The sequence below is a fragment of the Python bivittatus genome, unplaced genomic scaffold (genome assembly GCF_059951505.1).
Source record: "Python bivittatus isolate LINGU-HERP-01145 unplaced genomic scaffold, Pbiv_v1 ctg000680_np1212, whole genome shotgun sequence".
Taxonomy (NCBI): Eukaryota; Metazoa; Chordata; class Lepidosauria; order Squamata; family Pythonidae; genus Python; species Python bivittatus.
Genome location: NW_028277095.1, coordinates 9159365 through 9403807, shown reverse-complemented (window position 1 = coordinate 9403807; position 244443 = coordinate 9159365). Strand labels below are relative to the sequence as shown.

At 46.3% G+C, this 244443-nt stretch overlaps 6 protein-coding genes and 1 long non-coding RNA gene across 15 annotated transcripts; 5 read left to right on the top strand and 2 right to left on the bottom strand.

Annotated features, from left to right (window-relative positions):
- Positions 1-10066: 10066 nt before the first annotated feature.
- On the top strand, positions 10067-20732 carry ACTG2 (actin gamma 2, smooth muscle). Of its 2 annotated transcripts, none has more exons than XM_007430869.4 (9): positions 10067-10219; positions 12648-12809; positions 13861-13989; positions 14956-15066; positions 15529-15613; positions 16294-16455; positions 18928-19119; positions 19659-19840; positions 20488-20732. In XM_007430869.4, exons 2-9 carry the CDS (start codon positions 12684-12686, stop codon positions 20629-20631), a joined length of 1131 nt encoding a protein of 376 aa, XP_007430931.1. In that variant the 5' UTR covers positions 10067-10219; positions 12648-12683; the 3' UTR covers positions 20632-20732. The 2 variants fall into 2 exon arrangements, with proteins under 2 accessions (XP_007430931.1, XP_025024121.1); XM_025168353.2 differs by lacking the exon at positions 10067-10219 and adding an exon at positions 12351-12372.
- Positions 20733-21106: 374 nt separating this feature from the next.
- Positions 21107-31710, top strand: DGUOK (deoxyguanosine kinase). The gene is made up of 7 exons (XM_088152087.1): positions 21107-21782; positions 21868-21980; positions 22362-22549; positions 25742-25889; positions 26744-26859; positions 27427-27526; positions 28138-31710. The coding sequence occupies exons 1-7, from the start codon at positions 21716-21718 to the stop codon at positions 28204-28206; spliced, it is 801 nt and encodes a 266-aa protein (XP_088008213.1). The 5' UTR covers positions 21107-21715; the 3' UTR covers positions 28207-31710.
- Positions 31711-59608: 27898 nt separating this feature from the next.
- On the top strand, positions 59609-139177 carry TET3 (tet methylcytosine dioxygenase 3). 8 transcript variants are annotated; one of them, XM_088152051.1, is made up of 14 exons: positions 59609-59971; positions 65065-65217; positions 68340-68522; positions 78929-84342; positions 89344-89545; positions 99658-102319; positions 110026-110116; positions 114116-114209; positions 114752-114960; positions 118598-118748; positions 119693-119782; positions 120630-120767; positions 129236-129572; positions 130804-139177. In XM_088152051.1, the coding sequence occupies exons 6-14, from the start codon at positions 99703-99705 to the stop codon at positions 132639-132641; spliced, it is 5565 nt and encodes a 1854-aa protein (XP_088008177.1). In that variant the 5' UTR covers positions 59609-59971; positions 65065-65217; positions 68340-68522; positions 78929-84342; positions 89344-89545; positions 99658-99702; the 3' UTR covers positions 132642-139177. The 8 variants fall into 8 exon arrangements, with proteins under 8 accessions (XP_088008177.1, XP_088008175.1, XP_088008178.1 ...); XM_088152049.1 differs by having other exon boundaries at positions 78929-84552; XM_088152052.1 differs by lacking the exon at positions 89344-89545.
- Positions 139178-141703: 2526 nt separating this feature from the next.
- LOC112542022 (uncharacterized) lies at positions 141704-152177 on the bottom strand. The gene is made up of 3 exons (XR_015798141.1): positions 152089-152177; positions 148101-148815; positions 141704-147278 (listed from the first exon to the last, which is right to left on the bottom strand). It is a non-coding gene; the product is annotated as an uncharacterized LOC112542022 (long non-coding RNA).
- On the top strand, positions 152167-157561 carry BOLA3 (bolA family member 3). The gene is made up of 4 exons (XM_088152057.1): positions 152167-152301; positions 152522-152648; positions 156389-156477; positions 156794-157561. Exons 1-4 carry the CDS (start codon positions 152263-152265, stop codon positions 156866-156868), a joined length of 330 nt encoding a protein of 109 aa, XP_088008183.1. The 5' UTR covers positions 152167-152262; the 3' UTR covers positions 156869-157561.
- Positions 157562-161769: 4208 nt separating this feature from the next.
- On the top strand, positions 161770-168399 carry MTHFD2 (methylenetetrahydrofolate dehydrogenase (NADP+ dependent) 2, methenyltetrahydrofolate cyclohydrolase). The gene is made up of 8 exons (XM_088152056.1): positions 161770-162220; positions 163526-163710; positions 164364-164486; positions 164798-164950; positions 165042-165149; positions 165854-165946; positions 166210-166335; positions 167320-168399. Exons 1-8 carry the CDS (start codon positions 162093-162095, stop codon positions 167457-167459), a joined length of 1056 nt encoding a protein of 351 aa, XP_088008182.1. The 5' UTR covers positions 161770-162092; the 3' UTR covers positions 167460-168399.
- A 3895-nt stretch (positions 168400-172294) lies between these two features.
- On the bottom strand, positions 172295-228096 carry SLC4A5 (solute carrier family 4 member 5). Its single transcript, XM_025169428.2, has 23 exons — positions 228029-228096; positions 219100-219260; positions 215176-215328; positions 214517-214612; positions 213179-213234; positions 204749-204906; positions 204149-204236; positions 203599-203753; positions 202693-202845; positions 201796-201970; positions 201030-201163; positions 194331-194602; positions 188620-188678; positions 187330-187530; positions 187048-187161; positions 185922-186083; positions 185149-185327; positions 183226-183298; positions 182692-182760; positions 180002-180175; positions 178511-178672; positions 175305-175372; positions 172295-172925 (listed from the first exon to the last, which is right to left on the bottom strand). The coding sequence occupies exons 1-23, from the start codon at positions 228079-228081 to the stop codon at positions 172757-172759; spliced, it is 3084 nt and encodes a 1027-aa protein (XP_025025196.2). The 5' UTR covers positions 228082-228096; the 3' UTR covers positions 172295-172756.
- Between the last annotated feature and the right edge of the window lie 16347 nt (positions 228097-244443).

The following is a 244443-nucleotide window of genomic DNA, read 5'->3' as shown; positions in this document are numbered from 1 at the left end:
TCAAAATGCTCTCTAAGAAAATGTCTTGATTCTATCCAGTTGGCTTTGAGGTGCCTCTTCCATGCTATCAGTTAAAAGTAGGTAGATGAGATATTATCAATTAAGAGCAAATCTCCCTGTTTAGCAACATGGCCATGCCCTCTCAAGCTACACCATATGTGCTGCCATAGGAATTGTATCTAAGCATCTGAGAAGGAGAGTATGCTACTGCTTGTCATCACTGTGTCACAAGAAAGTCAGTACAATTCAGGCTCAAATTGTCCATGAATTTTAACTTCCTTTGAGCAGTTTTGATACTTAACATTGTAAGTGCAGCGGGAAGTGCAAGTGTTAAAATGTCATGTCAGGTTCAAGAGTGACTCTCACAAGATTCTAGGTTAATCCACAGCATAAGAAGTTAGCCCTGGGTGGTTGACCCAATTCCCAGTTATCCCCCTTATCTTTGGCTGTGAACCTATAGAAGCTGATCTGAGGAGCAACTTAGTGGAAGATGCAAGACTTTTGAGTTCAAACTTAAGGAATTCCTCTTCTGCTGCTAATGTGGTCCTCTTTAAGAGATTCACACCCAGCCCAAAGTGGAGGGAGTGCCCAAAAGGTGCATGTGACCTCCATAACTGTTTCTCGATAGCAGCTGATGCCAAGTGGGGCCTTCCTAGTTCTTTTCTCCAGTTATTTTATTCATTCATAATTAAGTGTATTTCTGTGGAGAGAGACATGAAAGTGCCAGGAATTTCTGTACAAATGCATTCATTCATGTATACTCTTTGTAGCCTGTCTCTGCTGTGCTTTGGGTCCTGAGTTAAGACTCTGGATGAAGGACTTCTAGAAATTAGATAGGCTAATTTTGCTCCTTGGAAATAGGGCATTAGGCCCCTTTGCTGCAAGTTCTTCCCCAGAGTTAGCTACCCCAAGGTTTACCAAATTTGTTGTGTCTGAACAGTGGTAGTGGAGAAGGTGTTGGTACATCAGCAAAGTGAGTGTGGAACTGGATATATGAGAGGAACAAGCAAGGTGGCTGCCCAAGCTGCCTGCAGGAGGGATGTTTTGGATGGAGAGGTTGGTCTTATTTCATTGAGTTGTGTGGTTTTTGATCTGTCCTCTGGGGAAGACGGAAGCTTCTGAAGTTGTCTCAGGAGATCGGACAGGTGACACCAGTAGGCCACTTTTCCTAAAAAATATGCTACTGGTCTCACCCTGCAACATGCAACTGTAGAAGAATGCTGGAGGAGATGTGAGCTGTACTCTCTTCAAGGGACACTCAGCAGACCCTACATTATGTTGCTCTGGAAGCCTTCTGTCATGCTGGTAGGCTAATTCTGGGGAAGTCGAATTCTTCAGACAGGATCATCAGTAGAGAATGTGAGGGTTAAATGGCAGAAAACCTTAGCTGGTGGGTGGCCTTGATCCATGATAGTGGCTGAGGGCCAGTTCCCAGGCATGGCTGGCTGGCTTCTGCTCCTTGGCCAAGACAGCTCCGGCCCCAGCCCTCGAGGCAGCCTCCCCGGTTGAGGATCGGCTCCCCCGCCGAAGGCCCGTTCGGCATCAGGGGTTGCATCCCACTGCAGTGGCAAAGGGATACCGACGCGAGGGTGGGAGCCGGACGGGACGTCTGGGTCAGAGCTTCCTTGTTAGGCTGCCCGACCTCAGTGCCAGGACCAGGGAAGGCGGCCCTGGGGGTTGGGACTGTTTGAGCAAGGACTTGATCTGGGAGGGACAGTGGGTGCTCCTGGGCCAATCTAAAAGGCCTCCCTCCCCGGCATGAACGGAAAGCGGCCTAGCGCTCTGACACTGCTGCTCAGCACGGGCGGGTCTGTTGCAGATGATGCCTGGCATGCCATCAAGCTCCTTCCATTAAGCTTATTGCAGCAGATCACACGTGGGGAGCTGTGCTGGGCAGGGCTCCAGTCCAGAGCTCTCTGCAAGAGTGGGGACACTCTGGTGGGAGTAAAATAGCCCCCCCTCCACTGCTGCTCTTCCGCAGGGCACTGCCAGACCCAGACCTTTGGTGGTGAAGCGGGTGCCCAGGTCATGCTGTTCTTCCAACCGCAGTTGTAGCTGCGAACAAGTCTGGGTTCTACCTCCTCCCTAAACTCTTCCGGCCACCTCTGCCTATTGCGAGCCCAGCACTCATGTGCAGGTGGCAGACGCACAAATGGGAATATCCAGGCTATGATCCTCCTCGGCCTTTCTGGCTAAGCCTGGGCAATGCTGGAACTGAGGGGCACTCCATTCCAGCAGGAATGACAGACACGGTAGCGGAAGCACCTGTTTGCAGCACGAAGGGCGTTGCAGAACAGGCCAGTTGTTCCTCGAGGGACTTAACGCTGATATTCTGCAGGTTTGCTTCTGTTGACACATTTCTGGTATAACTGTTTACGGGAGTAAGAGCTGGTTTCAGGGTCCTGGAAAGAGCTTTGCTGTTGAGCAAAGGGTCCGTCTGAGCCCAGGCTTTTACTTGCTTGATGGTCCGTGAGCAGGCTAGAGCCTCTCCTGGTGGTTTTCCCTGCATATCTCGAAATGTTTGGCCTGTTGCTTCTGAATAGGGAGGTTCCATTCCTGGTAAGTGTGTGTCCTTCGGGCATCCTCCCCCATCAGAACCAGGAGACTAACTCGCAACTTTAGGACTGCCTGCCTTCGCAGACAGACACCTGAGCTGCCTCTCTCCCACCTCCCACTACGTGCCTTTTAAGATTTTCCTGGATTTGGGAGAAAAGCAGGACCCCGCGGGGGCCTTTCACCACTGCAGCTTTCCCTCTGAGACTCGCCCCATCTGCCTCCATCGTCATATATGGCCTGCCTCCTCTCCCTCTCCCGGTGACTTCATTCTTGGGTGCTGTCCGCCTGGGCGTCAGCGTGCTGTGTTCCTGGGCAGCTCTGGCCGATGGGTGCTTCGGAGGAGGACTGCCGTGGTTCCCACAGCCCCTCCTCCCCAGCCCAGCTTCAGGGCTGGAGGGTGTTGAACTTTCTTCTTTTGCCTGTAATCTCTGGCAAGACCGAGCAGGACGCGGTTTGGCTGACAGGATGCAGGTCAAGGCACGTCCTTTGCGAAGGGAAGAGAAACTGGATTGTAAAGGAAAACAGATTTCAATGAAATTGCCCATGTTTAAGGTGCCACTTTTCCCCCCTGCAAATCTGCCTCTCTGGGTTGAAGTCGGGGATCTGGATGTGTGTGTGTGGCAGTCGAGGAGTGTTCCCCCTGCCCCAAGGGTGAATTTTGCTGCCCGTCAGATGTCAGCCCCCAGCCTCTCTCCCAGAGTCTGGAGGCAAATTGAAAGCCACACGGTTGGCACAACGAGCTGCTGCTTGACCCCGCGCGCGTCCTGCGTGCTCTGCGCCTTGCTAGCCTCCCTCCTTCCTCCCACCCCCTCACAGGAGCCGCTGCCCTGCTCTTAGGCACATTCATTTCCCTTAAAAAGGCAACAGGGAGTCTCTCAGCATCTGGTTGGATCTTTTAAGGCATCTGCTCCTCATTCTTCTTGTGTTGCAGATTCTTGTCATCACGGCTGGCAGGAAAGAGGTGGTGCCACCCAGAGCAGCACAAGGAGCTTCCCAGGGACCCCGAGGGCTATGCAGCTCGAAGGCCGGGTTGCTAAGGAAGGACTGACATGGCAGAGGAGGCCGGGCGACCTCGCCCAGGGCGATTAAGAGGAGGGGGAGGCCAGGGGCCTGGGAAGGAGCCTGCCAGGCAGGGTCCCCGGCTAGGCCCCCTCGCTGAGAACAGGGTCTGCACCAGGGAAGGGGGTTTGCTCAGGAGGTACTTCAACAAGTCTCGGGGGGGTGGTTCCTGCTTATGCTTTCTGCTAATGTTCGGAGAGAGCCACTCGCAGAAATGCTGCAAGTCAGCCAGACACGCTTAAAAGCTTCCCAGCAGTGGACCAAGGACAGTCCCCAGAGCAGGGGGAACTGGCCCGCGTCACCGGCTACACACCGGGGAAGCCAGAAATCCCCGGCGGGGAGGGGGCCTCTGCCGCAGAGCATCTAGGGTGAGCCGACACGTGTGGCGCGTCAGCTGCCGAGGCATGTAGGGCTGGAACAGCGATGTGCCGTTTGCTCTCCCCCCATTCCTTAGGGAGGACGGAGGATGCCCATGTCGGGCATAAAAACGCCTCAGGCCATCGTCCATTGTTTACTGTCTTTCCCGTCGGTCCCTGAACGTGAACATCAGCCTCGCTGGGCCAGAATGTGCTGCTCTTTCTCCTGACAGCACGGCTGCTTTCACAGTGGCCTGCAGTCGCGGCTCACGCCCTTGTCACGATGAACCCGGGTCTCCCCCTTCGGGTCAGTCGGTGCCATCTCCTCCCTCCCTCCGGGGGAGGTCGGCTGAGGGCCCGTTCCCCACACGTGCAGCTGCAGCGCGGGCTTCCTAAGGGGCCCGAGGCTGCTCAAACTTCCGTGCTTTCAGGGTAGAAACTGCTCCTCAGGAAGAGGAAAGGCGTCCACAAGATGCCGTTGTTTTCTGATAATTTTCCATGCTAAGACCCTTCAGAACTCCTGAATATGTTTCCATTCAGAACAATATCAGTGATCATTCAGCACGTGGGGTGACATGATATGAAGTACTTGACACTATCAGTCTCAGTAGCCAATGTCCTCCTATTATGCTGGCTTAGAAGTAAACAGAACATGGCGTTTAAACAGCCGTGAGAGAAAATGCAGACCAACTGAAAGGAAGGGCATCGTATTTTTAAATCAAACCTACTTACACCCTATGATTTCTTTGAAAGTCGCCCTTTAGCTTCTTACTCAAATGGCGCCTTACGAAAGTCTCTGCGGGGTGAAAAACTCCCAGCGGAGGCACCAGGTGAGCAGAGCTCACAGCCTCACGTCCGCAACTGCTACATTTTGGGTGGGTCCTGAAAGCGGCCTCGCTCGAGGAGCGAAGGCTACGTCCGCCCCAGCCTGGGCTGCTGCAGAGAGCCTGTCCGCTGGGCCGGCCCTCCTCGGGGGGAATCGTCTGGATGCCGGGCTTCTGGCCCCATAAGAGCTTTCTGAACTGAGTGGACTAATGTGACCTTTTCTGTTGCCATCGTCCTGGTCCTTCCCAAGGTGCTTCTGCAGGATCAGACTCGCGGTGGTGGGTCTGGGTCGAAGTTCCTTGCCCAGGTGAGGTTCCGCCTGCCGTGCGGGTCTCGCTTGGGCTTCGGCGTCTGCCTCAGCACGGGGCTCTTCTCCTGGCCGCGCTAATGCGTTTCTCTCGCATCCTTGATTTAGGAGCAAAACATATTGACAGAAATGGCACCTTGTCGACAAGGCCAGGCTTCATACAGTTTAAGGCAGGGCAGTTTCAAGGTAGGAATGGATGGATTCTTTATTTTCTCCCCCCCCCCGACCCCAGCCAGCATCACCTGCCACCCGTCGGTCTCCTGAATATGTGATGGGGCAGGGCTGGAGTTTATGCCTCCATTTTAAATATGTATTTATTTAGCCTTAATCTTTATTACTTAGTGCGTGCTTTTTCTGATCTCCCCCATGCCAATTTTGTAATTAATCCAGATGGCCTCTAGATGGCAGCATCTGCGAAACTTCCCTATATAGTACCTTTGTCAAATAGTACCCCCCCACACACACACACACACACAACTGATCAGAAGAGCTATCCAGAGGAGCCTGACCTGCAGAGCCTTCCATGTTGTTGTGCCTCTGGATGCTTCTTCCTTGTCTCTGGACACCAGTCCCCCCCTTCCCCCCCCACCGCGGACTGTTTCTGGTCAGGCAACAAGAACCTTCCCTCTCACTCCCCCCGTTTCACGCGTGTTTGTGTGTGTGCATCTTACATACTTGCCCTACTTTACCATATCCACACCACACACACACACGCGCGCCAATGACAGGATCCCTGGCTGACGGATCTATCAGTCTCCGCATACGGTACTCCAGTGTCAGGGGAGTAAGTCTGGCGTATCTCACAGCCAAAGTCAGAACGGCCATGGAAGTGTCTTGCCCAGCAACTAGATGGGAAAGGACATTTCCGCATCAGACTCGCTGGGACAACTGAGGCTGAGCGAGTCACTATCCTGACCGCTATCCTGATCCAAGGAGATTATCCACACGGGAAGCATTGGATTGGGAGAAGAAGGAAAACAATGCTTCCCAGCTGGAACAACTAAAGATGGCTCAGTCGGGGAGAAGATTTCATTAAGATATGTTCCTCAATGTTGTAAGTAAGGCGCTTTTGTGCTGTACCAAGCAAGATGTGAGGATGAACCCCTGGACTCAAAAAAGCCCCCCAGACCATTGGAGCTATCTTTCCGGCTCCAATGACTGTCCTTAGTGCTTGTCTGAAGACTTATCAGCATCGTAGAACTGACATCAGAAGACTCACCGGTTTTCTGCTGCCCATTACTGACACCAAAGGAGGCATTCCCGAGGCTGCCTCTCCTCCTCCATTTCTGGTACAGGCAGAACTCTTCTGCTTCGTTGCCAAGAAAGAATGGGGTGAAAGTGAAGCCAGCTTTTCTCTAAGTTCTTGCCAGCTCCGGGATAGGGCAGTAGCGCTTTTCATGTCGCCAGGAAGAAGAACCCTGAGACTGCTTTGGTCGTCTTGGTGAATGACCTACCCTGGAAACTAGGTGCGGGGAGCGTGACCCTGCTCGTACTCTTGGGTATTTCAGGTTCTTTAATCACAGACCATGGTATCCTTCTGGGCTATTTGGGGGAGTCAGGCCTTGGGGGCACTGTTCTGTTCTTTTTGGGATGTGCCCAGAAGTGGAGCTGAGGAACCCCAACTCAACACCTAGATCATCAATGTTTCTTAAAGTGTGGTCCTAGGACCCCTGGGGGTTCTCCGAGAGATCCTCTCAGGGGTCCATGAAATCAAAATTATTTGCCAGCCTATGTTGAAAAAAAATACAATATTAAAATCCCATCAAACCATCGTGAGAAGCAGCAAATGGATTCATTTTAACTTTTAATGTAGTAAATATCGATGACTATAACCCATAAAAAAAAAACTCTTTTGGGGTTCTCCATACTTTTTAAAAGTGGAAGGAGCCCTGAGAGAAAAAAAAGTTTAAGAAACATTGACCTACATCATTGTCCTATGGTATTGCTCTAACAAATTTTATTAAAAGGCATAAATCTTCCGCCCCTCTTCCCCCCACCCCAATTTAAATCCTACACCAGTCTGGCCACTGTAGGCATCTGATGACAAAAGTGGATGCCTTTAAATAAAATTAGTGAGTTGGAAAAGACGCTGTCAGGTGCCTCCTGTTTCTTTGCCACCCTAGACTAACATGGCTCTCCTCCAGCAATGTCTGCAGTATTCCCTAGGGCAATTCTCTGTCTCTTTTGCTCTTCAGCATTTACATGAAGCTGCTCAGGATGGTCATTCAGAGTTTGGAGTGGAATATATCAGAATGCCAGTGCCCAGCTCTGCTCTGCTCTACCTTCTAGATCCTGACCAGGGCCTAATCTGAAGAGGCCTGATGAGGGAGAACAAGCTGAGGTTATATCTGTTGGTAAAATTAAAACTAGGCTTGGGAATCACGGCAAAGCTTGTTTGTGTGGGGCTGCAATCCCCCAAAAAGAGCAGGTTCATAGTTTGGGAGATCTCCTTGACCCCCAGATGAGTGTATTTGCACAACTACAGCCAGTGCACCAACGGTAACCTTTCCTGAGATGGTTCAACTTAGCCACAATTTACAAACTGTTGGACTTCTGCGGTAGATTCTTCAACTATCAAATACTATGGATATGAAATCAAACATATTTGGTTCTTTGAGAAGTTCTGGTTGTGAAATAAATTAATTTAGGTGAACAGTGAGTACGGACCTCTCCTTTCCCCACAGGATTGGTGGTCAGGAAGACAAGTGGGAATGAGATTGGACCTGTGCATATTTGCAGACAGAAACTTACTTATTTTTTAATCACATTTGTAGAATGACTCTGAGTGGCAAAAAAATTAAACCAAATTCACACAGTAGCCAGTAGCTGTAGGGCTTTTGGCTGTCCAAACCACATAACCGTTCTGGCATCTTCTTCTCCCCCGTTATTAGGTCTTAGTCTTCCCTGCCCCCAGTTGAACCCCTAAGAATATTCTTGCACAATCCTTTCAGTGTAAAAATATGCGGAGTAGCGTGTGAATGGTGATCCACGTAGCGTGACAGAGAGAGTGGGTCTGCCCTATCCTTGCTTTTCAGAAGCTCGGGAGATGGGTGTGACTTTGTGCGTAGGGTCCTGATCAGGACAGTTCACATGTGTGGATTTAGCCACCAACTCCAGTGGTCTGAGGCAGGCGCCTGTAGATGAGAAATAAAGGCCAGTTGTGTTGCTCTGCTGGGACCTGCCCTGGAAGCAAGGCCTGCAACACGGGGGCCTTGGAGATTCCCCCCGCAACGGGTCCCCTTATCTTCCCAAGCGTGTGCCCTGCTTGTCCACCTTTCTCTGCAAAGCAGGGCTGAACTCAGAAGCAACTCCTAGTCTTGGGGAGAACAGACCGTTCCGCATTCAGTTTAGTTGGGGCTCAGCACAGTTATTCTTCATACGCAACGCGGTATGGAGAACCACTGCAGGGCAGGGCAGAGAGGTGGGATCTCCAGCCCACAGGTTGAATCAGCCCTCCAGCTGGACTCCCCGCAAAAGCACAAGGGAGGACTCTCCCCAGTGCTGCATTCTTTTCTCTGCTTCAGCTTCCCTTTGAAAGGAAAAGGGGGGGCATGTAACAGGTGCACTTTCCTGTGCCTCACCCCCCCATCAAGAAAGGAAGGCTAGGGTGCCAGGGAAGTGCCATTTTGTCTTGAATCTGCCTCCGTCGTTCTCCACCTGAGGCAGACCTTGCCAGCGCGTCTGGTGCAAGCCTTCCTCAAAGCAGAGGCCATGCCGGAGCCTTTCCTCATGAGGATCACGGTTCCCATGTCCTGCTGCCCAGAGGCACAGACAATACCAAGATGCAGAGCTGCTGCCCCTTGATCAAGGCCCAAATGATTGGGTGTTCAGATTCCATGCCTGCTTTGAATTTGGGGTTTTAGGCAAGTTACTTTTCTTTTACCAGTTTGCTTTCTGCACAGGGCTGACCGAGGCTGATCTTGGGAAGCTAGCTGAGGTCAGGGCTGTGGAACCCTTGGATGTGAGACCACCAAGAAATCCCAGTGCTATGGCCTAGGCTGAGAAATTAAAAATAGCCCGGAAGAAGGCCGAGGCCGCCACAACAAATTGTGCAAATTGTGCATCAAACAAAGGTGCCGCATCAGTGGGGGCACCAGCTGCAAATAAAAAAAAATCAAAAGCCATGTGGCATGGTTAGATAGAGACCAAATGTCTGGGGGGGCCCAGACGAGTTCTGCCCAAGAGTGCTTTGCATGCCAGCAGTGGCCCCAGCAGTGGCGAACTGCTTCTAGGAAATGATGGTGTTTTGTGAGAACAGCCACAACATGCTCCAAGTTGTCAATGTGCTCTTTGAACCCCAAAGTTGGGGAACTACGGGACTAGATCAAGAGACCCAGGTATCCATTTCTACCTAGCCATGAGCACGCAGTGATATTGGCTTGCATCAGTCCCTATTCTCTGCTAGATTAGGGCAGATTCGTGGTAGATGGAAGTTTTGTATTCACTGCGGGTCAGGTGTTGGCCCTGTCAAGCTTAGCAAATCGTGGTGGAAGGTTTGCAGAAATGAAGCAGGATTTCCAGTGGCAGGAAAGGCGCAGATCGGACCTCGAGGGCCCAATCCACCCTCAGTCTTCCTGAACTGACAGGACTCTGTGCAGTGCACCCACCTGCCTTCGCACAAGCTGCGCGGGAAGGGATGCCCTAACAGAGGAGACCCTCCGGCTTATCAGGAGCAGGGAGGCCCTGAGCGTCCCCGCCGGGAGTCCCAGCGAGAGCCTTGCCTTTCTGGGAGGCTCTCTCACCTCGTCGCCTGGTGCTGCAGCTCTTCCTTCCTTCCTTCCTCCCCCGACTGCAGCTTATAAGGACTTGCCCCTCACTTGTTTATTGGAAGCAGAGCAAAGAAGGAGCAGATTCACAGCCGAGGCGTTGCTTTCCAACTTTTTTTACCGCATACATTTTTCTTACGATAACAATTCACCGGGCTCTGTTCTACCATCAGCCAAGGTCAATATACTGAAATAAAGCACCTTATATGGCTAACATGCTACTCATTGGCCTTTTTAGGGTCTCGATTGGGGGAAGGTCCGCCTCTGGGGTTTTATAATCTCACCGGTATTTATACCAAAGGCATCCCCAGAGCAAAGTCCCCGAGGAAAGGAGCCTTCTTGTGCACTCGGTGAGTAAGGCGAAAGGGCTCTGCTTGGGGACGCAGCTTCCTGGAGCTGAGAAGGATCGGGCAGATGCGGGTCGCATCTTAACGTTGCGGCTGCCGCTGTGGGGAGCGGAGGGAGCCCGTCTGGGTCGAGAAACTGATTCTCTGGTGTTTTAGAGAGGTCGGGGTCCGAGGGAATCTTTGCAAGGTACCCTCAACCCTTTGCTGTTCCTGGCAGACAGATGGTTTTTAATCTTTTGGGAGGTCTCGGTGGCAGGAGGGGTCAGGCATCCTCACAGCAGCGACTATGGTGGCTTGCAGACTGAGGGAAGGGAGGACCCACTGGGGGCTCAGAAGGAAAAGCTGGACCTGGCAGTCCAGAAACAAACTTTGAGGAAAGCTTTGTAGCACTTGCGTTGCTATTTCCGTGGATGTCAACTAATTCGAGACAGGCAGATCACATGTTATTCCACTCCTACTACCTCCCCAAACATTTTGATTCCATTAATACATTTGTATTATTTTTCTTAACACCACCGAAGTAAGTACCCGTTCCTAAGATCAGACGGTTAGTTGTTTTTTAATGTTACAGAAGCAGCATGCTGTGCCTAGATCTGAAGGAAAAGTATGGGGAGGGGCTTTTTTTAAGAAGGCAGAACTGGGAAGATTATTTCCATTTTTGGGAAAAGCCTGTGATGTACCTCATGTTTCTGTTTACTCTCACCCAGGCTGGAGTGGTCCTCCAGAACCATTTTGTGATTCATGCACATGGCTCTTGGGATGAGTAAAATGATCAGAGGCTGCCACCATCCACTGACAAGGGAATATAGGAAATAATCAGGCCAGACATTGCCATGCTCTTGTACTCTGAAAAGATGGAATGTTTAAATTCATCATAACATTGCATCCTCTGGGGAAGGAAATCAGAACTAAAATCCCCCAAACCACCATAAATGTTTCTGGTCCTTCCAGGATTTCACTCAAGTGCTTTAAGAATTTTAGAGAAGTAAATGTTGGGGCTCAAATCCATCTGGGAATGTCACCTTCCTTCCTCTTTCTGTAGCTACTCAGCCTTCAGAGATGTGTGGTCTAGGACACCGTCGAGTCCTACCTTATCCCTGCCTGCATTAAGCCCTGACGTGGGGAGAGAAGCGCAAAGCAAAGACCAGAGTCTTCTGGTCTGCAAGAGGGCTGAGACTGTTTTGGCTCTGTTACCTCTGGACATAGAATGACTTACGATATCCTGAAGATGTAAAGCTGAAAGAAAGTTTAATTTTTAGCAATTGAAAAATAATAATAATTTGATGTTACCCAATAATCTTTAGTGGTAAAGATGAAGTTGCCCTTTGGTCATGAAACTGCTCTGGGTCACTCAAGACACGTGGAAACCCCAGTGTGGGCTGGGAACTGCTGACCATGAATTCCATGGATGTGAAGGGACAGAATATGGAGTCTGTCTAGCTGGGCCAGACCCAATTGGGACAGGCTGCATTTGATTCCGGCAAAGATGTTCGCTGCTTCTGAATTTAGGGGCTCATCATGGATTATAGCTATGGTCCTTTGGTAGCCCTGGTCTCCATGCTCTATTTATGTATTTATTTATTATTTATTAGAATTTTTTAATCCTATCTTTTGTACAAGAGCTCAGGGCAGTCTACATAGTGCCTTCTCATCCTATTTTTCCCAACAACAACCCTATGAGGTAGGGTTGGGCTATGTTATTTCAAAGAGCCATCTGGTGGTAGCAAAGGCTTCTTGTTTTCCATTTTATCCTACCGAAGTGTCTTTGGAAATGTTCCATGCAGTGAAATGCTCTTCTTGTATCAGAGGCATCTGTCTCAGTTGAGCAAGGAACAGCAGCCAGGATGGGCAAAGCCCAGGCAGTCCCCATTAGCTTGTCTTCTTGAAGCAATACTGGGTTTATTTGCTGCATCAATTGCTAACCTTCTCCCATGTGACGCAGCTTACCTGTGTGCACCTGTAAGGATGAGCTGCAGCTGTCAATCAAGGTTTATGGTTCAGAAACTCTTGAAAAGCTGAAATCAAGTTAGGGACAGCTGCTGTCAGGATGAAAAGTTTTATAGGAGCCAATAAGTGCAGCACACACATAGAGTGGTTTTCTTCCAGTTAGACTGTCAAGCAAGGTTCTCCTTAAAGAATCCAAGGAACTGCAGTTGGTGAGTATGGCAACAAGACTTCCTGAGCTGCTCTCACTGGCGTTTTCAGAGGTCCTTGCAGAGAGGAATGGCCGTCACCCGATGCCTTCAGAATGAGCTTCTTCAGAAATGCTTTCTTTCTCTTCTGACTTGGATCTGGGGCTTGCTGCGGCACCCACCATATGTCCCGCTGCCGCTGCTTGGCTGCTCTCCCCAGTTCTTCCCAAGCTGAGACTCCTCGCCTGCGGTCCAACCATCAGCTTTCCAGCTGTGGCTGAACCATTCTGTCCTTCCAGGTCCCCTGTATCCCAGCACCACCTTTGATTGGAGCCATGTGTGAAGAGGAGACAACTGCCTTGGTTTGCGATAATGGCTCTGGGCTGTGCAAGGCTGGCTTTGCCGGGGACGATGCTCCCCGCGCAGTCTTCCCCTCCATTGTGGGCCGCCCGCGTCACCAGGTGGGTGCCTCAAATTCTTTTTGGGTGCTTTCTGTACTGAGAATGGGTGCAAAACCCTGGCTGGGAGGATCTGGGGCCTTGAAAAGGGTAGTGCCCCTCCGGCCCAAGACAAACTGCAGGATCTGTGTACCGTATCTGCTGATTTTTGAACAAGTGTGTCCAAAGGATGTAGCCTAGAACCAGCGTGTTCAAAGAAAGAGGAGACGAAAAGCTACAAATTATAATCTGAAAGGAAAAATGCTTCATTTAAGAACAAACAAGAAAATGCACATTACATTATGATAATACAAAGTCATTGTACATTTGGTGCATTTGGATGTGGGAAACTGGCAATTGTGTAGGAGTAACACCCTCGGAACACGACAGGCCAAACGTCTGAAGAAAGCCCAGTCTGAGATGTCCTAATTGCAGAATTTTTAGCGTGTAGTTTAGGAATTAGAACGCGATCCCCTCCCTTGCAATGCCCAGCCTGTTCGGCTCCAGCTTCATCCTGGATGTAACTTTGATCCTGAAGAAGCAGACAGGCCAAGCGATTCAGAGAAAGGGCTGGGCTGATCTTCTGTGGGTTCAGTGGCTGAAGCATGAGGGACACCTCTTCCTCAGGGCTGGGCCTGCCCTGGCTCTCGTCCTCCTGTCCAGCCAAGGGTGGCATGGCTCCTGTGCGGGAGGTGGGTTGGCACTGGGAGGTTGGTCAGGTGCCTTCCCAGGCTGGCTGGGACGCACGGGGAAGCCGGGAGGGTAGCCGCCCGCGGGGCCCAATGGCTCCCTCTGCCTGGGCTCGGGGAACCAGCGGGAATCACGAGGCAGGTCTACCGACCCATAGGAAGGGGGTCCACATTCTGCTCATCTCGGCCACTGTGGCCTCTTGCAGGGTGGCTCTTCGATTCGAGCTGCCGCCTGAATCCGTACCACGCGGGGCAGCATGTGGCTTCTCTAAGCCAGGTGCTGAGTTTGGCCCGGCTGCAGAAAATTAAAAGTTTCTGAGGGTTGGCCCTGCCTCCTTTGCCTACTCGGCGCTTACCCCACCCCCTCTCCGGCCTTTGCCTTCCAGGGCGTGATGGTGGGAATGGGCCAGAAGGACAGCTACGTGGGGGACGAGGCCCAAAGCAAGAGAGGAATCCTGACTCTGAAGTACCCCATCGAGCATGGCATCATCACCAACTGGGACGACATGGAGAAGGTCTGCCCGCTGGCCTTTCGAGAAGAACTAGCCCCCAGGTCCCGAGGGAAGCGGATGGGGTGCGATTAGGAAGAAGCTCACTAGCCCGGCTGGGGCATCCCCGGCTTCGTGGCCTCACGAGAGGAATCCCCAGGACCTCCAGTCACTGCCAGCTTGCTCCTGGCGACGGAGGCCTGATCTTCCGCCTCCGGTGTCGGAAGTCGTTAAAGCTTCCGATAAACCTCGCAACAAATATCCAGTATGAAAACGGTTAGAGTGTATTTCCCAGGATCGTAGCAGCTCTGAAAGATTCCTCTGACGGGGGCTGTGGAAAACCAGCTGCACAGCCGAGCCGGGAGGTCTGAAGGAGCAAACCTAGTAACAGAAGGCAGCCTGAGTGGGCGGTGGCAGTCCTCAAATTGCACACGTTACATGATGGCAAAGCTCTGCCCCCTGCCCCACAAAACTTCAGCCTGTTTATCCCTTGCCACAAAATACGCATAAAATCGGCCCCCTCTCGGCATTCACCGTGCAACTCGATCAAGCCTCACGCTGCTAAACCAGGAAAAATCTGCTCCTCACTTTCCCAGTTACAGACTACATCGTGCTAAGCTACAATATAGTTGGTTTAATTTGGGTTCAGCCAAAGGTGGCTTATTCAGTAAAATGGGACGTAAGGGGGCGTGTGAATGCGGCCTATTTCTAACCAGAAGCCTGGCTTCAGGCAGTCTACCCTAAGCAGCAGCAGCTGCCCAGCCCCACAAAGCTTTGTTCCTGGCGCCCACAGGCTCTGGCCTCAGCTGGACACGAGGGCAGGCCTCTGCCTCCTCAAGGGCCAAGCACACGTGAAAGTGCTGTGGAGGAGATAATGGCGGGGGCATCTGAGCCGTCCGCAACAAGGTACATCAGGGAAAACCCTGAGACAAGCGGACCCTGAGCCACCGCCTGCTGCAGACGGAGCTCAGCAGCTCTGCCTTTTCTGTCTAGATCTGGCACCACTCCTTCTACAATGAATTGCGAGTAGCCCCGGAAGAACACCCCACACTTCTCACAGAGGCACCCCTGAACCCCAAGGCAAACCGAGAGAAGATGACCCAGGTAAATCCTCCATCCCAAGGCTGCTGCGGCAAAAGGCAGGCAGGCGGGACGAAGCTGCTGTGCCTGCGTCCTCATGGCGCCGTGCAGGCAGAAATCCTGGTTCTGCTGCAAGCTGGTGTCGTGGGCAGAACTTGACGTGAGCCCCAGCCTGGAGTGTCAGTCAGTTGGCCTGTGCAGAGAAGGAGGGGGGCGGACGACATCTGCAAGGGGGGGATTTGGTGAGCACAGAAAGCAGGCAGGTCAAAAGCTTGCTAGGCAAAACCAGGTGGAGATTCCTCCCCTTGAGCAGATCCTCTTCATTTCCACTGCCAAGAGGGCTTCATAGAGGATTGCGTCCCGTCGATTTATAGAGGGGTGCCATTTGGGTTTTCTACAATAGTTCCCAAGGGTCTTTGAGCAAACTCTGTTCGCTGGTGATCTTGGTCTTGGTCCTGTTACTGATTTTCGTTTTCCCTCCCCCAGATTATGTTTGAGACCTTTAACGTTCCAGCCATGTACGTGGCCATCCAGGCAGTGTTGTCTCTTTATGCATCTGGCCGTACCACTGGTGAGCACTTCAGTTTTTATCTTCACAAGTTTACATTGGTGTGATTTTGTAACATCTACCGCAAATCCAGAAATAAGTCCAATGGAGCTGCTGAAAGAGGCGACAAAGCTGCCTAAAGCTGCTACATCTTTTCCTGGGGTCGCTTGGCTGCATGAACCTGGAGAAGGAGGCATTTGGTTTAGGGCTTGCTTACAAGTGCTCCACAGACATCTTTTACCAGCCGCTTCCCTGTCACTAATCTGCTCCAGCTTTCTCTGCCTGTCAGCAGTCATGCATGGACTACACATGGGGACTTGGAATATGACAAATGTAGCTTCTAGCTAGGCTCTTTCAATCTCTTGGTGGGATTCTTTAGGAGAAGCCATAGTACTGTAAATTGGCTTTATACAACTTTAAGCCTATGGTGGAGATCAGTACTTACTATATCTGACAGGGTCTCGATGGCCTTTGAGGGTAGGTCTCCAGCTGCCATGGAGCCCTAGGAATGATCCAAGGGACCGCCAGCCAGGGAAGGGGGCCTGTGACTGCAGCCTTAAGCTACACACACAAATGGGCACCTCTCCTTTTGAGGTCTAAAATCACCATATGCATCATCCTTTTACACAGGAGGAGAAAAAGAAGAAACCATCTTTTCCTTTTTTTAACTTCAAGGTATTTTTTAAAACTTTTTTAATTTTAAGGTATTGTTCTGGACTCCGGTGATGGTGTCACTCACAACGTGCCCATTTACGAAGGTTATGCCCTGCCTCATGCAATTATGCGCCTTGATCTGGCTGGCCGTGACCTTACGGACTACCTCATGAAAATCCTCACAGAGAGAGGCTACTCTTTTGTCACTACTGGTAAGGTGGGATTGGGCCTCTGGGGCTCCACAGTGACTGCGGGAGGCCGTATAAGCATTTCCGTCTCTGCCAAGGGAAACAGCTCTTCTTTCAGAGGGAGAGTTGTTTATGGCCATGCGTAAAGTCAGGCTGCAGTGTGCGTGGGCTGGATAGCATGGCAACGTAACGGACGCACAGTGCCCTGAAGCGTGTCCTCAGAGCAGAAATAACTCTCAGAATGATCTTAAGAGGTTGGGGAAATGGGTTGAAAGTAGGAAAGCAAAGTTTATCCAGGAGCAAGATAAAGTTTTGCACTCAGGACACAGAACTGAATGCAGGATGGAGGCTACTTGGCTTGGTAATGGCATCTGTGAAACAGTTCTTGGAGTAACTGAGGTCAACCAGAAGTGTGATGGGGCTGCACAAAAGGCAAATGCAGTTTTAGGCTGCATCGACCAAAGTATAATTTCTAAATTCTGGGAAGTAACCATTCCACTTTACTTGGCTTTACTGAGTAGAAACCATGTTGGATGAAGGTAGATGCAAGGAGCTGGGTATGTTTAGTCCTGAGAAAGGACAGTTGAGGGAGAGAGGTGCGATGGCTCTCTTCAGGCTACTGGAAGGGTGTCGCACAGAAGAAGCTCGAGACTCGTACTGTCTTGTTCCAGAAAGCAGGACACCAGACAATGGATTTAATTTACCAGAAGATAGATTCGGGTCTCCAAACAGTAAAGCAGATTGACCCAGAGAGATGATGTCCTCCCCTTCATTGGAAGTGTTCAGGTGGAAGCCGTGCAGCTGCCTGTTGGGAATGCTTTACAGTAATTTGGATTCCTGCTCGGAGCAGGGAGGTTGGGTTTGTGGTCTGATGTGGTGATTTTATGACATGTCATCTCCATGTAGGTGAGCCCATTTTATAAGTCTTTATCATGACTTCCATGCAAGGAACTTTGTGGGTACAGTAAAGATCAGCAAGTACAGTTTCCCCCAAAAGCTACTCTTTCTAGGACATCACTGGGGTAAATGGCGATCCTTAACCCTGCATCTGCCTAAGAGAAAAAAGTTGGTGAAAGAGCACACAGACCTGCTACCATTATGCTTGTTGCCAGTTGGCCAGGTTTGGATTTACTCTGCACCCAAACTTGAAACAGCTTGGGGTCTGGTGGACACGATAGGCCTCAGAGCTTGATCAGAGAGCCGAACGTGCTCGTTAGTTGAACTTGTTAGTTGTTAGTCTGCTGTACCTGATGCTTGCACAAACCAGATCGGCAGCTTCCCTTCTGCTTTGGGTCAAGCAGTCTGCTGGCGCCCGGTTTCATTCAGCCGAAACCTAGAAGGGCACCTCCTTTCCTAAGATGACGAGTGAAAGGACTGCAGCCCGGAAATGAATTCCAGAGGGTAGCCAAAGCCAAGAAGCTCTTCCAGCACTCTCCCTCCGCTGCCTCCTCCTTTGAGCTTCCCAGCGGTAGGATGCTGGTTAAGCTGCCGGTGGCTGTTGCGTTTCCTGAGAAGAGAGGATGGAAAGCCTCAGGCCGCCTGGAGAACCCCTGCCTGGAGGTCAGCCCCCGCTTGTTTTTCCATTCAGGGCTGGCCCAAGTCATTCTACTGCTTGGGGAAGGCAAGTGTCTTCCCATTGAGTTAAGATTCCACTGGGAAATCCCCGCTCCAAACCATACTTCTCCTTCGCCCAGGTTCACTTGGGGGCTCATTGGCTAGTTTCAGACACCCACTAAGCTGTAACCTTATTCTAGAGTAACGGCCCTTGGAGGTTATTCTAGAACAGGTATTGAACAACATGTCCTTTTAGAAGAAAAATACCGGGTCAGATGATTGACACCTTCACGGGCTTGGAGGTGCAACAAAACGGTTTGTTTTGCTGATGGATGTGTGCTCAAGCAGCCATTTTTCTTCTGTTGCCTTTTAAAATGGTCACGAAATTTGTTGAGACCTTTTAGATTAGGTTACGTTGGAGCTGTAGTGCTAGCTCGACACTTTTAGTCACATTAATGTTGTAACCCTAAACAGACATTCAAGATTGTCACAATTCTAGTTACATTTAATCACTTAGGCTTTTAAAATACTGTACTGGTTTTTTAGATTTCTGTCCCACCCTTCCTTCAGGATCAGGGTGGTGTGCACGGGAACCTGCGTTCACAACAGCCCCGTGCAATGCACTGGGTGGAGAGAGAACAACTGGCCCCAAGTCCCCCGGGGCCTCCCAGTGCTGAGAAAGGACCCAAACCCGGTTCTCCCCAGCGCAGCACATGAAACGTTCCACTGCTGGTTTTATGTTTTACGTATCACACCTGTGGTTGCAGCAAGCTAGTTCAAGACTGTGGCTTCTCTGACAGACCACAGCTTAGCGCAGGGTACATCCGCAGCCCAGCCATGAGCTCTGAGCAGCGTGTCTCTGTCCGTACATTGCATGACACGTGCGTGTTTAGTGCCCCGCTGGGGGCTGCTGCAGGTTCAACCGGACTGTGTCTTCCACAGCTGAAAGAGAAATTGTGCGGGACATCAAGGAGAAGTTGTGCTATGTCGCCCTGGATTTTGAGAACGAGATGGCAACAGCAGCTTCTTCCTCCTCCCTGGAGAAGAGCTACGAGCTGCCTGATGGACAGGTCATCACCATCGGCAACGAGCGCTTCCGTTGCCCGGAAACCCTCTTCCAGCCCTCTTTCATTGGTGAGTCTCTGCTGCAAAGGGTCTGCTCGAGGGGCCTGGCATCGCTGACAAAGCACGTCTTTCTGGATAAAGGATGAGTGGAAGGGGACCCTCGGAAGGGAATAAACTCCGTTGCAGAGATGTAGAAAAAGCTAAAGTCACGTTTTCAGCAAAACTAGCCATTGTACTCCACTTAGCAATAACAAATCCTGAAGGCAAGTAGCAGCTCCTTTTGTTTTCCTGTTGTACATGAGGGAGGTGGTCAAAAAAGTCAAGATGGCACCCACAGTGGTGCAATCAAAGTCCTGCCCTTTTTTACATGTGTTGCACATTACTACTTGAGCACTACTGCTGGAAAGAGAAGGGGGCATGAATCTTTTTCAAAGATATTCTGCAGAAAGAAATTGTACCCCATAGTATTATTTGGGGCAGTCAGTGGTAAACCAAGGTGAACTGCTGATGCAAAACCATCCTTGAGGCTAAACATGGAGGTCTAAATCAATTCTGAATCCTCACTGGAACTGGAATGATGTCCCCGTGATCTTGCTCTCTCCCCCCAGGCATGGAATCAGCTGGCATTCATGAGACAACATACAATTCCATCATGAAGTGTGACATTGACATCCGCAAGGATCTCTATGCCAACAATGTTCTTTCGGGAGGCACCACCATGTATCCTGGCATTGCAGACAGAATGCAGAAGGAAATCACTGCCTTGGCTCCCAGCACAATGAAGATAAAGGCAAGTCTGTCCTGTCTTCTTTCGGGTTTGGCACACTAGCAGTCCGTATGATGTGTGCAACCTTAGAGAACAAAAATCAGTTTCCTGTACTTGGGGTAACCAATGGCAGCTACGGCAGGAGATAATCCATAAAGATACGGGATAATTTCCTGTTCCTGTGAACAGATGATAGTTCCAACTCTGTTGAATTTATGACTCATTGATGTGGACTTTGGGATTCTGCATATTTAGAAAAAATCAAATGCAGTGTCTTAAACTATAAACATTGGATAAACATAGTGTAATGTACATATACCAAACTTCCTGTGTAGGTTGGTGGGCTTTATCGTTGTTCAGGTTAGAGCTGTTTGTCCTTGCTTAATCCTGATTGCACTATCAGCTGACTAGCAAACTGATCTCAGGGATGCCATTTCCAGGTAAAATCTATAAATTAAACTAGGCTAAAGATGGAAGAATAGAATCCAGTCCAAAAGCCATTCCGCCTTTCTTTCTTGGACTCCTTTTCACATGTGACTCATGCCCCGAAGACTTCAGCTCACCCTTTTGCAGGACAGTTGTTCTTTTGCATCTCGGCTCTGGGTTTCTCTCCCTCTGAGGTGTGAGATCCGTGTTCCGCTCGTAACCCTCTTCTAAAAATCTTTCGACAGATCATCGCGCCTCCTGAGCGCAAATATTCTGTTTGGATTGGAGGTTCCATCCTGGCCTCTCTCTCCACCTTCCAACAGATGTGGATAAGCAAACCAGAATACGATGAAGCCGGCCCTTCGATTGTACACAGGAAGTGCTTCTAAAGACCGAAGCCAGATTCTTCTCAAACCGGAAGACCCCTTTCTTCTGTCTTTGCATTGAATTCTAACCTTGCAAGTAGCATTAAACCCTTTTTTTCAAGCCATGCAGTCTATGACATTTTCTCTGTCATTTTCATTTTAGCCGCTTTCAATAAATACCTTAGTGCTTTATCAAACACTAGAAGGTTTTTGAAATTAGTAGTTAGAGAAAGGGGTGGTGGGAGGGAAGCTTCTTAATTCAGTTTATGACTGACTGAAGTTGACGGCAAACTAATGGGGCTTCCGGCCTCATCAGCTTCTGGGGCCCGCGCGTTCACCTTTCAGGTGCCGAAGTTGACCCCGCCTTTTTTTAAAAAATAAAGGCGGCGATACTAGCAATTAACCCCCCCCAAACTCCTGCTAGTATTAGGTATTGTCAACATTCACGAACAGCTGATTTCTCCAGAGCTCTTCTTCAGGGCACACGTGAGGCGAAACGGGGCCGGGCGAGGCAACAAAATCTGCCCGGACCGAGTCCTGGGACGGGCAGCCGACGGAACTAAGCCGTCCCCGAGGCGACCCTCCTTTCGGGAAGCGACGCGGGCGGAGCGCGCCCGCCCCTCCCGCGGGGACGGAGCGGGCCTCAGCGGGCCGAGCGTCGCGGGGCCTGCAGGCCAGGCCTTCTGGGCCGGGGCGGCCCCGCTCGGCCGGATCCCGGACCGAGGAGGGCTGCTCCGCCCCGCGGCTCTCCCGGGGCCGGCGCCGCCTCCAGAGCCCCGTTTCGGGAGGCGCCGGAGGGGACGCTGCGCGGGGCCCGGGTCGGGCGGGGCGTCTCGCCGGCCCGCCGGGGGTGACTCCTCCCGCTCCCGGCTGCGGGCGACGCCGGCAGGGAACGGGGCTCGGCCGCGCCCGGGCAGCCTGCCCCCTCCGGGCGCCCTCCCGTCACGGAGCCGACCCGCCCGCGAACCACGGGCGCAAAACGGAGGCCCGGCGCAGGCGCGTGGAGGGCCGCCGGCCGCGGTGCCCGGGCCCCGCCCGGGGGGGCGGCGCGGGAGCCCCGCCCCTTCGCGCGGGCGCGCATGCGCAGAGTCCCTCGGCCAGCGGCGGCATGGTGGGCGTCACGCGCGGCTTGGCGAGGGCGGCGGGGAAGAGGCTCTCGGTGGAGGGGAACATCGGTAAGGGCGGCGGCGGGGCGCGGGGCGCGGGGCGGGGAAGGGCGGTTGGTGGCCGGCGGCCCTGACGCCTCTCCTGCTCCCGCAGCCGCGGGCAAGTCGACGTTCGTGGGGCTGCTGCGCAGAGCCTTCCCCGAGTGGCGCCTGACGCCGGAGCCGGTGGCCAAGTGGCGGGAGGTCCGCGCCGCGGCGCCCCGCGAGGTAAGGGCGGCGGGCTGGAGCCTCTGGGCGGGCTGCGCGTTTGGGGCCGGGCGGCTGCGCCCCTCGCCCCGCCGCGGGAGCGGGAGAGCCCGGGAGCCCCGTGGCGGGGCTGCCGCCGGAGAGGAGAGGAGAGGAGGGCGGCGGCGGCGGCGGCTTCCCCCGGCCCCCGCGTGACCTCTGGGGCGCAGAGGGGCGGGCGTGGGGGGCGCTCATGCTCACCAGCGGTGTTCAGGTGGAATCACGTCCGAGTGGTGCTCAGTTTTCCTTCCGGTCCCGCGTGGCCCCCAGACTGCCCCCCGCCCCGTGAAGGGGCCTCCTGCCAAGGGCGGGCTCCGGGCGCTGCAGCGCTCCGCCCCAGGTGACCCCCCGTGTCCCCCGCAGGGCTCTCCCCCTCAGAGCTTCGGGAACCTGCTTCAGATGGTCTATCAGGAGCCCTCCCGGTGGTCCTACACCTTTCAGACGTACTCGTGTCTGAGCCGGCTCAGGGCCCAGCTGGCGCCGCCGGCCGCGCAGGCGCAGAAGACGCAGGAGCCGGTGCGCGTGTTTGAGAGATCGGTGTACAGCGACAGGTACGGAGGCGGAGCTCGGCTCCTGCTGCTCCCCCCGGCGGCCGCGGGCGAGGGTCTGCCCTCGAAAGGGGCCGGGCGTGCGGCCTCCCGCCGCTGCTGCCTGTAGCGGGAAGGAAGGGCGTGTCTCGCGGGGGGGCCCGACCGCTGCGCCCCTCAAGCGGTCTCCGGGCGGAGCGGGAGTTCCGCCGCGGGAGGAGTGACTGAGGCTGCGGAATATGGGGGGTGGGACGGGAGCCAGCCTCCACATCCTGCTCTGAGCCCTCTTATAAAATTGGGCCCTCTGCCAGTCCTACCCTGCTTAGTGTGCCTGGGAGAAGCAGGTGTGGAGAAGGAAGATGGCTGCCGCCTGGAAGGTTTTTCCAAGATAGGAAAAGTGCATGATGAGTTCTGGTAACCTAATACGTCTGTCACAGTTTTGAGCTGGAGCACAACTCGGGGCTTAAGCAAAGGAAGACCCAGCAGATGTATTGACCTCGTCACAACTGGTCCCCGAAAGGAGGCGAAGAATCTAGACAGCATGGTCTTAGCCAAAAGAGGTTTTACATCATTTGGTACAAATGTACCTGATTGAAGAATAATTTATAAAAAGCTCAACTGCAAAAAAACCCAACAAATTACTTTTGAGCACTTAAAAGTTGGTAAAGAAAAGAGGTGTTTATTGGCTAAGCAAACACCCTAATCTAATACATTCAGGCAAGCAGCTTTCAGGGAAACTGGTAAAGAAGCCACCCAGGCCAGCTGCAGGGTCGCAGTGAGTGGGAACACGGGAATCTGCCCAGGGAGGAGCATTTGTCCATCTGGTGCCAGGCGAGGGGAGGAGGGGGATCACTGGAGACCCACTTCAGCATTGGCGAGCCCCTTGTTGAGGGATCTTTAATGTGGCAACAGCCTTTTCTAACTCTGGACATTCCACATCAACTGCAGCAGGAATGAGCTGCTACTGAACGGGATGGTTTCCTTTTGGAGGCGCAAAAGGTCCTTTCTTGTGCCGGTGCGGCTCCTTTCGGGAGTTGGGTCTGGTGCTCTCCGATGCTCTCATTTTTAAATCCATGCTGAGAGAAGTAATGACAAGGCAAGTATTTCTCTAAGATGGAGGAGAATGGGGAGGCTGAGGCACTGGTTGCCACTTTGTTCCACCAGCTTCACTGCTTCACGACCCAAAGGTTATGTGCTTATGGGGAGGCAACATAACTTGTTGCAAGAGTACTTGCCGTGCACAGAACTTTAATTCCTACCTCTATCTCCAGGCAGGGCTGGGAAAAGCTTCACTGAAACCTCAGAGAGCTGACCTGGTCAACTGCTGTTTCCTCTGCTCCTCACCTGCCAAAGCTTCGCTCGATAAGGGCAATTTCATCTTCCAGAATCTGTCTGGCGCTTATTTTTTGGCATCTGGAGACCTCGGCTGGGTCAAATGCTGCTGCAAGATTGCTGTTTTGGGAACCCTTAGCTTCTGTACTGTTCTTGCTCACTATTTTGGAGAGCAGCTTAAAGCAACTTTACAGCCCCAGTCAGTTTTGCCATGGGGTGTGTGTGAGTGAGTGAAGCACAGCCTCCTACCATCTTATGATCCAGTTTGTCCCATGATCAGCTGAGGCAGGAGTTCAGAAAAAAGATTTCTGTGGCAACTTCCTGTCCCTTGGACTCAACAGGACTTTTCTGTTGCAGAGTTTGACTCACACTGTGATGTTCTTAATCTGCTGGCTACATTTATTGTATTTTGAAATTGCTCTCAGGAATACTGTGAACTGCCTTGAGCCCTGTGCAGGAAGTGGAAAAGCAGGAGAGGGGAGAGAGTGGCAGTGCCTTTGTAGCCTTTTGTGGGGCTAAATTACAAACCTAGGAAATAATTCAGTGGGAACCATGTAGTTGCAGTGCAATTTATACCAGTTTATGTTTAAACTGAAGTGCTGTATTAGAAATCAGGGGATTGAGTTCTACTGTTCTCTTCTTAGGCATGGAAACTGGCTGGGTGATTCTGGGCCAGTCGCTGTCTCTCAGCCCAGCCCTCCTCACTGGGTTGCTCTTGGGGTAAAAGTTGCAGGCAGGAGCATTATATACACTGCCTTGAGTTGTACAAAATAAATACAGGATATAAATCAACAAATAGGCTGCAAAAACCCAGAAGATCACTGGATGGCCACAAATGATTGGAGTGTTCTGTTTCTCCTTGTGCTGTCTAGTGGTCAAATGATTTTTGCTAGCCAGATACAGCAGCCCTAATCCACCCTCCCTGTCTTTGGCTTCTGTGGCATAGTCAGCGTTTGTGGTTGTGAGATAAGGCACCTCTGTGTTCCCAAAGGAGCTAAAATCTAAAACTCCTCTCCAGGTAATTGCTTTGCATTAGTATTAGTAACAGGTTCCTTTATGGAATGTTATCTGTAATACATTTATTACTATTAATAGTAAAATAATAAATTATTTAATATTTGCTAAAGGCTGTTTTAAAAAGAAATAACAGCCTCTACTCACAATCTGATAAATATAAAACAAGTAAAAAAAGAGGAAGGATTTGATTTGGTGTGTTTTTCTATAACAACTTATCAAAATTCACAACTTCATAAAGAGATAAAAAAAGCACAGATTTAAAGAAAATGTAGAAGAAGGAGCAATAAAGGATGGATCCATCCATCCCTAGAATATCATAATTCACTAATTTTTTTTATTGTTTATGAGATATAAAGAGAGAAGAAGGCATAAGCTGCAATTTTTTAAAAGTAAGCAGTGTAAGGTGTGGCTGACAGAAAAGCAGCTTCAAATTATCAGGAAAATATTCTGGAACATATTCTTGGAATAGGCCAAGAGGACCTGCGCGCGAGCACTGGAATTGTTCTGTAGTGGCAGGATGGAAGCCGATGCCCTCTGGGCCTGGCTGTGGGGGGAGGTGTTTTTCTAGGGGGGCCAAAAATGATACCAGGAGAAGGATAACTCATGGGCAAGAAAATGATGCCACTGGATGGAGATTCCTGTTATTTTTCCACCTCTCCCAGAAGCCTGTCAGCCTTTTAAGATATTTATGGATCTTGTTCCCATTATTCCCAGTTACTGTGACCAACCCATGGGAGTTGTAGTACAAGGCATCTTAAGAGCATGATAGTCAGGAAATGTATATAGGGTTTGATAACTGAATCCTTTTCTTGCCTGGGTCTGGCTTCAAGGCGGCTTCACTGGCTTGCCCCTCCTCTCCTTCCCCAGGTACATCTTTGCGAAAAATCTCTTTGAGATTGGCCACCTGACTGAGATTGAGTGGATCATTTACCAGGATTGGCACACCTTCCTCCTGCAAACCTTTGGGGATCAACTTGCCCTCCATGGCTTTCTTTATCTCCGGGCACCTCCAGAGGTAAGTGAAAGGGCAACTAGTAACTGTTCTGTGTTCGCTTCCAAGCTCTCTCTAGCACCATTTACTAGTCTTCCGTGTTTTGCCATAATGAAGCATCTCCTGTTTGAGCTGCTCTTCCTACCTGACGTCTCTTTCGGCTGCCTTTGGCTCATGTTGTTCTGTGCCAGGTAGAAAAGAAAACTCGGCTTGCTCCAGCTCCTGAATTCTTCTCTAACTCAAAATGTGGTAGAATAATTGCTGGACTGTGAAGCCCAGTAGTGAATGCCCCCCTGCGTCAATTAGGTGTCCTGCAAATGGTGCCTGTTCAGTGGGCTTTTGGGAGCGATAGCCAGTCTTGTGAGGAATCGCACAATTCATTTATGGAGCAGGCCCCCTGTTGAGTCTGAGCCTTGGCAGAATGGGTCTTTCCTATCCCTTTTCTTAGAAGGAACTCTTGGGGTTGTTAATTTGGTCAGCCTATTCCCAGGGGCTTCAGCAGGACCCACACAGGGGAAAAGATTGCTCATCCTCTCTGGCAGGAAACCTCCAATATTCATTGTGTGAAAGTGACAGGCCTAGCCCAAGGAACTCCAAGAGACAATGCAAATTCAGTTCAGCTATGTTTATTAGCTACAACCTCTAGCAAGAATCTTCCCAGACTGAAACCCCAGCTCCCAAGTCAGCCAGGCACAACAGTGTGAATTCCTCAGGGAGGTGCCAGCCTCATCCTCTTGTAGCTCCCACGCTTCTCCAGTGAGGTAAGAAAATGTTTATCTCCCTGAGCCTGGCCTTCATAATTCCATTCCATCACAGAAAGTCCCCCACAGCTACTGGGCACATTGTGCTGGTTAACAAGGTCACTTTCTCCTTTCTAGGTCTGCTTTGAGAGGCTGCGCTGCCGATCCAGGCCTGAAGAGAAAGAGGTCCGGCTGCCTTACCTGGAGCAGCTTCATGTCCAGCATGAAAACTGGCTTGCGAAGAAGACCACCATGTGAGTCACGGCAGTGGCTGTTCTCTGCCGTCCCTGACATGGCCATGAGCAAGCCAGCTCAGCTGCAGTGCCTGTTATCTGGGAAGGATGTCAGGGGTAGGAAAGGGGAGGGGGGGTGAGGGTCGTAGGGAGAGGATTAGCAGTTGGGGCAGGGGAGGAAGGTTGGAGGAGAAGGACCAAGGCAAGGAAAGACAGGCAGTGACAGGAGAGGTGAAAAAGAAGGGAATATGTGAAAAGAGGCTGGAGGTCCCTGACGGCAGGATCTTGAGGGCCACCAAAGCTCTGCCTTATGCCAGCTGCCAAGGGAGAGGCTTTTCCACCAGATCCAAGAGACTGGGCAGGGAAGCCAGAGACTAGGTCTGTGTGTCCAGCTAAGCCATGGGGTGGGCACAGTATTCTTATGGCCAAGAGTTGCACTTTACACCCAGAAGTGTGATCACATCACAGGTGAACAGGAATTGGCACAGAACATGAGCAGGGACCAACTGACACTTGGTAATCCACGCTGGGACATCAGTTAAATCAAAAGGATTTTCATAGATGGGGTATATTTTTTTTCTCACATAGGATCCATTCTGGAAGTTTAAGAGATGTACCTGTCTTGATTCTGGATGTCACAAAGGATTTTGAGAATGACCCGAATGAACAACGCAAGCTTGTAGGCCAGGTAAGGCTATCCTAATATTGATTACTTCTACGAAAAAAGAATTGGTAGCGTATGAAAAAGGGACTAATTCATTGGTTTTTATTGTTACACTTTATTCCCTAAACAAACAGAGCAGTGGCCAGCCAAACACCTTGAACAGAGTTAGGTGATCTGCTAAGTGTGCTTTAGAGCTTGCTGTCCCCATGCCAGACGTGGCAGATAATTAAAAAAAAAAAAAAAGAACCCTGCAGTTGATTTTCAGAACTGGCCACCTTTTATAGTGAGTGGGCAACTCTCTCTCCTCTCAGTGCGCTTATTTCATCCCCAACATGGATGAAAAAAATTGGGAGCAGCAGAGATGTTGCTGTTGGAAAGCCCCCATTTTGAAACTGTTCCTCCTTCCCACCTGGGTGTCCAGAGGCCATTAATGCCCCCATTCTGTGTTTCATATGAACAGAGAAAAGAAGTAATCGCGCTACAAACCATGGCTAAGGTTCTGCCTCTTATCCCCAGTGTAAGCCATGGCCTGGGTTTGTATGTCACTGCAGGCCTTATGAACCAGAGGGGTATGCAAACCTGCCAAATTATGGTTTCTCTTGGTCCTTTTTAAAGGGTCTTTCCCTTTCTCACAGGTGAAAACTTTTATGAAAACTCTTTGTTCTGATCCTTTGCCTTCCGTCTCTACAACTGTCTCCAACTGAGGATCATCTCATTCTGCAACTAGCAGCTGCTTGTTTAATGCCAAGAGACCAAATGGGAACCAGTTTGCCTCTTTACACCCAGGCAAATAAAAACCTCCAGGCAGGTCAGAGATCCTGGCAAGGGGCTGGCCCTAGGGGGCTTCCACCCAATGTTAGCAAGAAGAAGCCTGCTGGAGCCAGCCTACATCCGAAGGTGGGGGACAGTCTCTGGGCCAAGCAGAGGCTTCACCCCCTCCCTCTCTGGCAGGAGAGATTGGCACTCTCTTTGATGGACGAACCCTGGCATAGCTACCTGAGGAGCTGCCCCAAGAGCGTGGTGTCCTCATGGCCCCTGCCTCCTTTCGACTGTCCCAGGAAGGGTCAGAGACTGATGAGCACCAAGTTTCAAGACCAGCTGAGGATCACAGTTCACAGCGTGAAGAAGTTGCAGCATAAACTAGGAGCCTTTCCCACCGTTCAGCATGTGGGCTGTTTTCTGTTGGAGCTGAGGGACACCCGTCACTTGGCACTGAGTCACACCCACTCTCATCTCGAATTGTCTAATGGCCATAGGGGTCCTGGCATGACGCAACCCAGCACATTTCCTAGTCTGCCTGGCCAAGTGCTTTTGCCACCCCTGTGCAGATGGGCTCTTTGTGGGACTTGCTTAGTCAGTGGCAGCACCACCACATGTTGTGTCAACCTGGAAACCCGACAATTCCAGAATAGGAGCAGGACCGTTACACCTCCATTCCCTGGCCCATGGTTATCCACTAGATACTTAACCTGCTTTGCTGTTCTCCAGACCCTAAAGAGCAGCATAATAAGGACGTTATCTTGATTTTTTGTCTCTGTGTGCTAGAAACAACAGCCACAGAAGCTATGTCAGCCACACATATTCACAAGGATAGTAACTCAGCCCTGGAGGGACGTGTGTAAGCTGGCATGTCAGTGTTGTGCCGATTGGTGCAATTTAAACTTTTTCCTTAAGGGAAAGATAAGCAGAGAGGTTTTACAGACTTTCTCTCAGTTTAAATTAATGACATTTGTCTTTTGAAGGATTATGTCTGTTTTATTGGTGAAAAAGGTCAGCGAACCTGAACAGTGGAGCTGCCTTTGGGGCTGATTTTCATTTGGTGGGCTGTGGGGAGGATGAGAGAATGCCAGCTGTTCTGTCTTGGAATTGCCTCTTTTTTCAGTTTCTCTGACTTTGTCAGCTGCTATAAGTCTGCAGCACAATCTGGCTCGTGTCTGTTAACTCTGCTGAATTCATTGTAGCTTACTCCCAGGTAAGTGGGTATACAACTGTAGCTTATTGGTTATGCTAAAAACACAACTCCCCTTTCTTTGTTTAAAAACAAAGGCAGTGACTATGTTGACAACACAGTTGTTATTGCTCAGCATATATGAAAGTGATTGCAACAAATGCTGCTGGGCGGCAGATCATCCTAGACAGATCCAGAAACTTCCCTTCCCCCCCGAACTCTCTCCTCTGCAGCTCTTTTTGTTCAGGGGCCGTTGCTCATTGGGCTTTTCTGTGTTCATCCTCTGACTGTTGGCATCCTTTTGTTCAAGCTAATGCTGTCAGTCCAAACATTTTGTCATGTCTGATGCATATGTGCAGGAGAAGGGCTGTCTCAGGCTGCTGCTCTTGTGGTTACTTAAAGGCACAATGATCTATTTCCAAAGGATCGATTCTTCTCCTGCCCCTGATGCTGCTGGGCCCAATCCTGTCCTCCTCCCCGCTTCCCCTCAAGTACCTCTTCTTCCAAGTCTTGAATGCTTTTTAAGTGCAAGTGTGGCTCCTCGCTTCCCTATCCTGTGGCTTCAGCAAAATGGACAGGTCTTTTGCTCGATAGCAGGTGGAACCTCCACTTGAATAAAAGCAGTCTGGAGAAGTGGTGGCCTGCCGAGAGGGGCTGGCTCAGGCGGACTGTTTGGAGAGGCAGGAGACGGTGATCAGAGAAAACATTTGCAAGTATGTTTTCTGGATCAGGGTTTGTGAACTCACATTGATTTATTGCTTTGTTAGAAGTTAGCATGTTCCTTTGAGACTACTCAGAAGTCAGTCGTAGCAGGGTCTTCCCTCTCCTGCTCTGTCATATTGACAACCTGTAGGTTTTCTCTTCGTAGGCCATTACAACATCTTGCTCTTTATTAGGAGAGGTAACTGGGCAGATATTTTCCCTGTGTTCCCTGCCAAAATGCTACGTCTGCTGAAGTTCTTTTTGACTCTTGCTCTTGAGCTTCAGCAGTTGCTTTCTGATCTGATCTATTTCCTGGGGTTTAGTTCCACTGTGTTTTTCTCTAGATTTGCTGCCAAACTTTGGTTAGGACCCTTACAGATTCTTCTGTTGCTCGCCACATTTCTGTAAATACTGTTATCAGTTCCTGTAGTTTTTTGACTTGGTAACAACCAGAGTACTGTTCTAACTTCATCTTCCACTACTAGAGGTTCTTGTAATTAGACTCCATTTTTTAATCCGTCTGTATCATTCTGCTGGCATGCCAATCTGAGGTTGGAACCTCCTCCTGAGTTTGGGGATCTTTTGGAAGACTGTTTCCATCTGAAGTGTCTCTGCAGATGTCATTGCAGTACCACTTTTTGTCTCTTCTGACAGCTCTCTGAAATTTTTCATTAAGTTTGTCCTGAGATCTTTGCCTTTCTTGGCTTCTCTTCTCTTCTCAGCAACTTCCACTGTTTATTCTGACATTCAGTTTGCTTCTGCTTTTTGGTCTTTGTCAGTCTCTTTTCACATTCATTCTTAGCAACTTAAATTTCATTCCACAGTTCCTCTGGTTTCCTATCAGTGAGGTTCAGGACTTCAAAGCAGTTTCTGATGTCCTCCATGAAAATGGTGGATATATGTTCAGGATCACATTTGAAAACATGAGTTGAAAACAGAGTTTGGCTTGTTCTTCTACTTCAGGTTGATGTGGAACTTGTACATGAGCGGTTCATGATCCCACAGTCAGCCCATGGGCAGGTCTTTGCTGTTACAACTGAGCTCTTCCACCTCCTTGTACCAATAATATAGTCAGTTTGATTTCTGTGGGCTCTGTCTGATGATGTCTAGGTACGTAGGCATCATTTTGGTTGTTTGAAGAGTGTGATAGCAATGAAAAAACCCCTGGCAGAATGATTGGCAGAAACTGTTGTTACCTTGCTTTATTTCTTTTTCCTCAGCTATACAGTCCAACTACCTTTTCCTCCTTACTAATTCCAACTTTGGCATTCCAGTCTCCAACCAGCTCTTGCCTTCATGTTCTGTTGCTTTCAGATTGAACTTGACCATAACTCATGTCAACCTCCTCTTCTGCCTCAGCGGCTGGAGCAGAAACGTAGATAATCATCATGTTAAAGGGTTATTCGTAAAGTCCAACTGATATTCAGTCACTGATTGCATTATACCCAAGTACTGCCTGCCTTTTCTAGGCAGTACTCCTGACTATGAAAGCGGTGCTGTTTCTTCTGTTTTTCATGTCCTAGATAATAAATGGTAAATAAACAACATGAATTTCTGACTGAAAGTGTCCAGTTCGCTGCCGCCTAAGATGTCAGTGTGTAGTCAGTTCACTTCACGCTGAGCTTTCCCGTAGTTGTGTTTCTTACGCACCATGTTCCCACTGTAATCTGCCTCTGCAGCTTTGGGGTTTTTTTCCTGGGAGGCAAAACACGTCTAGCCGCATCATAAACGCCAGAAGTACCAATAGAGAACGACACACGAAGCTCAGGGTGGAACTGTGGAGTCCTTGGTGCTCTCTGCTCTTACTGTGCCTCCCTCAGCTCCGCTGGAGGGAAGATGCCACAAACGCCCCCCTGCAGCCTGCTGTGGAGGGCCGGGCCGGGCCGGGCAGTAGAGGGGACCTTGCGGTGCCGTTATTTCACCGGGCCACTCGGTCAGTCCACCTTCGCTTGTTTTTCCTCGTGACAGCAGCTCATGCATGGCCAGGTTTTGTGCAGCAGCGTGTAAGATTTGCAGGGCAGTAACTTCCCTGTTGGTATAGAGGTATTAAACTCTGTTTGCATAGCTGCTGTGCTGTTAAAACATTCTTTTTTGATTGTGTAGCAGTCACATATTTCAACTTTTTTATTTGAGAATTTTCTTTTTCCCTAATACTCTTACATTGGAAATGTTACTATGCTGCTGTTACTCTCTTAAGCTTGTCAGAGATCAAATACAGCACGGGCCATGCTTGCCCAAGATACTGAACCTGGTTAAATGAACCAGAATACTCTCATTTTTCTGAGTTCACAGACATGGCAACAAAAGAAGGCTGGAGATGCAGGAGCAGAGATGCCTGCCTCAGGGGAATTCAAGTATTTTTAATTTTTAGAAAGGGCATGCAAATCAGCTCCCCAAAAATTAATTGTTTAGGAGTCCTCGTTTAGCAACTGCAGTTTGTTCCGGTGAAATGGTTGCTAAGCGAACTGCGTGATAGACTGAAGATTGCTGGTTGCTGCCATTTCGTTTGGTTAAGTGAACACCAGTATTACTCTCACTGGTATGTGTTGTTAGGCACAGAAATTTGGGCATAAGTGTGTGCATTGGTCAGAATTTTTTTTTTTTTTTACTACCATTTATTACCATCTGCAAACAGTCTTTGTGAGGTCACTAAATGAGGACTACTTGTATGGCCCCCAAACTAGAGGGCCCCATCTGGGCAACTCGTGTGAACCCAGAACGTGACTGCATAAACCACTGCCAGTTAGCCATAGGTAAGCATGCAAAGGCAACAAAGAAGGCAGTTCTTCCCTGTCTCAGGTTGTGATACAGTTAACTGAGTGTACACAATGTGCTAAGCCCCAAACTATGGTTTATAAACCAATATACTAGAATGGTTGTGTTCAGAAGTCATAAATTTGAACTTATGAACCCACCTGAATGGATTAGTGAAAGAAACCTATTTAGTCAGTCTGTGTGCACTTCAAAAACGTTGCGGATCAAATACTTTGGGCCTTGTGTGAGCACTTCTCCCCTCGGTGTGGTGGGGATGGTGGGAGAAGCTAGGCTTTCCCAGGGCAGGAAAGCTGATTATGCCAAGGACCAGCTGCCACTTGGCATTGAGGCTGGGACATGCAAGGCAGAAGAGCTGTTAGGCTGTGGAAGTGCCAGATGTAGTCTCCCAACAGGTCTAAGAAGGGACGTTATCTTCAAGTGACCAGCTTTAGGTGGCTTCATTTTAGGACACCATACATGTTATGCCAGTTATGCCAGGTGAATTTCTGCGGAACTTCTGCTGAGTGCCATTCAGCTATGGGAGCAAACCAGACATCTAGTCATTAAAGTAGCCCATCTTTTTTTCAGGCATCTGCATCAACCTGAAAAAAGGTGGTGGTGGTCAAGAGTACTGTGAAGTTTGCTGAGGCACTTTCAAATTGTTTCTGAAGCTGCGCAGCTCTCCTAGGGGGAGACAGGTGGAGAGAAAAGCAGCAATTCCCCATTAGAAGCAGCATTACTTAAGTATCTCAGACACGCACGCACCGAGAGGAAGACGCCTGGAGAATATACAGAAGTCTGCACTCTGCACCTCAGGGGCAATTCCTCTTGCCCGCTCTGCTTCATGTCCAGCCGAACTGAGCCTTGTTATGCGGCAAAGATGAACAAGGCGAGGAGGCCAGAGAGGGCAACTTACTGCCAGGTCCCAAGGTGAAGCCCGAAACCAGGATCTTGCTCAGCTTCAGAAACAATTTGTAAAAGGTGCTCTGGAGCATGTGGGCGTGCGAATAGGCCCCTCGGCAACCTGCTCAGGGGCACCTGGTGGAAAACTGATGGCAAAAGCGCATCTTGCAGCTTCAGGATGCCACACAGCCTTTTGCACTCAGATCCTGGGGTTGGACCCCGGAACGTGACCCACGTGGCTCGAGTCACAATGCACGTCCCACGGCTCCATCCTCTCCCAGGGTCCCATGGCCACCATCTGCAGACTGTCGCCACAGGTGCTGTGTTTGCACTTTGGGGAAATGGGATCTGCTGCCCAGGTAGCCTGAGAGCTGTGATCCGGTACCATCCTTGAGGCCAGATGTAACTTGACCTTTTTGCGCCAAGCCGGACCAGGAGCACCTCCCAAAGACTCTGGAGGAAGTTGCCATGCCGAGGAGCACGAGGAACCCCAAGTGCAGCGGTCCTCTTCAGAAACAAGCTGCGGACTGACCCCGGGCCGGTTTCTGCAGCGATGGACAGCAGCGATTGAGCAAAGGCGCTTCCGCACCAGCGTTCTGCGGATCACCCGACCCGGGCGGAGAAGCTGCCACGGGGTCACTCTGGCTCTTGCAGCCGCAGGTGCCCGCAGGCTGCCGCGGGATACTTCCAACCTCCTCTGAACACGGAGGAATTCCTTCTCTGCAAGTGTCTCGTGTGAATCCCCTAGACCTCCCAGCCGCAGGACGCGCCCAAGGACCGGAGGAGCGCGCCGCTGCTCCGCTGGCCCAGATCTCGGCGCGGCCGGCCTGCGGCCTCCCGTTCCGCGCGGAGGATCACGGCTGAATAGAGGCGCCGGGCAGAAGCCCCGAGGAGGAATCCAGGAGGGGGCCGCGAGTCTCCCTGCATCCCAGCTTGAAGGCGGCAGAGCGCCACGTGCCCCAGCGGAGCAACGCCGGCCCGGCGAGGTGCCGCCGCTCGCGCCTCCAGCCAGCCCCGAGGGGCGGGAGCCCCAGAACAAGGCGGCCCAGCTGCAGCGCGCGCGGCTTCCTCCCCTTCCGTCGCGGGCGGCTGAGGAGACCCCGCCGCGCCCAGCAACTGGAGGGCGATTGCGGGGTCCTCCGTCCCGTCCCGTCCCGTCCCGGCGGTGCCCTCTGGGCTGGGGGGGCGCATAAACGCACCTTCGGGTCTGGCCGGAGAGCGCGTCGGCTTCAGGCCGGCCGCCCCGCGGAAGGCGAGAAGGAAAGTTCCCGGCGCGGCTTCCCGCTTCGGGTTGTCCCGCCCGCGAGGCTTGTGCGAAGGAGTCGGCGAGGATGCCGCCGCGCGCCGGCGAGTTGGAGCCGGAGGTGAAGCGGCGCCGGCGGCCGGTTCTCGCGGGGACTTTCGGGCCGGCGGGGCGGGGAGTGGGGCTGCCCTGATCGCCGACCCGCGCGCCTCCCTCCGGGATGCTCCCCTTTCGGGGCACCCCCGCCCTCGCCCTCTTTCGCCCCAGAGCGCCGGCCGTCCGGGAGATCCCCGAGAGCTGCGGGGGAAGGACAGAGATGACGCTTGGCCCGCCAGCGCCGCCTTCTCCGAGGGAGCAAGCTGTCGGGGTCGCTCCCGGGTCTGAGGCGCTTTCCGACAGCTCCTCCCCGCGCAGGGGCAGCGAGGCCTCGGCAGGGTCCGTGGTCGAGCCGTGAAGGCGCCCGACGGCGATGCTGAGCAAGGGCGGCGGCTTCGGGGCGGCGGCGGCGGCGAGCGAGGGCTGCCCCGGGGCGGACGCCGTCTCCCGACGCCCGAAGAAGCGGAGGCGCTGCGGGCATTGCGCCCCTTGCTTGACGGGGGACAACCGCGGGACGTGCAGCCCCTGCGTGAACCGGCGGACCAGCCACCAGGTCTGTACGATGCGGAAGCGCGAGGCTCGGCGGCCGAGGGACGTGAGAGTCCCGGCGCAGGAGGGCAGGGCAGGGCAGGGCAGGGCGGGAAGCGCGAAGCTGCCCGGGATGGGCGAGGGTGGCCTTCCGGAGCGTGCCCGCCCGCACGTGGCCCGGGAGTTGTGGCGCAGCTCTCCGCGGGAGAGCGGCCGCGGGTGGTTCCGGTGCGCTCTCAGGCGGTCTTCGAGGGCGAGGGAAGGCCGGGGGGAGGGGGGGTCGCGTCAACGGGAGGGTCTTCCGCGCTTCCGCGGCAGGGTGAAGAAGGACTTCAGTCTTGCCATGCAAACGCTGCCGGCCTTTTTGCCCAGTGGCCGTAGGGGGAACCATGGAGGCGCTGAGTGGATCAGGGAGTTATTTTTGCAATCTCTTCTCCGCTCGATGATCAGAAGATAAGCAGCTCGTGCTGTTAGAAAGTGCCATGAATTGGAACCCCCTTCCCACAACTTAAGTCCGTTATTCTGCGTCTTGTACCCTGGACCACGTCTTTGACCCTTTTCACGCGCAAACCCTTCATATGTTTGAAGAGGGCTGCCGTCTCAGTGGGCTTTTCCTAATGTTACTTCGGCCGTTCTCCACAGGACTTGGGTTCTAGTCCCCTGATCATCCTCACTGCCCTTCCCTGAGCAGGTTCCGCTTTCTCCAAATCCTTCTGAGGTGTGGGGTCCAGAACTGGATTCAGGACTCAAAGTTGGGCCTGTCCAAAGCAGAATAAAGTGGAGCTGTGATTTCCTGTGATTTCTGTTAAGGCAGCCTCAAATTGCATTTACCTTGTTTGGGGTTTGCAATCAACAATTCACCAAGACCTTTTTCACAAGTACTAATACCTGGCCAGATAGCCACAAATTAATCTGTGTTTTTTAAATTTTTGTTTCTTAGTTTTGCATTTGTGTGTGCTAAATTTCACTCTGTTACTTCCCACTTGGTTTTTGTGTTATTTGCAGATTTGGTAAGCGTTTCCTTGACCTATTCTTCCAAAACATTGATAAAAGTACTGAAGCCAATAATACTGGGGTACCTAATTTGATACTGCAGCCAGATGAGAAACCATTGAGGAACATCCTTGGAGTGTAATTTTTGTGTTAACTTTTTTTGTCATGCCATTCAACCCACACTTGATCGCCTGTTGATCAGCACCTAATGGATTGCTGTGTCAGTTGCTTTGCCGAGGGATATATTATATCTACAGCATTGCCACACTCTAGAGTCCAGTTGCATTGAGGCAGTGTATAAAGCTCATAAGTAGATAAATTTGTTTATTTGAGGGAATTTATTCAATCAAAAAATGAACAGAATGGGGCTTCCAGGGGAGGTATGGTGAACTAGCACAGCTCCAAATGAGTGGAGATGATGACCGCAGCAAAGACCGAAGAAGAGGCGAGTCCTATGGAACCTCTCCAGATAAGGAGAGGATGGGAGATTACCTGCGTGTGTTCTGGATAGCTGCACCTTGCAGGTTTGAGCACTGGGAGACCAAGGGAAGCCATCGTGCTGTCAACCATGGTGGAGCCTTTTAAAGAAGCCTGGGTTCACTAACCTCACTTTCTAATCACTTTGGGAAATTACTTATTTAACTATCTTAAGGCAATTAGAGATTTTTGAAGCGATAAGTTTGAAAAGCCACCTGGTGAGTTTACCTTGATTATTGAATAAAAATAAATATAAGGCTAAGAATTTAAAGAATTGGAAATAAACAGCCAAAAACTAAATAAGATCTAAGAAAGTTACAAACAAATTAAGGGATCAGACAGATTTGGAATATTAGGACTTTTACTATAAGATTTTGGAAATAATTATATAAATAAACAGCTTTTCGTGGGAACTAAATTGTTTTGTCTATCCTAAGTGAAAACAGAAATTCAAGATTTCAGAAATTGGACACTAGAGGGGACTAAAGATTCCAGGCAGAAAAGGAAAAGGGAAAAAAGTGAAAGTTTGCCCTTTGCTTTTGGTTAGTACTGGAGTTTACAAAATGATACAAAACGTTACAGCATTTGAAATACTTTGGGAGATTTTTGAAGATGGGATCAGAAATTAGTAGCCACAATGTCAGCAATGATGTCTGCTTCTATGGATAGGCTATGTTCAAAATATGTTAATGAAGGAATGACAGATGTGAAAGAATGTTCTGAGAGATTTACAGGATAAAGAGGTGAAACAAATTTTGCCTGATGTAGAAATATTAGAACCAGAAATACTGGAAAATTTAAAAAGTGTGGATTATAAGACAGAGAAGACAACTAATGACACGCCAAGAGAATGACCTGGATAAGGACTGTTTATGGAATTTACAAAAGAGGTTTGCCTCGAAGAAGCTTTTGGGAAGGGAAAAAGAAAAATTGAAGAGAGATCAAATCCTACAACAATGTCTGAATTAATTAAAGATCAAGATTGTTAGAAGTAAAAGGAATATAAAATTGGTTTGTTTGACCAAGGTTGAAATAAGACATGTTTTTATAAAGCCCTGGTAACCCTTTACAGACTTTTTGGTGACACCAGGACTGAAAAGTTGATGATTTATGGATTTGCATATAGATAAGAGATGGGTTATAGGAAGAAGACATGTTTGTTTGTAATCTTATAGGGGGTGAAGAGTTACTAAGTTTGTTTATACTTGTGATCAGAAGTCACTTCTTTAAATATTTCTTTTCTTTTTCTTTTTCCTACTTTCTTCCTCTTTGGGCTTGAAGCTCTTGGTCCTACTCCTTAGCATCTATATGAGGCCAAGGGGTGAGGTCATCTGACAGTTTGGGATCAGGTGTTATCAGTATACTGATGATACCCAGTTGTACATCTTGACCTCAGGCCAACCAAGTGATGTTGTCAGATGTCTGGAGGTTGCGTGGACCTGGATGGGGAGGAAGAGGCTCAGGCTCAACCCTGACAAGGCCAAGTGGCTGCGGGTATTTGGACATCCAGGTCTGGAGAAGTTCAGTCTTTGGTCCTGAATGAAGTTATACTTCCTCTTTTGGGACTGGTGCATAATTTGGGGGCGGGGGTTCTTGGGCTCATAGATTGAGAGCAGGTGACCGCTATGGCTGGAAAGGTTTTTGCAGAAATTCATCTATTGTATGAAGTGTGCCCGTACCCGGATGGGAGGCCCTTAAAGTAGTTGCTCATGCTTTGGTCACCTATTGCAATGCCATTTATTGGGGCTGCCCTTGAAGACCACTGTCATAGTATGCCCCCGTAACATTGCTGCTTCATAAGCTCCTCTGATTAGCAGTAGGCTTCTGGATGCAATTCATGGTACTAGTTATCACCTGGAAAGCCCTTCATGGCATAGGGCCCAGTTATTTGAAGGACCATCTGTCTTCCATAGCCTCTCCCTGTTCTATATGATGGGGGAGAGTCAGCATGCTTTGGGTCCCATCAGTAGAACAACGTCGCCTGACAGAGCCCAGGAAGTGGCTTCTTGTCGCAGCATCTGCCCTCTGGAATGATGTCTCCCTCCCCCACGCCAGCCAACCGTACGGCCCTCTCCCTGACCTTATTTAGACAACCTCATAAAACCTGGCTCTTCCCCCAGGCCTGAGGCTAGAGAGGTCGGTGGACATCTCGTGGGATATTTGTTTTGGTGGTGCTGGCGCTCTTTTCCCAGGTGCCTATTTCATCCTTAATTGTTCCATGTTATAGGCTGCCCATCCCAGCTGGGATGAAGTCGGGATGCCTATAAAGTTAATAAACAAACAAAAAGTTGACCATGCAAGTTTGACTCGCTGCTCAGCATCCATTTGCTATAAAGGGATTCTAGCACTTTGCACTGCTGCTGGAGTTTCTGTGGCTGAACTCTTCTGTAAAAAAGACCCCAAATCCTCTGGATGGAGCGTAATTTTTCCTTGTAATGCCTCCTGACTTTCCATGGACAATATGTTTCTTCAGGGTGGGAGCTTCCTGGTGTAAGAGTAGGAACCTGATTTTAGAAGTGTCTGTTGGATACGCCATGTCCCTGAATGTCCAGACTAATTTTAGCAAAAAACTTGAGTGATTGAGTTGATGTAAGAGGAGGTGGGATTTCATCTGTCATGGCAGGCCAGCTTGTCTCATCTCAACAGGTGGTCTTGGTGGTTACAAACAGAAGTCTGGTTTGGTTGCGCTCTTGGGGCCAAGCGCTCCGTGTTCCAACAGATTGTGTGCAATTGCTTATACTCCTTGAGCATTGGCAGAAGGGGCTGTTCAGAGTGCATTGACCTGATCCTCACAGGCTACCCATATTTAGATGCGAAATTCAAGTAGAAAAACTGCTGCAGCGTTCTGCCTGGGAAAGTTGCTGTTATATCGTGATTAGCAATCAGGCCAGTGGTCCCCGCTTTGTGGACTTGATTCCAACTTCTTCAGCCTGGGATTAGATTCCTGAGGTTTTACTTTGTGTGATTCCTGCCTAAAGTCAGAGGTCCTGCTTTGATGCTGAGTTCACATAACACACTAAACCAGGGTTCCTCGACCTTGCTGGCTGGGGAATTCTGGGAGTTGAAGTCCACCCGACTTAAAGTTGCCAAGGTTGAGGAACCCTGCACTAAACCATGGGTTAAGACGTTAAATATTCTGCTGAAACAGGTAATCCAGAGTAGAGCTTCGTATAATTTTTATTTATTTATCGTATTTATATAGCCACGCATCTCACATAAGTGACTCATGTAATGGCCTGATTTCAGTCCCTTCTGATACCGCAGAGGATTTCTTCCATGCTGGGGTCCCCTTCCCAGTCCGGAGAGCTCAAGCCAAGGAAAACAGAGCTTCATGCCTGCAGGAGTTCAGATCCCATCCGTTCTGGTACTCCTGACATCCTTACAGTGGCCATATTTTCTTGGAAAAAAATAAAGGACAAACCTGAAAAATGGGCAAATCTGAAAGAAGTTAATAAGGGTAAAAACAACTAATTGTCTATGTTTATAACTTTGGTTTACAAAGGAAAATTCAAGAGCAAAACCAAGAAAACCCAGAGTCACCTTGTGTGAGATGGGTGGCTATATAAATATGATAAATAAATAAATAAAAATAAATAAATAATTAGTAATTAAATTCAAAGGGCGACTTTCTGAAATAAATGGCCACTGTGGCCATCCTCCCGCTCTGGCTGCAAGATGCAGAACTGGGAGCAAATGGGCTCCCTGTGGGGAATTCTCTCCCCCCCAGTTGCCTGCTGAGAAGCAGAAGAGAAGCAGGGAACGGCCACACTGGGGGCTTGGGAAGAGTGGCGTTTGCGGGGCCAGGAAGACACAAGCAGGGCTGTGGCAAGCCTCATCCCCTTTCTCCACGCGTTATGATGTCGCACCATCCCGGGTGGAAGGGCAGCACGATGCTCCCTTTGGCTGAAGGCAGCGAGAGCCTGTGGACGTGGCACCCAGTCCTGACGCCTCTTCCGAGGGGCACTCCAAGAAAATCTCCCAAGGACGGAAAAATGACTTCGGGGATTCTTTTTATTTGGGGAGTTGGAAAGCCCCAACCAAGATTGATCCCTTCCCCTCAGATTAAGGTACAACCCATCTTCTCTCTTACTTTTGACCGCAAAGTGGATGTGGGAGCCAGGGGAAAGAGTCTCTGCAAAGGCAAAGCTGAAAACAGGCTTCAGCCCCGGGCTCAGTGAGTAGTCCTGTTTCTCAGAGTAAACCCCCCGGTTAGCCTTTGCTGTCCTGTCAGCCACGGGGAATGCCCTCCCTGCCAGATTGTGACTAATTTTCCAGTTTCTGCACGTTGGATTCATGTTGCTGGAGGAAAGCAATTGCAAATCAGAATGTCTGACTCACGCCACTTGACTTCTGAGGAAAGTACAAGGCCAAAGCACGATTTCTTACAGCAGCATCACGCGTTATATGTGGACGCGGCACCTGCTGGAGCCCTGCCCTGCTGTCTCGGGGGAAGCGTGGCAGTTCCCCTGTGCCTGTCTAGCACACCCCAGTGCCGGTCTGCCTCGGGCAAAGTCTTGGCTCTCACCCGCCTGGTGGCAGAGTTGGTCTCGGGGCTGGGAGGGGCCGCTGCCCAGGCCAGGGGGCCCTCCTTCCTGCAGGTTGGCAGTCACAGATTTGGGCAGAGCTAAAGCAGGCCTTTTCCATGACTTTGTGCAGGAGAAAAGAGCTGCTTTTCGGGCATGAGAGGTGAAGACGTACGTGCTCCCAGAAGAGCTCCCCGCCTACCCTGCCTCTTTCAGCATGAGTCACTCCAGCAACACCTAAGGAGTGGGTTTGCCTTCCAACTTCATTTCAAGCATTTCTAGATTTGAGAGGGGGAAAGAGACAGCCCAGTTTGTTTAACAGAGTCTGAGAAAAGGCACATGATTTCGAAGCCTTGCCAACACATCACCCCACACTTACTAAGCATACCGTCGTCTTCGTCAGAAATACGTTTAGATCACCACCTACACCGTCAATTACCAAATCCACCCACACAGTAGCAGCCGCCGCCGCCACAGCAGTGGCTCTTTGAGCAAGTCAGCACTCGCCTTTAGAAGCGCTCTTGCGATGGAAAGCCTCTTTCTTTCCCCCTCTCCTCCTCAGTCACGGGCAGCCACAGAGGTCGATGTCTGAGGCAGAAAATCCAAAAGTCACCTCCCACCTTGTGGCTTTGCTGTAGCAAAGGCTGCAGCTCGGGTGTGAGAGCCCTGCTCTGCAGCAAGTGAAAAGCGTCCCCAGTCAGGCCGGGGGGAGCCCTGGAGAGAGCTGTCCGTCAGAACTGGTTCCATCCGAGGCAGGTTTCTGTGTGGCCGACTCTGTCGCATCGGTGGCCTCGACCTGTGGGTGGCGTGGCTTGTTCCAGGCGCTCAGTTTCCCTACCAAGTTGCCGGGGCTCACATTAAAGGGCTTCACTGGGCAGTTTTCCCAGAGGCTCCAGGCAGGTGCAGCAAATGGCAACGTACATTTTTCTCCCTAAATGCAATACCTTGCATTTCTCGCTGTTGAAGGATGTTTTGATCCTCTTCACTCAGTCCTCCAAACAGTCCAGACTGTATTGCAATCGAATTCTGTCCCAAAGTTGTGTCATCTGCAGATTTGATATGCAGACAATCAACCTTGTTATCTGTGTCATTGATAAAAAGGTTGCATAATACTGGCATATTAATACGAGACTGATCCCCGCAGAAACCCACTGGTCGCTGCCCTCCGACTTAATGCTGATTCTCTGAGTGCAGTCCACCAGCCAGTTGTGGAACCTCTTTACTACTGTGCCATCCAAGCCTCACCCCAACAACTTGTAAATGAGAATGTCAAGTCAATGTCAAACTTAACAGAAACTTTACTAAAATTAAGTAAATGATTTGGACAGCATTCCCTTTTCCACCAAAGAGCTTTCTTGTCAAAGAAGGAGACAAATTTCATCTCACGTGCCCTATTTCTGACAAAGCCATGCTGATGCTTAGCTGTGCTGATGTTGTCTTCAGGATACTTAAATGTGGCCTGCTTAATCACTTGCTCTAATATCTTTCCAGGGATTGATGTTAGGCTCCCTGGTCAATAATTTCTGGGACCCTCTTTTTTCCTTTCTTGATGAGGGGGCCACATTTGCTGTTCTCTGGTCTTCTGGCAAGAGCCAGTTTGGTGTGGCGGTTAAGGCACCAGGCTAGAAACTGGGAGACCGTGAGTTCTTTTCCTGCCTTAGGTTAAGGCATGAAACCATCTGGGTGACCTTGGGATGGTCCATCTCTTGGCCCTGGGAAGAAGCAGGCGAGGGCAAACCACTTCTAAAAGACCTTGCCAAGAAAGCCGCGGGGACTCATCCAGGCAGTTGCCAGGAGTCAAAAACTGACTTGAAGGCACGCGCAGACTTCTTCTGGTACCTCTTCAATTCTCTAGGACTCTTCGAAGAGATGTGACTCAGAGAGAGGTCCCTACAGTTCTTCAGCCATTTTCTTCAGAAGAGGTTACTTGGAAATTTCTATAGTTGAGGTTACTGCAATTCGCTGGCGTCGTTACGCAGGCCCATCGTGCGCCTGCTTCCAGTTCCGTGAGTTTGTGATGTGATACTACAGGTTTAAACTGATGCTTTGGTAAACACAGTTGGTTTCCTTACTTCCAGCTTAGCCGTTTTGTTTTCAAATATGGTGCAAACACAGCCCAAGTATGTATATGCACATGACTTCTTACAATATCAGCACAGGAAAATGTCTCCTGCCACTGGGTTTAAACAACATACAGTACCAAGCTAAGTGTGCTTTTTTGTGGCTTAGTGTATGATGTCGCTCCAGCCAGTGTAGTTTGTCAAGCACAGTTCAGTCATACAGTTGTGTGAACGGAGCCCAATTTAATTTATTTAGCACATGGAGGTTTAAAAGAATGAGGCTTCGTGGGATGCGGAAAGTGCCTCTGCCTGTGCAGAGCATGGTCTTTGTCATGATCAGGTTCTTTGGGTACCCTAAAATGGAAATGCTGGCAATTGAATCCCACTTCAAGAGCAAAACCACCATCTCTATTCTGTAGGGTCAGGGAAATTCTGTAATCAGGGAAGGTAGTCTGCTGCATGACCCACCTTGGCTTGCCTAAATCTAATACAGCATCTGTTTCTGGCTGAGATGAGTTGGGACTTTATAGGTGACTCCCTGCTCAGGGCAGGAACCCAGTCAGCCATCCCTGACAGGTGGGCCATCCAGCCCTTGTTCGAAAATCTCCAGTGAAGGAAAGGCCACCGCTGTTTCGCTGCTTAATGTCTCTTTGTGGCAGGAAATTCTTCCCTGACATTCAGCCTGAATCACCTGCCCTTTAATGACCCTCCGGTGGGTCTGAGCAGTGCAGAGTTGAGGGCGTATGATCAGAATCCGGTGTTTTTGTTAATGCAGGACCTTACCCCCGTCACAACTGACTGTTGAACTTGGCCCAGTGGTGAAGTCTCTTGAGATCCTTATCTTCATGTTGATCAGCATATATTTCATTCCATTGTTTAGGTCAAAATTATTGAAGAACACTACACTACTGAGGACAGAGACATGGGGGCCTTTCCTTCAGGTTGATGAAGAATCATTTATGAACACTTTTGGGTGCAGTTGTTCACCTAAGCTGCAAGTCCACCAGAACATAATGCTATTTAGTCAACTTCCACCTGTTTTGTCCAATTGGATATCACAAGAGACCTTGTCAAACCCTTTACTGAGATCAAGGTACGCTGCTCCCCCATCATTTCCTTGCTCTACCAAACTAGTCACTCTGCCGTAAAAAGGGATAAGGTTAGTCTGACACAACTTGATAAGTATCAACCCTTGGTTAAAATATTGTACACAACAGGAGTGGGGAAATGGGAGTGTGCATACACTTGTTAAATGAGCTTTTTGGTTTAACATCATCTGTGAATGCAGGCATGGAATAGGCAGAGAACAAGCCGGGTTGTTAAGTCAGTGCAGAAATCCACCTGTGGGTCCAGGTGTATATTTTTTTGCAAGTGAGGAATCCAGAAGCGGCAAAAGGCTCTAAGCATGAGGGTCCATGGAAAGGGCTAGGGTTCCAGGAGCAAGCGCTGGCAGCGAAGAGCAGCCACCGGTGTTTCTTTAGTCTCTGTTCGTTTCCAGGGAAGAGCTCCGAGCCTGCGTCTGATCAGGTCACCAGAAAGCAAGAACCACCTAGCAAAACCTTCCCCAGAAGCTGGGATCCCTCCTCCTTTTCCTCTTCCAGACTCTTTAGCTGAGGATGCCTTTGCTAAGGAGAGCTCGGTGCGCGTGCTGCGCCCTCCGTATCATTGCTGGAGTTGAGGGCTTTGTCTCCACCTCAGGACTCTTAGCGGCCCCAACCCTTCTCCCTATTTGTACTCAACTCTTCTGTATTACAGGGCTTCGCAGATTCACCTCTTCGCGTTGTATGCTCTGCGTGTGCTTGACTAATGCTGCTCTGCCCTGTGTACCCGTTCTCTGAGCGCCAGCAGCATATCACGTTTAGGTCTTGAGCAGGAGAACTGCCAGTTGGAGTCTCGCCTCTGCCATGAGCTCCACAGGGGTTTTTAAGAAAGCTTATCTTCAATCTTCAGGAACTTCCCTTCCTGAGGCTTCTTATATAACTTCCAGGGCTGTTCCAAATTCAACCAACTGAAAACCTCCAGAACACTTCAAAATACCGAGGAATGAATCCTCGTGCCTTAGCATAAAAGAGAGGTCCTGTATGGCATCACCTCTCCATCTGCAGTGGGGCAGGGGAACTAGAATAAAGTTACCTTCTGTAGCAGTGCTTTTCTTGTGGACCTCAAGAGAGATGCAGTTGGAGGCACCTGGCTTCTCAACGTGTTTATAGAGTGATGCTAGCCTTAATATTAGAAGTTTTTCCTAATAAAAAATGTAGAGAAGGGAGTTGACTTGCTGTGGTATTTCTTTATTTTATATTGCTTTCAGTTTTTCACATGAATTTCAGGTGTGCCAAATTTTAATATACCTTAATATACCTTTTGGCTGAAAAGTAGTCTGGAAATATAAGAAATGTTACTAGAATACCACTGAAAGGATGAGAACAAAGAGAAATGCTCAGACCCAAAAAGGCTAAATCAAACAAAACAGGAACTTTAAAGAGCTAAATAAAATTCTAAATGCCACAAATGGAGCCATTAGAGTTTAGCTGTTTTTGTTATTTGGGGTAAATATCTTTCTCAAAGAGGGCTTAGCTAAAGAGCCATCTGAAATTGGGATTTCAGAATAGAAAGAGACATTAACTAAGATGCACAAGTCCTGGCAAAAGGTTTGCTTTGTTGGAGACAGGAACAATTTAATTTGAATTTAGAATTTAATTTAAATGGTTTGCAGTTTTGAAGTAACAATCAGCAAATTTTGAGTCAGGCCCCTTATGTATAAAAGACAAATGTTTTCTCCAAAACCCCGTTCTTTCCAGATGTTCAGGCCAAACAACAAGGCCTGCATCCTGCATGTAAATTTCCCATGACACATCTGGCTTGAAACCATGCTGGAGTACTGTAGGTGGACCCAGAATAGTAGCAGTCATAGTAGTAGTGTACTTTATTGATTAGTCGTTTGACCATATCAAAACATAGGCCCCAGCCAGAGTAAGACACGATAAAATGGAGTGAAATGAGGTACAGTAGAATAGGATAAAATAGACTACAGTGAGATAAAATAGATAAATGTAGTAAGGTAAGATAGCGTAAGGATAAAAAATAGGATAAAATAGTATAAGTGCAGGGACATATAATAAAATGAATATTAAAATTAGAAAACAGTATGTGTTTAGGGGAATTCATCACCTTTGCATGCAACCCCGATGTGTTCTACAAAACGTGTTCTCTGTTGGACAGCCCTAACTATAAATTTGACAGTTCTAGTGTCTACACATTTGTTTGTGCCCTGAAGGACCCAGAACAGTAGTCCGTACTGTCGGTAGCATGCTGCGCGCAAACCAATGAAATCTTGAAATACTGTCAGGTTCAGCCCAAGAGACAGTCCAGAATGCAGCTCAGCTTCTTTATTAGCTTGCACCTAATAGACGGAATCTCGCCAGACTCACTCTAATCCCCCAGCGACAGCAACTATAACCATGATGCCCTTGTGGGGGACGGTCTCTCTCCTCCTCTTGACTTTCACACAGTCCGGCTGGGGGCTGAGGAGGTGCTTTCCTTGGGGTGTCTCTCCCCCCTCCCTGTAGCCTTGAAGCTCCATTCCAGAACCCTCCTCACTCAGGCCTCCCATCACATATACTGGGATGATGGATCTCACCATTCTGTGCTCTCTTGAGGAGACCTTCTGTCCGGGAGAGGCAACTGAGCCTCTGTGGGGAGGGGGCAAAGAAATCAAGATGGTGGCTGTGACCCTGTGATCCAAGCCCTGCGTGTGGTGCAGGTCATAAGGGGCAGGACTTTGATTGCGTAATTGCAGCGGCCATCTTGACCTTCAGCACAGTGTTCCCTGATCTGTAGAAACTCATTTTCAAAGACCGTTTCTGCTCTGACCCACCTGCAGCAGCTTTGCCTCTACAGGCTGCTTCTTCTGTGGACCTCTCCCCTTCCTGCTCTATCACTAACATCTTTCTGGTCTTTGGCAAATACTGTAGCACTCAACCATGGGGGTGATTTGGAAGAGCTAAGCCTGCTCTCTGGCAAAGTGGGGAGTCTGGTGCTTTTGTCCCTCCCCCTGCCCCCTGGCGTGTCACATCGGCACCAGGATGTGAAAGAGAAGAAAGTATTCTGAACATGCCTTTTATTCAGATTTGTGGGATTCAAATTTTATTCTTCATTGTTCTTTCTGAACACTGACATTCAAGTCACATATATCAGAATCACAATCACTGTCTCTCCAATTTTTCTAAAATTCTCCAACTTTTTCTGATACTCCTTATACCAGTTTTCCCCAGTGTAGGATCTCCAAATAACTTAGACTGCAGCTGCAATCCTGCCTCGCCAAAATAGAGATTTCCAGATGGAGAAAGCTGTCCTAGGTATATTATAAACTCTGAAACTGTTTATATTTCAGTACTGACATGGCAGTGAGTGATAGAAAAGAAAGAAACTTAAGAAAGGTAAAGAAAACAGGGAAAGACTGTACATATTTTAGGCACATACATTTTGGTGTTCTTTCTATAGAGAGTAAAAGCACAAAGAATGCCAGAATAAATTGGATCTACTTGGGGAAAGTTGAGGAGTATGTTGTTTTTGGCATTCATGCAACTCCAGATTTTCTAAGTGTCCAGTTCCAGATCTGTCATGCTTCCTGTTACTGAGTTAAATCTAATTATGTGAAACTTAGTCTGGATGGAAATTGGGATAAGGCTGGTAACAAATAGGTTTGCTCCCATTCCCCAGCTCGTGCTCTCCAAATGGGTTGGGTCTGCAACTCCCAGCAGTCCCAGTCCATCTTAGAGGAGTGTAGATCGATCACCTAATCCAAGAACCTTAAGGACCTGATCATCCTGATTATGAGGCAATGTGTACATCTGACTATAGGTGAAGAAGTGGAAGTACTGATTTTTGATTGTGCAGAAAATGTTTATCTTTGAATTCTTGCAGCTGTTGGGTATGTCCATAAAGATGAAGCAGCTATGCTAAAAGTTCTGTCTAGCCTGTGATTATAATGTGCTACTATATAAACACAAGATGCATTCATGTCTTTTAAAATAATATTTCAGATAAGGACTGGGAATATATTTGATTATGATGTGCTACCTTAATTTAGATGAATATCAATCAAAGTCAGTCATTTTATTTCAGTCAATGATCAGCAAAACAGATCTTTGAAAAACAGTCACATTTAACTTGCTGAATATCAATACAGCTTATACACCACAGAAATTGACTAGAATAAAACAAGCCATAAAATCATATAGCAATACAACTAAAATGATAAGTTTAAGAATTTTGGGCATAAAAATTAATATAGTAAGGCATTATGCAATTTGAATATAGCAATTAAACAATTATTTAGAATAATAGAATAGTAAAATTACCTACCTGAAATATAGAATCATTATAATGCTAAAATGACTATAATATGGAAAATAATGGAGAAGTAGAAGGATTGTCCCCTTCACGGATCACTGCTTTGTCGTGGCGAAGGGGCTTGCGTAACTCAGTGAAGCCATGAGCTATACCGTGCAGGGCCACCCAAGACGGACAGGTCATGACAGAGAGTTCTGACAAAATGTGGTCCACTGGAGAAGGAAATGGCAACCCACTCCAGGATCCTTGCCAAGAAAATCCCATGGACAATGTCAAAAGGCTAAAAGATATGACGCCGGAAGATGAGCCCCTCAGGTCGGAAGGTGTCCAATATGCTACTGGGGAAGAGCGGAGGGCAATTCCAAGTAGCTCCAGAAAGAGTGAAGCGGCTGGGCCAAAGCCGAAAGGACGTTCAGCTGTGGATGTATCTGGAAGCGAAAAGAAGGTCCGATGCTGCAAAGAACAATATTGTATAGGTACCTGGAATGTAAGATCTATGAACCAAGGCAAGCTGGATGTGGTCAGACATGAGATGACAAGATTGAACGTCGACATCTTGGGAATCAGCGAACTGAAATGGACGGGAATGGGTGAATTTAATTCAGGTGACCGTTATATCTATTACTGTGGGCAAGAAACCCTTAGAAGAAATGGAGTAGCACTCATAGTCAATAAGAGAGTGGGAAAGGCAGTAATGGGGTACAACCTCAAAAACGACAGAATGATCTCAGTGCGAATCCAAGGCAAACCATTCAACATCACAGTCATCCAAGTCTATGCCCCAACCACTGATGCTGAAGAAGTTGAGGTTGACTGCTTCTATGAAGACCTACAACACCTTCTAGAACTAGCACCAAAAAAAGATATCCTTTTCATCATAGGGGATTGGAATGCTAAAGTAGGAAGTCAAGGAGTAATCGGAATAACAGGCAAGTTTGGCCTTGGAGTACAAAATGAAGCAGGGCAAAGGCTAATAGAGTTCTGTCAAGAGAACAAGCTAGTCATAGCAAACAGTCTTTTCCAACAACACAAGAGATGACTCTACACATGGACATCACCAGATGGTCAATACCGAAATATAGGTATTTATAATACCTATATTTATATACAATAAACAGATTGATTATATACTTTGCAGCCAAAGATGGAGAAGCTCTATAGAGACAGCAAAAACAAGACTAGGAGCTGACTGTGGCTCAGATCATGAGCTTCTTACTGCAAAATTTAGGCTTAAATTGAAGAACGTAGGGAAAACCACTAGACCACACAGGTATGACTTAGATCATATTCCTTGTGAGTACACAGTGAAGGTGATGAATAGATTTAGAGGATTAGATTTGGTAGACAGAGTGCCTGAAGAACTATGGACAGAGGTCTGTAACATTGTACAGGAGGCAGCAATTAAAACCATCCCAAAGAAAAAGAAATGCAAGAAAGCAAAATGGCTGTCTGATGAGGCTTTGTGGAAAGAAGGAATGCGAAAAGCAAGGGTGAAAGGGAAAGATATAAGCAACTGAATGCAGATTTCCAGAGAATAGCAAGGAGAGATAAGAAGGCCTTCTTAAATGGACAATGCAAAGAAATTGAGGAAAACAATAGAATGGGGAAGACTAGAGATCTCTTCGAGAAAATTGGAGATATCAAAGGAACGTTTAGTGCAAAGATGGGCATGATAAAGGACAAAAAAGGCAAGGACCTAACAGAAGCAGAAGAGATTAAGAAGAGGTGGCAAGAATACACAGAAGAACTATACAGGAATGGTCTTAATGTCCCTGATGTCCATGCTGGTGTGGTCACTGACCTTGAGCCAGATCCTAGAGAGTGAAGTCAAGTGGGCCTTAGGAAGCATTGCTAACAACAAAGCTAGTGGAGATGACAGTATTCCAGCTGAGTTATTTAAAATACTAAAAGATGATGCTGTTAAAGTGCTGCACTCAATATGCCAGCAAGTTTGGAAAATGCAACATGGGATTGGAAAAGGTCAGTTTATGTTCCAATTCCAAAGAAGGGCAACGCCAAAGAATGCTCAAACTATCGCACAATTGCACTCATTTCACATGCTAGCAAGGTTATGCTCAAAATCCTACAAGCTAGGCTTCAGCAATACATGAACCGAGAACTACCGGATGTACAAGCTGGGTTTCGAAGAGGCAGAGGAACTAGAGATCAAATCACCAACATTCACTGGATCATGGAGAAAGCACGAGAGTTCCAGAAAAATATCTTCTACTGCTTCATTGACTATGCAAAAGCCTTTGATTGTGTGGATCACAACAAACTGTGGCAAGTTCTTAAAGAGATGGGAGTACCAGACCACCTTACCTGTCTCCTGAGAAATCTGTATGCGGGCCAAGAAGCAACAGTTAGAACCGGTCATGGAACAACCGATTGGTTCAAAATAGGGAAAGGTGTACGACAAGGCTGTATCCTGTCACCCTGCTTATTTAACCTATATGCAGAGTACATCATGAGAAATGCCAGGCTGGAAGAATCACAAGCCGGAATTAAGATTGCAGGGAGAAACATCAACAACCTCAGATATGCAGACGATACCACCCTAATGGCAGAAAGTGAAGAAGAACTAAAGAGCCTCTTGATGAGGGTGAAAGAGGAGAGTGCGAAAGCTGACTTGAAACTCAACATTAAAAAAACTAAGATCATGGCATCTGGACCCATCAATTCCTGGCAAATAGAAGGGGTAGAAATGGAAGTAGTAACAGACTTCATTTATTTGGGCTCCAAGATCACCGCAGACAGAGACCGCAGCCATGAAATTAAAAGACGCTTGCTCCTTGGGAGGAAAGCTATGGCAAACCTAGATAGCATATTAAAAAGCAGAGACGTCACCTTGCCGACAAAGATCCGCATAATCAAAGCTATGGTTTTTCCATTAGTAATGTATGGCTGTGAGAGCCGGACCATAAAGAAGGCTGAGCGCCGAAGAATTGATGCCTTTGAACTGTGGTGCTGGAGAAGACTCTTAAGAGTCCCCTGGACTGCTAGCAGGTCAAACCAGTCAATCTTAAAGGAAATCAACCCTGACTGCTCATTGGAAGGACTGATAATGAAGCTCAAGCTCAGATACTTGGTCACCTAATGCGAAGAGAGGACTCTTTGGAAAAGACCCTGATGCTGGGAAAGATTGAAGGCAAAAGGAGAAGGGGACGGAAGAGGATGAGATGGTTAGATAGCATCACTGAAGCAATGAGCATGAAACTGAGCAAACTCAGGGAGGCAGTGAAGGACAGGAAGGCCTGGCGCGATGTGGTTCATGGGGTCACGAAGAGTCTGACACAATGACTGAACAACAACAAAGAAGGATTGTAGAGTTTAAGCTGTTTTCTGTGTGTTTAAGGTGACGTGGCTGGCATGGGATTTACGGTTGACCGTGGCATGGAAAATAATCCCTGGGTATTTAAAGGTCTTGACTTGTTCTATTAGATGATTGTTTAGCTGCCAGGCATGTGTCTTAGGACACTTGACCTTGGTTTTTGAGTAGTTGATTTCTAGCATTTCTTCTTGACAATACTCAGCAAGTGTATAAAGTTCCCACCTCAGCCCAATCTGCATCTGGGAGAGCAGCAGAGCATCATCGGTGTCTAGAACAATAGAGATGTGTCAGTTTCCCAATTTTGGTGGATGGAGAGATGGATTGTTCGTTTTGTCTACGAGGGGTTGATGAATAGATTAAAAAGGAGGGGAGCTGGAATGCGCCCTTGGCTCACACCTCTTTTGACTGGGATTTCCTTGGTGCAGTGTCCATACATGTTACATCACATCATCCAAGAATTTTCATGGAGTTTGTAGATGAGCCCAAATACTCCTATCCATTGAGGAAGAGTACAATTTCTCCCATAAGTTAGATCTGGAGATGAAACTGGAGGCACATCTAAGGTCATAGAATGCTGAGTGGGCTTTGGAGGAATGTTTCTCAACTAGACGTTGAAGAGTTAAAGCATGGCCAAGGAGTGGGCAGCCTTCTCTGATGCCTGCCTGCTCATCAGCCAGGATGTTCTCGGTTATGATCCAGTCCAGAAGCTTATTATACAGGTGTCTAGCATATAATTTACTGACCACGCTGAGAAGGCTGATGGGATGGTACTTGGCAAGTCAATCTCTACATCCTTTTTGGTAGATTGGAATCTCCAGGGCTAGATTCCATTCACTGGGGCATTAATATCAATCAAAGTTTATTTATGGTCCAGGACCAAACACAAGAAGAAGACCAATAATACAAACAATATAATAAAATAGTTTTAAAAATTGCAAGAAAATCCTGAGACAATTAACAGTGAACAGTTAATAGTATGAAGGAGGAACCAGGTGGCTTCTAAGAGCTGTAGCTATTGATAGAAATTTTGCAACCTTAGAGGTTTCTGAAGAGTGGTCACTCAAAAGAAGGGTAATGGCCCCCTGGTCACAATGGCAATTAAAGTTGTTAACAATTGGACATATTAAATTTGATGGCCACTGGGTGTACAACGGGCATCTTAATAGCACATGTGACACCGATTCTACCTCTGTGTCTGAACAAAAGCAAGTGTGGCTTTCAGATGGGGGGCTTATATATCCTCCAGTTATTGCCCTAATACAGTGTTGTCCAAACTTGGCCACTTTAAGATGAGTGGACTTCAACTCCCAGAATTCCCCAGCCAGCATGGCTGGCTGGGGAATACTGGGAGTTGAAGTCCACTCATCTTAAAGTGGCCAAGTTTGGACAACACTGCCCTAATAGGTAATGCCCCAATGCAGGCCACAGTAAATAGTCTCCTATGCGGGGCTTATAGAATATTGAAGAAACATTTAGAGACAGTCGGGGGAGGGGGGAGCAATTGCGCTAAATTGTGCTCTAAAAGGGGTGGGAAATATTGGTTATATCTCAAATCCTTTGTTTCAGTTCAACCAAAATTTTATCAGTGTCTGATAAAGTAGATAATGCTAGGAAAGTCTGCAGTATGCCAAATCATCATTAATTTGTTTTCTTAGGGTGGAAGAGAACCTGTCTAGCAAGGTGCGATTGACCAAGGAAGTTCCCCAGTAGACTTGCTTCAGCCAAAATCTGAGATGACAAAGTTTTAATCTGGCTCTAAAAGAAGTGTAGCCCGTTCTAGTCTTATTAAAGCATTAGAAGCTGAATAAAAGACTTGTCATAAGATTTTTTTTTTTAAATTGATTAAACTACTGCTAAGCTAGAGGACTCCTTACACAGCTGAGCACCATATAGCATCATACCCAGAACTTTAGCTTTAAATAGATTAATAGCTGCTGGGACATAATTATTTCCAGATGGACCTGCAAATTTAGCAAATGCAACGGGTGCTTTTTCGGTTGTTACTAATAACTCTCTTGTTTGAAAGACTAGCAAGTAGAAGACTGAAAATAGGCACCTAGATATTTAAAAGATTTAACCTGCTCAATACGTTTGCCATTAATTGTTTAATTGGGGCCTTAAGGTATTTCCTAATGAATATCAATACCTTTGTTTTAGGGTAGTTTAGTTTGAGGCATTCTCTGGAGAAGTAAAGTAATAAAGCTTTGAGGCATCTTCAAAGGCCTACTTGGGCACAGGCAGCATGGCTGCATTTTCTGCCTAAAGAAGAATAGAGATGGGGCGGCTTCTCTTGGTAGCTCCCATCCAAAACAGATTCTCATCCAATAATTAGGCAGCTGTGTATAATCAGTGAGGACTGTGTCCAGGTGAGGCACACCTGTCCAGAGATGCTCCTGTTTTCTTTCCTCACCCTATTATTATCCTGTTCCCATAAATCTGAGAGGCAATCCAGACTGCCTGTGACATACAAGTGTTCTTACAAGCTTTAATTCTAATTTCAAACACTGGTTTTCATTATATAGCCTAGGGCAGGGGTAAGCAGCCCAATACCCATGGGCACCAAAGTGCTTCCAGGCATATTCAGGGGGTCCTGTCAAGGTTGATTTGTTTTAATTTAAAAAAAGTAGATGGAGAGCAGGAATAATACAAAGCACCAGCCTCCATTTCATGTTTACCGGAATGCCTTTGGGCCCCACATAAGGACCCAGAGGCGTTCTTAGAAAACAAATTCTGGAAGGGACTGGCCATGGCCACCACCGTACAGAATGCATGAGTTGGAAGGGATTTTATGGGTCACCTAGTCGAGCTCGGGGCAGGAATCCAGTCAGCCGTTCCTGAGAGGTGGGCCATCCAACCCTTGTTCAAAATTCTCCACCAAGGGGAATGCCACCCCTATTCTGCTGCTTAATGGCTCTTATGGCAGGAAATTCCTCCTGATATTCAGCCTGAATCTTCTTTCCGTTAATTTCAAACTGGTGGTCCTTGTCCTGCTCTTGGTTTCAACTGAGACAGGTCCCTCTCCTGCTTGCACGCAACAGCTTTTTGGATATTTATAGGCCAAATACCATATCTCTCCTCCGTCTTCTCTTCGGCAAGGTGAATATGCCTGGACCCTCCATTTGGCCCACACAGGGTTTCCAGCCCTTTTATCATTCTGGCAGCTCTCCTCTGAACCTGGGACAGCTTCTCCGTGTCACTTTCAAAGTGTGGTGGCCAGAATGGACATAGTGCTCCAAATGTGATCTGACTAGTGCAAGCTGCAGTGGAATTTAATTTAATTTATTCAAATTAGGCACCACCCAGCTCCAAATTGACTCTGGGAGGATGCCCAGTTCATTCTCTAGGGGTAGGGCATAGTCCTAGTAGTCATAATAGGCTCCCTGAATTTGGAAAGTGCTCACTGTTCTCTGATTCCCTGGGTTTGTTTGTTGATTTAGTGGCTTATTATTTATTTTGTTGGTTTATATCACCCCCCCAACCCTCTAGCTCCCAGCCAGGTTACTGTCCTTATGGCTGTAAATCATGATTTATGGTTTAGTATGCTGTGCAAATGCAGCCCATTCAGTAAGCCGGGTTTAAACCGTGGCTTCACATGCTATGTGAACACAGCCAGGAACATACCCTCTTGGAGCTTGGCCGTGCCTCTTTCCTGGCAGAAGGCTGCATGCCAGGGCTTCTGAGTGGGCACCCCTGGAATGCTGACTGGACTGGTGGGGTGGGTGGGAGAGCGTGTCCAGCAGCACTGGAGGGAAGACCAGGCGCAGTGATGAAGGGAGGTATTGAATACCAGCTTCCTCGAGAATCAGATGCCCTGCACCTTTTGGCTGTTCTTGGATCCTGGTTGTGGACGGAGCCCCAGGATCAGCTCCCAGGCATGGTGGAAGGAGAATGCCAGAGTCTTGCAATGCTTGGTATCACCCAGCTGGACCCTGTCATCCCATAATTGCCTCTTCTGATATAAACCCTTTGGAGGAGATACACAATTAAAAAGAAAAAGAAAAAAATGCTTTGTAGCTACTTTGTTCAAAATTGTTATTTTGTATAAGCTGATGGCTTTAGGCGTTCCTTTAATTTGAAACTCTTCTGAGCTAATATTGCCATTAGGTACATAATATTGTTTACTTTTGTGTCTTGTTGTGTGTGCACATGTGCTTTGGACACTGAAATCTGTAGAAGAGTTTTATGTAGAAATTTGAAAGGACACATTTAGCATTTTGACATTATCACACTGCCTGTTCTGTTTTGGTCAAAGCTGTGGAGAGTTCGGGCACTGATTTTTCTATACTGTAAGGTGGCACTTTCTACAGGCTTGTCATTAAACAGAAGGCAAAGAGAGATGGTTAAAAGCAGGCTTTTGTGGCAAATGATAGAAGCTTTGGTGCTATTGTCATTCCGGAGGTCACTATCAAGGAGAGGGGAAGGGTGGATGACCACAGCTTTAGTGTTTGGGAAGGGTCTCAGCAGGGGAGCGGGACTTCCGCCTTAGAGCCTTGCTGGCCCAGGACGACTAATCTCTCTCTTGCTGTCTTTTCCATTCTTTCTCATTTAAATATCAGGGACCGTCCACACCCAGGACTAGGCTACTGACAATCTGATTTCTCATCCTTCAGTCTGGCTGAGGACAGCTTTAGGTCTCTTGGGATAGGAACCCAGGAGATGAAGGGCCGAGGGGCCGTGGGGGTTCTGGCCGCTTGAACATTGGTTGTGACCACTCTTTTAAGATCTAAACTTCAGTTGTATCCTGTGTCCTAAATATTCCAATTTCCTTGTCTTGGTGGCATTCAGGTTTCCTATTCTTGCTGCCCCCCTTTTTTTGGGGTAGTGGTGGATGGTCTCATTTCATACTTGTTCAATCCATGAAAACAAAATTTAATTTTTACTGTAATGGGATGCAAACATTATTAAATTCAAGGAGTGTAATCATATTAAATGTGTCTAATTAAAAATTAATTCTAAATAACCCGATTTATTTATTTATTAAATTTGTATGCCGCCCATCTCCCCCAGAGGGTGACTCTGTGCAGCTTACTATTGAAATCCGAAACAATAAAAACAAAAATATAAATATCCATATTAAAATAATGTGGATATTAACAGTTCTATATAAAAAGCCTATGTACCATTCAAGATGAATTATTCATGTCTACTTGGAAGAAAGATGTGGAGTACTGCAGTTTGGGGAGAGTTAGGCCATGGATTAAAGCTTTTCTGACAGATGACTGTCCAGCTCCCCCTTGAATGCTGCAGTTATTTCTCTAGGGAATTGGCTCCATTGCCGAACTGCACTTACTCTTGGGAAGCGTGTAATTGTAGTAGTTGTCTGGTGTGTGTAGCTGTCCAGATAGAATGCAAAGCAAGGCAGGATTGGAGCTACGGAGTCCTCGGGTGGGAGGTCACTACGAATCCCAGGGCTGCAAACTAGGCTGGAAAAGTGAAAAAAGTAATCGGAAAAAGGCTGTGGCAAACCTCCTTGAAAACTGCAGGGATTCATCCTGATAAGCACCAGGAATTAAAGCTCACCTGAATGCAAATAAACAAATAGGGAGCATTTAGTGCTGTGCATCTTTGTGCATAAGTAGTTTAAAGAAGAAAAGTTATGACTTTCCCTTGAAGTGTCTTAATACTGGCAGGTTGACACTAATGACACTCCTCTTCTTGCTAGTGATTATGTACCTGTGTGTGGCAGATGTGAGCGATAACAGTCCGTTCACCAGGGGCCCCTCCATTCATGCAGCCCTCCATTCATACATCCCCAGCCGTCCGTCCCCACACTAGAGGTTGCAGCCACATTTCCTCCTGGGTTGTGTTCGATCTCTGGCATGCACAGACAGGCTCTGCGAGCAGCTCACAGGTGTCTGCTGATCCCAGAAATGGCTCAGACTGTAGGCAGGAAAGTAGTTTGGGCAGCTGGTTTCAGTCTGGGAAGGGTTTCTGCAGATGGGTAAATCTGCTTAGAGTAGACAACGATCAGCTACCGAGGGTGTCTGTATCTTCCGCATCCCTGTGCGAGTGACTTACCCTGGGGATGAGAAACAGGCTACCCCATGAAGGTATGGCTTCGTGGCTTGGAGCCATCCTTCCTGCATCTGTCCTGCTACTTGAAATCCCTCTGGTTGCATTTGAGACACACTTTGTGCTTTTGGAACAAACAATAAGAGGACAAGCAACAATGCCGCGGGGTTCTGCTGCTCTTGGCTGCCAAGTGTGCTCTGTAGGGCTGAGAGTGGATTCGCAGATGGTGCTGGGCCCCGAAGGGTTATTAATCATCGTTGGCTAGGTTCATCCATCAGACTAAGCCAAAAGCCACTGCCGACAGGTTCCAGTGGCTGGATTCACACGTTACATTAAACCAAAACGGTTGTCTTTCTGTTGGCTCTTAGCTTGGCGTATCCTGCAGTCCATGCACCATCCTCTCCTGTCGGCTTCAGCAGATAGAGTGCCTCTGCGCGTAAAGGCTCCATTTATGTCTCGACGTGATTAATGATCGCTGAGTCACCCGTGAATGTGTGGTACCCCTTAAAAGACAGAGCTGCGGTTGATCTTCATGGATTGATTTGTATGCCGTGTGTTTGAACTGGAGTATTAATCGCTGATCTTTATAGACTGTAGCAGACGTTACAACAACAGCAGCCAACAACGAGGCTTTTACATGGCAAACATCATGTTTCCTCTGACCCTGCTGAAGAGAGTGAAATCACCCAGCCTACCTTTGCGGGGGGAGGGGGGCACAAGCCCCGAGCCACTGCGGGCTCTCTGGGACGGGAAGGGCTGTTGGCGGGCGCGGGCGCCCCGAGGCGCCTGCCGCGTTCTTCTGCCCGACGCCGGCGGCACCGGACGCTCAGCCCCGGGACTGCTTGGGTTGCCCAGGCCCAGCTCCTCCCCGCCCACCGTCCCCTCCCCGCGTGTTGCTGGGGGAGCTGTCTCTTTTCCCGGGACCCCAGCCCCGCTGAGGATGGGGCAGCGGAAGCCCGCGGCGGCGGAGCGCTCCTCTCCGCCGGGGGAAGCTGCTGGCGGGCCGGGCCCGGAGAGGCGCGAGCGTGGCTCGGGGCCTGCCTCTGGCAGGTGAGCGCTTCCGAGAGGAGGGGTAAGAGAGGGCGGCTGCGGAGGCCTGCCCGCTGCTCGGTGTGGGCTGGCCCGGGGCTGGGCCGGGCCGGGCCGGGCCGGGCCGGGCGGGCGGGCGGGCTGGCGTCGCCTCCCCTCCTCTCCTCTCCCCTCCCCTCGCTCTCCTCCCCTCCCCTCCGTCGGGCGGCGGCGGCGGCGGCGGAGGCGGCGGGCTGGGCATGGCATGTCACGTCCACCCTGTTTGCTTCTTGGGGAGGGGGAAGAGGGCTGGGAGCTTGGCAGTATGATAATGACTCTGGCGTCTGGCAGGAGAAGAGCCCCCGACTGCACCCGGGCGTCTGTAACGCGGCTTCAAGGAGAATGAGGCAAGATGGCTGCTCGGTAGCAGCGGAGGCTCGCCGGGGCTGAGGAGGGCTGGGGCAGACCCGGAGAGAGGAGAAGACGGGGGGCTGCTGCTGGCGGCGCGGAAGGCCTGACGAGGACTCGCGCTCGGCAAGGTAACCGGCCCTGCCTCGCCTCGCCTCGCCTCGCCAGGCAGGCAGGCAGGCTTCGCTCTCTCCGCTCTCCCCCTCCACCCCCCGGGGATCAATCTAAATGGAGGATGGACATTTAAATCGGGCATTACAGGTCTTTCGAGGAGCAGCTCCTCCTTTCCGACTCCTGCCTGCTTTGGCTTCCTCTGCTTTTAAAAATCAGTTTCGATAGTTTTAAAATTTTTCCTCTTTGCAGCTGGAAAGAACAATAAAGAAATTGGCACACAGGCACAAGTGCCGGGAGCAGAGGTACCGCGGTTTTCCTCTTTCTTTTCAAAGACAAAAGCGTTGATGAGAATGGGGGAAGTGGGGCGGGGGGGGGGAGCGTGCCTGACTCCACGTAAACACAAAACGTGCCTTGTGAAATCGTTGCGAAGCCTGGCTGTTTGGTCTGGGGGCTTTGATGTCTCTCTGTGGATTTTCTTTCTCTGGGCTTTTCTGAATCTGAAAAACATCTAAAATGGTGATCTTTCCTCCAGGCTTGTGATGGACAGGCTGTAGTCTGCTCCCTCCCCCCCCCCCCCAGTGCCCTGCATCTATCGCTGGTGAGATTGGCAAAGGAGCCCAAGGCAGCAGCAGCAGTGACCTCATCCTGATGTCACCCGGTGGCTGCCCTAACTTTTCTGCCATGCAGCTTAACAACCATCACAACTTAGTGGTGGTGGAAAAGAGCCTTGGTTTGTTAATTTGGGGAGATGCCAAAAAGAAGATGCTTTGCATAGTTTGATCATTTAGTTGATCCCAGCCAAATGCCAGTTTCTGCCTTTGTTTCAAGGATCTGTGCCAAGACCTCAGCAGAAATTAGCTTGCCACCCATGTGTGCTGAACTGATTTGTATCTCAGATCTGGGAGCAGCTCCATGGGAAAATCCCTAGGAGTAGGCAGTTAGTGATGATGAAACTCTTAACTCAGCATTGCAGCTTGTGGTGGTTGGAGGTTCTTGAGGAAGCTGTGAGGGGGAGGGGAGTGAACTCCGGAGGGTGGATTTTGTGGTCAGCATGAACGAAGCCGTGCGGGTGAAGCGGAAAGTGGGCTTCACAGGGGTGTATCTGGTGCCCCTCAAGTGACTGCACAGAACAGCTGGATGTTTCTTTAAGCACTGGCAGCCATGTTAGCTCATGGCGGGGGGGGGGGGATCCAGATCCCAGGATAACAGTGCTTCAGCCCCTGAAGCTGTGAATGAGGGTGCTTTCCCAGGCAGGCTTGATAAGCAAAAGGGAGGGGAGGTGGAAGTGCTGAATTGGCCCCCCAGTCTGCAGTGTGAACTGGAGCGCTCTGCATTCAGTCGGTCTCTTGAGATGCCAGATGGGTTGAAGGATACGTCTAAGGCTATTTGGATATGAAAGCAAAGTTTGATTTGCTCTCATTGTTTTTAAACTATAAACCTAGTATCTCAAGTTCTACTTAGAATGTTAGCAAAGCTAGGGATTAATAATAAAATAATCAGGAACCATATTAAGCAAAATTACTCCTTGATTTGAAAGCATGTGATTCTCCTCCCCCCCTCTCATTTTCTAGCTATAGGAAACTTCACTTTCAGGATCCCTCTTTTGAACAGCTTCATAGCGCTGCTCTTAAGATTGTCCATCTGTCCAGCTGTTAACATTACCCCCAGTGAGTCACTATGAAGAACTCCATTGTTGGTTCACCAGTTTGTAACTTTACATTTTTCTTAATTAAAAAAAAATTCTCACTCCACAGTTTTAAGATTCCTTTCTTAATTTTTAATTGGTTGCTCTTCTTTGTTTTTGGCTTACTTTACTTAATAAATATGCTATTCTTTCGGAGGGAACCAAGATACATGTTGAAAATACAGAATCATGGAATCCTAGAGTTGCAAGGGGCAAGTCTCCTGCTCAGAGCGGGGCCCAACTTAAGCCATGTGGCTGTCCAGCTTCCACTTGAAGGGAAGCCAACAGTCTCTCCAGGTTCTTCCCACGCCCCCCGGTCCCCCCCCCCCCCAGTTTTCTGCTGGGTAGGTCTGGAGCATCCACCCATATGTGATGCTGGGACTCAACCTCTGATTTTGGCCTTATAAAATTGCTGAACACGGGGGAATACTTGGGTTTTATATATTTGCTAGTCTTGTTTTTTGTTTACCGTAAGTTTTCTTGCCAAGATGTTTGAAAATGGCTGTTCAGAGTTGGTTGAAATATACCAAGAACTGGCATGATGTAATTGCGAAGGTATCAGACCAGGAATGGGAAGATGCAACTTCTAGTCTCTACCTCCCTGGAGAATTTTGGGGAAGTCATTCTGAGCCCTAACCTACCTTACAGGGTTGTTGCTATGGGGAAAAATAGGAGGAGGTAGTGTTCTATATGCTACCTTGAGTGCCTGAATGAAAAGCAGGCTATACATTTAAGAAACAAACGCATTAACAGTAATAATGGTAAGTATTTATATAATGCTCTTTGGAAGTCCAAAATGCTTCATGTAGGGTACTGCAGTAAAACTTCACCCTGGTGGACAGGGCAGGCTTGTACCCTGGGCTTGGGCCTTCCTGTTGAGGCATCAGTTTTCTGACCTTAATTCTGAGATTTGCAATTTAATGCTCTTCCTTTCTTCCTTGGCAGTAGGAGGAGCTGAAAAGAAGTTAATGAAAGATTGTAGTTAAATATCTGGATTTTTAAATGTTGTGCATGATTGGAAGGTTGTGTCCTATTCTTTGCCCAGCTGCCAGTTCATCCCATTGTATGTTCAGTGGCACTAGAGTCCCCAGAAGATGTGTTGTCCAGCCTTAGAAGTTTATACCCAGTTCCACTTCGTTCTTTTTCATTGCAAAAGTCTATAACGCAGAAGCTGGAAAACAGATTAATTTCAGTTATGTACAGTTGCCAGGAGATAGAATATGGGAGGGGCAAATCAGGCAGAGAACTGCAAGGTGGCCATTGAGAATTGGTCTCTCAGCAGGGCTGGATATTGACGGTCTGCACCATCTGTGTCATAGTGCAGTTAAAAAGTTAAGCGCAAGTTTTGAATAGAACAAAGTGATTTTCGATAAAACTGTTGTGCCATTGGTAATATTGTTCATCCTACATTTTAGTGGGCTCATTACAGTTCTAACACTGAAATCAGCAATCTCGGAATGTTTGTAAAGGTTTATTTATTTATTAATAAAATGTATTTGGCCGGCCATCTCACCAAAGGTTAACTCATTTGCTGCTATATTTGTCTCAATCCCTTCCTGAAAAAAATCATCCATATTGCCTACCCTGTGAGGAACTGGTCTTTCCTCATCTTTCTCTTTGAGACCCTTAATTAGCTGGGATACCAGGGCCATATGCAAACAAAGTGCACACCCCACATTGGCTTACAGACCTGCAGGCAGGCAACTGATGCAAGGCAAAATGGCAGAGTTGGAAATAAAGGAACAGAAAGAAGTTCTGGCGATGGGAGAGAAGGAACTGCAGAGAGAGGTTTGCTTGGATTAATGGCTTGGCCATGTTGTAGAAATTATTCTAGAGGCCCCAACTTTGCAATCAGGCTCAAAACCATCTGTGTTACAAGCATGTTTTGCGCGTGAGAAGAGCCACCTATCAGATTTCTTGATGAAGGACAAATAGATATTTGTGTGGTATGTGAGCGTATGTACATGCTTACTAGATGTCCCTTGGTCTGGTCTGGAAGTCGCATATAGGCACATCCTCTTTGTGGTGGAAGTGAGAAAGTATCTGGAGTGTGTTTGTGCTGATTTTCATGGAGGATAAATGATACAAATAAGGCATCTCTGTTTCCTTTCATTTGCCCAGCAAATCCAGGCCACTCTCTGATGAAAGAGAGCCTCTTGGGTCAAACTTTTATTCTCTTTTGTTGGCTTTGCTTTATTCCAGGCAGGAAATTTGGGGGTGTTGGGGGGGAGGGAAGAATTAAAGAAAACAAAATATATTACCTCTCAGCTGAAGTCTAAAGGGATATAGGTGTAAATTTTACTGTTTCATAATAGGGAACATCTTGGCTAGCTCTGAGCTTCCTTTTTTCCCTTTCAAATATGCCTGTCTGACATTCTTGATGTATTCCATAAACTGCCCATACTTTGAGGAGGAGACAGATCTCCCTGATCAGATTTGCGTTTACTGAGCACATTTTTGGTGTCCCGATGAGCTTCCATAAGAAAAATCATTTAAAGCCATGCTGCGTGAGACGGCTGTAATGCACTGTTTTGGCATAAAAGACACGATGCTCTGATTAACTCACTCCTCCGCCATGTCCCTGCCATTCCGCTAGATGCAAATGAATGAAGGGAGCAGGACCTGCTCTCTCCCCAGACAACTCTGCTGGTTTTCCTGGGCCAGCTTCTTGCTGTTGGCTTGGCACTGCTTCTCACGCTAGTTTTCCAGTGCCACAAATCTGGCTGCATCTGCAGAAGGATCCTGGAGGAGGCTATGACTAGTTTTAGAGCACTGGGCCATGGAAGGAGCACTCCTCATCTCCTCCCACCAGCCTGGGGATGTGGCCTCCTAGTGGGGCTGGCGCTCCTGACTGGCTTCTGCTGCCCGCCCGCCTGCCTGCCCACCCGCCTGCCTGCACGTGGCTTGGTAGGTTTACAAACATTGCAGGCCGTGCGTACACCTCTCTGACTCAGCAAACTCCAGCACGGTCCCAGGGTAGGAAGCGGGAAGACAAGGAGGAGCAACATTTTCCATCCCCGGTCCTCCTGCGGCCTGTGTGGTGGCCACAGAGGGCATCTTGGTTCTTTTCTTGATTCATTTGGAGAAACTCTTTTTCATAGTCGTTTACCCAACTCTCAACTTTGAATGTACAAACCCTTGCCAGTTATGATTGATCCTTGTGGTCCTTTCCACAAGTGACCTGTGATCTTGCAGGGAAAAGGACTATTAATGTGCTCTGTTGTTTTTGGAATATGATGCTTGGAACAGAGAGGCATAGGTGGGGCTGACTCTGCAAAAAATGTGAACATGGGGAGGAAGGACAATGCTCTTATCTTTTTGCTGAGTACAGTGTTATTTTGGTTAATTGTACTGGAATGGAGGACACTGTATTTTTTTGAGCATGATATAGTTTCCTCCAGCTGTTCTTTATATTGTATTTTTTAGAATTGCTGGAAAAAGAGAATGAGAGAAGTTAGATGAAATCTGATGAACGGCGATGACAGCAGAACTCTCTAGTCATTTGTCTCTTGCTGGGATCTGTAACTGGAATGTTGGAGAGATCTTGTGGGACCCACTGCAAAAATGGCTGCCATAGAGGTCAGTCATTAAACGTTGATCCTTCCTTTCCATGGCTCTTCCCTTTGTCCTCTGGTTTCTGCTCCAGACGGCACTCTCTCCCATTCTGCCTCCCTCCCTCCTTTCCCTAAGTAAACTCTTAAACTGGAACATATTTACATATGTTATATACATATCCTTGTACAAAAATTCAAGGGTTTTGGAAAAAGTTTTAATTGATATAGAGAAAACCAAGATAGGCCCTAGGTTAGCCTTGTTATCAGCATTTGAGAATGCAAATGAAACATTGCTGCATAAACAATTATATTTTTGTTAATGACTGTAGAGAAGTTACAACCCATGTTTGATTCAGCAATGTTGGCAAAAAGCCCTAATGGAGAAACTGGGGTGGGGTGGGGGAGCTTGCTTGATATCGTTGATTTTCTAACAGTTTGGTGTAGCTGTACTGAATATGCACACGTTGGCGCCAATTTATATACTCCTCCTAAAACACATAATAATTTATGGTTTGATATGTATTAAAAAGCACTGAGCCCTGTATTATTCTGTAATGGTTTATTAGCATAGGTGACGTTCTATTGTACAGTAGCAAAATTATCTTGCTGTACTGTGTAATTAAATTTAATACTTAAATAAAAAAGGGAACCCTCTGTTAGGACCAGTCCATTAAGAGAGAGACGCAAGAGGAGAGCGTGTGCAGGAGAAATGGTCGCTGGAAGGGAAGGGAGCGCCTGAAGGCTGTTCTCCCCTCAGTTCAGCCTTTCTGGCTAGAGCAGAGCCCCTTTCTCCGCCCCACCCGCCCCAGCACCCTGTGCTCAAAGACAGCCTCTTCCAGGGAAGATATTTTTAGCCCCCTCGGCAGGCGCTGGCTCTCTGCAGCTCCTGCGGATGCTGGGAGACAGGAAGAGGATTGTGAAAGCTGGATCTCGAGGTCATTTCTCCTCGTTTCAACCCTCTGTTGGCATTCTTGGGGACATTACTGTTGCCTCTTCGTTTGCTGATCTCCTGGGAAGACCTTTTCTGCCGTAGGGCTGTTCCAGAGAGGGGGCAGATCTAGTAAGAGGTTGAGAGAAGCCCCCTGCTGATCACATGAGACTGAGACTGGCGCTTCCGGTCATAGGTTTGTGGTGGTTGAGATCCGTCTTGCAACAGGGAAGTGCTGCTGGTGGAGCAGCAGCAGCAGCGTCTGGGTGCCTTGAGTTCGAAAGGATGGTGCATGCTGTCAGTCAGTGCCCGGCACCTCCCAGCAGCGCTCCTGGGATCCAGCGTGAACAGGCATTGTGCTGGGATAAGGCATTCTGAAGACAACAGAGCTGCAGACAAACACTAGCAGTTCTCTGTTTTTATTTTAATGGGAAGGAGGGTACATGTTTCACTGCAAAATTGTGTGTGTTGGGGGGGTGATGATGATGACTAATTACACTTGTATACCGCCCGACTCCCAGTGACTCTGGGGACGTTCTGCATTGGTTAGCAAAGTACGGAATCCCCTTGCTGAGGATTCTCTCTGTGCCGATGAAGTGGCCGGGAAGGGCAAGTGTTAATCTTTGGAGCTCTACAGACATCCAAACAATCCAGAGGCTCCCAGATCGTGCCTGCCGCACATTTTTTCATTTATTTCTCTTTGTGTGGAGTGCTGTTATGCTGCTCCAGCCTTGTGCCTCCACTCATTCCCGGGGCAACCTTTTGCTCTGCCACCCCAAATGTTCTTGGTAGAACCGAGGGTTTAGCAGCTTCCTAACTGAGCATAGAGTTCCTTCCTTCCTTCTGGTGGGAGGAAGATCCACCCGATGGAAGCGCCTGCTTTCAAGTAGGATCAGAAAAGTTGGGCAACGGAACGCTGGAAGCAGCTGTGAGACGGACGCTAATTTCTTGAAGAGCCCTCAGTCCTGTTACTTAAAAACCTGAAAACAGTCTGCCTGACCTGACATCTGTTTCTCGATTTTGGGAGAGCCAGCAGAGGGGTGCCTTCCAGGGCCGGGTCAAACTGCATCAGCCCCTTAGAGAATCCTGTCTCTTCCGCTCAGCGGCTGTTCTCTTCCGATCCTCAGGATACCTGCCGAAGTGCCGGAGCATCTTATGCGCACAACGCAGTCCGAGGCGAGCAGCGAAGGGAGAGGCAGGACGTTCTTGCCCCAGCGTGGCCAAGTGGCCTTCCTCGGGGCGGCTGCCCAGGAGGTCTTGTTGAGTTGCTCCTGATTCAGGTCCTCTTCCTGATTGTCCGCCAAAGACACCGTAGCTGCATCCCCTTCTGCCTTTGTAACGAGACCCTTTCCTAGCTTCCGTTTCCTTGTTTTACAGAGAGAAGAATAAAAGCTTACTTTTGTTTGTTTGTTATGTTGTTATTTATTTATTTATCATTAGCTTACTGCGACGTGCAAACTGAACCATGGTAGTTTCTTGCTTGAGGTGGCTGTGCACATCACGCTTGGCCACATTTAGTGGTGGGGTGTCTCCTCTGCAGTCTGTTGCCCCAAGTGGTTCCCAGGTCCTGAATCATCTGTAGGTGCCATGGACCATCTGGCTCTATCTCACTTGTGGAAGGAAGCGTCCCAGAATTCAGAAGTAGAGGCAAGCGTCCCCAGTTTGAGTTCTGGTAAATGGCTGTTTGGGACTGGCCATGCCATCCATGGCAGCCATTTTATGAGGGAGTCCAAAACATGTTTCAGAATTCCAGATGTATCCACTAACGCAGCAACCCATGTCCTAAGGGGAGAGTCTCCATGCTCCCTATGTTACACCCATCCTGCGGGAGCTGCATTGCTTTCCCGTTTGTAAAGCTCAAGATGCTGGTAGTGACCTGCAAAGTCTTAGGTGGCGTAGGACCTGGACAGGTGCAAGACTACTTGCTTCAAGCCTGGTGGTTCTGTCCTAGGGCTTCTTAGCATATGATGCAGGCAGAGCAACTGAGTCAGTTAACAAGGTTTCTGCAGGCTGATATGGTGAGGTCAAATGTGGCAAGCTGCAGCAGTTATTTGCAGGATTCCTTGGAGGCCTCAGGAGAAGAAAATCTGATCATGGCAGACAGATTGAGCATGAGATCACAGAATCACCTCTTCTTTGCTCCTCTTGAGCTCTCCGGGGCTCTTCTAGATAGCAGAGGTGGCTTCTGGAGCAAATCCTGTATCTCTTTCTCTTTCCAGGAGAAGCTGCCTGCCTTGTGACAGTCAGGTCCTGCTGCCAAGAAAACATGGTTTAAAAAAGCCTGCTTGGATTAGGAGGCAAATCTGTGTATGAAACTGTGTGGGAGGAAGATTAAGCCGCAGCAAGGCTCACTCCAAACTTGAAAAACATTGTCTTGCTGATTGCACAGAGGAAGCCTGTAGGTACGCTACACGCCCTTTTCTCTCAGCTGTGGTGTGCAACTGGAGACTTCATGGCAACCTGCCGGTTGTGTTGTTACATTCCTGTATGGGTTGTCTTGAAAACTGTTTGGAAATATACTTCCTTCTGTCTCTGAAGAGAATGAGCGAAAGGCAGTATACCCAGTGACATATTTTCAAGTGCTGGTGCTGATTTTTCAAAAATGCTCCTGATGCAAGCTGTTTTGGTGGTGGGCTCTCTTTCTCCCCATCCCAGTGTATCATGAGGCGGGGGGTTTGCTCCAGAAGGCACAGGAACAAAGCCTTTTCAGGGGCAGTATTCCATCCTGGCCAGCCCTCCCCAGAGATCCTGCCCAACTGGTTCCTTAAGGAAGGCAAGAAGGAAGGTTGCATCTCAGCAGGGTTTGGGCAGAGGAGGAGGAAACAGTTTAATGTTTTGGATATATGCAGGGTGTCCCAGGGGTGGGGTGGGGTGGGGTGGGGTAGGACAGGACTGGGGCTGTGATCATGCATTTGTGACCTCCATCTTGAGTTTTTATTCCACTCCCATCCAAACAGTACTGGATATGCATATTTTACTTGGGTTGGATTTTTGTGTTGTTTCTCTCTGTAGTATTGAAACTCTCTTCTAGAGTCTTCCAGTCAAAGAGTTGGAAGGGGCCACTTAGGGCATCGAGTTCTCTCCCTACCCAGGACAGAAATCCAAATTAAAACATCCACAACAGATGGCTGTCTAGCCTGTGCTTGAGCACCCCTAATGAAAGGGAGGCCATCACCTCTCTGGCTCTGTGGTTTGACTGTCAATCTGCTATTATTGTTAGGAAATTTTTCTAACATTCAGTCAGAATCTGCCTTCCTGTAACTGAAATCCAATAGTCCATGTCCTGTGCTTGGAATGAGGGTCTCATCCTTTTTTTGTGAGATATACCCAATTCCTTAATCTCTCTTCATTAGTTTCCTACCCCTGATCATCCTCCTTACCTTTCTCTCCATCTGTCAGATTTCTCTGATTCCTTTAGACCTGCAGGTGGAGACAGATCAAAGGAGAATAAAGTGGAATTAGTACTTCCCATGATATCCAAAAATTATTTTTGTTTCTGCAGCCTAAAGTTTCATTTGCCTTTTTCACACCGATGTTGCACTACTGGCTTATAATTGGTGTTCAATTAGGTCCTCTGCCAAGATTTTTTTTTTTTTTTGCAAGTACTATTACTAAGCCAGGTAACACTCACCCTGCACCTTGAGATTTGGTTTCTGTTTCCTAATGTGCACTAACTCTGCACTTGTCTCTATTAAACTTCATCATGTCACATTTCTCTAACTTGTCAAGAACACTTTAAATTTTAATTCTGTCTTCTGAGCCACTAGCTGGCCTACCAATTCATCTAATTCATGAATAAAAATATTGAAGAGTAAGGAGTCAGGAATGATCCTTGTGGCACCCCATTCAAAACTCTCTCCAGTTTGATGAGGAACTACTGTACTAAACCAAGTATTCTGAGTCCTGTTTATCTACTTGTCACACTATCCAACCCACCCTTATTTAACTTGCTAATCAGCACATGGTGGAGGACATGGAGAATGTTGATGGATGTGGACAATGTGTTTTTGTAGCGGGTAGCGTGTTATCGTTGTTGCTGATGGTCCCTTGCCAGTGTAGTGTCAACAAAGTGTGGCTGTTTGTGTAGCGAGGAATGGCATCAGCTGAGGAGGAACAAGCTCCAGAGGGTGATTGTTGTCTGCGATTTTGATGCCGAGTTGCAGCAGCAGTTAAGATGGGAGCGACCTCTGAGAGAGGGGGCCGGGGCTTCAGCCGGAGGGCCTTCCGTAGTGTTCTGGGCAGCACTGCGGACAATGACAAGAAGTCCCCATGGATCATCTGTCGGGCTGAAAAGCATGGCGGATGGGGTGGAGCAGTGATGGACTGGATGCGTGAGACACTGGCAGCAGTGAGGGCACAAACTGGGGGCAGTGGGAGTGGAATCAGGTCAGAGGATGATTGGAAAATGGGCCTGAGCCTTGCTCAGCCTTGCTGGAGCATGGACTGTGGGCACTGGCAGACATTTTGTTCTGATATTTTATTTTTTCACCTGGCATCCCACTTGTTTCATCTGAGGGGACAGAGCGCAACTATTAGCTGCTGAAATTGTCCACAGGACTTCTTGTCAAGCTGCTTTCTTGGACTGCTGGATTGGTCCATCATGGGCCCCATACGTGTTTGGAGTTCAGGATCCAGGCCTGAAGGAAAGAGATGCCCAGAACTGAGAGCTGGAAAAACTGTGGAGGGACCCACACCCAGCCAGGGTTGGTTGATGGAGATAGTGGCTGCCTCCTCCTCAGGTGGGAGACAGATGGTTGACCAGCACTGTCTCCAAGGTCACCTGAGACTCAGGTTTGGGGACTGCCTGTGGAAGAGAGAAGGCCTACCCCAACTGCTACACCTAGTGGACATGGGGCTTGGAAGGTGGGGTGGTTTGGGGGCCTGTGGATGGGGGTGTGGAGTGGGGGCTACAGGAGTTGGACAGTGCTGGGGAAGGCCTAAAGGCTGCTGAGTACGAAACAGAAGCAGTCCTGGGAGACCCCCATGGACTAATCCATGGAGTGCATGGTTTGGCTGGGGAAAGTTGGGTCTTGGATCCTGTGGGAGGAGCAGCAAGGATCAGAGGGTCAGACTGATGGAGGAAGGGGTCATGATGGGCAGTAATATGGTCATGATGGGCAGAGGGAAATATGATGGAAGACCAAGGATGGACTGCTTGCAGAGAAGTTGTATTCATTGTTTAGAACTGATTATGACTTCTAGCTCCAGATCACTGGATCCTCAGCGGCCCCAGTCTGTGCCAATCAGCTCATTATAGGGCTTCTTGTGGTGTGTATAACTTGAGATTGGTTGGGACCAGAGGGGGTTGTTCCCATCTCAGAGCTGTGCCCACCGGAGTTCCCTGAGTGGCAATCCCAGGGCAGGACAGTGTGGAGGTTGTTAACATGGGAAGCTCTGACAGCATTCAGAGACTGTGCACTGCAGATGTGGGACTATGTGGTTGAAACTGAGCTCTAGGGAAGAGTTAAGTTTATTGCTCCTGACAGCGGCCTCCCTTCCTGAGCTGTTCGACTCTGTCACTGGGTTGGCAGTGGAGCCTTGGAGATTCTAACTTGCCCTCATATGGCATAGTCTTTATGGTGGCTCAAGAGTTCATGGACACTGTAGGTGACCATGGACCTATCTCATGTCATTGTGGGCCTAACCCACAGTCACATGTTAGATCTGGCTTTAGTCTTGGCCTTGTCACATTTGTGATACAGTCTGAGGTTGGAGGACATTGAGATGTGTCCCTTCTCATTGTCTGGTTGCTCTTTCATCACCTTTGAGCTCTTCAGCATTACTTCCTCCCATAGGAAGTCTGAACGTATTAGATTGGTCCATCCCAGGCCCAGCTGTTTTTCCCTAGGGATATCATGGTTGCTTGTTATCACAAGTAGTTATGGGTATATGTTGGTTTGCCATTGTAAGTGTAGGAAAGGTGTGTTGATGTATGGTAGCAAAAAAATCAGGAAACTGGTAGCATCTTTTCTGACTTACCAATTTTATTCAAAGGCATACTTCAGGAGCTGCCCTGGTTTCCAGTAGGCCTCTAGATGTACTTCCAGGTGTTGGTGGTCATCTGCAAATATTTGTGGGACAACCTCTCCCAATTGTTTCTGACTGTCCAATAAGTTCTGATCAGATTGGTGTGCTCCAGGGCCCACCAATTGAACAATGCCATCTTATGAGACCCAGGAGGCATGCCTTTGCCCTATGGAATAGGGTCCCCCTTCAAAGTCTGATCTGATCCTGCTGGTCTTTGGGGAGGAACTTAAGATCTGGCTCTTCCAGCAGGCTGTGTCAGACATGGTCCTGTTAGATACCAGCAGTGGTATAATACATCTGATTTCTTTCACCTGGTCTGGTTATTTTTGAAAGGTGTTTTTAAATTGTTTTTAATCCACCGTAAGCCTTAAAAATTGATTAAATAAAAATGCTTTGTCAAAGGCTTTGCTGAAGTGAGGATATATTACATTTAACCATTTACCCAGTCAAAAAAATTAAATAAGTTTGGTCTGGCAAGATCTGTTCTTGACAAATTGGTCCATGCTGGTTAATTATCAGACTGTTTTCAGGGGCTATGTAATTGATTGTGGTTTATTTATGTTACGTTTTTTATTGCTGTATGTGGATTTTGGTGCTGTATGGATTGTTGGCCTTAATATTGGAAGCTGTTCTGCGAATCCAACTGAATCCTGAATTTGTCAGGATACAAATTGCAGGGTAAAATAAGCAAAATCCCCCTTGATTCTTAATATGTTTTAAAAACACCTTTTGTTTACAGAGCAGTTGGTCTAAAGATCCCACGGACTCTCTCTGAAAGGAAAAACAATGGGTAGGGTGGTTGGCTTTCTGAAGAGGACTATTATTTGAGGTGGAATACAGCAAAAATAGTGTTGACTCTTCTTGTGAAATGTGGTTTTTTGCAGGTTAGGCATCCCTTATTTAACCAGGCTGCTGTGTTTGAAAAACTGGAGGTCCTGTCTTTTCTAGCATCCTCATTACAGCCAAAGTTGTAGTATCTTTTAGGGCCAGTTTAACAGCGACTCCTTCGTTTTGAGGAACTTACGAGGGCTGGACCTTGGTTGATGGATAGCCTTTTTCTTGAAGCCAGGATGCACCCATCCTGCTGTCCTTCCAGAAGTTGATAAAAACTGAGCAAAGCTTTGAGAGTGAGGCTCCTGGCACCAGGGGTCATTAGTATTGCTGTGGGTTTGATGGTTGCAGTGATATACAAAACAAGTACACTTGCACTCTGTCAGGATTGTGTAAAACAATAACTGTCCATATTTCGTGGGGATTTTTGAAGTGGGGGCAGGGAAATCTGAGAAATACAGAAAACTTGTTTTTATGCAGTTCTTGCAATTTATGCATTTACACCCTCATGCAATATGAAGCATAAATATATGTGGGGTTGTTGGATAAACGTGGGTCATTCAGAGATGCAGCTGAAAGTTTCGAAAGCTGTGAGAGTATTGTTGCCTAAGGAGAAGGAAAGTGTGTAGTTGTCAAGAGAGCAGTAAGGAAGGGAAAGCCGTACCTTGATCTCAAAATCCCAAGGGAGAAACTTCAGCAGGGACCGCACCCGCGATGTTTAGTGAGTGCAAAATTGGCGGAGGGTGGCGGGGGGTGGGCTGGATTCTGTAGAGTCGCTTTGTTCAGAAGGCTTGGAGGTAAAGATTAGGAAGTAAATCTTTGGGCCAGTTTTGTTCGTGCGGGTGTTTCTGTTCTTTTGGGAGCATACAATTGTTAGTCAGGACTACATAATTTTATTTAAGATATTTTTAAAATATTTCTGGGTGGGCTCAGGAATATAAAAACATTCCCGCTGACCCCAGCAGTGCAGCTTCTGTAATGGGCTGCTGATCTGGGTGTGGCTGATGGAACTGGCCCCCGGTCGCTTTCCTCCCTTGGAATCTTGAGTTCTGACAGCAGCTGGAAGGAACTTGGACAGCTCAGGGATGTGCCTGCCAGTTGGCTCCCTCAGACCCTGTGCTTCTGCTCTGCACTGTGTGGATCCCACAGCGGGGAGCTCAGGTCGCCCTTTGGACATCGGCATGAATGAATGAATGAATGAATGAATGAATGAATGAATGAATGAATGACCATGTTCTTGAGATGATCCCTCTTTCTCTTTGGGGGTTTGGACTTGCAGTTTGATTTTCTATTCCGAGGACTGTGTATGTAATACAGTTTGTGGTGGAACATATCTGCAGCTTCCTTACTTTACTAAAATAAAAATGTATCTATCTCACCAACTTTTGTTGGACCACCAGCCACTCTGTGAGTTCTTGGCAGAAAGTTTTCTTAGGCCCCAGCTTTTGTAGCCCAGCTATCATGCAGATATCTGGATGGTCTCTAGAAAAAGTCCTGAAGTGGAATCAGGTCAAATGTACGTTAAATCCTGCCTCCTGCTTCTCACAGTGGAACTCCTGTTCCAACACAACTGGCATTCAGAGACATCCTGCAGGTAGTCCAAGAAGTCCCCTTAACAGCTATCATGGCCAGGAGCCATCACTGAATCTTGAGGCAATAAATTCCATAAATGACACTGCATTTCTTGGATGTGTCAGGAACACAGGCCTGTCAGCTTCACTGGATGACTACTGTTTCACTATTAAGAGAGAAGGAAAGAAACTCTGTTCACTTTCTTCATCACATATACATATTTACAAATCTCTGTGGGGGTTGTGAACCCCATTCATGTCTCAAATGTGTGGTGCTGACCTGGCCATTTTTTATGAAGTTGGATGGATATTTAGTGGAGCAGGGTTCCTCAACCTTGGCAACTTGAAGATGTGTGGACTTCAACTCCCAGAATTCCCATGGCTGGCTGGGGAATTCTGGGACTTGAAGTCCATACATCTTCAAGTTGCCAAGGTTGAGGAACCCTGTAGTGGAGTATCAATACATAGAAAAGGGTTTCTGTGGCTTCTGATTTCTGGGAATGGGGTTATGGTTCCACCTCTTGTTATCTATTTCTAGGAGGCTGGACATTGAGGGTCAAGCTAGAAATGATTTGTGGTTGCCTGATTTACCCCCCCTCACCTGGGAGAATTTGTGGGCCTATCCCTTTTATAAGTCATACTCCACAAACATAAAAGAACACATAATCAAAATTGTTTGTAAATGATATTTTACTCCAGTAAAATTTATATACATTAAAATATATACATTTTCATCATATAAATTTATCTTGCCGTTGCATTGGTAGGGATATAGAAAAAATTCATACTTACATATGCAGGTAAATTGCCTTCTAACAATAATGCTGCAATTCCCTGAACTTCCAACCAATTCTTATGAGGTCACTATCACAAATTGCTGTATTTAATTTGTGATAACAGCCTCATAAAAATTGGTTGGAAAGTTCAAGAAATTGCAGCATTATTGTTAATATAAATATTTGAAGGACCCAGGCACTCAGGGATATGCAAAGAATTGGTACATTTCATGTTAGCAGCAGTGTGCAGTGACATTGCAAACTGTAATGTCTAATTTGCAGTTAGTAATTGGGTATGGAACTTAGTATTAATGGAGAGGTTGACAGCTCAAACACACTTAACGTCAAACAAACAAGATTTTTTCTCCAGATCATGGTACTTGTTTATTATATACACAGATACAGATTCCAAGTTGTTTTGAAACCACTTTTAATGTGTCCCTGACTGACTGATCAACAGTAAAGGTGGACCTTTGGTCAAGCTGCCATAATAAAAAGTAAAAAAATAGCTATGAGGAGGAAATCTGATGTATCAGTTGCTCATTGTTAGAGCTGCATGTTGTGTTTAACATTATGGAATTTGTTTAACAGAAACACATTTAAAGAACAACCTTAAAATGAGTGAAAACTAAGAAAGTTTCAGAGAAAGTAGCTGTATTCTCTTGTACCTTTAACTGGTAAATCTTTAAGGCGTCCCAGTTCTGTTTTTACCTTGCATCTGAGTGGGTCCTGCACCTCCACTTGAGCACAAAAAGCATGTTGGGAGGAAGCGAGAAGGCAGAGAGGAAGCCGCTCTTCTGCCTGCCAGTCAAGGGAGAAACTCCAGCACTCGGAGGCAGACCTTCACCAATGGCTCCCCTTGGCCGTCGTCCCATCTCAGGCGGGAGGAGCACTGAGCCAGCACTAGGGAACCCCAGTGGTCTGGCACCCTCTGGATGCATGGGCAGCCCTCCCTTGTGGAATTTTTTTAACTGAAGGTGGTCAGAACTGGGGGTAGCAGCAGCTGCTGCTGCTGTTGGTGGGGCGTGAAGCTGCTTGGCTGCCCTGGGGTTCCAAGCTTTCCTTTAAATGCCTGGACTAGATGCCTCTCTGTCTGCATATACAAAATGCAAGGCGGTCCTCATTTGGCGATCACAGCTGGGACCAGCAACTGGGTTGCTAAGCTAAGTGGTTGCCAAGTGAAAAGGACTGTGCTTACGATCTTCCTTCAGCTTGCCCTTGCTTTACAGGCCTGCGACAGTCATGAATGCGAGGACTGGTTCCAAAGTTACTTTTTCATCACTGTCATAACTGCAAACGGTCGCTAAATGAGGCGGTTGCTAAACAAGGACTAACTGTATAACAACCGAAGTATAAACAAATGACAAAAATACAATGGTTATAGAATAAAAAAACACTAATACCAACTAGTGATTAAAGAGAACCAAAACTGAAAAAAGAAAAGAAGGATCCATTAATGGATCCCAAGACACACTGCCAGCAGCGCACTTCAGGTGAGCACATTTCATCTGTTGCCCCCCTTTCTTTGCATCCTCAGCTCTGCTTTCTTCCTTTGGCTAAGTCCCTGAGTGCCAGTACTGACAACCGGGCTCTGCTTGGCATAGCGGCATCTTTCATGCCAGAATTCCAGGCATAAGGCTGAAGCAACTGGGGTGTTTCTGTGGGGGTGTGTGCGTGTGCTCTTTGTCCTCCACCAACCTCTTGGATACCTAGTGTTCTTCAGTGTGCCAGGGTTGCCCTTTCACTTCCACACCAGGGCGGCTGATGGTGCAAGGAAGTAAGATGTGGTTGTCTTTCCTTAAATTTTCTCTCCGGTGAGCTGGGTAAGGTTGAGCTGGCTATCACCTCCGCTTTCCATTTGCTTAGAAAAAGTACTGCTCAGGTATGTCCCCAGGGAAGGTCAAAGAAGTCAAGATGGCAGGTGGAACCATGTGATTGAAGCATGTAAAAAAGAAATGGGGCTCCCATCACAGACTTGCAGTCACCATCTTGACTTTTTTGACCTCCTCCCCACAGCTGCCTCTTTTTCTGATGGATCATGCCACAATGGTTAACCTGTTCGCAGACCTAAATTTGTTTCGGGACTCTGTCCTGTGGTGTTTCCTTCTTGCTGCTTGTCACCATGTAGTGTCAAAACCGGCTGGTGCAGTCCCAGCTTATTATGCTATTTAATTTTCTTTTGTTTTCTTTTGGGGAGGTGGCTCTTTGGCTCTTAAAAGACTTGGAACCTGCTGAGGCAGCTCCAAACTCCCTCCCTCCCTGTGCTCCATAATCCAGTATTTGCACTTCCCTTTAAAAAATAAAATAAAATAAGTGAGCTATTAACCAACTTGGTTCAGCCACAGTTCCAAGGTTGCTCCTGATTATAACCACAGGAAGAAGGAGGGAATTCTTTCAAGGCTACTGATTCAAGCCCTTTGGAAGAAGTTCTGAAGTCAGTTCCTTCTAAAGTTCTCGTGAAGGGATTTTTCAGAAAATACATAGACCAACCTTTAAAAATAACATTTTGCAAGACTGATGGTTAGGCTGGAAACAGTGTTTTGTTTTAGATAATGGCAAGAGATTTGAAAGAGGGGCATTGTGTCACTTGTCTGTCTCCACTTGTTCTGCTTTTCAGGTTTTGTGTGTTTGTGTTTCAGAAATCTGGGACAAATGCAACACAGATGATAGATATATTCTGGGAAGAGAAGCCTTTTTCTCCAGCCACTCTGTTGCCCTGAAACTATTCTGGTCTTGTACTAATTTATAAGCGACTAGTTGAAACTGCTTTCCATCATATTATGACATATATGTCATCTCATATATCTCAGAAAAGGTGCTGTTACTGATGATAGTACAACCATAATGAGGATGTAAAACTTTATTGTTTAGAGATTGTTTTATATCAGGGCTGACTAATGTTTTAGATTTGATACTGAAAAGGTTTTTTTTTTAGGATTGCACAGGATCTTTTCCCAGGATCCTAGAAATAGATATGGCTGTTTTAATGAGTTACTGACGGCTGTTGTGTTTGCTCTCCTGTGTCTTCCCGAGTGCCTTATGGAACTGAATCTGGAGCACTAGCCAACCTTATTTCAAATGCTGGGTATTTTTCAATCTAACTTAATCTGAACTTTCAAAACCGGAGTTGTAAAAAGTTTTCTAAGTTGCCTTGGGGGACGTATACATTTTACTTAGCCAGTACATAAAAACTGCTGCTTTGAGTGGCTACTGCTGTGTTACATGTGATGGGCCCCCAGTGAGTTTGATGCCCCCCCTCTGTAGCCCCTGCAGTGGCTCTTGACGGACTGTGCCGTTTCCCCTCTTGCAGCGAGGCTGATACGTAGGCGGTGTGCTAGAGACAATGATGTGCACATCTGTTCAGCTCCCAGTTTAGACAGAGTCTCGAAAACATGGAAGGGTCTGGAGTCAGTTGACTTCAGACGGTGGTGGGTGTGTTGCTCTGAGTTTCTTGGCAACTGCAGAGGGACAGATACTGGACCCACAGAAAGGCAGACCAGGTTGCTTGAAGCTTTTCCTGGGCTTGTTTGCACTCGCCCCTTGTTCCACTGCAACGCATAATTATGCTGCTTTCTGAAACACGTTTTGGTCATGCTTTCCCAGGAGGTTCTTCCCTGCAAGTCCCGTGGAGAAGAAGAGGTGCAGTCTTGCATTTGTTCAGGAGCACATGGGCTAAGGACCACGCCCATGGTCATTTCTGTGATATCAGCTCAACAGTCGACCTTTCTCCTGCCCAATAATTATTTCTCATTAGCACAATCATTCTACCAGTTACTGTTAATCATATTCACAGCATTTGTATTATATTTTTTAATGCTTAATGTTCACTCCTGCAGCAATAAAAGCTCGGCAAGCGATGGGACTGTTCTGGGGCTCCCCTAATGCCACCTAATTAATTAATATAGAGTACTTTTCATTTGGGCAATTATCCTACTCCAGATAAGCAAAATCTAACATATTGGAAAGGATACATCCTGAAGAATTCTGGAAAATTCCATTTCACTCCAGCTGCCAGGAACACTAGAAATCGATTCTGGTCCAGAGGAATAACTTGTGGGAAACTGTTGGGCCACCGCTGCAGTGTCTGAAATGGGTGGACCAGAAGAACATAATGTTCTGGACTTCTCTAGAATATTCTGTTTCTGGGCTGTGTTTGCATGCACTTTCTCAATGAAGGGCAGGAAAGTGATCAGGGGCTTGAGAAGGACTGAAATAATAAGACCCTGCAAGGTCTGTAGTGCCAGAGGGACCTGGGACAGATCGGATGACTGATTCGTGCTGCTTCTAGTGGAGCACTCATCCTGAGGCAGGGTTGTGGAAAAACTCAGCTTTAAGTGTTCCAACATTTAAAGAAGAAATAGTGAGGCTGTTGTCTAGGAAAAGGAATAACTCTTTGTAAACAACAAACTGCACACAGATGATGATAATGCATCATCCCTTAAATGTAGCATTTTTTACAATGGATTTCAAGTTTCATTCACCTTTCAATGGTCTTGTAGTTAATTCTTACAAAGAACCAGATAACATGATTCAGGTTTATTACTGTCACTGGAGCCTATGGCTTGAAAGAGCAGTGGCTTCCTAGGGCCCCCCAGAGAGCCCATGGATGACATGACACATCCCGGTTTGGGCAGGATCCATTCCAGCCAAAGGAGGCACGATTTTGGAGAGCAGGCACTGCCCATTCCACTAAGCTGCTGTGCTGAGTTGAAGCATGGGCATCGTACAGAATTCCAGGTATATTGTTTGAGCCCATGTGAATACTTCAGGAATGATTTTATTTCCTATTTCAAATTTTTTGGAAATGCCTTGATTCACCCTGGTTTTGCTTCTGGCTCTGATCATTTATGGAGTCAAATTTTGTGCTGAATAAATTATACTGCACTGGTATATTTATTTATTCAGGCGGATTAAGGAAGTCATATCCAATTTCCAAAAATCCAGGTTGCCTTATTTGCATGCTATCCAATTTGCTTGCAGATTATGCAAATCAAACGTTTGTGTAACATGTGTCACTTGCTACCAGTTGTTTTCGGTCTAGTGGTACGCACTAGAAACAAATTCTGGGGTGCAAGCAGTGGAAAGACATCTTATTTAGTGGGTCTACCATGAAAGAGTTGCCTAGTTCACAACATGAATTCCTTCTAAGCTGGATAAACTAGCATGGAAAGGATCGTATTTCAGTGTACGGAATTTGCTTTTTTGTCAGAAAAAGCCAAGACTCCAGTGTCTCCAATTATAAGACCCTGCAGCATCTATTGCCGGTCAATGGTAATTTCATTTTAGAGGAAACTGGCATTTCAGGATTCCAGAGAAGGCCTTATTTCTCTCCCAGATGCTGAATCCATGATAGACACATGCTAAAAGCAAGCATCCTTCATGCTGGCTCAATGAAAAGGAAAGGCCTACACTAAGAGGTTTGACTGGCCAAGTTAGCAAGAAGCGGTTGAGATTTATTATTCATCGTTCCACATCTTCTCAGTAACAACAGTTTATTAAGTCTCAAAAGTTGCTATAAAGGAAATTATACAGGAGTGTTTTAATAATCTTGATTCCATCAAACCTACCCAGTATTATTTCTTGCATTACCTTAATAAAGTTGGGCCATGCCATGCTTAGCCTTGCAAAGAGAGACTTGAAGGGGGATACATCAACCCTCTTCAAAATCTGAAAGGAAATCACAGGGAAGATGATCCAAACTGTGCAGAACACAAAACAATGGATTTAAATTATAGAAAAGCAGATTTGATTAAATGTTGGACTCAGTGTGTGTCACTGACCCCAATGGCAGTGGAACTAATTCTCCAGAGACATGCTGGTCTTCTCTTCATTAGACGTGTACAGGCAGAGGCTGGACGGTCATCTGTCCGGTATACTTGCATTTGGATTCTTGCGCTGAGCATGGGGTGGGGCTTGATGGCTTTTGGGGTCCCTCCCAGCTGTAGGATCCAGGTATTGCAGGACTGAATCACAAATAGTAAAGACTTTTATATGGATAGATGCCTGAAAGCTTGTTTCAGAAACAATGGTCAGCTGGAAAAATGCATGAACAAGAATGTGCCAGAAGAGGGAAGAGAACTCTCTTTTCCCTATTCTCCCTTATAGCCAGGAAGATAAATAAAAGTGAGGTTAAATTCACTTCAACAGATTTATGGCTTGACATTATGTGTGAAGTAGGAATTTTGATTAAAAGAAACTTGCTAAGGAAATCTTGGCTTGCTTCTCTACTTCAGCATTACTGAACTCCAGGTTTCTAGACTGGAAGGCAGCCCTTTCTTTCCCCATGTGGGCCCCTAATTTCTTACAGTGAATCTGCTCTAATGCTGGACCAGGTATTTTCTTGGGTCAGGCACAAGGCGCAGGACCATAGCAGTATTGGATCCAGTGCTTCTTGCATCCTGTTTCCTGCCTCCATAATCAGGATTTCCAAAATTCAGAAAGAGCCAGCCATGGATTGGGCGTAGGCATCCAGCATGGGGTGCCTCATCTCTAGAGAGTGTGGTCCATAGAATTGCAGACTAAGATTGCTCTTTGATGATAGTTCCTGGTTCTCGTTTAATGACAAATCAAGACGCTTCTAAAATGAAATGAAATTCTGCTTTAGCCATCTTTCTGGTCACACGAGAAGAGCAGAGGGGTAGTATGTGAGGCAGAGGCTTTGCACAAATTCACTTGTGCTCATATACAAACACTGAAAATACAAATTAGCATGATGTGCAAACCATACCAGTCATTGATTTGTGTATTGTATAGTTCGTATTCACAGTACTACATGGTGAATAAAATGCTGGGTGGCTGATTGTTGAGGACTGCCTTCAGACTGGATTAGCTTGAATATTTAGAGGTGCTGTACAAATATGAAGTATTATTACTGGGTAATTATTCGCTAATAATTTAATGATTTTTTAAAATTTCAGAATATTCAAGTATTATTCAGGTAATATTCTTTCTAACTGTTAAGATATCACACAGTGACACATCAAACTAATTGTATCTAACAGCATTTAAAAAAACCTACAATGAACATTTTAGAAAGCTGTCCTGACATCCTTTCTAAAAGGGGAGTGAGGACCACTCCCAACTTCAGAGAGTGAATATTCTGCCGCTTGGGACACTATCGGAGGAAGCAGTTTCTCATCTGCTCCAGCACTTGGGTCCCCTGTAGCCTGGCTCACAAGGGAACAGGCGGCCTTTCAGAAAGTTTTAAAATTAAGTTCAGCAGGTCATTGAACAGAAAAGGATGAGCAACCAGCCCGTGTCTTGCAGTATTGTTCCTGAGATGCAAGACATGACCACAAACCCATGTACCTAATTCCAGTGGTGGGGCTTTCTCACTTGCCCCAGTTGAAACTTGGGATGTGCTTCATAGAATTGGCTGCTCTGAGTCATGATGAATGTCAGCAGCCTTTGTTAGTTCTGAAAAATTCTGTTTTTTTCATGCACTTGTAGTTGCTAAATGGTGCTTCTCTAGCAGAGGTGATGCTTCCTGCAAGGACATTCCCAGCTGTCCATCTTAACCTTTCCGGTTTTTGACTTTTGGGGATGCTTGTTAACGTTTGCTTAAAGTGAGATGCCCTTCTGCTTCAACCCAGAACCTCAAAGGTCAAATATCTGGGCATTTCTGAAGGGCACATAAATGGGCACTCCTTTTGCCATTTTACTTTCTGAGGAGGCTATTATTGATGTGGAGATAAAACACTGCAGAGCAGTGGTTTTTCTGTTGGTGGCTGGGAGTTATGAGAATGGAAGCACCTGATCCTAGAGCTGCCATTCCAGTGTGTTCAGACCAGTTCTAAATACTTCCTTGGTCAGGTACATGCAGGGGCCATCCAGTGCTTCTTGCCTCCTGTTCCCTCTCTTGCCTGCTTGGAGGGTTTTGCAAGATCAGAAGGAGGAGGGGACTTCCACACGCATGTTGCCTCAGCTTCAACAGGAAGAGCTGAGAGGCTGGGAGTTGAGAAAGCCCCCGCAGCTCCAGCAGTGATACGTTCTGCAGCTGGAGCCGCGATGGGGCCTAGAGTGGGCCAGCCCAGCTGCAGAAATGCTGCTGTAGACCCTCCGCGTTTGGGAACATGAGTATGGTGCGAATCCCAGATCTGTATAAATGTTGTATGTTGAGTGGCCCAGTGTTGGGTAATGTTGTCAAACAAGCCGCCTCAGGCGTGGGTGTGATAGTACTCACATAGGCGTGTATATCTTCCGTGTCACAAGTAATCCTTGAAATGTGGGCCGGATGTTAAAAGCAGGTCTTTATTTTCGTCTACCAAAAGCTGAAAGGTGGCTTCATTTGTTTACTGATCAACTGCAGGTTTGAAACACAGTACACGGATAGTAACATGCAATTGTTGGATGGATAAGTTTGACATTTCACTGCAATAAAAACGTTGGGTTCTCATTGGACAGAACGGGAAAATACGTCTTCCTCTTGCCTCGTGAGCGAATACGTTCTTTTGCTGTGCTAAATTTACTTGGATTCCGTCGGTGAGCAACCGACGCCGGAGCCCTGAGAGCCCTGACTTCTCAGCCCTGTGAATGTGATTGGAGGCCTGGCTGAGATGATGCCTGGGTGGAGCGATTCCACAGCGCGAGGGTTTCCAAGTTGCATCAGAGAGAGAAGGTCAAGAGTGGGAGGCACCGGCGCCTGTGCTCGCTCGCCCTGGCTGCGGGGCTGCAGCGCGAGGAGCCCCGATGGCTCAGCGGCATGCTCCCGGAGCATGCGCTGCAGGGGGCCGCTGCCGGGCTCCTGTGCCGCTGGGGCTGAGCGGGTCACCGGAGGTGGTCCCGAAGACCCCCGCAGCAGGGGAAACCCCCTGGGCTTCGGGGAGGGCTTGGCTCGCGCGTGCCGCGAAGCGGGGACGCAGCCCTCTAGACGGAGCAGCGGAGAGGCGCAGGCCTTCCTCCTTTGAGCCTGCCGGGGTGTGGCTCCCTCCCCTTCCAGGGGGGAAAATCATCTTCCTGCCTCCTGCAGCAGGCCAGCCTGCTCTGACTCTGTGCAGTACCGCAGCCATCCTGGCGATGTACGTGCAATGTGCGGGAGGCATAATGGCCCCCACAGCTGTTCGGAGAGGGGAGGGGGGGGTCTGTGTCGGCTGAATAACTAGATCAGGGTTGCCTCCGCCGCGGCGGTCCCTCGCTTGGGCTAGAGCGCGTTTTCTTCTCGGCTCCTCCATGACTGCCTCTCCTCCTGCCTCGCCGTGCATGGTTTTCTCTAGGCGAATTCTGCAAACGTAAGTGCTTCCTTTGGGTGTCCTCCCCCTCCCCGCCCCGCCGCCGCCGCCGCCGCCGCCTGCCTGCCTGCAGCTTTCCAAGATGTCTGTCTGCCTCCTTTGTGTTACCGGAGAGGCTCTTCGGCGGCCGTTTTTGAGCGACGCAGCTGCCTCGCGCACGCGGGCTGGCTCGGCCTCCTCCGAGCGGAGGTAGCGAACCTGCCGCGCGAGGCAGCGGCCGAGGGGCAGCCTGGAGCCGAGGCGGTCGCGGCTGCAGCGGGGCGCGCGGTGGAAGCGCCGCGCCGTGCCGCGCGGACCGTCCGGGCTCGCTCTCCGTCGGCGTCCGCGCGTTAAGGCGAAGCGCTGGTAGCGCTCGGCCCAGGACGCGAAGGGCGTGGAGCGGGCCCTTGGCGGGGGCGAGGCGCGAGCCGCGAGGGGCGAGGGCTGCCCCGGCCGTCTTTGTTTCGGAGCTCGCTCGCTCGCTCGCTCGCTCCGTCCGTCCTGCGGGTACGCGGCGGCGCTGCCCTGTAATTCCAGTCCGCCACAAAGGACTTCTAACTTTTCGGAGGCGAAGTCAGAATCGTTGCCAGAACGGGGGGCGCGGGCGGTTCCTATTAGCGTGACTGGTCTTTCTTCTGAAAAAACGTAAAATGTTAGTATGGGAAAGGAAATGCGTAGCCTTTTATGTTTTCATTTGCCTTACAAATTTTCTTCTTTTTCAGAAGGAAACAGTGGGGAGAAGTGTTTTATTTTAAGAGAGAGAAACGACTTGGTCTTGTTGAATTATCTGGGGCCGTTTAGGGAAGGGGAAAATGCCCAGCACCATTGATCTCTGTCGTGGGATCTGCGTTCCCTCCCAGCAGACCTTTGTCTGCAGAGGAGGAGAGGAGCCCAGGGCTGTGCTGATGGTGGAGGTTTTTTTGCAGGGGGTGGGAGAGAGATGAATGCACAAAGACTCCAGTGGGCCCTGGCTGCTGCTGCGGCGGCTCTGTTGAGGAGGAGGAGGAGGAACAAAGAGGCAGATCACAGAAAAAACATGTTAATGGCGACTTTATAACATTTTCTAAAAATAGTAGTCACTCACAAATAATGCTGTATTTAATATTTGGTGAGTAAAAACTAAATTGTAATTCTAAGGCTGCAAATATTTGCTTCATTATGTTGCCAGAACTGGACTCCGGGTTGCAATTTTGTTGCAGACTAAATACATCATTAAAACAACAGCAGTACGTATGTTTCTTCCTCCTCTACTTTTGCTTCAGCTCAAGTACTCAAAGGAGAATTAATTTTAAAAATACAATTGCCTCCTTTTGAGGCACAGAATCCTGGAACAGCGCTTCCAGACTTGTAGAGCATGGTTCAAAACTTTGTAAAGCTGTTGTATATGGAGAATTTACTGAGATTAAATTAAAATACAGTGTATTATTATGGTGCAATCCATGTTTCATACACAGACTGAGGGTTCCTCAACATGGAACATTCGGAGCACATGTAAATTGATGTGCAAATGTAAAACCCTTTGTGTGTAGCCGAGTGTCATGCCTCATGGCAGCAGGTTTGGGAAATCCCTCTTATGACTCATTTAAGGAGAAATTATGCTTTTCCACAAGATAGAATTGCTCTTGGTGTAGTTGGCTAGATACGCCTGACATGGACAAATTATGAGTTTGGATTGGATAGTGTTACTGAAGAAGTCCACAATTTTCTATGGTTCTTTTATGTTCCTGGTTTACAATGAATTTCAAAAGGAGTTGGATTCCTCCCAGAAAGCACTTCAAGTCTCCAAATTCCAGGCTTGTCAGGAAGAATCTGGAGGCTTCTTAGCACATGTTTGCTAAGAAGGAGCATGAACATGGGGACCAGTTGTGTGGAACCTCTTCATCTTGAATCTGTCAATCCCATTAGTTTTGCTCCCATTTGAATTTGAGGCATTGAAACAGAGAGAGGCAATTGATTTGTCTAAAAAAATTCTCCTCTGAGCTTGTCTGTGGGGATTTGAACTGAGACCTTTCAGATCCAATCATAGTCAAGACTTCTGTCTTCTCAGTGGGGGAAATTCTGCAAAAACTGGTACTTTCTAACTTGTTCATAAATGGCCTCTATTTGGGTAGGTGGTGAGGTGACCAAGCTTGCAGATGAAAGTAAAGTATTCAGGGTGGTTAAAAACCAAAAGTCATTGTGAGGAGTTCTAGAATGATGTTTTAAAACTGGATGAATGGGCAACCAGAGGACATATGTGGTTCATTTGTGATGTACATTGGGTCCAAAAAAAAAAAAAACTTCACACACAGAGTGAGGGTGTTTGAGTCATCTGTAACTAATCAGGAAAAAGATCTTACATTGCAGTAGACAGCTCATTACAAGTGTAATGTATGTATCTGCATGTTGCACATGAAAAAAATGAATTCCATTTTAGGAATAATTAAGAATGGGATTCAGAACAAAACTGCAAAGACTAATGCCTTTAGACAAATGTACAGTTATGTCCATATCTGGAGTATTATGTACAATTTTGGTGTCCATGTTTGAAAAAGGATATAATAGACCTGGAAAAAGTATAGGAACGACTAAAAGATTGGGGGATTCTAACAACTTCCCTACAACAAAAAGATAGAATATTGGACATGACTGAGGTATATAAATTTTTCCATGGCCTGGAGAAAATCGACAGAGTTTTTCTTCCTCTCTTCAAACACCAGGACCAGGGACCACCAGTGAGGTTGATTAGAAGTAAATTTAGAATAGATAAAACACTTCACCCTGCACAGAATTAGTCTGTGGAATTTATTCCCACAAGATCTGGTGGTGGCCACTAATCTGGATGGCATTAGAAAGGGATTGTACAAATTCATGGAGGACGGTGCTTGAAGATTCAGTGTCGCTCTGGGTTGGGGACAGCATTCCCCTACATCCCAACTGCTGGAGAACAAAGGCGGGGGAGGAATATGTTCATAAGCACCCTAGAAGCACTTTGAGAAACGAACAGGTTTATAAAGGGTCTCATCCTCATCCAGCAGAGCCCTCCATCCCTTCCCCTAAGTTACTGTGTCATTTCTGCCAAGGCTGTTGGTGAGTCCAGTGTTGTGGTCTACAGCAGGCGGTCTTTCAGTCCACGTGGGATGGAGCCTCGCTCTTTGGCCTGCCTTGCGCTGAGGCTCCCTGCTGCAGGTGGCTGTGCTGTACCCACGGAGGAGGTCCTTCAGAATCCTTCCCCATGTGATGGAGAGGCCTACACACGTGGGGAAAGCTCTACAACACGTCCCTTGCACGTTGAGACCTACACACAAACTGTATATATCTTATACCCCATAACTTGCTGCAGCCACGCCCTGCATACATGTATCTGAAACTGATGGCCGTTCTTTCCCTGCCCCTTCCTCTGTCGTCTGCCCTCTGCCCAACTTTAAGCCCACAAAAACCTTGTACCATGTACATAGTCCAAGGTGGATTCTACATAACAGTTTGGGCTCTTTGGATACCTCTTTGTACAGGAGGGGAAGGAAGAGTGAGGAGGAGTGCAGTCAGTCGCTCCCAAGCTCCCCCTTTGTGGGAAGGAACAGGCAGTCATTCTCCAGGGTAGCTCACTGTCTCTTGGCTACATGGAGGAAGAGAAAAGCGGGAGGCCTTAGCTGGATGGAGAAACCAGATGTTTTGCATCCTTGTAGTAGGTGGACAAATCAAATCAACAAAAGTGGGTTTGAGCTAGGAAAGCTCACCTTTTTCTCAAGCTTTAACTCTCTTCATTCTTAATCTCGGGGCTCCCTACTTTGTGGTGCTGATCCCCTAATAAGATAAATTATGCTGTGAGATTCCCCTCTTTCCCTGTGTGCCGATCTAATGCTTTCATTGGGATTAGAGTTGGGCAAGAAATAAACATACCACTTTAAATAGTTTAATTTTAATCTATATAGCAAATATAGCAATAATTGAAAGTTGAAATATTACAAAATGAAAATCTTTTCACTGGTGGTAATAAAGCAATCAAATGTAAAAGTGTATTTTAATGGGAGGGCTGAGCTCACTTAATTTTGGATAATTTGGGAGTTCTCAAATTAGGGGTCACAAGCAGATTTGATAGCATTGCAGATTTTTGGGGGGCTCCTGCACAGAATGCAGGAGCCCAGCTGGAACTTACTCCGGATCTGCCTGGACAAGCAGCCATCAGATTGTCCAAGCAAAGTGGAGAGACAGGCCAGAGCTTGGTCTGATGGGGCTCCAGATCTGTATGCTTGGGTGGGCAAGGGGACCATCTACAGACTGAACACAGGAACTGTGCTTCCAAATTGTGGGCTTCTGAGAGTCCCGCCTGCAAGAACATCTCATGGGTCATAGCAGGGGTGTTACCTAGCCAGTTTGTCAGGTTCATGCTAAACACTTGTTAAATTTTGTTTGGAAAAGCAGGGAATGAGAGACAACTAGATTTCTCTCTCTGTTTGTTATAACTTACACATACACACATTTTCCCACTTATCAGTGGTCCCTTGGGAGTAAAATAAGTGGTCTTTTTTCCCTTTCTCAATCTTAAAATTACAAAGTCCATCTGATGGCCTTCCTTTGCTGCTAATGCTTCCACAGCCACTTAATCGGCCTGTTGTTATTGCTCTGCAGTGTAAAGGACCCCGTGAGCAATGGGGCCGGATGGTGCATGAGAGACTCCCAGCTTTCAGAAGTGCCCAAACTACTGCAGTCCCACCCACCTGCGATGCTGCCAGGAACACCTTGGGAAGTGTAGTGCAGATGTAGCTGGGCCCTCTTTCCTTGGAATGTGGGTTATTCCTCCTTCCCCCTTATCCCTCTTCTTTTGCCTTTCAGGGGATCGAAGGCAAACATCAAACAATTCTGAAACTGCCTGCAATGGCATCGTTAGAACCAGAGGGAGATTCACATCCCCAGCCAGACATTCCTCTGTTATCAGTTGGTAGAACAGCCTCCTCTGGCAGGAGCCTTGAGCAAGAACAGAGAGTTCTGAGAGAAATTGGATTCTGAAGGGAACCACCCAAAGGCCGGGATTCTGGTAACCGTCACTTCTCAATAAATCTTGGCAAAGACGCACTGGAAGAACCTTGCTTTCAGCAGAGGTGGGGTGGCCAAGAGCTTGACCTCACCAAACTTACCTGAAGTGAAATGTTCTGGCCCACACTTCTGGTTGCGCCCTCAGGGTAGTGAACTAGTTCTTGTGTGGTACATGACAATCTGAGTTTAAGACCCCTGATCTAAATTGGATTTTTGTTGTTGTTATTTAAAATTCAGCCTATTTGACACAAATGGTCCGTCTGCCAAAACATTCAACTACCAGTAGGGGAACAAACTCCTTTGTGGTGATGTGTGTTCTCCCACTGTGGTTTTTGGACAGCGACACCCGCCATCCACGCTGGAGGCCTTCTTATGGGCACCTCCTGGATGCCTTCTAGATGTGGGCATGTTTCATGGGCACTGTAGTCTCTGCCATGTAGGGGAGGGTTGCTAAAGGATAAGTTCTTTCGTTTTCCATCACTAGCACTAAAAAGAAGCATTTTTCTTGGCTTCTAAAAGTCCGAGTTCTTAGAGGGGGGAGAAAAGCAAATCGCTGGTCTCCTCTTTTCTCTGAACAGGTTGGTGCTTGGATTTGATTTGTCTACGTGCAAGAACAGAAGAATGTGTAAAGGTTTCTCTCTTGGCTGCGTGTTTGGAAGGCCTCCCTGACAGCTACCTGTGTGTCCCAGCTGAGGCAGCTGAGGTCCTTAGTCAGTGGTTCCCAAACTTTTCTGTGCCCCAGACTCCTAGGAAATGTTTGATTAATGTTCGCACCCCCTACAAAAGTAACATCACATTTGAAGATGAAGAGGTCTAATTTCTAATGTGGGTGAACAAATTGAACTTAACAAAAAAAGTTTTTAACTCAGTGCATAAAATGGTCTCATCCCCTGAAATTCCATCTCGCACCCCCTGGGGGTGCAGGGACCCCAGGTTGTAACCCCTGTGCTTAGTGATGAAGGCTGCCTGGAGAAGGTCCCTGCTTGGCTGGGTAGAAGCAGGTTGGACGAAGAGAAGGCAGCCGTGGACGAGGGCAAAAAGAGGGAGCTGCAGCAGCAGGCAGGAGTAGGCCCCTTGAATGCCTCTTCCCTCTGCCCAAGGGTTTGCCCAAACCTGTAGGCAGTGTAGGTCCACAGTGCTTCCCCTGGCAAGTTTCCCTGGCATGGCAACTTTAAAAGGAGGAAAAGACCTCCTCCTCATCCCCGTTGGTCTGCAGATTGCACTTGCCTCCACTTTTCTTGGGTAAGCTGACAGGCGGCTGGTCCAGGCAGAGTGGGGGCATGTGTGTTCCCCCCCAGCTTGTGACCCTCTCAGGTTTGCTTATGACCTCCTGAGAGGTCACAACCCACAGTTGGAGTTCCCACAATTTTTTTATGAGGGATCCTGTCAAAAGCTCTTGTTTATGTTATTGACTTTAAGCGGTGAAGACCATGAGGAACTGGGTTAGAATTTTGAAAGCAACAAGAAGGGTGTTTGTAGCAGAGCCCAGAAATTTTGCTTTGAAATTGTTGCATAAAATGGCTTTCCAGCCCTTGATGGTTTTTCCCCTACATGTTAACTTTAAACATTCACCCACACAATGGTTTTGCTAGCATTTCTTCCCTCCTGCCTCTCCCATTTGGGAGGAAACATCTCAAGCCCTTTGAAGCCGCTGGAAGAGTGGAGGGGAGTGTCTTTGCTGGGTTCCTCGGGCAAGCTTCCCCCAGACGTGATGGCTCAGATGTCTCCCCGCAGCACCTTGGTGGACGCAATCAGCTGCTTGTACCACTAATCCCCGCTTAGGGCATGGAGCAAAGGGCTCCTCTCTAGCCCCCAGGCGCTCTTGTTGCGTGCCATTTTTTGTAGGGTAAACCAAAAACTGCTCTTAGGCCAGAGGCTGAAAGAGGGTGCCCTTAACAGTTTTCCTTTCTTGGCAACAGGAGGCTTTGGGGCCTGAGCTGAAGCGGCTGCATGCAGTCAGAACTATGCACAGGTGGGCATTAGCTAAGGGGCACTGCTTCTACGAGCAATACCAGAGTGGGTTGCTCTAGTAAAGCTGTGCGTCTGTCCCAGAAGGAAAATATCTGGGCCTACTCAGTTTCTGAGGAAGACCACGCATCTCTTGGTTACTTGTGGGAAGAAGATAGAAAGTAGCATAAGAATGAAATTCATTGAGATGCGTGAAACAAGCAACCTGCGAAGAAGAAATGGACCTTAGGATTGCTCAACTCAAGAATTCTGTGGTAGTTTAAAATTGACTCCGGCTGTCTCTGCTCAGATGATGTGGCCAAATCTTTTTTTTCCCTAGCTCCAAACCACTTCGTTTGAAATCAAAGCAAAGTTGATTTTTTGTTTTGCAACAGTGAATATGTGGATGGGGTCAGTTTTCCCATTGGCTTCGCATGTGGGTTAAAGAGAACCAATGACCACTTAGAAAAGAATGCCTTGTTTGGCAAGAGCCAACATAGGTCTATCAATGGGTGCGGTTGGTGCACAAGATGAATCGGTGCAAAGGCCCCCCTAGCCACAGCTGCCCCCTGCTCCTCAAGCAGGAGTTGTGAGTCCAGGAGGATCCCCAAATTGAGAATGAGCTCTGTCCAGGGGAGTGCTACCTGGCAAGAGTCAGAGATGACACCTCACCCTATCTAGGGGGACCAAAAACCCAAAGCCACTCTGTCTTGCTAGTTGAGTTGCATTCTTCCCCATTCAAACTCTTACATCCTCCAGACACTGAGACAACACTGGGACAACATCATTTAGTTGGCCAAAGGTGGAGATGTATAATGATGAAACCGCACTCTATGCCACTGGATTACCTCCCTAGCAGTCTCATGTACATTTCAAAGAGGAGGGGAGACGAGCCCTGGGGCGTCCTGCGTTGCAGGGGCCTAGGGTTTGACCTCTCCCTCCATCAACACCGACTGCAGAAGGATACCATGGTTGATGGTATGAAATGCTGCTGAGAGATCCAGGAGCGCCAGGACAAGCACACCTCTCCCATCCTGAGTCCTCCAGAAGTCATCCACAAGCATGGCCAATGCTTTGTCAGTGCTGTAACATGGCCTGAATCTTGACTGAAAAGGGTCCAGATAATCATCTTCATACAGGGCCCTCTGAATTTGAGCATCTACCACCCTTTCAACAACCTAAAAAAGGGAAGATTGGAGATTGGATGAAAGTTGTCTAACATAACCAAGGATGGCGTCTTGAAAAGGGGGTGTACCACCACCTCCTTCAAGGCAGGTGGCACCACCCCTTCCTGCGGTGAGGCATTCATCATTGCTTAGACCCAACCCCATGCCACCTCCTGGAAGGTCTTGGCCAACCAGAAGGGCCATGTGTCCAGGATACAGGTAGCTAAGCTCACAGCTGTAAGGACCCTGTCCACTTCCTCAGGGTTGACTGGCTCTAACTCCTCCCAGATAACTGAGCACAGACGTGTCGTGGTCACTTCCAGCAGACCTGCCCAGCCTGTACCTGGTTGGTATCTCTCTTTCACCAGCAGTGCTCTAGGCAGCTCTTGCATTGCTTCATCTCCTGCAGGATCCGTGGTCACAGAGGGTCTGCATAGGTGCGATCCAATCCACCAAGGGTGCCTTTCTTGAGAGTGGTCTGTCTCCATCTCTACCACGCTGTCTTCTCTTACCCTCTCCCCTCTCTCACCACCCCACTCCCAACCTAAAGTGACCCATCCACCCAAACAAGCAACGGGATAGAAAAGTCTACCTCCAGGGTTTCTGGAACCCACCCGCCCCAGGCCCTCAGCAGCGCCTCCAACCCCCATCACCATCAGACTCTGCTCAGTAGGCAATCCAGCCAGAACCAGTCCGCACTCTAAACAGCAATTCAAGAGAATATCCTCACTGGTCCAGATCTTCTCCCTCTGGCCACCAGCTGCTACGAAGGGAACCACATCCGCCAGCTGTGGAAGCTCAGCTGCAGAGCTCGTGTCAAACTGCCCAAATTCCGATTCCAAGATGGCTGCTGGACCCTGTGGCCAGTCAGGCAGCAGCCATGGGGTGCAGGCTGGTTTTCCCACAAGACCACTGCTCTGGTCCTGCTCCTGCTGCTGCTATCCACCCGGGCATCCAGGTCCACTCCCACTCCCAGGTCTCTATAGCCACAGCCACCTTGCTGTGGTAGATCAGCCCAACCAACCTGCGCCAGCTATGAGGAAATAAGGCCACTGCTCTTCCGATTTTGTGCTCTCCAAACTGCAGCAGGTTATCAAATTTGTAGATGACACACTGACAAGGGGAAATACCAAACACTTTAAAGGTGTGTATCAAGATTCAGGAGATCTTGATGAGCTGGAATAAAGGGTAGACACCTGCAAATGTATTTGCAACAGGAACAGATGCAGAATCCTACATCTGGTAGAAAAAATCAGAGGAGTATAGGAAGAGGGAGGCCAGATCACAAGCTGAACATGAGCCGACACTGTGATGTAGTTTCAGAAAAAGCAAATGCAATCCTAAGCTGCATCAACAGAAGTATATTGTCAAGTCCAAGAGAAGTAATTTCTCTCTGTCCTGAGTTGGCCAGACCTCACCTAGAGTATTGCATCCAGTTCTGAGAGTCACATTTTAGGAAAGACATGGATAAATTGGAGTGTGTTCCAAGAAAAACATCCAAGACAATAAGAGGGCTGGAAAGAAAAGTGTTCAAGGAGTGGTTAGAAGTACTGGACATGGTTAGCCTGGAAAAAAGAAGGCTGAGGAGATAAATAGCTGGGTTCAAGTGTCTAAAGGACTGTCAGTCAGAAGATGGGGCACGTCTGTTCCCAGCGGTTCCAGAAGACGGGGCAACAAAGGGTTTAAAAAGCAAGGAAGCAGGTTTTGGCTGGATATTAGGAAAAATCTCCAATAGTAGGGGCTATTTGCCAGTGGGACAGACTTCCTCAGAAGCTGGTGGACTCTCCTTCACTGGAGGTCTTGGAACAGAAGCTGTCAGGGATGCTGAAGTGGCAGATGCCTGCACCGGGCAGGGAGTTGGACCAAATGATCTCAAAGGTCTTCCCCAACTCTTGGGTTTCCTAATTCTGGGCCCCTGTGCTTCTGTCCAAGGCAGTTGTTGGAACCCCCTCCCCTCTCCTCCCCTCCCCCCACTGCCTGGCTTTTGCAGGCCTGCTGAGGAGAAGGAGAGAACTTTGCCAGTTTCACCCCCATTTGCTTAGCCTGGGCTATTTGTGCAATGAAGACTTGCAAGGATGTACAAATATAATAATACTGTTATTAATAAAAAAAGCTAGACAACTCCTGACTCTGTCTGAACGTGGAATTTTTGGAGTCTGTCGGCATTGCTTAGCACTTACATCCCCCTCCCCCCTGATTCAGAGACTACTGCAGTCATGAGTAGAAATACGAGGAAATGCACTTGGTCGCAGAAGTGCTGATCTGGGGCAATTTATTTGTTTATTTATTTATTTAAAGATTTATGAGGCCGCCCAACTCTGACAGTTAAGTTTCTGCCGTTTTATGCAGTACAAGATGTCATTGCTTGAAGGGTTGTTTCTTCTTTTTCTTTCTGACAAACCGTCATCCCGGGCATGCTTCCTATCGCAGCAACACGGGGTAGCAGTAAAGAGGAGGTTTATGTTTCTCCTGGGCTGGTGGCAGCTCTTGGGGGAGCCGATTGGATGACGTGTGTATTTGTACTCTCCTGTTGGTCAGCTACAGAGACCCCTGATTGTCTCATGGCGATCTGAGTTGCAAGGCTGAAAACACTGGAGTGACTGTGGCTCAGTTTCAGACTCTTTCAGAAGGATTGGGGAGAACAGATGGGGGTGCGTCTATGCTGAGGCTCCCATGCAGGCTGGTTTGCATTTCCTGAATCTCTTCTCTCGCTGAAGGATATGGGGTGCTGGAACCTATTGTTGGGTCCAGAACAGAATTTCTTTTAGACATTTGGGTCCTGGATGGATCACCAAGAGGCCCATAATTCTGTTTTCAGCAGTAACCGCAGAGTTTTATCCTCCTCCCTGTTGCCTGTCACCAAAATCATGACATAGTTTATCAGAGGTGTTGCCTCATGTCTGAGTTGATCAGTTGAGTTTCACCTGTCATCCCCTGAAGATGCGAATGAAAGACCCTGGGACTTGTTTCCCCACCATGTCTCTTGGTTAGTAAGGGTTGGTTGCCAACAATAGTTTTGAATTCTGCCCTGACAGTTACTGTCCTTCATCGTGTAAGAATGATACTTGCTTTCTCTAAGAGTCCATTGTAGAAGCACTATCTCAACCACTGTTTAAATCTCCTTTCCTTAACCAAAAATAGGAAGAATTGGCTCTTTTTGACAGAGTAGATGATTTTAGACCAGTTTGAAAGCTGAAACCTGTGTTGGGACAAAGTTGTGGATGTGAACTAGCTGATCTTTTTCTGTTAGTCTTGGTGAATCTTTCTCAGTCGTGTCCAGTAGGTCTGCTCTGGCCCACTGAAGCCCTATATCGGCATTCCCTGATCTGGCATTTGCTAAATGTGTGGGAACAACAATTCCCAGTCTACCCACTACAGTTCTTCTCGGGACTGTAGTCCCAGCTCATCTGGAGGACACCAGGTTTGGGATGTCTGGCTGCCGAATCTGGGATATTGAAGAGACAACTTGAAGCCTGTCAGTTAGAATAAGTGTGAGGTTTGAAACATCCATCTTTTCAGGGTGCTTCTCTGAAAAGATCAAACTTTTTCTCTGATGGTTTTGTGTTACTGTTGTTGGTCATTTGGTTTTATTTTTACTCTTCTTAATTTTGATGGAAGCTACTTTGACTCTTTGGAAAAGACCCTGATGCTGGGAAAGATTGAAGGCAAAAGGAGAAGGGGACGGCAGAGGATGAGATGGTTAGATAGCATCACTGAAGCAATGAGCGTGAAACTGAGCAAGCTCAGGGAGGCAGTGAAGGACAGGAAGGCCTGGCGCGATGCGGTTCATGGGGTCACGAAGAGTCGGACACGACTTAATGACTGAACAACAACAACTTTGACAAATTGTAATGAGGTAGAATGTGTGAAGTCTTCAAGTCAAGCTCATTTTTGGGTGACTTTGTTGACCAGTTGTGTGGTTTTTAGGCAGCAGCAGGGAAGCGGTTTGCTGCGGCCTCTTCCAGTCTTTTTCACTCCTGCTCCCCGGCCTAGCTGGCAGCCCCGGAGTCCTCGGGGAGCTCACTGTCTCAATATTGCCCAGAGCCCCACTTAGCTTTCAAGCCTGAACAAGGTTGACCACTGTTGCTGTTCCTGAGACATGTAAAAGACTGTACATAAATGTGTGTCAGCCAAATAAATAAATAAATTAAATATCCCAAGTATTGATTAGTTTATCCTGAATTTGGACATTTGTTTAGAATGTCTGTTGCCGTGTGTTGTGTTAAGCAATTCACAGAAGAGATGCATTGACCCTCTAGAGCGATAAGGGCAGCGGCTGCTTTGCACTCCTGTGTGGGGACTTAATGCAGACCTGGAGAGATCTGAGGAGATCCTGCAAAAGGAAGGGATGCTGCAAATGTCTGCATCCTTTTCCAGATTATAGTTGGTTGGGAACAGATTCTGTTCTGCAGCGGTCCTGATCTCGCCCTACAAGCTTCCCACCATTTTTCTTTGAGCTCCCCCTCTTTTTCTCCATGTCCCGCTGCCCGCGTTCTTTGAGGTTGCAGAAATTGTCTGGTGTACCTCAGAAGTTCTTTGTCTGAGAAAGCCACTAGCAAACCCTGTTTGTTTGTTTGTTTGTTTGTTTCTTGCAGAGAGAGCAATTCTTAGAATGATTTGTGCAGTCAGGTGGGGCAGTTCCCAACAGGCACTTCATGGGAGGAGGTCTCTTGCTGTCTTGTAAAGTGGCTACCAACCCACAGATCCTTGGGCACATGCCCTCATTCCAGATGTGCACCTGGCAAGTGATGTGCAGCCTGTTAGCAGCAGGTCTGGCAACTCTGTGTCTGTCATCCAAGTGGGCCAAGGGTGTGGCAGCCACCTGCTTTTTCTCCCCAGAGATGCTTAGCATTCCTGCTCAGGTAGGCCTGTCTGTGTAGCAACAGGCCATTCACAGAAATCTGGGCACGTTACCAGGCTTGTCTTGAAAACTCAACCTGGTGTTCCCAAGTATTTCCATAAATTACGGGTGTTTCCATAGAAGTTTTTTTTTTTTTAATCATAGAATGTCTTGCCTTGTTTCTTGGCTTTTATGGAGCGGCTGTTCAGATCTCATTTTCTACTTGGAACCTCCCATCTTTCATTCTTTTGTTCTGTCTTTGGTTTCCTACAAAACTTATATGATGGGGGATCCCCTTTGCTTGGTAGCACTAGGAGCCTCCGTGCCTAGATACACCCAAAGACACCTGTGGGAGAGCCTGAGATTAGAACTTGAGAAACGTGCCAAGGGACAGAGGTAAAAATGTAATAATCAAGTAAAATAGCCATTTGTTGCTGTTGTTGTTGTTCAGTCGTTAAGTCGTGTCCGACTCTTCATGACCTCATGAACCGCATCGCGCCAGGCCTTCCTGTCCTTCACTGTCTCCCTGAGCTTGCTCAGTTTCATGCTCTTAGCCATTCATTACCCTTCTCTAAATCGTTCTCCCTCGTTCTGCTTCAGGGGCAACCTTGGTCCTTCCGGGAGCGCCACAGTTTCTGGGTTAAATCTCCCCACGCCCTGAACTTGCCAATGAGGAACAAACCTCAACCTTTTGTTTAGAATAATACAAGTGACTGGGAACACAGCATTCAAAGTGCCTTGAATGTCCTAAAACACTGTCAGTCTCATGCAAGAGGCAAGACAACTGCATGCTGTAGGGATCAACCTGAAATGGGTTCCATACTGACAGAGAGAAGTTGCATGAGAATCGCATCCTCCCTTGATCGCATTGCTGTGGCTGAGAGCCTCTCCTGTTAGAGAAGCACAAGCATTTGTCTGGTCAGAAATATGGGTAGAACAAGGAAGGCCAATGCAAGGTCTGGAAATAATGCAATTTGGCTCAGGCTCTTAGGAATGATCAGGAGGACAAGAAGCTCTTCCGAATGGGCCTATTAATTTAGATCACACCTGTTTCTGCTTTGTTTCTGTTGTTGTTCTAAAACACTCTTTGCTGGAACATTTTAGGAATATTAACTACTGCGTCCATGTCTTATTTCCGATGTGGTAAAAGAAACATAGGAAAATAATGATATGGCATATATACAGGACTGGAAAAATAGGGAAGTCTCCTAACAGGATCCTAAATCTCTCTTTGTTCGCTCTCATTATAGCTTCATCTTCTATATTTGTTTTCAGATTCTGATTGTAAGTGTTTTAAAGTAAAGGGCAGGAGATAAACTCTACAATGACTATTGTGAAACTGGGCTGCTGGCTTCTACTGATAGCTACATCCTGTTGTCAGCTTTTGTGATATGCTGATAAGATTTTCCAGTGCTCAGATGCATAGGCAGGAAGAGCTCAAAGACAATCTTGGAAAGAAAATTGGGGGAGGGTTGAGGCAGAGCTCCTACTACGTTGTCTGAAAGTGGACAATGGAAGTTTGGCATTTGCTTACTACAGTTTCAGCTCTTTTCCTATTTTTGACAGGAGTGCTGTTCCGTCCTGCAGTGCCTCCTCCTCTAAGCACAGCGGCCCTTCCTGAGAGCGCCCTGATTTGCAGCCCAGGACCTATCAGCAGCAGCTCCTGGCCTTTTCCTTTTGGCAAACTGCAGTGTTGTCAGTGAAAGTTTGATGGTGGTCGCTATGAACCACTGTTTGGCAAGTGGTGCCTGTGGGCACTATATCACATGTGGCTCCCTCAGGTGACATCGGTAGAATTCCAGAATTAAACAAGAAATACTTTAATTTTTCCTTGCATGGCTGAAATCTTGTGAAATCACCCTGTATTTTGATTATGATGTTTCTCCTGAGATCTTGCCAAAATCTCATAGATTTCAAGTAAGAAAACTTGTATCTTGGAAGACGTGGTGATTTCATGAAATTTTGACTGTCTTGAAAAAAATTGGCACCTCCAACACATTTGTGGGCCACAGGCTCAGGAACCAGGTTACTGGAATGAACTGATTCTTAATTCACAGAAATGTATATGTTCATTTTCAAGATGCTGCTATTGGTTTTTTTTAGAATAGACTAAAAGGAAAAGCCCATTTTTGAACTAATTTTCTCCATTTTCCTTTCCAGACTGGTTTGGACAGCAGTTCGGTTGATGGACCCCAAACAGGCCACATGGAAGAAGCGCCATTCAGCCATGTTGAAGAAGGAAGGCTAAGAGAGGTCCTCCCACCTGGCCTGGCAAATGGCGGAGGGAAGGCAGTTGCTGGTGGAGGGGCCATGCTAATGGATACCAGCATGTGGCTTGGCAGCCCGCGCGCCGAGCGGAAGGTCACCTGGGAGGGTCAGGGAGACTCTTCCAGCAATGCCAATCTGGAGGATGCTCAAAACTTAGTGGCTTTCTCTGCAGCAGCAGAAGCCGCCATGTCTTCCCATGGCTTGGCACCTCTCACATCCCCTTCCGTGTTAAGCATGCGGCTGTATGAAAAATTTAATGCTGAGATGAATCGTGGGGAGATGGAGGAGGGTGTGGCAGTGCCTCCTCCCAACAGCTGCCCTGGCATTGAGGATCTGAACGCCCTCAAGGCTGCGCTTATTTTGGCCAAGCAAGGCATGAAACCGCCCAACTGCAACTGTGATGGCCCCGAGTGCCCAGACTACTTGGAATGGCTGGAGAAGAAGATCCAATCAGCCACTGGAGAAGAGGAGAGCTGCACTGCCCAGCCCCTCAGCCAAGTTCACCAGCCCCCCTTAGACAGTGGTGCTAATGCCAAGCAGGGCCTGGCTGCAGGCGAGCAGGTGACTCTATGCCCCCTGGAAGCCCTCCCCCTTTCCCAAAGTGCACTGAACATTGCAAAGGAGAAGAACATTAGTCTCCAGACAGCCATTGCAATTGAAGCCCTCACACAGCTCTCCACGGTCCTTCCAGAGCCGGCCACCCAGGCTCTGCCCCCTCCTGGGAGCCCCCTGCAAGCCACGGCCTTTGGCTCCAAGGAGCAGCCTCCCCTCCTCTCAGCGCGCAACCCCAGCATGGTGCTACCTGTGTCTAGTGCTGGGTTGTGCCAGAGCCACACCTCCAAATCCGACGTGAACCACCACTTGCTCCCAGCTCCGGCAGTGTCAGCATCCTCCTCCTGGCCGCAGGGAGTGAAACGTGCTCAGGACGAAGCCCCCTATTGCCTTGACCACAGCAATGGCCATCTAGAATCTGCCGGCCTGTTTCCCACCTGCAGTTCTACCCCCCAGAAGGCAGGTTTCCCCGAGCAACGGAGGGACGAAGCTAAGCCAAAAGCTAGACTGTGGGACCTGCACGCCAGCACTTCACCTTCCTCCTTGGTCAGCGACACCATGGCTGAGCTGGAGCAGCTGCTGGGCAGTTCCAATGGCTGCATCAGGTCCGTGTTCAAGCAGCCGGGGGTGATTCCGGGCAAAGCAAGAGCAGTCAAACCAAGGCAGGAGCACGTCATCCACAAGGATGAAAATGGCCATGCCAGCTGCCACAAATCCCCCTCTTCCAGCCCGCAGCTGTCCCAGCTCCTGCAGGAGACCAGTTTCCACAGGAAGACCCAGAAGGCCCTACAGCACCACCTTCACCACAAGCGCAGCCTTTTCCTCGACCAGAACGTACCTCACGGAGGGACGCAGGAGCCGCTGCCCAGCTGGTGGGCCCCCGGGTCGCAGGCCCAGCTGCCTCCGAAGCGGCTGGAGAAGCCAGTCAAGGAGCGGAGGAAGAAGCCTGAGAAGAGCGGCCCCATGAAATCGTTCCGCAAGCAAATCCAGATCAAGAAGTCCAAGCAGAAGGATTCTCAGCCCCTATTCTTGCCCGTCAGGCAGATCAGCTTGGAAGGGTGCCGTGCGGCTGCTGCGCTGGCGTGCCCGAGCAAAGAGGTTCCACCTGAACAGCTCCTCTCCTGCACTCCTACCAAGCTTTTGCCTCCCACTTCGCTGGCTGCCAGCCTCGCGGAGCAGTCTCCATTGCAGAAGCTACTTGAAAACCGAAGCCCGGCTTCCAACACTCAGGAAACCTGCCATCCTGGCCAGGAGGAGACCCGTTGCTACTTCCCAGAGAATTCTGCCTGCGAAGCCGCACCCCTCAGCAGCAGCCCTGTGCTGGGCTTTGCTCCGTGCTCCTCTGCTGTGGCTTGCAGCAATGGGCACGAGGAAGCCTTCCACGGGACAGCCAGCTCAGCGGCCCACCCATTCTTCACCCAGAATCCCACCGCCGTGGATGACAAGCTGGAGGAGTTCATCAAAGAATTTGAGACTGAGTTTGGTGAAAACTTCACCTTTCAGAATCCAGAACTTCCAACCGCGCTGCTCCTCAGTAAGGGGTCTCTGCCAGCCCAGCCCCCTTCCCCCCTGCTCCCGCTCTCTTCTCTGAGCCAGTCTCCAGAGCCGCCAGAGGGTTTGGATGCCCCTCTCCAGCCTCCAGCCCAGGACTGTGCAGAGCCTTTGGCAGGCACTCCCGATGCGGGTCTCAAAACCTCCCTCTTACCAGGGGCCAGTCAGCCTTTGGAAAACCCCTTGGCAGCTCGGTCCCCCAAACACATAAAAATAGAATCATCTGGTGCTATTACAGTGGTCTCCACCACGTGCTTTTACTCTGACGAAAACCAAAACCCAGACACGGCTGCCCTGGAAGGAACTCCAACCAAGGATAAAGAGCCGTTCATGCCAACTCTCAGTGGATTTTTGGAGTCTCCCTTGAAATACTTGGACACCCCAACCAAAAGTTTGCTGGACACGCCTGCCAAGCGAGCTCAAGCTGAGTTCCCAATTTGTGACTGTGTGGGTAAGTCAGAGGCACCCTTTTGCCCGGGTTTTGCAAAAATGAAAGGAAGGTTGGCCTGCTTTAGCAGAGGGGGCTTAGGAGCGGGGCTGTGCAGGTAAGAGGCAAGGGCACATGGCGCTTCCTTTCTGCATCCAGCGTGGAGTAAATTTTTATAGTTTGAGCAAGTGGGTGAGAACATGTTCTCAATACGGCATCCCATTCTAGGTGAGAGCGAAGAGTCTTTTTGTTTGTTTCTGGAGATGGGCTGCGTTGCTGGGAGTGCTGTGAGGCAGAGGGCAGAGGTGGGGCTGGTCCACGTGCTTCCCAGGTACCTCTATGCCGCATAACAAGCCAAAACAGAGCAGCTCCGTTTCTTCCCGAAGGCACGCGTTTGAAATCCAGGCAGGAACGCTTAGGAGAATAGTTTGGGAACAGGTGGTGCTTATGGTTTTCAGGGAGTGGCCGCAGTTGCCTTGCGTTGTCCATGGAAAGGGATGAAGTGCCCCTTGCTCCCATTGAGAACCCTCCTCCCCCCTTTTCTTACCACACATGGAGACACAGTATGGGCATAGGAGGAAGAGCGCAGCGTCTTCCGATAGTGGGGTTAAGAGTGGTCTAGCTGGAGGCGACCTGAGGTGCAGGCTAGGACGGTGCTGGGCTTGGAACTGCTTTGAGTGCCCGGGCCCTGCACGCCTTGCTATCTGCTGTTGGAACAGGGTCCTGTACCTGCCCCGCAGTGAGCAAAAAATTCTGCTGAGGGGTCCTCTCCTCCAAGGTTTCTCTCGTTTGTGCCAGGATCAACTAGTTGAGAAGCTGACGCGCCCATCCACCACAGAGACCACCTCTGTAGTTTGAATGGAAAGTGCTGCAGATATGAGCAGGTGGCTCCTCAGGCAGGCATTCAGCCTGATCAGGCTGAAGAGCCTCCAAGGTTGCCATGGCTGAGAATTCTTCTGGGTTCCCCAAAGCAAGAAGGGCTCCCCTGCCGTTAAGCAGCAGACTCAGAAAAGTGCACATCTGCAGCTTTAACCAGCCGAGTCCGTACATCACACTGAACAAAAGAGTGGCTTGTTTGGTCTTTGTTCAGCATGGTTGGGAACACACAACTTAAACTGCTGGTCTGGCTTAGCAGGAGGGATGGACGCAGCCTGCGTGCGCATGAGAGCGAGGAAAGGAGTGGGGAGGGGAAGCCCTTCCTTGGTCAGTCCTTCTGCCAGGCCAGGCTTGGGAGTGCAAGAGGTGTCTTGGGGCAGACGTCCCTCGGTTCATTGACGTGTCTTGCAGCTCTTGCTGCCTGTGGGGGTGTGTGTGCGTGCAACAGGGAACAAGGGCCACCCTCTCCTTTGCAAGTGTGTGCGTGCTTCCTCGAGATAAGAGGAAGAGCAAGGAGTACTCCACACTTCTGCTGCCAACTGCCATAATAAAATCGGATGGTGCTGTGAGGCCATCATCGATTTCTCCTTCTGTCCAGATGAGATGTATTTTCTCCTTTCATGGCACAGGGCCAGGAAGATGCGCCTGGAATAAAAATTAGGGTTGGCTGAGGAAGAAGCAGAAGCTGCTTAATGGTGCTTAAAATCACCTAACTTACAACAAATCATGATTACGGCTTGTGGATAAGGCACCTGACCCTCTGGAGCGTCAGCAGACACTGCAAAGTCTGAGTGAGACACAGCAGTTAATTCTACTCTTGCCAGAGTCTTCCAAGGAAGGAGTTTAATGGCTTCATGCACTGCACCCTTGAAGCTCCTGAAAGTTGCCAGGTCAAATGTGTGATGTTGAGGCTTTTTAAACAAATGCAAGGAATAGTTTGTGACAGCTAAAATGCTGTGGTCATCCAGAGGCTGGATTAGGACTAGGGAGACCCAGGTTCAAGTCCCTGTTCAGCCACTGAGTTTGGTAGGCGGCTTGGGCACTCCTTCCTCAGAGGGCTGTTGTGAGGATCCAGTCAGGGGAGACCTTCAAGTTTATTGCAGTCCCAGAAGAAGGGCAGTTTATAAATGCAGTCAGTCTATCAACTACAATGCGTTCCTTGGGTGGCTGCAGTGCTCGAGGTGTTTTGGGGGACGTATCCTGCTTTTAAACTCCTAACTGAGAGGCAAGACACATTTTAAAAAACCGGTTTGCTGTTAAATTGCTGTGGTGGCAGGGAAAGCATTGCCTACCCTCCCCTGAACAGCCCCCTCCCACCCATCCCGCTGAATCCACTTCCCCCTTGTGTTGTGCACACCAACCAAGGGACCACTGAAGAGCACGTCCTCCAGAAGCGTTTCCAGGGAGTTGTCGGCCCCCTCCCAGGGCGGCCCCTGAGCTGATTCAGAATGGCAGGGTTGGCCCCCTCTTCCAACTCTCAGGGAGAAGCAGAGTTTGGGGGCGGGAGTCCTTGCCTCTAATCCCCTGGCAGCCCTACAAGGAAGCGGAAACGTTTGATTCTGCCTATGTCTGGTGGGGCTCTTTCCTTGGCCCACTTCTCCAGCTGTCGCGGGATGGCTGGGGCTGGCTTGCACAGGGACCCCCGCAAAGCAGAGCCCGGGGGCGGGGATGGGCAGCCATGGGCAAGGAGCAGGCAGAGGTGTGCCAGCGTGCCGCTGCCTGTCTCTTGAGATCTGGCAGCAGAAGCAGGAAGCCCTCAGCGACACTGGCACTGTCCCTGAATAGCACTTCCTGTTTTTGGAGAGGCTCCAGTTTAATCGTTGGGCGTTTTGCTTTGCCTTTTTAAAAAAAGCCTTTTAATGTGGATTTTCTCCAGTTGCAAGGGAAAGCATTAAAATAGCCCAACTTGGGGAACAGTGGAACGTGCGCAGCCCCCTCAGCACTCCACTGTGGCAGCACCCGTTGCCCAAGTGTGTTGCTCTGCTGTTTGCCTTCGGGGCCCTTGGCTTTCCATCGGTGCCCCCGGGGCCATTTCTCTGCCTCGGCGCCGTCAGTTTCTGTCCTCCACAGGCCTGGCTCCTTTCAGTCGCCTCTCCCTGCAGCAGCTCAACAAGCGACCCTCTGCTCTGCTCCTCCGCCTGATTCCGTCTCCCGGGTCTGGCCGCCTGACTTCTCGCCTCCAGGGGTTGGGCGGGGGGAGCGTATTCGCCTGTTTACACTGACACCCGCAGCACAGGCTGCTGCTCTGCTTGCCCTGCTGGTTCCTCTGGCGAGGACGCTTCCCAGGTGCTGTCTGCAGGGAGCCTTTGCTGTGGAGAGCTGGGTCATCGGTGCGTCTTGCTCGATCTCTTGGAGGAGGTCACCACACGCCAGCACTGGGCAGGAAGAAACAAGCCCCTGCAGTTCTCTTGGCAAGACTTTGGGAGTGGTTGCCCATCGCCTTCCTCCTAGGGCTGGGAGAGAGGGACTGGCTCAGTGCCACTCAGCTGGCTTTCGTGCCTAAGGTAGGACTGGAACTTACAGTCTACGTGTTCCTTGCCCAGCACTGCAACCGTAACATTCCCTGAGCCCCAAACAGCCAACCACATTTTAACCAGTTGGCATGTTGCAGGCACCCAGTAACTCTGGTTTGTTTGGTTTAGGTGAGTGTGTTGTGTTAATCAAGCCACTGTGGCTGGTCAGTTGTGGTTTATAATACCAATCAATTGTAGCTTATCAAGCAAACCATGGTTAAGCAAACCATATCTTAATGCAGTGTGTGAGTCCAGCGACTGAGGTACTGGATGTTATGGCCCAAGCAGCGTGAAGCCCCATCAGGGCCAGGTGTGGCTCCTGGGACAAAAGTGGCGTCTCACTGCCTTCTTCCAGGGTGGGGTTTGACCTCCCAGTCTCGCCCATAGCTCTGGGTTCCCAAGCCCAGCTGTTCTGCTTCCAAGCCCAAATGAGGCCAGCCAGGCAACGGTACTTGATGGGACCACGATCTCTATACAGGTTGAGATCTAGAGAGGTGAGAATTTCCTGCTGGTCACCCTAGAGTTTGCCTTGGCAGATGTTCTTTCAGGCCACAGAACCACGTCTGGCCAGAGAGGCTGTAGTGTTAGATTTATTTGCAGGGCAGGTTTTAACAGAGGGAATTCTGGGTTTCAGGGTATTGTGCTGCCCCTTAATTGGCAACTAGTGGCTTCTTTCAGGCCATCGGATCTTAGACCAACCTTTCCTTTGCATTCCTCCTGCTGGCAGTGACTTGGCAAGATGTGGGTGCCTTTGAGAGTTTCTGTACTGTCTCCTTCATCATTTGGACAGCCTGGCATCTGAGGTGGGCATTGGCAGAGCCAAGACTCTTCGGGCTCTAATGAACAGACCAGCTGGGTTTATACCAAGCAGATAGGTAAAAGGAGCAGATTCTGTTAGCAGCAACCTGCAGAGCCAAATTGGGACCTGTGGCTCGGATTACTTCATTGGTTCCAAAGCTTAATCTAGAAAGGAAGAGATGCTTCACAGTCCAGAGTTTACACCAGTTCTGGAAGGATAGCAGCGTTGCTCAAGTGGTCTTTGAAGTCGTTGGCTGCAAACTGTGAAGCTTTAACGTAACGGTTTCACTGCCCAGGCAGATCACTCTTGGCATGGCACTTGCTGAAACCAGTACTGGGAGTGGGGGAGGGGGTTCTTTTCCCAATCGAGGGCAGATTGGGTTTCAGTTTCATTTCATTTTTCAGTTCCTTTATTTGGGGAATAGGAAGTAAAAGAAACAACCATCCCATAATTGGGCTTCTAATCACCCTCCCATTTCTGTCCTCAAGTTGAATTGGAAGAGGCAGCCATAAACTTTGAAACGGAGCAAGCCCCACTGGAGCTAATGGGCAACTACGGCAGTGAATGGTGAGCAGTTTAAGGACTCATCTCAGTTCCTGACTAATTGGTGGTCTGAGTAATTAAAACTGGCACTAAATCAGGAGTGACAGAACTTAGGACCTTGCTGTTTTTCAGAGGGTCTGGATTCTGGTGTTCTCTATAGAAACAGAAAAGACCAAGCTGGAAAATATATTCATGTTTTGAACTTATCAAAGAAAGCCTTTCAGTAGGGAAATGTCCTCTCTTGCAGCAGGAAATAATCATAAGAAATCAAGAAGATCTGCTGGAAGGTCTGCAAATCTGGTTGCAGTTTGTGTGAGGGTTGGAACTGTCTGGCTGAGACTCTCCAGATTCTTTTTCTTGAGATGTATCTCCACCTTCACCCCAAAAGATCTTCCATCAAATTCAGAAGCACAGCACCATGAAGGTGCTCATTTCATGGTTCTTGGGTTGTGGACTCTTGGAGAGACCAGTCTGGCTTAGATGATTCTATGCAGCTCTCTCTTTAAAAAGTTATTTAAACTGTTTTTATCCTGCTCTTCTATTTAAAAATACTCTCTGGCTAGCTTCTCACAACACACTAGACTAAGCTAAAACGGAATTGGGTAGCTTGTAATTCAGGACAAAGCCACCTATTATTTTAGCCATCACGTTATGCCAGAATAGTCTGTTTGAACATTGCACAATAGATCAACACAGCAATTGTGTTTTGTTTTTCTGGGTTTAGTGTGTTGTATGAACCCAGACAGCATCTCATCTGTTCTTCATTGTGTTGGGGTAGGACTTGGTTGCCTTTGGGTAATGTTCCAGTTTAAGAACAGGGACTGCAGAAAAGTCAGTATTTCCTTTCAACTTCTAGCACGGTTCCCCCCCCCCAATCTAGTTCTCAACTTGTTTAGGACTGTCATACCTCTGTTTTGGGAAGTCTTATGGGGCCCCCTGAATTGCTCTGTGGCCTCTCCATCAAGGGGAGGTGGCAGGAGACTTAGAATGGGCAGAAGTGAACAGGTGGGGGAGACAGCTAGCTTAAGCTTCTCTGGACTCTATAAATCTGACCTGATGCACCAGCTGTTTTCTGAGCTGGGCTTAGTGACTGTTCAGCAGCATGATCCTTTGATCATCAGTTGATCATACAAAACTATCTGCATACAGTATGTTTTATGAGCTGGAAGAAGCCCCTCATCCCAGAAGCGCTGTATGAAAAGGGGAAGGAAGTAGAGAACCTTAGCCAGGGATGAAGAGAGAAGACCTTTAGATTTGGTCAGATGGATAGACCTTCATTCATCTTTAAGTTCAACCGATGAGTTTTCTTGGACCAGGTCAGGAGGACATTTCCTTGGCCCCAAAACTTTATTTATCTAAAGGGACGGAGGTGCTTGTCTCCTTTCGCTTAGTTTTGGCTCCTTGGCTTGAATCACACCAGCTTCCTTTTTCTCCTGAATTAATTCTCTCAAGGCAGTTCCATTGTGAGGCAGGATGAGGCCTGGTGAACCTCTTGTGGAAACGCTGTGGAACACGGGGACACCGTCTTTACAAGCTCTGTGGAATGAATGGGGGCTGCTCCAGAGGGGTGGCATCATTGGTGCATCTGCTTGTCCAATGTGTGATTTCTGAGTTGTTCGTCATACAGGCATTAGCGCTGTTTGGATCCTTACATTGGTGCTGCCCCAGGCAGTTACTTTTCCTTTAACCATCTTTTTTAACTGGGGAGACTTTTTTGACAGTTCAGTACTATCCAATGGCAATAAATAATATTGAATGATTGATTGTTCAGTATTTAATTTGGTTGAGAGTTGAAAGAAGACAATGAATTAAGTGGCCATCAGAAATTAGATTTGCTTTACTGTTCAGGTTTCAGCTACTCTTGAGAAAAGGTTGCAATGCAGGTAGTCCTCAACTGCAGACAATTGGGACCAGAATTTCCGTTGCTAAGCGATGCGGTCATAAAATGAGAGGTCACATGACTGCATCTCTTAGCGACTGCAATCCTGGTAGTCCTGGTTGCCATCGTTAACTGAGAATCGTGGGTCATTAAGCAAGTACCCACCCCAATCCAAGCCATTCTGGGCTTGGTTCCTCCCAGCCCTGAGCCTCAGTAAGGTAAGGGACTGCCTCCAACTCCCCCCACCCGCCTATCTCCCCCCATCACTGCCCTTCTGGCTGCCCTGCACCTTGCCTTTCAGGGTGGCAAGCAGCCCCAGAAACGTGCGGCTCTGGGGCTGCTTGCCATGCCCCAGGAAGCCGCAGCCACCCTGGCCGCAGTTGCTCTCATCACCCTGCACTCCGAGGCCCCTGCTCTCCGCCGCTCCAGCTGACCTTCGCCGTCTTCTTGCTCCTGCTGCTGACGAGGCCTGCCCAGCCTGGCTGCTGGGCTGGGCTGGGCTTCAGTTGCAAAAAAAAAAAAAAGCCAAAAGCAGCCCCAGAACCACAGTGCACTAAAATGCCCCCTTGCAAAAGCTCCTGGGCAGGGCTGGGCTTTTTTCCCCCTGCAGCATGAAGCAAAAGACCATTTTTTTGCCACAGGGGGCAAAAAGGCATACATGGTGGGGAGATAGATGGGTGGGGAAGTTGAAGCGCCCCTGTGGTCGTAAGTGCAGGTGGGCTGCCAAGTGCTCAAATTTTGATCATGTGACCATGGGGGTGCTGCAGTGGCCGTAGCTTCGGGCACCAGTTGTGAGTCATTTTTTTCAGTACGTTTGTAACTTCAAACAGTCGCTGAACGAATGGTCATAAGTCGAGGACTACCTGTGTTTACTTCTTTACTAGCTTTGAAACATCCCTTGTCTACCAAACCCCAAAAAATGGGCAAAGTGGAGAGTCTCCTTTCATTGCTTTGGAAAAGTGCCTGCCTTCAGCTTGTAAAGGGCATCTATTGAAGTTTGCTTCAGCTGTTTGTTCAGTGTTGGAGGAGTCCCTTGTGTGACCTGTCTTCAATCAACGATCTCCATTCCTTGGCCGTAGAAGGCAAATCAACTAATTGCCCGCTTTTGCTTTTTCAACAGAACAAATAGTTGAAAAAGATGAGGGGCCATATTACACTCACCTGGGGTCTGGACCAACTGTGGCATCCATCAGGGAACTTATGGAGGAACGGTAAGTCACCTGCAGATCATGAAGAATTTGAAAAGAAAACATCCCTGTTGGTATATTAATCTTCCACGTGAGGTCTTGGGTGAAGCCAGCCCATTTTCCAGCTAAGTCAGTGGCAAACCCCCTTTGTTTAAAGCAGGGATAGGCTTTAATTTATTTTCGCTGAGGGCTTCCCACGGGCGTTCTTCTCCCTCTTTCTTCTGACTGCCGCCCCACGTAGCAGGCTGCTTTCAGACGGGACGGATCTTGCGCTTGAGACTGCTTGCTTGCGAACGGATTTACAAGGAAGGTAAGGGCCTGATAAAAGGTGACCGAGGGGTGGAGATCACCCACCTCATGGAGGAAAGAAACTGAGTTTGTCTCCACCTGCTCCTATTTCAAGTGAACAGAGTTATCCAAATCCCTGAGAAACCCAAGGAGAGTGAAAGTGAGGGAGAAGAATGTTTCTGGGCCCCCCTTTCTGAGGACTTTTTCCTTCCTTAAACAGTTCTGCTCTAACTGCACAGTGGAAAAGAAATGGTTTCTGCTGGATCCAGGGCTGGCATACAGGTAGTCCTTGTGTTACAGTAGTAACTGGGACTGGGATTTCTGGCGCTAAGCGATGCAGTCATGAAGCATGACATCATGTGACTGCATCGCTTAGCAACAGCACTCCTGGCACTCCCTGTTGCTGTCATTAAGCGAGGATTGTGGGTTGTTAAGTGAGGACCTCCTCACAACTTCCTGCCAGCTTCCAACAGTCAAAGTCAATGGGGAAGCTGGCAGGAAGTCGCAAGTCCCAGGTGTCTGGCAAGCAGGCTGGTGGGCAGGTAAGTGGCTGCTGCCAGGCGCACGAGGGTGCGAGGGTGTGCAGGTGGCTGCTGCCAGGTGTGCAGGTGGCTGTCGAGGTGCAGTGCAAGCACAGCGGGACGGGGTGGCTGCTGCTGGGGATGTGAGGGGGTGTGAGGGGCCACTGAGGCGCAGCAGGAGTGCAGCAGGACCGGGGTGGCTGCTGCCAGGCGCATGAGGGTGCGCAGGTGGCTGCCAAGGCGCGAGTGCAGCAGGGCCAGGGCTGGTGGGGGGGAAGGTTGCACAGGTGGCTGCTGCAGGCGGGGGGGTGATGCAAGCACACGAGCGTGCACTACCGAGTACAAGATCCCCGTGATCTCGTATTCTGTAGCTGGGCTCCTCGCAGAAAAAAGCTGCGAGAGTGTGAGCGACTTACTAGAGTGACTTGCAAACTTCCTGATTGACTTTGCTTGTGGGGAGCTGGCAGGGAAGGTCACGAATGGTGATCATGTGACTGCAGGGCTGCTGGGACAGCCAGAACATCGAGGACCGCTTGTTCAGCACCATTGTAACTTCGAACAGTGGCTGAATGAGTGGTCTTTAACCAAGGACTGTATGGAATATAAATCTAATAAAAATTTGAATATAAACAAAATCAAATAATAGAACCTTAGAGTTGGAAGGGCCAGTTAGGCCATCTGTTCAGTCCAGCCCTCTGCTCAAGGTAGGAATCCAGTTTCAAGCCTCCTGGACAGATGCCTGTCCAGCCTCTATTTGAGGACATCTGGGTCAACGGTTCTAGTTGTTTTCTCCACTCCACTGTAGGATTTTGCATTTGTCCCTGATGAAATTTATCTTGCTGGATCCTGCCCATTGTTCCAGCTTGTCAAGATCCCCCTGAATCTTACCACTCTCCTCCGTTTCTCTGTCATCTGCAAATCTGATGGTTTGAAATATTTTCTAATCCCTCTTTCAAGTCAGTTATAAAGATGGCCCTGCAGTGCATCATTCAGCACTTCCCCAACTTTATGTGGAGCCACTGATGTTCATTCGTTGTGCACTGTGTCCGTCCACCAGCTCTGTGTCCATCTAATGGTAGCATAGTCCAGCCCACCTTTTGGTATCCTCTGTACTAGGACTTTGTGCTCTGCTGAAATCAAGGTACAGCATGTCGCTGCATTTCCCACGTCGACTAAACTGGTTGGGTACGATATATTCTTAATAAACGCATGGTGGCTCCTGCCAAGTAATGCATTCTTTTCTAAGTGCTCATAAACTGTTTAATAATAATGTGTTCCAAAATTCTGTATGATGTTGACATCAAGTTGACCAGATCCTGGCATTGTGCTCAGCTCCTTGCATCATCTGATGCCCAGGCCACTTGGTGAAAATCCGTGTGCCTTCCCCTGCGTAAAGTGCCTGCCTGGGCACTCTGTCCTGTGCAAAGAAGCCCAGTGTTCTTCGTTTGGACGAGCCAGGTACAAGTTGCTGTCAGACAGCCTTCTAAGGCAGGGTCCTGTACGGGGGCTGCAAATAGCGCCCTCCCTTTCTGCCTGGTTAACCTGATCTCAGTCCAACCTATGTACTACGGTATGGATCCACCAAAGAGTCTTGCCCAGGAGACATCGAGGCTTGTACTGCAAAGAGAATGCAGGGGCGAGCAGATATGGAAACGGATGGGCTTATACCCCTGCAGCTGACTCACAGGCTCCTGAGTGCTCTGAGTCATTCCGAAACGCAGTCTCTCTGAATCACCCTTGAGTCTCAAGATCAAGGGCGCTGCTTCAGATGCAGGCGAGAGCCTTCAGGTTACTGGTGCTGCTCCCACTGGAAGAGGATCCTTCTGAGATGGTCACCTGCCGGGACAGGCACCTATTCCTTCTTTGCTCCTCTCCCAGAGATTGAAGGTAGTCCTGTTACCCAATCCTCCGAATCCTTTTTTCTGCTTGCCATAATGAATAGAAGTAAGTGGGTCAAAGCAAGGGGGTTCATCAGGTTGTGTGAATACCAAAACCCAGCCAGGACTAGGAGAAGAGTAACGCAAAGCAGAGGCTTCCACAAGATCCAGCACTTCTGTCAAAATGATGAAAGCAGTGTTGTGCCATTGCAGTGTACGCTCTGCCCTTTTTGCAAGTACGTGTGGCATCGCAATGCCTGTGTAAAAGAGGCGGAGCTTACATTGCCTTGATGTGGTTTTGCCATTCCCCCCTCCCCCCTCCCACTGGTTCATTGCTGATCAGGCCAGTTCCACGGCTGGACAAGAGCGGCTCTCCTGCCAGGAGTTCAGGAAACAGTCAGATATTCGTTTGTGTAAGAGCTTATAGTTGGCACCCCTTCCAGCAAAGCTCTGCTCCCCCTTTCAGCAGCCAGGGCCCTCCCTGGGCACGCTGCTGGGATTCCGCAGTGCCATGCTCTGTAAGGTGCTGTCAGAGACTTGGCTCTCCGTCTTCAAAAAGGAAAAGGACGTGGGAATAACGTGACCTGCCCGCTTTGCATCGTGGCCGCTCAGACTCTCTAAGCGTGTTACGGGGAGCTTCTGGCCACCAAAAAGCTGCTCCTGGTCCCTGCCCACCGATGGCAGCACAAAGAAATCAGCAGTGACCTGCAAAATGCACTGAGCTGGCTTTATGGGTGGTAACTGTGGCCAGGGTACTTTGGGCTTGTATGGGAAATCCCACTAAATGCCTTCGTTGCACAAATGGCAGTTTAATCTATGGGAATAGTGCATCCACGTCCGAATCACTTAATACATAACAAAGAAGGCTGGTGTTTGTTTCATCTCCGCCTGCTGCCTCGCTCAGGCTTGAGTCTTAATCAGAGCCTCCTTTTATATTTTACTGTAAAAAACTCTGCTAATCTAAAACTTGCTTCTAATAATAGTCGAATAGTAATACTTTCAAAACTCTTACATCTGGCTATTGATCATCATCATCAACTTTAATGAGTGAAAGTTTTGTGAAACCATCTTTATATTTTTTAAAATTCAAGTTGATATATTAGGGTAAAAGGCTTCTTCCAGTGGAGCGGTTTCTACTTTCTCCCAAATTTATTTCATATTCTGCAGACTTTTCCATGCAATGTTTGTGTTTTGTGATTTCTGTTTCTGTTTCTTTTCTTTCTTTTCTTTTTAAAATAAATTTTGAAAGAGAGGAGGAATCAACAGGGCCAGATGGACTCTTGCTCGTGTAGCCCCATCAGAGCCTGTTGTGCTAATGCTGTGCCTTTTCCCACCAGGTATGGTGAGACGGGGAAAGCCATCCGAATTGAAAAGGTGATCTATACCGGGAAGGAAGGAAAGAGTTCTCGCGGCTGCCCCATCGCAAAATGGGTCAGTGGGGGAAATTTAACATACCGTAGAGAGTTGAGAGGAATGTTGTTGTTTGTGTATTAGGCTCTGTCTTTTTAGCCACGTTTATGTAAGTAGAGTGTGTAAGCTGGTCAGTTTTGATTGGAGTGACCTCTAAGCCCTGCAGATAAATAGAAGGGAAAGTGTTGGTGGAGGAGGAGTGGGGGGTCTTTTCAGCTGTGATGGCTCATAGAGCTGCCGTGCTTAGAGATAGGCTATCTCTGATTTACCTTTTGCAAGAGCGCAGCTGTGGGAGAGGTTCTTACCTTCAAGTCCTCTGGCATGAGTCTTGTCCGCCCAGCCAGCTTGGCCTCCAGTTAGGGAGCAGGGTCCCATCCAGACAGGCTCGGGCTTCCTGCAGGAGTCCACGGCTTATGGAAACCAGCTTTTGTCATGGCATGGCTTTGTCCAGTTGAGGCTGAGTCTTGCCAAGGTTGCCTTGCCCAGGGAGCCAATCCTGGCTGCAAAAGGAACAGAAGGGGATCCCTTTCTCTAACCAACCAACATCGTTGCTTGCCTTCCAGGTCATCAGGAGGCACAATGTGGAGGAGAAGCTGCTGTGTCTGGTGAGACACCGTGCTGGCCATCACTGCCAGAATGCTGTCATCATCATCTTGATTTTGGCTTGGGAGGGGATCCCTCGGTCCCTGGGGGACACCCTCTACCAGGAGCTCACTGACACACTCACAAAATTTGGAAACCCTACCACCCGGCGATGTGGGCTGAACGATGAGTAAGTTCCTCTGACCCTTCCCTGAAAGCTGGAGAGGAACGCGAAGGGAAGGCTCTCCCCTGGCTCCCGTTGTTGGTCAGATGTGTTAGCAGCCCTGCTTTGTGTTGGTGTGGTTCTCGCTTTCCTGAAGTATGCTTTGAACTGGGAAGCAAAATGGTTTGCTTTCGGCTTCCACGTTATGTCTGTTGCAAATGGCCCTGCAGCACAGAGACATTCACTAGAAGAGAACCTTCTGCTTCTGTCACGATAAATCTATTAGAGTTTAGATGCATTGTTATCTTTGCTTCATGGGAAATGGGGGCTTGCATTGGGGAGGCGGTAACCAGCCTAGAGTGAGGCAGCTGCCTTGGAGCTTTAAGCCGTTTTAGAGTGGAGACCTCCTTTTAATCCCATCTGATAAGATCAGACATTCTAATTTTTTACCATTGAATTCCTTCTGTTTCCTTATTCCTTTATTTTTCCTACTCTGTCTCTGCCTGACTCTTTTCTTAAAAGAAGATGACTGAGGACTCTGTGTAAGTGTAAACCCACTCAAGGGTGAAGTACAGCCTCATATGCTGGTTTAGAACATGGATTTCAGACAGAACAATAAGTAATAATAAAACCCAGACGATACATAGAAAGATACTACTAAGTAAACATAAAGCTTTAAAAATAATAAAGAGTTTAATTGTAATCTATTTTTATTTCAAATCAACTCCAACCTTGACTAAGGACTTTTCTGCACTGCAACCTTAAGCTGCTTGACTCCTCTGTGGACACTGGCTGGAAATTAACCCGTTTTAAAAAAGAAAAGCTTCAGCCTTTCACCCATCCAGCGGCCCAATGGCTGGCCTCTGAAGATAGGCGTTCCTGCCACAGTACACAGAAGCCAGCTTCTGTGGAGTGGAGGGGTCGGCCTACAATGAAATGAGGGACGGCAGGGGAGCCAGTCTGTTCCACCTGAGCCAGCACAAGCCAGGAGACACCGTTGTCGATCTGTAGCAAGAGAGGATGGTCCCCTCTTGGGGGGCTGAGGGGGACAAAGAGAGGATGGCGTTGTACATCCCTGCCGTTAGTGGCCTGAACCTGCACAGGGCAACCAGGTCGTGCGGATCAGCCCTAAGCTGAGCTCGGACACGTAGATTATACAGAGCACCCAAGAAGGCTAGTCAGGATATGCTAGAAAGTTTCCACTGTTATAATTTTATTTTTTTAAAGAAGGCAGTAAAGCATTCTTGTTAAACTGCATTATATCAGTGACTGCAGGGACTACTGGCATTCTGTAATTCTTCTTTAATTAAACTAAAACGATCCACAGATACAACCTCACTAATAAACTTCCGCCACTTTATTTATTTATTCAATTTATACGGGCGTGCATCGGAAACAAGTGACTGGGCGACTGACAGCAATAAAAAAACCAGCAAAAGAACAACAAAACATACAAAATAAATAGACAGTTGCCAGATGAGAGATAAGCAACAACAACCCCCCCCCAATCATTAGTACAAAATATTCAAGAAAACTAATTCACAGGCTCCAACAGACACTCTGACCCCCAAGCCTGGTAACACAGTCATGTCTTATGGTCCTGTGAAAGGCCAACGGGGTTGGGGCCAACCTGATCTCTGATTTCTTCCTGGGTCCCACCAGGTGGCATCTTTGATGGACAGGACCTATAACATGCCTCTCCCCTCCTGGATATGATGGGATGGGTAGACAGTATCGGGGAGAGGTGGTCTCACAAATAACCTGGCCCCATGCCATGGACAGCTTTATAGGTAACCACAGTATCATCACCTTGAATTGAACCCAGAAGCACATTGGCAGGCGGGGCAGAGGTGTACGTATGGAGATCGTGAGGTGCCCATAACTCTTTGCGCTGCTGCACTTTCTACTAACTGCAGCTTCTGGATGTTCTTCAAGGGCAGCCCATGTAGAGCGCATTGCAGTAGTCCATCTGGGAGGTAACTAAGACGTGTGACCATGAGCAGAGCCTCCCAGTCCCAGAACAGGTGCAGTTGGTGCATAATGCAAAGCTGTGCAAAGGCTCTCCTGGTCACAGCCACCAGCTGTTCCTTGTAGGAGACATAAATCAAGGAAGTCCCCCAAATTGTGCACCGGTTCTGTTTGGGGCTGTGCAACCCTACCCAGGTACCCTCGCTTAACAACCCTAACCGGGACTGGAATTTCCGTTGCTAAGCAAAGCGGTCATTAGGCGAAACAACAGGCGACTGCCGCTTAGCAGTCGCAGTTCCAGCAGTCCCAGGTGTGTGGTTAAGTGAGGGCGTCTCTTGCTCGCTCCGTCCTGTTCCTTCCTCCCCAGCCAAGCCCAGCAAGCTCCCTTTGGCAGATGAGGCTCTGATGCCCTGCTGTGCTCGCCTCCACCAACTCCCACACCTGCCTATCTCCCCCCATCTCTACCCCTGCTGCCCCCCGCTGATCTTCGCCGTCTTCTTCCTCCTGCTGCTGGCCTGGGATCCAGGTGCTGGGCGGGGGCACGCCCCAGGACAGAGCTGGTGGAGGAGGCAGGGGGGCGATGTGGGCAGTGGCCCCCGGGTGAAAGTGGTGGCTGTTGGCACCATGCAAGACCTCTGCTGGCTCCGTCCCACTGCCTTCTCCCTGGCCAGGCCTGGTGAGCTCCATTTAGCGACAAGGTTCCACTTGGAGCACGCATCCCGTGGTCACGCCCTCACCCAGCACCCGGATCCCAGGCCAACAGCAGGAGGAAGAAGATGGCGAAGGTCAGCTGGGGCCAGTGGGGGGTGGCAGAGGTAGGCAGTGGCGGTGGAGTGCAGGACAGCCAAGAGGGCAGAGATATAGGGGAGATAGGTGGATGGGAGGAGTTGAAGTGCATGCTGCGGTCATAAATGTGGGCTGGTTGCCAAGCGCCCGAATGTTGATCACATGACCACGGGGGCACTGCAACAGCGAAACTTCAAGGACAAGTCATAACTACCACTCATTCAGCGCTGTCATACCTTTGAACGGTTGCTGAATGAATGGTTGTTAAGCAAGGACTACCTGTATGGAGAATTCCTGGAACTAGGGGGCCTTAACGTTCAAAGCCACTCAGCCTTGCTAAGGTTCAGTTTTGCCCCATCCAAACCCTCACAGCCTGTGGACACCGAGACAACCTCCATGGCTGGAGATACAAAGCTGGGTATCATTGTCCTATTTATGGTATCTCACCCCGTGGTGTTGGATGACCTCGCCCAGCAGCTGTATGTAGATGTTAAACAGGAGCGGGGAGAATGTTGAACCCTGCAGCACCCCACAAAGAAAGGACTGTGGACAAGACCTTTCCCTCACGTCAACCGCCACCATCCCTGGAGGAAGAAAACTCGCGTGACGCAGTGCCACTCATTCCCAGCCCCTGAAGCCAGCCCATAAGGATTTCGTGATCGATAGGATCGGAAGCTTTATTATGAGTGCTATCTATATTGTGTCAGTTGTGATACAGCCAGCTGCCATTTGCTTAGGAAGTAAGCATGTCTTACAGCTGAAGGTGCTGATGATGCTGTTCTGGTCATGTGCTGACTGGGCCATCTGGTCGTCTAACTGGGGTGGGGTTGACTCTGGGTAGGGCATCCTAGGATTCCTTGCCACAGACTGGATAGCCTGTGCCTCACCACTCCCTTTGGATTCATTGCAGCCGAACCTGTGCATGTCAAGGCAAGGATCCCAACACCTGTGGTGCTTCCTTCTCCTTTGGTTGCTCTTGGAGCATGTATTTCAATGGGTGCAAATATGCACGGAGCAAAACACCCAGGAAATTCAGACTTCAGGGAGATAATCCCAAGGAGGTTAGTGTCCTACTCATTCTTGTTCTAGAAGGATTTATCGGAATCTCCCAGTTTAAGAGATGGAAGAGTAACAGTGAAGGATGATGGTTTTGAGGAGGAGCTTTTCTCTCTAGGTAGGCAGCCTGAAATATCATAGACTGGTGTCTTGCTTTCAAGAGAATGAATAATCCTACAAAAATATGACATTTGCTGCTTAGTCCAAATATAGTACTTGGAAGGAAGAACCACTATGTTCATCAGGTTTTCTCCCAAGGCTTCAGCCTTAGTCACGGAGGAGATCTTATCTTTTCAGGCAAAAAGAGACAACATTATCTAATGCCATTTGGGGCTGTGGAATGTATTTTACAAAGACTGTGTTCTGAGCCCATCCATCCTGCGGTGGTGTTTGGGCAAAGGTCGCTCCCAGAGCGAACTGCTTTGAAAACCAAATTTTCCTCCCGATAAAAAGTGCCCTTGGAAAGAAGATGGGGCAAACAGCATGTTACCTAATACTGGGGGACAATGAGGGATTGGCTATATTTCTTCCTTCTCAAGCGCCTGAGAAAGGGGCTAGTAACTTCAGAGAAGGAAAAGAGGGGAGCCTGTGAACCTTAATCTTACTCAGTTGTTTTGACTTCCAAATTCATGGGAATCCTGGCGGGAGTAAAACAGCTGTGTGCGTAGCTCATAGCTGTACAGCATGTACCTCAAGCCATGGGTTGGGAAGATGTGATCGTGTTTGTGTTCATTTGCTCTGCCTGAAGAAAGGAAGGGCATTGCTCTGAGGGAAAGCAGTTGCTTTGCAGGGAAACGGCTCCAGTTCAGTTTCTGCAGCAGGCTTATTCCGAAAGGATCTTGGAGCAGAAAGAGGAAGTGTCTCTAGGAGTTGCCACTGACAGAACCAGGCTTGCCAGGGAGACCAATGGTCAGACTAATGAGCTAACCTTGACCTTCTCTTTTTCCAGGAGGAAGTGCTCAGAAGAAGCTTCCAGGACTTAGCTACAGAGGTTGCACCACTTTATAGGAGGCTGGCACCCCAGGCCTATCAAAATCAGGTGCCTAGATAACTTTTCCATGATTTAGTTGGGTTCCTAATAAACCCTACCTATCAGATCTGTAACAGGCAAAATATGGAATCCAGTAGTTGAAATTCTTGAAGGCTCTACATGTCAAGAGCTGTCTTTCTCACATGGAAGATTGGTTGCTATTCACTTTTGCTACAGTGGGGCAAAACTCTCCTGCATTTGGCCTTTGGGGGATGCAGTACATCTCTGCATAAAAAACATGGGAGAGCTTCAGTTTGGCCTCCGGATCTCTTCCTGTTTAGCAGTTTGTTGTCCCCTTGTAAGAAAGTTAATCTGGAGCAAGCTGAGAGAGAGATCTTTCTCGCAAATCAGTCCTGCATGGGTCCAGCCGCTCAGAAAGTATTCCGGCTGTCAGTGAGCTCTGGCTTGCTTGAAAAGAGAATAAAAGCAGGGTTGGCCTTGACCCACTTGCCCCCATGGGTTGTGTTTGTATTGTGCTTAGCCATGATGCACTTTGTGTTTGGGAATGGTGAATGCCATTGCGATAGGTGTGACCCAGTCCATGTCTCTAAGCTGCCCTTCCTCGTGTCTTCCCTTTGTCAGATGATAGGAGGAAGGTCTTCCTGTGCTCAGTTAAGGCCATTTTGAAATAAAATCTTGGAGTTATCAAGGGATCTGATCACAGGTCTTCCAGATTACATGGAGTTTAGCCCAAAGCTGCATCCTCTTACAGGATTGGGGGCAATCGACTGAGGGAATGGGTAGCCAAAGACAGTCACTTTATCTTGGCCTCCTTAATGTTGCTTTTTCCACATTAAGGCCATAATGTCAAGCATGCTGCTATAACACAAACTGCTTTTCTTTCCCTTTTGATTAGGTTGCAAATGAGGATATAGCAATAGATTGCCGGCTTGGGCTGAAAGAGGGGCGGCCTTTTTCTGGAGTGACAGCATGCATGGATTTCTGCGCTCATGCACACAAGGACCAGCACAACCTTTACAATGGGTGCACAGTGGTAAGGGGCGGTTTTCATTTATCTTCAATTCTGTCTGCAAAATAGTGAGGGATCTTGCAGCATCTTAAAAATTGAAAAACTAAGTATAGTAGAAGCATTCACGGACTTCAGTTTGCATCATCAGATGCTCATTACAGTTCAGACCTTTGAAGTATTTGATGAAATGGATTCTAGTCTGTGGACATATCTGCCGTAATTACTCTTTGCTGTTATTTTCCAGTAAAAAAATCCTTTTTTTCCCTTTGCAAAGCCACCAAGTTCAGTCCACCTAGTCAGAATATCTATAAGAAATTAAGGGTGGCTTTACACCACTATGTCCAACTTTCCTAGCAAGTGTCCTCACCAGTGAAGCATGTGCATAGAATGTGCACGTGGTAATTAGTAGAAGGAAGATTCTCTGGGACTTTTGGGAAGTGCCATGACATTAAACCAGATATGTTAATAGTGCAGATATAGCCTGAATTAATTTCAAATGGTGGTAGTGCTGGGCTAAAGGAATCCTTCTGTTGGTGGAAGATAAAGAAGTTTGCAGCTGCGCCAAGATCAGTTGCCATTGCCTTGTGGTTTCTGGCAGGAAGCTGAACTGGGGCAATGCTAAATATAGCCAATGGTCACTTTTGGTTTTTTTTTATAGTAATTTTATTAAAAATTACAACTACAATGATAAAAAACTAATACAAACTAAAAAAAGAAAAAATAGAAGATGCAGAAAAGAAAAAACATAGAAAAGAAAGAAAAAAATAAGAATATAGTAAAGAAAAAGAAAAGAAATATACAAAGAAGTGACTTCCCATCTTCATTACAACAAGTATAAACAATTTAGTAACTTATCACCTTCTCTTAAAATACAACAGATGTTCTCTTCCCATGTCCCATCTCTTATCTATAAACAAATCCTTAAAGACTCATCATTTCAGTCCTGATCAGCAAAAGTCCATTAAGGGTTACCAGAGATTACAGCATATCTATTTTAACCTTGATCAAATAAACCAACTTTATATTCCTTCCTTTTGCTTCTAACGATCTTGATCTTTAGTCCTTTCAAATAATGTCCTAAAACTTGATTTCTTTTCATTTTTTCTTGTCCCTTTTCACAAAATTCTTCAAAGCTTTAACAAGTCTCTTTTATAAATCCAATATAGGAAGATTATCCAGATCACTCTCTTGGTTTCTTATTTGTATATCCCTATTAATTTTTTGAGACATCAGCCATTTCTTTTGAATGTCCAGTGTGGCATCTTTTTCCATATCATTCTTGTAGCCTGTCATTTTTAAATACAGTACTGTGAAAATGTTTTAGGCAGGTGTGAAAAAATGCTGTAAAGTAAGAATGCTTTCAAATATATATATTGTAATTGTTTATGTTTATCAGTTTACAAAATGCAAAGTGAACAAACAGAAGAAAAATCTAAAATCAATATTTGGTGTGACTACCCTTTGGCTTCAAACCAGCATCAATTCTTACACTTGTACACTTGCACAAAGGGATCTTGTAGGATTAGAGTCAGGTGTATGATTAACCAATTATACCAAGCAGGTGCTAATGATCATCAACTTCATATGTAGGTTGAAACACAGTCATTAACTGAAACAGAAACAGCTGTGTAGGAGGCTTAAAACTGGGTGAGGAACAGCCAAACTCTGCTACTAAGGTGAGGTTGTGGAGGACAGTTTCATGTCACAGGTCATGCACCATGGCAGGACTGAGCACAGCAACAAGACACAAGGTAGTTATACTGCATCAGCAAGGTCTTCCCAGGCAAAAATTTCAAAGCAGACTGGGGTTTCAAGATGTGCTGTTCAAGCTCTTTTGAAGAAGCACAAAGAAACGGGCAAGGTTGAGGACCACAGACGCAGTGGTCGGCCAAGGAAACTTAATGCAGCAGATGGAAGACATGTCATGCTTACTTCCCTTTGACATCAGAAGATGTCCAGCAGTGCTACCAGCACAGAACTGGTGGAAGCCAGTGGGACCCAGGTACACCCATCTACTGTCCAGAGAAGTCTGGCCAGAAGTGGTCTTCATGGAAGAATTGTGCCCAAAAAGCCATACCTTTGATGTGGAAACAAGGCTAAGTGACTCAACTGTGCACAAAAACATAGGAACTGGGGTACAGAAAAATGGCAGCAGGTGCTCTGGACTGGTGAGTCAAAATCTGAAATATTTGGCTGTAGCAGGAGGTAGTTTGTTCACCGAAGGGCTGGAGAGTGGTACAATAATGAGTGTCTGCAGGCAACAGTGAAGCATGGTGGAGGTTCCTTGCAAGTTTGGGGGTGCATTTCTGCTAGTGGAGTTGGAGATTTGGTCAGGATCAATGGAGTCCTCAATGCTGAGAAATACAGGCAGATACATATCCATCATGCCATACCATCAGGGAGGCGTGTGATTGGCCCCAAATTTTTTCTGCAGCAGGAAAATGATCCCAAACATACAGCCAATGTCATTAAGAACTATCTTCAGCGTAAAGAAGAACAAGGAGTCCTGGAAGTGATGGTTTGGCCCCCACAGAGCCCTGATCTCAACATCATCGAGTCTGTCTGGGATTACATGAAGAGACAGAAGGATTTAAGGCAGCCTACATCCACAGGAGATCTGTAGTTAGTTCTCCAAGATGTTTGGAACAACCTACCTTCCAAGTTCCTTCAAAAACTGTGTGCAAGCGTACCTAGAAGAATTGATGCTGTTTTGAAGGCAAAGGGTGGTCACACCAAATATTGATTTATTTGGATTTCTTTTGTTTGCTCACTTTGTATTTTGTAAAGTGATAAACATAAACAAATACAATATATATTTTTGAAAGCATTCTTACTTTACAGCATTTTTTCACACTTGCCTAAAACTTTTGCACAGTACTGTAGATCTCAGTCTTGTCTGGTAAAACTTGTTCCTCTTCCATAACATCTTTTAAACACAGTCTATCTATAGAGGCAGACACTCTTAAAATTAACTTCTGAGTCCACTGTTCAAAAATATCCCTCAGTATGTTGAATGTTAAAATATTTTGCTCCGTTCTGTATTAGTAAGTCAAATATAAGTGTTCTTCTCCTTTAATTCTAATCTTGAGTTCCTTCTAGTTCCCTCTAGTGTCCAGCCTTCAAAGTCCTGTCCTATCATGTGTTTTTTTAAAGAATTTAAAACAAAGTAATTTCCTACAGGAAAGATTCTTATAATTAATTCCAAAATCTTATTTCAAATTTATTTGGATCCTTAGTTTGTTTATAACTTTCTAAAATCAAAGTTTTAAGCAGTCTTTTGATGTTTGTTCCAGAAAAAAAATTAAGTCCTTAAACTTGTATTTAAAACTTCTTTTGCTAAGCATTGAAGGAAACTCACCCAGTGCTGTAAAACATGTCAATTTGATGGTTCCTAATAGCTGAAGAGCAGTTAACAGGCAATCTCTGAAAGTGATTAAAAAAGGAAGAATGCAAACCTGGTGACTTGACCGTGGGTTGAGCAAGATGGCTATTCACTCATCTCCCAGAGCTCTAAACCTGCCAGAGACTGCTGTCTTGCAGTCTCCTCACGAGGAGCAGCTGTCTGGAGCACCTGTGGGCAATCTCACGTCCTCTCCTTGTCCGGAGAGGAATTACAAAGAGCCGGTCTGCTCAGCAGCTCTTCATTCTGCTGCAGGCGTCGGCTCTGCTTTTAGTGGAGCTGTTTTCAGTTCTCCGTTTCTTCCCTGGAAGTTGCCAATGGTCACTTTGCACACGTGCACATCAAAGTCCAAGCTATCTTGGGTCATTAATCTGTCATTTAGAAAAATAAGCACAAACATCTGCATTTGAACAATGCATTTTACAATGTATTCTAATATTACAGTGGTACTTTGGGTCACAAACTTAATTCGTTCCGTGACTCTGGTCGCAACCCGAATTGGTCGTGACCCAAATCAAATTTTCCCATAAGGTTCAATGTAAATACGGTTAATCCGTTCTGAACCATATGTATTTTTTTTAAAACCACAAAAATATGACACAAAGTACAGTACAGTGCAATACGAAGAGAGAGAACGCTAACCTTGCTCGAGGCGACTTCTGGCGTGGAGGACAGGAAGGTGGGTGGGGAGGCGGTTATTGCTTGGAGGGAGAGTCCCCCTCCCTACGGGAAGCCACGACGACGTGTCACGGGAGGGAAAATGGCCGCGGATCCTGTTCGTCACCCGATGTGGAGTTCGTGAATGGAAGCAAAATTTTGCGAATGGTGCTGGTCGCGAACCGAATTGTTCATGAACAGAAGCGTTCGTGACCTGAGGTACCACTGTAATATATGATATGATATGATATTATAATACTATACTATACTATTTATTGCTTTTTGGCGGGGGAAAATGTATTTTCTTTCAAAATATAACAAAGAGGATTGTGGCATCTGCCAGAACTCCCAGTGGCCGTGCTGGCTTGGAAACTGTGAGAGCTGATATCCATGCAGCTGAGGGCACTGAGGCTACAGATTACATTTATTAAAGTGCCACTACATTTTTAGTTGTTCTTGCTACAAAAGACTAATAAGATTACTATGCTCAAAGTTCATAATATGCACGTTGATATGATAGGAGCCATTAATCTTTCCAGAAAGGTGTAGAGTAGATCAACTCATAGCAGAACTTGCAAAAGTCATAGAAACTTTAATGAATTCGAGGAGACCTTGGCAGGTCATCTGGTTTGTCCCTCTGCTCTGTTAAGGAACAACAGGTGGGCCATCTGGTCCCTGTCTGAAACTCTCCAGTGAGAAGGCTACCCCTGTTTTAGGCAGACTGTTCCACTGCTCAACTGTTCTTTTGGTTGGGAAATTCTCCCCGATATCCCCTTTAACTTCAATCTGTTGCTCCTTGTTCTGGTTTCAACAGAATGTAGGTCCTTCCTTCTCCTGCCTGCAACAGCCCTTTAGAGATGGATGGACCTCTATTACATCTGTCCATCTTCTCTTGGGTGAGCTGGGCGTGCCAAAGTATTTCATTTCTTCCTCATAGGGCTTGTTTTCCAGATCACATACCATCCTGGGACTCTCATCTGTACTTCCTTCAGCCTCTCCAGCACCCTTTTAAAGTTGGTGTTCAAGATTCCCAAGGGTGATCTAATCAGAACTGAGTACAGTGGAACTATTACTGTACTTGTGATTTGGATGAAATGCTTCTGTCAGTGCAGCCCAAAAGTTTGTTAGAACTTTTTAGCTGCTGTATCACGTAGCTTGCTTATATTCAGAGGGTGACTGTGGAGTATATTCTCACCAGCATTGCCACCAAGCCAGGTCTCCCCAGTCCTGAACTTGTGCAGCTGGTTTTTCCTACCCAGCTGCAGATCCTTCCCTCTGTCTCCATCTGAAAATAAAATTATTTAGATTAGATCTGCAGTTATAAAAGTTTTGAAAGCAGCTGGGGGGGGGTCATACCTATGCTGTGGTCAGAGAAGATATTTCCTTCTCTTTAGCTTCAGTGACTGCAGTAAAATTCTGCTCGCCTGTTGCTCTCGTCATGCCAGTTTTGCTGGTTTCAAGCAAGAAGAAGGTAGTCACTGAACAGCCACAATTAGCATTTTCATTTTGAATGGGATTATTGCTTGCCTCTTTGGCCAGGATGTGAAAAAGGTGGGCTCTGGGTAGGCAGTATGTGGTTCTCAGCCACCTTGGTGTGACCCCCACAAGAATCCTGGTCAGTCGTCCATCCCCCCCCATCCCCACTCAGCTTGTTGGAGGGAAGAATCATGTTGACCAAGTGGTCCACCAGGAGAAGTTGGGAGGAAAGAAGCTGGGGTTCATCCTCCTCTTTCTGGGAACTGCTGATTTCTCAGACCTCATAGCTACAGGAAAGAAGCTGTGTTGTCTCAGGCAAGAAGGGGAAAGAAGTATTGTTCCTTCCTTCCTTTCTTCCTTCCTTCATGCACTTTGCTACTTTTCCTTTCCCCACAAGACAGTACGCTCTTGATCTGAATCACTAGGAGGGTGGGCAGATGACAAGGAAATCACTTGGACCAGAATGTAGTTTTTTCCATTGGCAGTAGCAGTAGGATTCCAACAGTGCTAAGTACAGGGAGCCCGGATCACTGGCAGGAGAGAACAAGTTTTCCCATTTCTTCCTAGCAATTCCTTTGTAGAAGTTTGCTTGAAGGATGAGTACCTTCAGCAGTTCTGATTTCCCACAGTAGGACACGTCTGATGTGCATTAATGGCCTTGAGGTGTGTGGGTGCATGCATGCGCACAAAGCCAGGCTCTGGAATATGAGAAGCAACTGATGCAATTTTTTCCATGTTTGAAAACAGTATAGGATGTGGCTGTGAGCCATTCTTTTTTTTTTTATAATAACTGATTTTTTTTAAAAGAACAATAAAAATGAACCAAAACTAATATTAAGAATAAAAAATAAGAAAAAAAGAAAAAAAATTTAAAAAGAAAAAATAATAAAAAGCAAAAGTGCAGAAAAGAAAAGAAAAAACAACAAAGAATTTACTTCTGACCCACCCCACAGCAGATATAAGTAATAATAAGTCAAAATCTTGCTCTAAATTTACTACATAACTTCCATTATTTCTGTTATCCCATATTATTTCTAATCATCAAACCTATACAACATAATTTCATTTTTGCATATCCCACAAAAAGTCCCCCCTCCAAAAATCCAATTAACACTAAAATTACCCAATATCTTATCTCAAATCAAAACTACCAGTTTTGCCATCTCAGCCAACTCCATCAACCTCAGAAACCATTATTTCACTATAGATGATATCTTTTCTTTCTACCTCTATGCATTTAAAAACCTTGCTTAAAAATTGTAAATAATATCATATCCTTCCACTTTTATACACTTAAAAACCTTACTGTTGTCATATATAAGAACAAAAATTCCATAAATTTAATAACAAATATATCCTAACCTTAGTGAACTTTATACCAGAATCCTTAAAACATTGTCATTCAGTCCTGGCCATAAAGACAAATCCCATTAATAATTACCAAGGGCCTCAACATATATGTTAACCATATCACTTTATAAACTTTCTGTTTACTTTTAAAAAGCTTAAATTTTAGTCCTTTCTTATAAGGTCCTGCCAGTTGGTTCCCCATCATCTTGGTTTCTCCCAGAAGCTTCTCCAATATTTTCTCTTCAACTCTTCCTAGGAATGGCCTCACTGATGCAATACATTCCGTTTGCAAATTCGAAGTAAAACAGCTTTCCAGATCACTCTTCATTATTTGTATGTCCCCTTTAAACATTTTGACCTCATCTAGTTCTACCTGTGATTCCATTCTAACACCTTTTTCCATATCATCCTTTGGCCACCTCAAGTCCATATTTAAACCCACAACTTCTTTATTCATATCACCTTTGTAACCCAACATTTTTTTGAGCTCCAATTCCACGCCCGGGTCAGTCTCCACCTTTTTTCCATCTTACCCACTCTTTCCTACCTCCTTTTTTCAAGGGACATGAATCTAGCTCCTAGTTCATCAAACATTGACTTGAGTAGACTTAAAGGAGTTATTTTAGCTTTTAGCGGCTGCTCCGAGGGACCTCTTTTAGCCATTTCTTCTTCTTTCTTCTTTCCATTTAGACAAGCAAAATGTATTGCCAGATGTAGTTAATTGCAAGCGAAAATCAACTGCGGTTTGCGCCCGCTGGTGCCTTCCAAGCTGACATCGCAGGCGCGTGTGCTCAGCTTCAAAGGGAATCAAGTTACAGTCTAGCTTCTGTTTCTAAAGCCCCACCAATCAGCAGGCAGAATTGAACACAACATAAACTTTCCCATGTTGCTGCAAATCTTCCTGTTTCGCTATAAGTGAATTTTAAGTCTCTTTTAAATTCCACTTTTCCTCCAGGTTTTTGCGAATTAATCAGCTTAATTTAAATCTCTATTTCTTTATTTAAAAATATAGTCCCAAAAATAAGGATAAGCCCCAAGAGATTTACTTATTTGTTGTGAAGGAAAGTCTCTCTTGAGCTGAAAAATAATTACAAGCCAAAGTGTTTAAGAAATGAGAATTGGTCAGCTCAAGTGTCCATTCAGAGATGCCCCCCCCAGCCACTCGACTCAAGAGCCATTCGCAGAGGCTTCCGTCTCCGCGACTGGCTTTCAAGGAACATCCGTTTCCTCGCTTCCTCCTTTATCCGGAGCACGTTGGGTGGGCAGCGCTTGCTGCCAGCCACCAACCCAGCTGTGGTGTCATCTCTCCCTGTTGCAGAGCGGTGTCTAAGCCACCATGTTCCTACTGGAAGCCTCCGGCTCCGAGGCATTCTTTTGACTACGCAGAGGAGCTTTTAAGATCAGCCCTGTCCAGCTGGACGCCTCTCGCGAACAGCTGCACCTTCTGTGCTCCTCCAGCCAAAATGGTTTCCGCTCTGCTGACTGGATAGGACGAGCAAGAGCTGATGCCTGGTTCATGAAAAGTAGAGGCTTGGAAAGGCTGCTGGGTTGTTTTTGCGTAACGTGTTGGGACATTTTTCTTTGGTGACTGGCTGGCCTCCTTTTCCAGGTGTGCACCTTGACTAAAGAAGACAATCGTACCCCTGGGAAAATCCCTGAGGATGAGCAACTGCATGTTCTTCCCTTGTACAAAATGTCCACCACAGATGAGTTTGGCAGCGAGGAGAACCAGGCTGCAAAGGTGGGCAGTGGGGCCATCCAGGTGCTTACCTCCTTCCCCAGAGAGGTGAGAAAGCTTCCCGAACCAGCAAAGTCTTGCAGGCAGAGGCAGCTGGAAGCCCGGAAAGCAGCTGCTGAAAAAAAGAAAATGCAGAAAGAGAAACTGATTACACCTGAAAAAATCAAGCAGGACATCCTTGAGCTCCCAGCACTCCAGCAGAACACAGGTAAGAGCAGCAGAGGCTTTGTCATGGCCAGTCCTGGTAGCTGCAGAAAGGCTCAGTGAGCCAAGAAGAAGGCCTGGTCACAGGTCTGGTGGAGGTCAGACTGTCCAGGTGGACAAAGCAGTGCCCTGGTTCCAGAGCAGTCCCAGGCAAGGCATCTCAGGGGTCGTCCCAACACCTGAAATAGCTGAGCCAAGGCATCTGTCCTGGTAGCTCTTGCTTTCCGCACAAGCGTGGTTGGTGCTGCTCAGGTTGGTTTGGGTGACTGGCTTATTCTGGAGCAATAGCCTACTCCTGAGTAGACTGTCATTCCCATGGCAGCCTCCCCGGCCATTTGTTATTTCTTAGCTTCCTAGTGTTCCCGGTGGCTACGTTCCTGCTTCAGAGGACTGTAGGATGGGTCAGATGGAAAGTGATGCTGCTGCGAACTGGCCTCAGACTTTTCAGTCTGTTTCCACTCCTGCTGTATGGAGGAGGAGCAATCTAAGGGAGCCATGACACCCGGGTTTTTTTTAACCTTGATCCTGATTCAGTTAACATATGGAGGTGGTCTTCCCACCTTCTGCTTTCTAAATCTTCTTATCTGCTAAGGCATCTCTGTGCGCTTGTGTAGAAACATTGCCTCCTGCAAGGAATTCCAGAATGTCTTTCAGGTTCCTGTTAGAATCTCGCTGAGTTTTTGGACTATCACTGTGTAATTTGAGGACCTGCTCTAAAACAGGGTTTCTAAGAAGTTGCAGTCTAGATTGTCCTATGCGTTTCCATTCTGTCTCAGCCTCTGCAGGTTATACCAGGAGATTGGTGATGGCAAGCAAAGTAAAATGGCCTCCATTACTAACCTTATTCATTTGTTCCATGTTCGTTCTATTCTAATTCCTCCAAGTTCATGTCAGCTAAATGGTTATTAATCACTGGGAGTTTTTTTTTTTTAAGTATAACAATCTAGAAAAATAGTAAATGGTTAGATTGATTATTTCCTCACCCATTGTCTTGTTATAACAATTCTGTGAAATAGATTAGGTTGACAGATGGCTTCCTAGCTTCTGGGTAAGCTTGACTGCCGATTTGAACCACAGCCTCTCAAGGCTTCTGATAATTTACAAGGTGGTCCCAGAATCCTTCAGCCAGAAGTCCATGTATACGGAGTGAAAGCATGGCCCAGATCTTCAGTGCTTGTACTAAGGAAGCCAAGTGACTCTGCAAATTCACATCGGTTCCTTTTGTGCATCTGCAGATACAGCTTTGAAAAGTGGACTCTCCCAGCCATCAATCAAACCTTCCATCAAAGTGGAACCTCAGAGTCATTATAATACATTGAAGTACAATGGGAATGCAGTGGTGGAAAGCTATTCGGTGCTCGGGAATTGCAGACCCTCTGACCCATACAGCATGAACAGTGTTTACTCTTATCATTCATACTATGCACAGCCTAATCTGCCTTCCATGAATGGGTTGCATTCGAAGTTCTCTCTTCCATCTTTCGGGTATTACGGATTTTCTAGCAACCATATGTTCCACTCCCAGTTTTTGAATTACAGTGATAACAAGAATGCACCCTGGGTAAGCAGCAGCTATGAGAAGAAGCCTGACGTCCAAATCTTGCAAGATAATTTGAGCCATGCTTATAGGAATACTGAACTCCTGGATGAGATACCACCCACTGTACGGAGCAAAAATCACCACCAGCGCACCTACGAGAAAGCCAGCAGACATGCAGGTAAGACCCCAGCTGTGCCCCAGAGATGTCACTCAGTCCCTGCAGAAGCCTTGTCATTTGCACAAAACACAAACTGTTTCAACAACCGAACAATCAAGCAAGAACCAGTTGATTCCTTGACACACCCAGAGTCCCTTTCTAGATCACCTGCTGTCAATGGCCTAGCTCCAAATCTGAGCCCATCTGATTTGTCCAGGTTATCCCAGAATGGTGGTCCAGAGCAACAATGGAGCCCTTATAAAGTCAATAGAAATCAGTCCCAACCTGAGAGAACTAGTAATGCTGAAAGCTCGTGGAACATGTTTACGCCAAATGACAGTGGCAGCATGCTTAATGCAAGCACCCAGAACAAATCAAATTTGTTTGGTTCCCACTCAAATCTTAGCAGGTTATCACAGTCCCACCTTTTGGAGAAACAGTGGAATTTGTTTCCTGGGGAGGGGCAGAATCTGTCACCTAGTCCTGATGCGCTGGGGAAATCATGGAGCCCTTGCAAAGTCAATGAAAGCCCCTCATTGTTTTCTGCCAATTCAGACCTTCAGGAGAAACCCTGGGGTCTTGGGCAATTGAACTTCAGTTCCATCAAGGGAAGTTCCAGGCTTCAAGATGACCTTTGGCATTCTGGTAAAGTGGATGACAGGAGGACTCTGACATCAAATACAGGTTTACCGAGTAGATCATGGACTTCCTTTGCCTCATTGCCCTCTACAGCCTCAAGTGTTTGTGAGGAGAAGCCGCCATTTGCTTCCTTGAAAGAAGAAGGAAGCGCATCATTGCTGGGTGCTGAAAGACCCTGGGATTCCTTTAGTTTGGATGACAGCATGGAAGAGACACCTGAGAAGAACATCAAGGAGGAAGAGGAGGATGAAGAAGAGGAGGAGGTATGGTCAGACAGTGAACACAACTTTTTGGATGAAAACATTGGTGGGGTGGCAGTAGCTCCAGCCCATGGGTCCATCCTCATTGAGTGTGCAAGGCGCGAGCTGCATGCCACCACCCCATTGAAGAAACCGAACCGATGTCACCCCACACGCATCTCTCTGGTATTCTACCAGCACAAGAACTTGAACCAGCCCAATCATGGACTTGCCCTTTGGGAAGCAAAGATGAAACAGCTGGCAGAAAGAGCGAGGGCAAGGCAAGAGGAGGCAGCCAGGCTTGGGCTTCAACAGGATATCAAAAACCTTGGCAAAAAGCGGAAGTGGGGAGGCAGCTTGGCCCCTGAGCCCCAGCATAAGGAGAAGGAGGACTTGGTTCCAAAGAGGCAGGCCTTGGCCATTCCCACCAACTCGGCTGTCACTGTGTCCTCTTACGCTTATACCAAGGTAACAGGACCGTACAGCCGCTGGATATGAGAAGACGACAGCTCCCGGCGGCCACTTTACCTCAACGCTAGCAGCACTGGAAGGCAGTGCTGGTCTGTGGTGCTTTTTCCTTTGGAGAGAAACCGAATACCAGGCCAAGTGTGAAGTTTCCCTACCTTCACTTGGGAGTCGAGCTAAAGAAACTTATTGCTGTCAGCCTTTTTCAGTAATCTAGTATTTATATCTTTGCATTTTTAATCTGTACATCACAGTAATGGCAAAAGAAATTTATAGTGTCCTTTCACAAAGGACAGCTTTTTAATTCCACATCCAATACTTACGTATATTGGATTTTTAACTGCAATTATTACAACTCTGAAGCAGATTATGTGATTAAAAACAAAAAAGACAACTCCACCCCACACTAAACCAGGTACAAATTTGCACCTTCCATCATGTCGGGGCTGGTAAATATCTTCCCTCGGAGACCACCCAGAAACATGAACTTCCAATCCAATCAAGGGGACTTTCTGAGCAGGGTCCACCGGTTGGTGTGTGGTGGTTTCTTACTGATTCAGTAGGTCTCAGTGGCTGAGGAGGTACGTTAAGAAGGCATCTCAGATAAGCAACCCTTTCCTACTCAGTAGTTTGAACAGAGTTTAAAATGCCATCTAGAGTTTCTCTTTTTAATCCTAAGGAATCTTAAATCAGAAGGAAACCCCAGGAAAATAGGAGGACTGACTCTGGCGTTGCCTTCTCTGGTTCGGATCTTGGCAAAATGAGCTGGACCCTCCCTGGTCTCCTGCCAGATCCTGAACAGTAGCATAAACAGTGAAGTCTGAGCAGAAAAAAGGAAGGAAAACAGAGGATTATGAGATCTACCAGCAGACATGTTTTACTTTTGTAAATCTCAAGGCAAGTTTTATCTCTAACATCAGGTAAAAGAAAAGGATAGTCATTACAATGTAGGCAGTAGTTTTAAAGTTCCATCTTAAATAACTTATTTGGTGAATCCAGTTTAATTTGGAGGGGAAAAAAGTCTTAAAAATGAAGTTCTCAAAGAGAAGTGGGGGAAAGGAGATGGAAGTGGAAAGTGAGAAACTTTCAGGGAAAGACAGCTTAGGTAAAATAGCCTTTGGTATCTTGATTTCTCTCTCTTCATTGTGTGAGATGAATGCAACTACAGACTAAGAACACAGATTTCTTTTTCCTTTTGTTCGAAGTGCAATTTATGGGCCTTTTAAGTTTGCAGTACTGTACAATATAACCAGTCATGCTAATTTCCTTGGGTAGGAAACAAGCTAGGCCAACATGTTTAGAATAGTAGTGATAACAAGCAATGCTAAAAGTAAAAATGGCAGCTTAAGCTACTGCATCTTTAAGAAACCACCTCACTAAGCCTTTAGTGTGCAAGTAGACAGCCTCTTTTTTTACCATCTCTGGTGCAGAGTCCGATTAAAAGGAGGAGTTTTCTATTGTATTTTCCATTGGTGCAGGCTTACCAAGTTAAAATATTTTCCCCTTGCAAATAGTCATTCTAAAAATATAAAAATGAAGACAACTTATTGCAAGTTTTATTTTATTTTGCCACTTTTGAGAGGAAAGGAGAAATAAATTTATGTGGCAACTAATTCATTACAGCACAGTGGTGCTTTGAAAATGTTGAATCCCAGTGTTTAAAAGTGATCTACCCTTCCTAGTCAGTCTTCTCTTCATAAGATGCCTGGTCCATGTAGGTGGCTGCAGATCTCTGGAGCTAGACATTCCCTGGGCTTAAAATAATGGCGGGGAGCATCCTTCCTAAATTAGGATGGAATTCACTTCAATCCGGTTTCATGATTTTGGTTAAACCACACCAAAAATAGCTTGGGGCATTTCGTTTGTTTTGTATCAGTTATTGATCGTAGTAGAATAGACCTGAATGACAGAAGTATAAAGGTTTTAATTGCCTGTCATGAGTAAGTGGATCTTTGTATGGTTTTTCTTCAAATCATTTGAATTTCACCCTTTACTGGGAGAGTTCTGAGCTAAAGGATAAAGTTCTGTCTGGATTTTAAATGCTCCCACTGAATCTGTGGGGAAAATCCCCATTGACTTCCATGGAAGTTGGAGATGGGAGCTCTCAGTCTGGAGGTGGCACCTTCAGAACATTTTCACACCCTCTCGTGGGTGCCATCTTCAGACTGGGCGGTGGCAACTCTTATGACAAATGTAAGAATCCTTTGCCACCTTTTACTACGGGTCTTTCTGTAGAAAAATGGAGATCTAACTCCTTCACCAGAGTAGATCCCCACTGGCTTTAATAGCCAACGTGAGTGGTTTCTCGGTGCAGAAGGCAGAAGAATCAAACCTGTTAAAGATCTGAACTGATTACAGATTACCAGTCACCTTCTGCACTTAACAGGTGCCTTTTGAGAAAAGATGGCTTGCAGATCCAACTCTGTACATAGCGTTTGTTTACTAGGAAACTTTCTCAGTCCTCGCGCCTGACAACAGGAGCACGGGATCACTGTAGAGCATCCTGCGTGTTTTATGTGGTTCTGATTTTAAACTGTAAATAGCAAAAGATTTTTTTAAAAAAAGCACTTTCACCAAGATTTAAAAGAGATACCCAATAACTTGAAGAGCAGTATGTTTTAAAACAGATTATTGCGGGAGAAATGTAAATAGAAACAAAATATTTAACAAGCTTTTCCGTCCTTAATTTTTTTTGTTTGTTTACTGTATTCTGTAAAGTTGCTTATATTTCGCAAGGAGAATCAGTGAATTATAATTGATTTTGTATGCATACCCGTGAACATATCATAGCTGTTAAGAATAATTCCAAGTCAGATTTATAGGAAATGTTCTGAGTGTCATAGGATTATATTGACGCCAGCCGCTAATTCTTCATGGTGTCAATCAGCCACGTTTCAGGGCATCTGCACTGAAGGCTCAATTATACCCAAAGCAAAATGTAGGTTAATCATTCTTCCTGAATTGTATCACTTTGGAGTACAGGTGCAGGGACTACGTTTTAAGAGCCGCTTCTTTTTAAATTAAAATGGTTTGTGGAGGGGAAAATATTGATGAGAGGTTGTTTTCAAGCGTGGGAAGTGGACTGCCCACTTGCAGTTGGAAATGGTTCAATCTAGGAGATCCAGCTTAACGATCAGGCCCTTTCTCAGTCACGAGAAATGATTTCTCTGCCTTGTTAGGCCAATTTCATGCCTGCCTGTTACTGACAGTTGTGAGATGGATCTCTTAGCCAAAAAGAGCAATCTCATCCCCAAAATATTTTTGTATGGTTCTTTTAAGCTTCTGTAATTTCCTTGGTTAGTGTCTCATTTGATAAATGTTGCTGGGGTGACTTGAAAGCTTCACTTAGATTATTTTAGAGAGCAAGAACTTGTAAAAGTATATGGAAAAGGAGGGACTCCAGTACACCTGACTTGTTGAAATCCCATTAGTTATTCAACTTTTGTCTGTGGAACTGTCCAGCCCTGAGATTATAATTTTCTGAGCTGGAAATGTTGCCCGTAGGATCGTCCACAAAAGGAAGGTTCCACATTCTGGGTCCAAGAACCAGGAGCTACCTGGGGGTCAAGAGGTGTTGACCTAGTAGTTCCCTATTTGGTCCAGATCAGTTTACACAAGACAAAAGAAGAAATACTAATGCAAAGGTTGGCTCCTCAATTTGTTTCATTTTCACTAATAATCCAAAAGGACCAAATTATGCTCTTCCTTCCAACTGGTGCAAGTCCAAAGCAAGTTAAACTGGAATCACTAGTTTTTACTGAAATAGCATATCTTAAGTTCTCATTCATTTCAACTAGACTGGCTGCTCTAAGAATATATTTTTAAAAATCTGGTCCTATGTCAGTATTAAATTTACAGAATGTGAATGCCACCAAAATTTGACACATTCATTATTTACTGCAGTTCAAAACCACAATGTAAACATGTACAAAAGATCTCAGAAAACAGAGTTACCATGGATTTCATTGTTGATCATACTTTTTCACATGCCTGATTTAACATAAAGATGTTTTAAGTGAAAACAAGACTGATCCCAGATAAATTTATGTTTTTAATACAAGTCAGCTGCAGTCTGAGGTTGCTTTCATGCTACATATATAACCTACCTCGTATCTCAGTTGTGAAAAAGAAATAGTTTGCTTCAGAATTACATATGAAAGATAGATCTATGCATGGGGTTCTCTCCTTTAGCTTTGTGGATGGAAATTAGAAATTCTTTTCATTGGCACTGTCAATTTTCTGCTGGTTTGTACAATTCGGAAAATTGTATGATGCAGAACTGTTTGTATTTAGAAGTGTATGGGTAAATGGTGCCCTAAGGGCTCAAAGATGTCCCAGCTATGTTAAAGCCAGTGGGGTGCTGCTGTGTGCTTCAAAAAAATTATACTACCCAGTCCTGAGATCTTAAGAGTAGTTTTTGGGGGTGTCCAACTCAACTCACAAAAAGATCATAGGTCTAATGATGCTACTAGTTTCTTACAGTAAGCTTGGTGAGTGCTGCCAGTTTGCACTTGTGACTGGATATCCCAAGACAGCATAATAAATAAAATAAAATAAAATCAAATCAAATCTTGAAATGTATTTGGGGAGGTGTAATGATGAGAAGAAGTTATCAAGTGCCACCAAGCTTAACCCCTGGTGCTATAAAGACAAAAAAATCCATAATCCCTGGAAAAATTCTTGACAAAAGTGTTGAGTTGTGCTGCATTTGAAGACTTGGCTAGTCCCATTGACTTCTCCGGGAGGAGATTGAGATTGTTTGGCTATAGGACAGTCTCTGCTTTGGGCACTTGAGTCTCTTCGTCAAATCAGGAGTTGTTCAAGCAGATCACATGAATTGTTGTTTATGCACAAAGTGTGGAAGGGTCAGGTGGCAGATGGGCACTTGACATAATTCCTTTGCCAGTTTCTCAATTTGACGAAAAGTGGCTGTTTGCCTGCAAACTTGTTATAAACTTTTTGTGGGTGTTTGTCTCCTTGGTGCTGCTCTGCTGTGATGAGTAAGCAGCCAGGAAGCTTCGAAACAAGACATCACAGTACATGCCTTTCTTGCCCAACACGCCCACCCCCCGCATGCAGGGATTCCATTACCCCCATCTGAGTGGGGAAGGCCGGGAGGGCTCGCCCTTGCCTAGGCTGGGAGAGCCCCACTCAACGAAAGGCAGAAGAGGAAGGACAAAAATATTCTGAGATAATGCAGCTGATGGTGCATAATGCCAGAATGTGCTTTGTAGGCTCATTCAAGGGCATATTTTTAATCAACTAAAATCTTGTAATGAAATGGTGCTACCTTGATGAGTTCTTAAAAAAACAAGTTGCTTTTTAGAGTGGGGAACAGATTCCATCTTGCTTAGGTGCTATTATCTAACCAGAGGTCTCTACAATTAACTGAAAATAGAAAGGTTGAACATTTTAAATATTTGTAGTTTCTAAAACTTCTGTTCTGGGTCTAAAGTATACAACTGCATAATCTGATTTCATTTTCATGTATGTAGATCCAGGACAGATTTCTCTGGTTTAAGTGACAGCTGTCCACTCCTAGGGCTAGATCTAAGGATCTGACACTTGAGATTTGTATTTTTACAAAATTACCATCTCTGGAAAGGGCTTTTGGGATCAAGCCACACATTGTTTGATACAAATGGGTAAATGAAAACCCATTTCTTTAAAATAAGGAAAATAAGGTACTGCAAACTGTACTCACAGTTAACACTTGTGCCAATTTAGCAAGTGTGCATGGTGCAACAATCCATAATCCTGTACATTGGTAATTATTATGCAAAACTATGGGTGCTTAATTAAAGTTTTGAGGTCACTCCAAGACAGAGCAGCTATTTGTAAACGCAGTGTCGTCGTCACCTTACTTGGCTCGCTCGCTTGCTTTCGTTGTTAACAGCAGATCCTTTACAGCTGTCACCCAGTCCTGCTTGCTTTACCCAGGGAAAAGCCCTTGTTGGACCATATTTACATCTCAGTGTGAGCACATCTGTTTGGGGTCAGCCCCAGTCCAGGGTCCAGCCTGTTACCAGGCTGGGTTTGGGCAGGTGGTGTGAATGTGGATCTGATCATACAAGGTTGGCTAACCTTTAATAAGTCAGGTTCAACCTGCTATTACGGCTTTTTTCCTCTGTGTATTACTATTTGTGAGTAGATGTGTCTAAAACTTTTACAAAATACTATTTTGGTGCTATTTATTTTCCATTTCTTCAGTCTCTCTTTTTCACTTTGGTTCACCGGACTTGTTTAATGTGTATAAAAGCCAGGGTTTTGTCATATAAGCTTGCTGTTATCACAATACATTCAAAATACCTCAAAAAACAGAGTATTGTGGCAACCTGTGATTCAGTTATAGATAATGGCATGGCTGCAACTATTAGAAATAAGGTTACGTATTTTATTACTTCAACACTGTACTTGACATCTTAGTAACTGTATAGCCTTTTGCATTCTATTCTTGGGCAATTTCTTGCTTTCAACACTGATGACATATCTTGAGGAATAGATTTTCTAGAACCATTTAAGAGATGGTGCTGTGCATTGCTGACAATATGCAGTGCCTTCCCAAAGTACCTCACAGCAGAATGTGACCCACGTGAGAAAATAGTTTTAGAAGTAACATTTTAAGAAAAATACGATCAGTAATGAAATAGTTGTTTTGATTAAAAATAGCAGTCTGCCGCAACTGATAGATTTGAGCATGTTCTTCTATTCTTTTTGCTGCAAATCTTTAAAAGTTTCTGGGGGAGGGTCAACAGGGTCCTAGCTTTATTATCAAACAGAAACAAAAAGCTTCCATCGGGTGATTCTTGTGTTGCTAGTTAATAAAACGAAACCAAGACCAGTGCTGGCTGATCATGATCAGATTCACCTACTGATGTGCAAATGTTAGTGATATACCCAACTGGGTTAAACCTTCAGTAAGAGATACCTTTAAGTGACACCATTTCACACGTTTATTATCTGGGACATTGTTTTCCAGATGGCAAAATGCAGCTGTAACAACGAACAGCAAACTGGTCTTATCGCTTGCTGTCCCTTTATAAAGGTAGGGATGCTGCGCAATGCATTGAGAGGGAGTCTTTGCATACAGAAAGAAGATTATTACAGGGTCAAAACAGGTGGTCTTTAACATTTGTATTCTCTGTCTTCTTGCCCAAGTATAGTAAAGCAAACTGGCTTATTTTTTTTCTTCTGTTCCAATATCAGGGATTTATTATTATTATTTTTTACAAATGGTTTTTGGTTGCTATGCTTTTTCTCATTTTAGCACCTGTTATTTGGGATTTACTCACTGCTATTCTGTCTATGGAAATGTGTATTTAGCTGGCTTTTGGCATTTATTTTTCATTCATATTTGTCTTTTAAACAAATTATAGGTATATGGCAGTCTTTTAAATGCTTTTTTTAATTTAAAGAAATGAGGAAAAGACCAGTTTGGATTTGGCAGACTAATTCAGTTTAGTTAACCGAAGGCTGTAACTACTCAAGGTATTTCTCGTCTCCTTGAATTCACATTTGGTAAACGAGACCTCCAGTGGAGGCCACCTTGTGACCACACTTGAAGATTTCTTTGTTGATTTGTGACTGTGGCTACTTGAAATGAAGTTTTATCTGGGGTTGGTTGACAAATGGTAGATTTACAATGTCTCAAGGCAATAGGACTTGTGTATTAAACTGTAGATAACCTTAGTACAGTAAATCTATGCTGATAATTTTATTTTGTATAATTTCCCTGTATTTTTTCTTTCATACTTTTTCCCCATCAGTGTCTTGGCAAATTTATTTCTAGGATGCTAAAAATGGCAAGTATGGATCTTTCTTTTTTTTTAATTTGTATTTTATTATGTTACACAACCAACTGGTTTGTGAAATGTATTATTCCGGATATCTTTAAACTATTGTGGGTGTTTTAATAAATTTTATATTTATTTTTTGCACTCAAATTCAGTGTGTTTTTCTCCCAAACGCAACTTCCATGGGGTTCATTCACTCATATTTTACACAAAATCCACAGAAGGTCGTAACTAATTTTTCGAGCTCCGCTCTCATTTTTTCTCCTTTCCTGACAAAGCCCAACTCCCTTTGAGAAAGAATGAATCCACCAGTCGTGCCCCTCTGCATACGTGCCTGGGTTCATGTCCACGTGTAGAGCCCTCCCACTCCACCGAGATTGCCATGGACGGGAGCACCATCACCCGGCGTACCAAAATTCTGCATCCAGTTCTGCAGAGATCAGCCGCTGCTCCGTCCTCTCGGTACAGAACCCAGGGCTTGACACTTAGGGGTTCCTCCTGGGAGCCTGCAGGGTCACTGCACTGGGCAGGAAGAGGCAAGCATCTTGAAGAGACCAACGTGCTGTGGGGCCCGGTGGCTGCACATACCAGATCAGCCTTGACATGAGATGACTCCTCGGTGACTAGATCTGGGAGAAATGGCCTCTCAGGAAATCTTCGACAGCAGCAAGAGATGTAATCAGGAGGGGAGTCAGAAGGTCACATCAAAGACCCTGGGAGGAACATGTTGCTCACTCCTAAAGAAAGAGTCCTACAGCCATATATCCCTTTGCTGTTATGTAAAAAGGGACAGTACACCCTTTCCAGACATTGGAGAAAAAATGATTGTGTCTTATCCTAAGCTGGTAGGAGTGGAAGCGTTTAAGCTGTTGGACCCTGAACTGGGACTTCCAGCAATGGTGTCCTCAGGATCTGACTCCTGCCATGCCATCTACTTCCAGCCCCACTCCAGGTGTAAGCTGGAGGAGGATAAGAGGATTATCCCTTTAGGGACTCCCCTCCTTAAGAAGGACATTCAGGGTACACTTTGTCCAATCCTAAACTTTAATAGGGCTCACCTACTCTGCTAAGCTGTAATGTGATTTGATCTTGGCTTACTCTGTTGTGCAAATAGAGGCCTTTAAATTTAGATTACATCTTAGTGGGTTGCATGAACACAGCCATTGTTTTATTTACTGATAGCACTGTAACGTCCTTGACTCTATCTGTAGTTAAACAACTATACAATGTGCAAATCCAGCCAGTGATGCTATCTTGCTGTGGTGTTGGAGTCCTGTAATGGACAAAGGTCCTTTTAATCACAGCCTTTGTAAAGCTTATTCCTCTGCTTGGCCACTTTTTATTTTTATTTTTTTATAATAACTTTATTAAATTTTAAAAACAGAAAGATAAAAACTAACAACAACTAATAATCAAGAAAGAATAGAAGAAAAAAGAATAAAAAGAACAGAAGTGCAGAAAAATAAACAGGAATACAGAAAAAGAATGACTTCCAACTTCTTTCACAGCAGATATAAATAAAACATACATTAAACTCTTACTCTAGGATTACAATTTAGCATCCATTTTTTCTATAATCTATTAACTTTACTAATCATCAAATCCATATACCATAATTTCATTTTTTTCTGTTTTCTGCAAACAGTCCAAAAGGGGCTTCTCCAATTAGCATTAAAATTAGTCAATGTCTTTTCTCTAATCAGAGCTGTCAATTTCGCCATCTCAGCTAGCTCAATCAACTTTACCATCCATTCTTCCATTGTAGGTAATATCAAGTCTTTCCAACTTTGAGCATATAAAAGTCTTCCTGGAGTTATCATATATAAAAACAGAGGTCCATGAGATTTTTCCAATTGTGTATTCATCAGCCACAAAAGAGATGTCTCTGGTTTTGATTGCATATTAATCTTCAAAATCTTCTGAATTAATATATGTATTTGAGTCCCAATTTTTTTAGCTTTATTACACGTCCATCAAAGATGATAAAAAGTCCCTTCTTGTTCACATTTCCAACATATATTTGAAGTCCCTTTGCCCATTTTTGACAATCTTTCTGGTGACAGATACCATCAATATATCATTTTATAAAAATTCTCTTTACGATTATAACATAACGTAAATTTCAACCCTTTCATCCACATATTTTCCCATTGTTCCATTTGTATATTATATCCAAAATTTTTAGCACATTTTATCATACAATCTTTAACTTGTTCATCTTTTTCAAATCTCAACAAAAGTTGATACATTTTAGCACTAAGATGTTCGTCATTACTACATAACTCAATTTCAAATACAGTTTTATCACATTCAAAACGATGTCCTTTTATCAACTTTAAATCTTTCTACTAATTGTACATGTGAAAACCACTGACATACATCCTTCTCATATCAAGTCTTCTCTTGATTTTATTTTAAATTCTCCCTGGTAAAAATTTAAAATGTCATCATAAGTTAGCCATTTCTGCTTAATTACCATTTCTCTTCTATAATATGCTTCTTGTGGTGATAGCCATAAAGGCATTTTTGTACACAATCTAGATTTATATCTATTCCAAACTCTCACAATGGCACATCTAATATAACCTTAACTTTGTCATGCCACAAATAGCTGTGCCACCCAAATCTCAAATCATGCCTTTCCAAGTCCAACAATCTTCTGTTTCTCAGCGTCACCTACTCTTGCATCCAGACTAAACAAGCTGCAAAGTAGAGTTTCAAATCAGGTAAAGCTAAACCACCTCTTTCTTCGGCATCTTGTAACACCTTGTATTTAACTCTTTTTTTTTTTTTGCCTTGCCACACAAATTTAGATATATCTTTCTGCCATTGTTTAAATAGTAAATCAGTAGTCAAAATCGGTATTGTCTGAAACAAAAATAACATTCATTTTATCACACAAATTCTTCCCAGCAATGACAGTTGTAGTTTCTCCCATCTTAACATATCTTTTTTAACTTCATTCTTGTCTTAATATAATTATTCTGAAACAACATACAATTCATATTTGTCATATTAACACTCAAGTATTTTACTTTTTTCTTGATCTTGAAACCTGTTTTGTTCATCAATTCTATTTGATCTTGTATCTTCATATTTTTTGTTAACATCTTTGTCTTTTTATTAATCTTAAAACCAGCTAATGCCCAAACTCCTTTAATTTTCTCATTCATAGTTCTATCCCTTTCAACGGCTCTTCCAACACCAACACCAGATCATCTGCAAAAGCCCTCAATTTGCATGTCTTTCTAAATTTTTACACCCATTATCCTCTCATCTTGTCTTATGTCTCTGTTCAAAACTTCCAAAACCAATATAAACAAAAGTGGGGATAATGGACATCCTTGTCTTGTTCCTTTTTGAATCTCACATGGTTTTGTTAAATTTCCATTAACAATAATATGTGCTTTCTGTAGTGTATACATTGATTTAACTCATTTTATAAAGTTCTCTCCAAAATCCAATCTTCTAAAACTTTAAACAAAAAGCACCAATTAAGGTTGCCAAAAGCTTTCTCTGCATCCAAAAAAAAAACACTTGTTTTTTATTATGCTGTACCAAATATTCTATAATGTCTAATACTGTTCTAACATTATCTTTTAGTTGTCTTTTAGGTAAAAATCCACATTGGACTTCATGAATAAAGTCTTATAAAACCATTTTCAGTCTATCCGCCAACATCATTGTAAATAACTTATAATCACTATTCTGTAATGATATTGGTCTATAATTTTTGGTTAAGTTTAAATCTTGTCCCTCTTTAGGTATTACAGCAATACTAGCTTCTTTCTAAGACCTTGGCATCCCATCTCCTTGTAAAAATTCTTTGTATTCTGAAGAGGTTGTAAAATTTCATCCTTATTATAAAAAACATTTATAAGAAGACCCTGGTAATCCATTCGGCCCAGGTGCTTTTCCTGGCTTGATTTTTTTATGGCTTCTGAAACTTCCATTATTGTTACAGGCCCATTCACAGTCAGTCTTTGTATATCTGTAAGCCATGGTAAATTTTGCTGTTTTAAATAGTCATCTATTTTTTCCAGAGAAATATCCTGTCCTTTGAACAAATTAGAATAATACTGACAAAAAGCTTTTTGTATAGCCATGTTACCTGTTAAAACCACATCTCCCTCCTGAAGCTTCAAAATCATCCTCTTTTCTTTCTCCTCTCTTAATTTATAAGTTAACCATTTCCCTGGTTTATTTGCAAATTCAAAGTTCTTTTTAGCATAGTTCATTTTAGTTTCCATTTCTCTTACTGTTATCATGGATTGCTGTTGCTGTAGAGGTTTAATTTGATACGAAATACTTGTCTTTGCTGGCAATTTCTTTAATTCTTCCTCTTAATCTCCTGCAAAATAGCCTGTATTTTCTCTTGTGCTTTCCCCCCCCCCCCAATTATTATGTTGAATAAAATAGCCTCTAATAAAAGCTTTGCTTGAATCCCAAAATGTTCTTAAATCCATGCTTTTGTTTAAATTGTTCTCTACGTTTTTTTTGAAATCCATATCATACTTATTCTTGAAAACAATCCATGCCTTTCTGAAAAATAAGTATATTCTCTGGAATTGCCATTTTTTTTGTCTCTGTATGCCCACTAAAGTTATCCATCAAATCAAAAAAAGTCTTTTGTAATTTACCTTGGGTATTTTTAATTTTCTTCTCAGATGTTCTGCCTAACTGTGGAGAGACTACACCATTCCAGTCTCCCATCAAACACCAATTCTGATATGAAAGGTTTATCAATTGTTCCATAAGTCAATTATAAAAATTTCCTTTATCTTCATTTGGAGCATAAAGTCCCAAAACAAAAGTTTTAAGTCCTTGTAGTTCAATTTCCACCCCCACATTTCTGCCATGTTGATTAGTCAATATTAATAGTGGTTTTAGATGGGGGTTAATGTATAAAACAACTCCATTTTTTTTCGGTCCTGTCTTCTCCCAAATTTTTACAAGTTAAATACTTCATGTCTTTATTTCCAATGAGTCTCTTGCAGACAAATTATATCTTGTTTTAATTTTTTCAGATGGTGAAATAATGTTTTCCTTTTTCTGAGGGGAATTTGCCCCATTTATATTCCACATTAGACATTTATAATCCATGGTTAAATGAATAATTCAGAAAAGTCTATACCAGTAGCATCTAACTCCAAGTCATCTTTTGCAAGCTCCTTTTGTCTGTTGTGATTTTTGGTCAGTTTTCTCTGCAATTTCCCTTTGAACCTCTTTTAAGTCTCCTTTACATTTTTCCAAAAGTGCTCTAGCCTTTTGAACAAAATGCAATTGAAATCTTCTCTGTTGAAAAGTAAAAGTTACACCTTCTATGTAAAATTCTAATAGGGATTTCTTTTAAAATAATTATATCTGCATTATCAATATTCAATCTAGAATTAAAATGCTGTTGCAGAACTTGATCTCTTGTCCTTCTCCTTATAAAATGCACTAAAACATCTCTTGGCACATGTCTTATTGTGGCAAAACATTAATTAATGCAACACACTTTGTCAATCTCCTCTCCAGTCTCCTCCTCTTCCCAGTCTAAAAAATCCAACAATGCCTGGATCACCTTTCTCCTGATATCTTCCTCTGGAATGGCTCTAAATCTCAAACAAAATTATTTCTAAGTTCCAACCGAGCCAAATTATCCATTCCTCTTTCAAATTCTATATCTCTAATTCCTGATTTATTCTCTAAGATTTCTATTGTATCATTAGTTTGTTTTATTTCTCCAGACGTTTGTTTCATATCTGTAGACATTTGTTTTACAAAAATATCCATCTTATCCAATCTTTCTTCCATCTTTTTTTCAAAAGTCATAAATTTAGCATCTAATTTAGTGTCCACTCACTGAGCCAGTTTAGCTCCTAATTCATCAAACATTGACTTAATTACACTAGGTTTATCTTCTTTATCTTTCCTCTCTGATGGCTGCTCCGCAGAGGCTCTCCTAACATCCAATCAGGTTCTACGTGTTGCCATTATAGCAAAATCAAAAAAGTAGAATTGTAGATCGGAAAAGGGAAGGAAAAAGAAAAAGAAAAAAAAAATCTTTTAAAACTGTAATTGCAGGCAATTACCAGCAGGCGTCTCCACTGAAAACAGGCTCCGCTGAAAAATAGGCCAGGCTGATTACTGTGCTCTTTTGAGATATGATCCCGGCCAGTTATCAGGTCCGTTAAAATAAAACAAAAAGCATTCCCATGGAAGAAAAGAGTCCCATTAAAGCAGTTACGGTTTTAACAATGCAGATCCATGAAAAATTAAACTTTAAAAAAAAATTAAAAGAAAGATTTCCCCTTTCTCCGTTGTTAGCTTTATCACTTTAATTATCCAGCTTTTTGCAAAGTTTTCAATGATGTAATTACTTAAAATCTCCAGATCTTCCCAAACTTTATCGTCCCCCCCCCAAATGACAAAACTACCAGAAGAAATACTTATCTGCCGAAAAAAGGAGTCTCTCTCAAACTGGAGGATAATCATAATCCAGAGGCGCTACAGAAATGGGGTTGGCCGCGTCCAGCTGCGCCTCAGCCTCGTCTCCCAGCCGCTCGCAAGAACTCCCGTTCTTGCAATTTGCTCATGAGGGACGGCCGTCCGGAGACGAAATAGGCTGATTCCAGGCCTGCCCCTTTATCCGGAGGAGGAAGGCGCCCCGCAACGCCCGCCGCGGGGCCGCCGCCGCCGCCTGAAGATGCTCGAGTTGCCCGGCGTCGCCCGGCCGCCTTTCGGAGTCCAGTCCTGGCCCCCCAGGAGAGCAGATGCAGAGGCTCAGATCCGCGGTGTGTGAAGTCGCAGTGACTCAGGGTTAAGCAGGTTAATAGTGCTCAGACAAGGTTCATTTGCACCAGTCTGCTAAGCAAGCCGGGTTTGCATACTGCTGTAAACAAAGCCAAACCAATCGTTTTATGGCTAAGTATTTTAACTGGCAATTAAAAAATAACCACAATAAATCACAGGAGTTCATTAGATGGAAGAGTCTTAGAACTGGGGATCTCCTCAGAACTGCAACTGTGAGCCTGTGGCCCTCAGTCAACTGGGATGAGAGAACAGCATTTTGTTTATGCAACAACCTAAACTGCATGATAAATAAATCTTGCATATTATCGGACCCAGATCTTGGCCCCTGAAAGACAGGATTTAATGTGTTCACTTCTTAGCCTGGCTGCCCAGATCCAGTGTGAGGCTTTAAAGCCGCTGAACAGGAGACGCGAAGCAAGAGGGACTGGATTGCTTTTGCTCATTTTTTCACACAGCCACAGGGGGGTAAGATGTGTGGATGAGAAATGGACGCCCGATGGGGAAGGGGAGGGAAAGAATGGGCCAGGCGCCTGCCTGCCTAAGGGTGACCAGTCAGGGTCAGGTCTGTCCTATTCAGGGCACGAGGGCCAAGAGATCCATCCTCTCATGCAATCCCATTTCATCTGATTTTAGCCCTGTCATTTATTTTCCATCACAACTGAACAAGAAAAGGTTTCTCGTTGTAGCGTCCACCCCTTCCCCGATCTTAACCCCCACCCCTTCTGCCAACAGCTGTAGCTGAATTGATAACCACCTTTCCACGGGTCCTCCGGATGCCAGTCAAGTCCCCTCTCAAATTCATCTTAGTATTTCAGACTCTAAGCAATCCCTCCCCTTAAAAACACAGTCCTTTAAGGGTCTTTTAAAATTCATTTTGAATATTGTCAATATGTCTACTTACAAATCCAAAGGGAGCAAGTTACTAAATACAGCTGGATCTGATGTGGTGTCTACGACAGGCAGTTTGCAGGGACTGTTTCCGCCACCTGAATAGCATATTGCGAGGGTGGCTTTTCACTACGATGAGCAGGCAAAATCATCCTGAGAGAGAGTTCTGAACCAAACACAGGCAATGCTCCCTTGAAGCTAACGGTTAGCCAGTCCGTCTGGGCTGACACAAGCTAAGACAAGCCCTAACACAGTTTGTAGGCTTGAGCAGCGAATTCTGTCCTGTCCTCGGAATGTAGCAGAATTGGTTTATGAAAAAGCATATTTATGGGGGTCATGACACCCCACCCTGCAGGGCCTGTTTGACTGCCCACCCCAGGCGACTGACTGATAGAGCCAGTTTCGTTTCAGAGGGAGCTTGGGCCTCCCTGAGGGTTGGTTTGGCTGAGGCCCTGGTCATGGCCTGGCACGGGCAGGAGCCCGAGCCCTTGGACTGTATTGCTCCCATGTGGCCTCTGTTGGGTGGCGATCCCAGGGTGCACCTTGGTCCATCGAGGAGCTTCAGGAAGTGAAGCACAAGAAGAGACAAAAGGACCGTCATTGGAGGAAGATGAAGAGTGAAGCGAAGCATGAGTAGGGATTACATCACAGTGATGTGGGTAGCGAAGCGTTCTTATTTCTCCACCTCCTTACTGCATCTACCAATTGCAGTCTAGCAGACCCGGTCCCTGGAGAGGAGGAAGAGGCCACGGGATCAATCACCTCCAGCAGTGGAGTTGAACTCAAACAGAAACAGAGGCCGCTGAACCGTACATAAGGATCCCTGCAGGTTGCAGACTGACTTGGAAAACCACACACTTATATATTTATTAATTTTTATGAATACAACAACATGTTAAACTCAAGTAGGAACTAGATATCACTAATACATAAAAAAGAAACATATTATTATGAATTTAACTTTGTTTTCAATATTTGTGTGTGTGTATATCTCTACATATCTGTACTTATCTCCCCACCACCCCACTCTGAGCTTCCTCCTGGTCTACCACCAAATGATTGTGAAAACTGGTCCTCCCTGCAATGTTCCTGTAACTTCTGACATGCCAGGTGCAGAAAACACTGTTTTGTGCAGCTTTTTCCAAGCCAAATACAAATTTGTACACCACAATACAAGAAATAGGAGGAGGAAGGAGTATTTGGTACATTTGCTGCCTTGAGTTATTTACAAAAATAATAAAGGTGGGATTAAAAAAAATTGCAAATCCATGTTACAGTGACATGTTAAACCCAGTAGTTCTTCCTAACAGTGGCAGAACTGGCTGCCCCAGGGCCCCCCGGCCAGCTCTGTGTCCAGGCAAGACCAGAACTCACCCTCTCCTGGTTTCCAGTCTGATGCCTTAACCACTGGCTCCACACATATATGCTTACAGGTTATAATATAAACTCACCAGTTACTGATAACTGCAATCAACATTTTGTAAGCATTTAAATGTTTTTATTTAGAATCTGATATTATAAAGAAAGAAAAAATTAGAAAAAAGAAAAAAGCATTATACAAAAAGCATTTAGATCACCTCCTCCCTTTCATTTTCCCCTCTTCTTTCCTTCTTCTCTGGATATATTCTGAACTTATTTAAACTTCTGAACTTATTTAAACTTCTGAACTTATTTAAACCTTATTATTAACTTAAAAATTGAAATTTTTATAACTTTAACAACGATCATGGTCCTCATGCAGCCCAAAACTCAACAGATATTAATCAAACCTTTTTTTTGGAGGGAGAACAGAAATTAATTTAACATGTTTTGGAAAGAGATGCTTCTTCATGCAATGGAGGTTCTGGGTTTCAGAGCAGGCCAACTCCCAGCACAAGGCTGCCTGCCCACTGTCCAGGGAAAAGGCATAAGCTCCTTGCCTTGGCTGAATTGCAGCAATAAGGTTGCTTGGTGCTGCTGCTGCTGCGCAGACTGAGAGGAAACTCTTGTCATGTGGCATCTGCACCATGGCAGAACCAAGCAATTCATGCTGCTGCAGTTAAGCCAAGACAGTGAACTTGTGCAGGACTCCCTGCAAGTCATGAGCCTGGAGTTTTATGTTGGTTGGTGACTAAATTGATTATTATTTAGTTTTAAAATGTAATATTATCTTTGTTTTATTGTATTTTAATTTTACTTTGTTAAATATTTCCCAATTGCATTTTAATTTGGTTTGGACTGCCCCTCTGATTACCAAGGAAATGGACAGGGTTTTCCAGTTGATTAGCTTGGCCATCTTTTTGTTAGATCCAGGTCTCTCCTAGGCCACCTGGGAGGTGAGGGAGGGAGGGAGGTAGGGAGGTTAAGGCCACCTGGGAGGTGATCTGTGGTGAGATCCATGTCATGGTGTCAGATTCTTTGAGGGAGGGGTTGGCCCCCTCAACCTTAAAGGGGGCTGTGATGAGCACTCTCCTCAAGGAGACACTGCTGGACCCAACAATCCTGGACAATTATCATCCATTCTCCAAATGTCCCTTTCTTGGAAAGGTGGTAGAGGATGGTCAGGCTTCAGCTCCAGAGGAACCTGGAGGAAGTGGGTTATCTGAACTAGTTTTGGTCAGGTTTCAGGCTGGGGTTTAGTACAGAGACAGTGTTTGTCACGTTTGTTGATGACCTGTGGCAGAGTAGGGGCAGGGATGGTGCATCCATTCTCGTGCTTTTTGATCTCCCAACACTTTTGATACCACTGACCATCGTATCCTTTTGGACTGGTTTCGGGGGCTGGGAGGGTGAGAGGCAGTGGTTCTCCTCCTTTCTCTGTGACAGATTCCTATCAGTGTTGACAGGTGGGAGAGACTGTGCCCATGGCCCCTCATTTGTGTAGTGCTGCAGAGTTTGACATTCTCTCCCCTTCTGTTTACATGAAACTGCTGGGTGAGGTCATCTGCCACCTTGGGGTCAGGTATCATCAGTATGCAGATGATATTCAGTTCTGTATCTCGAACCCAGTCGAAGTCCTGACAGTCTGGAGGCTGTGTGGGTCTGGAAAGGGAGGAACAGTCTCAACCCTGACAAGATGGAGTGGTTCTGTCTGATTGGGCCCTCCTGGATCTGGAGGTATGCCATCATTGACTCTCAGTGAGGCTGCACTCCCCCATTGGAGACTCAGCTCCTGTTTGTAGGGCAGGTGTCAGCTATGGCCAAGAGGGCCTTTGCACTGGTATGTCTTTCGTGCCAGCTGAGCCCTTTCCTGGTCTGGGAGGTCCTTCAGACTTCTCTCATGTCCTAGTCACCTCCCAATGCGCTGCACATGCAGTTGTCCTTGAAGACCATCTGGAAACTACAGCTGGCCCAGAATGCAGGGCGGGCAGTGAAAGGGGTGCCGCATCATCCACGTATGACCCCCTTTCTCCAGCTGCACAAGGAATGACCTTGAAGGCCCCGCCTTTGCAACCCTATTCCTGGATACCTGAGAGACAGGAGGAAGAGCCACAACCAAGACCGCAGTCAGACCAAAGAGACCCGAGTCCGGGCCAGAACTGTAACCTGAGAAACCGTCTCAGACTCGACCCACCCTAGTTCTCATGAAGAGGGAGGGAGGGAGCGCATCCACACTTGCAAGACTCGGTTACCGTAACCGTGTTACTAGATTTTTATCTCGCCTTTTCTATATGTGAGTCAAGATGGCGAGCAGATGGCGAGCAAGATGGAAGCACTCCGCTTCTCCGCAACCACGGGGGGAGGGGGCCGGGCTGAGGGGGGTCCGGCCCAAGGTCACCCCGCCGGCTTCCTGCCTCCCGCCAGCACCTTCACCACGACACCCAGCCGGCTCTCCGTCGTAGTAAAAGTAGCACTGGCCGGCAGGACTTTGGTGTCCTGGCCTGGTCTACCTTGCGGGGCTGACGGTTTGCCCTGGGGAGCGCCGCCGCCCTCGGCCCGCTTCTCCCTCAGACCGCCCCCTTCCTGCCGGGGGGCTTCGGGCAGATGACCAAGAGGGCCCGGGCCCGTCGCCCCAGACTCACCGACGGCTTCGAGGGCCCGAGAGGCGCGGCAGCCCAGGACGCCTCCGCGCTCCTCGCCACGCGCGTCACCGGCGCGCCCTGGAGCCAAAGGAGCCACGCCCACCGACGGCCAGGGCGCGCGGGGCACGTCATCTGTCGGCGCCGGCGGGCCGCGGCCTCTGACGTCACGGCACCATGGCCGCCGCCGCCTGGCTGCCCACCTGCCGGGGGAAGGTCGGTGTCCGGCGGCTAAAGGCTCAGCGGCGGGGTCCGGCGCGGGGAGGGAGCCGCGGAGCTCCGGGGGTGTCTGGCAGAGGGCGGCCGAACGGATAAAGGGGCGATGCCCCTCCCTCCCCGCGCACCTCCAGGACCCCGGAGCGGAGCTGCAGGAGTGTCTGCCCGGCGGGCTTCGCTGGGCCTCACGCGCTAACAGAACGTTTCCGTTTCCCACCAGATCGCTTTTCTCCTGCGCCGGGGGGGGCGGTCCTTCGCTTCCCAAACCGAGGGGGAGGTCCGCGTGACGCGAGTCCTGCAGGAGAAGTTTCCCCAGGCTGCGGCTATCAGGGTCGTCGACATCTCAGGTGAGGAGAGGCGCCGCCGACCTGCGCCTCTGTGGAGCTCTGAGGGTTTTCTGAGGTAAAGGAAGGGGCGGTCATTGATCTGTGGGCGTGAAATGGAGGATTTGTCTGCTTGTTTTCCTCTGCTGCCACAGCTCTTCTCTCCCTTTCAAAATGGTCGTCTTACCGTTATATCAGACCTAGAGAAAGGTATTAATTGGTGGTCCATTGCAATTGTAGTCTTAACCCTTAGGTTAAAATTGAATCCATCTTTTTTTCTGCCTGTTAAATCTACATTAGACGTGTGACAGTTCCCAAATGGTTGAAATGCTTTAGCAAAATGATCCAGTGACAAAGCTAGTCAAGCAGCATGTGAAAAGCCCACATCCTGAAATTGTGTTAGTACAGTACATAATCTGTACTGAGAGTTGGTAGAATGCAAACAATGGTATATTGATTTATAGAGATCCTAGCTGACATAGAATAGTGTGAGCATGCTTAGAGTAAATCTATCATGTGGTTGTGCATGTGGTATAATATGCAAAATCTTCAAATTGGCATTGTCCTTGCAGGTAGCAGGGAATGCTGCGTACAATTGCTGCATGTGCTTGTAAATCAGTCTAATTCTTTTCTATCTTACTAAAAAGCATTTTATTAAAAGCCTTAATTAACTAAAGGCATGAGGAAGGCTGGAGGCCAAGTTCTAGGTGACCTAGTGATGCCCATGCTGTATGGAAGATTGCCACTTGGAAGAAGAGTAAATGGCAGAGAATGAATTGATGACTGAAATGAAAGAAAGAATAAATATGGTGCATGTATGAATTTAAGAGCAAGGGTAGGCTATAATAAATCTGAAGGAAGATGGTCTGATCCTGTGGATGGTGTTGAGAAATGAAGAAATAGCTTTAATTATGAATGAAGGGACTAAAACATACTCTACACTAGAAAGTATGAATTGATGTATCTATGTTGTTGTGAGTCAGATGCATATGAAAATAAGAGTTGGTGTAATTGCATGTTACTCTCCAGTAAAAATGATAATGGAAGAACAGAGATGAATTTTGGGAAAAATAGTGCAACATTCTGAATGATTGCAGTGTGGAGGAAAAATGTTCTGATATGAATGAATGAGTGGGAACAAGATGAAAGACAACAGAAAAAGTGTTTTGGCCTTTGAAAGTCCCACACATGAATGAGAATGATGATTGTTTGGTGAATTTCTCTTTAGAAAAGTATCTGTTTTGAATATGTAGTTTAAACATAAACAGAATAATAACTATAAATCTAAAAGCATGATTTTTATTGTTTTTAATGAAGGATTGAGATAATTAGTGAAGGATACAAGGTGATGAGATGTTCTGAATGTGGGACAAAGAAATGAAAATAGAATGAATGCAGGAAGAAAAGCATACATCCTCTGTGAAAAAGTACTAGAAGATAGATCACTCTCCCAATGGAATGAATGGAAAGTAGACATAAAAAAAAAATATGTGGAAGCTGCTTGAGTGACAAGAATTATGTTGCAGTGGACAGAAAAAGTGACATAGTGGTGGCTCTATAATTATACTTAACCACTTGGATGGACCTCCTAGAAGATGGAGAGATGGGTCAAAAATCTTGGTCCCAACCAGAACACCATTAACGAAAGACCAAATGAAATAGAAGTATCTGTTGAAGTTGTTTCTTTTGGATATCAACGATGACTACGATGATAAAGTCATAGTGAAGTGAGTGTCTCAGAAGTATGTGGGATTATGCCAGTGGAAAGTATGAAAAAATATGCTTGGTGGAATAAATGAAATGAAAGAAGCTGTGGATGAGAAAAAAATGGTGAGACTGTTTAGAGAGAAAAAGATTGTTGCAAAGAATGTAATTAAGGAGAACAAGGAATACTGAAGATTTAAAGAGCTGGAGAAAATGCACAATTTTGATGGAAATAAAAAGTGTTTTGGAAGTAGATGAGGAGGGCTAAAACCATGAGCCTCCAGCAGAGTGAATGGAATTAAGTAGAAAATAGTAGCATAATTTGGTATGGAAACAAAGAGGGAATGTTGAAAAGAGTATTATAGTCACCTGTATGGGAAAGATAGTGATATGTTAAGAGTGAAATTGAATGTCAGAAATCTTAGTGTCCAAGCCATATTGATGAAATGGAAGTCCCAGGTGCTTTGAGGATGTTGAAAAATAGCACGACTGCAGTAGCTAGAGAAGTATGAAATATGCATACGTGGTTTACTTTTGGAATGGTCGTGCAAGTTGTTTAATATACGCATGAAGATTGTGGCTGTGTCTGACAATGGCAGTATCGGTCCTCTATACAAAGGAAAAGAGAGCCAGTTTAGTGTAGTGGTTAAAGGCACCAGGCTAGAAACCAGGATTCTGTGAGTTCTAGTCCTGCCTTAGGCATGAAGCCAGCCGGGTGACCTCGGGCCAGTCCTTCTCTCTCAGCCCTGGGAAGAAGACCAGGCAAACCACTGCTGAAAATGCTGCCTAAAAATTGCTTGGACTTGTCCAGGCAATTGTGAGGAGTCCAGATTGACTCAAAGGTGCGCACACACACAGCATTCAATAAGAAACCACACCTAATTCATAATAGTGAATGTATTAAACTATGGTTTAAGGGAAACAATGGCTTAGCACAATCTATGAATCCAGATGTGAAGTTCTAACTGCATCTGTGACCTAGGTCATTCTGTCATTTCAGAAGTGAAGGTAAGGGCTTTTGTCCTTAGATACTAGTATAAATCCAACAGACAATGACTTAGGATGCCCTTCTTCAGACCATCATCAGATGTGTGGGGAGTTCAACCTCCATAATTCTCAGCCAGTGTGTGGATTCAAGTTCAACATACCTGCATGACACCAGTTTGGGGAAGACAAATTTAAAATTGTCCTCCTTGCTGGGAATCTGAACTGTCATTTCTTTGTAGCCTAGGGTAAGACAATTTTTGAGAGCCAATTTTGGCTAGTGGTGAAGGTGCTAGACGGAGCAGGGAGACTGAGTTATAATCCTGCCTTAGGCATGAAGCCACCCTGGGCTAATCACTCTCTCCCAGCCCTAGGAAGAAGAAGGCAAGGGCAAACCACTTCTGAAAATCTTGCCAAGAAAACTGCAGGGGCTTGCCTGTGTAGTTGCCAGGAGTCAAAAGCGAGTGTAAAGGCTTTGATTGATTGATTGATTTGTTTGTTTGTTTGTTTGTTTGTGCCTTCAAGTCAGTGTTGACTCCTGGTGACTGCCTGAACAAGACCCTGCAGTTTTCTTGGCAAGATTTTGGAAGTGGTTTGCCAAACTGGCTCTCCTTGGATTATGGAATGTTTTGTACAAATGTGGAGGAAATGAATAAAGCAAATGGAATTGATTGGCAAATAGTTTGATACTGAAGAGGGAGTAAGACTAGGGTGTGCACCCTTGGTTATTTAATGCATTTGCTGGATAAATATGGTGTTGGTTGAGAATCCAACTGATCTGTAGTAAATGTTAGACTGAAGTATGCCTAAAATGAGCTTCAACTTGTCCCATATTACTCAAAAGATGCTTCCTAAATGATTTATTGTACAGTTAAAATTTACAAATGACTGTGATTTTTTGCTTGTGAGCTTCTGCTTTATATATACAGTTATGAAATACTTATTTCCCATTATAGGAACATATAACCTCTACTTAAAAAACTCTTAGTAAGATTAAAAACATGAAGTTTAAATAGCTGAAAATGTTGAAGTACATTAATCTCTAAATGTGATAAAATCAACTCCATTTTGTCAAGGTGGTTGTGGAGCAATGTACGAAATACATATAGAATCAGAAGAGTTTAAGGAAAAGAGAACAATTCAGCAGCACCAAATGGTCAATCAGGTAAGCAGCTGGATACATTGTTTAGACCGCAATTCTATGGGGATTCTATGGGAGCTTTAGGTTTCAAGCATTTCCAATTATTTGCTCTCCCAGACATCTTGCATGCCTCTCTTCTGACTCTTCAGCATTGTTCCAGATGTCCTAATTTTGATTGTGCTTTCAAAGGTGGCCTAGAAATACTGTTGTAAATACAGTACAAGCTGCTTCATTTGGTATTTGGGGTGACTGACAGTATATATTGTTTGATACGTGGCCAGTTCGTGTTGGAAGTTATTCTTCCCTTTGCATAGCGGCTTATAGTGCTTCCTTCTTCTAGGCGCTAAGTGAAGAAATTAAAGCAATGCATGGACTGCGGATATTCACTTCTGTTCCCAAGCACAGAACTGGCTGATGGCACAGGGGAGCTGCGCCTTTCAGAAGCTGTGAGAAGATGCCCGCTGGAAAGTGATAAAAGCCGCGCGTTGTATTTCTGTCTCTCCCCCTTCCAATCTCCAGTGCCTGGTTTCAGCAGCAATATTTATTTCAGATTGAAAATTTAGCTCACTTAATTGCATTGGGTAATTCTTTTTCAAGAAGACCAGTGTGAAGTTATAGTGGAAATCTCCTTATCCGTGGCACTAAAGGCAAGAATGAAAAAGAATAGGGAGAAATGTTTGCAACATTATCCTGCTCTTATTTTTAATTCAAAACTCTGTCATGGCTCAGATGGAAATTTATGCATGAAATATAATGCAAACTGCCGCTGCTGCTGTTTGAAGTTTCTGATAACTGGGGATCCCAAAAGGAGTTTAGGCTCACAAGTGCTAAAATTACTTGTAATCTGAAGAGCCTGTCTTATAAGATTGCTTTTACACCAGCTCTTGGACCGTCTAGTTTTCTAAGATTATCTAAAGATAATTCTGGCAATGTACATTATTAGCTATGATGGGCTTTTCCTTCGGTTGTTAAGAAGGTGGTATCCATTGCTCTATTTATTGCTCTAAATTTCATTTTGTCTCCTGAAATACCAAATAAGGTATAGTTTTAATGAAGAATATTTTGCCATTATAGCATTCTGAATGTGGGAAATAAAATTTAAATAACATTTTTTTTCTTCCAATTTAATTGTAAAGCCCTGCATCCTATCATTCTCTTTCTAGTAGGGCTGCACATGCTTAAAAAATTATTTGGATGATATACAGGTAGCCCTTGGTAACAACTGTTTAGTGACTGGTAGAAGTTATGAAGATGCTGAATGAGGAGACTTGTGGCTGTCGTAGTGTCACTGAGGTCACATGATCGCCATTTGGGCACTTGGCAACCAGCACGCAATTACAATGGTCGCAGCGTCCCACGGTCATGTGATCTCCATTTACGACTTTCACGGCTGGCTTTCAACAAGTAAAGTCAATGGGGAAGCCGGCAGGAGGTCGCAAATGGTAATCACATGATGTTGCGCCCAATGACTCTGTGGGTTTCACCTAACGACTGCAACCGGAACTGTTGGAACTGCTGTCATAAGCCAGCGCGGTCACATGATGTCACACTTTATGACTGCATTGCTTAATGACAAAATTCCAATTAACTTTGTTAACCAATGAACATTGTTAACCAAGGACCACCTGCTCAGGACTTAGCCTGAGCACAGCACAAGAACTTGAAAAGTGCCACAGCTTTAAGAGTTGTACTTCCTTAATAGAGTGGCATCTTTTTTGCATGCTTGTGGGAAAGCTAGAAGAAAAGTCAGGCTCCTTTCATGAGTAGCAGAGTGATGCTGCACTTGCCCTGACATCGGTGTAAAGCCTATTTTCCAAATCACACTTGAAGCCCACACCGCCCTATTCTTCAGTTCTTCTATTAAATGTCGTTAACTCCATTATTTGCAAGTATTCCTCTTAGACGTTATGCTCATTTTAATTTCAATAGTATTCTTCATGATTTTAAGAGAGTCAAACAGATGTCAAATATAGAAGCCCTTCTGAGCAGTGGTAGCTTGTGCTTCCTGACCTGCACTTGCCTCTGCGGTTCTGAACTGGGCAGAATGTAGGATGGACGGATGAGTGATGTGCCATCGAGTCGTTTTCGACTCCTGGCGACCACATTGATGGAACATAGTATGGACTGATATTATTGGAGGGCACCTTCTAGGGTGTAAACCAGTGTTGTCCAAACTTGGCCACTTTAAGATGAGTGAACTTCAACTCCCAGAATTCCCCAGCCAGCATGGGTTAGGGTGGGGAATGGCTGGACAACACTGGTGTAAACTTTACACAGGGTCCATATTTTGAGAGGGAAACGTAGTGCAGTGTGAATAGATCTCTCCCCTTCCCCCTGCAGAGTTTGAAAGTGGAGGAGGAGAAATTGCACCCTCCTAGTCACTCACAGAGGAGGTTACTGGCTACAGGCGTGGCTGCCACCTGAGGGAAATCATCTGAGAGTCTGGGGCAGAGCTGTACTCACAGGCACTTGAATGGAGGCATGGTTTTCGTGATCTGCAACCCCTCGTAAAGCAGAGCTCTCCCAGCTGAATGCATCCCACTCACTTCCAAGCCTGTAAACACTCACCCAAACACTGTTCCACTTCTTTGTTATGTGGAAGGACTGAATCATACCACTGTGTTTTTGTAGAAGGTCATTGTGCCAATAACATGACTACTTGTGGAATAATTTATTTTATTTATATTTCAAATTTGTCACCGCCCATCTCACTGCAGAGTGACTAACCCTAACCCTAACACTGAACAAAAGCCTCCAGCATGGTCCTAAATCATGTTTTACTTTTGCTGGGGAGAGAGAGAGAGAGAGAGAGAGAGAGCGCGAGAGAGAGCTTTTCTTTTTGTAACTATTAAGTGTATTTTACACTGCAGCGTTTATGGGATCTTTGTCATTTATATCAGCTCGATGGAGTTAGCCAGGCGATGCCTCTTTATTGGCTTCAGCTTCTACTTATATCTGGTCTGGTTTCCCTTATCTGACACTCAGTCTGTGCAACTCGTTGGAATTAGCCCGGGCTCTTCTGGACCCAGAGCACAGCTGCCCGGCAAAAGTGTGGCTGTGAAACCAGCAGATTAGGTTCAGCAGGCAATACGTTGACTTTCAGCTAAAGATGTAAATTTTCTAGAAATGTTGAGATCACAAGAAAACACTGGGGTTGGGGGACATGAAAGATAGAGGGTGGAATTGCAAAACACATCGGGCCCTTTGTACCATGAGAAAAGGATCTTCCTTTGATATTTTGCTATCAGAGTCCCTTTGATTTTATCTGTAATTTTCCCGCCCCCAGTCTCCAGAGCTCTCCCTTGCTGGCAGGAGAGGCTATAATCCGTTTCAGAAGAGTGTTTGTCAAAACAAAGTCATCTGGGCCAAACAATCCGTTTTCCTCAAAACGTATTGCCTGACAGGCTTTCTTATGTTTTCCTTCACAATTTGAATGATGACAATTAGGACCCTGAGAACAATAGTGTAATTCAATCCAGATTAGTTGGATTTCAGGTCTGATAATCTCAGCCAGTGACCTTGCTGGCTGGAATTAGGAGGTTGGAAGTCCAATATGATTGCAGGACAATAGGTTTGGGAATGCGGGTTTTAATCCATAATGCTTTAGATATGGGTGTTGTGAGTCAAACTGGGACTGGGGCAAGGCCTACAGATATTGCTGGATCACAGTAGTTCCAGCCTTAGCGAGGTCCCTGGCTTCCTCCCCCCTAGTTCTGCTGGGATCTCAGTTGGGACGATGCTTGGCTGCTGCTTTTCAGTGGAACAGCGGAGGAGAGATGCAGCTGCCTCCCAGGGACGAGTATTCATGCTTGTGAAGCTTTCCTCAGGCATGGTGGAATTCTTGTCAAAACAAGTTAAGAAGAAGCTGAGATTGGTAGATGAGAACCGCATAAAGGGCTTCTTTACATGCTTCCAGTATAAAAGGGAAGATATAGCTTACCAGCTGCTTGCTGTCTGCGGAAAAGGAGGTACGATTCCTTTGGCAATGAAGAGGATCTGCCTTCAGCTTCTGGAAATACAGCCAAGGAATGCCTGCTGACCCCAGATGCATTGCGGGGATCAGACAGAATGCCACCACTGCTGCAGGATATGGAAAGTACTGGATTACAGGTGCAATTTTGACCATTTATGAAATAATTCCAGTTTAAAAGGTTGATTTCTAGCTAAACTGGGCCTCTCGTGACTGTATTACTTTGGTCAACAGGGTGCTGAGGAAATGTCTCTTAACATGTTCGTAGAATGACAACATCTGATTGATCCCAGAGTGCTTTTGGGGAGAGTATCCAGCCTGAGCACTTGTGAATTCAGCAGTTTGATCCAGATGCCGCAGCTGGTGCTAAAACCTACATTGTTGGCAGTTTGGGAAGAATCAGCTGCCGCTTCAAACCAGTCACCATTTTTATTAGGAGTTCATGAAACTGACAAGCACCATATGGGATAACACAGGTAAATAGTAAAAGGTTGTTTCAAAGGATGAGACGTTAGCTTCCTTGATCTTAAAATTAGTAAACTGAGTGTATGGGATATCTCCGAGAACGTTTAATAATGACAGTGCAATTACCCTGTTGCTGGAGATGCAGTTTAGGAGCTGCGTGAAGTCTGGACTTGTCCTATTATTGGATTTGACCTATTCTTGCCATATTTAGGACTAAAGTCAAGAAAATTGTTACCATCTTGTGTCGATCACTTGTGTGATAAAGATACCTATGTCCTCCTTAGCTGTATTTCCAATGTTTTGAATTTATCATGACATCACCAGTTATGGACTTCTGGGACCGGTTCTGGCTAGAAGGATTTGGAAGGCGTTATCTGGTCTGCAACAATGGATTGCTGATACCTGTTGTCAAAATTTAAATTAGCTTCTTTTTTTAAACAAAGATTTTCAAGTAATACCAAATTTGGAAAGTTACCGTTTTTGGTGCAATTCTTAGTTCATCATGTAATTTTCCAGGATGTTTCCACTTTGAACTGCTATTTGTAATACTGGTTACTTGATCGGTAGGGCTAACATTTATATACGGTATTATCTTCAGGGCCTCTTGGAGGGAGGCAAATCTTGGCCCTTTTTTCGGAAGGGGAAGAACGGCTGAGGGATTACAGTCATTTAAACAGATATCCGGGAGATTTTAGAGCAGATTGCAAAACAACTGTCGTTTCGCATTTTGAAAAGAGCGTAGCGACACTAGAAGTCAGCGCAGATTTGTACAGAGGCGGTCTCAGCAAACTCTTTCAGGTTAGTCAGTTGCGAGAAACTTGCGGCGTCGAGGGGTCCCACCCGGTTCCAGGCGCCCTGCCGAGGGCTCGGCGGCGACGCGCGCGGGGATATCCTTAGGGGCCTCCGGGGCAGGGGCAGTCTACCTGCCAGCGTAGGCTCGGGCCGGCGAGCCAGGGCTTCGCCAATCAGGCTCCACGGCGGTCGCTTCGGCCCACCCCTGCCCCCGTCGGGCCCGGCCGCGCCAGTTCTTCCCTTCGCCAATGGCCGCGCGCCTCGCCGTCGTCATCGCCCGCCCGCCTGCCCGCCCCTCTGCACTCCAGCCAATGGCGCCGCGGCGGGCGGGGCCGCCCGCCGGGGTCTTTATAGGGCGCGGCTCGGCGCCCCGCAGCCACTTCCTCTGCGTGCAGCTGCTGCGCGGTGCGGCATGGCGCCTCTGGGGTACCCGCGCTTGCTCCTCCGGGTCTCGGCCCGGGCTGCTTTGGGCGGGGGCGGCTGCTGCGGCTGCCGGCACCTACCGAGGGCCGCGCGCCGGCTCCACCTGACGGCTCCCAGGTGAGCGAAGGGGATGCTATTTGGGCTCCGCTGGGGGAGCCTCCGAGGCCGGGCGCAGTATACCCGAGGGCGCTGCCCGGGGCTCCCCAGGCACAGCTTCCCCTCGGCGACTGCGCTCCCGGGGAGGAGGAGGAGGAGGAGGAGGAGGAAGCTGCACTGGGCTCGCGGAGGCGGGGAGCGCGCCGGGCGCCGGGTCCCCCAGCGGCGGGTCGCTGCGCTGCAGGCTGATGAAATCTTGCGGGCTGCTTGCATCGGCTTGCGCAGGGGGGAGGAGGGGGAGGGAGGCCCGGCTCGGCCCGGCGGAGAGGAGCAAGGGCAGCAGCGGCGGGACGGGGTAGGCAGGGAGAACCCCGCGCCGGTCCGCCCGGGAGGACCCGGAGGGAGGCGGCTCTCGGCGGATGGTGGTTCTGAGCCACGCTCGAGCCTTTGCCCCGGCTGATGGGTGCTGTAGTCCAGCCCGGATCCCGTCCAGAGCTCCGCGCCCTGGGCAGCGCGCCCAGCCTCGGATTCCCCCCGCGAGGACGCGCAGGCGCATCTTTTCCCGCGTCCTCGGAAGCCTTATCGGTCGGGGCAGGGAGCCGCCGTGCGCCACAGCGTCGGGAACCTGCTTGCGCGTTCGGGGCGCGCGCGCTGCCATCCGGCCGCCTTCGTCGCTCTTGGGGGGGGGACGTCGCCTGCCGTGCGCGCTTTTTGCAGCGGGGTGGGCGCACCGGCTGCCCCCAGCAACGGGCAAGCGAGGTCGCGGGTAACAGGACGGGGTTTCCGGCAGTCCTCCTGGACGGAGGAGCCCCGTCCTCTGCTGTTCAGGAGCCGCCGGACTGCACAGCAGCACCGTCCGAGCGCTGGTCAGAGAGGGCGCTTGGTGGGGAAAGCAGGATAACGCCAAAAGAGCAACGGCTCTGCTTAAAATGCCTGTATGAAGTGTAGCGACAGCGACATATGATGGAAGCCAGGAAATTAAAGAGGAAGTGTGCAGTAGCAGGAGGAAGCAAAGATTTTGGCCTCCCATCCCCTCTGCTGCGTGTGTCCGTGGAACGTGGCGTCTCACAGGGCGAGCGGGAAGGTTCTGGGCATCTGGGCTCAGAGCGCCCGGCTCGGGGCTCAGTTCTGAAGTTGCCTCATCCTCTCGGCGGCCACCTTCTTGGCCTGGGTGCTGTCTGTGGCCTCCGGCGGGGAACCTCTCTTTGCGCGCTGGGTGCATTTGTTCATTTGTCAACTGGGGATGGTGTGCGCGAATGGCCTGGGCTGCTTAGGGAAACTGAGGCAGGACCAATAGCTGAAGTCTGAGAAGCTTCTCCTTTGCAGGAACGAAGCGATTGTCATTTCTGGACAGAAGCTGGCCCGGCAGATTAGGCAAGAAGCCTGCCACGAAGTGGAGCAGTGGGTTGCTGCTGGCCACAAAAGGCCCCACCTCAGCGTTGTTCTCGTGGGAGAAAATCCCGCCAGCCACTCGTACGTGCTGAACAAGACCCGAGCAGCAGCCGACGTGGGTGAGTTTGCCTGAATCACCTTTCCCAGCAAGCTGTCGAGGCTATTCTTAGCTGCGGGAACAGGGGCGGCCTGCGCCTTCCCTCTGGGCTTCTGCCAGGCAGCGCTTGCTCCAGCACGGCTGTTGGCTGTTCTGAAGGCCGGGAAGGGACGCACTTGTCTTCCAGGGGCTCATCCGGCCCCTTCCTCTTGGGGACCGGCAGCTCCTCCAGCCGCGGCATTATTATCAAGTACAACAAGCAAACATTTTATGACAGTCCAAGCCTAGATCATAAACGACCAAACGCCGCGTAAATCTCAGCTAAGGGAATCACCAGTGTCGGTGGTGGTGGGACTGAGCATAGCAAAGCTTTATGGCCTGGGCGCAGAATTTAGCGATTGGATAGGTGGTTTCAGGCACTTGGGCGCTTCGTGGCAGATGAGAACGGGACCTGCGGCAGGGCTGGGCATTCAGCAGGGCTGCCTTCTCGGTTGTTCCCGTGGCTGCTGGACGTGGCTGCAGTGGCTAGGGTTGCAGTCCTGAAGTAGGATCCTGGACAGCTGCCAAGAGGTGTTCCGAACGCTGGCCTCTTCCGTTCTGGGCCACAGTAACCGGCACACGGAGAGGCTGTTTCGAGTAACTTCCGGCTTCTTACGTTGCATTTATTCCTTGCAGGAATTAGCAGTGAAACAATCCTAAAACCAGCCTCTGTCACAGAAGAGGAGCTGCTTGATTTAATTGTCAAGCTCAACCACGATGCAAATGTCGATGGCTTGCTTGTGCAGCTTCCTTTACCAGGTGAGCAAGGGTTGGGCTTTGGGGGGAGGGAATCTCACTGGATGCCCCTGATCTTTGGAGTAAACCAAGCTGAACTGTAAGGCTGCGAGGCAACCCGTTGCTTCTGAGTTTTGCCAGTCCAGTTGATTGCGCTTTGCACAGTAACCCCCAACAGATTAATTCCCATCATCAGTTGGCAGTCTGCAGTCCTCTCGAAGGGTCTCACTTGCTGCTAGCTCCCCTCGCTCCTTGCCCATGCCACCCTTGGACTGCCCCATTTTATGGTCGGACACGTGGAATCCCTTGCGCTGAGAGTCTCCCCTTTCCTGCAGACCATATTGATGAGCGAAAGATCTGCAATGCAGTGAACCCTGAAAAGGATGTGGATGGCTTCCATGTGGTGAACGTAGGCCGCATGTGCTTGGACCAATATTCTATGTTGCCTGCCACACCTTGGGGCGTGTGGGAGATCATCAAGAGGACAGGTAGGAGCTGGGTGCAAATCCTCTTGGTGGTGGAAGTTCCTGGGAAAAGTCCCCAGCTTCTCTGACAGGGCTTTTGTGTGCTGCATTTCAGGGATCCCAACTCTGGGCAAGAACGTTGTGGTGGCCGGGCGGTCAAAGAACGTCGGCATGCCCATTGCAATGCTTCTCCACACGGACGGACGGCACGAGCGCCCAGGAGGTGAGGGTCCAGCTGGTCTCCGGATGGGTTGGTGGCTTGGCTTTGCCGAGACTCGAGGGGTGGAAGGTTGAGATTTGCGTGTCCTCTTGGGGCATTGTGGCACACGGAGGCATGTTTCAGGGGGCGCGAGATGGCCACGGAGCCACCCGGCAGCCTAGGGACCCGGGTGGGCAGGGAGAGCAGTGAGCTGTGTATTTGCTCTGTTGTGCTTCCGAGGTGCTGGGATCTTGGAAGCAAGGGCCCTCTAAACAGGAGGGTGAAGGTGAATGGCGGGGGTGGGAATTCTGCCATCTCTCTGGGAGCGCCTTCCTGCAGGCGGTGATTTGCCCACTCCCTTATCTCAGGAGATCAGTTGTCTTCCCAGGGCTGGGCAAGCATTTTGTTTTCTTTAGTGAGACCATGAGATCCATCAACTGTAGCCTGATCGAAGGGGCTTCCTGTAAAGAGCTAGAATGCTTAGCCTACGCGTTGTTTTGAGCAGGACGGATCTGTGGTCCTTTCGGCCCAAAAGGCATCCCAGATTCATTCATTTTAGGACCTATTCTGGTGCTGCTGCTAGTAATTATGATGCAGGAGTTTAGCAAGTTGTTTTCAAAACTTTCAGGATCTCTAGTGAATACTGTTTCACCCATTTCTGCTTTGGATGGCTGCGTAACAGGTCCAGAGCGAATTGTTCTCACGTTAGTGTTACTATTATTATTTAGGGGACGCAACAGTAACAATTTCTCACCGCTACACTCCGAAAGAGCAGCTCAAGCAGCACACAATCCTTGCCGACATCGTGGTTGCAGCTGCAGGTAAGATCCGAGTGGCTTGTTGGGAAAGAAGATTGAAAAGAGGGCCTCCTCAGGGGAAGCCGTCGACCCCCGGAGTGGCGAGGCCGCGAATAACCCTGCAGGGGCTTTTCCGCGTTCTGGAGAGTGATGCGGGCGGGGGGGCGAGCCAAAGGCCTGGGCACAGCTCTGGGCTTCGCTCAGGGAGCATCTCCCTGTCAGCTCGGTGAGCTCGATGAACTCCGGTGGCACCTTCTTACATTAGCTGCTGTTTTGTTAACTTTCAGGCATTCCCAATCTGATTACTGCTGACATGATCAAAGAAGGCGCTGCCGTAATTGATGTTGGCATAAATAGAATCCAGGATCCCGTTACTGCCAAGCCAAAGCTTGTTGGAGATGTGGATTTTGAAGGTATGGAATTGATTTGTAAGGTCTAAATCCCTCGTTGATTGAAGATTTGTAGCTGCATTCTGACAAGGGGGGGTCCAGTGTCTGTGACTGGAGCTATAACGTCACCTGCCACTGCATCCCCACTCCCGTGGAGAAGTTAGGTGGTAGTTTTGAACAAGCGAGGAGGCTTACCTGTGATGGCATGGACTTACGAAGGCCAGGCTCAGGGAGATAAGCGTGTTCTTAGCCCCCGGCGGGAGCGTGGGAAGTTCAAGAAGATGAGGCTGGCACCTCCCTAAGGAATTCATGGTGTTGTGGGTGGCTGGCTTGGGAACTTGGGTTCAGTCTGGGGAGATTCTGTCTCGAGGTTGAAGCTAATAAACGCAAGAGAACTGTATTTGCGTTGTCTCTTGGAGTTCTTTGGGCTGAACCTGACATTACCTTTGGACAACCTCAACGCTTTTCCAAATGGCAGGAAATGAATTTGGTGGCTAATATAGCTCCCTAGTTAATACTTTGCCCCCAGAATCTGTAATTCATTCTTTTTCTTCCTTTCTTCTTTCCTTCTTTTTCTCTCTCTCTCTCTCTACCTATCTACCTATTATCTATCATTTCATTTATATAGCCGCCCATCTCACACAAAGCAACTCTGGGTGGCGTACAACAATTTAAACTTTATCCTGCATCTCTCTATTTATTGGGAAAAGCATTTGGTAGGTTATGGGTTCTGGTAAGTTATTGTGGAGTTCTGTATGTGATTTTATTTCAGTAATTCAGGGCAATTACCATCCGAAGGTAAAGTATGAGCATTTATCGTAAGGAGCCTGATCTTGAGTTTCTGTGCAGTTAAAAAAAGCTAAGGGACATTTTGAAAAGGGGTGGCCAGTTGCAGGAGGATGGAGCCTCCTTGCTACTCTGTTAATGGGGAACTCATTTCCAAGATGAGCGGCTTTCTTAGATCCTGTCTTCTAAGTGCTCCGTTTCTCCTTTCCTCCCCTTCCTCAGGAGTCAAGCAGAAAGCCAGTTACATCACCCCTGTCCCTGGTGGGGTTGGCCCCATGACTGTTGCTATGCTCATGAAGAACACCATTATTGCTGCCAAGAAAATGCTGAGACCCCAGCCTCTGGAAGCCTTCAGTGCTTGACAGTGGACTTCTTGTGGCCAAAAGCGACATTCCAGATTGTCTCCCAACAATAGGCTGGAAGCAATGCAATATTTATTTATTTGATGAAATGTACTGGTGAGCTGCTCTGCAATATTTATATAAAGCAATTTTCCTCCGAAGCAGAGTGGCTCCTGCCATTTGTATGTATGATTCCTACCGTTTAAGCTGCCGTTCTGAAATGCAGGAGATGAGAACACAGTTTGAATTCTTGGTCTTTAAAATGCAGCCAGAAAGAGTAACAACGGGCCAAAAATGTGTCTTTATAGTAGAAGTCTTTTAGTGTATGCTTGATGTTAACTGGCTAACCTCAGCCGAACCCAGGGTATAAGATGTTAGGATTATAGTGCAGCTAGTCTGGAGTCAAATGTTACTATTCTTTTCTACAAAGCCATATTTATATTGAATAATGCCTAACAAAGCAATTGATAGCTTGTTCAATACTCAGATTCTTCCTGTTTTAAAGGAAGAATTGGCTTGAAAGCCAGATGGAGTAAGCATTATTTTGTCTAAGCACCAACTTGCTTTGTGTTTACCTGGGCAAGTAGTAATATTGCAGGATGTATCTGAATAAAAATAATTGCTATCTGCTTGTAAAGTTTTGAGTTCCATCATATGTTTTGTCAGGCTGAACTTAGCTGTGGTGTAGCTGGCGACCTGGGAGGAAGCGTCTCCTTTGTCTGTCATCCCAGATTCCCTCTGCTGCCAGTTGCCCCCCGGCCAGGATAATGTTTCCCTGAATGGATTAAAGATCTGCCTTGGTGTCATGTGGCTGTCCAGCGCACTTCTGGGAATTCTAGGGATTCAAGCCCGTGCATCTGGAGAAGGTTGCAGCCGCGAATAATATGCCCTATCGTATAACCTTTAGAGCATGTCACGCATATTGCTGTTCTAGTAATCAGGAATAAAGGACTTGTATTTATCCAGGGGCTGTAGAACCGTGCATGCTTCCTTGTGGCCATGTCCTGGGGTTGGCAGAAAAGTGCCTCAGAGTAATTTTTGCTGTTCCCAGGCAGTGTTGCCCTCCGTATAGATTTCATGTCGGAGAGTTTCAGGGCAGCAACTGCTGGATTATTTTCAGCTCGCTCTCCCTCTCCCTTCTCCCCCCAACTCATTTCCTGCCATTTGGAAAAGTATCATCTACCAATGAGAAAAACTACCCCTAACTGTTCTCTGTAGTGAGGAGAAGGGTGGGGCTGAGGACTCCAGGAGTTCCTGCACCCCTTGGTCTCGATGGCTGCGGAAGCTGGAAACTCTTTTCTCTTTGCCTTGCTTTCTGATGGAAACTTAACCCTCATGAGCTGTCAGTCAGGACAGAGATCGCTCACACGCGGCCTTGTCCTGCTTCTTCCAGTGTCCCACCAAATGTGTTTGTGTGTTGGCAGTCCTCCCTTCCTGGTTCATGCAACCCCTCAGGCAGCTCAAGCCAGAACGGGCATTGATGGCAGCATCTGGTGAGAGGGTGGAAGGCAAGGGACTTCCTCAGGATGCCTTCCCGCCTCGCCCTGCGCCTTTCTGATCCCTGCAGGTTTCTCCTACTTCAGTCAAGAGTTCTGGATCGTCTTGCCTGTTCCTCTGCCAGCACTAAGAATGTTCTGCTCTGAGGCGCCTGCCTTTCCAGGCGCATGTGGCTGGAGCCCAGAGGATGTAGCTTGCCCAGCCCTACATTTCCTGCAAATACATTGCTTTTCCACTGCTTATCACTCCTACTTCACTGGTCCTTGCTCCAATTAATTTCTATCTTAGGAGCGCTCACATGCGCAGAATACCAGCCTCCAAAACTTCCTTGCTGACGTAGGTACATTGATCTGGAAGATGCGCGTTCGTTTAGAAAGTGCTGGTGTTTCCATGCATTGATGTTTCTCGACAAGTTCAACCCCCCAAAAAGGCCACACAGGCCAAGTGTCCTGTTGCGCTCGCAGACCTGGCCAAAATCACTGGAGAGGGAAGTGACCAGCAGCCTTATTGGGAGGGGCCTGCCGAAGAGCTGCCACTGCAATGGGCTGGGGTTAAGGTGGAGGCGATGTCAGGAGAACGTGCCCCTCAAAAGTGGCTCAGGGGACAAGTTCATGGCGAGATAAGCAGGGAAGGGAGGATGAGCATCGCTGGTCGTGCTGTAAGGAGTCAGAGACCTTTGCAGGGCAAGAGGTTTCCCAGCCCAGTACTGGGAGAGCTTGCTTCTTTTTTCATACCTGTAACCCCTCCAACTGCAGATTTCAAAAGATGTGAACACAACAGGGACATGCAATTTGTAAAACAGCACAAAAGGTGCAGTTTCAGGTCCGAAACCAAGGATTTTGTTTGGGGAGATGCTAGAGTGGTTCAGTTCTTGTTTTCCTTTTGATGCAGGTACTCCTGCCATAAGACTGCCTCAACAGTGGTGAGCTCTTAATCATCAGGGAGGCCTTTTCCTGAGAATTGGAGTCTTTTACAACCCTCAAAGTGCTGTACAAAATGCTCCTTAAGACAGTTGGTATTGTAAACCTATTGCTGAAGTATGCAGAGGCAGTTGGAGATTAGCCACCCACTCCTTTGCTTGCAAGGATCTTTTTCTAACTGCATTAGAATGAGAAGAAAAGGCTGGCTCCACATAGCATTTCGGCCCAAAACTCTTTTCCTGAGGTGCACTTTGCTAATTCACCTTGCTGAGATTACCTACTGTGGACTGGAGAACCAGGAAAAGGCCAGCAGGGGCAGTGATCCAATTACAACTCAGTGCGACAATGCCAAGAACAACTGCACCAAAGCAGGTGTTTCTGTTCCTATATTTTGGTACTACTTGTTGCTACTGTAAGCGAAGAAGGGTCACTCAGTTTCTATACGTCTGCCTAGACTCTTGAAGGGGCTTCTATTTCCAGTCTCCTTTCTGAAGGCAGAACATGATGGCTGGAGACTCCCTACCAGAAGGGACCAAAGCCGCCGCCAGCTGACAGAAGAGAAATCTGCTGTCCTTCAAAATGGGATGGAAAGGTTCCCAAGATTCTTTAGGCCACTGACAATATCCCTTTCTCCTGAGCCAGTGGGGGTGTAATGGTAAGGCTTTGGCCAGACACCCTTGGGGAGCCCAGGTTCAAGTCTCCCCTTGCCAATGGAAGCCTGGCCGGGTCTCCTCAGTAGACACAACGTTGCCCTGGGCTGGAAAGGACAATAAGGCAGGGAAACCCTGCAGCTTCGGGAAATCCTGCTAAGCCTGCAGTGGCCGCAGGAGGGATCTGCACTGTCTGCAAAATGAAATAACATGATGCATCTGTGCCACGGGTCTTTCTGCTCTCCCCTTGTGTTGTATGCAAGTGTGTGCACAGGCACGCACACCACAGCGCTTAGGGTGGCTGCGTTGTCAAGTGATCTGGGGGAGAAGCGAGGAAAGCTTAGAACCGGAGAGATCAGCAATATTCTGAGCGGCTGCCCGGTTGCCTCTCCCATCAGAATGCAGCGGGGGAGATCTCTCCCCAGCCGGACCCGGCTCTTTTCCAAGCTCAAACTTTCTTTTCTGGCTTCCCCCAACATTCTGAAGTGGGTCCCGTTCTGTCTGGGCTTCAGAGCGTTCGGTTGCTGACAGACAGACACCCCTTTTGTAATCTCCAACGTTCCAGCTCAGGAGAACGTTGGAAAGAACAAAAGACCTGAAATGGCAGCAGGACCTCCCACATTGTTCACAAATGCAAAATTATTATACTGAAACTTGGGGCTGTCTTATGAGAGAAACACCAGTGGGGAAATCTCCTCCCAGAGTGTGACACATAATTCCCTTATAAACAAACAGGATATTATGTGCTTTTTTGTTTACATGGATTTGGAAAAATACTGAAAGAGCAACGCCTCAGAAAATTAACAAGGTGACCAGTGTGTAGCTCTTAACTAAATCTGAACATACCAGCAAGGGAGAACTGAGAAATGGGTTATTTGCTACTGTTAATTCACAGTGAAAAAGGCTGGTTTATTTTTCAGCCATCAGTGAATAAAAACGCTCCAAAAAAATTGGGTGGGCAACATGGAAAGGAAAACAAGTTTGATTAAGTGCCATCAGGTTGATGTGGATTCTCGGTCATTATATAGACTCCCTCTAGGATTGTCTCCTCAGCCTGGCTGTTTAGGTCTCTCAATGGTGCTGTCACTGCTGCTGCAATTGAGTCCAATCGCTTGCTGCTGGCTGTCCTCTTTCTTTCTACTTTTCCCAGCATTACGAACTTCTCAAAGGATCCGGGTCTTCACCTTATGTGCCCGCAATTTGGTAATTTGAGCCTGGGCATTTGTGCTTCAAGTGAGAACTCCCGAATGATTTGTTCTATTTGGTTATTTTCCTTGCTATCATGGTATTCTCAAGAGTCTGCTCCAACGTCAACATTCAGAAGTGTCAATACTGTTTCTATCCTGCTTCTTCAAAGTCCAGCTTTTGCTTCCATGCAGCTTCTTGTTTATTAAAAGTTACTCAGTAGGGTTCATTCATTTTCCTCATAAAATGATGGTGCCAGTCACGTCACATTGTGTTGCCAGCATGGTGGCAAGGATTATCACCAGGGTGTCAATGCAGCTGGTGATGGATGGCTCATCATCTGATTACTTCTGAAGAAAAGAGAAAGGGGGGCTTTGCTTACAGAAAACAGCAAGGGTAAACTTTTCCTTCCTTGGTTGGATTTTGGTCCCAAAAATAAAGATCATTGAGGCATCCATTGGGGGGTGGGGCAGATGAAAAAACAGCTCTACTTTTTCAACACAGATTTTTTTTCTTCTTAAGAAAACCACAGACGAATTCTCCTGGAACTATTAGTTCCATTCTTCTCAAACCAAAGCTTGGGATTATCTGCTTTATTTCTCAGAAATTTAGGTTTCATCAAGAAATGTCTGCAAGAATATCTCAGTGGGAGATGAGAGGGGAGATTTTATGGCTTCTTGGATTAAATGCTCACTTACTAATGGAAGGAAAAATCCATTGGTTCAGTTGAATTCCAGGGGCTTCTGCAAAACCAAGCAAGTTCAAAAAGTTGCTGAAGAATGCCAGAAACATCTCACCCATCACAATGAAAGTTGCCTATGTCCAAAAAGGATGCAATCTGATAAGCTAAAACTGCTTCCAGTCTAAGGAATTCCTTTACCCCATAAACTCTGGGGTCCTGATGTATCTTTTCCACAATGTCTGAGTGAAGTTCTTTGGGCTCCTCACTGTGCCTGAGTTCCACAACTCATTTAATTTTTGTGCTCCATTCTTTAGTGGTGGATAAGGCCCAGGAGGACCCAGTGACCTCTGGGGCTGTAACATGGGGGAAAAAGCCACGTGGAGACTAGAGGGTAGTCTCACTGCCCATGTCCTGTGGGTGCTGCCTCTCGGTGTCAGTATCTTCATAATTGGATCCCATCTCTATCTTCACCTGGGGTACAGCACAGATGGGGCTTCGGGAATAGCTAAAGGCAGGAGAAGATGGGCAGGAAATCTTCAAGTGAAGTGTAATACTACAAGAAAGGAAAATAAATTGGAATTAGGAATCCATCTCAGACATGAAGCTGCGGTCATATGCAAAGTCCAGTTTCTTTGCCCTTTATTTTCCTCTTATCTGCCAAGCACAGATGGTGCCACGGCATAGAAACCACCGCCTAAAGTTTCTTTTCTCAGCAGAGCAAGCAATTGCTCCTGAGTGGAGCCAGCAATTCTCCCGCTCAGCTCCAGAACTTTACCAACTTCTTAGGCTGTGATTTTGTAGGGAGATTAAATACAAATTCCCATTTTACCCTGGGAGGATGCAGGAGATTTCCCATCTTCTCCTTGTTATTTATATTTTACTATTCTCATTATTTTCATTTTTCCTCATATTCTAAATCTCTTCTTGAGAACCAGTGTGGTATAGTGGTTAAAGGCACCAGGGTAGAAACCAGGAGATTGAAATCCTGGTTATGCTGGATGGCCTGGGGGCTGCATGGGGGCTCACACCAATGGAAGTGGCTTGTGGGGTGGTTGATGTGACTTCCCGGTCATCTTGAATGTTTTTTAGTTTTTATGTATAGGGCTTGTTTCTGTAGTTTGACTTTTTAATTAATCAATTAATTTTAATTCAGGAATGGGGGTATTTATTTTTTAACTGTTTGTGGCTTTTACGTTTATTGTGAGCCACCCAGAGTCACCCACTGGGGGAGACGGGCGGCATACAAATTTAATGAATGAACGAATGACCAAATAAATAAACAAGCCGGGAGATTGTGAATGCGAGCCCTGCTTCGGCACAAAGCCACGCGTGACCTTGGACTGTTCACTCTCTCCCCAGGCAGTTGCCAAGAGTCAACGCTGACTAGAGGGACAATCCCCCCTTAGAATTTTTAAATTCTAAGTTAATTTCTGAAAGCACAGCTGTGTTTTATGACAAAAACTAACACATTTATTATGATGGTTCAGTGGGTTGTAGTTACTTTAATGATGGCTGGAGTTGAGTCCTGAAAGAGGAGGGCTCTTTCACATACCCAGCTGCTGGGTGGGGGCAACGAGTAAGGAAGGAAAAGGGGAGGTGAGATTTGCTTTATAGGGAGCTAATTGCTTTAAAACGACCCAAGTCTTCACTGCAGGTGTGACACAGATAACCCTTTTCATTGAATAGCTAGCTAATATATGCAAAATACCAGGAAGCCTTTAAATTTTTTAAAATGTGAGAAATAAGTCCTCTAATGAACTCCAGTTTCAACATTTTGAAATGAAATGGGACTTTGTATGTAATTTGAGACAAATTTCAGTGCAAAGCAACCGAGGACTTGCTCTTCCTGCTGGCAGCCTGGTGGCGCTTTCTCGGACTAACCAATTGCGCCAAGGGGCAGAAGCTTAGACCAGCCTGGCTCTCCTCGTAGCAGTGAGTGTCCCGCTAGGCAGGCGCTCAGCCTCCATTACAATCACAGGTAAGCACGCTGAACTTCACCCACAGGTACACAGCGAAGGCTATGGAACGACACACCACACTGGAGGCATAAAAACCCTTCGGAGAGAAGCCAAGCCCAGCTGCGGTTTTCCGGGCAAGGTTTTTCAGAGGTGACTGGCCCTTGTCTTCTTCTTCCCAGGACTGAGGGACTGGCCTAAGGCCACCCAGGGACGAGAACTCAGTTTCCCGGTTTCTAGCTTGATGCCTTCACAACACCAAATTGGCACTGAAAGCAAGTTACAGAACTTTATGGTTTCGGCACAATGGATTTTAACACATACATTTAAACACTTTGTAAAGTAAAACAGAGAACCAGTTTGGGGTAGTGGTTAAGGAAGGCATTAAGCTGGGAACCAGGAAACTCTGAGTTCCAGTCCTGCCCGAGGCACAAAGCCGGCTGGGTGACCTTGGGCCAGTCACCCTTTTTCAGCCCTAGGAAGCAGGCAAGGGCAAACCCCTTCTGAAATCTTGCCAGGAAAACTGCAGGGACTTGTCCAGGCAGTCGCCAGGAATCAACACTGACTTGAAGGCACAAAAAGAATAAAAAATAAATAAACAGAGATAAATATAAGTATAATATAAATATTAAAAAGGTCATTGCTAGAGAACTTTCTATAGTTTAATAATTAATACAATATTGTTGGTGGTTTCTAGAATCCTTGTGCCTCTGCTAAGAAAAGGAAGCAAGATTCAAAAAATTCAAAATGTAACAAGCCACATTCTGGGCTTGACAATCATTCCTGAGGCAAAATTTAAAAATGTTTAGGTTGCTAATGACCCCTAATTTGAGAACCCCCGTTTGAAACTAAACATAATTGACAGCTGACATAACTGATTGCTTTTACTGCAAAAAATATCTACAACCGTCTTGGTAAATCTGAGAGTTGTAAAGAAATTAAAACCTAGTACAAACTCAGCAAAATACATTTGTTACCTGTGATCTGGATCAGAACTGTTAGGGGAGGAATCAGAATGCAAAAGTCCAACTGGAAGATTTTTCTCCTGGAGGGAAACATACATGCACATGAAACTGGTCCAAGGAAGAACAAAAGAGCCAATGAAGAAGAGAAGGATAAGAAAAGAGAAGGCTGAAAAAGACACTTTGGGTCACTTCCATAAACTTTCTTTTCCTGCTTCCCAAGGTATGTCACTCGGAAGGTTTGAAAGAAAAGGAAATTAAATCCATGGCTGGATCCCCCTCTGGCTCTACCAAAGCTTAGATCAACCGATGCCGCGTCCAAAGCCTGAAAAATCAGTGGCCCGAGACTCTCAGGATCTGGTGAGGTCTTGAAAGAGTAAAGGACAGACGGCAAGGATTGACACACATGAGAACGGTCGCGTCACTTTAATGTTCAGCTAAATCTTTTGGTTTTCCTCCCTTTCATTACCTGGCATAGGGCACATGTACCTCGGGGTTCTCCTGTAGAAGCCTAAGACCAGCAGCACCCACATCAAACCATGATGCCAAAATGACAATATGCACGCAAGGAAATAATCATGCAAGGGACATCTGATGCAAGTACATAAGTTGGCACATTGGAGTGATTTTGCATTCCTGTGGGCTAGAGGGGTCTTTGGTTTTCAACTGTCCCACTGAAGCTTCGGCCAGGTAGGTTTTTGCTCCAAGTGTCAAATCCATGTGACTCACATTTGGGCAGAAGTTTTCAACATCTGAACCTGATTGGGAGTGTACTTCAGGAAGGATTTATAGGAACCTGCATGCTGCTAATCCATTATTAAGCATACTGGAAAAGGTTAGCTCTATTATATAAACAAATTATATAAAAATTTATATATATTATATAAAGGTGTTGTAAAAGCATGTTGTCTCTCTAATCTCTGGCCCAAGCAAACCCATATTTAAAAGTGTGCTTGAAGTTGCAAGTTAAGTAATGCATCAACTACCAATTTGCTGGAATAATAATAAAGAATGCAACCTCGGGGGGGCCCACTGCACTAATGGTTATATGTGCAGGAGAATCCCCTGCCAACCCCATAAAGAAGACAAGAATAGGTCACTTTAGAGCATCTTATATGTGGGGGATGGATCATTTCTCACTTTATTTTCATAAATGTTACTAAATACATCTAAAAACACAATGTGGCAAGAGAATAAATGCAAATTTCAAAACTTGTTTCCCCAACTCTCTGAAGACTGTCAAGGACGGTCTTCGTGAGACTTTCTAGAAAAAAGTGACACTCCTGCTAGCAGATGAAAAATGCCACTTCTTACTGCACATCTCTTGACCTCATTGAATTTTGCACCAAAAATAATTGTTTTTATACAGCAGTGTACTCTACTGACCACAGAAAAAATGACCTGTAGGAATTGTGCAGATCTGCCTAACAGTGAAGTGTTGCTGGATGGAGAACATTTGAGACGTCTGATGTCCTGGAGGAGGGGTTCAGTGCGTCAGTTTTCCAAAATAGCGAGCATTCAGAATCAGCAGACAGGATGTTCCAAAACTGTGTCTTGGGAGAAGGGACTGTCACTTCATTCTTTGCTTCTGTGTAACTGTGTATGGCCTCCTGCAAAATTTGTGTGTCCCAACTTGCATTCAAAATGTTTTGGAGAATGCATTTGTTTTAAGGAATTGGTCACCAGTGTTTGTTTTTGTCATTACCCTGTGCTTTGAACTGCCACAGCAAGATGGCAGCATGCAACCATCTTCAGCGAATCTTGAAAGAGCTTGGAAGGGTCAGACCTGGTTAGTATTTGGAGAGGAGACCACAAGGAAATGGGAAAAGAATCCTGGAAGAAAGCCACAACAAAGCTCTTTGCAAGAAAGCAGCATGAACTCATCCAGTCTGACTCAAGGGAGACTTTACCTTTCACTTTATTTAGAAAATTATTTAGAAATTTAGAAAGGAAACTGTGAGTTCTAGTCCCCCGTAGGCATGAAAGCCAGCTGGGTGACTTTGGGCCAGTCACTCTCTCTCAGCCCAACTCACCTCACGGGGTGGTTGTTGTGGGGAGAATACAAGGAGGAAGGAGTATTAGGTTTGTTCACTGCCTTGAGTCATTTATTAAAAAAATAATAAAGGCAGGATAAAAAAATATTTTCACGTGTTCATATTAATTATTTTTTTGTTGAGCTGGTGGTACTCAAATATTCAGGATGAAATAGCTTGCAATTGCAAAAGTATTTGAATTAATTGCGGAAAGAACTTGGACTACGCACCTGCGTAGGGACCTTCAGCCCAGCCTACCCTCTATTGTCAGATGGTTGAAGATGGTCCCTAATCCAGAACCCAAGGATCACCCACCATTATGTGCATGTGAATCTGTTTTTCCACATGGCTTTGCTCACTGCCTTTTTCGCCCTTCTTTTTCCCCAGCCCAAGTTTCCCTCTATTATAACAAACCCATTGGAATCTGTCTTGCCTCAGCCCCCAAACAGTGTCCATTCCATTTCCAGTAAGTAAGACGCTCAGGTTCTATCAAGATGCTGAGTCACTAACACAACTGTAAACAAATTCTTCTGGGAGCTTTGTTCACACAGGAATCATGGTAGACTGTGTGGTGGCAGGGGATTCTCCTGCACATAGGCCCGCTAGTGCAATGCCCCCTCCCGAGGTTGCATTCTTTATTATTATCCCAGCGAATTGGTAGTTGATGCATTACTTAACTTGCAACTTCAAGCACACTTTTAAATATGGGTTTGCTTGGGCCAGAGATTAGAGAGACAACATGCTTTTACACCACCTTTATATAATATATATATGAATTTTTGTATAATTTCTTTATAGAGTAGAACTAACCTTTTCCAATTTGCTTTATAATGGATTAGCAGCATGCAGGTTCCTATAAATCCCTCCTGAAGTACATTTTCTGAGGTTCCTAAGGATTGTTCACAGAGAACAGCACAGTCCTCTTTAGGCTATTCCCAGGTGGTAGAAATGGAAGCGTCAGATTGCAGCCTCCATTCTGCAATGCAAGGGCAAAACAGACAGGGAGCCATTTGACCCCAAGCTGGAAGGCTCTTCAGAAACCCGTCTCAGCTCCTCTACTGGAGTAATCCCCAGCTTGCTCTGCAAGGAGCGCGGGCGTGATGTGTGATGCCAGGGCAGGGTGGCCGAACATTTGTGCTAAGACAGAAGTACCATCTTGTGGCCTGGTCTCCAGGGTTCCCAACACACCTCATCAGGGTGCTCCGCCTTGGTTCTTTGGCCTTTCTTTTTCTTTTCTTTTTTCTTGTCATCCACCTTCTCTTTTTCAGGAATGATGTTATCAATCCAAGCCAGATCGTGCTGGGAAAAGACAAAGTCCAACATCTTCCGGACTAAAATCAAGGCTAAAATCTGAAAGGTGAGAAACAACATAAAAATCAGCATCTAAGGTCACAATAGTGGCCCATTTCTGGAAGTACCTTGGCCAGGCTGCAGCCGTCACCTCCAGGTTGCTGCAAACATTGTCCATTTGGTGCTGGAAAGGAATGAATTGTGGGCTGCAGAGGAGAAGGGGCAAACATTCATTACATTGTACCCAAAATAAGACATGAGTTGGTGTGGAAGCAGGAGAGAAAGATGACTCCTCATTTGTCACACTGAGAGATTGCGCTCTCCTGGAGCCACCACCATTGATTATTGGTCACATCTCAATATCCAGGGCAAGGCATTTATCGCTGGGGAGAGTCGCTTTAGTCTTGGCTCAAAGTTTCATCCTAGCAGGTTTTAGAAGGAGAATCATGTTAGTCTATGATAGTCAGCTCAAAAGGAGCCTGACACACCTTTTCTGGGTAACAGATTTTATTAAAAGGCATCAACTTTCATGAGCTGCAGCTAACTGCAACTGATACATCTGATGAAGGGAGCTGCAGCTCATGAAAGTTGATGCCTTTTAATAAGATTCATTAGTTGGAAAAAGTGCTACCAGACGCCCTCTGATTTTTGGAGATGTAGGAGGCAGCATTTGGAGTTGGGACTAATTTTTCTATGGAACCAATTTACTTATGGGCTCTGGAGCTTAGGGCTATATTGACTGAGCTGCAAAAATCCAGATTACTGGATGTTTATAGCCCATATTATACTGTATTATATTAGGATTATAGTAATCCTAATGTTCTGCATGAGTTTTACATACTGATCCATAATGTGGCAGGAGTTTCTAAAGTGGGCTTTAGGGGCCACACAGTCCAAGTTTGACAGCCCTGAGGGTTCTCCTTCTGTCTGCCAAGCAGCTGTTTTGCTTTACTGTACTTAAATGTGGGAGACCATTATAATGTAGTGGTTAAGATGCTGGACCAGGAATGGAGAACCAGGTTCTCCTTTAGGCCAGCTGGGTGACTTTGGGACCGTCCCTCCCTCTCAACCCAAGAAGTGGAGGTGAAGGTGCCTAAGAGGGAACATGGGCTGATGCTGAAAGTGCTGGACGCAGCAGGTTCAAGTCCTCCCTCAGCCGCACATGCTCCCTTCATGAACTTGGGCCAATACTCTTTTTCAGACTAGGAAGTTGAAAAACATCTACTACCAACTCGCATTGGATTAGCCAGTGTCCATAACTTTCAATCCTGATTCAGGCTGCTGCTGATTAAGAACAGACCGCCCCCCCAAAGAAACCTTTTTTGGACCAAGATTTATAGGTGGAACTGGGCCTCAGAGCGAGTTGTGACAAGGTATGGAGGTGCCTACCATCACAGGGAAGATAATGGCCGCCACAGTGGATTTCAGGATCCAGAGGATGGCCAAGCAGACAATCTGTATGGTACTGAACAAATGGACTTTTCGAAGGGGCACATGGCGCAGGTAGGCATAATCTGGTTGGTGCTTGGCTGGCATCAAGAAGAGTTTGCAGCGCTCCCAGAACTGTTGGGGGAAAAAAACAATGAAATATCAATACTAGTTGCAGGGGAGGAGCACAGGAAAGAGGTAGAAACATTTTGTTACTGCCAACAGCATGCAAGAAACTGTATTAAAACAGAATTTTACCAGGGATATCTGCAGGCCCAAAATGTCACGATGGCAGCCACATCAGTGCAACCGAAGTGCCCACTCACCTGGCACAGGCACAGCTTTAATTGTGCTCTCCATCGTGGCTGCCATCTTGATCTGTTGCTCATATCGTGCGGACATCCCTGATTGCTACAATTCTTTCCCTTCAGCAGCAGGTACTAATCAGCTGTAATGAGGAACTTTCCCCATTTTGCAGAAAGTATGAATACGGTCACAGATTTGTGTGGTTCTTGGATGGCAGAGAATTTTTCCTGAAAAAGTAGACTGTGCCTTACAGTTTTGACTCTGGCTACTCAAGTGCCAGTAGGCCATGAATCACCATTCCTGGGCCCCCTTTTCTGTTGTGTTGAGATGTGTTTTAGTTGCACTGCAACTAGGCAGGCACAAAGCACTGTGTGGAATTTCTTTGAACCTTCATTGTTCAGAAATTCACTGCTCAGAATGATGATTAGTGCCTGGTCTTGAAAGTATCTCCATCACAAAGCAAATTGTGTTGTGCCCTAATTATTTCCGGGCACAATTAAAAAGGGCTCTGGACCTGTTTCATTTACACATCTCTGCCCCTGGCTGTCCAAGTAAGGCTGCCAAGGGAAAGCACCTTGATAATAATGACGGTCCTGGAGGCTGTGTAGGTGTGGATGGAGAAGAACTGGCCTGACAAGACTGAGTGGCTATGGGTTTTAGGGCCTTCCATGTCTCGAGACCTTCCATCATTAACTCTCCTGAGGCAGAGGGAGTTGGTGGACAAACTGGAGGTCCTCCTGGACTGATGGCTCCTACGTGAGGAGAAGGTGGCAGCCATGGCCAGGAGAGCCTTTGCACAAAACCATCTTTTGTGCCTGTTGCACCCATTCCTGGATCAGGAGAATCTGCTCACGGTCACTTGTTGTAGAGAGCACTCAAGGAGCCTTGAGTGACAGAAGGAAGAGCCACTACGAAGGCAGTGGTCAGATAAGTGGAGCTTGAGCCTGTTCCAAGAGAACAATTTGAAAAAACATCTCTGACAAGACCCTCCCGAGTTCACACAGAGATAAAGGGAGGGAGGGGAGAAGCGCATTCAGAGTTGCAAGGTTCTGTTAATATAGCTGTTACAAGAGTAGTCCTGACCTATATAACATTGGTTCTGTCAGGGTAGACCTGCTCTGGGTCCCTTCTGTGAAACAGTCATCCTACGGGACCTAGGAGGCACGCCTTCTTGTCACAGTGGCTGCCCTATGGAACAGGCTTCCCACTGAGATCCAGACGGCCCTGACCCTGTGTGTCTTCCAGAGGGCCTTGAAGACCTGGCTTGTCCCTCAGGCACTAGGTCCAGGATGTTAGTGGAACCTGGCATTATGGGGTCGGAGAGATGTTTACATGAGCCTTGACCATATATATTTTTTAACCACTTTTGGTTTTTTCCATTCTGTTTTTATCTCTTGTTTGCTACCCAGAGTTCTACTTGTTAGATGGACAACCATTTACATTTGTTTAAAAAATACATTTTAATAAATACTTCCTTAATGTCCATACCTGTAAACAAACTTCAGTGCCCTAACCAGGTTCCTTGAGATCACAGCTTTCCTGCCCTGCAGTGGCCACCTTGTGTCAATGGTCTGCCAGACTTGGCTGTGTGTCCTAGATGCCAGGGTGTGCCCTGAGTTAAAGGGTATTCATCTTGGCCCTCCCTGTTCCCTTCCTCTGTTTCCACCCTCAGTGTGGGTCTCTGGGATCTCAGGAAGTTCCTGAACAGATTGCGTGTGGATTCTCTATTAACTCGCCAAATTGTGACTTGTGACCAAATTAGTATGATCATGTGCTCTCAAAGCCATCGATAAGGGCACATGACTGAGTTGTGGCCGACTGGGTTAGATATATGGTGTGAATGGAGTCCTGAGGAGACAGTGAGAAACACAGAGCAACTACCCTGATGGCTTTTCTAGAACCTCTGAGCATTTCTAAGTCATCATAAATGGGGAAATGGGATAAGTGAAAAGAGAAGAGCATGATGGAGGGCAGATGTGGGGCTGGGGATGGCAAAACCCTGGCACCACAACAGCAGCACCACCAACACGGGATCTGTCAAGGCAATGAAGCCACCGTGAAACGCTCTAGCTTCAGGTTTCTGTTTGAATCAGGGAGACTTCCAAAGCTGGGAATCTAAGCCATTGGTTTGACTCCTTCAAGATGTTAGTTGGTTTCTTGAAGGGGGCGCTGTAGCTCCCAGGGGTCCTTTCCCTTTGGATCTGACAAGTCCAGTTCTGACTCTTTCACCATGCCTGATAAAAAAGCAGGAAGCAAACGAACCTGGAATGGTGGTCCCTTACATGGAAAGTCAGTGGCATGACAGCACCAGTGCAAAGCTCCCAACAGAACCTCTATGTTTGTACCTGAATGCCGTTGAGCGAGGCCACTCCCATGTAGAGAAAGATTCCATACAGGACCGGCATGGGGATATACTGCAGTAGAGAAAGCAAGCAAGCAGGTCTACTGTATTACAGCGAAAAGACACACGTGTTCCCATTCTGAGATCTCAAAGGTGAATCTGCTTTTCAAAAATTAACTATTTAAAGCTGCAATCTGATACAGGTAGTCCTCGCTTACTGACTGCCTTGTTTAGTGACCGTTCAAAGTTATTATGGTGTAAAAAAAAAAGTAAAATTGCAAATTGTGGTTACATGATGTTTTGCTTAACAACCAAAGGGGAAGTGAGGTCATAAGCCTATCGCAGTCACATGATTTCTGCTTAGTGACCACAGCACTTAGTGACCGACTTGCTGGTCCCAATATTACAGGACTATCTGTACTGCACAGAATGGCTTTTATTTCAAATAAATACCTATTAATCTTGCCTGTCATGTTGGATAGCGGCTTAATATTTCTGGCCCATTTGCTAAGCTTACACTGAGGATAAGATACTTTACCTTGAGAACAGGTGCCAGGAAGACTGAAATCCCAGTAAGGACGAAGACAATAATGCCTGTGACTCTCTGCTCCCTGTTAAAAAACAGAATCAAGGAGATGGAACCCTCCTTAGTGCAATTTTCACATATTTTATAGATTCCCAGGTTTAATAGCACCTTCCTACTTGCTTGATGTTGAAATGCCGCCCACCCCAATATTCCATGGTGTTTGTTCCAGGTGAGCTGCAGAATTCAGCTGTAAAGGGCAGAAAGCAAGTCTGCCGCACCATCTCTTTTTACCCAGTCCTTACGCTGGTCTGCATGGAACCATTTCCTTCTCTCTGCACGGAGTATCTCTGCAGACCGAAGCCTAGGAGGAGACGATGGGCCCCAGGGGAGGCAAGCAGAGTATGCTGCATCATCAGATGGCGCGCGTGGGGGTTCAATAAGCCCCATGTTATTGTAATAGTATGTGGGAATGACCTTGGGAGATGGGGGGAAGAGATGCTGCCTAGGGAACGATCAGATAAGGGGGGGCAAAGCCCGCAGCTGTGTAATGGGCACAAAAAGAAATTAGAAAGGCTCCACCCTGATGGTGCGAGATCTGGACTGTCAGACTTGCAAGATTCTGTTAATGTAGCCTTACGATAAAATAGAATTAGCTCATCTGGTCATGTTTCCTGTCTGGCCTGCCTGGGAAGGCTGACAGTTATTGCAATGATGGTGGCCCTTGTCTGCCACCATTTGTATATTATTATGACTATTAGGTTTTTTTAGTTTTAATTTTATGTTAGCTGTCCCGAGTTGCTGTTGCAAGATGGGCAGCCATATAAACTGATTGAAATAAATAAATAAATAAATAAATAAACAGAGTTTTATTTTACATACGTAATACTCCTGCCTCCTATTTTCCCCACATAAATGACTGAAATTATGCCACCTCATATACTGATTTTAGGTATCTTACATCATAAATCCAGCACACATAAAATAAAAATCCCATTGCAAATAAAAACACATCAAGAGAAGATTCCAGTTCCCTGCCTCAACAACTGCCCCCAGACTTGGTGCACCCTCCATGCAGAAACTCTTGGAAATGCACTCCTTTCACAGCTTTCCTAAATGTTGGGGGTAGGTGGGTGGCTATTCCAAAGTGTGGGAGTCTTGGCTGAGGAGACCGCCTGGGCTTCTGCCCCTTAACAGCTTGCAAGGAGTTCATGTGTGCGTGTAGTGGGTGCCCAGATTCCCCCGGAGGAGACGGTCCTAAAAGTATTGGAGCCAAGCCATGAAGAGCTTCATAAGATACCACAGGAGGAGGAGCTGCTGAACACATACAAAAGTGGGGTTTCAATCACAGGGCTGGGCCCACCACTTTGACTTTTTGACCCCCTCCCTAACTGTTCCTTGGCCCAGTTTCTGGGACCCAGAAGCTCATTGGAAGCCAGGGCAGCTCCCCGTGCCGGTGCTATCTCAGTTGCTTCCCCTGGCAGCAAGAGGGCAGCTACCTCTTGCCCCAGCCGAAGCTTCCAAATCGTGCAAGGGCGGCCTTGGGGCTGTAACGGCCCTCCTTGTTGCTGCTGGTCTAAAAAGTTAACGGAGCTGAGCTGCAGGTAAAATAAACCGATCATTCAGCACCTGGTGGTCTTCAAATCATGCAGGCTGGGGGGCAACAGCTGGGGGGGAGAAGGGGGATCCAACGGGAACTCCTGCTCCCAGAATTCCCCAGCCAGCATGCTCGTGGCAATGATCTTCAAGTTGCTGAGGTTGAGAAACGCTGTTCTAGGGTTGGGGGATTCTGGGCGTTAAAGTCCACACATCTTTGTCGCTGAGGCTGAGAAACACGGCTCCAGAGGACTGCTGAACTCACTGCCCGTCGTCCCAGCATTGTCGCCTCCTAGACTCAGATGAGAGAAAGCCTTTCAATGGCTTCGAAGGAACCCTCACCTCACTCCTAGGAACTGTGGCTGTTCCCCTGGTGCGCTGGTCTCTGTCTCCATCTTTAAGCTGTCGATGTGTGCGATGGAAATGACAGTGGCTGCCACATACCAGGGGAGCCCCATGAATGAACACACTGCCATGAGGACACCCACCCAGAACAGGTCCAGATGGTAGCCCGCAGCTTTCTGTAACAAAGAGGTAAAGAAGGGGGATGCGACAGAAACATTCATTCCAAGAACTTTGTAAAGAATGCTAATGTTTTCTCTCTGTCTGAAGCAGGAGAAACCCAAAATTACTATATCAGGAATATGATAAGTATGCAATGCTTCCAGTTTGATTTTTGCCCTTTGGAACGTGCAGGGGCGTGAATCAAATACAAAGGATAGCACAACCCAAAATAATAGGCGGGGATGGCAAAAACGCTTGGTCTCAGTCAGAGAACTCACTGGTTAGCCTTGCCCGTGGCTGGATATGCAAATTAACACACACAAAATTAACCCATTTCCTTGGCATGCACAATACGTTGAATGGTAAACGACTGTACACTAACTACACAACAAACCACAGAAAACTAACCAAGTTTAAAAATAACCCAATTACTCTCTGTTTTTAGCTGATCTTGGTTTAATACATCATGCAACCCCACTGCCTCAGGTCTGAATCCTTGCCTGACGTGACAGAAATGGGGTTTGAACATCACCCCAACCATCAGGCCCTTCTTTGTCTCCCAGTCCACAACAGTGCTGTATATTATAAGAAGACAGAAGAAAAAGCCAGACCTTCAGTTTGTGCTCCTTTCTGTTCACAATGACTGCTGTAATTTGCTGGTCCATGAAGATCAGGATGGTGACCAAGAGAGCTGGCAGCGCACTTGCCAAGTAGATCCACCAAGGATTCTTCCCAAAGGGGAACACAAGCCATCCTCGATCTAAGCGTGTGGGCTGGAAGTAGAATTCCAAAAGAGCACGTTATCGTGATGTTACCAGAACGGCGGACACAAGAAGGAGGTTTTGTGCTCTCTATACACGGCTCCTACCCTGGGCAGGAAGGTCATTTCTCTCTCACTTTACTTTTTGACCTGAAAAGCTCTAATGTCCCAAGGCAACCAATGAAAAATGGATCACGCCAAAGCAACAGTCAGAGATCCATATTTCATCTTGCACAGCTGGGGTGAGAGATGCTGCTGCAAAGCAGTTTGGGAGCCTTTTTTAGCCAAGACGTATCATTCATTTACCTTAAATTCTGTAGGCACTTGCAGTTTTGGAGTGTTCAGCCCAAACAAAACATCAAGACCAACAAACATTAGTATGGACATGAAGATAGAGAAGTCACTAATAAGTTTACGGAACTAGAAAGAAGGAGAGAGAACACACATGTACAAGGAGTAAGTAGCCACGTTAGAATGTTAGCTGGAGAAGGAAAGGACCGTGTAATCCTTCTGGTGTCAGAGAGAGAAACAGAACACTCTTCTACCTACATTACTTTCAGTCCAGCACTGCTAGTATTTGCTACCATCAGAGTCCCCTCTGGCCTGGCTGTGAAATTAGAATTAGAATTAGGACTTCTTCCTGCTCCCTTCAGAGGAAAGGGAGGGCAAAAGGAAGGGGTGACTAAGAGAGCCGCTGCCTCCTGGGAAATGGCTCCAGAAATGCCACCCCACCCCAGAAAAGATCCACCTCTGCTGGTGCTGGTTGCAGGGGAGGTGGGCCAGATCCTCCCATTGTTCTCAGGCCTGAGTTTTTGGACTAAAATCAGTGCATCAGTCTCAAGTACTCCCCCCTCCCCCCAGTTCACCTTCAAGTAGACCCTTGAGGCTCCAGAAAGCTGAAATGTTTAGAGAAATCAGGCCACGGAACAGAACAGAGAGAGGTAAGTGTGTGTCAAAGCCTAGACGGGCATCCAAACCTTAATGATACTGGGCACATGCAACTTGGGAGTATCCAGTCCAAAACAGACATCTATTCCACAGAAGAACAAGATGGAGAAGACAATGGAAAAGTCAGCAATTAGGCCCCTGACCTAAAAGTGGAGGGTTGGAAGGAAGAAAAAAACAAGTTATAGGGCACTACGGAACATTGTTTTATGTCCTCTGGGAGTGGTGGGTCATTCAGGAAGTAAGACCTTTTTTGAACAGCTGATTAAATGTTGGATTAACTGACACACAAGTCAGCATCTGGAGAATCTTACCTTGGTTGGAAAGTAGCGACTAAACTTGAACTTTTTCAGAGTCAGAGTCATGGAATATGTTCCAAAGAAGAGAATGAAGGACATGAGGGCCAAATCAGGGACAAATTTACAAGATGTCCCCACTAGACTTCCTCCATATTTCAGGCATTCCTTTTTGCTCAGCTGAGTCCAGTCCAGAACTGTTAGATTAATAGGATTATACTTGGAAGATAAGAAAATAAACCATATTATTCAGGTACTGAACAATATAGCTAATAAGTAAGTTAGCACCTACATGCAAGAGATACAAGCCTGCTAATTCTTTTAATAATTATACATGTACCTGCATATTACATATTTTAAAAAAGCCAAAAACATAGATCATTGTTAAGATCAAGAGATGTGCAAGTTTTTGAGTGCTTCCAATGAGTTTTTTTTCCCTCCAAAAAGAGGGAGTGGGGAAACTAGAAGACATCTTTTAAAAGTAGACTTTTAAATTTTTGTAGAATTCTTTTGAAGATCAGCAAAATTAATTTTTATATCTCTGGAACAAATTTAAAGGGACTGTAGAATGCAATTACCTTGAGTAATCTAAAAGTATTTTTGGGGTTCTAAGCCAAAGTTCCAAGAGCCCACTCAGTGAATGCAAAACCAACCACAAACTGGCTGAGGGCGTCAAGTTTCAGCCTGTTAATTTGGAAATCGGAATGTGTATATCCCCAGAACACAATCCCATACATATTTATTTTCAAGTCCAGTCCCTGATAACATGTTAAGAATTGGAGCCCTGTGTATTTTCCCACAGTCTCATGCTTGCCAGAAGACATCTGGCACTGAATTTGAAAGAGGAACTCATGATACCTCTTGATTGCTGGCCTTGATCAGTTGATCAATTGATCTACAGACACCTGTAGATGGAGATACAAATGCCATTATGAATCTGAGGGGTTTCTCTTAGGGATAGTGAACCATGTGTGTTTGACATGGCAGGGTGTTCCCAAGGTTTTCAATTTAAACGTGCTTATCAGGAAGTGGACAAGAAACAATACTGATCATTGCCATTAAATGGTCAGGATTGATCACCCGCACAGCTCTAAGAGATTTTAATTGCTTGGAGCTTCCTGGGCTGGTTAGATCACAGATGGGCCAACCTTTTTAGGCCCAGGAATCATTTAGGCTGCCATCTAGCACTGATGAGAAAAGAGAGGTAATCAGCTTTTGCTGTTGCGGTTAGGTAACACATCTAAACAAAAAGATATACAGAGTGTTTTGCGCTGGTGGGTGCGAAGGAGATAGAGGAAAAAAACTTACCATAGAAATGTTAGTGTTTGGTGCCAATGGAACTGAAGCATTGAACAATGTTGTATTTGCTGCAGAAAAGGATTTTGTAATGATTAAAAATACATATTAAGGAAAAATATTGCTCCATAATACATAATCACATTAGCGGCTTGAACCCTTTTGAAAAAATATTTTTTTAGTGTCAAAGCAGAACCAGAATCCATGTTTGGCTACATATTTTAGAGGGGCCCCATCAGGTTCATTTTCATTACCATCTCACCATCCTGAGGACCACCACTTGCAAGAACTCTGACTGAATTTGGAAGGCAATGAAAAGTAGAATTGTAAGAAATATATACCCACAGCTGCTTATATGAGCAGTTCAATAAACTACAGTGTTATTCTGATTCTAATCCCTGCAGATACTTCTCCATAATTCATGTAAGATTTACTCTTTCAACTGGGATTTCAGAAAGTAGGGAGGAGGCATCCCTGATGCTTAGAATTTGCTTTGGAGCATCCCCCCAACAGGTACCTTTCCTTATTGCTAGAACCCCAACACACCTACAAATTTAGTATCTGTCAGGAACTGACTCCACAGCTGGTGCAATGCTAGGGTGCAAAAGTAGGGTGGACCCTACCTACGTATCACTTTCCAGATGTCTGGGTGGCAACCAAAATCCAATACAGAGTCACTTCAATGGACATCGATGTAATCTAATGGTAGACAATCTAAACAATTGTGGTCTCTCAGGAGGCTGTGGTGAGGATGAAGTAATAAGTAAGTGAGCTAGGTATCTCGGTGGTGCCACCTTGCTGGCACAAGGACTCCCTTCAAGTCCTCATCATTGGTTGTGTGGCGGAGGTTGTTTTTAATGTGAACTAGATTACCTTGGCCTTGCTTGCTTTCAATTGCCTGAAAATAACCTTAGTTCAGGCTGGGTCTCCCTCTGTTGCTTTGAAGGGATGGCAGAAAGTGGCAGAGCCAAGACTGCATTCTTCTGAAGGGATGGCTTATCATAAATAAGGCTATCCCTCTGCCCCCAGCTCACAGAAATGTACACATCTGCTGGGTTGTTAGATTTGGGGATTACTGATCACTGATTACTGACCACCCCACCACTTCATGACTAAGATGAAAACAAAAGCCCAAGGGGCATATTCTTAAGTTCTTCATCTGCCATCTTGGATTCTCTACATCCTTTTCTAGAAAAAGAAGAAAGAAGCAGGGTGCATTTCATGAGATGTGAATAGAAACTCCATATTAAATCATAGTACAGAATAGCTAAAAAGGAAAGCACAATGTTTATTATTTCGAAACACCATTCCTGAGGAACTCTAAATATGTGTTTCTGCAAAAAACAGTTGGGGCAAAGATCCCTAATTTGTTGGCTTTGCCCTTCTCTCCCAGATCTCCTATACCTATAGGGCCAAAGAGCGACCCAGCCTTGCCCAACGGCCTTGCCCGCTCTCTGCTGCCTCTGGCTTTGCTATGTGTGGAGTTGTGAGGAACCTCCGGGTCACCCATCTGGGAAGCAAGACCCTGCAGCGACTGTACCTGCTCCATGGGGACCCTGGGCTGCAAGATGCAAAAGCACAAGCAGACGGAAGCACCTCTTTGGGACGTTTCTTTTTTCTTCGGGGGGTTGCAAAGACGCCCCTCTGGCCTGTTTAGGCCTATGTTTATCATGATGCTTATCTATGCTTATCATGATGACAAAAAAACCTGTGTTTGAAAAGAATCTTTTATCAAACTAAACAGGTTCTGGCTTTTCTGCAGAAAATGGTATCAGATTTCCCTTTTGATATCAGTAAGCCAAGCTGTGGCACTGCACTGCACAACTGACTCTGATTTAATCATGTTTCCAGTGGCAAACAATGTTCACAGAATTAATAAAGGAGAAGTGATTGCTGGATTAGAATCAGATTTCCCGCTGCAGAGAAAGCACTGAATTTCAGAGAAAAAATAAAGAATCAGACAAAGTGGGATATTTCTTGCTATTCACTCCAGATTATTCTTTTTAATGCTGTTTCTCCCTATAACCAGAAGCTTTTCCAAATCCAGACATATTAGGGTGGCTTTTAATAACTTTAAGTGTAAATGACTAGTTTTAGTACTGGATGTACTGTATAATGCTTTTTAAAAAAAGGCTGATTAAATGCTTTATGTAGGTTGTGTATACTGAAGTAGAAATAACAATAACTAAAAATAAGAGTATCAAATATTTAGTAGTCTTAATATTTATAAAATGATACTCACTTGAGAATGAAACCAGCCAAATAGAAGGGTGCAGCAGAGACAAATATGGTATAAATAAGTTACAATAATCCAAAATGATGATTTGCAAAAATAAGAGTAATAAAAAATTAAGAGGACTTAAGAGACTATTATGGACACTCCCCAGTGGCATCTGGAAGGGGAGATTAAGAAAATCAAGATGGTGAGTGCAATAGCATGATAAAAGCCCCACCCGTTTTGTATGTCAGTGCACACATGTACAAAGGAACGGGGCTTCAACCAGTCAGCTGGGACAACCATTAGACTTTTTAATTCCCCACTCTGGACGCCACTGACATTATGGAAAGGTGAGAAAAACTTAACTGGGATACAATTTTTAAACAGCTGATGTAGAAGATAGAATATATTGCTGCTATTTTCATCTAGAACCTAAATACCACCCATATTTGAGGGTATCTGGAATTGGTTCTGGATTCTTCATAGCCATTGAGTAGATACGGCGGTCACAAGAGATATCTAAGATCACAGGAATGCCTGACAAAACATCACCTGTTGTTTGGCATGCAGTGCTGGGTCTATCCACAAGACGTTTCCATAATCCCAAGTTTGCACATGTGCGAAGCCCCAAGAGCTGGGACTGTTGCAATCTTATCCCCGAGAAAGAGATTTGTTTTCTCAGAAGGCCTGACGCCAGAAAGAATGAGTACAGAGGCTGAACTCTTGGCTACAGCTGGGCACCCTCAATTGTGGAAGCCTGGCTATCACTTCAACATCACTCAACAGCTATTACACAACCAGAACAAAGCAAAGCATTTACGTCCAAGTTGTAGTCAATCAAGAAAGATGTCCATGCTGGAGCCCATGTTTTCCATGTAGTCACATTTTAAATTTTGGCTGCCTTTTATTGACTTTTTAAAAACACATTTTAATTGTAATACTTGACAGTATTGTTTTATTCTCTTAATTGTTTCCTGTTCCAAGAGCTGTAACTACAGTGGTACTTCGGGTCACGAACGCTTCTGTTCACGAACAATTCGGTTCACGGACAGCACTGTTCGCAAAATTTTGCCTCCGTTCGCGAACTCCACATCGGGTGACGAACAGGATCCGCGGCCATTTTCCCTCCCGTGACACGTCGTCGTGGCTTCCCGTAGGGAGGGGGACTCTCCCTCCAAGCAATAACCGCCTCCCCACCCACCTTCCTGTCCTCCACGCCAGAAGTCGCCTCGAGCAAGGTTAGCGTTCTCTCTCTTCGTACTGCACTGTACTGTACTTTGTTTCATACTTTTGTGGTTTAAAAAAAAAAATACATATGGTTCAGAACGGATTAACCGTATTTACATTGAACCTTATGGGAAAATTTGATTCAGGTCGTGACCAATTCGGGTCGCGACCAGAGTCGCAGAATGAATTAAGTTCGTGACCCGAGGTATCACTGTAGTAAGTTGACTAAAAACCTTCCCAACGGATACAAATCATCTTAGCAATAAAACACTGTTTGTAACATTTACTTGTTTCTTTAATACATTTGTACTCCATCCATAATTATGTTATCCTGGGACCAAGATTCCCTTTCTGTCTGATTTGCTGACTCATGGATAAGACCTTAGTAGACTGAAACAGAGAATGGAGTTTCACATAAATGGCTTAAATGGAGAATCTTAATTTCATTGTGGGGAAATCAAGATATTTTGTTGCATTCCAGGGGTTCACATCTCTTGGAGGGCTTCCACATGGAAGAAGCACTCTGATTAATCAAATCACTCCAAGGCCTCTCTATGATGTTGCGTCACACTTAGGCAAGTGTCCCAGACTGCACCGAGATACTGTAATGTTGAACTCTCACTGGATTGCTAACTCTGTGGTGAACTTTCGCCTTCATCACACCTGCTATGCAGTGATAAAGCGAAGTTTCTCAACATTGTTTTGATCACTCTGAAGGCCAAGAGAGATTCATGAACCGTGACTGTCCTTGCATGAGAGAAGCTGAATCAACTGCTGTTTTTCAAATCTGATCTTTGATATGCAAACTTTAGTGCATATAGTTGAATTCTGCATTCACTATAATAGGCATTACTAGGGATTGCTAATTTGAGGCTGTCTATGATGTTGTATCAAACTAGAAAAGTGTCCTTGACTGCATTTAGATGACAAAACTTTCCCTTTGTTTGAACTTCTGCTACGGACTCCATTTTGTGACCCTTGGTAATGTGGTGATGCTTCTCAGCTTTGTTGTTTTGATCACTCTGAAGGCAAAAAGAGATTCATGTAACCATGGATTCTGCTTCCTAGAGAGAAAATGAATTGTTTTCCAAATCTTTCAAAGGTTTTTCAAAACTGGTCTTTCTGGACTGACCCATTTTTTAGGTGAGATATGATATTAAAGTTTCTCGAATTTGTTGTTTTGATTCATGAAATCAAATGGTTTTACTGCTTCTCATTGCTATACAGAAACATGTATCAACGGTTGTTTTTCAAAGATGGTATTCCATTGACTTGGAAACTGGAGTGCTTACAGCTGAATTTGCATTTGACTGTATGCAACTGTATTCTGTATTCAATATAAAAACACGTCATAGGGATTGCTAACATGAGGACTGTCTATAACATTGAAACAAATAACATTAAGTGTCCTACACTGCATTTGGATCACAATTCAGAATTCTCGTTGGGTTGCTAAAGGAACGCTTGAGTTAACTTTGGCCTTGTTTGCCCTTCCTCTACAGGTGGTTTGAAGTGAAAATAATAAATAAACAGTGCATTCCCTGCAGCCTGACACATACTCAGATGCCGCTCTGCTGTGCGTTTGAGAGGCATTGGCAATGGCCCAACACCGGGTCCTGCTTGGAGGTGGGCAATGCATGCCATGATCTGATACCTGCTGTGAATTGTGTGCAAGGAGTTTCTTCGCAAGGAACACCCTAACTGAAACTTATTGTGCGGGTATTAAACTGAAGTTCTTCAGTCATTAAGAATTAAAAAAGCAAGAACATCTGAAGTGAGGAGCTCATTTAAACTCAAACTCTGGGCATGTTACCTGAGTGTGACATTTGACCAACATTATTTTAATGGCAATTCTTTTTTGGGTAAAAAAAATTGCAACAGACTTCAGGTTTCTCACTAAAAGGTCCTGGCACCTCAAGTTTTCAGTAACTTCCATTTCCTCTTGTGATTTATGTCTACTTTTGCTGGACAGAGAGAGCATCTAGAGGGGAGGCCCCAGTCATGAAACCAACATTCAGTCCAGCATAAATTTATGATACAATCTTAACAACAAAGTGAATCCTTATGCACTGACAAATATCTGATTCAGTTTTTGCTGGCCTGAGCCATTTCTGATTTCAGACAGAACAAATTATATCTTACCCTGCGTTCACAAAGATCTTTCAAAAATCTTTGCAAAACATTTTTTAAAAGCGCGTAACATTAAACATGAAGTGCTGAGGTCTAAGTTACAAAGGGCAATGCAGGCTTTGCAGTGGAACACTGGATTTGCACTTACCTGCATCTGGAGCGGTGCATTCACATTTATACATAGTCACATAATCCAGGTTGTAGTCTGCATTGATAGGGTAGACCTTAAAGGCTCCAATCATTTTTTTTATGGCATCATAGATGAAGATGAAGCTAATCAGAGTGGAGAACCCCTCTTCGGTAAAGCGAGTGACGTACTTAATTATGAAGCTGGCATCTGTAGCCACGAGAATAAGGCACTGGGCAGCTGAGTGCAAGCCGATCCAGAGGCGGAACTCCAGGTAGTCAATACTGTTACCTCTGAGGTTGAGAACAGAAACGCTCAGTTTACAACAGCAGGAACAACAGCAACAGCAACAGCAACAGTGCATTATATTCTGACAGTGGATACAAAGATAGAAGCGCATTGACACTGCCATAACTCAGACTGACGTTCTGAAGCAATTTAGATGCAGCAGCATCACTATCCTGATGGCAAGGGCAACCCAAGGAAGCACAGGTAGCTAAAGTAACTTGTTACAGGTAAGCAATTTGGCATTCTTGCATTGCACAAATGAGGGAAGGCAGGTTAGCAAAAGAAAGAGAGTATGGCTCAGCCAAAAGAAGCCTCTAGATCTGATATCTAACTGTACTATGATAAATGTTGATGGTCTGGACCAGACCACCATTTTGCAGATTTCCTGAAGGAACATTTCTTGGGCAAATGCAGTGAAGGGTGAGTCTAGCACAGGTTGGGCAAATCTCCTGTTCTGAACAGCCACAAGAGGTCCTGTGACATCAGCAAATGGAGCATCGGCTGATTTTTTTGGATTTTTGGGGGTTGTTAACAGCTGTCCCCTACACCTAAATTATGCTCCTCTCAGAACCCAGAGTTTGGCCTGCAAACATTTGATCATTATGGCACTGAAATGTGGAAGTGTATGCATCTCTGTATGCAATATCCTCATTCTTCCTTCTCCCCTCAGCCCAGGAAGGAGAAGGAGAAGTAATTTCTTCATTTTCTTCTCTGTCTAAAAAGGTAAAATCATCCCTGAGGCAGGTCTGAAAGCTGGATATGTCCATGAAGTTTTCATAGCATGATAAAAAGTGGTTTACCATTGCATTCTTCCAGTATGGTTTTGATTTCTCAGTCTAGCACGCACACTTTTGGAGCCACAGCAGGGCCAAAGGGGAGCACTTGATACTGATAAGAAACAGGGAGGGACAAGTGATCATTGGGCTAGATGATAGCATGAAAGTAGCATCTTCTAGGCCCATCATTGTAAATCCAGGTCCATGGAGAAGAGTGTGCTGGATAATAAATCTCGGAGTCTAGAATAAGGTGGAGGCCATTGTCATTCTTGGCTACTGCAAAGTACCAAGAGAAAAAATGGTCCAATTGGTTCATCAATGTGGTATCAGCTTAGTACCAGATCCCTGATTTTCTTGACAAGCAAGACCAATGGAGCCATAGATTGGAGTGGCACATTGAGCTCTGTGATGTAACTATGCCCCTTCTCCTTCAGACTGATCTGTCAGAACCTCCAGTAATCAATCTATTCGCTGACTAGTTGCTTGCTTTGTTTCTGCCGTTTGTTTAGTAGGGGGGAGGGGGAAACAAGGAAGGTGAGACCATTAACACAGATGGACTGTTAGCTAGGGCCAGGAATGCACAAGGTTGCACCAACATGAGAACTGGCTGAGGAGAAGGAGGGGTAGACAAGAGGGTAAAAGTAGAGTGGGAATGCACGGGCTTTTAGTTTCAGCAATGCTTTGAAGCTGCATGTACTGTACATCTCAATAAATGAATTTCTTTTTGAACTTATTATGAGTTTCAAGAGATTTTTCTTTGTTGGGATTTGAACATCATAGACCTGACAGATCTTATGCCAATTCTGAAGAAAGTACTGTTAGCAATGCAATAAAGCTGGGGAAGAGAATGAGAAAAGTGGGCAAAGAGTTGACAACTGGAAGATGTCACCCAACATCTGTGCAAAAAAGATCCTAGACTTTGTTGATTGAGGGAGAAATTAAAGTAAAGCAAGACTTGGGACTGCTGGCAATTGAAGGGAGTCTGTTCCAGTGCTTGAAACTAGTCAAAAGAAACTGGGCATAAAAGTATTTACTTATAAAACTTCTGTTATGGCTGTATTCCACAGCTTGGTCAAAAGTATCGTCCATGTTGTTACAAGAAGGGCCACTGAAAGTCCTTGACACAGTCCATGTCTCATCAAATTAAATCAAATCTTCATTATGGTCAAAGACTAGCATAAGGAGGGTGGGGTACAGTCAATTTAAAAAGCATAGAAAATAGATCAGAAAAATAATAATAGAAAGCTAAAAGATATAAAATAAGAAAGCATGTATCTAAAAGGAATCTAAAAGAAAAGTTATGAAAAGCTAGAATGAATATATATGTACAGTATATCTATCAAATTATACAGCATTCTAGTATGACGAACTAGATGCTCATTTAGATTAGTTTATGGCACAGGTCATCTGACACATTTTAACCACTGCTGCGCAGAACCAACATACAACATTGTATATGTAGCAGGGTTGGTATCTGAAAGCAGCAGGGAGGTGTAGAATTGCCCTGTGCACCCTGGGTATTTATGCAGTAATGGCGAGATGTGTCTAGCACGAATGCCTCTGTAATGCAGGCCCTGGAGAAGCATACGCTCTGTGGTTTCCGTGTGTCCAGAGTCACAGGTGGCATTTGTTAGGCAGATAACTGGTTGTTTACTGAGAAAAATAAAAACTATATAAAATACAAGTTTCATGCAAAACATATAAAAAATCACTTCTTCTCATATATGTGGCATCCAAGGCTTATCCAATACACAAGTTTAACAAAGTCTCTAGCCAAAAAACTCTCAGAGAAGAGGTATGCTACTTAGTTATTAGTTACAACTACATAACCTATAAAACTGGTTACATGATGACTAAAATCCTACTAAGCAGTGAGGCATATAATCACCCGCAATTTATTAACACTATGCACCTCCCCTTGGGTAACTAGCATAAAGACGCCAATAGGTGGCAGTAAATAGCAGTATACATGCAAACTAGAAAAACAAATGCAGGTGGCATGACTTTTGCAGCCAAAACAATGTTTGGAGATAAGCGATTTGTTCTTCTTCCCATGAGAATATCCTAACAGCATTGTCTCTCTGGATAAGGATATCAGCCTCAAGGACAGCTGAGGAGGGGGCATGTCATTGTGCCAGAGTAAAGGCCCTCCGGTGTTTAGGTACCTTGGTTTAGTTAAGTATGCCATAGAGGAGGCACAGTACTTGTGGTACACTGGCAATAAAGGTTGGGGACCTGGCTAGATCCATGTTGAGTATGGTCACCCACACTCTAGCCTCCACTTCCATGAGGCCTGTCTCTAGTCTCAGGGTGGCATTAGAGAGACATTTTGGGACTTGAAGGGCTGATCTTAGAAATTTGGATTGTAGAAGCTCTAATGGTGCAAAATTGGAGAAGGGGCCCAACTGGGCACCATAAAGAAGTTGTGCTATTGGCTGGGCTTCAAATAATTTGAGTGCTGCAGGAATGTAGTGGCCACCTCTTGTCTCAAGGAATTTAAAGATGACAGATGAGCTCCTCTGCATTTTCAGCAATGTCGTCCCCATGGGGTTTCCTAGTGCTGGCAGAACGAAGGACTACCCCCAGGTATTTGAAACAGGAGACCTGCTTCAAATTTTGTGGCCATCTATGCTCCAGGAGTGGCTCTTGGCCCTTTTGGCTAAAGCCATGATTTTAGTTTTCTGATAATTGCGTTCTTCTGTGCAATACTGTGTTAGTGCTCTCACGTAAATCAAGGAGGCCTCCAGTTTTTCACATAGTTTAGTTCGGGATATGGAATCAAAAGCTGCTTTGAAATCTACGAAAGCAGCATAAAAGGAGATTGTGCTGCAGGAGGAATATTTTTCAATGAGATGTTGGAGTACTAGGCACTGATCAATGGTGGATTGGCCTTCTCTAAAGCCAGCTTTCTCCTCTGCAAGTATGTTTTCTTGTTCCAGCCAGTCCTAGAATTTCCATTGTAGATGTCCTGCATAGAGTTGCTGATTGTATTGAGGAGGTTGATCGGTCTATAATTAGCAGGCTCATCCCTTTTCCCTTTTTTATACATAGGGACCATGATTGCAATATATGGAGACTTGGCCGTAGGTGTCGATGCAGGTAAAGGGTAAGGCCAGAAGCCCAAGTTGTTTTTTATGGCCTCTGGAGGGGTTAGGTCTTCTCCTGGGGCCTTCCCTGGACTTAGCCGAGCAACAGGATTCTTGATCTCTGTCACGGTCACTGGTGCCCACTTTGGCAGACTTTCTATAGTTTGGCTAGGGCATCCGCTTCCAACAGAGGTGTCCATGTAGAGTTCCTGGAAGTATGCCTCCCAGGTATCAAGCCATGTGACAGTCCACCATAGATGGACCACTGCTTTGGGAGCTTGATGTGATATGCCAAGAGGAGGCTCAGTCATTGGATCTGACTGCTTGAATGAGCCGTGTCCAGTTGTTTTTCATGGCTTCCTTTTTCTTGCCCACCAGCAGTTCTGCTGGAGGAGATCCTGTGCAACTTTCGGGGTAGTGTTGGATTCAAAAGCCTGATAAATGGTAGCAAGAGCTTTTTTGGCATTAACAGTCCTTGTCAAACCATGGCTTGGAGATGTCTCATCTGCAGCAAAGCTCTGCACCCTGACCTGAAGGCACAGCCCAGAACATGATGAGCATGAGAACCTGTTGCACTGACAGTCAATCAGCTTTTGCATGGAACACCTGAGCCAGCAGTTTTCTTCTCTTCAGAGAAGGGGTTATGTAATGCAGCTATTTTTTTCCGACAGGTCATACTGGTGTCAAGCCACGTGTACCTGGAATTGGAGATATGCAGTTCTGGGGACGGAGGAGAGTAGAGTTAGGAACCCAATTCCAGCCAATTCCTACTTGAGCGGAAGGAAGCTTGGCCTCCAATTTGCCCTGAGAAGCCTCAGTTATAACCAATTTTGAGATGAGGTGTTTGAAAAGAATGAGCATTCTACAGATTCTTCAGTGTGGCAGACAGAAAGCGATGGAGGATGAGTCTGTTCCAGGACCCCTTAGTAATTTAAAAAGAAGCAGGGAGCACTGGGTGTTAGTTGAAACAGCTGAAAGTAATCATCAGCTTGGTGTCTTTTGCTTTATGGATGGCTTGAAACTTTAGTCATTCAGAAAATTTGTTCAGTGTAGGGCACAACAGCCACAACTGGAGAAAAGGTTTCTGAACACCCACCAGTGAGGGAGGAAGAAGGAAATTTGAGCCTAACCCTGTGCTCCGCTGGTGATTGGCTGGCAGGGCTGAATAGGAGGTGAAGAAGAAAAAAGAATCAGAAGTAGTGATTCCAAAATTGGTGACAGCAGGACCCCGGTTACTTCAGCCCGCCCCACTCGGTCCAGCAGAAGGGGCATGTTGCAGACCCCACCGGTCAAGGAATTTTGACCGGTGGGGTCTAGGCAGAGGGCCTTTTCTGCTATGGCCCCCGCCCTATGGAACAATCTTCCTCCCGAGGCCCGGTGTGCCCCTGTCAGGCCTAGCTCAAGGAACTCCAAGAGACAATGCAAAATCAGTCCAGCTATGTTTATTAGCTACAACCTCTAGCAAGAATCTTCCCAGACTGAAACCCCAGGTCCCAAGTCAGCCAGCCACAACAGTGTGAATTCCTCAGGGAGGTGCCAGTCTCATCCTCTTGTAGTTCCCACGCTCCTGCGGCGAGCTAAGAAAATGCTTATCTCCTTGAGCCTGGCCTTCATAATTCCATTCCATCACATCCCCCACTCTCATGGTCTTCAGGAAAGGGGTGAAATCCTGGTTGTGCCAGAAGTCCTGGAGGCCAGATGGGGGCTCGCACCAGTGGAGGTGGCTTGCGGGGTGATTGATCTGGCCCCCCGCCGTCATCTTGAATGTTTTTAGTATTTATGTACAGGGTTTGCTGTCTATATTTGATTTTTAATGGATTAATTTATTTTAACTATTTATGGGGGATTTTTAATTGTTGATGGGGTTTCTGATTTTAACTGTGAGCCACCCAGAGTCACCCATTGGGGGAAGATGGGTGGCATACAAATTTAATAATAAATAAATAAATAAATAAATAAATAAATAAGTGAGCAGAGGCTGATTTTGCTGACCTGTCATGCTGCTGAAGATGGAAAGAGACTGAAGAGTGTGGGTCGAGATCCATGGCCAGGCCGTGCTGACATGTGCAGTCTCTAAGGCATGGCTGGGTGCCAATTACTTTATAGTGGGACACAAATGAACAAGGGTGTGTAACCCTTTAAGGCCGCTCTGAGACAGGAGCACTGAGATGGGAAGAGCAGATAGGACTCTAACCCTGCTCCCAGATAGGAAATTCTGGCAGCAAATGCAGGGTCCACCTGATGGCTGTTGCTGAGAAAAAGCAAACCCCGTGAAAGGGAGGCACGTTCTAACTCCCCTCCCTGAAAACAAACACCAATAAGCACAGGGAAAGCTGATGGAGAGAAGGAGAGAGAGAAATCCTGGGAGGATGCACCTAATAAGGTGCTGAGTGGGCTAATGTTGCCCAAGAGGTAAGGAGGACAATCCAGAATTGTGGTCAGTACTTGTGTGATGTCCAGAGACCACAAAGAAGAATTCCCACTCTCTAGTTGGAAGGGGCAACCCCTCCCCCCCGGCCAAAAATCAGCTAGACTCAGATTTCTGAAGCAGTTGAGCAGGCATCACTTACTTGCTGAAATCAAAAAGCAGTTTTTCGAAGATGAGGATGGGTCCCGTGCTGCTCAGGATGATGAGGGGCTGCCCCGCCAACAAACAGAATGTAGAGCCCGCAATGGCTGTCCCCAGGAAGCTCTCCATAACACCCTGGTGGGAGAAACACCTTCATTAGTACCACTTTAATCGTTCTAAAAAGCGGGGGCACCATTTTAGTCAAATCAAGAGTACAAGGCATGCCTCACGGATCCTGATGCCATGGTATTGCTTGGAGTCAACTGTTCCCCAGGAAGAGCCCCCCGCCCCCCGCCTTTTCCATATTATCTCCCAGCGCTATGGAGGCCCTCAGTTCTGCCTTGTGCTTCAAGGCTCCTTTTTGCCTTGGGGGCAAGTTCTGTGGGGAGGGGGGCATTATCCTTGAGGCCGATGAGGAGCTCACAGCACCACCACCTGAAGCTATGCAGGTTTGTTCAGTCTGTCTTTCTTCTCCGGGCTCTAAAAGATTGCCAGGGGACCCGTTGGCTGGTGCTTGTAATTTCCCAATAACATATGTTTCTAGCTGCACCAGACTAAGTTGGTTGCTTACTGGTTTTGATTTTCGGACTGGATACTCAAACCTCAGTTGACTCCTCAAAGCAGATGTGAAGGGTGTACAGAAGCACCAAAGCCTCGTTATTCCCAACTGCTCAGTCCTTGAGCCGTCAAGGGCCAAAATCTTTCGGACTCTCTGATGCTTCTGCGGCCTTGTCTGCTTGGGGGACTACCTTCCGGCCCAAACTTGCCTGGTAATTCTCAGTAGCCTCCCCCAGCAAGCCACCAAATGTGATGGCATTGGCGATGCAGCCTAGGTAGATGAAGAGCACAGCAGAGATTGACTGGATATGGAAGCCGTCATAGAAGTCACTGGGGAACCAGGGTAGTTTCCTCTTGAGGTCCAAATACAGTCCCCCACAAAACCTGAAAAGGCAAGCAGGCTGACTGGGCTCTCTTTCCTTGAAGAGCATTCCCATTCTGTGCCCAGAGAAGCCCAATTTTATCCCCTAGCTTAACCCTTTGGCAAGATTTCCTGTATCATGAATCTATTCCGCTGCTGCTTATGGGAACACCATTTCTAACCCTACCAATTTCACCAAGCATCCATCTTACTAACTATCTTTTATTTGCCCTCCTGGGTGAGGAACGGCCTTTTTGAAGGCTCCTTGTATGAACAGAAATCTATGAATATAGAAAACAAGATGCCGGAGAAAAAGTGTCATGCTGCCTGCTGACCCCTGGTAACATTCATGTCTCCCAGTGATGGCTGAACTACCACAGCGGAAGCAGGGAGAGAGGGGAAAAGAGAGAGGGGCTAAATCCTCACTTGTCTTTCTCTAAAGTATGTCCCAGAGCCATCCCTTTACCAGATTCCTGCATTGGCCAGACAGCAAGAACTGGGATAGAGTGACGAGGGTTAAAAGCACCTCTTCCTGGGGCTTATGCTGCTCTTTTGAGCAGACACCCTCTTCTCCAACATGGATGGAGCAGATGGGACTTAAGCACAGACCTGTAGGCCCATACATCTTCTCCAGCAAATGCAGTAACATCTTCAGCTGCAGAGGTCTATTCGCTGCTTCTCTCTACCCCAGCAGCAAATTTTTTGCTTCACTACTGCCAGCTGATTGCAGAGACTTTTTCCTCACCGTCCAGTCCAGACCAGCTCTTCTCCAATTTCATGGACAGCGGGCAGCTCTTCTTCTTCACTGCCCCCACCCCCCCCACCGCCCCCATCTCCTGCTGCTCCACCAGCTGCGCCATTCATCTGGGTTGCTTCGCTCAGAGAAAACACAGATTTTCTAGGAAGAAAATTACGTGGAATATTAATACACAATGAGTGCAAATGGCTTCCTGTAATACAAGTCAGGGGCAGCTGAAGACAGATATTTGTTAGATGTATGTCCTGCTTTTCTTCTAAGACTCAAGGCAGCATACAGAAGCACTCTTTCCACTTCCTACAACAGCCACTTTGTGAGGGACCACGACTGGCCCAAAGTCACCCAATCAGATCCCATAGAACTTGGGTCACCTTCCCTTCTAGTCCAGCATCTTCACCACTGTACCCCACTCTCCCTCATATTAAAGATCAGCTGGTCTTGTTTTGTTTGCTTCTTACATTTATGCTCCACTTTTTTTTCAGGAGCTCAAAGTGATGTACGGAGCACTTCCTCCTACAATTTTCCCCCAGAACAACAATCCTGTGGGGTAAGTTGGGCTGAAAGTGACTAGCCCAAAGTTCCCCAGTGAGCTTTCATGGCTGAGGATGGACTAGAAGCCTTTCTCCCTAAATGCAATACCTGAAATTTCTCCCTTCTATGCTATGGCTTTACATCACAAATTGACCAAGCTAGATATATATTTTTATATGAAGATGGCATTAATACTGTAGTTCAGCTTCATATTTTTCCATAATTTATAAGTGTATGTATTTTGTTTGCTCATAGTTTTAGAACTATGTAAAAGTTACACAGGATTAAATCCCAAAAGAGGTCCCAAGGGAAGACAAGGGTCCCTTGGACAAAGGAAGCTGGAGGCACTGAGCACCCGCTTACCTCTTCTCTGCAGAGGGCACTTTCTTGGGTGGCTCTATCCGAACGCTTGGATCCCACCCGCCGGGAGGGAGAACTGTGACCTCATCCAGAAACTCATCGAGTCCTGCTATCAGATCTTCTCTGTCTCTCGCTTTGTAGGCAACGTCACTGAATAGCTGAACGTAAAAAGGAAGAGTTATTTAAACATGTCATTAGCTAGGAAGCAGCAGTGAAGAAAAACGGAGAGAACAGCCAATTTCCTGTGCACAGTCTCAGTTAGTTGTTCACTTCTTGTACTGTATATAAGAGCAGCATTGAATGCATGGATGAGAAAACATCCACACTGATACTCTGAATGGCTAGAAGCTGTGGCTGATATTTAAGCAATGCAACCACCCCATTGTATTTAAAATGCCCCAGGGAAAGAGTTTTTTAAGCCAACTCATTTTGTTCCACCCATTTATCACCTTCTTGCGCAAGATATTTAGCGGACCCCTGGGATCAGCTATGGGAAGCCTCAAGAAAACACTGACAAGGAGGCAGATGGCAAAGGCCTGTGAAATTGACTTACATCGTCTACCAGGAGGGTGGCAATAGCTCGGCCAATTTCATTGTAGGATTTTGCTTTTCCAGAGGGACCCAGGAGAATAAAGAGGAATCTGGCAAAGGAAAGCAAACCCAAAGGTGATCATTTGCAAGCCATCTCACCACTGCTCCTGCAGGAGAGAAACACCTGTATGGCCCTTTCAGTAGCTAACAAAAGCATCACACTGTTGAGGCAGAAGATCTAACTTGTCCCGCTATGACCATTTGCTAGAAGTTTACAGTTTTCAGCTGAATTAGGCGCAAGCCAACATCATGATAATTGATACTGATAATCATAATGCACAAGTACAGTAAGCCAGACACTAATGTCGACTGGAGCACAAGGAATATCTGCTGCATATCTCATCATGCCTGAAATACAGTTTTAAACCAAACATAATAAATGAATAGTCCCTTTAGGGACCATTTTTCAGCAACTCCAAGTAAACTTGGGTAGAAATAAAGGAACAGAAATGAAATGGCAAATACGAGATGCCAGAGAAATTTTCCACCCCAAGTTTTCTTAGCCCCATTTCTCTCTTTTAAATAGGAAGGAGGCACAGACGGATTCTGATCATCGACTTACTTGGTTGGAACAGGTACTTCTGTCACCCCACCCAACAGGGTGGACCGCATAAGCCGGACAAAGGCCACAAATGGCTTGTCCAGGAAATCCACTTCTCCCACCAGAACATTTGAGGCTTCGGCATTTTTGGGGATCTTCTTCATGAATTTGTTTCTGAGCTGGAGACAAAAAAAACACTTCTCAGACCAGAAATGCCCCTCCTCTTCTGATTTGTCTCACAGGCATTCCTGGCCAGTACAATTCTCTCTGGGGTTCATGATTAGATATTTTTTTATGGAAAGGTGGGAGTTGCTTGAGAGAGACACTCAGTTTTGGCATGAAAAACTAGCTTATTCCATGTCCCAAACTTTTTATATGTCCTGGTGTCCAATTTTTAGAGCAAAACATGGTGGACTATCCAAATTTCTAGACTGCAAGATGCCTTGGCTATCTATAGCAATGCAATTGTCCTTTTAAATGTTTATTGCTTTCCCTTTGCATTCACCCAAATATTTTCACATTCAAGTGACTGGAAAAATGATGAAATGGTGCACTGGTGGACTTATTAAAAAAAAAAAAAAAGCAGCCCAACAGAAAAGCAGTCCAAGAAAATAAAATAAAATAAAATAAAATAAAATAAAATAAAATAAAATAAAATAATAATAATAATAATAATAATAATAATAATAATAATAATAATAATAATAATAATAAAAGCTTTTGAACCAGGGACATTCTGCATTTAAGCCAGTGCTATAACCATTGTGCTAGTAAAGAGGAGCTGCCATAAGGGAACCTGCAGTAAGTTTTCTATGGAAAAAACGCAGTGCGTGGGTGTGGGTCTTCCTCCCTCTGTGAAACAGTCAAAGAGCAGAGGCCAAAAGAAAGTAAAGTGCAGTGGCTTTAACTCTACAGAAGCAGAGAAACACTGCTTTGCAAGTGCAGCAGGAAAAGATGCCTGGAGGTCACATTTGTGGTGGCTGGAGAGGGAATGCAGAGCAGACTTCTGTTTCTGCCCTCCAAAAAGGGTTGCCATCCCATACTGGTATGGGGCAGCCTGGCAGTGGGATAAACCCTTAATCTATTGGGGGATTAAGGTGACAGTTCACAGGAAGACTCTACTACAACCTCTCCAAAGCAGAGCCCTGCTAGCAGAGGCAGGTTTAGCCCAACTGAGGTTCAGCCCAACTGCAGGAGGCCAGGCAGAGGCAGGGATATGGGTCGCTGTTCTCCAGCTGCCATTCAGCTAAGCAGGATTTATGAGGAGTCAAAGATGTCAGGAGGGCAGGATGTCTAGACGGTACCTAGGGCACCTGCAATTGCCATTTCCACCTGCTCATGAAAAGGAGAGTAGAATCTTTGTACCTTATAGTGTTTACCTAATGTTGTTGCTGTTACTCTTAAAACAAAAAGTCAAACTTCACGGGGGAGAACTGAGAGGGAGAAGTGGTTGTTCTTCACTGGCGAGGAAGGTGAATTAGGGCTTTCCAGTTTGTGCTTTTAAGCACTACATTCTGTGAACTGTTCACAAGCAGAGAGAGAAATCTTGGTTGGGCTTCACCAGGTGATTTCACCTGAACCTCAGTATTTAGTGGAGCATACATGGTGAGAGGGGCTAAGTCCATGATGAGCATTTAAAGACAGCTTAAGATCTAAATGCTCATTGGGAAAGTTATTTCCTCCGACGGAAGGCCTGCATTGCAGGAAAGGAGGAAAAGGAAGGAAGGCAGGCTTTGTTCTCTGTCAGAAGCTGGCCAGAGGAGAGAGGCTGATTATCCATCTTCCATTCAGTAGAAAACAGAAGAAGCTTAAGAGGAGCCCAAGGACGTGCCGTGCCCAGGATGGTGACCCCTAGAGTCCCAAGTGTTGGAGGATAAATAGGGCAAAGTGGCACGGCTGCTGCCTCTCCCACAGTCCCATTGGCAATGTGACAACTCTGTTTTCATAAACAAACAAAGCAAAACAGCACAGGGTTTCCTTCACTTGCCTCAGATGTGTAGACAGAGAATCTGAGCAAGAGCAGATTGTGACTTCCTGGAATTACATCTTTTGCACAACCTGAAAATTTTTGCATCTGCCACCAAGAGCAGAAAAATCACATCAACCTAATAGATTGACTTTTAAGTTCCACACCTTATGCCTGTGACTCTTTCATGAGGGTTGTCCTAAACAAGTCAATAAAACTCAGGCTCTGATTTTAAAAAAAAAATTTTTTGGTGCTGCCATGAGAATAGGCATGTGAGTGAGGCAGACATCTCTCTTTTCCCAGTCTCCCTCCTTATTCTGAACTTTTAAATCCACCTTGGAAAAAGGTCAATAAAGCTTTTGGACTAAGTGGAGAGGGGAGTTGAGAGCAATGGCTTAGCAAAAATCCCTCGGTTGTGGGCCTGACTGGACTAGGCTGCTTAAAGGCTGTTGTTCTTTGGGAACTGAATGTTTAGCAGATCTTGGGGTTAACCCTTCCCATTCTCACTCACCTTTCTAAGAATCTAAATTCATATGAAGAATATTTGTCAGAGCAAATAAACCAAATCGCAAACCTTGTAATTCTTGGAGAAGGAAGCATACACATAAAACAGAAACAGTGAGTGGCAAAATTAACATTAAATGTTAGCCGGATTGAAGATGAAAAGTGATGCAGGGAATCACACAAAGCTGAAAAGGGGAAGTATATTCTGAACTAGACTATAATTATTAATTTAGATAATAGCCTCATTAGCTATATTCCCACTAAAGTTTCCCATAAGGAGAGAAAGTCAGGGCAGGGCTCATTTTAAATAACCCTTTCTAGCCCTCAGAGCACAATAAACCCATTATACAAAGATTTTAAACTGTCAGGCTATAAACCCCACTGAACATTGTGGAATGGCTTATGACTTTTTCTAGGGAGTCATGACAGCTATCTTCCATTACCTGAAGGTCTGTTATGGAGGAGTCAAAGGATAAGTGCTCAAATCATTTCAGAAGACAGGACAAGAAACAAGGGGTTTAAATGTCAAGGAAATAAATTTCAGTAGGACATCAAGGATGGTTAGATAGCATCACTGAAGCAATGAGCATGAAACTGACCAAACTCAGGGAGGCAGTGAAGGACAGGAAGGCCTGGCGCAATATGGTTCATGGGGTCACGAAGAGTCGGACACGACTTAACGACTAAACAACAACAACAAGGACATCAAGGGAAAAAAAATCATATTGGTCAAAACAGACTTCTTCAGGAGCTGGTAATTCCCCTTTTGTTGGAGGCGTTTAAAGAGAGGTTGGATGGCCATTTGCTGGGGATGCTGTAGGGTGGATTCCTGCCCTGGGCAAGAGGCTTGGACGAGATGATCTCCAAGGTCCCACCCACTCCCTTCATTCTTTGGTTCTGTGTATTGAAGAGGCCATCTATACGAAGCCCAAACTAGATGCCTCTCAACTTCCCTGTGGGGCTTCTACTGAGGGTTTGCTGGATTATCCTGCCCAATCCACAGTCCAGATTTACTTCTCTTAAATCAAGACTTTTTTCTTGACAGCCAGCTCAGAGGAGGGCATTGTCCTGAGCAGGTTCCATTCCCTTCCTCAGTTACTGGCAGCATCAATGGAATAATGCCATTTTCACTGGTCAGTTGTAGCATCCTAGAAAGCTCTCAAACTCTACATTTCAGAGTGGCCACTGATGAAGCCATCATCCAGCCCAAATTAAGGCACGATTTGGATAAGCTGTCGAGCCCTGATTTCCACAGCCTGCTTCTTCTGTTTTTTTGTGCCAGGAAAGATCATTCAGCGACAGCAGAAGAAGAGGGGGAAGAACATCAGACCAGGGCAGCCCTCTCTTGCCAGAGCAAGGCCTGGGTGCAACTGAAGTGGCTCATGAGGAAAAATGCCGAGGCTCCCGAGATGGTTCCTGGACATCTGATATGGGGGAAGGCTGGGCTGCAAGAGGGACTCTGCTGATTTTCTCAAACCACCTATACCAGACAGAACCTCCTTCTTCCATTGAGAGCTTTTTCTCCTCCTCTCTTCTCACCACCAGCAGTATCTAAATTTAGAGTCCAATGGACTCTACAACTGTGTGCAATTGCCTGCGTAATAATAATTAACAGAGCAGAGGCAGGAGGTAAAATTATATGGATGTTATGTCTGATCAGTCTCTCACTCATAGGACACGGAATACTTTTTCCTAACCATTCCCCTTGTGCCATAAAAAATTATTTTTTCCCCTTGACTGCTTTCATGATGGACTTTCAGGCAACTGCAGCTTTCATGCACCACGAAGTATAATGTAATTCAAAGTACGGTTTGTTTAACTTTTGGGATATTGTTCAGAGAATGAATTGATAAAGCATCAAGGGGAAGATGGGAAGAAAGGAGGGTTGCCCATGGTTGCCTAGACTTTTTTTTTTTAACCTACATCAAACATGAAGAAAGACGATTCAAATCTTTGCTGCAAAATCAATCAGTCAGTCAATCCACCTTACATCCGACAGTTCCTATTCATATAATGTCTCCCATTCAGGCCCCAAACACAGAATACATCTGCTATCGGTTCCTACAGTATTGAAAGCAATTTCATTTTGGAAGACATTCCCACGCTTCCCCCTCTCTCCCAAAAATGTCTTTACTGTGGCTCCTTCCAGTTTCTGTCAGCTTAATCATTAATCAGTGCTCCTTCTATTTGTACTATTTGTACCCCAGAATACATATTCATGTGCATGAAACCAAAACTATGCCAGCCACCTACCACTGACTCATACTGACTCTAACTGAAGTTCTTGGGGTAACCCTGAGGTGCCTCAGGTGCAATAAATGCCCCTCATCTGAAGAGACTTCGCCACCGAGCCCCTCCAAAGGCAGATGAGGACTTAGTGACTGGGAAAAAAGGAAAATAAAAGAAACCCATGACCGCACAAGCAAGGGCTAGGCAGGGGGCTGGGATAAAGATGTGGATGCACGAAAGGCTGTTTCGCTGCGGACGTCTTCCTTGGTTTATCCTCATAATTTATTTTTGGATATTACAATGGACACATTTGTCCAGATTAATCCAAGGCCTTAATTTCTGCTGCAGGACCTTGCACGTATACTATGCTTAGCTAGCCAAAACATTACATCCATATAGGAGGGAGAACCCACCGGGCCTGGGAGAAGCCCAACAAAAGAGAAAAAAGCTTCAGGGTTTTCCGTCCTTAAACAGTAAACCAGCCAGCAACGAGGAGGAGCGCAGTGCAGGACACTGGAAGAGGTCGCAGCAGATCTCTGGAGAGGAATGCCACACTAGCACATTTTGTTGCAGGTTCCTACAAGTTACAAGTAGCTGGCAAACAGTGCTGTTTGTTCCTGATATCAGCTGAACAGAAAGCCTTTTACTACAAGAATAACACCAGTTGAAGCCTTGATTTATTTTCTAGTATCTCCTCCAAGGACACGTATGTTCTTGCGGGAACTAAAAGGAAGATTCCTTCAGGGGCTGATCTCATGGGAATCTACGCATCCCGCTTCCGATTGTTGTGCTGCTGCTGAACAGTGACCAGAGCAGTCCCCATAACCGAATACAAAGCCCCCGATACCTGACCGCCCATGGGCAGGACGGCTCGCTCCTGGAACAACCCCCAGCCAGGCATTCTTCTGTCCCTCAGCGCCCACTTGGGCGCCAGGGCCCACCCCGGACCCCAGCTGCGGACTGAGCTCCACGGAGGCGGCATAACCGAATGGCATGCCAGGGGAAGCCCTCGCTGGGGGAATATAGGGGAACGCCTACTGATAAACCAGTAATAAGTCTTACTATTCTACAGGATACATTTGTAATAATTATAATAATATATAAATGAATAATTTATTATCCTATTACTACAATATTATTAAAATACAATACCAAATATTACATAGCAACAAATATTAAACATTTCAATAATATTAACAATCAAGGAGCTACCAAGGGGAAGAAAACCCACCCCCACCAGCACTGGCAGGGCAGGCCACTGTATAGAAAGAGAGAGCCAGCCCCACTCCGTTCTAGCACTGAAGATGTGACCTACCCCGGTAACGAAACGCCTGCAAGAAAACAGCCAAGCTCAGAGGACCCCAAGGGCTCCACCGTTCAACCCTGAGCTACGCATATTCTCTTCTGCTGGTACCACACATGGGCGTCAAACGCTTCAGAAAGCAGGCAGATGGGAGAAATTTGCATGCAGGCAAACCTCCACCAAGGAACAACTATTCTTTCTACACGAATGCCTACGACAGCATACCCTGCCCACCAGCATCAGATACAAACCCCCAATAAGCTGCACAGCTGGATGGAAAACAGCGTAACAAAGCGGCTGTAAAATGTTATGACTGATGATCATGGATGCACACCTCAGACTCAACAAATACCAGCATAACACAGACAACCTCAAGGAGCAACTGGAACAAACCATGACTCCAGAGCACACAAATATACTGACAACCACCATCAAGACCACAATCCTAAGACAAGCCGAGAAAAGAAAAACAAAACTTCAAACTAAACTGCTCAAACTAAACCCCAGGAACAAAGAGGCACCTGAACCAGAATGGGGAATCAACTTGTCCAGCCGCCCACTATCCACTGCAGAACACAATATCCTCCAGAAAGGCCTCAACATTAACATGGACGATGCTAATCAGCTAGAATTCTCTGCAGCCTTAGAGGCAGCATTTAAAACTGCAGGACTTAACACAGAGACCCAGGAAAACATAAGGCAGACAATCATACCACAGATCAGAAGAACACAGTACCAGCACCAACCCAAAGCAGAGGACAGAGCAGGCCTAAGGAAGGACCAAACCATCATCATCCTCCCAGCAGACAAAGGCCAAACCACAGTTATTATGGATAAATCACAATACCTGAAAAAAGTCAGACAGTTATTAGAGGACAAAGAAACCTGCACCCCAGTTAACACCAACCCAATACAGAAACTAGACAACCTAATCAAGAGAACTCTTAACGACCTAACCAAGAAAGGCCAGATCACAGAAGAACAGTGGTGGGTGAAAAGCAGTGGACCCATCCTCCCATGCTTCTATGGATGAGCAAAAATACGCAAGTCTGACCTACCGCTCGGACCAACTGTATCTTTACCAAGGACTCCAACATACAACATAGCAAAAGAACTGACAAAAAAGCTTGGACATCTCACAGAGAAGAGCAAATATTCTATCAACTCCTCACTACAGTGCCTCCAGAAAATCAAAGATGTACACATAGATGAAGATGAAATCATGGTCTCATTTGATGTCACAGCATTCTTTACATCCATAAACCCAGAACTAGCGAAAGAATCCATATCGGCAGTACTACACAACACACCCGACCTAACCAAATACACCCAGACTGAAATACCCAGGATCATGGACCTCATCAACCTCTGCCTCACTACCTATTGTCAGTTTGATGGACAAATATACCAACAAATCAGAGGCACACCCATGGGATCACCACTCTCAGGACTCCTAGAGATTGTAATGCAATGCCTAGAAACGATAGCACTTCCACACATACAACCCAAAGTATGGATCTGGTATGTAGATGACACCTTTATTATAATAAAAAGGAACAACTAGAGAAGACATATGAAACCATCAACAACATCTTCAAAGGAATAAAATTCTCCAGAGAGGAAGAAAACAACAACACGCTACCCTTCCTGGATATCCTCGTCAGCAGAGGAAACAACAGCAAATTAGAAACCCAAGTCTATCGGAAGACAACCCACGTCAACCAAGGACTCCATTACCAAAGCAACAACCCAACCTCCCACAAAAACGTTTGCAAGAAAACAACCAAGCTTGGAGAGCCCCAAGGACTCCATATATATAGTACCATACTAAGAGACCCAGTTTGGTGTAGTGGTTAAGGCATCGGACTAGAAATCAGGAGACCGTGAGTTCTAGTCCCACCATAGGCTATATCTATATCTATATCTATATCTATATCTATATCTATATCTATATCTATATCTATATCTATATCTATATCTATATCTATATCTATATCTATATCTATATCTCTTAGAGAACCAGTGTGGTCCAGTGGGGAAGATGTTGGACTAACAGCAAGAAGACCCAGGTTCTAGTCTGCCCTCAGCAACAGAAAGTCCTGGGTGAATTTGGGCCGTTATCATTCTTCCTCCTGAATGAAATCAGATTACACAGCAGAAGAACAATAATGTCTACCATAGATAAAACAGTGCTTAGCTCATGACACTTCGAAAGCCCTTCCCTCAGCTAAAAACAGTTAAAAAGCAGAGGATTCTTCTGAAGCTTCTGAAAGGGACGGCCGCCGTCTCTGTGGGCACAAAAGCCACTGAGCAGGGAGGGGAAGCAGCCCCATACGCCGAGCAAGGAAGCTGTCCCAAGTTCAGAGAACAGGTTCAGGTTGGTGAGAAGGCCTGCCCTGAGGCCAACCCAGAAATCTCCAGAAGAGAAGCGGCTGGCAGAGGCTCCTACCTGGGCTGCGCTTGGAGTGTCTGTGATGTCGTTCATGCTTCGGCTTTGTGCATGGCCTAAAGGAGGAAAAATGTGCAGAGACGCTTAAGAGGAGCACTTTTTCATTTCTTTAGGACTGGGAGAAGAAAATAACCTAGTCTAATCTGTGGCCCAAATGTGGCAGCACCCTAATTTTGCTTTAGTCCATGGGTCAGGCAACTCAGGGTGGCTGTGCTGGGGAGGAAACTCAGCCCTCCTTGGCTGTGTGCTGGAGTCACCCAAGAGTGAGCATAACCCAAAAGTGCCGCTTCCCAGCTGAAGGCCATGCTGGCAAGGAGATTCTGGGGACTGTAGTCACAACACATCTGGACCACCTGGTTGGAAAAGTCTGCTCATCTTCCATTAACTGCCACTTCGTGGGGCAGCAGCAGGCGGAAGTTCAAGCCTGGCGGTCCACTCCCTTGACTCAGCTGGGAGAACTGTTGTTTTGCTGCCCAATTCCAGAGGGTCATGCTTTGACCTGATGATGTAACTTTAGGAAGAATTAGTCCCTGAATTTACTCTTTTCTGTATTCTATTTGTCAGTGCTGAACAAAGACAAGAACTTTATAATTAGGAAAGTTTGAAAATCAAATATTCTGATTAAAACCCACCAAAATAGAGACACAGTAAGAAAATAGGACAGGATAAAAGGTATTAAAAGCATAGAAAAAGCCATAGTAACCATTGAAAGTCCACAACTGACAAAATAAAACGAAACACAACAAAACCACTGTGCAAAATTTAAAGTATGCAAATGGCATAGAAAAAAAAGCTGATCTTAAAGATATGACAGGTTTCCAGAAGGAGAAGGGCTGGACTTGCATGAGACGGTGGGACACAAGTAGGTAGTGGCAAGATTTGCATGATGATGTCACAGTGTGTGTGTGTGTGTGTGTGTGTGTGTTTGGTATTACTGTTAGTGTGCTGAAGACCCCCGTTGTCCTGGAACCTATTAGGACATTTTGCTTCTCCTGAAATGAAGCATCCTTTCACTTTAGGGCACTTTCACCACTATTGGTATCCACTTGGTTCCCTGTTTTGAGGAAATATTTTGAGGAAATAGGTGAAATAGGCCATGACCACTGCAGACATCTTTAAATGCGCCTGCTATATGCTTTTAAAATTCTATGACTTCCCAGCCCCCAAAGTTTATGTACCCATGCATTCAGCGCTTAGATTTGGTGCTATTCCACCTGCACCTGTTCACTGCATTTAGATATTATATCAGGAGGTGAGGAAATGAATATGTGAAGAATTTCCATCGAAAAGTCACCTACACATCTGATCTCTAAATGGCAGGGCTGACGTGAAACTCACGTAATCGTCCATAACTTGAGCTCTGTCTTATTCTGAGATCTTCAGAAGAGCGATAAAAGCCAGCGCCTGTAGCTGGACTCTGGACAGGGCTACGATCTGTTGGCAACAGAAAAATAATGGGGATGAAGCTACCATGGCCAACCACTTCAATGAAAATGGTCAGCTAATGAAACTTGTTTAAGGAAAAACGCTGGCCTCCTGGTACAAAGCACTGTCACTGTTCTTTGAGCGAGAAGGCAGACTTTGGGAGAGGTGGACTGGAGACAGGATTGCCCACAATACCTTTTGCATGGAAACCAGATTCAGGGTGACCAGAAGAGCACATACCAACGACAGATTGACCACCACAATCTACACAATTGGCTCTTTGCCATCTTCTATATTTCAGGGAATTTCTCAGTGTCATAATGTAACTGAATAGATAAGTACTGTGAATCTTCCCTTCTGCTCTTTTGAGAAGGGCGCACAAACTGTTTATCTATTTTTTGAGTATTGATCAGGGCCACATCATGGCCCCCATTCCTGCTGTCCCTCAGGATACTTTTGAGAGGATTTTGCAGCAGCAAAAGCAGCCCAGTATGAATGAGCCCAAGACTATCTTCTAGCCACCACCCTCTTCCTAGCTTTGCCAAAAGTAGCACTCTGGAGATTTCACTCACTTATGCTTGAGACAGATTTGCCGATGTCTGCCAAGGATCGGTGGATGGACTTCTTCATCTGATGCCGGTGCTTCCTCAGGAGCACGTAGCTTATTTTCTCTCGCAGCTCTGGCTTTAGGAGGCCATCTTCTATTTGTTTCTCTATGACGTTATCTGAGAGACAAAGGTTGAGGCTTGTCCACCCAACATACTCCCAACTTCTCAGTCCTTTGTGACCCTTGAGTTTCCAGACCAGATGGGTCTAAAAGTAATAAACTTAATTTTTTGCCCATGTTATTTTTCTTTGGGGAGGTAGTGGAAATGGGAGACGGAGAGCTCTAGACAACTCTCCCAAAGTCATCTGAAATTAAGCCATTTTGCCAATGCATTTTGAGGTCCCTTCTGGGAGTGCTGGGCCGCCACACAGGGACTGCCCACTGTCACCTACACAGTCAATTAACCAAGATGTATTTCAGTCTTTTACTAGCAGAAGGTACGTTTTTTAAAATGGATTTTTATTGCTTTTAAATTAATAACAAAAAAGAAAAAAATTAATAACCAAAAAAGAAAAACAAAACACAAAAGTAATAATACACTTTCAAGAAAAAGAAAAACACATTAAAGTGCTGTTACAAAAAAGTGACAAAAATATAACAAAAGAAATAAAAACTTAGCGTAGTATACCATTATAACAGTAAGTAGTTACAAATCTATATATATTTATCTAATGCAAATATTATTCAGATGCATATACATTTATGTGACTATCATTTTTTTAACCTAGTGCATTTTGTATTTGAAATATATAATGAATCCCATATTTAATTATATAATATATTCATCATAAATGAATATAAAACTCAAATCTATGAGACTAAAATATATAAAGCACCATAGAATTGATTAAACCTGCAGTAATATCTAATGATATAATAGTAATTATATATTCTTAGTGATATTCATTATAATGCAAGAAACTGTAAAAATGTGACTTTTAAAGCTACAGGTCTGAAAATACATTCTTTTTGGCCCAGTTAATGCTTACTGCTCATAATGTCCCAGTGTTAGTTACATGCTGCTATGCAGAACATGGCTATGAGATGTAAGTATCCAGAAGTAGCAGATGGGCAAAAAAAGGTCTTCATGCCTGTTAGCCTTAAGAATAATGGTGTGCTGTGAATGTCTCTGTAGAATATACGGTAAAGAAGGATGATTTCAACCTGTACATCACGTCTCCTTCTAGGGCTGCTGAAGGAGGGAGCTACAGTGAGTCAAAGTTAAATGCCAAAATTAAGGGTTCTGTAAAGTAGGTGCAGCAAAATATACTTTAGTTTCATTTACAGGAAGAATATAGGAAGAATCTGAACTTTGGCAAGGTCTAATTGTCTTCTTCATCCGGTATCTGCTGCCTCAGAGGAGATCCTGTCTGTCATATTGCACTAAAGGTAACCGGAAGGAGGTCACTCAAGTGCTGGAAATTTTTTCAGTATGGTTCATTTCTGTGGTTTGTTATCTATCAACTAGAGTTAGAAATGCTAGTCCTGTTGGGAAAGAAAATGAACAACTGAATGCACCATACCATGGTCGCAAGATAAACCACGCCTGCCTCCATAGTCCTTGTGGCCCCTGAAAAACAGCTACGGAAAACTGAGCCAGCTCCAGATGGCAACATCAGAGCAAAGGCACAAATGAGCTCCATAAACAAGCTTACCAACCCTGAATGTTATTAAAAAATTTCACCCCATGTGAAATTTTCATCAAACAAATGTGGGCTGAGAATATGAGCTTATCTAACACTTATCTAACACCGTTATAAGTCCAAATGGGATCAGATAAAGGTTGCAGATTTTCAAGGGCATGTTGGCGTGCAGGGCATGAATGAGTAACAGCAAACGCTGACTGGTTTTGGAGGCTTCCAGCTTTTCTCATCATTTGATTCAGGAATAGAAACAAATGATGACTTTAAGTGTATAAAAACTCTGTTATAAGGAAACTGGAGTTTGTGGATGTTTCTGAATGAAGTGGAGAATGAGGCGCTGCTCCATAGTCCTTGACCCTCCTCGTAGCTGCTCCTTCCCAACAAAGGTCTTCCCGTTATAGCCAGTGCCTCAATTTCCCAGCATCAGCTCTTAGTGTAAAGCTTACTGATTCTACTTAGGAAGCTGATGGGCCTATCATTTTCAGACATCTTTCCTTTTCTAAAAAATGGGTAAATGACTGCTATTGCCTAGGGATCTGACCATGCTTATCAATGTAGGTGAACAGCAAGGCTAAGGCTGGAGTCAGTGGCTTTATCTGGCTGTGTTTTCCTATTCCTCCTAGGATCAGCCATACACTTGCTTCCTTATGATACTGCTAATTATAGACTCATTTCCTTAACCAATGTGATGGTGGTTAGAATATTACCCAGAATTTTTGCTAACTGACTCTGGAATGTATTACCGAGCCAAGCTTTATACACCAAGTGCGGGTGCTGGCTATTTGAAATTATTACATTTTCAAAAAAAGGTTTTGTAGAGCTAAGGAATGCTAAGGTTTATACTTCTTTCATTAGAAGCAGGTTTTAGATAAAATCTACTGGATTTTTTTTTAATTAATTCAAAATTTCTTTTCCTTGGGAATTTTTAAGATGGATCACAAGTCTTTATTTCTTTCCAAAAACACATGAGGGCTAATCAGCTTTTATTTAAGCACCCTTTGTTGGAGACCAATGTATAGCAGGACTTTCCTTTCTCTTCTTTACTCTTTGATTTCTGCTTCGGAACTTGAGCTAGGGTGATTTAGCAGATTAGGAGATCCACACTGCACCATTACGTGCGGGTAAGAAATATAAAGTAGTCCTGTTTGCAGATGACATGTTGATATTTATTGATACCTTTGAAACTTCTGTACCAAAATTAAGGCCCAACATTAATCTGTGTGTGTCTAAGAATTCTTCATGGCCAAGGAAGCGCTTCCAAAATGCAATTGAGATTTCACTGTGGTTTAATAACGGTGTAAGGCTAACCTGGACATAAGGCAGGTGCCACACCCAGGCATGACCCACCCCAATGTTCTTGTATCCCCCCTGCCTTGCTTCTCTCTCTCTCTCTCTCTCTCTGGCCTCTTTATTCAGGAAGGAGGTCCAAAATCAGTGTGTTTGCGCCAGATGTAAAGCTTGTGGTGCTTCTTCATCAGGGTAGAGCTTTATAACCATAAATGGCCATAAAACCATAATGTCATGAATATGAGAGGTCATTAAAAGGACAGGCTAAGCACTGTAGAGGCTGAGGCCACCATGGACAGCTTGGGCATCCTAACCCTTCTATCCTTTTCAGTCCTATCTATGTTCAGTAGAATGTATTAAAAGGGCCACAGTGTGACTACAGAGTAAGATGTGGATAGCCCTCCAGTATGACCTTGTAAGGCAGAAATGGGTTATTTGTAGGCCACAGGCCATTAAGTGCACTGTCCAAAGAACCCTGCCAGCTACTGGTGATGATTAGCATCGGCTGCTAGGAACTGACTGAGCTGGAGGGGCTTTATAGGCCATGTACTCCAATCACCTAAGAGGGCTGTGCATTTGGTAAACCAGGCAGGCTGGGAACTGCATTAAACAGGATTCTAACGTCTTTGGAAGGATCTGATATGAACACATGGAGACTGACTGTGACAATCATCATTTCAAGGATGCACGCAGTGCAAGATATTCAACACTCCTGAAGCAATGACTTGTGTACATGAGAGGGGGAGCGTTCTCACAGGGAGAGCATTCCTACCACCTCAAACACAGTGTTCCTCAGGTGACTCCCTCCACATCCTAACCTGCCAGGAGGACTGATGGAGAGTTCTTTACACCTTTACTTCCACAGTTACTGTTTGAAAGCACTTCAGTGGGCCAGATTTTGGATTGGTTCAGTCTTTAATTTGAGAACTTTGCAGTTGTTTTGGGTCTTCACACCTTACCTATGATTTGTGGCAGGAAATAGCCATCAAGGTCTAGCAGGATGGTTCCCATCTGTAGGCAAGTGCGCAGTTCAAACAAGCTATGCAAGGTCAGAGTGGATACATGTGGTTTACTCCATCGTTCCCCTCCTTCTTCCACCTTCTCTTCAAACTTAATCCATCTGAAACAAAGAAAGATACCAACATCTTTTTTGCCATGGGGAATGGTATGTGAGAAGGACCTTGGGCGACATGAGGAAGAGCAACAGACTGGAGAATGGCAAGATAAGAGACAGCTACGTCTGCAGAAGGAATGTGGACGTGGCACACATCTCAGAGGGGACCCTGCCTAGCTTCTTGGGCTGTAAGGGAAGAGAGGTGTACTTTCAGACTTGCAAGATTCTGTTAACGTAACCTTACAATAAAGTTAGAGCTAGTACCTCTGGCTCAGCTTCTTGTCTGGACTACCTCACCGGGCTGACTCCATGTCCCTGTGATATTGTCTTTATCTTGTCCCCAGTTCATGAATAAGTGAAGCTTAGATGGCCGCTGCAAGGTGGGTAAAATCTGTTATGCTCCAGCACTATTACGTTGGAGGTAAGTTCTGGTGATCAGAAGTGGGTGGGATCAGAGCAGTCCTTGTCAGGTAATTTAGAGTGATGGGGGCACGGCCCATGTGCCCTCCAGTCAGCCTTGTCTGCACCATGGTGGTCTCCTAGAGAGCTGGACACAGCAGCGTTGTGCCCGTGACCTCTGGGACCTGTGCAACAGGCTGATCAGACAACAGTTCTCCCAGGGCTTTGTGGGTTGAGCACAAGGCTGAACTAGTTTAGCAGAGGAATGTTGGGACCTCGTTTGTAGGGCCAGTCTTGAACACCCTGATCTCTTCTATAATTTTGGCCACTGGTTCATGTCCTTTTTTAAACGTTGGGGACCAGAACCGAACACGCTGTAAAAGTATCTGGCTGGGGCGGTTGAGTCCTCCAGGAAACCCTTCCTCATGTGCCAAGGCAGTCGGGATGGGGAACTGATAAAATGGCAGCATGCGTGCACAGACTCAACATTTCCAGGTCCACCGCATCCCTCACTGGGAGAAAGGCCTTAACGGAGCACCCAAGGGGAGCCCGGGGGGGCCAGGCCTTCAATCATACGGCAGCAGCCACCATCTTTTTCGGACCCCCTTTGAGGTTACTCCGGTTCCCATATCAGTCTGCAGTGCATTTCTAAAGATTACGGAACGAGGCTATTTTCTGGGATAAGGTGGACGTCATCATCTAGAAAGAATTTTCAGCGCCGCTAAACAGCACGTGCTTTTCAGCAAGGACAAAAGGATGGCTTGTTTCGGAGGAGTCTGCAGGGTATGGTCAAAAAAGTCAAGATGGCGGCCACCATGGTGCAATCAAAGTTCTGCCTTTACGTGATGCTTATAAAAAACAGGCAAACTTTGATCGCACCATGGTGGCCCCCATCCTGACTTTTTTCAACGTACCCTGCAGACATCCCCGGTCTGTTTGCTCTTTTATCACTACGGTCTGCTGTGGAACCGCCAGCTGAGAGACGGCATGCGCTCAGTGCCTTCTGGCAAGGGCCGGGGCTGACTATCTCTGTATTCCTTTGAATGCCGCTTGACCATCTTGGGAGGGAATGGGCTTGAGATCTGTGGTGCAGATGTTAACAGACACAAAGAAAAGTTTGTCAAGGTTGCTACAGTTGAAGTAACACCAAGTTCTGGGAGGAAATACACTGTCTTTAGAGAATGAGAAACCCAGAGATCTCTTGCACTTACAGGGCATGGGGAGGAAATAACTGGGGTGGCTGCCTGATCGCTGTGGGTTAGACAAAGTCCTCTGGCTAGCTGCAGCAAGGGAAATACAGCAATTATGCGATGGAGAAACTTGGGGATTTACCCCTCCAGCAGGTTCCTGTGCCAGCACCCTTCACCTCCGGCCAAAAGGAAGCCATGGACAGGTACAATGTAAGTCACTGCAGCAGTGACCGGAACCTGATGGCAGGAGTCAGAAAAGCTGCTCTCTCTGCTAAGCTGGACTAAGAGCTGGGTCAAGTTGTACTAAGCAGATCATAATGCAACTGGAGCCAAACTAAAGCAAACGTGTGTTGTATCCCAAATTTGTGACACCTGGTATATCAGCAAGTAGCCTGTCATTGCCTTCTTCCAGAATGTTTTTTAATTCCAGCAAGCCTGACTCTGCTTAGTTGTTTCAAGTTAACCAAGTTTGGTTAGGTTTTGCCAGACGCTGTGTGTGTACACAATACACCTTTCATAATTACGATGCAAATTAGTTTTGCATAGCCAACCGTGGACTAAAAGAAAAGATCAGGGGACGCCTTGCTAGAGCTCCCCCCCCCGCCCCGCTCACCTAGATCTATGTAATTTGTAGCAGAGTGAGAACCAAAACAGAAGTTGAATTCATTGTGGGTGGGAGGAAATGCTAAAAATAAAAGAATACCCTTGCATTAGACAAGGTCATTATGTGGCACAACCTGAAAACTACCATGAACAAGAAAGACAAATGAACTGTTAAAAAATAAATCTATGTTATTACCTGCCTGGCCTTACCATTTCATTTTTCTCTGGCAATAGTATAAGCACTCACAATCCTTTGTTTTTCACAACCAAGAGGTTGAGCTGGATCAAAAGTGCTATTAGTGTCCCCCAGTGCAGAAAGTATATTAATGAAAAATAACTGGCTAATGCCTCTAGAGTCTCAGCTGATAGAGGAAATTCCATAAGGATTTGTATTTGTATTCTTTCAAATGGTAGTGAATTCACAATTCAATAATGTAAGGACGTCTTAACATTTTCCTTAATACTTTGATTAAAGTTTGAGGATTTCAAAAGGGTTTGTCTTATACATTTGCAGTAAGAGAACAAAGTTAACTCTTCACTTGCTGAGACCACATAAAAAGGGAATGTCCTTTTATGTCTCAGCTGATCCAGAAGTGTTCAGTCCTGCCCACAAGCACAGGCTGGCCAGGTTCCTGGACTGGCGTGAGACTGGCACAAAGGCAGTGAACTTACTCCACATTGCCAGAATCATGCTACAACCATACAGATTTATACCTGTTTTCCCCCTAATCAGCGCCACTGTGTTTGGTGGATTTATTCCCTCAAAAATACAGTGGTACCTCTAGTTACGAACGCCCCTCCTTATGAATTTTTCAAGATACGACCAGCTCCGGCCCCAAAAATTTACCTCGACATGCAAACTCTCCCTCGAGCTACGAACCGGATCCGCAGCCATTTGCCCTGCTGCCACGCGGTCGCGGCTTCCTGTGGGCGAGATCGCGGTAGCAAGGAGACGTTCGGTGAGGCTTGTGGTGTGTTTTGTGGCGTTTAGAAGGTTTTTGTGGCGTTTGGAAGGTTTTTGAGGTTTAAAAATAAAATGCATATGTTTCAGAACTGTTTAGCCATATTTACATTGAACCTTATGGGGAAATTTGCCTCGTGGTGCGACCAAATTCGGAGGGCGGAACGGATTAACCGTATTTACAATGAACCTTATGGGAAACTTTACCTCAACTTGCAACCAACTCGAGTTGCAACCAGAGTCACGGAACGGATTAAGTTCGTAACTAGAGGTACCACTGTATGCTCATTCTTTCAGCCTGAGGGCACAGCCAGCTCAGAAGCAAGAACAGGTGGGTGACTCAGACTGGACCTGACTTCCAGACAGGACACAGACAGCAGAGGGAAAACTCCAGCAATTAAGGCTGCATTCACAAAACACACTTAACTCAGTCTCTGCTAGTCTGAAAACTGTGGTAGCAGACAATAAGAAAAAGCAAAGGTCCACCCTCCTTCTCCTTGGGTTAGCCATTCCTGTGGGTTTTTTTCTGGTGAAAAATCTGTTCTTGGCCCAAGTGGAGTTGCTGCTGTGGATGATGGGTTGAGGGAGCCTGGTCCCATTAAATCCTCTGGGTGAAGTGAAGAAAGAGTCGGTTGCCCCAAAGAACTCCACTGAGAAGGGGCTGCTCCAGATTATTGTCTTGGAGTACGAGATAAAATGCCATGACAGAGGTTGAATATTTGCACTGAATGCCTCCTCAGGAAGCCCTCATGTGCTGAGTCTGTGTGCTAATGCAGACGGGTGCACAGCACCCCTGGGCTTGTCTGCAGTGAAAACTTGCCCACTTCTACCCCAGGTTTATGTCTGTCATTAGGTTGAAAAAGCAACTTTTGTGCCAAGTGCTGCGTCTATGTGTCCATGTATCTATACCTACATCTACCAGGAATCCACAGGAATGGCAAGAAAGTAGAGGGCACCGTTGCTGTGTGACCGAAGCTCCATCTGGCTGTGTGTGTGCTCTCTCTCCCTCTCTCTATCTAGTCACAGGGAAGGCCACATGGGCAGGAGAATCAGTGTCGGTTGTCTTATGAAATAACATCTGCCTGGTGTCCAGCTCGAGAGAGAGAGAGAGAGAATGGCTTCAAAACATGAGAAGAAGCAGGTGGAGGAAGAGATGAAGAGAAAAAACGTGATTGCTTCAAAATGGAGGGGTGACCAACCCAGCTGCCCTGCCCTGCCCTGCCCTGCCCTGCCCTGCCCTGCCCTGCCCTGCCCTGCCCTGTGGTGCACGGCGCAGAGGGAACCCAGCAAGAAGCATATGTGAACGAGGGCAGCAAGTGAACCTGTCGCTCTGTCTGGAAGGTCCCCAAAACCCAGCGTTCAGGCCTGGGGGTTCAAGGGCCTCTCCGATGGAGAAGGAAGTAGCCGCTGCAGTGCCTGCTGCCCCGTCTGCCCTCTTTCCTTCCTTCGGTTAATTGGTGACAGTGGTAAGGTTAAAAAATAAAGCAGGATAATCAACAAGGGCGCAGGGAGGCAAATTAATTAGGGTCCATTTTTTTCCCTGAGCGGTGAAAAATAGGCTATGCCCTGTGCAAAACATTTTCAAGTACTGGGGGGTGGAAGGAAGGTCAGCACCAGCACCAGCAATGGGGAGGGGGGGGGGTTTGGTCCAGTTCTGCCTCAGGTGTAAAACCTTCCTTTGCAGATTTCCTGAAAATGATCCCCAAAGTCCAAGTAGCATATCCTGTGGCTGCATTGAGCTTCCCTTAGAAGTCGGGGTTCCACAAGTATAGCTTCAGTTTATGAAAACACTTGGTTATTACTTTTAAGACATATGATCTGCTGGGTTTCATGAGCACTAAGCCCTCTCTTTTTTCTGTTATTAAGTACATTTGTTAGTCCCGTATCTCTCTACATAGAAATCAGCCCAAATGAATTCAATGGATTTGGTCTGAATAAGAAGCTACAGGGTGCTTTGTTTTTTCCCACCCAGGCACAGAGTTTTTCTTTTGGAGATGGGCCAGTTTCAGATACAGGTTTTCATGACACAACCCCACTCCTCAGATGGCATTGCCCTCAGGCCTTCCTAAGATGTCTCTTTTCTTGTTCTTCGACGCTCAGAGGCTCAAAGCACACCCTGTGAGGGGCACCACCTGTTCTTTGTGGAGAAGCCTCTTCCCCACCTCATCCTGGTTTCCTACCAGCAGTGGACAGAGGAGCATGTGGGGGAAACACCACAGAAGCAATCTTTTGTTTCTTTGGAAATAGGAGGAGGATGCAAACAGCAGGTGGGCAAAGATGCCCTGCAGCTGGTGGGCTGATGGCTCCCTGCATGCAAAAAGGCCTGTGTCTGTAGCATTTCTGAGGATGGCAAATGGTTGGAAACACGCAGGGCAATATTGCCTGGGGTTTTAACTGCAGTAGGGAGGGATGTGGATGGAACAATCTGTCACCTGGAATTGCCCAAGAAGCTAGAACATCTCACAGTCAATTTATCAGATCAGCAGATTTTTCTCTTATAGGCCTTCCAGACGTTATGGAAAGTGACTGTAAGCCACAAAAATCGCAGAATTATAGTTTGTATGTTCCATCTAAACCAATTAGTTCAACCTCCTGCTCAGTGCAGGAAAGGAAGCTGAGACATCCTGGACAGATGGCCGTTCAGATATGACCAGTGAAGGAGAGCCCGCTGCCATTTTGCTCGATTGGCTCTATCGTTGAACTGCTCTTAGGGTTCCAAAACTTTACACTCACAACTTGCATGGGGTGATGATGAATGAAGACCACTTCATTTCTCCTAGGCATAGTTTGTGCCTAGTACTGTGTACACAATATTACATGAACTGCTGTTTGGGTGGAGTAAGAGATGCACAATGACCTCCACTTGGTCACGTATCCTTGGGGCAATGCCAGAGACAAGAGAAGAGAAGAGGGGGAAATGTGCATCTAATAATGAAGCGGGGTTTCTTTCACCTCTGAACCAGTTTTCCAGGTGTACACTAATTGCAACATAGGAACTAATCAGCACATAAAAACAGGCAATTGATGGAGAGTTTCTAGAATTACTCAACTCTCCCCCCCCACCCCCAAATTGAAGATAGCTTCCAAAGAGGTATTAGGGGCCATTGACTAAGATGATAGTCTCATCCCAACTTTTCCCATTGGCAAGGCAGATTTGAAAAGGTTTATCACCATCCTCCAAAGTGGCTTGACTAGGCACAAGAATAATATATGTGCACATAGCAGGAACCAAAGCCTCTTCCATATTCCCTCCTGCCCTATTCTAGGTCATTAGCTGGTTCTACCCAGCCATTCCAACAACACAAGAGACGACTCTACACATGGACATCACCAGATGGTCAATACTGAAACCAGATTGATTATGTACGTTGCAGCCAAAGATGGAGAAGCTCTATACAGACAAAAACAAGACCAGGAGCTGACTGTGGCTCAGATCATGAGCTTCTTACTGCAAAATTTAGGCTTAAATTGAAGAACGTAGGGAAAACCACTAGACCACTCAGGTATGACTTAGATCATATTCCTTGTGAGTACACAGTGAAGGTGATGAATAGATTTAGGGGATTAGATTTGGTAGACAGAGTGCCTGAAGAACTATGGACGGAAGTCCGTAACATTGTACAGGAGGCAGCAACTAAAACCATCCCAACGAAAAGGAAATGCAAGGAAGCAAAATGGCTGTCTGATGAGGCTTTGTGGAAAGAAGGAATGCAAAAAGCAAGGGTGAAAAGGAAAGATATAAGCAACTGAATGCAGATTTCCAGAGAATAGCAAGGAGAGATAAGAAGGCCTTCTTAAATGGACAATGCAAAGAAATCGAGGAAAACAATAGAATGGGGAAGACTAGAGATCTCTTCGAGAAAATTGGAGATATCAAAGGAACGTTTAGTGCAAAGATGGGCATGATAAAGGACAAAAAAGGCAAGGACCTAACAGAAGCAGAAGAGATTAAGAAGAGGTGGCAAGAATACACAGAAGAACTATACAGGAATGGTCTTAATGTCCCTGATGTCCATGCTGGTGTGGTCACTGACCTTGAGCCAGATCCTAGAGAGTGAAGTCAAGTGGGCCTTAGGAAGCATTGCTAACAACAAAGCTAGTGGAGATGACAGTATTCCAGCTGAGTTATTTAAAATACTAAAAGATGATGCTGTTAAAGTGCTGCACTCAATATGCCAGCAAGTTTGGAAAATGCAACATGGGATTGGAAAAGGTCAGTTTACGTTCCAATTCCAAAGAAGGGCAACGCCAAAGAATGCTCAAACTATCACACAATTGCACTCATTTCACATGCTAGCAAGGTTATGCTCAAAATCCTACAAGCTAGGCTTCAGCAGTACGTGAACCGAGAACTACCGGATGTACAAGCTGGGTTTCGAAGAGGCAGAGGAACTAGAGATCAAATCGCCAACATTCGCTGGATCATGGAGAAAGCACGAGAGTTCCAGAAAAACATCTACTTCTGCTTCATTGACTATGCAAAAGCCTTTGATTGTGTGGATCACAACAAACTGTGGCAAATTCTTAAAGAGATGGGAGTACCAGACCACCTTACCTGTCTCCTGAGAAATCTGTATGCGGGCCAAGAAGCAACAGTTCGAACCGGTCACGGAACAACCGATTGGTTCAAAATAGGGAAAGGAGTACGACAAGGCTGTATCCTGTCACCCTGCTTATTTAACCTATATGCAGAGTACATCATGAGAAATGCCAGGCTGGAAGAATCACAAGCCGGAATTAAGACTGCAGGGAGAAACATCAACAACCTCAGATATGCAGACGATACAATCCTAATGGCAGAAAGTGAAGAAGAACTAAAGAGCCTCTTGATGAGGGTGAAAGAGGAGAGAGCAAAAGCTGGCTTGAAACTCAACATTAAAAAAACTAAGATCATGGCATCTGGACCCATCAATTCCTGGCAAATAGAAGGGGTAGAAATGGAAGCAGTAACAGACTTCATTTATTTGGGCTCCAAGATCACTGCAGACGGAGACTGCAGCCATGAAATTAAAAGACGCTTGCTCCTTGGGAGGAAAGCTATGGCAAGCCTAGATAGCATATTAAAAAGCAGAGACGTCACCTTGCCGACAAAGATCCGCATAGTCAAAGCTATGGTTTTTCCAGTAGTAATGTATGGCTGTGAGAGCTGGACCATAAAAAAGGCCGAGCGCCGAAGAATTGATGCCTTTGAACTGTGGTGCTGGAGAAGACTCTTGAGAGTCCCCTGGACTGCTAGGAGGTCAAACCAGTCAATCTTAAAGGAAATCAACCCTGATTGCTCATTGGAAGGATCGATAATGAAGCTCAAGCTCAGATACTTTGGCCACCTAATGCGAAGAGAGGAGTCTTTGGAAAAGACCCTGATGCTGGGAAAGATTGAAGGCAAAAGGAGAAGAGGACGGCAGAGGATGAGATGGTTAGATAGCATCACTGAAGCAATGAGCGTGAAACTGAGCAAACTCAGGGAGGCAGTGAAGGACAGGAAGGCCTGGCGCAATGTGGTTCATGGGGTCACAAAGAGTCGGACACGACTTAACGACTGAACAACAACAACCCAGCCATGAGCTTAGCCTGTTTAACAGGTTGGAGTCAGGTGGCTCCTGTCTTCCCAGTTTTCCTACCTGGCTGCCTCTTTCCATTCCATTTCTTCTCCATCATGTTGGAGGGTGTCCATCTCAGTGAACAGTGTCGGGTTGGGGGGGTCATCATCTTCACCCAGGATATACCGGAGGCGCTCAGCAGCAGGTGACACTGAAGGATGAAAAGCTGATTAAGGACAGGCAGGGACCTACTCATGATTCCGTATTTTGAAGTTTTGAAGTTCTGGGGAAAGAAAGAGGCTTCTAGCAAGGGATCAATAAAACCTAATATGCTGAGGTAATCCAAATGCTCTTTTTTGGTGGAAAAACATTTGGTCTGCACTTTGAGACTTGTTCACCAGGATCTCTTGCAATGCTCTGAAAGATAAAGGAACTTGGGACTACACAAGCCATCAGCCAAGGATTTTAGGGGATTCTCTGAATGTTTACACTCTCAAGTTACACTCTCACTAAGATGTCTGGAAAAGTTAGATTACTTCATATATCTTAAGTCTATTTGGAGAAAAAGATACCGTCTTCATCCAGTGTTAACACTTTTATCTTTTAATCAAAATACACATAACTATACATGAAACAACCTTTTCTAGCTGCCATGGTAAGGAATTCATGAACATTAATGGGTTAAACATTTTGTATCCTTCTTGCTCACTCTTCTTTGCTGCCCAGGCAAAGGGCTACTGCGACTGGCACATCAGAGGCCACCCACCCCTTCCAGCCCTCAGCCCATCCTCTGCCCAAGCAGGCCATCCAAGCCAGCCTATGAATTTAGGCAGGGTCATGAGCAGGAAGCAAACAGCAGAGTCACCCTGGAGAAGTGGTCCTACCATGTGCTAGAACTAACCCCCCTCCCTCAACAAACACTATCTACCTTAACAAGATAATTCCTTCCTGACTCTGCCCTAGCATACTGCAGGGAAGTAAGGACCATCCACTCAACCCTTTATTATGCTCCCTAAATAATACTGATATCACAAAATGTGTGGCTGGAATTTTCCTTGGAATCCAGAATCCCTGAAAACCTGCTTGTATTGACCTTACTTGGGTCTTGTTGCTAAAGCGCCCACCGTAACCCCAGCTGCACAATTAATTCTTCCAGCTCCCCCAATGAAAAGGTTGTTTGGAGGATAATAAATGGTTTAAGGTATAGCAGCTCATTAAAAACAATATGCCTATTCAGAGCCTGCTGGTGCAAAGAACATGAGACTTCCAGGCCAAGTGCTTTCCACAAAGAAGGCTTGTAATGCAGAGCACAGGAGAGGTATAGCCAAGTGGAAGGAAGCTGTGTTACTAGTCCAAGGGGTCACTGTCCCAAAGTCCATTGCTAGGAAACAAATCCACACCCACAGCTCAGTGGGCCTGGCACTCAGTAGGAAGTGGTGCTGACAAGAGTTCAGCATCCCTTCCCAGGACGCCTGCTGTCAAGAGAGGAGGAGGAGGAGGAGGAGGAGGAGGAGGAGGAGGAGGAGGCCAGCAATGGGCTCAAAGTTGCACTTTGGTTTCCGCATCTATTTTACTACCCATTGGCTATACAGCCAGAGAGTACCAGGAAAGGCCAGAGGCCCCATGGGCTGGACTGCAGAGACATCTCTCTGGGTCATGAGAAGTGACTGAAGCATCTGGGATGATCTGCACCGGATGGGGCAAGAGAGCCGTCTAACCCTAGAGCTTATGGCGTGGCATTTGGTTCACTGGCTTATTTCTTTCAAATTCTTCTCTGTCAGCATTTGGGAATCAGAGATAGAAACATGGTTATCCCAGGGAACCTCACATTAGACAAGGCTTACAACTTTTTTGCTCTGCTCTCCCCTCTCCCAGCAAGTATACTCGCTTAAGACTATGGTGGGACTTGAGAGGGGTCCGGGCAAGCAAACAGGGCATGTGCTGGCGAGGGGGGTGTCGAAAAGTCAAGATGAAGGTTACAACCGTGGGATCGCAGGGGTAGGGCTTCAATCCCATGTTCACAGCCCCCATCTTGATTTTTTTGACCCCCTGTGGGCACCTGTACAAGCAAGATTCTCAAACAATTATTTCTTTATGTTTATCTGTTCCCAGTTCTGGAAACCCCAGTTCTGGAAAGGGCATTTGCAGCCACATTCTTCCAGGGGCAAAATCAAAGTGGAAAGTGTTACTGCCAAAATAACCAGGGCCAGGGCCAGCTGGATGCTCTGCTTCCCGTCCCTTGCATATGTCACTCCATGCGTGCCTACGCAGGCTGTGCAAGGACGTTTCTCTATGTAGCTACATGGACGAGTCTCCCTAGGTGCAGTGAGGTTCATCCCAGGCCGGTCTCCCTACAGCGAATTTAACTATACATTTCCCACATAAGATACAGGGCAGCTGATTTTTCAAACCTCACATTTTTTTTTTCTTGGCCAGTATTAAATCGACCAGAAAGCAGATTTTTCTGTAGAATATTTTAAGAAATTGCTATTTGTGTAGTGCAGTTTTATCCGTCCAATTACATTCAATGAGATTTGTCCTCAGGTAGGAGAGAAATTGAATTGTAGCACAGTCAGAATAAGGTCGCATTTGCTAGCTTGCAGCCAGTTCTGAAAGAAAGGCAAACTTTCCTTTGCCTCCCACTTTTTGACAACTGTCTCATAGTATATAAACAAAGCAGTATAAGGAAAAACAAGGGCATACTCATCAAAATGTTACCAAAAGTTACAGAAATCCCTCCACTGTGTTCCTTGCCATTGCTCAGGCAAGTGATAAACTCCTGAGATCCTGGGAAGGAAGAACCTGCCCCAGCAGATGGGAGACAATTGGGAAAGTTGTTAATTTATTCTATTTTATCAGTTGCCTCGCCCTTCACTAGCTGCACGAGATCATGTTTCCAGAAACACCAGGAAGATGGATTAAAATGAGCCAACCCCAAAACATCCCCCTGGAAGAGAATCTTTCTGAGAAAGCTGATTGTGGTTGATGGAGCCTAAGATTTTTCAGGGAAGGGATTTGCACCCACCTGGGTGCCTACGGATCAATATGTTTACTGCTATGCATTTTGAGTCCAAATACTATTTGGAACACATTTATGTTCAGAGTCTGTTATAATATTATGCAGCAGGTCTTAGAGCAACATTGCCCAGCTTGCTCCCTTATGATGCTGCCAAAGGTCTGAAAACCACGTGGAGGTGGAGACTTAACAGAAACCCCCGTGGGCCCGTCCTAACTTAGAAAATAAGACCCTTTGTCTCTTTCTCTTTCTTTCCTGGGGCTCCATCAAGAAACTAATTGGAAACATCTCAGAAGAACTACCAACTGTTGCAAACTTCTTGAGAACTGCCATGAGCGTCCACTATGTCATTTGCATCATGATGTCCATGCAAATAATGTGAATGATGCCATTTGTTCAAATTATCTCATTGGATTCATTTGCATGATGTCATTAACACTTGACATAGTTCTGACTTCTAACAGGTTATGCTGACAAGGTCTTTTGTGGTTAAATTCACACATTGTGCTAAGGCACTGTAGGAAACAACCATTATGATTTAATTAATAAGCCATGTTTAACAAGCTGTAGCAAGTGTGGTGGGTCACCTCAGAACTATTTTTTATGTAGGAGTGAAAAGATGAATCAGAGCTCCACCGGAGTTGTCAACCTTTGACAGAAGAAATTGGAGACTTTGGCAAAGCCTTCTGGTTTTGGGGGTCTAAGTGCAGGGACCTGGCAGATCCAGGATGGCCCAGTGATCTTTGGTGAACTCAGAGGTCAAGCCAAAATGTTCCTTTCTCCAAGATGGAGGGAAAACAATATCATGAAATGTTGGGATGTGTAGAAGAGGTCGAGGGGACGCATTCTGCCCTCCAGCTCCCAAATGAAATCCATCAGGCTGCCCTGATCCTTGGTGGGCTAAGCTCCCTTGCTGGTGCTGTTGAGCCCCTCATTTCTCATTAGTCTAGAACTGAAGAGGGAGAGAGACCCGGGGACGGATTCACCCAACTAGCTCGATGAGGCTGAAGGGACTGGGCAGTCTTACGGTTCACTGTGTGATGGGAACACAGCCCTTTGTCTAGCATGCTGTGAGATCCAGGTTGCCACTTTCAGCATCACGTGTTAACTCTGGGGGCATTCATGGGGGAAGGGTGTAAAATACAGTGGTACCTCTACTTACGAACTTAATCCGTTCCATGACTCTGATCGCAAGTCGAGTTGGTCGCAAGTCGAGGTAAATTTTCCCATAAGGTTCAATGTAATTACCGTTAATCCGTTCTGGCGTCCGTGGACCACACATCAGGGGCGGAAAAGTGCCCGCGCGTCGCGCGTCAGGGGCGGAAAAGCGCCCGTACACCGCGCGGCGGGGTGGCAAAACACCCGCGGACCACGTGTCAGGGGCGGAAAAACGGCCGCAGACCACGTGTCAGGATGGAAAAATGGCCGCAGACCACGTGTCAGGACGGAAAAATGGCTGCGGACCACGTGTCAGGGTGGAAAAATGGCTGTACCTCGAGGTGGAGTTTGCACATCGAGGTAAAATTTTGGGGCCGGAGCTGGTCGTATCTCGAAAATTTCGTAAGTAGGGGCGTTCGTAAGTACAGGTACCACTGTAAGCCAAAATGGCAGCTGTGACTGTCGAGTCTTTCTTACACGTGTTGCACCAGGACACAGATAAAAAGGGGAAAGACCCTGATCACCAGGAGCAGCTTCCATCTTGACTTTTTTCACCCCTCCTCCCTTCAACCCCCCATTGTGGGAACCAACCCAGTGAGATATTACAGGTTGAACAAAACCAGGACATGATTCAAGGGCATTTTGTCCACATTGACATGAAAAGTCACTTGAGGCAGTCAAGGTTGCAATCCACACTTCTTTCTCTGTCTTTCATGTGCAAGAAACTGGATGTGTGAAAGCTATCTGTGCCTGTAGCCCCACACCCACCCCCCAGCTTCAGTGACTGAATCCAGTCTATTGCCCTGCAGGTTTCCTTTGGATTTACTTGTTAAAAATCAGAACGCCTGTTTTCAGAACTACTTAGCTTGTTCTTCAGTGCTTACAGGGCTGGGACTGAACATTTTGCTGCCTCGTGCAGAGAGTGAGATGGCGCCCTGCTTCCCTAACCCCTAATCCTGATGGTGGGGCAGCGGTCTCCCATTCACCCCAAGGCAGAGTGGTGTCCCCCCGCCTGGGGAGTGGATGGCAGCGGTTCCTGGGATCTTGGGACCTGAGGATACTGCCCAAGTGTGCCTGATGAGAGGGCTGGCCCCGATCACTGTGAGCCACAAGAATGAGCGAACACTGAGCCAGGAAACAAAGGTGCCCCATGTTCATCACAACCCCTACTGGTTTAACATGGGACTTTTCCACTATAATGGTCCCAGAAAAAATAGGATGGTCATTGTATTTTAGCATAATCTGATTAAAAGCATCAACACTGAACTGATGGGACAAAGGAGATATTGGCAAACCACTTCAGGACCTCAACATTGGTAGATTTATTTCTGGAATATCCCAGGGTCTTTGGAGCTAGGAAGGATGATGTTCAGATGGCAAACACATCCTGTAGTGCTAAAGTATAATGATGCTTGTCATGTGTTAGTTCAGTAAGATGTATAAACCCAAAGATTGTGGTTTATGGCTTAGCATGATGTGTCAACAAAACCAGTGAGGTTTCTTCAGTAAACCACAGTTAATAAACCACGGCCTAGCATACAATAATAACAGCAGCAGCAGCAGCAGCAGCAGCAACAATAATAGCTGATGCAGTCCCACAGCACCTAGTTGAAAACAAGCTCTTTCCACCGGAGCAGAAAGGAAACCACCCAAACAGGAGAGGGGCAAAAGATGAGCTCCTAACTGACAAGATTTGGGAAAACTGCAAGAGAAGGGAGACCAACCTGAATGTAGCTTGGATTGACTACAAGAAGGCATTTGACTTCCTGCCACATGACTGGATAATCAAGTGCCCAGAAATAACAGGAATCAGTAGAAACATCAGAAGCTTTGTGCAAAGATCAATGGCACAGTGGAAGACACAGTTGCGGGTGACGGGGAGTGGTTAACATCAAGAGAGGAATCTTTCAAGGACCTATCCTTGAAGGATCACTGTCACCACTACTGTTTGTCATTGCATTGATTCCTCTGTCAACAATACTGAAAAAGTCAGGCCATGGCTATCAAACATCAAAAACACTTCCCATCTCCTTTATATGGAGGACTTTTATATAAAAGTTAGTAGTGAATACATCAGAAGAGTGAAGAAGTCCAAACTCAATGGAGGAAATACCATCAAGGCAATTAACACCTGGGCAATTCCAGGCATTAGATACGCAGCTGGAATAGCGGACTGAAGCAGAACTAGAAGCCCTGGATAAGAAGACCAGAAAAATAATGACAGTTGTTTTGACCACTATCAAAATGCCTATTAACTAGGACTTTGAAAAGCTTAAAACTACTTTCAGGTATTAATCCATTCATCCCAATAATGCAAACAGTTGAACAGTGGAAACAAGCAGGGTATTTTAGCCTAGGTGGCAATGAGTTGAGGTTTGCTTTGACCAAAGACAATCAAGAGATGATGGTAGGAGATGCCAGGACTGGAATTCAGTGTGAAGTTGGATGCTGCGGCTGCTTTCAGATGGACAATTTCCAACATTTCCAATAAAAAGACATCTGGGGTGCTTGGGGTGAGAGGGATTTTTTTTAAAAAGTCAAGGTGACAGCCACAGCCACGTGATCAAAGTCTGCCATTTTTCATGTGTGTCTTGTGAAAAAATCGCAACCATCATCTTGACCTTTTTGGCTCCCCTCACAGAGGCCCCTGCCTCCAGGGTTAAGAATACACAGGAGCCTCGTAAGTACAAAAGAATGTCGTTTGGAATTTCCATGAAGAAGGCAGGATGGTTAATCCCTCAAAGGACAAGGCATGCATGCAAACTACATGCGTGCCAGGTCACAGGGATCTGCAGGATAAGATAAAAAAAGGTCAAGAATACGATGCCCATAAAACCAGACACAGCTCTGGTCATGGCCATCCTCACTCTTTTGTCCACACACTGTGGACGCCCCTGGTACGTGCTCTACAAAAAACAATTGTTCTCCATCCGATGTTCCTGAAATTGCTTCTTAAGCTCAAGGAGGTGCATTGCTACCTGCCTCTCCCCTGTCCTAGCCTCAGGACCTGCCTTCCTCTCCACTGGCTCTTGGTTGTTCCTCTCCATTCATGTGGTAAAACAGGCTTCAGCTGAGGAAAGTCTTGTACCCCAGGCATTACGTAGGCCTTGATCGTGTCACAGGCTTTCAACAGTAGTCTATGCATCACATCATTTATGAACATGCGTGAATAGACATGAACTGCGTTTTAATGACTGATGACAGCCTAGTTTTCAATGTGCTTGTACCAACTGCATCTAGATTCTTCAACACAGACTAGAGCAATTAACAAGACAGCATGTAAGACAGAAATACATTTTTATCTTCATTTATAACTGTAATCCCTGGAAGACCTGTTCTCAAGGCAGTACATCCTTTTTATTCTTTTCTTTTTTTTGCATTCCACTCATATCGTTTTAAATTTAAAACGGCTGTGTGTTCTAAAAACATTTGGGGATCACCTGAGTAGGTGAAATTTCTGCTTAAATTCAAATGCAGGAAACTCATTCCTGGTATTACAGTGTGATTCGATATGGATTCCAACTTTTGCCTTCTATATTGTGGTATTCTAATCAAGCTTGAAGATGCCTTTACGAGCAAGGTGCCACCTTCTTCTGTATCCTTTTCCAGCTCAAAGTTTCCAACTCAAAGCTGCCAGCTTCCCAGAAGGGTCCCTTCAACACATCTGGGGAGGTTACTAATTTGCTGTTTACCTTCCTGTGAAAAGGTGATGGCTCATTTCAGCCCATGCTTTCTGAAATGCCTTTAATCCTCAAAGTTCAACTACATCCGCCGACCAGAGCCTCCCAGTCCAGGTTCTACGTCTGGCAAAGGAGGACAATCCTGGCTGTGCCGGAGCCCTCACCCTTGCCATCTATCCTACATAGGACATCTGGAGTGTCACCTAAATGTCCCGCTTGTAGCTTGCTATAGGAGGCAGAAACAGATTTCCTACCACAGGACTTCCCTTCATAGCTTCCAAACTTTCAACAAACCTCAGGCATACATACACTGGAAATTCTCAAATGAAAATGGCCTTTTTACTGAAAATGCACGGAATGGTTTCTTACCTGGAAACGGTTGGAGCTTTTCTCCCATTTTTTCTGGCAGAAGAGCTGCTCAGAGCACCATACACAGCCTCTTCCCAGCTCCAAAGACCCCAACTGAAGCTGCAGCCACAAAAATAATCTCCACCTTCTGTTCACTTGAATAACCAGATTATGGGGCATATCAAGCCCTCTCCTTCGCTCCCGGCTCTTATGACACGAAATTACCGAATGCAACTTCTGTGTTAAGAGGTGGACCTGTTGGTGGCCTCTGCGTGAAGGAGAGGGTATGCGAGCAGGGGGCGTATAACTCTTTCCTAGCCAGAGATGTAGGCAGGGCCGTCTAGATAGCAAAGCGAGGCACGCCGACCGATGCCACAGCGGTCTGATGACAAAATGTTAACAGAACTTAACTAATTCAGATTTTTTTTTAAAATTTCAGGAACGTTAATCAGGTTGAATCAACCCCTCCCGCCCGAAGGCATGGAACCAGCACTAAACAATCCTGATGCTAATATTGCTTCTTTCATCTTCCTTGAGCAATACAGTGATGGTAAAATTTCTCACCCAGGAAAATGAAACCAGGTGAGGGTGTCTCAGGGAGCTAAGGTTCCCCTGGGTGGCTGGAATCTGCCTGGATTTATATAAAAGTGATATAGGAGGGGAGGTAGGGTTGTTTCACACTGGTGAGAAAGGTGGTGCCCTCAGCAGGGCTTGGACTCTTTGCAAGCAAGAGATGGCAAGGCCAAGCAGCTGGCAGTTTTCAATGCATGCTCTGCAATTTCCAGTTACACCCACCCACCCCTGTAATCAGACCCGCAAGCTTTTAGTAATTAGCCTTTGCAAAGAGGAGAAAGATCAGGAGGACTAGCTACCCTTCATCTTTTGAGGGAGGAAAGATGTTAAGCTTCATTCTTACTTTGTAACGAATAACATCCACCTCTGGCCTGCTCAGTAGGAGCACGCAAGCCCACTGGTTCTAAGAGGGACCTGTGGTACCTTCTAAGCGGCTGGGAGGTTGCAAACTATGTGTGTGCATTTACATGCACGCAAATACATTTGAATGCATGTCCATGTTCACAATACCTTCCCCTTCTCCAGTGGTTGCCACTACTGCCACCTCCCTGACTCTTCTCAGCCGTCACTACTTTGCTGAGCAGCTCTTACATTCCTGATGCTTCTGCGCTGCAAGGGCTTGTGATCCCTGGGCACTCGGAAAGGGCTGGATCGTGTGGTCAATCCACAGCAGGTGCTGCAAAAGCCTACATTCGGCCTACAGTGAAGAGGAGGGGGGCACAGAAGACCCCCCAAAGCTGTGTGTGTTCCCAGGGCCACAGTTGCCCCCCCGGTCTAGAAAATGGGCCCAGGGTTACCACAAGAAGGCCTAGAGAGGAAGATGCTGAGAGGTAGTTCTGTCTCTGGAATAATTTTATTGGGTTATTTTCCAGAACAAGGTAGACAGCGCTGTCTCACTGAGCAGCAATGAGAATGGATCATGGGATGAGTTTTTCCTCCAAAGCTTTGCTTCTGATTGCTGGGGAAAGTCCCAAAAAGGGAAAAGTACCAAAGTGGGGGAGGAGTACTCCCCCCCCTCTTTGGAAAAGGATGGCTTTAACTCTTACACAACGGTGTTCCTTTCTCCAAAGCAAGTGAATGCCATGTTCTCATTCACTCCTATGGCACAAAAAGGAAAGGACCGCGTTGCCAAAGAAAACCCTTGCTTTTTAAGATTGGGCAATCCAACTAGCAAGTTCCAGAAGGCAGGACAATGCCCCTCTGTGGCCAGGAGGAGGTCCCCAGAGTTTGCACAATCCCCCCCCCGGCTAAGGATTGTGTAAAATCTCAGCAGAATGCCTTTCTGAGAGTACCATAGAAAGCAAGCAATTATTTTGGTATGCAAAATATTAAGCTTTTGTAAGTAGCTTATGAAACAATTAGGGAACAATTCTGACTTGGGTTGCAGAAGAAAACCAGCCATTCCAAAAAGAAAACGAGCCATTCCCTGCCACATTCTAGGCTGATATCCAATGATTAAAACAGCGGTGTGGTTTTAATTTGTCTTACAGCAGCATTTCCTTCTAAAACAGACGTTGCTATTTCCATATGACCTTTTGGCTCTTTCGTCCAAGAGGCTACGTCTCTCGCCCTCCCCCAGAAAGACAGGGTGCTCTGGACCGAACACTTAATCGGTAGAAGATGGAGAGTGGTCACGCTTGGTGTTTTTCTCTCATGCTTGATTTCTAGCCTTCTCCATTTCTCTTTTAGCACTTCTTTATCTGAATGACTAATTCTTCAATGTTCTAAAGGTTGCTCCCAACCCTGAATATTATACTCAGAGACAATTGATAGAAGATGCTTTATCACAAGGTGTTTTATCAAGATGTTTTTATCTCCAGTCTTGACTGCTAAAATGGACAATTAATTCTAAAAAAATGGCTGGGAATGTAATGGGCAATCAAAATGTTTTGCTTATTTGGTGGCAATGCTGTGAAGTTCAACAAAGTTCATGCTAGAATAAATCACGTTTTAAAAGTTGAATTTCCATTTCAACTTGCAATATTCTTATTAAATTTTATTAGACCCTATAACTAATCCCTCTAAGTATACTGAATAAGAATTGCATATGTTGTCACAAGAATGTTGCTGTGTATGTTTCCTACTGGGAAGGTCATCTGATTCCCTGGATGGATTTTTCCCGCTTGAAATGGAATTACTGGGTCGCTAACAAAGGACTCAGGCATGCCAAGTTCTTGTGCCACCGGAAATGGCTTCCTCTGCCTCTAATTGCTTCCTGTTCAGTTTAGCTTTATGATGAATTTCTCCTTAATTGTCCCATCATTATTCAGTTCCTGTTTCCAGATGGAGAGATGGATTTTAATTAATAGTTCCTCATAATTATTTTTCTTTTCTCTAATTTATGGCAGAAAAGAAAGAAAGAAAGAAAGAAAGAAAGAAAGAAAGAAAGAAAGAAAGAAAGAAAGAAAGAAAGAAAGAAATAAATAAATAAATATAAGGGTTAATTCATCCACAGTAATCCAGTCTCGCAGAACAGGAAGCAATTAAAGAAGGGTGGCAGCCGGGAAGCTTTGCGAAAGAGAACACGGCTTTTCAGGAACTCTTGGCTGGGAGGGACAACCTGCGGGTTCTAGAGCCGTCACTGCAATTTAACCTTCAACTTGTTTCAGAACAGTTACACTGTGCTACACTAGCACAGGAAAAGCAGGAGGCCGAAATGGGTCTAATTATTTTGAAGACAGTGACTGGTTTGAATCTGATTAGACCTTTGCTACAGATGGTGGTGCTATTCAACCAATTTTCATAAATGTCTTGAAACTGCTACTTGCTCCGGTTTGAAAACATAAACAGGTAGTCTGCCCTGTTTAGTAACCATCTGAAGACAACAATGCTGAAAAAGTAACTTTATGACCCATCCTTTGCATTTATGACCATCGCAGCATTCTGTGGTCATGTGATTGCCATTTGCACCCTTCACAACTGGCTTCTGACAAACCGAATCAATGGAGAAACCACAGTAAAATCGCAAGTTGTGGTCATGTGATGTCCTGCTTAAAGACCTGTGGTGACTCAATGACCAAACGGGAAGAGATATCATAAGTCTGTGGTGGTCACATGATGTTTCGCTTAGGAACTGTGTTGCTTAGCAATGGAGTTGCTGGTCCCAATTGTGGTTGCTAAGTGACAACTACCTGTATGGGCATCATTTGGTAAAACACATTAGGTCAACCCAGATAATCAGTAGATGGCATGAAAGAGATATAGGAATTTTTGGCTCACTGCTGCTATCCTGCAGTTATTTGTGTCTCTGTATAAGGAGACAGTGGCACTCATGATTCTGAGTTTCTGCATCAGAAGAGCTGTTTGGAGATTCTCCCATGTGGGCCCTAATTCACCTATTTCTACTTTTATTTGGATTTTAAAACTCTCTTCTCATTAAATGTTTAAAATCAGAGATCCTATTTTATGCATTAGTTGAGAAAGGAGATATTTTATTTCGCTTCCATTTTGCTATTCTATATTTCTGCATAATGCATGTCTGGCAATCAACTTCATGCAGCCATAGGAGGTGGTTGCAGTCATGACTGAAATGTAAACTTGAAGGTCGTTGTAGCACAAGGTCAGCCCTTCTAAACATGGTGGAATCCTGGCTCATTTTTAGTGCTCTATTTTCCTTCCTCTTCTACTCACTAGTCCTGCTGGCATGGTCATTTCCACTCCCATCCCCAGTCCGCCTTCCTTCGTCTGTGTCTGACTGGATCTGCTGCTCACAGGGCCTTTTGTGTTCACCATTTTTATCTTGGCTGGAGGAGGACATCCTTTTGCGTCTTTTTTTCTGGCAGCTCTGGGGCATTGGTACCCCAATGTAGATGGAATGGTAATCTGCTGGAGGAGAAAGCCAGTCAGTAAAAAGAGAGTGAAAGTGAAGTTTCCCCATTCATGAAAATACCATACAGGATATACACTGTGATAAAATAGGGAAATTTCTGTCCCCCAAGAAGGTAGGTGGGTAGGTGGGTAGAAGTCATGTAAAAGGGGCCATGGCACACTGTAACAAGAATATACAGCCCACCTCCCTTAAACTCTCTGCTCTTGGAGTTTAAGGGGGGTGGGCTGTATATTCTGTACATTCTGATAGCCCCCATTCATGAAGGACATCTTATGGGGACAAATGGGTGAAACGTGTTCAGCAGGGTCTGCAAACAATTTGGAAGCATATCGTGGGCAAGGGCGAGAGGAATATTTTCCCAGCCTTCCTTCTAGAGCTGTGATTTACATGTAACTGAAACATTTAAGTCACATTTTACTCAGGGAAGTATGTAAGGGACACGTTCCATGCCCAAGGGGTGTACCACATCAGAAGAACAGGAAAAATCACTCTGCCCCAGTGGAAGAAGGAAGCCTGAATCTAAGATACAAGGAGATGCACAGGGGAAAGGTGTCCCCTCACCTTCTTCTTCGCTGTATCGCATTCTGGAGCTTCTTTCATCCACGGTGTCGTTCTCATCCATCCTGGCCAACCAGCAAATGCTATCACAGATTTGAAAATAATGAATGATTAAATAATAACAGAATTGCTAATAAAGCTACTGAGAAATTGCTAATTCACCTCCATAAAAGCAAAAACAAAACAAAAAACCCCACTTTCTTTATGAAATAAGGAGCAATGAAAAAGCTTAATGAGAAATAATACACCATTCCCTTTTGGGATAAGCAGGGTTCTGCAAAGTGAAGAAAATGGGTAATTAAGAGATGTAAATAAGAAAAACTGTGATCATATTTTAGGAAGTTACATCAACACAAGTGTGGGCTCTCACGTCAACAGATGATGAATCTTATAACCAAAAGGCCATATGAAGGGAGGAATGTTCTGTCCCCATGGGCCCCCCTCCTCCACAGGAAAGATGCTGGCAAATGGGGCTGTGCCCTTGGTTTTACCCCCCCCCCCCGCACCAAACATCACCATCTGGTTAGAAAACCTCACCCATCGCTCTCCTCAATAGGGAGGGGAGGAGATGTGTGTTGACAGATGGCTCGACTGTAATTTTAGCCATCTATCAAAACTCGTTCAGGGCTTTTCCTAATGCATGACCAGCACTCCGGGGGGCGGGGGGTGGGGAGGAAGGAGCTCCACTGTCTTCCCCATGTGTATCCTCCCAGTTGGGTGAGCTAATTCTTTCAGAAGAGGGCTACCCATGTCTCAAAATAGCCCGACACCAGCTGTCAAGTGTGCAGGTCCTACCGCACCACCCAACTCCCTGTGTGCCTGTCAGCTTTTAAGCCAGGCTATTTCTGGACTGAGTTAGTGTTCCTGTGGAAGAGCAGCAAACCTTTATTCAGAAGGAACCCTCCCAGAGCTTCATGGAATTTATCTCCAATTAACACATAACAACCTCAAGAGGCCGGCTGGAGATAAGCTGATCCCAACCCCTAGCAGTCATCTGAATGGGGCATGAAGGAGGTCAGTGTGCATCCATGGTAAAAATTGTGTGGGGAGAAGTAGGAAAACACCCCCTTAGTACCAAAACAGCCCACGATGACAAGGCAGCCTCAGGTATGGGTCCTGGTCACTCTCAGTCTCCAGCAAGCCAAATATTGAGACTCTTGTAATGCATATAGGACTGTCTCTGCCACAGCTGGACACTAGTGAACAAATATCCCGCACCCTAAAGTTGACTTTGGAACAAGAACAGAACAGGCAGCCGAAGGCTTCTGCTCTCTTGCCACCAGCAGCCCCCCAGAGAAGGGAAAGAAAGGTTGTGCACAACGATTGTCTTCACATCGCTGTTGTGGAACTTGTGTAGTCTGCCTGATTTTGTTGACACCCACACATAGCTTGATGTGGTTTATAAAAATGATGTATAACTTAGCACAAAGAGCAAATACGTCCAAGTTCAAGCCAAATATGTGTGTTTTGAATTGATTATTGTATAGTATTAATTCATGTAGCAATTAAGACATGAATAGCTAAGTATGATAACTATTAGATTAAAAGTCCCCTGGAGTTGGGTGGCCAAAATAAATAAGTGGACCTGAAAGGAAAACCACTTCTGAAGCCATTTCAGTTATTTGAAATTAAAACTCGGTTGCTTTTGTTTTACTACTTAGGGTTCCGATCAATCTGTTAAGCTGTGATGCAGAAATGCATTAGAAATTTGACTTGATGAATGCTACGCCATGCTAAACTAACTTTATACATTTCTGAATATATTTTGATGCTTGCTTTTAACTGTGTCAGGTTAGTTTCAGGACAAGAGAAATTGAAGAATTGAACAAACTCTGAAAATAATTTGAAGATCCGCCTTGTGGCACTAAGTCCCAAGGAAAAGACCGGGGAAGGTGGGTGGGGCTTGAATTCTGGATGTGTTCAGCAACTAGCACGCCAATGGCTTGGTGAAAGAGTCACACGGGGAGATTTTTGGAAATCCAGTACAGTAATTGCTCACAACAGAGAGCGGATGGCCTGGGGTGTGCCTCACTTATTTTGTTCTGAAGTGTGTACAGACCTATATCTAAGCAGCAAACAATCATATTGCTAGAGGAGCCCATGGAAGTGGCTTGGTCCACCCCAGATCCAAGACAGAATGCAGGAAATAAGCAACATCCTTTAAAAAGCATGATTCCAAGACAATTCCAGTGGGCAGATGTTGATGGTTTTGCTTTTGGTAATGTTTAATTACAGGACGGTTAATTACCTTTCTGCTGGTAGAACATGGATGCCAAGCCATAGCTGATATGTGAATTTGGCCTGTGAAGCCAGCCTGGTGGGCATGTGTCAAGAAAGTCAAGTTGGCAGCAGTGAATGTGTGATCAGAGTACTGTCTCTTTGGCACGTGCATTGTGCCTGCAACACCGGTGACAAAGCATGGCGATTGGGTCGCATGATCGTGGCCACCAACTTGCGTGTTTAAAATCCCCCTGTGGATGCCCTTGCCCGAAGCTACTACACTGATGTCCCAGCCATAAGAAACCGTGATCCAGATGCGACCCCCTGAATCATCCGGTTTAAAGAAGTATTTCCTTAATGCTGCCCACTCAGGTGTTAACTGGGCATAAATTCCATTAAGCTCTGGGGGGGCTCCTTCTGAATAAAGATGCATTGTGTCTGGCCATTGTTTTTTTCACAGGGTTACCATATATGGGTGGCACAAAGAACATTTTTGCAGCAACCCTTATTTCTTAGGAAAAACAGCAAAGGAAAAATATATGCAATTATTGCATTACATACAAGCATGTGTTGTGTATATGTATGTATGTATATATGTGTGTCTGTGTGTGTATGAAATATAAAAAGATACCAGCATTTAAACACTTTACAGTTTAAAGTATCTGTGGACATCATATTTTAAACAATTTATAAAATTATTGGGTATAATAAAAGCTTAATGAACTTAACAAAAATCTAGAGAGCTTTTACAAAAAGTGTATTGCAACTTGGAGTGTCCCTGGCTATAATTCACTTACTAACTGTGCAGTCATATTCCTGCCTACTCAAAAGTAAGCCAACTGAATGAGATGGGATTTACACCTGAGTTAGGGTACGCCCAGGAGTGAGTCTCCTTTAACTCCGCAAGGCTCTTGGATTGGTTGAGGAGAGCCCAGCTGTGCTAGTGGGAGAACTTTGCCTGGCGTCTCTACGCCACCATGCAGAGCCACGCTCCACGTAGACGGGGAAGCTCCTCACAGGAAAACGAGCAAGCGCCTTCTCTGCCCTGCCCGGACACATCGTTTTGCACATGGAAAGCAGCATGGCTGCACATAATGCAACAGCGTAAATCAAC

Coding starts and splice junctions, on each gene's coding strand:
- MTHFD2 (XM_088152056.1), top strand. CDS start 162,093: ATGGCGCCTCTGGGGTACCCGCGCTTGCTCCTCCGGGTCTCGGCCCGG. Junction 162,221..163,525: donor CTCCACCTGACGGCTCCCAG/GTGAGCGAAGGG, acceptor TCTCCTTTGCAG/GAACGAAGCGATTGTCATTT. Junction 163,711..164,363: donor CCGAGCAGCAGCCGACGTGG/GTGAGTTTGCCT, acceptor TATTCCTTGCAG/GAATTAGCAGTGAAACAATC.
- ACTG2 (XM_007430869.4), top strand. CDS start 12,684: ATGTGTGAAGAGGAGACAACTGCCTTGGTTTGCGATAATGGCTCTGGG. Junction 15,067..15,528: donor ACCGAGAGAAGATGACCCAG/GTAAATCCTCCA, acceptor TCCCTCCCCCAG/ATTATGTTTGAGACCTTTAA. Junction 19,841..20,487: donor CCAGCACAATGAAGATAAAG/GCAAGTCTGTCC, acceptor ATCTTTCGACAG/ATCATCGCGCCTCCTGAGCG.
- BOLA3 (XM_088152057.1), top strand. CDS start 152,263: ATGGCCGCCGCCGCCTGGCTGCCCACCTGCCGGGGGAAG. Junction 152,302..152,521: donor TGCCCACCTGCCGGGGGAAG/GTCGGTGTCCGG, acceptor GTTTCCCACCAG/ATCGCTTTTCTCCTGCGCCG. Junction 152,649..156,388: donor CAGGGTCGTCGACATCTCAG/GTGAGGAGAGGC, acceptor CATTTTGTCAAG/GTGGTTGTGGAGCAATGTAC.
- TET3 (XM_088152048.1), top strand. Junction 118,749..119,692: donor AGGGAGATAATCCCAAGGAG/GTTAGTGTCCTA, acceptor CTCTTTTTCCAG/GAGGAAGTGCTCAGAAGAAG. Junction 119,783..120,629: donor CCCAGGCCTATCAAAATCAG/GTGCCTAGATAA, acceptor CCTTTTGATTAG/GTTGCAAATGAGGATATAGC.
- SLC4A5 (XM_025169428.2), bottom strand. CDS start 228,081: ATGGACACCCTCCAACATGATGGAGAAGAAATGGAATGGAAAGAGGCA. Junction 201,164..201,795: donor AGGCTACTGAGAATTACCAG/GCAAGTTTGGGC, acceptor TTCTCCCACCAG/GGTGTTATGGAGAGCTTCCT. Junction 183,299..185,148: donor CCACAGTTCCTAGGAGTGAG/GTGAGGGTTCCT, acceptor GTTTTTTAACAG/GGAGCAGAGAGTCACAGGCA.
- DGUOK (XM_088152087.1), top strand. CDS start 21,716: ATGGTGGGCGTCACGCGCGGCTTGGCGAGGGCGGCGGGGAAGAGGCTC. Junction 22,550..25,741: donor AGATCGGTGTACAGCGACAG/GTACGGAGGCGG, acceptor CTCCTTCCCCAG/GTACATCTTTGCGAAAAATC. Junction 25,890..26,743: donor ATCTCCGGGCACCTCCAGAG/GTAAGTGAAAGG, acceptor TCTCCTTTCTAG/GTCTGCTTTGAGAGGCTGCG.